The sequence below is a fragment of the Marmota flaviventris genome, chromosome 9 (assembly GCF_047511675.1).
Source record: "Marmota flaviventris isolate mMarFla1 chromosome 9, mMarFla1.hap1, whole genome shotgun sequence".
NCBI classification, from domain to species: Eukaryota; Metazoa; Chordata; class Mammalia; order Rodentia; family Sciuridae; genus Marmota; species Marmota flaviventris.
Window position 1 is genome coordinate 107,086,124 of NC_092506.1, and position 288,358 is coordinate 107,374,481.

General features: G+C 41.1%; 2 protein-coding genes and 2 non-coding genes across 4 annotated transcripts; all 4 read right to left on the reverse strand.

Annotated features, from left to right (window-relative positions):
- Positions 1-23,767: 23,767 nt before the first annotated feature.
- On the reverse strand, positions 23,768-28,168 carry Hspa8 (heat shock protein family A (Hsp70) member 8). Its single transcript, XM_027930712.2, has 9 exons — positions 28,061-28,168; positions 27,139-27,348; positions 26,609-26,814; positions 26,280-26,432; positions 25,629-26,184; positions 25,217-25,419; positions 24,790-24,988; positions 24,441-24,673; positions 23,768-24,185 (listed from the first exon to the last, which is right to left on the reverse strand). Exons 2-9 carry the CDS (start codon positions 27,341-27,343, stop codon positions 24,000-24,002), a joined length of 1,941 nt encoding a protein of 646 aa, XP_027786513.1. The 5' UTR covers positions 27,344-27,348; positions 28,061-28,168; the 3' UTR covers positions 23,768-23,999.
- LOC114089075 (small nucleolar RNA SNORD14) lies at positions 25,071-25,158 on the reverse strand. The gene has a single exon (XR_003582128.1). It is a non-coding gene; the product is annotated as a small nucleolar RNA SNORD14 (small nucleolar RNA).
- Positions 25,492-25,577, reverse strand: LOC114089074 (small nucleolar RNA SNORD14). Its single transcript, XR_003582127.1, has one exon. It is a non-coding gene; the product is annotated as a small nucleolar RNA SNORD14 (small nucleolar RNA).
- Positions 28,169-32,140: 3,972 nt separating the features above from the next.
- On the reverse strand, positions 32,141-129,496 carry Clmp (CXADR like membrane protein). Its single transcript, XM_027930597.2, has 7 exons — positions 129,091-129,496; positions 58,950-59,107; positions 45,075-45,276; positions 43,976-44,143; positions 43,167-43,289; positions 38,791-38,932; positions 32,141-38,223 (listed from the first exon to the last, which is right to left on the reverse strand). The coding sequence occupies exons 1-7, from the start codon at positions 129,116-129,118 to the stop codon at positions 37,923-37,925; spliced, it is 1,122 nt and encodes a 373-aa protein (XP_027786398.2). The 5' UTR covers positions 129,119-129,496; the 3' UTR covers positions 32,141-37,922.
- Between the last annotated feature and the right edge of the window lie 158,862 nt (positions 129,497-288,358).

The window sequence follows — 288,358 nt, forward strand, 5'->3', positions numbered from 1 at the left end:
TTAGTTGTGTCCTGGTACTGTGGCTATGTAACAAATTAATATTTAGGAAATTTAAAAATATATACTTGGGAAATTTAGGTAATGAGTGTATAATAATTCTTTGTATTGTTTTTGAATTATTTTAGTAAGCCCAGCAGTAATTTGAAAAGTTAAAAAATAAGCAAGAATTATTGATCACCAAAAAAAATATTGATCATATACTATATGTTAAGAACTTTATCACATGAAAATTTCTCAAGAAATATAGAGCCTGTACATTAGAGAAGTTATGAATGATATCAAGTCACAAATCAGAGCTTTGTCCTTTTACTAGAAACCCAACTACTGTTTTCTTATACTTCTCACATATTTGTATCTTAACTAATTGATTTGTTCATTCATTGATTCATTGATTTTTTTTCTTTTTTTCTTTGATACTGGAGATTGAATCCAGGGCTGTGGAGGCTGCTCTTGAACTCAAGAAGCTCCTACCTCAGCCTCCAGAGTCACTGGGATTAAAGGCATATACCACTGGACTTGGCCCACTGATATTTTTAATTTAATGAACTATGGACCATGTAGTGGCACATGCCTGTAATCCCAGCAATCTGGGAGGCTGAGGATTGCAAATTTAATACCAGCCTCGGCAATTTAGTGAGAACTTGTCTAGGGGGGAAAAAGGGGGGACAGGCAGGCTGGGGATGTAACTATAGCTAAGACGTAGAGCATCCTGGGGTGCCAAATGTAAACAGAAAGAAAGGACTATGGACTAGACTTCATGCTGGCACTGCAACAATGAATAAAACAGACATGATCCTCATCTTCAATAAACTAAAAACCTAGGGATGTAATTAAAGAATTACAATACAATATTGCTTTGGCTTGAATATGAGGTGTCCCCCAAAAGCTCTTGGGTTAATGCAGGAATTTTCTGAGGTGAAATGGATTGTGAGAGCAGTAACCTAATCAGCCCGTCCTGGTTTGAATGGACTGATTAGGTGGTAACTGTAGGCAGGTGGGGTATGGCTAGAGGTGGGTCACTGTAGGCATGACCTGGAAGGGAATGTGGCCCCTTCACCCCTTTTTCCTCTCTCTCTGCTTCTTGGCTGCCATGAATGGAACAACATGCCCTTCTGCCGCCATGCACTGCATCAACTTGGGCCCAGAGAAATGGACTCAGCCATCTACAGACCGAGACCTCTGAAACCATGAGCCAATATAAACTTTCCCTCCTCTAAGTTGTTTTTGTCAAGTATTTTGGCCCCAGAAATGCAAAGCTAACACATATATAATTAAGTGCTCTGGTGTGCTAAGCAATTTCAGGCAGCATAACTAGAGAGCCACACTATCTCAGTTCAAATCAAGTCCCCACCACTGGCTATGTGAGTGTGAAAAAGGATGACTTAGTCTTTCTGTGCCTCAGTTTTCTCATGTATACAATGACAGTGACAATAGCAGTACCTACTTCATAGGGTTGTGAAAATTAAATGAGTTGATTTTATGAAGTCCTGAGAACAGTGCCTGGCACCTCATTAACAGTATGAAATAAATGGATATCCATGGGTGGTGGGGGCATCTATCCTAGATGTATGGAGAAGAGAACTGATTAAGGGGGGGGGGGGAGTTCCAGATTAAGTGACATATAAACTGAGACCCATAAGACAGAATGATCAGCCTTTGCAGGGACCCAGAAATGAAATAGGGCAAGAAAATTTGCAGAACTGAAAAATGTAAAATGATCAGAGTAGGAATGGTGAGAAATGATGTTGGAGAGGTCGTTAGGTGGCTTTTGTGATGATCCAAGTAGGAGATGGTGGGAGGCTGGACAAAGCAGTGCATAGATTGGAGATATTAGTAGACTGAATCAGTTTGCTTTTCACTAAGATAAGAAAGAGCACTGAGAGGAGAAATTTTTAACAGATGTATGGAGATATAATTCACAAACATGCAATTCATTCTTTGAAGATATACAATTCAGCCGGGAGCGGTTGCACACACCACATACCTGTAATACCAGCGGCTCAGGAGGCTGAGATAGGAGGATAGCAAGTTCAAAGCCAGCAAAAGCTATATGCCCAAGAGAAATGAGAGCATATTTCCATGTAACAACTTGTACACATATTTCTTAGCAGCATTATTTATAACAGCCAAAAAAGTATCACAACTAAATACCTACCAACTAATGAATGGATTTTAACAAATGTGGTATATCCACACAGTGTAATCTTGTTCAACCATAAAAAGGGGTGAAGTACTGAAACATGTTACCATGTAGATGTGTGAGAGAAGCCAGTCACAAAAGACAGCGTTATATGATTTTATTTATATGAAATGTCCATAATAGACAAATTCGTGTAGAGAGTAGACTCGTGGTCACCTAGGATTGGGGGTGGTGCAGTTTGGGGAGAAATATGGAGTGACATTGTTGGATATGGGATTTTGTTTTGTTGTATTCTAAACATCTCCAGCCCTTTAAAAAATATATTTATTTTTTAGTTGTAGTTGGGCACAATACATCTATTTTATTTATTTATTTTTATGTGGTGCTGAGGATCGAACCCAGGGCCTCAACAAGAGGGGGAAAGGCAAGTGCTCTACCACTGAGCCATAACCCCAGCTCCTCCAGCCTTTTTTATGTTTTGAGACAAGGCCTCACTAAGTTGTTTAGGATCTTGCCCAGTTGTTGAGGCTGGCTTTGAACTTGTGTTCTTTCTGCCTCAGCCTCCTGAGTCTCTGGATTACAAGCCTGCACCATTGCACTGGCAGTATTGAACATCTTTTCACATGCTGTTGGCCATTTGTGGATCTTTGAAGAAATGTCTATCATCCTTAAGTTGGATTATTATTATTGAATTGTCAGAGCTTGTTATGTATTTTTATATAAATTCCTTACCAGATATATGATTTGCAAAAATTATCTCCCATCCTTTTCACTTTATCTATTTTTTTTTTAATTTTATTTTTTAGGTGGTGCTAAATTGGACCCAGGGTCTTTTCTGCATGCTAGGCAAGTGCTCCACCACTGACCCATATCCCCAGCCTCCTTTTCATTTTCTTGATGGGTTCTTTCAACATGCAAAAGTTTTCAATTTGATGATGTCTATGTTTTCTTTTGTTGCTTTTATTTTCAGTGTTACATCTAAGGTATCATTAATTAACTCAAGGTAACAGAGATTTACACTTGTTTTCTTCTAAGAGTTTTATATGTTTAACCCTTACACTTAGGTCTTTGATCATGTTTTTTCTTTTCTTTTCTTTTTGTTTTGGGGGTATCTGGGATTGAACTCAGGGGCACTTGACCACTGAGGCACATCCCCAGCCCTATTTGTATTTTATTTAGAGGCAGGGCCTCACTGAGTTGCTTAGCTTCTCGCCATTGCTGAGACTGGCTTTGAACTCGTGATCCTCCTGCCTCAACCTCTGGATCAATGTTGAATTAAGTTTTGTATATGTTATGAGGTAACAGTCTAAAGTCATTATTTTGCATATAGATATTCACTTGTCTACACTTATGGATTTTGATAGAACTTGTATTGAAATTCCTGCCAGGAAATGCAGAGAAGACAATCTAGGAAATAACCCTGAGGAGACCTATTAAGGAACAGCAGAGAAAAACTGTTACTAAGAGTTTGAGAAGTAGTCAGACAGAATAGAAAAAATCCAGGAGAATGTGATATCAAAGAATTCAAGAAAAGTAAAACATTCTGTAGGAAATGGAGAAGTTAACAACATCAAAATTCTTCAAGGACTCAAGCAGCATTATAAAATGAGAGTATCCCGAGTTCAGTGATAAGGTTGTCACAGTAACAGGGCAAGGGAAGAAGCAGGTGGGGGCAGAGCCCAGTGGGAGAGCATGTGCTTAGCATCTGTGAGGCCCTGGGTTCAATCCCCAGTACCAAAAAGAAAACACGGGGATGGAGAGCAAAGGAGCTGGGTGTAGTGGCACACACCTGTAATCCCAGCAGTTTGGGAGGCTGAGACTATAGGATCGTGACTTCAAAGCCAGCTTCAGCAATTTATCAAGGCCCTAAGCAACTCAGTGACACCTTGTCTCTAAATAAAATATAAAAAGGTCTGGGGATGTGACTCAGTGGTCAAGTACCCTTGAGTTCAATCCCCAGTATGAAAAAAAAAAAAAAATAGCAAAGGTATGGTAGTGTAGGCCTATAAATCAGGATGTTAAGGTAGAGGGATTGCAAATTCAGGGGATTGTAATGTCAGCAATGTAGTGAGACCCTGTCTCAAAATAGAGTAAAAAGGGCTAGTAATGTGACTCAGTGGGAAAGCGCCTCTGACTTCAATCCCTAGTACCAAAGGGAGGAGGGAATACAAGGGCTAGGATAACTGTCTCTGTGTCCTACTTCCTTTGTTTCCCCCTCTCTTCCTACCCACCCCATCAGCTCAAAAAACATAAATGTCACTTTACAACCTTTGCAAAGGTTCCCCAACTTCTTCCTAACATTAAGACAGCTACACACGAAACTGAAACCAAAAGAAACTGGGTAAATGTATTTTATCACCCATGTCTTCATTTCCTGAGGCCTGCTGCATAGTTTTTAAACAGGGCCAACTCAGATTACTTTTAAGGCATATGGGTCTAGAGCTGATTTTCTGAACTTGTTTTCAGCACAATAAGGCATTCTCATTTTAAACACCAAAAAAAAAAAAAAAAAACCAACATCATGCTTTCTTCACCTGCTCAAAGATGCAGCCCCACCATCCCCATCTCCCTAAAAGCTTTCTGCAGCCCACTAAAAATATCCAATGTTGACAGATGCAAGCTATCAATACAGAGACTCAAGATCCCAGGGTGAGAAGTGGCCAGAGGTGAAGTCTTGATAAACAGCTCAAATTGGCTCTTACTCCACAGGTGACGCCTAGTTTATCTAGGTAATTGTAAAGGGCATTTTACAGCAAATCAATTAAATGAAAATCTTTTAAACCCTTTTTAAATGGGGGAGAAGGGGGAGGGTGAAGAGGGCCAACCTTTGTAAGCTAACAGGTGATTTTAATTGGAACCAGCAGTGTTATACCATGTTTTTGACCCATTCGGTAAAGGCAGAAAAAGAAATCAATAAATTTCCATCAGCATTTGCCCTCCTGGAGTCTTATAAGTAGAATGGAGACACGAACCCCAGTTAATGGCTTCATCAAGCACCTCACTGATTCTCTAACAGAATTAAATAGGTTGCAGGTCTCTCTCCCTTGTCCTCTACCATTGAGATTCAAAAATGCCCCAGGCTGCTGGGTGCTGCTTGGTAACACATCAGGTCCCACATCAGGTCCCATCTTACTCTTTCTGTACACACTCCTATCTCTATCTTGGGCCCAACCACCACAGAACCTTGTGAAACAGTCCTGGCTCAGAGACGTGAATTCAGGCACTGGCCCTTTATTAAAAGAAAAACACAGATATTCCAAGTTTTACTCCTGGCAGTAGATCCATAGAGAATTCACGGGGCCTAACAGTTGGACAGCTTGATTTCAACCACATATTAGTTGTGTAATTTGGGGTAAATTACTTTAACCTTTCTAATCTGCCATTTCCTCATTCATATCAGGGAGAATAATGATACCAACCCCTTGGGTTGTTGTGAGATTAAATATTATTGTGTATCAATATATTTAATGGTCCATGCAAAGATTTAAACAAGCAGTTCATAGCAGAAAAATTTTAAATGGCATCCAACATATGAGAAAATACACTATCTCACTCACAGTAAGTGCAATGCAAAATACAACTATACTGGGATGCTACTTTTCATATATCATGCTGGCAAAATCCCAAATTCAATAGTATATTCTAAGCCAGGCACAATGGCATATACCTGTAATTCCAGAAAGTTGGGAGGCTGAGGCAGAAGAATGGCAAGTTTAAAGCCAGCCTCAGCAATGTAGTGAGGCCCTAAGCAGCTCAGCAAAACCCTGTCTCTAAATAAAATATTAAAAAGGAATGGGGATGTGGCTCAGTGGTTAAGAACCTTTAGGTTCAATCCCTGGTATGTATATATATATATATATAATTTTTTTTTTTTCTAGCCAGGTGTACTGGCACATGCCTATAATCCCAGTGGTTCAGGAGGCTGAGGCAGGAAGATCACATGTTTGAGGCCAGCCTCAACAATTTAGCAAGACCCTGTCTCAAAATTTAAAATACAAAGGACCAGGGATGTAGCTCAGTGGTAGAACACACCTGAGTTCAATCCCTTGTACCATCCCCTCACACTCAAAATGAGTGTATTCTATTGATGAAGTAGTGGGGAAAGAGGTACTCATTCATTGTTTTGGATGACTTGAAACAGCATCAGCCTATTAGGATTCAATTTGAAAATATCTAGAAAAAGTATATGTGCATTTACCCATTGGCCCATAAATACCACTAATAGGAATCTATCCCAAAATGCACCATCAAAAATTCAAAATGACATATGTACAAGTATGAACAATACTTATATTGGAAGTATTATTCATAATTGCAAATAATTGGAAACAATGAAAATGTCCATAAATGACTGGTTGAATAAGATATAGTTATATTGCATGCAATAGAACACCCCGAAATTTCTGAAGTTACAAAACAGAACTACATATACTGAAGTCAAGTGACTTCCAGGATATAGCAAGTAGACAAAATAAGAAGTGGAAAAAATATTTTTTATATATAAAGAATGACACCTTTTATGTAAAAAAAAGAAACACATACAAATATACATACATATTTGCTTATACTTACCAAAAGAAACAGTATAAAATAAATTTAAAACTAATCAGGCTAGGCATGGTGGTGCATGCCTATAATCCCAGCAGCTAGGGAGGCTGAGGCAGGTGGATCATGAGTTCAAAGCCAGCCTCAGCAAAAAGCGAAGCGGTAAGAAATTCAGTGAGACCCTGTATTTAAATAAAATACAAAACAGGGATGGGGATGTGGCTCAATGGTCAAATGCCCCCTGAGTTCAATCTCTGGTACCCCTCTCCAAAAAAACTAATTAAAATAGGGAAGGACTGGCAGGAACATTATTGGAAGCAAGGTTTCTTTATATATACCTATAAGATTTTGATGTTGGAAACATAAATGTTTTATATATTCACAAATTATAATAAGAGTAATCCTAAAAAAACAAAAACTAGAAAGAATGAATTTAATGTATACAACAATTAAATATACATTTTAAAATATACATTTAAAAGTAAAATAATTATTTCAAGTGACTTTGTTTTTTTTTATTTATTATTTTATTTTAAAAAATTTTTTAGTTGTAGATGGACACAATACCTTTATTTATCATTATGTGGTGCTGAGGATCAAACCCAGGGCCTCACACATGCTAGGCAAGCGCTCTACTATTGAGCCACAACCTCAGCCCTGTTTTTAATTTTTTGCATTTTTATTTTTTGATGCTGGAGATTAAATCCAGGAGCACTTCACTACTGATCTACATTCCCAGGCTTTTAAATTTTGAGACAGGGCCTTGCCAAGTTACTGAGGGTCTAAGTTGCCCAGGCAGGCCTAGAACTTGCAACCCTTCTGCCTCAATTTCCTAGGTCTCTGGGATTACAGGTATGTGTCACCATGCCTGGCTTCAAGTGACTTTAGACCAGACCCAGAAATGGAGGAATATAATCCAAAGACAAATAAAGCTGAAGAGAAATTTAAATTTGATTTGATAGTCTAATTGCTAATCTTTTTTTAAAATATAATTTTTTAAATATCTTTATTTTATTTACTTATTTTTGTGTGGTGCTGAGGATCGAACCCAGGGCCTCGCATGTGCTAGGCGAGCACTTTACCGCTGAGCCACAACCCCAGCCCCCTAATTGCTAATCTTAATATTCATTTTATTATTTTAAAACTATTGGGAGATAAAGAGTACAAAGTTGCGGTTAAGAGAGAAAGAATAAGCCAGGCTCGCTTGAAATCCCAGCCACTCCAGGGTCTGAGGCAGGAGGATCATAAATTCAAGACCAGCCTGGGCAATTTAGCAAGACCCTGTTTCAAAATAAAAATAAAATAAAAGGGACTTGGGATGTAGCTCAGTGGTAAAGTGCCCCTGGGTTCAATTCCCAAGACCAGAAAAGAGAGGGGTGGGGAGGAAGAATAAATCATAAGAATTTAAGGAAGTAGATATATTAGTTAGATTGATTTAATCTTTCCACATGATCTAGACATGTCATTGTATGCTACATAATTACATACAATTATAATTTGTCACAAAATTAATTCTTTTTCTTTTTTGTGGTACCGGTGATTGAACTCAGGAATGCTCTACCTCTGAGCTACATCAGCAGCCCTTTTTATTTTTTATTTTGAAACAGGGTCTTGCTAAATTGCCACTTGCGATCCTCCTGCCTTTACCTCCACAGTCACTGGGATTGTAGGCTTATACCACTGCATTAAGCTAAGCTTAATTGATTAATTTTTTTAAAAACCTATCCAAGGTAGGAAGTTTTTTCTTCTTTGCTTCCTTTTAACACAGCTGAAAAAAATGCTAAAACTTGGGGGACAAAAAGTTTGCCAAAATCTCACAAGGAACAAATGAATCCTAAATAAAGAAAAAGCAGAATTACAATGTAGTTTAAATATCGTGGTCTCTGTGTGCTAGGTAGGCAATGATGACACACTCCATGAATTCTACCAGCCCTCACCTCTTGCCACTAAGGGTAATATTTTCCCTGTTACAATCCAACAGCATGTTAATATCCTGACCACACAACACACACATCTATTGGACGTGATCTGTCCTAGGAACTTCCCATTTGCAAATTACACTAGAGGAATTTTCATATGAGGAAGCAATGCTATATAGTGTTTAATATCCTCATTTTAAAATGGGAATAAAATGTAGCTTAATTCATAGGATTATGGTGGGAATTCAAAGGAAGAAGTCTGTATAATATTTAACACAGTTGACACAAAGTAAGTGCTTGATAAATGTTACTAATAATAAACTGAGAATAACTTTAAGGACAGACAGGCAAATGGCTCATTCATCTGCGTACCCTCAGAATCTATCACACTACCTAGTATCTAGTAGGAGTTCGATAAATGTTCACTGAGAGAGTCACTGTATCCAGGGGTCAGGGTGCATGAGGACACCCAGCAATAAATCATTTGCCCCAGGTCACCATGCCACATGGCTACTTCAAGGTAGAGCTTATAAATCTCTACAGTGTGGGGTGCCCTTTAAGTCTGTTGCCTCCTAAGTGTTTACATCGTGCCTGACTGGGCATAAGTCTTGGGGAGGAAGATTCAATCAAAGTTCCAAGTCTGATTCTATTCCAGCCAGAGCGGAGTGAGTGTCTGTCTCTCCTTTTCCCTGGGCCTGTCACAATCTCAACAAATAGGCTTTTAAATTAAGTAGTGATTTGGAATGTAAGTGAGTGCATTTAAGATGATAAGAGACAGAGAGATCCTAATGGCTGAAATATTTGTCATATCACAAGTAAACGGAGTGTTTCTGGGAGTCACTAATATAACTAATTTTTTCCAAATCCTCCTCTGCTCTGTGTGAGAAGATGAGGTCAGTGCAGGTTGAGCTGGCCCGGAGTGAGCAGCTGTCAGGGGACTGAAGAGAATACTGATGGATGGATGGCTGTTTTCCTTGGGAAACCAGAGCCCAGTTGTTCAAATTAAGCTGTAGCTACCCAACAACCAGCTGCCGGCTGCCGCAAATGAAAAGGTGGGGAAACAAATGTGCAATCCATAGTGCCTCCCCCAGGGTGGGGGGCAGAGATATGCCAGTGGGCTTGGCCCCTCTGCTGGGGGGTGTCTGAAGGAAAGATGGAAATAATTGACTGCAACCCCCTGTCCCTACCTCCACCTACTCTTGAATCACTTCTGCAGTAAACCCTACTCATGCCAGTAAAATCTCTTTTTGAGCACTTCAAGAGCTGGGAATCTCACTACCTCCAAAGCAGCCCATGATAATAAAGCATTTTAGTAGAACCCAGAGGCAACCTCTTTTGCAGCCATATTGGCATATTGGTTAGCCATGAATAAACTGAAAGATGTAAAAAATATGTGGCTACTCTGCATCAAATGTCCAAAATGGACAGTCGTACTCATTTGGCTTTGTGTATTGAGCATTTGGGCTCATTCTAATCTTGACTCCATCACCAACTGTGGTTAACCTCTGCAGGTAGGAACAAAAGACTCTTTCTTGGTTTGTAAAAATGGGAAAGATACCCACCCCAGGCCTTTTACAATGGCAAGGCTGGTGGAGAGAGAGAGATGGTTATTGCACCTACACCTCACTTTAAGGCAGGGCCTCACATTTCAATTTTGATACAATCTCAAAAATAAATATGCATTCAGCCACAGAGAAATACAAGATTTAAAGATGTCCATCATTCAATTTGAAATGTGTCATTTTCCAACCACACCTTCTGTAGTACATCCAAAGGGAAATTTTAAAATAAATTTTGTCTGGTTGAAAGTATATGGCACTGAATGGGTTGGGGTTGTGGCTCAGCGGTAGATCGTTCACCTAGCATGTATGAGGCCCTGGGTTTGATTTTCAACACCACATACAAATAAATAAATAAAATAAAAGTATTGTGCCCAACTGCAAAAAAAAAACAAATATTAAAAAAAGAAAGTATATGGCACTGCATTTTTTTAAAGCATGTGTTCATTCCACGTAAGTTTTTAATATAACATGATTTTTTTGTAATCTTGATTTGGCATTTCTTAATATCTGGAGAGCCTAAAATAAAATGGTCTAGGAATCTAAAAGGCTCTGTCCTGCACACTTGTAAGGTTATTGTTGCAATCCAATAAGATTAAGAATGATGGGCTGGGCACGGTGACACACCTGTGGTCCCAGCTAAGAGGCTAAGGCAGGAGGATCACAAGTTAGAGGCCAACATGGGCAATTTAATAAGACTCTGTCTCAAAACATATCAAAACAAGGGACTGGGAATATAACACAGTGGTAGAGGGCTTGCCTTAGCAGCATGAGGCACTGGATTCAATCTCCAGTAATAGGAGGGGAAAAAAAAGAATATAAAATTAGTTTGTTATAAAAATAGTTTTACATTTTGTTATGGTTTAGATGTGAGGTATCCCCTCAAAGTTCCCATTATGCAGGAATGTTCAGAGATGAAATGATTAGGTTGTGAGAACTGTAACCAGTCCATCCTAGTTTGAATGGACACACTGGGTGGTAACTGTAGACATGGCTGGAGGAGGAGGGTACTAGGGTCATGCCCTGGAAGTGTTGTTCTTCCTGTGGCCTCTCTCTTTCTGCTTACTGACTTGGCCATGAGCTGGGCAGCTTTCTTCTGCTAGGCCCTTCTCTCATGATATGCTGTCTCACTTTGGACGCAGAGCAATGGAGTTGGCAGTCTGCAGACTGAGACCTCTGAAACAGTGAGCCCCAAATTGACTTTTCCTCCTCTAAGTTGTTCTGTCAGGTATTTTGGTCACAGAAATGCAAAAGCTAATGAAAACATATACCATAGAGTAGTCAAACCCAGAGAAACTGAAAATGCAATGGTAATTGCCAGAATTGGGGAGGGGGGAAATGGGAGATGTTGTTAATGGGTAATTGCAAAAAAAGAGAAAGATTTAGAGATGGGTTGCAACAGGACATGAATAAAGCTGGGGCTGAGGCTCAGTGGCAGAGCACTTGCCTAGCACGTGTGAGGCACTGGGTTTGATCCTCAGCACCACATAAAAATAAATAAAGATACTGTGTGTTCATCTACAACTAAAAAAAAATAAAAAATAAAAAAGAGAGTTTAAAAAAGGACATGAATATGCTTAACACTACTGAAATATACACTTAAAAATTATTTAAATGGTAGATTTTATTTTATATGTTTTTTGCCATGAGTAAAAAAATTTTAAATCTTTAAAAAATGTTTTGAAAGATGTACATAAATATTATGTAGCTGCTAAATTAATACCACCCAATCTTTCTTTAAATATATATTGAGTATCTACTGTGTGATGGACAATGTGCCCAATAGCTTTATGCTATAGGTAGTGAATAAATATAACACAAATCATAGCATTTCTTCAGGTAGGTAGCAGGAAGGTCATAAAAATATAATGGAAATTAGCATCCAAGTGTTGGAAGGTTCACCAATATGGGAGGTTGGTCCAGAATGGCTATCTACCCCACCCTCAGAATAGTGGGGGGGAATTAGTATGGAAGTTTGTTATTGTCCTAGACCCTCATCTGGGCACTACAGCTAGTTAAAAACATCATAGAGAAAAGTTAAGAGTAGGAACACAAGCAAGGCTTTGTGGTGCACGCCTGTAATCCCAGGTACTTGGGAGACTGGGGCAGAAGAATTGCAAGTTTGAGGCCAATCTCAGCAACTTAGTGAGACCCTGTCTCAAAATAAAATATAAAAAAGACTGGGGATATAGCTTAGTGTAGAGTGCCCTGGGTTCCATCCCCAGTACTCTACACACACACACACACACACACACACACACACGGAGTAGTAACACAAACCAGAAATCATTGGTCTGATCCCCAGTTCTCCAATTTACTATCTGTGTCACCTTGGGCAAGTTACTTAACCTCAAGCATCACAGTTTCCGCAGAGATCCTGATAGTAGTTATTATAATTCAGTGAGCTCATATTTAGCCACCTTGTTTAGAACAGTATCTAGCATTGATTAAATGCTACAGGTAAATGTTAAATGAAATACAATACCTTTCAAGAAGTCAATTAATTGTCTGAGCTTCAGTAAAATAATGGGATACGATAAACAATGTCTAAGAATACTTTTGGGTCTACAAACTCAGTGATTCCACACTTTTACAGACTAAGACTTTGTAACCTCTCAAATCATACATTAAGTTTTTAACCAGCCTAATCGGTTGCAATAAGAACTTTCCAATAGGAATTATGTTAGGGTCCAGTTAAGAAACCAGAAGCCAGGCTGGGGCTGTAGCTCAGTGGTAGAGCGCCTGCCTCCCATATGTGAGGCACTGGGTTCAATTGTCAGCACCACATAAAAATAAATAAATAAAGATATTATAGAAGAAAAGAAATCAGAAGCCACAACAGGGATTTCAGTGTGTAGGGGGGGGCCACGCGGGGGTGGATTTTCTGGTTAAATAGGTACTAGAGAAATGAAAAGACTAAAAATGAACACTAGGGACTGGGGTTGTGGCTCAGTGGTAGAGCACTCGACTCGCACGTGTGGGACTCTGGGTTCGATCCGCGGCACCACATACAAAAATAAACAAGTGAAATAAAGGTGTTGTGTCCAATACAACTAGAAAATAAATATTTTTTTTTTTTAAAAAAGTGAACACTGAAGTAATATAACTTCAGAAGAAGTCTCCACCTCTAAGGCTGGGACACAAAGGTAAGATGGGGTGTCAGTGCCTGGAGACTTGGAGAAAGGGCCCCCTAAGGCTGGACTCACACCCCTGAGGAGGAGGTACTGCTTGGTTGTTGGTGGCACCTCAGGAACTGGGACTCAGACCTCTAAGGAAGTGGTTTCACCCTGTGCTGACAATCATTGTGCCCAAATGGCACAATGATGCTTGCTGTAGATGTGCTGGGGGAAAGTTGGAGACTAGACCCAATTGCCATCTTCAGGGTGGAGGGGCACTGCTGGTGATGCAATCAGTGACAGATAACCAACAGCTGGAGTCTCTCATCTGTCTTCCTCCTTTCCAGTTCCCTCTGATACCACAAACAGGGGAACCAAAGAGATTCCAGTTGGCAAGGAGAAATGTGGTTTTCAGAGTCTCAGGCCAGCATCAAAGAACAGAATATAGAAGAGGGGATTTTTGTATTAGAGGCCATAACTTCAGACTGGCACCAGCCAGGTGGTGGCATATGCCTGTAATCTCAGCGATTCAGGAGGCTGAGGCAGGAGGATTGCAAATTAGAAGCCAACCTGAGCATCTTAACAAGATCCTGTCTCAAAAAAAAAAAAAAAAAAAAAAAAAAAAAAAATATATATATATATATATATATATATATATATATATATATATATATATATATATATAAAGGGCTAGGAGTGTTGCTCAGGATAATGTGCCCATGGGTTCTAGCCCCAGTACTTACAAAAAAAATTTTAAAAAAAGGAGTATCATAGCTCCAACATTGCTTGCTATTACTTCTATGGGTGCCAATTCTGACCACCAGAGTAACACTAAATATGTTCGTGCTCTTCACCTGCTTAAAAATAGCTGTCCCAGACTCCTGGTGCTCTCTTTTTTCCAGCCTAAAGCAACCTTTTATTGATTTCTCTACTGTGAGTTCCAAAGGAGAAGGAGTCATATGTGACTCATTTTTGAGCCCCTCTGGAGCCAGCATAATACCATGATGCTTTGTGTAATGCCAAGTGTGTTCTCAGCATTGATTCGAGTGGTCAGATTGCTCCAAGTGTTAGGGAAGTAGTCTTTGTATTGAACAAGAATCAGCCTTTCCTCTAAGCTACTGAGTAGCCTCTCCTATTCAGCTCTGTGAGCCTGGGCAAAGCAGCTCACCCACTCCCGTCCTCATTTCTCAGGAATGATAACAGCTTAGTCATCCCCACAATGAGAACTCCCAATACTCAAGGGATGTAAAGGAGCTTGGTGGTTTGGTGTGACAGCTTTATTTTTTATTTCATTATTGTTATCATTTGTAACAAATCCCTGACATATCAGCTTAGAGAGAGCAAAGATTTATTTTGGGTTCAACTTTCGAAGGTGTCCATTCACTATTGGTTGGCCTTGTTACTTTGGGTCTGTGGTGAGGCAGCACATGGCAAAACTATTCACCTCATGGCCAGGTCATCAAAGAGAGGAAGGAATTGGCAGTGTCCCACCACCCCCTTTGAGGGAGTACTCCCAATGACTAGAAGGTGTCCCACTTGGCCCCACCTCTTAAATACCCACACATCCCAATAGTATGGAGCTGAGGACTAAGTCTTTAACACATGAGTCTTTACACATCTCAAATCCAAATTACGGCAGATGATTTATGTGCCCTAACCCCCTTTTTCTCACTTTGCTTCTGCTGCCATTTCCTCCTGGGATCTCATCAGTGTGCTGGAGGGTTAACCAGTGGGGATGCTTTGTAATGGAGATTGAGGGGGGAACTTACAGAAGGGAACAAATATTGACAAGTTATAGCGATAGCATCTTGCCTGATTCTCCTTATATCAGAGTCAGAATAGCATGGAGTTTCATTAACTAGGCTCTGGATTCAGCCTGCCTATGCTGAAATTCCTGCCATTCACTTCCCATACAAGTAACTTGGGCTTCACTTTGTTCCACTGAAAATTAATCAATAATGGCACTAAATTCAGATGCTTGTTACTCTTCATGGCAAATTACAAATACTCAATACCTATTAGCTATTTTTGAGCTCTACATGCCTGATACTGTACTAAGTGTCATTTACTACACCATAACTTTAACCTTTACACAGTTTGTGAGCTGGGTACGGCCCTCCTGCCTCTATTGGTGAAGAAACTGAAAGTCCTATGGACACAAAAAGTTGCAGAGCCAGGTTTTTCATATCTAGGGCTAACTCCAGTTTTGGGATTCGGGAGTGCTGCTGTCCCCTAGAGGACACTTAGGAAATCTGTGGGAACCCTGGATTGGTGCCATGATTGGAGGACACCCTTGACCTTTTGTGGTAAGTAAGGGAGAGGGATATTTAAAATGCTGCAGTTCAAAATCAGGCCTGCACATGCCAAGTGACTTCTGAATATATTCCAGATATCCATGTAGGTGAAAAAGCTAGTTACATCTTGCAGCACTTCTCAGTACTCCCATTTCAGTGGTTTCCTTTAAGTAATGACCTGCCAATATTTGTCCCCTCCTTCATTTGACCTCTTTCTTCCTCTTTGTCTCCTCTGTTGGCAGTTTTGTCTTGGATAGGTCTCCATGCTTAACAAATTTACTCAATTTGAGCATTATACCAAATCCAAATCTGTTAAAGGGCATCTCTGAAAAACCCAAAGGTCATGACACTCTTAATGGTAAAATTTATTAAATAATTTCTTTTTTTTTAAGAGAGAGTGAGAGAGAATTTTTAATATTTATTTTTTAGTTATCGGCGGACACAACATCTTTGTTTTGTATGTGGTGCTGAGGACCGAACCCGGGCCGCACACATGCTAGATGAGCACGCTACCACTTGAGCCACATCCCCAGCCCTAAATAATTTCTTACTAAGATTGGCAACAAGGTAAGGATGATTCTCATCAGTGTATCCACCACTGTACTAATGGTTCTTGCCAAAGCAATAAGGAAAGAAAGAGAAATAAAGGGTATAAAGAAGTAAAAAATGGGATAGGAAGAAATAAACCATCTTGATTCACAAATGACTTGACAGCTTATGAAAAGAATCTTAATAAACTCTTTTTTTAAAACAATAATTCTTTATTTTTATTAATTTTTTGTAGTTGTAGATGGACAGCATGCTTTTATTTTATTTGTTTCATTTTTCTGTGGTGCTAAGGATGGAACCTAGGATGAAGGATGAAAAACCTTGCCTAACACATGCTAGGCAAGTGTTCTACCACTGAGCTATAGCCCCAGCCCCTTAAGGAACTCTTAATAAGTGAATTTAGCAAGATCATACAATGCATAGTCAATATAGAAATTGGATTATATTCCAACAAGGAGTAACTAACTAGAAAATGAAATTCAAAACCAATTCCATTTCTAATAGCACTGAAATCAATATAACAACACATTTAAGAAAAGATATGCAAGATTTTTTCATTTGAAACTAAAAATTGACAGAAATTCAATAAGATCTAACTATCAGAGACATTTGCCATATTCATGGATTGGGAAAATAGTGTTATGACGTCAATTTTATTCAATTTGACCTGTAGAACCATTAAAATCCCAATTATAAGTCAAAAAGACTTTGCTTTCTTTAGAAATTGAGTTAACTTTTTCTTTCATTATTTTTTTTTTCTACTAGGGGTTGAACCCAGAGACGCTTTTCATTTACTGAGGTACATCCTCAGCCCTTTTTTTATTTTCAGACAACATCTCACTAAGTTGCTGAGGCTGGCCTCGAATTTATAATCCTCCTGCCTCAGCCTTCCAAGTTGTTAGGAATACAGGCATGAGCCACCATGCCCAGCAAGTGGATTTTTTTTTTTTTTTTGGTGCCAGAGCAATTAACCCCTGAGCCACATCCCTGATCTTTATTTATTTATTTATTTATTTATTTATTTATTTATTGAGACAGGAACTCACTAAGTTGCTTAAAGCCTTGCTAAGTTGCTGAGGCTGACTTTGAACTTGCACTCCCCTTCTACCTCAGCTTCCCCAGCTGCTGGGATTACATCAACTTTTACAATTTTTGTGGAAGAGCAAGGGCTGGGGTTGTGGCTCAGTGGTAGAGCACTTGCCTAGCACATGTGAGGCACTGGGTTTGATCCTTGACACTTACAAAAAAATAAAGAAAATAAAGGTATTTTATCCATCTACAACTAAAAAAAATTTTTTTAATATTTATTTTTTAGTAATAAGTGGATGCAATATCTTTGTTTTATTTTGATGTGCTGATGAGGATCGAACCCAGTGCCTCATGCATGGTAGGCGAGCACTCTACCTCTGAGCCACAACCCCAGCCCTAAAAAAATATTTTTTAAAAAAGATGGAAAACTGTCAAAAAAAAAATCTGAAAAAGGACAAAGGGGCTCATACTACCTGATTTTAAGACTTACTATAAACTTACTAATTAACACTTATAAAGTGACTAATCAGGGCTGGGGATGTGGGTCAAGTGGTAACGCACTTGCCTGGCATGCGTGCGGCCCGGGTTCGATCCTCAGCACCACATACAAACAAAGATGTTGTGTCTGCCGAAAACTAAAAAATAAATATTAAAAATTCTCTCTCTCTCTAAAAAAAAAAAAAAAAAAAAAGTGACTAATCAAATTTTGTTACTAAGTCTAACAGTTCCAATTATCTATCACTGTATAACAAACTATTCTAAAACAGTGGCCTAAAGCCAGTATTTGTAGCTATATTTTGCTCCTGAGACTGAGAGTTAACAGGTCTAGCTGAACGTATTTTGATCTTTCATGAGATGCTGTTAGCTGGTGGCTGGAACTGGAGTTATCACCAACATTTTTAATTTATGTGTCCAGTGCCCAATCAGGAGACCCACTCACCAGCTAGAATTGGAACCACTGAGGTTCCTTAGGCAATATGGTCTTTTTATATAGGGAGCCTCGGGGGAACCAGACTCCCTACAGGGCAGCCAAAAATTCCTAGGGTGAAATCCAGAGAACCATGGGGGAGGAATACTAATTTCATATTCTAGACTTCAAAGTTCTCCAGAGTTACTTTCCCCACACATTCTATCCATTTAAGTTCATCCTCAAGCCCATATTCAAAGGAAGAGGAATTAGACTTCATACTTTGATGAGAGTAGTGTCAAAAGTTTGCGGCGAAGGGCTGAGGATGTAGCTCAGTGGTAGAGCACTTGCCTACCAAAAAAAAAAAAAAAAAAAAAAAAATTGCAGTGAAAAATTATTCTGAGCCTTAAAAAAGTATGGCACAGCACAAACTAGTTGGGAAGCTGATGGAAATACCACCTGTGACTCTTCTTGAACCTTTCTAAGGCTTCTGATGAAATTAATTACCAATGGGAGGTGAGAAGACAAGAAACCTGGGTGGGGGGAGGGAATTTTTTTTTTTTTTTTTTTTTTTTAATGAGTCTACATGTGCCTGTTCTTTCACTTGGTCCTTTGAAACATGTTGTTCCCACTGACTGGTATGCCTTTCCTCTTTCCTCGGGCCTTCTCCTATACATTCTTCAGGATTGGCTTAGGCATTAGCTTCATTGAGAAACCCTTCTTCATCCCAAGGGTAGAGGGCCCTTTCTGTGGGTGTCTTGGCTCTCTGAACTGGACCCTTTCTCAGTGCTCATTAGTGTCTCTTTGCTATCCATCCACTTGTTCATCCCTTTCTCCCTTCCTGGAGTTTAAGTTGCTAGAAGGCAAAAGGCAGTATTTTGTACTCCTTTGTGTCTGTAGCAACCTAGTGACGAATGACTAAGTTAAAGGGGGTGGAGATGGTGGAATATTCCTGAGCGATGACAGAACTCAAAGCCACCACAGAGCAGCTACAAGATGTCCCACTTTGTCCCAAGGTCTCCTGCATTAATTCCCAGCACAGGCTACTAGAGCTGGGCAAAGCTGGTGCGACAGAGTGATTAGCTAGTCCCTGAGTGTGAATAGCCAACACTGCAATCTGTTCTGCTGTGGCCTCCTCTCTAGTCTCCCCGAATCAGTCAACTCCTCTTCCCAGTTCCTCTCTGAGAGTAGATCGACCTGCTTCCTACTAAAACCTTAGACGCGATAATAGGAGGAAAAAAAAAAATAAAGGTCGAGAGTAGGACAATTGGTGGCAACGAGATGAACACAGATTAATGATGTGGACCTTGCCCTGGCCTCCCCAGCCTGAGATGGGGAAGGTTCATGGTTGATACCCATTAAAGGACTTAATGAAATAATTATAATTCACACCTCAGAGCATCAAAGAATCAATACTGGGGAACTTTGAGCCACTCTGGGTGTGGCATCCCACTGGCTTCACAGTTCAGCACTGCAGGCAGAGCTGGTGGAGGCAAATGCAGTTGACACGGAAGTTGCATTAAAAGAGGGCAATAATAGATTAAAAGCTGCCAGGATCCTGGCGACTGGATGTCAATATCTTTTATCCCCTACCTCGCCCCAATTCTGTCCCCTCCATGCACTATTAGCCCAAATCAATGGGCTGTCAATTGACATCACCAGCTACAGCATTAATGCGAGCTCACAAAGGAAGCCCAGCCCTATATTATCACTTCTCTCGCTTCCAAATTACTACATAATGCAGGCCGCAGGCAGCTTGTGACATGTTAATACTATACACGATTTGTTGGGATTGGACTAAACATTTCACAGCTAAAGATTTCATCAGAGACTTGATGACACAAATAAACTACTATCCACTGGGAAATCACTGGAAATAATAGAATTAGGCATTGTTTGGGAATCTGGAGGGACAATGGAGGGATGATGATGGATGAAAAGAAGTGAGACCTACAGCTGGTGGCCTGCTGTGGAAGCAGCTTCAGGGAAAGGCTGCAATTAAAAGGCCATTTTGTTGGTCCCACTAAAGAACAAGTATTCAAATTTTAGGAGTTGAATTGTGCTCTCTCCCCACCATTAAAAAAAAAAAAAAAGTTGAAATCCTAATCCCAGGACCTCAGAATGCGACCTTTAATTGGAAGTAGGGTCTTCACAGAGGTAACAAGTTACAATGAATGAGGTCATCAGGTAGGCCCTTAATCAAATATGATTGGTATACCTGTAAAAGGGCAGATTGATACAGACATGCAAAGAGAAGCCATATGAACACATATGGGGAGAAAACAGCTAGCCATATAACTGGAGTGAGGCAAGGAGGACCTGAGGCTACCAGAGGCCAGGAGTCAGGACAGTTCAGTTCCTCCTCTAATGGGTTCCGCCCATACCTTAATTTCAGACTTCCATCTTCTAGAACTGCGAAATAAATTTCTATTGTTTTAAGCTATATTGTTTTTGCTTATTATAGTACCGTTAGGAAACATTACTATTTAGAGCCCGGCACTGTGGTACATCCTGTAATTCATAAAGCAATTTAATAAAAAAAATAAAAGGATGAGGATGTAGCTCAGTGGTTAAGTGTATTTAATCCCCAGTACTGCCCCCCACACCCATTTTTGTTACTAATAGTGATGGACCCAATTTTGAGCATCTCCAGTCAGGCAAAGTGAAATGCTCCACATAAACTGGCTTCATTTCATCCTCACAACAAACCAATAATTCAGCATTTTAACCTCCTTTACACAGGTAAAGATACTGAACTTCAAAAACAATGATTTGCTTAAGGTCACACGCCTTATAAGTGGCAAACATCTTTCAACAAAAATGCTTCTGATGAATAGTTCTGAGGTTTTTTTTCAAGTGGTTACTTGCTTGTAATCTGCTTTTTTCAGTCCCCACTAATTTTTTCAACCCTTGGGTAGGGAATCTATATCCACCATGGTTTGAGATTTCAATGTCACAAATAGGAGATTAAAGAGCATAGCCACTTCAGTTCCTCAAAAAGCTGGAATCTTTGTCTTAAATTTCTATTGTTCCTTCTCATCCATCTATCCAATTACCTTTAACAGATCTCTCTACTTCCAAACCCATTGGGTGGGATGGACAGCTCTGTAGCCACTTGCTCATTAACTGATGAATAAGTTCTACAAAAGAATGAGTTTTTGATCTGTGTGATCTTTTTGATCATGGGTGATCTTAAAAACACACCAAAGTCAGTCACGAAAGGCCACAATTCCACTCACATGAAATGTCCAGAATGGACAGATCTTTCAAGGCAGAGAATAGATTGTCTAAGGTTAGAAGTGGGTGGTTTAGGGTGAAATGCAAATGGGATTTTGGTGTGACTAAGTTCTAAGTTGACTGTTGCACAGTTCAGTTTGTGAACAAATTCATAAATGGGTAAGCTACATGTTAATTGCATCTCAAAACTGTTATATACGTTTTTTAAAAAGTAGTCTTTTGAGAAGTGGAACTTCAGGAGATAAAAGTACCAATAGTGGGATAAGGAAAAGCCAGAGCCTTTTCCCACTGAGCTATCCCCAACACCCACAAGGCCTCAGAGGACTAAATTCCATACCCCTCCATCCTCACTGCCAAGTACCCAAGAAAATCTGTATTCAAGATATATCGGGTTTAGGATGTGGCTCAAGCGGTAACGTGCTTGCCTGGCATGCGCTGGGTTCGATCCTCTGCACCACATAAAAATAAAATAAAGATGTTGTGTCCACCGAAAACTGAATAAATATTAAAAAATTCTGTTTTAAAAAAGATATATCCCACCTCATTGCCAGCTGGGAATTCTTTGCCTAGAACATGGAGTATTCAGAGCCGACTTCTTTATTTGGTTAGAAAATAAAGCCTCTGACAAGGTTTAGTGTCTTCCCCAGGTATCCTGGTGGTTTTATAATCAGCTACTGCCACCTAGTGGACAATGACTCCCTTACACCAATGTGCACAAGTTAAAAATTCTTATTTCTAAGTCCCACCAATCACCCCATTCTCCATTAATACAAAAGCCCACTTGAAAGTCCTAGGGTCTGAACAATATAAGCATTTGAACAAAGAACTGCTTACAAGAACTCATCTTCTCTAATTATAGAGAATATTTTTATTACTGGGGCAAGAGAATCCAAGTTGAGATCAGCCTACCCAATTTAGCAAGACCCTGCCTCAAAGGGCTGGGAATTGTAGCTGTGGTCCAAGTTTCCTTGGTTTCAATCTCCAGTACCCCACCCCCAAAGGCTAATTACATTGGGTAAAACCTTGAAAGCTATAATCAGTCTCCTACAATCATAACCTTCCAGAAAGCCCAAGTTTTTGCCATCCTAGATTTATATACATTCAATAGGTCCAATTCTCTTAACCCCTATAAGGTTGGGATGGGGAGTGCCAATACTCATGGTTACCTTCATCTTTCATTTGTTGAATATCAGCAGAATGCATTACAGTTCATATTACATATATAGAACTGTACTTAGGGTAGTAATGTCACATTCCATCTTAAAACCAGCTTCTGAATGTTGGGGCTCTTGTTCCCATGCATTGGAGTTGTAGTCAAGTTGTAGTTGGACACAATACCTTCATTAGTGGTGCTAGAATCCAGGGCGGGCCTTGCACCTGCTAGGTAAGCACTCTACCACTGAGGCACAAAATTAAAAGAAATTTAGAAAACCCCTAGTATTTTGTCTTTGAGGAACTATGGCAGAATAATAGTCCCAGAAGCTAACACTGCAAACATCCAGACACCAAAGTTAATGCCAAGAATCTGGGATGCTATAAATCCCCTAGTTAAGGACCCAAACAAAAATAACCAAGTCTCTTGAGATTCAGCTAATAGCTATATGGACTGTTGCAAATATTGTACCAATGGGCTAGGGAATGTGGCTCAAGTGGTAGTGTGCTCGCCTGGCATGCGCGCAGCCCGGGTTAGATCCTCAGCACCACATAAAAAGATCTTGTATCCTAAAAAAATTTAAAAAAAATATTGTACCAAATTATTACGACCATAACCCATATCCACATATAATTATAGCTGGGCTATCACAAAGCAACATGAGATTAATGCCATATACAGGCATAAAGTTTCAGATCACAGCCAAGTATGTAAGATTGTCCAATCTGAGACCAAGCTTGGCAACTTAGAAAAAAGGGAAAAAATGTAGCTTGGTAGCAAAGTAATCCTGGGTTAAAAAGCTCCCCAAACATTACCACACATGAGCCACATACTACAGCACATGGATTTAACTCCAAGAAATGACAAGATAGGCCAACTTAAGCTCAAAACTAAAGAACATAGCATAGCATAGTAATTCTCTGTTGGGACTCAATCAGCCACTAGGTGGCATAAGCCACTTTGTGTGCTTTAGAAAGTATGTACAACCATGTGACCCACAGGAAAGTCACATTTCCCATGAATTCAGGAATTCCTTTGGTATATACTTGTGTTCTTTTAAGTTAGCCAAAGAGGCACCCAGGTAAATTAGAAAGCCCTTGTTCCTGATACATTGGTTTCTGCCCTTCTTAACTGAAGACACTTTATTGAAGCTTTTAGGATGAGCAAGACTCTTCACTTTTGTTACTCAATTTCATAGCCAATTCTGCCAAATTCCACCCATAGAACTGGCTTTAAAACTTAAATCACTTAAATCAAATGGCACATTACCAATGCTACTCTAAGGCCTTACCAGAAGCTAATAAGAGACAACTATATGGTGCCAATTTTTAAATACAGTTTTATTTAAGACATTGCATTTTCCACTTACAATACAGTGTTTATAAAGTGCAATGTATTTCCTTTCCCTGTGTACATGTTCCATATTCAAGTATTGAGAATGCCCAGTAATTTACTATAGCAGCAACTTTACAACTGCCACAGAATTTGCTACAAATTTGGGCCCTTCCATGTTTTACTGTGGAACAATGCTACAACTGTACTTGGGCTGGCTTAATCAACTTCTTCAATGGTGGGCCCAGAGGAAGCACCACCAGAGGGAGGAGCTCCCCCACCAGGGAATCCCCCAGGCATTCCTCCTGGCATGCCTCCTGCGCTCTGGTACAGCTTGGTAATGATGGGGTTGCAGACTTTCTCCAGCTCTTTCTGCTGATGTTCAAATTCTTCCTTCTCTGCAGTCTGAAGGGGAAAAAAAATAACCATTGTAAGTTTACTTATAATGCAACCTAATATATTCATGGAGCCCAGGGCTAGTCAGAAAAAGCACCTCACACTAGGTCTTAGTCTTGGGTCACTCAGACATCCAAGGAAGGTAAACTGCCAACATGTCAAATTCTGGTGGAAACTGCGAATGTCTGGACCTTTCATCACTGTGACCGTTATGCCAACCCAGAGTCTATGCATCTCTTTACTGCTTAGCAGAAAATTACCAACCTGGTTCTTATCCAGCCAGTTGATGATTTCATTACATTTGTCAAGAATCTTCTGTTTGTCCTCATCATTTATCTTGCCTTGAAGTTTCTCATCTTCAACAGTTGCTTTCATGTTGAATGCATAGGACTCAAGTGAATTCTTGGATGACACCTTGTCCCTCTGCTTTTCATCTTCAGCTTTGTACTTCTCAGCTTCCTGGACCATGCGCTCAATGTCTTCCTTGCTCAAACGACCTAGAAAATTACAAAATCTTCAGTAGGTCTCTGTTACAACTTATCCCTCGGCCTACAGTGGGGGACACTTCAAATAAATCAAGACCAGACAAGAGAGCCTTGTTTTCCAGACTAACCTTTGTCGTTAGTGATGGTAATCTTGTTTTCTTTTCCTGTACTCTTGTCTACAGCAGAAACATTCAGGATGCCATTGGCATCAATATCAAATGTGACTTCAATCTGAGGAACACCACGGGGTGCAGGGGGTATGCCTGTGAGTTCAAACTTGCCAAGCAGGTTGTTATCCTTGGTCATGGCACGCTCACCTTCATATACCTTGGGGTAAACAATAACAGAAGTTAGTCACCATTAAGACTTTAAAATTTCTGTGCTATATAAACTCACTAGGAATTAATAGTCGCTCAGACATCCAAGGAAGGAACTGGCCAACACAAAATTGTTCTGGTGGAAACTACGAATGGTTTTGGAATCCATCATCACAGCGAACAAGACTTTCCTGGTTTTACATAACTGCTACAAGTGTTAATAATAAATAACACCTACCTGAATGAGCACACCAGGCTGGTTGTCAGAGTAAGTTGTGAAGGTCTGTGTCTGCTTGGTAGGAATGGTGGTATTGCGCTTGATGAGGACAGTCATGACTCCACCAGCAGTTTCAATACCAAGGGAAAGAGGAGTGACATCCAATAGCAGCAAATCTTGAACATTTTCAGACTTGTCTCCAGATAAAATGGCTGCCTGGACAGCTAAAGAAAAGATTAAAAATTAAAAAAAAAAAAAAACAAACAAATTCAAATCACCTTATTAACCCATTTCATTCGCTCAGACATCCAAGGAAGGAACTAGCCAACACAAAATTTCTGGTGGAAACTACGAATGGTTTTGGAATCCATCATCACAGCGAGTTGGTTTGGGCCCCAAAGGCTGCCTATTAAAGGGTAAAATTTGAGATTACCTGCACCATAAGCAACAGCCTCATCAGGGTTGATGCTCTTATTCAGTTCCTTTCCATTGAAGAAGTCCTGCAGAAGCTTCTGAATCTTGGGGATGCGAGTAGAACCACCCACCAGTACAATATCATGGATCTGTGACTTGTCTAGTTTGGCATCTCGAAGAGCTTTTTCTACAGGGTCGAGGGTGCCACGGAACAGGTCAGCATTCAACTCTTCAAATCGAGCACGGGTAATGGAGGTATAGAAGTCGATTCCTTCATAGAGAGAATCAATCTCAATACTGGCCTGAGTGCTGGAAGAGAGGGTACGCTTAGCTCTTTCACATGCAGTACGGAGACGTCGGACAGCTCTTTTGTTCTCACTGATGTCCTTCTTATGCTTGCGCTTGAACTCTGCGATAAAATGATTGACCATTCTGTTGTCAAAGTCTTCTCCACCTAAGTGGGTGTCTCCAGCTGTAGATTTGACCTCAAAGATTCCATCCTCAATAGTGAGGATTGACACATCAAAAGTGCCACCTCCTAAATCAAAAATCAGCACATTTCTTTCAGCTCCAACCTGCCATTAAAAAATAAGCTTATATGTAAATTCCTGACAGCTAATAATAAATCCTAAATCTAGATTTGCATTCAAAGACAAAAATTAAGACAAACCTTTTTGTCCAAACCATAAGCGATAGCAGCAGCAGTTGGCTCATTGATTATCCTAAGTACATTGAGACCAGCAATGGTTCCGGCATCTTTGGTTGCCTGACGCTGAGAATCATTGAAGTAAGCTGGCACTGTGACCACAGCATTGGTAACAGTCTAGGAATAAAGTTAACAACAAAACACAGAAAAACCCAGATTAATACCAAGTAATTAATACCAGTACAATTTGTGCTATTTCGTCCCATAATCAAATTAATTTCAACATGCACTCAAATTCCAGTTGGACGCCCCCATTGTTAAATTCCTACATTGTCAAAAAACCTCAACCTCACCTTCCCAAGGTAGGCCTCTGCAATTTCCTTCATCTTTGTCAGAACCATAGAGGACACCTCTTCTGGATAGAAACTTTTTGTCTCTCCCTTGTATTCTACTTGGACTTTGGGCCTGCCTGCATCATTCACCACCATAAAGGGCCAGTGCTTCATATCAGACTGGACAACAGCATCATCAAATCTCCGCCCTATCAGACGTTTGGCATCTGTAAAAAGAATCCGGCATTTTATTGCATTTCACCTTCTAACATTAAAACTCGGGCCTAGACTAGGGTGAAGTTCATTCTGCAAAGGCCTAATTTTCCAGCAATACATAAAACCCCCCATGCTTTCTCAAATGCCAAACTCCTATGTGGGAAGCAATAATAGTACATCCTAGTTTACCCTAAAATTACTTAATACCTAATCGAGGTATCCCAAGAAAAATATTTCCCTACTGCACAGGACTCTTCGGTGTCTCATTTAGTAAGCCAGAATTCCTCAAAAGCCCTGCTCCCTAGCCGTTAATACTCAGAAAATTACATACTTACCAAAAACCGTGTTGGTGGGGTTCATCGCAACCTGATTCTTTGCAGCATCCCCGATCAATCGTTCTGTGTCAGTAAAGGCGACATAGCTTGGGGTAGTTCGGTTCCCCTGATCATTGGCAATTATCTCCACTTTTCCATGCTGGAAGACACCCACACAAGAGTAGGTGGTGCCAAGATCAATGCCAACTGCAGGTCCCTTAGACATGGTTCCTAAGAATAAAATTAAACACGTGTTTTGAAAATCCAGTGAAGCATTTTCAGTGTATTCCCCCTTCTTTAGACCACTTAAGAATGGCCATAACCACACAGATGATTATGCTCAGTACTTTACCACGCAGGAGATCAGACCAGTAATGCTGCAGTACAGGTTGCTATGCCAAACCTAGCAGAGCCCGCCCCTGCCCGAAGGTCTCCGACGTTGCTGAACACGTGGCCCACACCGACAGGAACCCCGGTGCAATCCCCGTTGCCAAAGCCCAGGGCTCCACGAGTTGCAACGGCCCTTCTTTCCCCACTACCCTAAGAACCTCCATTCTGGGTGCTTGCCAAGGGCGGCTTAAAAAGCAAAACGACTCAGGAAAAAGCAAAGAGTCAAGGCCTGGCTCCGATTCCCCTAACCAAGGCCACAGCGGATGCGGCGCCCCTCCCCCACCACGCAAGGTCTTATTTAACCGGGGCAAAGGGGCGCCGCCCTGCCGCCCTGGGTCGGCCGCAACAACCTGAACTCGGCTCCCCCCTAACCTGCAGGCCGGGGCCAAGCGCCAAGGCCACCCCCTGTAGAGAAAGTGCTGCTTCACCGATCGCTACTCTTTCCCCGCAAGCTCCAGGGAGCTGCTCTGGAGACCCTTGGCAGCAAGCCCACTCAGTCTGGGATACACACTTCCCCGGAAACTTCCAAGGACTTAAAGGGCAAAGGCCTTACCGTATGTGTAGGCCGGAATCTACTCGCGAAGAAACCTCACACACCTCAAAAGCTGCCACCGCGTTCAATGAGACCGGTTTCCGCCCGCCACCCTGTCTCTTATACCCTGTCTCAGAACCTTCCAGAAGGGGCCCGCCCCGGCCGGCTGTTCATCATGGTCGCCTCAACCAATGAGTGCTTGGCTACCTCTGCAAGCTCCAATGAGGAACCCGTATTCGCTCCTCAAGCCTCACCCCCACCCGCCCCCGTCCCACCCCCCCTCGCGATGACGCACCACCGCAGCGTTCTGGAACTTTCATGCTCGCCCCCGCTCTCCGAACGGCCCAGGGGAAAGGGAGGGTGGGGCCAAGAGAGCCCGCGCGCGGGAGTCTTCCGTCACTCTAGGCGGGGGAGGGGAGCGTTCGCCGCGACGCAGGCGCCCGCAACCAGCGCGGGCGGGAGAGGGCGGAAGGAGAAGGAGGAAGAGGGGCGGGCACACTTGGAAACAACCAATGGTGGCAGCGCCAGCCGCGATCTTGTCCCGCGCCGAACAGGGTCAGCCCGAACGCAGGGCCTGAAGGGAGGGGTCCGGGGTCCGGAGCCCGGGAAAAGAAGACGGAAGTGGAGCGAGGACAAAATGGCCGCAAAGGTTGTTCCTCCCCTCCCCCACCAAGTCCTCATTTCTCCTTCCCCATCCCCCACCGCGGTATTCTAGACGGTCCGCTGGGTCCCCGCACCCCGATTCCGTGCACCCACACTTCCTAGCTATAATGGCTTTGGGATAGGGCGGACCCTCAGTGTTTGAAGCGGTCATTTCGGACTCACGGCCCCTCTAGGGTAACTTGCTCATGGGCACCTCGATTTGGGATTAGGGTGAACCGCCAGGCCGCCGCGGTATCTCGCCTCTGTTCCTGTCTCTTAGAACACCCTGGACACGGCCCAGCGTTCGAGCGCCCAGCCGGGCCCCTCCTCCCGCCGAGCACATGGGGCTCGGGTCAGGCCCTCCCCCACTTGCCACGTTTCTCTCTTATTTATGAAATAAATATTTAAAAGGTCCCGTATTTTTCCCTTGTAGGTGAGCTAGGCATTAGCAATTCGAGGTTCCGGTAGCCCTGTGTCCTTGATTTAGATTTCCGGAGCTTTTTTTATTTTCAGTAACATGAGGTAATGTCTTCACTGCCTTGGCTTTTATCAAAAATTAAACAACAGACCCCGCAGAGTCCTTGAAAACGTAACTGAGCCACCAAACAACAGTGCCTAGAATTTTAAATTGTGATGCATGGAGGCAGGCATTGGGGCCTTACCCTTCCAAGCCTGCCGGAGTTCCTTGAAGGCTTTCCATGTGTCCTTTCAAACAGTCAGGGCAGCTATTATTTCTGTACACTAGATAAATAAACACTGAAGAGTTAGAGCCTTTTTTAAAGATTATCCTACAGAATTTTTTAGTAGCCAAGCTACCAAAAATTGGTTTGGAAGTTCGCCAGACCAAGCGAGGAAGGCTAGCCGAGAATTGAGGACACCTTGCCCTTGTCAAAGCCAGTAAAACCTAGGGACAGAGTCAAACTTGAAGGAAGAATCTTTTCATATTTGATTATTCTTGTTATCTTGAAGACCGTGGTGTATAGACTTAGCCTCCCCCTACCTCCTAAGAAGTTAATTTTTTATAATGATCTTTCAAGGCAGAGTGTTTTGTTTTTAAGCATCAGAACAATTTTTGAGATATATTACTTATTACCATATTAACAGAAAAATGAGTCTCCGAGATGTTATTTATGGGAAAATAAACTTCTGGTTAAAGTCAAACCTAGGTTGTAACCACAAGCTCCATCCCTGTCCCCAATGCCAAATTTAATAATGAGGACAAGGTTTTGAGAAAAAGGAAAAAGTTTTATTGCTTTGCTAGCAAAGGAGAAACACAAGGGACTCCTGTCCCAAAGGCCAGGACTCTCTGGATGGGTGGGTGGGGGCGGGGTTAAAGGAATTTTTCAAGGGTTACATTCCAGTAGGGGGGTCCCAGGGCATCCTGTTTTTCTCTTAGGATTCACCTGTTAATTTGGGAGATTGTCAGCCAGGCATCTCCTTCCTGCAGTGGGTGTGTTCTATTCAAGGGCAGTTAACTAGGGAAGAAAAGATAACACTGTCTTCCTAATCTTGTTGGGGGAGCGGGGAAGAGAAGAAAAAAACACTTTAAAAAAATAATAATAAACCTTAGAGCAATGAGGACTACATTCAGAAGGTAAAGGGATCACTGTTACAGGTGTTTTTTTTTTTTTTTTTTTTTTTTTGGTTATTTTGAAATGGTTTCACTATGTTGTTCAGTATCCTCTGGAACTCCTGGGCCCAAGTGAGCCTTTGGAATAGCTGGGACATACAGGCTTAAAATGTAGCTTTTTCACTACAGTGTGATTGCCTTTCTAGAAATATACTTGACTCCAACTCCAGAAGGAAGATGTATACTCTGGGCATTCTTTTCAATTTCCTTTGCTCTCTGCACTTTTTTTCATGCTCTAGAGTCGGAAGTCTCAATTCCGAAGTTTATCTATTTAAATCATTGAACTAGTGGAAAATAGAGCGGGGACCCAAATTCACTGGTTTGGGGGATCCCACCCAATAGCAGTGGTTTTAAAAAGCAGAACAGGGCTGGGGGTATAGTTCAGCTTTAGAGTACTTGCTTAGCATGTGCAAGGCCCTGGACCTGATGATCCCCATCACTGAAAAAAAAGCAGAATAACCCTTTTCTAGTCTCTTAAAATATGTTCTAGGACTTGACTATGTTCTTAGTAAATGGACTATGTTCTTAGTAAATGAGCCGAATGGAATAGTAATCAGAGCTAAATTCAAATTCAAGCCATTTTCTTGTGTAGAGGTAATTTCAGCTTACAAAACAATCCTTTCAGAGTTGTGAGGATTGGATAAAGTTGTAACATGTAAAATTTTTCTTATCCTTTGCCTGATATTTTAGTTCTCTCCCTTTTCCCTTGGGATTTTTAATGCTATAAATATCAGAGAATCCAAAGACTTTTATCAAATTCTCAAAGGTAGCCAAGACCCTATAAAATGTTAAGAACCTCTGTCCAGTACCAAAAAAAAAAAAAAGTGAACCTTTTTTTGGGTATGGAAGAGTGAAGGTAGTGGGTGCTTAACCACTGAGCTATATCCCCCAGCTCATTTAATTTAAGACAGGGGCCTCAGGCTGGGGTTGTGGCTCAGTGGTACAACACTCGCCTCACATGTGTGAGGCACTGGGTTCAATTCTCAGCACTACATATAAATAAACGAATAAAATAAAGGTCCATCAACAATTAAAGCCAGCATCAGGACTTAGCCAGGTTCTTTCTCAAAATAAAAAAAACTAGGAATGTAGCTCAATGGTAGAGTGCCCCAATAGTGAAGCAAAACAAAAACCATTCTTGAATCCTGTGACACAACTAAAAGATGCAGTGTATGCCCAGAGACGTGAGTGTATTTATGGCATTTCATCAAGGAAATTTGAAACTAGGATAAGTCAAGCTGTTATTAATATTTTACTTTCTGACTATAGTCAGGTATAAATTATTGTTTTGGAGCATAGGATACATATAAGTAACCCTGATACCTTTTTCCATCTTATGTCTTGCCTCCCTAACAAGATGATATGCCTTACAACACTTTCATGCCTTGTGCGGTGTTTTACAGACAGTAGAATCCTTGCCATTGCTGTTTTTGCTTTTTTTGGGGGGTGGTACTAAGGATCACTCTGCGCTACATCCCCAGACCTACCTACTTATTTATTTATTTATTTATTACAGTCTCACTAAATTTCAGAGGCTGACCTTAAATGTGTGATTCTCCTTCCTCAGCCTCCTGAGTTGCTGGAATTACAGACATGTGCAGTAGCACCCAGCTGCCATTGCTATTTTATTACATGCTTATGTACAGCATGCATGCAATCCTCAAAACAACTATTTTAGGCAGGTTTTATTATCTCCATTTTTTTTTTTGTGTGTGTGTGTGTGGGGGGGGAGGGTGCTGGGGATTGAACCCAGGGCCTTGTGCATATGAAGCAAGCACTTTGCCAACTGAGGTATATCCCCAGCCCCATATTATCTCCATTTTAAATAAAGGAATTGAGGCCCATATCGATCAAATAATTTTTTCTACCTAAATCTGAATTTTTCAAAATCAGATTTATTTTATTCCAAAGCTTATACTCTTAACTCTTAGGCTAAATTATTTTCTACTTTATTAAATTTAAACTCCTTTTAAAATATCTTGTGTAACCGCTGCACTGTAAAGAGGAGGAACTATATAAATTATATTTTAATTAGTGCACTTTATTCTTTTATTAATTGAAACAGTCAACAGATCTGCTTATAAGTAGCAAAACTAATTGAGTTTTCCTTTTTTATAACTTTTCTATTCAAGAATGATGAGAAAAATGAGACGTACAAAAACAAGAGGGCTGGGATGTAGATCAGTAGTAGAGTACTTGCCTAACATGAAAGGCCCTGGATTCAATCTCCAGCATGACAAAAAAATAAAATAAAAAACAAGAGGGAATAGCTGGACATGTAATCCCCACTGTTCAAGAGGCTAAGAGAGGAGGGTCTCAAGTTCAAGACTAGCCTGGACAACTTAGCAAGACCCTGTCTCAAACAATAAAAAATTGCTGGGGATGTAGGTCCGTGGTAGAGCAGCTCTGGGTTCAATCCTCAGTACTGGGGAGGGAAAGGGGAGGAAAAATCTGCCCTAAAGAATTATAAACGTGATTGCTTTAAGTATGGGGTACCTGAAGTATTTAAATTCTAAATATTTGATAAATTGACATGCCCTTATTATCTTTGGAAAATTAACTCTATTAATTTGGCCTCTTAATGCAGCTTGTCTTTTTGCCTCTCAGAAAACCTGACAAAATTCTTAACCTTGCTGTATTCAGCATCCTGTACTTAACATTTAACAAGTATTATTATGCATTATATGATCTAAGCCCATTGTTATTTTATCATATAAAAACATCATATACAATTATAAAGTTGAAAACTTTGTCCTAATTTGCAAAAAAAGACATTTTTTAAACAATTTGGACTTACTGTGTAAATGAGCTATCTATGTCCCATATATGGTGAAAAGCTCTATGGCAAGAAAGAAAGCAAAGGGAAGGGAAAACTCATAGCTGAGGATAAAGGTGTGAGGATTTCAGGAACCAGAATGGTCATTAATCAGGATCTTACAGTTCTGATGGAACATACTAACATAATGACTGGGTTTAAATCCTAGCTTTCTGCTACTGACTTAACCTCTCCAAGCCTTGGTTTTCTCCTTTATGAGATAATAATGCAAACATCTTCTCATAGGGCTGAAGTGAGTTTGAAGTTGAGAAAAAAATATGTAATATACTTAGTATGGTTTCTGACACATGAAAATTTCTCAGTTCATGAGCAGACATGGTGGTGCTTACCTGTCTTCCCAGCAACTCAGGAAGCAGCCTCAGCAATTTAGCAAAACCCTGTCTAAAATTTAAAAGGGCTGAGGATGTAGCTCAGGGGTCAAGCAAACCCGGGGTTCAATCCATAGTAAAAAAAAAAAAGCCCATTTGTTTTAATATGTGATAATTACTATTATTGCTATTATTTTATTGATGGACCTCTATGAAGAGTTATGAAAAATAATAATCCTACAAAACAGCCCCAAAGAAAAGCAGAGAGATAATACAGCTCGGGAGGAGGGAGGGGAAACTAGCCAAGCATTAACCTTCCAGTAAATCCTTTACCAATGGGCCTTGAAGGAAGGAGGCAAATACTGAATGTTGGGCTCTGGACTTAGACCTCCCCCCATTGCAAATTAGTCCTAAAAGGACACACAGTAAATACTGAACTATGGGCCCTGAAGGAAGGAGGCGATCAATCTCCTCTCTAAGTAACAATGAATCTCAACCTTTTATAGCTGCCCTTCCGAGTTAAAATTTTTAACCTACTTAACTAGCCCCTGACTTTCCTAATGGTACACCCACAAGTTCCAATGATGAAACTATCCTAATTGTACCCTATAAAACCAAAACCTCTTCTGTAAACGATGGCCATTTTCACCAGAAAATGGGTCCCTAGAGTCCCCAAAGAACAACAAGCAACTTCCTGAATCTGTTGAGGTCTGCACCATCATTTTGGGCTTACACTCTGAAGTTTGTTTTCAGATTTTTGTGAACATCTTTGTATATACTTCTCTTTTCAGGTTTATTTTAATTTCTTAGTGTTACTTGTTAATATGTTACCTTGGCACAAAATACTTTTTTTGTGGTTTTGGTGCTGTGATGCACACCGGTAAGGAGGCTGAGGGAGGAAATTGCAAGTTTGAGGCCAGCCTCAGCATTTTACAGAGACCCTCAACAACTTAGTGTCTCCAAAAAATACTGAGGATATACAGTGGCAAAGCTCCCCTGGGTTCAGTCTCCAATTTATAAAATTACTTGTTTATTAAGTTTTGCTTATTGATTTTGATAAAGCAATTCTCTGTACTACTTCCTTGTGAGAAAAAGTACTTGATGTATTTGTGACTGAAATCAATAAATAATAGACCATATTCAGTCTGAGTTCTTCTGTTCTGTTGGCAGCAAGCTGATAAACAAATTTCCAGGGCTGGTTATATGAGCTTCAGCCTTTCCTACAGCATCACTTTTACTTATTTATTTTTTAATTGCTGATACAGATGCATCTATAATAAATATTTGGTTTTTATGATGCTCAAACAATCCAATTACAAGGCAACTTAGAAATTAAAATTGAAACAAACAGCTTAACACCAGAAAAGAAGCAAAATTATATATGTCTTTTTGGAGCAGTCATTCTGAAACTGTTTTTATACAGTGTAACAACAAAGACATCAATTCATTATCTTACAAATTAAAGTTTGGTTTACATATTTTATAGAAATGGTTATTCTCTAAACATCCACATCATTCCATCTGTGTTTTCTTTCTACAACATTTATTTCTACCATTTAGTTATTTTTATCCTGTTTTTGTTTTCATATTTAAGAATCAATTTATTTGATTTGCAAAGTCAATGGAATATGGTTTGGAACCAGTAGTGGTTCTAACTTTATCCCAAGCCCAGAGCCTATATTATCTGAACCCAAATGCTGGACTCAAAGAGAAGCATTGCCAGACTTCAGCACCTTTTCTCTCAGATCTTTGATTTCCTAGAATCTCTAAACTCTTTGTATACTCTCTTTTGTGTATTTGTTGTACATTTCCATTGTGAATAGATTTTCAAAAAAAACTGGATATTCAGTGGTATTTTAGCCTTCTGAAAACAAACATTGTTTAAGTGATTTAAACCTTTTCATGCAAAGGGAATTGATTCCTGCTTTCAGTGACACAGGCAGGAAGCTTTAGGTTCAAAGGTAGTCAATAATGAGAGCAAATTGCTAGTGATGACACAGCTGCAGCCTCCACAGTGTACTTGTTTGGCTCAGGTACTCTAGGAATGAGAATTCTCAGAATTACATAGTAGAAGAGATGTTGCCAGGATACCACCCTTCAAGAAAAGAAAAAAGGGAGGGGGAGGTATTCAGAGTAAAGGATTTTTTATATCTTACAATGAGATAAGAGGCAGTAGAAGGGGGCTGGGGATATAGCTCAGTTGGTAGAGTGCTTGCCTTGCATGCACAAGGCCCTGGGTTCAATCTACAGTACCACAAAAAAAAAAAAAGTAGAAGAAGCATTCCAACTATGCCAATTCTCTTAAACTTACAGCAGGCATTTTTTATGTTTCTTTTTAAGTTTCTCATTTCTATCTTTTTTTGAGGAAGACAAAACTCAGGTTAAGACTTTCTGCTTAGCATGTTCGAGGCCCTAAATTAGATCCCTAGCACCAACAAAAACTTAAGAATCAACTCCTAGGAACTTTATAAGAAAATGCATTTATACTATGGGAGAACACTACTGTGAAATTAAATAATGAATGAAAAACCAGAGGAGCCAGGTACAATGGTGCACACCTATAATCCCAACTATTGGGGAGGCTCAGGCAGGAGGATTGCAAATTCAAGGCCGGGGCAGCTCAGTGAAATCCTGTCCCCCCCAAAAAAATTTTTTTTTAAAAAGGGGCTGGGGATGTAGGTCAATGGTAGATTGCCCCTGGAGTCAATTGCTAGTACTGGAGGAAAGAAAAAAAAAAAAAGAAAGGTAAAACTAGAGAATGGACAAAATCCCAGGTCATCTTGCTTTTGGAAGCATCTGATTACTATTTTAGAGACAAAACTTTCATCACCATACTTGGCATTATTTTTTCTTTTTCTGGCCTATTACTCCAGCTCTACCAATGGTGAACAGTGGACATTGTGTTAGGTTCTTTGAATGGCTATTTCAGGATCAGCATTTTGGGACAGGTATTCTAATAGTCAAAACAATTAAAAAGACATTTTATTATATTGGAGGCTACTACTTTATATTTGTCAGATAACCTTTCTTCTTCCATGCACCAATTATTTCAATGGCTTTCCTGGTGAATCCTTTCTGCTAATTCTTTCCAAGATGCTGACAACTGAAAGGTTAACAGGCATTAGTCATTCTCACTATTTTCCCTATGTGTTAGTTCCCTTTTCTTCCAACCCAGAGCTAGGCTTCTGTGGAAGCTGAAACTGAGAAAATACTGAATTTCTCTCTGCTTTGGCCTCTCATGAGGGAATGATTATGACATACATTTGCAAAGCCATAAGGAAATGTTGACAATCTGATCTTTTTGATAATTTAAGGCCTAGAATCATCAAAAGTCCCAGATTCACATCCTTCTAAAATGAAAGAAATAGAGGAAGCTCTAAGTTTGGTGCAGTACTAAACTTCTTTATATCACTTCCTGGCATATTAAGAGAAAACTGATCTAATCTCTCTTTGTAGACCAATCAGTCTTGAAATTCTGGTTTCACATATTCTCCAAAGAAACTATAATAGTATGTCAGATTCAACATCTCTGAATCATTTTCTCTAGAGAACTTCTTGCTAAGGACATTGTTAAATAACCTGTAATGAATATTTGCGTCTTCTGGAGATATCCAGCAGGGTAGTCCTTAGAGGCATCTGATTTGAGGGAAAAACTCAGAATTGCTCCAGTATATATTTCTGATATTTGTCAGCAATCCTCTGAACCTCAATATGGTAAGCTTTCCATAGGCCCTTGTCACACATTTTGGACTCCTTTTTTAGTTCTTAGTTTGGGGTTCAGTGTGAAGAAAATTAATAGCAATAGATAAGAGTAGGAGAAACACAATCACTCTTCTCCATCTCTCACTACCACTATTTCAACTCCTTCTGAAATTAATATCCAAACTTATGACATATGAAAGTAAGTTGAACAGAAGAGACATGTTTCCTTTTTTTGGAGTTTCTTGGGAATGGTTAGTCCCATACATGGTACAGATCGGTTTAATATAAGGCTGTGGGTTCTGTTAGATTATCTGAATAATCACAATAATCCAGTAGGTTTGCAGAAATGCATAGAAAATTTATGAAAAACACCTCATTTCTTCTTGACAATAGTAAATTGAAGTATTGATACAAACCATCCCTGGTGAGTAGTTTTAGGAGCATTCACTTCACTTTTCCCCAACCTCCTCACCACAGGTCCTGGTCAATAGACAGATTTGTATTCCTATTTCCCTCTGCCCCCCAACTCTGGTCTAAAGGTCAATAGGTGCCTTTTTGGAGATGATCAGCTTACATTCTTTTGCTCATTTGATAGTGTATAAGTAAAGTGCTCATCTGAATCTGTTCCATGTGATGTTCACTGGTACTTAAATGACCTCTTATCTAATTTGAGTGGGTTGTGTGGCTGGTGACTGAACTCCAATGACTAGAAGAGTCCTAAGATCCTGACTCCTAGGAAAGCATGGGAGTCAAGTCCACTGTAATTCAGACAGTTTGGAAGGCTCTGCTCTGGCTGGGGATCATGCTGGGTGTGTTTTCTGCTTTGGTCAGGGTGGCATGATGAACTTTCTTTGGTTCAGAGCCTCTCACTTCTGGCCCCACTAGGCTGTATGCCTGGGTGGCCAGCGCAGGCTGGGGTGCTGCTTCAGTTGACAGTGTCCGCTGGCTGCGTGAGGCACTATTTGCTGTGGAGCGAGTGGAAGAAGAACCGGAGCGTGAGCTCCGAGAACCTGAGGAAGAGGAGCTAGGTTTCACAAGCCGGGCTTTGGGGGCTTCAGCATCTTCTCTGAAGAGAAAAAACAGCAAAGATAAACTTTAGTACTGGCATTGCTTCCACCATGGTTATGTCTTCCTGAGGTTTCCCAATAAGTTCCTCAAGTTTTAAACCTCAAACAATACCATCAGAAGGCAGCCATTTAGGGAACAAAGCACTTCCTCATTTCTTAAGACTTAGTGCTCGGCAAAGGTTTGGTATTTGGCCCAGAGATCCATCCTATTACACTGGGAGGATGTCTCCACATGAAATGATTTCTATAGCATTTACCCTGACATAGAGTTTGTGTATGTGAACCCTTTTATGGCCTGTAGGCCCAGCCTTTATTGTATGCCCTTTGAACATGGAAATGAATCAGAAGTAATGGAAAGTTGAACTTTTATATCTCTGTTGAGGATAGTTTCACAATAAAGTCCAGGTAAACCAGACCTGTCCTAGACCACAACTTCTTTCCTTAACAGAATAATCATTTTAACAAAGTCATGATTCAGAAGAAACTGGGAATATTTATTTTGACTAGTTACTAAGGAACTGGCCCTAGAAATAAAAGTTGGTGGAAGTGGAACTTGGGAGGCTTACCGAATTTCATTTGGTCTCTCTTCTTCCTCATATCTCTCTTTGTCTTTCCTTCGGATTAACAGCCACACCAAGAGGAAAATCAGCAGGGCTCCAGCCACAATACCTGTCACTGCTCCTGCAACCATGCCGATGCTTTGTACATCTGTTTTCTCAGAAGCAGAAGCACAAGTAAAACCTAACATAAGCTAGGAAATACAGGAACTTTAAAAAAAAAAAGCCCTAGCTGGGTGCAGTGTCACACACCAAAGGTACCAGGGATTGAACCTGCTTTACCATTGAGCCACATTCTCAGTTTTAAATTTTATTTAGAGAGAGGGCCTTGCTGAGTTGCTGACTTCCATTTATATATTTCATTTATATCTGACTTCCAGAATAGCACCCCATTATCCTCTTGTGTTACATGACTGTCCCTCTTGATATTTTTGCAGTTGTAAATATTGAATCACAGACTTCACTAGCAATTGGCCTAAATTTTATTGAATAAGTCTGTGTTAGTTCAGATGATAAACTGGGCTAGAATAGTTACTGTATTAGATCTGAATATTTGTCAGCCTTAATAAGATCATCATTTAGGCAATCCTGTGGCTCTATCAACTTCTCTGCTTTCTCTAACTTCCCTCTTCTTCCAACAGTAAAACAAAAAAGAGTATAGCCAATAATGTTAGACTCCATGTGGGAATTACCAGTGGATCCTAGAAATTTAGAAATCAGACTGGGTGCAGTGGCGCCCACCTGTAATCCCAGTGGTTTGGGAGGCTGAGACAGGAGGATCGTGAGTTCAAAGCCAGCCTCAGCAATTTAGCAAGGCCCTAAGCAACTCAATGAAACTTTGTCTCTAAATAAAATCCAAAAAAGGCTGAGGATGTGGCTAAATGGTTAAGTGCCACTGGGTTCAATCCCTGGTACCAAAAAAAAAAAAAAAGAAAAGAAATTTAGAAATCAAAGTGAATGTGATTTTGCACATTAGTAACTCACACACTCTTTTATCCATACACTAAATATTTATTAAGTGCTTAGCAGGCACAGTTTTAGGCATTTGTGAAGATAGACAAGGATTTTTGCTTTTTTTTTGAGTTTATATTCCAGAAGGGGGAAAATAGATAATAAGTACATAAAAACAATTTCAGATAATATTTACATACCGTGAAAGTAAAAATGTATTGAGTGATCACTTAGAGAATGAGGGGATACCACTTGAGTTTGGGTCATTGGGACTCTGAAGAAGTGATATTTTGAGTTGAGATAAAAAATGATAGAAGGGCTGGGGTTGTAGCTCAGTGGTAGAGTGCTTGCCTTGCATGTATGAGTCGCTGAGTTCGATCCTCAGCACCACATAAATAAATAAAGGTATTGTGTCCACCTACAACTAAAAAAGATATTTATAAAAAAATTATAGAAAAGGCTGTTTCTTCTGATTATCTAGGACAGAAGGAGTAGCAAGTGCAATGAATATGTATGGGTTTGGGGCATAGTAAGCAAGATATAGAGTAGGGGGCTGAGGTCACATGAGGTCAGAGATGGGATAATAGTATTCCTATTAAAATACTTGGGACCAACTCATACAGGGCCTTATATGCCTTAAGAGCTATAGATAAGTAACATGATCCAAGTTACATTTGAGAAAGTATTCCATGGCTATTATAGGAAAAATGGATCATGAAGAAGAAAGGGGAAGCAGTGACACAAATTAGCATGCTTATATTATGGCAGGTTAGAGATCGTGGTGGGTTGGGTTGGGCAGGAGTAATGTATACAAAAGCAGGTAGATGAATATTACCTATATTTTAGAAGTATACTCAATAGAAAGTGCTGGTTATTCTTGTCCTGCTATCTTTATTTTTTTCTAATATCTTTATAAACAAAATGACCTCTTTACTTAAAAATTGACTTTTTGAAAAAGTTGAACTTTAGATATCTTTTACTTAACTTCTCAAAGTGCTGGATTTATTTTATCTGAGTAATATCAACTTAAGGAATGTGTTTTCCCTGCTACTACACCCCCAACACACATCTAATCAAGATGAATTTTCTGTTACTAGAAATTTGGGTTGCTTTCACGTTGTCACAATTCAAAATATATTATTCTTTCTCATATGTATTTGCACACTTATGGAATATCTCTGAAGGAAAAATTCACATAAGTATTGCTGGATAAAACTTTTCCATCTAAAGTAAAATGGGTCACTAATTGTTATATACTCATACAATGGAATACTATAAAATGGCCAGGTGTGGTGGCACACAATTGTAATCCCAGTTACTGGGGAAGCTAAGGCAGGAGGATCATGAATTCAAAGTCAGAAGCAAAAGTTAGGATCTAAGTAACTCAGTGAGACCTTGTCTCTAAATAAAATACAAACTAGCATTGGGGATGTGGCTCAGTAGTCGAGTACCCTGACTTCAATCCCTGGTACTTGCCCCCCCCCCCCGCCAAAAAAAAAAAAAGAAGCTGAACATAAATGGAATAATTTCATTTCTTTAAAGTAAAGTAAAAGTATTCCTATTAAAGTAATTTTAGAATAAAGTATTAATAATGGATAAAGTTAGTAATCTGGGTAATGGAATGGTAGAAGAAACTGTGATGGGTCCATAATTATGATACTGGTTATATAGGTATATTTACTTTTGAAAGTCTATCAAAATGTACATTTAGGATTTATGTATTTGATATATTTTACTTCACTGTTTTTACTACCCCAAAGTCTGTAGATTAAACTAAATGGTGCTATTAGATTACACTCTGATAAAAAATGTAAAAACTCCTATTTCCTCATAATCTTTCTTATAATTGGCACTACATTTATTTTTAAATTTACTAAGATGAGGGCTTAAATTTTTAGTTTATTTTATTTTTATTTATTTTTTTTAAAGAGAGAGGGAGGGAGAGAGAGAGAGAGAGAGAGAGAGAGAATTTTAATATTTATTTATTTTTTTTAGTTTTCGGCGGACACAACATCTTTGTTTGTATGTGGTGCTGAGGATCGAACCCGGGCCGCACGCATGCCAGGCGAGCGCGCTACCGCTTGAGCCACATCCCCAGCCCAGGCTTAAAATTTTAAAAAGAGTAAGTTGGGCATGGTAAACCCAGCAGCTGGGGAAACAGCTGGGGAAGCTGAGACAGGAAGATCACAAGTCCGAGACCAGCCTTAGGTCCTAAGCAACCTAATGAGACCCTGTCTCAAAAAATAAAAAGGCTTGGGCTGGGATTGTGGCTCAGTTGCACAGCACTTACCTAGCATGTGTGAGGTACTGGGTCCGATTCTCAGCACCACATATAAATATATAAATGTAAATATATATATATATATATATATATATATATATATATATATATATATATATATAAAGACCCATTGACAACTAAAAAAAAATATTTAAAAAAATAAAAAGGCTAGGAATGTAGCATAATGGTAAAGTGCTCCTGGAGTGAATCCCAGCCCCAAAGTAAATATACAAAATAAAAAGTGTGGGGTTTTGGAGAGGTCCTCTTATTTTATTGATATAAACACAGTTAACAGTATTTCTTTTTCTGTGAAGTGCCTGTTAAATCTGTGAGAAAAAATAACCTGAAACTTGAAAACAGACATAAGAAGTACAATGATTGATAATGTACTTCTAGGTAGAGGGGCAATTGGTAAATCTCTGTCCAATAAAGACAGAAATGATTGCTGGTACCAGTTAAACAAGTGACTCCAGAAATTATGGTCTGTGATTTTGAAGAATATTAACCAGTCCAATGCCTAACTCAGCAATCTTCACTTTCTTTGTTAAATTGTTTCTATCCCTTCTTAAATGCTCTTTAAACATTTTACTAGTTTCCTCATTTAAGTAAGTAGTCTTTTTTTGGGTGGGGGTGGGTCGGTACTGGGATTGAACCCAGAGGTGCTTTACCCAACACTCTGAGCTCCATCCTCAGCCCTTTTTATTTTTTATTTTAAGACAGGTTCTCATTAAGTTGTATAGGGCCTCACTAAGATGCTGAGGCTGGTCTTGAACTTGTGATCTTCCTGCCTCAGCCTCAAGAGCTGCTAGGATTACAAGAGTGTGCCACTGCACCTGGCTGAAGTATTTTTTTTTTTTTTTCTGGTGCTGGGGATTGATTGAACACAAGGCCTCATGCATGCTAGGCAAGTGCTCTACCACTAAGCTATATCCCAGCCTACATTTCATTAGAGGGCAGGTTAATTTACAAGCTGGCAAATAGAGTCAGACGCAATTGTTGAATGGTCTCTGCAACTGCCAAATTTATTTTGGTAATTGCCATATCCTTCTGGAAATAAAGACTTTGACCTTGACCCTACTCTTGCTCATGATTAAAATGTCTTACATTGAACCACAATGCAAAAATAAAACAAAAAAATCCTTTGGATACTTACACTGTACAGTCACTCGCACCACACAGCTTTCCTTCCCAGCCTCATTGCCTGCTGTGCACTGGTAGAGCCCAGAAGAAGACATGGTGAGATTCTGCAACAGAACTCTGCCAGGGTTGTTGTAGTCTATACAAGGAGAAAGAATGACATTAAGCCGCCTTAGTGACAGAATCTTTATTTATTTTTGACTATATAGGACATTGTTGACCTAAGATTCTGTATTGTAATTTGATAAGAATGAATAGAAAAGATTCATTTTTTAGCATGGGAAAACAGGTAAATATTCTTTTAAATTGTAGTACATCTTCAAAAGTTAGAAAAGATTGTGGATCTTGCCAGGTACAGTGGTGCATCCCTGTAATCCCACTGGCTTGGGAGGCTGAGGCGGGAGGATCTTGAGTTCAAAGCCAGCCTCAGCAATGCTGAGGTGCCTAGCAACTCAGTAAGCCCCTGCCTCTAAATAAAATACAAAATAGGGCTGGGGATGTGGCTCAGTGGTCAAGTGCCCCTGAGTTCAATTCCTGGTACAAAAAAAAAAAAAAAAATAGATTGTGGATCTTTATGGAATACTAAACAAGACAATTAGATATGATAGATTTCTGTAATATTTTTTCCTAATCTCTTTTACCACTTTTATATGGCATTTGAAGAAAGATTTTCTGTCCTAGTTTATGGATAAAAAAAAATTCCATTTTCAAGAGGTTCCACAATGTCCTCAAGGTCATATAGTGAGTTGCTGACAAAGCAGATTTAGAATTCATGGACACAGTTCTATCTTATTGGCACAGTAGACTGGGAGAAAGATGACTTACCAATCCTGGATTTGGGAGGCAAATGTTCATCCTCTCCCTCTTTCTCCGGGATTCGCTGCCAGTAATACACAATGGGCTTTGTGCCAGAGGATGACTCACATTGCAGAGTCAGATCACTTCCTTCTGTCAGGTCTCCTTCCAACTCACACTTGGGCTTGGATGGTCTCACTGCCCAAAAAAGAGAATAAAGGTGTAATGATTCAAAGATTCTCTAAACACCACATCAAAGGAAAAACTATGTTCAATTGAGTTGTTTCTCCAGCCATACCTTATGGTTGACCTTTGAGTTGGGATTCAACTAGGCATGGGTTATATTACCCTGTGATTTCAACCCACTTTATTCACCCTCTGCCACACACACAGTTTAAGCTGCTACTAGTGGTGCTGTTGTAATTTTTAGGGGCTACCTCAGAAACAACTACATACTTTTCAAAGAAGAGGAATTGTTTTTTTAGGAAATTTTAGGAATGTTAAGTGTGATTTTATTGAAACTGAAATAAGGATAGAAAATCATTAAATTGGAGCTAATTAAGTAGAACTTAGTAGGTTTTGCTATCAAAAAATAAGGTGGGTGCCATGGTAATCCCAGTAACTTGGGAGGCTGAGTCAGGAAGATTGCAAGTTCAAAACCATCCTCAGAAACTTGGTGAGACCCTGTCCCAAAATTAAAAAGGGCTGGGGATGTAGCTCAGTGGTAAGATGCCCCTGGGTTCAATGCCCAGTACCAAAATAATAATAATAGCAACAACAATAAATTTGAATCATCTCTGAGAGATTTAAGATAACTATAAGGGAGCTGGAGATGTTGCTCAGTGGTCGAGTGCCTGCAAGGCCCTGGGTTACATCCCCAGCACTACCCCCGCACCCCCGCAAAAAAATACAAACACTAGAGGCTATTTAAATTTTGTAATGGGCTATCATGGAAAATATGGCTGAAATACAGAACATAAATGCTTCTTTGCAGGGAGCTGGACTAGGTGACCTCTAAGCGTATAATACAAAGTGCTGAACACAAAGTTTTGTACCACCATGACTTATTTGCCTATCTCTCACAGAGATCTTATTAAGATATGACATTTACCTTGGCACTCTGCCTTACCTAAGACTTTTAAGATGACGTGGCTCCACACATAACGCCCTGAATTCTTCACCTTGCAGGTATACCTGCCCTCATCACTGGGTTTTAGAGGCTCGATCTGCAGGGAGGCATCTCCTGCCAGGAAATTGGAAGCAAATGCCACTCGGCCCTTCTGTTCCTCAGTTAAGTTATTGTAGACATGACGACTGGAGTAAGTGATCACCTGTGGGAAAGATGGAGGCAGAGTCAAGCAATGTGGCTCTCAGTGTTCCTCCCCTGCTGATGTCAAGATGAAGAAAGGGAATACTCCCAGTGGCACTAAGTGGCCAAGCTTGGGGCTGATTCTAATAGTCCAAGATGCCTTGGTTCTCAATAGCAGTACAATTTTGTTTAGGCCTCGCTTCTCCTTCCATGAATAATATATCTGTGTAGCATTTAATTACTGAAGTTCACATATCTAAGTTACAGAAAGAAGTGCACAGTTCTGTGTACTCTCAGCATAGAATTTTTCTGGAATAGTATACAATAAATGGTATCAGTAGTTGACTCTGAGGAGAATTGAGGGGACAGAGAGTAAGAATGGAGAGATTTACCCTTGCCCTGTAAACTTTTTTCTGTCTGTTGCATTTTCTACCACTTGCATGTGATATCTTCAAAATACACTACACTCTTTGTCTTAAGAGCATTTAGGTGCGATCTAGTTTAGTTCTTACCACAGTTTTTCCAAGTAGTTATTTTTTTCCCAAGTAGTTATTATTCCCATTTTTTTTTAGTATTTATTTTTTAGTTTTAAGAGGACATGACATCTTTATTTTATGTTTAGGTGGTGCTAAGGATCAAACTCAGTGCCTCAAGCATGCTGGGCGAGCACTCTACCACTGAGCCACAACCCCAGCCCTGAACACGGGTCTTTGAAATTCATCTTGTTCTTACATATTGCAGTTACCTCTCTCCCTCTTTCTTTTTTCCCTCTTGCATTCATTTCACTGCTCATTAACTATTCTTTCGTAAAGTTTACAAATGAAGGAGAAAGAGTAAAACTGAAAAATCAATCTATTTTTTTCTTATAATTTGAGAATTTGGTGAGGAGACTGGAGGTAAATGGTCATAATTCAAGTCTGACACTATGGCTTTCATTGTTTGATTTTCTTTCCTTTTTTTAACTTTATTGCAGTTTTGTAAGAATAGGTAGGAAAAATATGTTTCTTCTTTCATAAAATTCAAATGAGCATCATGCTTTTGCTTTCCCAGTTAGGAGGAGCAAGTTTTGATTTTCTCCAACTAGGAAACAAACTAAAACAAACAAACAAAAAAACCTTGAGACTTGTTGTCTGCCTCTACTTTTGTAAACTTTCCCTGAATTTTCTTAGTTTATCACTCCTGTTAGTTACAGAAACCATGCTAATCTAATCCATCAAAACTTCAGCCACATAATTTCATCTTTGTCCTCTCTGCCATTCAGCAATCCTATCCGTAAACCTGTTTGACTTAACCGGCAGCAAACATGGAGATCTTCCTTTGGGTCAGGAGGAAGTCAGATGAGTAAAACCCTCTTCCAAGTAACTTATAATCAAGTGGGCTTAACAAGAAGAGAAATATAAACATAGAAAAAAGAAAAAAACAAGAAATGATTTACTTGAAATAATATCAGGGAGACTGGCCCAGAAAAATTGGTATTTGAATCAGGCTTTGACAGATGAGCAGACTAAATAAAAGACAAGAGGCAGGAAGAAAAGGGCTGAGGGAGCATTCCAGATACATAGAACAGCACTAAAAAAAAGACATGCAAGCATATGGGAGTCTCCCAAGCACATTTCTGGCTGCAGCTGTCTATATTGTTTCACTCTAAGCCTTTAACCCCTCCTCAATCATGTGATGCTCTGAAGCTCATCCGATACTTTTCTGAAAAGATTTAAAGCTATCCAATGAAGAGTCCATCCATTCTCTCTCCATTATATAAAAACTTTTTCAGTACTATCATGCATTTTGCTCTTACCACCTCTCTGAGAAAAATGTTTTCTCTCTTCTCTGCATATCCTTTTTCCTCAACAGATATTTACTGAGCTTGTGTCAGGCACTATGCCCAGCACTGAGAAAACAAATAGGAATGAGACATACATAGTTCCTCCCCTGAAGAGCTCACAGTCCTAGGGGGAGAGGAGGAGTGGAGGAGAGAACTGAACACTGTAACTAATAATATACTTAAAACATTTTCTCAATATGCCCTCACATTTCAATATTACACTATTGTGACGATTCTCATATCTGTGTCTCTCCTTCTTTGTCTTTGTCTTCATCTTCATCTTCGTCCCCCACCCCCTTCTACTTCATGGAGTCTTGCTGTGTTGCATAGGCTGGCCTCCAAACCTTGGCTCAAGCAAGACTCCTGCCTCAGTCTCTGGAGTAGCTGAAATTACAGACCCATACTACCACATCGGGCATAAACTCTATTTTCATATTTCCAGCTCCCTGGCTGCTGTATATTTCTTTTCACTCCACTCTGCCCTACATACTGCTGTCCAGTTAATCTTGTTACTATGAGCCACACCCCCAGCCCTATTTTGTATTTTATTTAGGGACAGGGTCTCACTGAGTTGCTTAGCATCTTGCTAAATTGATGAGGCTGGTTTTGAACTCACCATGCTCCTGCCTCTGCCAATGCACCAGCTCTTTTCCAGCTCAAAACCTGAACAGCTCCCCACTATCTTTGAATGATGACCAGACTCAGCCTAGGGTTGGTCCTCAAAATGACCTCTATATTTTGGTCCCAATCTCCTTTATTCTACTTCATATACCAGGGTGTATCAGAATACTGTTATGGTTTGGATGTGAGGTGTCCCCTAAAAGCTCACATGTGAGACAATCAAGAAGGTTCAGAGGAGAAATTATTGGGTTATAAGAGTCTTAACCCAATCAGTAAATAAATCCCCTGATAGGGATTAACTGACTGGTAACTGAAGTGGTAGGGTATGGCTGGAGGAGGTAAGACTTTAGGGGTATGGCTTTGGGGTGTATTTTTTGTATCTGGAGAGTAAAAACTCCCTGTTTTCTGATCACCATGGGATGAGCTGCTTCTCTCCACCACCCTCTCCCATCGTGATGTTCAGTCTCACCTCAAGCCCTGAGGAATGGAACTAGATTTCTTTCTTCTTTTTTTAAGAGAGAGAAAGAGAGAGAGAGAGAATTTTTTAATATTTATTTATTTTTTTAGTTTTCGGCGGACACAACATCTTTATTTGTATGTGGTGCTGAGGATCGAACCCCGGGCGGCGTGGATGCCAGGCCAGCGCGCTACCGCTTGAGCCACATCCCCAGCCCTGGAACTGGATTTCTATGGACTACTCTGAAACTGTGCACCCTCAAATAAACTTCCTCCTCTATTATTGTGCTGGTCAGGTCCTTTAGTCACAGCAGTGAAAACGCTGACTAACACAACTACCTCATTCCCATTTCATGAAAATGAGTTGTGCTTCTGTATGCTCACTTCATTTTTCCACTTAGATCTAAGTCCTTTTTCTCCATCTCTCCACAAACCCTATTCAACTAAGTGTGGCAGCTCATGACTAATTCCAGCAACTCAGGAGGCTGAGGCAGGAGGATCACAAATTCCTAGGCAATTTAGTGAAACCCTTTCTCAAAAAATAAAAAGGGCTGGAGGTGTAACTCAGTGGTTAAAAAAAACAAAACAAAAAAACACCTGGATTTAAAACCCATTACTGAAAAAAAACAAAACAAAACCCAATTTGTTCTATTTTGTTTGTTTTTCTTTCTCTATTGTTTAAATTTTTATTAGAGCATTATAGTTATACATAGAGGTGGTGTTCTTTTTAACAAAGACATGCATACATGGAATGTCATTTACTCCATTCCCCTCCACATTCCCTACTTTTCCTCCACTCCTCCTTCCTATTCATTCTTTTAAGTCCCAAATGAATAGTTACTTCTCATTACACCATTTTTTTTTTTACACCTTTCTTAATATGACACTCAAGACTGAGAAGGGTTTTTTTTTTTTTTTCCTTTGCTCTCACCCATAACATTTTTTTTTTTTCTTTTCTTCTTTTTTTTCCCTGCAGTGCTGGTGATGAAACCCAGGGCCTCATTCATGCTGGGTACTCTTTGCCACTGAGCTATACCCCTCATCCATAATATTTCTTTGTACCATTTTTTTTTTTTTTTTTTGAACTGGGGGTGAATCCAGGCATTGTGCATTACGGTTTCTGCACCATTTTATTTGAAAAGGAATCGTGGAAGACTTTGAAATGGGCAGACAGGTTGCTGGATGTGCTTTCAGTAATGCTTCTGGGTTATTTTATATGCATCTGTTGTTTTTGTCTTTGGTTAGAATGTTTTACAACTCTTCATTCAATAAGCATTGATTTAAAACATACTCTATCCTTTACACTGTGCTAGAGATGATAAAAATACAAAGAAATGAGTACTGTAAGTGTTAAAGTATAACTTTTTAAAAATCAAGTAAAACCATGATTTTCATATATACAGACAAAAACACATGTCAAAGATTTTAATAACCAATGAGACATTAAACCGGTTCCAATGAGAAATGGGTCTAAAAGGGATTTATATCTTCTTTGGCCAAAAATCATTTGCATCTTTTTTTTTTGTTTTTGTTATTAGGGATTGAACCCAGGGGCGCTTAACCACTGAGCCACATTCCTAGTCCTTTTTTCTATTTTATTTAAAGATAGGATCTTGCTAAATTGCTTAGGGCCTCACTAAGTTGCTGAGGCTGGCTTTGAACTCCAAATCATCCTGCCACAGCCTCCAGAGCCACTGAGATTACAGGAGTGTGCCACTGCACCCAGCTTATTTATATATATGTATTCTTTTTTTTTTTAACATCTTTTTTTATTTTATTTTTATGTGGTGCTGAGGATCGAACCCAGTGCCCCGCGCATGCCAGGCAAGCGTGTTACTGCTTGAGCCACATCCCCAGCCCATCAGCTTATATTTTATTTTTGAAATAGGGTCTCCCTATGTTGCTGAGGGTCCTCAAACTTGTGATCCTCCTTCCTCAGTCTCCAGAGTTGCTGGAATTATAAGTTTGCATCACCATGCCCTGCTAAATCTTTTAGATTCTAAAAGGTGAATGCCCTTCCCCAAGATGGATTTCAGAACTTGGATTTGAACCCAAGATTTCTAGAGATGAGTCCCTTTCCTTCTTCTTGTCCTCTTCCCCCAAACATGCAGCTCTCCCTCTCCACTTATCTATAACTTGCAGCTACTATTGAAAAGAACGCAGAAATTCAAGACAAACTATCTGTTTTGATGTTTTGTTTAAGGATAAGTTTTCAACTAAATGCACTTACTATACTTTTCAGAATATTTCTTAGCATGAAATGATGTTCAGGAGGCACCTACCAATGGTATATGTGGGGTCCAGTGCAATCTGGATCACAGCTTACCTTTGACCCCTGCCCTCACATCTCTTTGCTTTCACCTAGTTTTCAAACCTCATGTTTCTTTATTCTGAACAATGTCCTCTGGTGTGTTTTGGGGTTTGATCATTCAGTCTTCTGAAATTATAACAGGGGTCCACTTCATGCTGTGAATATAATTTTAAAACTGACATTTCTTTTTTCCTTTCTCTTCTGCTTTTCCCCCTACCTCACCATGGGGGAAGCAAGATTAACCTTTCCAGCCTAGGCAGAGTTATCTGTCCTTCAGCTCAAGGATTTCAGGAATGCAGGAATCCAGCCTTTAGGACTGGCACCAGTGGTTCAAGAAATGGCTCTCTCTCAAGATTACAAAAGAATTATGACTCCTGACAGGGCACAACTGGAGTGTAACCTTTGTAATCCCTCTTTAAAAGCCCACTGTTTCCCCTGACAGTTAAAATCACAGCCTCTGGGACAGGAGTCCATTGTGTGTTCTCTTTTGTTAGCAAAGATATAAAACTTCTTTTTTCTTTTTCTCAAAAATCATGTCCTTGTTATTGGATTAACATTGGACAAAGACTGAGCTTTCAGTATCAAAATGTCTCTATTTTTGCCTGAAAAACACCTATACATCTTTTGTATGTAGGCTCACCGGTTTTCTCAATTAGAATGGTGACTCCCTCCTTCAAGCTTTAGTGTATGGGGCAAGTCTCAACCACAGTGGTTAGTACATTCAAGTAGGCCTGATTCTGTCTGCTTTTCTTTCTTCTCCCCAAAATCCCTTCCCAATATTTAATGGGGGGAAAAAAAAAAAAGAACAGATAACATACAGTAAGCATCTAGCATTTTGGAAAGCATAAATTAAATTGTAAGACAATCTTATAATTAATCATTTTAAATATGAGGTTTTCACTCACACTTCTGATGAGGTTTTCACTCACACTTCAGTTACGGCCTTGCAATATTTTTTGTTTTGTTTTATTTTTAGGATTTTTCTTTTTGTTTCATTTTGTTTGGGACACACTTTGGATCCCAGATGCTTGTTTGCTTCTTGGTTTTCTATATACATGTGGTGTGTGTGTGTGTGTGTGTGTGTGTGTATTTTGGGGGGTGGGTACCGGGCATTGAACCCAGGGGAACTTGACCACTGAGCCATATCCCCAGCCCTAATTTATGTTTTATTTAGGGACAGGGTCTCATTAAGTTGCTTTGCACTTTGCCATTGCTGAGGCTGGCTTTGAACTCACAATCCTCCTGTCTCAGCCTCTGGAGCCATTGGGATTACAGGTGTGTGCCCCCATATTTTTTAATATGAGGGACTTAGTCCAGAGGCACTTTACCACCAAGCTACATTCCCAGTCCTCTTTAGTTTTTACTTTGAGACAGGGTCTCCCAAAGAAGGTCTTGCTAAATTGCTGAGGGTGGTTTCAAACTTGTAATCCTCCTGCTTCAGGCTTCAGAGTTGCTGGGATTACAGGTGTTCACCACTGCGCCTGGCTTTATTTTGTTTTTAATTGTAAGAAAGATAGTGCTGAGACTAACTTGTTAATTGCAGTATGATGGAAAAACAACATCAATTTAATTCTTTTGCAAGCAAGCAAAAAAAAATTAAATATATGAATTACAGTTGTTGTGGGCTGTTTGTTTTATGGCATTCCTGGAGGACAGGACAATTTGTTAGGCTTGTATGGAACAGATGGATCAGCTCAACTTTCTGGCAGTTGCTCTGCTGTGCTGTGGTCGGTGTAGCAATTGTAAAACTGTTTTGAATGCAGATAAATGCAGGTCTCTCTCTGTTTTAGACCAGGATTTTTCTTGCTCAAAGCCAAAGAAAAGAGGGAAAGAGTGAAAGAGTGAAGTACACAAGGGTAGGCATGAAAATTGGAACATCTCTGTTCTAATTTCTCAATCTGAAAACAGGATTTCTGTTGTGTGGTCTGGACTAACTTTTGAGGAAGTGATCACTCTTATATTAGAAATTTCGTTGTGTTTCCATTCCTAGAACCTGTAAGAAAGCTCCAGAGTTCTAGTGGCCAAGATACCAAAGCTACAATTCAAAGGTTCCTGAGACTGCCTACCCACCCCCAGATGGTCCCTGCCTACTCTGAGCATTCTAGACAAAAGAGATGAATACATTTCTTTTCAATTTGAAATGCAAAGCTAAACTGGGGATCTGCGTCATTGGTTAGCCTACTTTAAGCATCACATCTATTCCAACCGGTCCTGTCTTTTCTTTCTCAGTCACCCTCACTCTATTCTCAACACCTTGGCATTCATAAAGTTCTGTCAACTTTATCCACTATTTATTATCCCTGTCTTGAGATCCCAACCACTCATGACTGACGTGTAAGCCTTTGTTGTATAGGATGAAATTATTCAACTGATCTTGTTTTTAGTTGAATCTCCCTTAAATTAGTATGCCAAACATTGTCAGAGTGATCACCCTAAAATGCAGATATGTCCCTTACATTCTTAAAATCCTTCAAGAACTTCATGACATTATAGGAACAATTCTAAGTTTTCTGCTATGGCACACAAAATCTTCCATGTGCTGGCCTGCAGCCTCTATGGGCTCATACCTTATACTCCATCCGCACTAGCTGCTTATGATTTCCTAGAATTTTCCATCCTTTGTGTTTATGCTTTTATGATTCCTTTAAGGCAGTTCCTTCTATCAAGTTTAGATAAGCTATGCATACTTACAGGAAGCTGTTCTTGACCTCTCCCCTCTTCCAATTACTCTTGGCCAAAGGCTCTTCCTTTATATAGTAATCCTCTCTTATCCAGGTTTTGCTTGCATTCTTTCCTAATCTTCCCCTCCTTCCCTCCTTTCCTTCCTTCCTCCCTCATTCCCTCCCTTCCTTTGCTGGGGATTGGACAGAGTCTTCTGCTAGGCAAGCATTCTACCACTGAGCTACATCCCCAGTCCTGGGGTTTAGCTCTCTGCAGTTTTATTACCTGCTATCAAACGCTGTAAAAAAATATTAAATTGTGTACCATTCTGAGAGGTATGATGAGATCTCTGCAGTCCTGTTCTCTTGCTTAGGATGTGAATCGTCCCTTTATTCAGCCTGTTCACACTATAGAGATTCCCAATGTTAGTCACTTAGTAACTATCTCTGTTATTATACAGCTGTTGAGGTTTCTCAGTGCTTATATTCAAGTAGCCTTTATTTTATGACCCCAAAGCACAAGAGCAGAAATGCTGGGAACTTGGATATGCCAAAGAGAAGACATAAAGTGCTTCCTTTAATTGAAAAGGTAAAGGTTCTCAATAAATAAAAAGAATCATGTACTGAGATTACTAAAATTTATGGTAGGAATACATTTTTATCTGTGAAATGCTGAAGATGGGAAAAGAAATTCATGCTAATTTTGCTGTAGCACCTTAAACTGCAAAACTTATGGCCACAGTGCTTAGTTAAGATGGAAAAGGCCCTAAATTTGGGTCTGTAAGCATAGGAAGAAAATTGGTATATACAGAATTCTGTACTATCTGTGGTCTCAGGCATCCACTGGAGGTCTTGGAATGTATCTCTTGCAGTAAGGCGGGGGGGACTGTATTCATGTACAGAGAATCCGCAACTTATACTGGTTTGATTTTATGATTTTTTAAAAAAATACTTTTTTAGTTGTAGATGGACACAATACATTTATTTTATTTATTTGTTTTTATGTGGTGCCGAGGATCGAACCCAGTGCCTCACATGTGCTAGGCAAGGGCTTTACCACCGAGCCATAACCCCAGCCCTGATTTTATGAGGGCTTCAATAGAAACTGTACTTCAAAGTTGAAATTTTTATCCTTTACTAGGCTAGTGACATGTAGTATGATACTCCCTTGAGATGAAAGGCAGCAGCAGCAAGCCATAGCTCCCAGTCAGCCACGTGATCACAAGGGAAACAACTGAGACTCTATAGCTCACTATCTTGCTAAGCAAGGATGTTTGGTAGGTTAGCAGTATTAAATGCATTTTCAACTTCCAATCTTCAACTTAAAATTGTGGGTATATAACTCTATTATAAGTTAAGGAACATCTGTGGAACACTGCTTATCTCTGTCATGATGATTGTCACTTCGCTTTTGTTGTTGTTGTACATCTGTGGAACACTGCTTATCTCTGTCATGATGATTGTCACTTCGCTTTTGTTGTTGTTGTTACCAGGGATTGAACTCAGGGATTCTCGACCACGGAGCCACATCCCCAGCCCTTTTTTATATTTTATTTAGAGACAGGTCTCACTGAGTTGCTTAGCGCCTCCCTGTTGCTGAAGGTGGCTTTGAACTCGCAATTCTCCTGTCTCAGCCTCCCAAGCCGCTGGGATTACAGGTGTGCACCATTACGCCCAGCTGTCACTTTGTTTTGAAATTGTCTCTTTACACATTTATTTTTTTCAACTAGTTCCTTTGCTATAGAGTGCATGTGTTTTTATTAAATCTGACTAAATTGACTTTTATATTTTTTAAATTTTAAAAAATATATATTTTTTGCAGTTGTAGATGGACAGCATGCCTTTATTTTATTTGCCTCATACATGCTAGGCAAGTGCTCTGCCACTGAGCAACAGCCCCAGACCCTAAATTGATTTTTAATCTTTGATAAGTTCCACTAATGCCAAATAATTTCCTGCACCAGGGTTTATGCAGCATTAGTTCTGCCTAGAATAATTTCCTACCTATATTCTCTTTATTTTCCATATGACACATGTCATACTTCCAAATCATTTAAAAATAATATAAATAGTAGCCAGGCATGGTGGTGTATGCCTATAATCCCAGTGGTTTGGGAGGCTGAGACAGGAGGATCGAGAGTTCAAAGCCAGCCTCAGGAAAAAAGTGAGGTGCTAAGCAACTCAGTAAGACCCTGTCTCTAAATAAAATACAAAATGGGGCTGCAGATGTGGCTTAGTGGTCGAGTGCCACTGAGTTCAATCCCTGGTACCTAATAATAATAATAATAACAATAAAGATAGTGGTTAACAACCCAGAAACCAATGTCAGAGTGTCCAATTTAAACATGCAAATAGGTTACCTTAGGCAATTTGCTCATTTTGTGTGTGTTTGTGTCAGTATGTGTGTACTCATGCAAAAAACATGATTCAGTTCCTTATTTATTTTTGGTTTTTATTTAGTTCTTGAACTAAGGATTGAGTTCAGTGGTGCTTTACCACTAAGCTTTACCCAGTCCTTTTTATCTTTTATTTTGAGAGTTTTGCTAAATTACTTAGAGTCTTGCTAAGTTGCTGAAGCTAACCTTGAATTTGTGATCCTTCTGTTTCAATTTACCAAGTTGTTGGGATTATAGGTATATGCTCCCACCACCACACCTGGTTCAGTTCCTTATTTGTAAAATTTACCTAATAAAATCCTCATCATGAGGATTGAAAATAATGAGATAAAAGGTAATAAACAGATTTTTATCTGGCATGTAGTTAATATTCCTTCTTCCTTTCATCCATTCTTCCACCTTCCCTCTCTTCCAAATTATAATGATTATTATTATTTGGTACTGGGAATTGAACATAGGGGTGCTTTATCACTGAGCAACATTTCCAGTCTTTTTTTTTTGGTTTGTTTTTTTGTTTGTTTGGTGCTAGGGATAGAACTCAGGTCCTTGTGCATGCAAGATAAACACTCTATCAACTGAGCTATATCCCCTATTTTTTGGACACAGGGTCTTGCTAAGTTGCTTAGGGTCTCATTAAGTTGTTGAGGCTGGCCTTGAAATTGTAATCTTCCTGCCTCAGCCTCCCAAGTTGCTGGGATTATAGGCATGCACCCCCCACACCTGACTTCCTTCCCAACTATTGAATGTCTTTCCTGGAGGCCCCCCAGAAGGCAGGGATTATGATAGCTTCTTTATTATTGTATTCTAGTGTGGCATACAGTAAGTGCTAAATAAATTTGTGTGATCTGAATGATTGAATAAATGACCATTTTACTGTAAATTAAATCAATGACCATCCTTACTATAAATTGTCAGTGAAGATAAATAGGGAATTTTGACCTATTTAAAGTTCTATCAGTGCCTTTCAAATCAGCTTAACTCTTTACCCATATATTCACTTGCCTATGTAACCAATAACCAAGCAAGTCTTTTTTTTTAGATCAAATGTAAAAACCTAGGGGCTGGGGATGTGGCTCAAGTGGTAGCGCGCTCACCTGGCATGCGTGCGGCCCAGGTTCAATCCTCAGCACCACATACAAACAAAGATGTTGTGTCCGCCGAAAACTAAAAAAGAAATATTAAAAAATTCTCTCTCTCTCTCTCTTAAAAAAAATGTAAAAACCTAGATGAAAATTAGATTGTAGAGTTGCTAAAGAAGAAACTATTCAGTGATTCTTGTTAAAGATTGTAAGGCAGACTTTATTCAAGGGGGCAATGGCAATAGGTATAGGGACCATTGCAATGGGGTCATAGAATGGGGAGATTGTGCTCAACTCTGACTCCAAAAAGAACAAGGGTAGTTTATACAAGGGGTAGGGTGGAGGTGAATGGATGGAAAATTAATAAGAAGAAATATTAGGAGTAAGAAAGTCTTTGACTCAATGCTTGAAAGGGTTATTGTTAAAGACAGACCAGGTGATAGGACATTGAAGGTGGTTAGACATCAAGGATAAGAATTTATCACTGAACTGACTTGGCAGGACTCTTGCTCAAAATGGATTTTATGAGAACAGAAGAGGAAGTCTAAATCATGCCTAGTCAGAAACACCTCAGGAACTTGACTCAAGTATAGTGAAAAGAGTATTTACCAAGTTCTTGGATTTTTACTATAGGAACATGGCTCTTATTAACTTCATTCGGAACTGAGAATATCATGTCTAGGATTGACCAAGAAGTTGTTGGAATAAGCATGTTAAAGTTTATTCAGGTTAAGGTGACCTTGTTCTACAGAGTATACATCGTCTCAAGATGATGTACACTGAGAACAAAATGACAATCAGAATCAAAATAACAAGGTGATGTAGACAGCTACTTAAGCAGATTAAACTCCAGCAGTGATTCTAAAATTTATTGTTAGTGAAAAACCTTGGCTTCTTATAGCATAAATCATCTTATAAAATGAGTAGTATAGATATAGAGTGGGAAAGGAAAATTTCTATTTTTTTTTTTTTAACCAGGGAAAGAAGCAAAGCTCTGAAATAAAGAAGAAAATTCTAAAATCAGTTTTCCTAAGTCAGCTTTTGATGCTGTGACCAAAATACCCAACAAGGACCACTTAAAGGAGGAAAAGTTTATTTTGCTCAGAGGTTCAGTTCATGGTAGGCCAATTGCATTGCTCTGGCCTAAGATGAGGCAGAATATTACAGAGGAAGGGCATGGTGAAGGAAAGAAGAACAGAAGAGGAAGTCCAAATCAGGCCTAGTCAGAAAGAACTCAGGAACGTGACTCAAGTATAGTGAAAAGAGTATTTACCAAGTTCATGGTGAAAGGCACGGCATCCAGGAAGAAGAAAAATAGGGAAAGGGGCCACAGGAGGAGGGCACATCTCGAGTGACCCACTTCCTCCAGCCATGCCACGCCTGCCTACAGTTACCACCCAGTCAGTCCATTCAAACCAGTATAGACTGATTAGGTTACAGCTCTCACAAACTAAGCATTTCACCTCACAACACAGGAGGTTTGGGGGGACACCTTATATCCAAACCATAACACTGGGTCACAGATTTTTTAAAATCACAAACTTCTAAACAAAAATATACACTTTCAAAAACAACAACAACAACAATAACAAAAAGTCAGAGTGCTGGGTGAGGTTGTGCCTGCCTGTAGTCCCAATAGCTCAGAAGGCTGAGGTAGGAGGATCAAAAGTTCAAATCTAGCCTCAGCAATTTAGTAAGGCCCTAAGCAACTCAGCAAGACCTTGTTTCTAAATAAAATATTTAAAAAGGGCTGGGGATGTGGCTCAGTGGTAAAGACCCCTGGGTTCAATGTCTGGTACAAAAACAAAACAGAGTAACAGAGGTGAGTATAGTAGTTATAGTAGGAACCTGATTGAACTGTGGCTGCATGGGAGACAAGGCAGGAAGAATAACAATGGTAGGTTACTTAGTTGTCATTCTCTTATTACAGGCAGCCCCAGTGGATCCTCAGAGCACTATGAGTACCATTTTCACCTCCAGAAGTATGGGAAACTAGACGTCCTTCATGGTCCTACTCAATTTGAGTACCAAAAACCTAGGGCATGTTCTTTTATTTTCCAACTCCAGAACCAATATCAGTTCTCTTGCTGGCCAGTTACGTATGTGGGCATCATATTATGAGGTGCTGAGGATGGAACCCAGTGCTTCATGCATGCTATGTGAGTTCTCTACCTCTTAGCCACAACCACAGACCCTCTCTAGTTTTATACATAAAGTCTTTCAACTATAAGTGGAGATGAAAAAGCGATCCAAGCTTTTTCATACCAAATTAAAAAGACAGGAAGATTGAGGAAAGACCAAAGTAGGGGGACAAGGGAGAGGGCAGACTCTAGCCAAGGTGTATACTTACCACTTTTTGGTTTCCTTCATTATCAGTGAGCAGCCATTCGATATCTAGCGTGTCTTTTTCTGGAAGCCCCAGTTGATGGTGGCAGGGCAAAGTGACCTTTTCCTCTGCCACTCTCTTGATCTCAGTGTGAGTTCCCAAGGTTCCAACATAATAGGAAACTGGAAGAGGGAAACTTTAATGAGTAATGCAGAAACTGGAAGGCAATGTGTGGGGAGCAAATATCACAACAAGTAATTACTGGTGTTCCTATGTGCAAGGTGCAAGTCAAGGGTGTGGGAAAATCCTAGATGAGAAGTACTAGAAGTCCTGTTATCTCATACCACTGGACCCTCTGTTAATGGAATTCATGAACCTTCTTTTTTGGTAATGCTGGGGATTGAACCCAGAATCTCACACATGCTAAGCAAGTGCTTCTCTGCCAACCTACATCCATAACCCTCATTCATATTTTTTTTTATTAGTTATTGATAGACCTATATTTTACTTATTTATTTGTTTACATGTGGTGCTAAGAATCAAACCCAGTGCCTCACACGTGCTAGGCAAGTGCTCTACCATTGAGCCATAACCCCAGCTCCATCATTCATATTTTTTAACCTCCCTGAATTACATTCTTCTCTTACTACCTTACTGTTTTTTTTGTTTTTTGTTTTTTTTTTTTGGTGTGTGCAGGGGTGGGGGGGCGTTATTGTTGTTGTTTGTTTGCAGTTTTGGGAATTGAACCTAGGGTCTCACGCACGCTAAGCAAGTACTTTACCACTGAGCTACATTCCCAGCCCTTTTATTTTTATTTATTTATTTATTTTTGTGGTGCTAGGGATTGAACCCAGGGCCTTGCGCTTTTTATTTTGTTTTGAGACACGATCTTGCTAAATTTCAGAGGCTGGCCTCAAGCTTGTAATACTCCTGCCTTCACAGTATCTGCAATTACAAGCATGTGCCACTGTGCCCAGCTCTTACTGGATGTTTATCAACACTGGAATATCTCAAGTCAACAACTATGTCTTTTGATCTTTTTGTTTTCTACTAGCAGAGGCTTCCAAAGGATGATGTTCATAGAAATCATGCTCTAAATTGCCCAGTAACTCCTGATTTTTTTTTTTTTTGGGGGGGGGGGGACTGGGATTGACTCCAGGGGCACTTTACCATGGAGTTGTTTTTTGTTTCTAACTTTGATACAGAATTTTTGCTCAGTTGCTTAGGGTCTGCTTTAGTTGCTGAGCCTGGCCTAGAACATACAATCCCCCTGCCTCAGTCCCTTGGGATTATGGGTGTGTACCACCACGCTCAGAACAAGCCCTATTCTTTAAGTTATAGAATTCAATGTCACTTGAAGCTGAAAAACAACAACAACAACAACAAAAAACACCTCAAAAAACTTAGAAGTGAACCTTGCCACTTTGTAAATGAATTCCTTTAAATCCCTAATTATTGCTGCTGAGCAGTAGCATAAATTTAAAAGAATAAAGAGACAACTAAAGAAATTATAATCTAAAGGAAAATTATTCATGATCAAAGGGCTATGCAAATTTAGAGAAGAAAAAAAATCATAGGCAATTGATTATAGGATTTAAGAAAAGCTTAACTCTTTCAAGGGATTTTTAATATTTATTTTTAGTTGTAGGTGGACACAATATCTTTATTTTATTTTTATGTGGTGCTGAGGATCAAACCTAGTGGCTCATGCATGCTAGGCAAGCATTCTACCACTGAGCCACAACCCCAGTCCTCTCAAGGGTTTTGTAAATATTAGAAATACTATATGCAAGTCACCTGATGTGGTGTTTAACACTTGATGGCTCTAAATACAAAGCAACTGGTTATATTATTAAGAAGGTGGTATTTCATCAGGGCATGGTGGCACATGCCCATAATTCTAACCTTAAGAGGCAAGAGGATCACTTGAGCTCAGAAGTTTGAGATTAGTTTAGGCAACATAGTAAGACACTGTCTCAAAAAAACACAAAAAGGGCTGTGTGCAGTGGTGAATATCTCTAATCTCAGCTGCTCTGGAGGCTGAGGCAGGAGGATGGTGAGTTCAAAGCCAGCGTCAGCAACTTAGTGAGGTCCTAAGCAACTTATGGAGAACCTGTCTCTAAATAAAATATACAAAAGGGCTGGGGATCTGGCTCAGTGGTTAAGTGCCCCTGGGTTCAATCCCTGGTACCAAAATACATACATACATACATACATACATACATACATACATAACATACATACCACAAAAAGGTGGTGTTTGACATGGGCTTTGATAAATGAAATTCACCTAGATAAGAATAGAGCATGAAAAAGGTGTTGAGATGTGGGAAGGGGAAATTATGGGAATAGAGGCAGAGTGGGGAGGAGGATATCAGTAATGGTAATAAATAGTTTAGCTTGGCTGATGTGAAGAATAAGTGTGGAAAGCAGTAACAAATTAAACTGGAAAGGTGATGGGGCAGTTTATATGATAAAAGGTCTTACCTGCCACAGTGGGCATGGTGACATAATCCCTGGCTTGCTTGAGGAAGAGAGGTTTAGGAACTGTAAGAGCACACAGTGAAAGGGGAGATACTGAGACATGTCTTTGTGAAAAAGCTATTAATTTTTTCAGGTGAAAGGTAGTAAATGTGGTAAAAAATAAAAGACAGATCTGAGAAGTAATGTGGAAGTCAACACTATTGAATAGAGCATCTGGTTAGAATTAAGCAGTTTATGGTTTCCTACAAGCAATCTAAGACTTGGCTATAGTCTGGCTGTTTATATCCTCACTCAAATGCCTGTGTTGAAACCTAACCCCCAATTGATGGTATTTGAAGATGGGGCCTTTGGAAGGTGTTTAGGCTATGAGGGTAGAGACTTTGGGAATGCAATTAGTGTCATTATAAGGAAAAAAAAAAAAAAGATTCAAAACCTAAGATTGTTTTCAAGCTTGTGTGACTGGTAGGATGATGATGCATTAGCAGTACTAGGAAAGTTAGGAGCACAATGATGTGTTTTATTTTGGGGTGAAGTGGGGAGGGTAGACACTGAATCTGGGTTTAAGTTCATTGCAATATCTAGGTAGAACTGTCCATGAAGCTGCCCTGAGCACTTTCCCTGACCATAGCACCTTTCCTTGTACTGTAGAAACCCATACAGCTCCCCAAATAGTGCCTACCCTCAGTTACGTTAGAGGAAGTTGCATGACCCTGGGCATTGCTTATTTCTTCATCTTTCATTTCTCGTGTGCCTCATATAAAAAGCTCTTGGAAACACTCCTGTTCTATCATTGTGCCTGGGCTAAACTTTTTCAGATCCCTTGAGTTTCCTTGGTCATTCCACAGGAACACCCTATATGGGAGAGGGGAAGGCAGAAGTTGATATCCCACCCCCACCAAACTGGCTCCAACACCAAGCTGGGTTTCCAGGTCACTCCTTAGACTCTTATTAATGGCAGCTTACTCTCAGACCTCTTTGTAGTACAAGAATGCCTCCAGGAACAAAAGAACTTTTACAGAGAGTTCCTGTTTCTCTTAGTAACATATTATTTTGTTCTTCCAACTTCTTTCTAGTTTCATGTTGTATGATTTCAAAATATCAAACAAGCTGGGCACAGTGGCACACACCTGTAATCCCAGCGGTTCCAGAGGCTGAGGCAGGAGGATACTGAGTTCAAAGCCAGCCTCAGCAATGGCGAGGTGCTTAGCAACTCAGTGAGGCCCTGTCTCTAAATAAAATACAAAATGGGGCTGGGGATGTGGCTCAATCAATGGTCAAGCGCCCCTGAGTTCAATCCCCAGCACACCTTCCCCACAAAATCAAATCTTTCTATTCAAAACAAAATTCCAAGTTACCCCAGTTGAAGCATGTCCTCTATTCATTCAATATCCTTTTGGCTATTCAGTTCCACTTTTCTTTCTTTTTTTTAAACCACTTTCATCTTTTTATAGCAGTGGTTTCCTATAAGCTATAAGTAACCTAAGACTTGGCTATAGACTGGTTGTTTATATCCTTACCCAAATGCCTGTGTTGAAATCTAACTCCCAATTGATGGTATTTGAAGCCAGGGTCTTTGGAAGGTGGTTAGGCTATGAGGGTGGAGACTTTGGGAATGCAATTAGTGTCATTATAAGAAAACCCAGAGAGTTCCATGGGTCCTTTCACCATGTGAGGACACAGAAACAAGATGGTGGTCTGTGAGTGAGGAAGCCCTCATCAGACATTATATTTACCAGCACTTTGATTTGTGTGTGTGTTTGTGTGTGGGGGTGCTGGGGTTCAAACCCAGAGCCTTACACATTCTAGGCAATAACTCTACAATGAGCTATATCCTTGTCCCCTAGTACCTTGGTCTTAGATGACTAGCCTCAGAACTGTGAGAAATAAATTTCTGTTATTTATAAATCACCCAGCACTGGTGCTTGGTTATAGTGACCTGAACTAAGAGACTCCAAATTCATCTTCTCTCCTCTTTCCTATTAATCTCTCTTATTACCTGACTAAATAAGGCAGCTTATATAAGTAAGGCATTGTTGACTATTAAATGTACAGCATTAAAGACTGATAAAATAATATGACAAAACACTGGATCAATTAAAAATTTGTTCCTGCAGGTCAAATGCTTCAATTGATTCTTCAACTGAACAGTTTTTCCTATCCTATGGATCAAAATCCCAGAGAAGGAAAGGGACGGGGGCAGGGTGTAAGTATTGTAAATAGTACCTGTCGACCAGCTATTGGTTATTTGGAAGTAATTAGTGACTGTTCCACCCAAAATTTGCTGCCTATTTTGTAATGAATAGTTCAGCCTGGTTCTATCATTCACTTTGATTCAGGGGCTGCCTATAATAACATCCAGCCTCTCCTTGGTTTGCAACTTTCTTAGGTTAGCCAGAATGATCCCAACTTTAGTTTCATATCACCTCTTATCATGCATACCCCAAACATTGAGTTCTTTTGGTAAAAATGCAAAGCAAAGTGCAGGACCATAAGAGCAATTCAGTGTGTTGGCCTAATTTGGCTGAATTTATGTGGTGCAATTGAAATGGAAATAATACTTTGAATTTCCTTTTACTGCATATGTCAGAACAATTTTCTATGAACTAATAGGATATTTTCACTTGGGGTTTTATCCTGTAGGTTTGAATACACTGCAGGTATTCAATAAAATTTATTAAATTGATTTGAATCTAACCCACACAACTGTTTTACCAAAAAGCAAATTAAGACACAGGGGTAAAAGAGTTCATTCAAGGTCCTAAGAACTCATTAAGAGCAGAAATAATCCATAGAATAACACATTCTCCTTCAATCCCATAAAGAAGCTACAGAGCAACTGAGAAATTTGCCAGTTTGCATTATACTAAGGTAAGCTTGTAAGAAGGAGATCCTACTTCTACCTCTACCAAACACAACAATGCTCAAATGAAACCACTGATGTAAACCCTGGGCAAGGCTAGAGAACCTAGCGCCAATTTAGTGTATACAGTAGGTACTTACTATACACTGAATAAGTAAATGAAAAAAAAAAAAAATCAGCTATGAAACTTGCTGAGTTGGGCCACTAGAGGGAATCAAAGACTCAGATTTGGTTCATGTCCCCAAAGAACTGGAACATAGTGGTGGGTGGTATGCTTTGACAGAGTGCCAGATTCTATTTATACCATTTCCAGAATTAAATACAGCAGTGCTGAGAGGGGCTCTTCTGTGAATACAAATGATTTTACCAAGGCAGGGCACCTCAATCAGAGCTTATGAATCTATAGTCTTCCCTGAACCTCAGCTCCCTAGACACTTAAGAGGCCACCAGTAGCTCTGCAGATTTCTTTTTCTTTCTTTCTTTTCTTTTTTAAAAATATTTTTAGTTGTCAATGGATTTTTTACTTTGTTTATTCATGTGGTGCTGAGGATTGAACCCAGGGTCTCACTTATGCTAGGCAAGTACTCTACCACTGAGCCACAACCCCAGTCCCTCTGCAGATTTCTATGACCCTTATGTAGTCTTTTTTGAAGTTCACATGTATCCTTGTTCAATAGCCTAAGTAGACAGGGCCTGGCATCTGTGTTTAACTCCTAGGCTTCGCAGCATTCATGGGAATGCTTGGCATGTGTCTGCCATCTAGTGGGTAAGAGGGAAGGGACAGGCTGACTACCAGTAATGAGCCTAGGATTCCTTGGGCACTGAAAGAGTCACCTTTGTTTAAAAATACCTTAGAGATAATCAATTTAACTTACCAGGAAATTCCTGCCCAGATGATTAAAATGTCAAGTTGCAAAGCTAGTTAGTGGCAGACCTGCAAGTAAGGGAAGGGTCTCCATTGGCATCTAGGTTTTTTCTTGTAGCATTGAGAATTGCCTCTTGGTGTACATGCAAAATGCCTTTGAGGAAGCTGCAGGCTTTCCCTAAGTGGGGCTTTTGCATGCAACTAGGCACTTAACAAAGGACTTGGGAGAATTACCCTCTCTGAGCCTTACTGTTATAATCTGCAAAATGGGAATTCAGAAAGCCACTGAGGTAAAAGCACCTAGCACAGGAATGGCACACAGGAGGCTCCCCACAAAATATGAGCTCCCTCTCCTGCTCATATTTGCTAAAAAAGGGGACTTTTTCTCAGATGATCATTGCTTATATTCTGTTAAGATTAGTTTAAGGTTTTAGTTTCCAAAAGTTTAGAGTATAACATTTTATTAACGATTCTCTTGAGCCTTCAAGACCTCCTTCAAAGAGATGAAGCAGGGGTACTTTTTAACAGAAACTAAGATGCTGCCTTTAAAGAATCTATTTCTCTCATAGTTCCCTAACAGATAATTCTTCCACTTCTCAAATACTTACTGGATGCTGAGAAGGAACAACTTACCTGAACTCTCCATGTTTATTCTTCCCAAGGAAGGGATCCTACAGCACTGCCCTCATCAGCACAGGAACCAAACCCCTCCCAAGGCTCCACTTAGGAGAAGCTACAGTGCTTAGTGCAATTTGGGAATGGATGGGTTCATTTTTTAGATTTGAGCTGTTGTTTACTAGGCTGTGTAGACCAAGTAACAAAATTATTGATCATGGTGGATTATCCGATGACAGATGTAGGAGCTGTGCCATACACCTGTGTCATATACAGAAGAGCATTGTCTAACAGCAATTAAAGTGTGGAAGCTCCTCCTTGGACTCAGTGGTAATCCTTTTCTAGTGGACTTGGTACAGTTCACTTTCCTGAATAGAAAAAAAGTTTCCTGTGTTTTGCTTTTACACAGATACTTGAGAAAGCCCCAGGAGAATCAAAATCATCACATGTCAATCAGAAAAATAAAAGGGACTTTGGAAGTTTTCTAATTGACCTCTCTCATTTTATAGATCAAGAGACTGAGAGCCAGGTTCTTCACCTATCAGGTATGGATGAAGATGGGAATACAAAGATGATAACAGTCTCTCTTTCTCCCTCAAATTCTTGGAAAGCTATGATTAATAATACCTTTCATTTAATTCATTTATGTTAAATTAAGGTGTTAATTTAAAACTGAGGCCACACAACTGAGGCCACATGGCCAATGGGAGGCATTGTGGAGATAGGCACCACCTCCAAAGTTAGAGAGAGAGAGAGAGAAAATTTTTATTTATTTATTTATTTTTTAGTTTTTGGCGGACACAACATCTTTGTTTGTATGTGGTGCTGAGAATCGAACCCGGGGTACACGCATGCCAGGCGAGCACGCTACTGCTTGAGCCACATCCCCAGCCCTCCAAAGTTTGATTCTACTATCTTTCCCATGCCAAAAGTCTTTGTCTTTACCTTTAAATTGTAGGTTGGAAACAGATAATTTTTATTAAATGCTGATACACAGACCTAGGTAGCAGAGCTAACCTTATTGGAAACACTTGAAATATATAATTATTTTGCTAGCTGTGATTCTGAGCCAAAGAAGAAATTTATGGAGACAAATGTTAAAAGTTACAGCTAACCACAAGTATAGGGTGGGAACAACCTGGGAGATGTGGAGACTAAGAATTTTATTGACCATTTGTTGATGTGGCTGCTAAAAGTGCTGATCCAGTCTAGGGCTACATTTGTGGAGGTCTGATGTTCTAATCATGGGAAGTAACAGCCCCATTGTAATTCATAAAAGATATGCCAGCATATCCATAGCATCTGTGTTCAGTTCCAGATGCTAAAAACTGTGAGAAGCATTGACAAAGTTGGCTTTCAGAGGATTGTTGCCAGGAAGTGATGGGGTCTGAAAAACATGTCATAGTAGGAATTGTTGACTTAATTTTAGGTCAATGGAGGATGGAAGACTAAAGGCCAATGTGGTAGCTGCCTTCTAACATTTAAAAGGTTATAAAACAAGTAAAAAGCTTATTGAGTTTTGTTCCTTAGGGTAGAATTGGACCCAGATGGCATAACAGATTCAACCACAAAATGAAAAACAGGGAAATCTCTAATACCACTTTTCAGTTCTGAAATTATGTGATTCTCTTACAAAAGACTTACGTTATTTTGGCTAATGTGATTTTATTGTTCTGGTTGGTTTTGTTTGTTTGTTTGTTTTTCAGTGCTGGGGGTCAAACCTAAGGTCTTGCACATGCACAGACCAGCCATCTATCCCTGAGCTGCTATCTCCAGTCTGGAATTAATATATTGATAGACTTGGTAACAGTCCCGTCTGAGAGGAGAATGAGCTATATTATCTAGAGAGTCATTCATGTAGGGGTATGTCAGGGAAGAGGATCTTTATATATGTATGTTGAATGAATATTCAAAATGTTTTCTCACTATGAAATATTTATTGAGTTCCCAGTATATTCAAAGGTACTGTTCTAGTTGAATGTGGTGCAATGTAGGAAATATAAGTGCATATTATTATCTTTCAACATGATTCATCAACATCTTTGAGCTTTTACACAATGAATACAAAGGGTCATTCATTGTTCACATGGCTTTCAAGGACTGTTGATGGGCTCCTTGAAAGCACTAAAAGGAACTAGCCCAAGCAACTATAGCATTTCTTTCCTATCTGTGCATATTTTAATCCACAAGGGGGCAGAATTTACTTAGGAAGGATTAGCCAATGTCTCACCGTGCAATTCCTAACAAGGATTATAATTGACAAAGAATTATAGACTATCTTGTATTTAAGTTCAATAAGCATTTTGCTACAATTTTCTATTATATATGAAGTTTCCAACTATATGCAGTTAACTTTCAAGGACCCATGGAAATCTTAGGAAATATTATCAGGTATTTGGGAGGAACCTTATCCAGGAAATAGAAACATATACTATTTTAATGACTTTTAATGACTTGAGGTCACTGTTTTACCTTTTTAAAACTGAAGCAGATATTTGCTTTGTCTAAGACCAAAAACCTTACAAAGTTATTTGAACAAAAGTTAATTGCAGAATTTATTATGGAAAAAAAAAAACAACACCAATTACTCAGATGCTGTGAAGTATTATCTCTAGGCAGATGATAAGAACAGGTGAAAATGGAAGGGACAAAATTCTGTCCCAGAGAGTTGAGAAGCTAAGGAATCAGTAAAAGAACTGTCAAAGTCCTTCAAATATTGAAGTTTGGTCTTTGATGTAGGTTAGCATTTTATCTTGAATTATAAAATTCTGAACTGTCCTCACTGTATATAATCTAGAAACTCAAACTAGTAGGCTCTCACTGTCTTGTCTTCAGGTCAACTTTCTATTAAAACTAGTCTACTGAAACATATCAAGTTGTTCATATTCTCTTATTCTCACTGAGAATCTGAAATCACAGCAAAACTGTTCCAAGATCTTGACAGGTCTGTTAGTATCCAATTTTGGGGGAGGAGTACCAGAGATTGAACTCAGAGGCACTCGACCACTGAGCCACATCCCTAGCCCTATTTTGTATTTTATTTAGAGACTGAGTTGCTTAGTACCTCGCCATTGCTGAGTCTGGCTTTGAACTCCCAATTCTCCTGTCTCAGCCTCTAGAGCCACTGGGATTACAGGTGTGTGCCACTGTGTCTGATTGTATCCAATTTTTTATTACTTTGTGTCATAATATATTCAGGGATACTGATTTCTCCAACATTTCCTTTAAACTAACACCTTATTTCCAGTGCTTCTGACATTGACAATTGATATCCACAGCAGAGTATCCAGCAGTGCACATTGGTTCAACAAATATAAGTGGCACTCCTATTATACCATATAATAGGTGCTGCTGGGAATTAAAAAATGAATGACATTGTCTTTTGTCTATGAAGAGACCATGGTCTAATAAAGAGACAAAATAGGCACCCACCAAACCCAGTTCAAGGCAATGTGTGATCAATATTGTGTGAAGGTCAGAGAATGCTCTAGGAATTCAAGGAGGAAGATCACTAGGATGATCAGAATGGCTCCGTAGAAGAGGAAATATTTATTCTAGGTCTTGAAGAACAGGTTAGAATTTTAGCAGCTATAAGTTATAGCTGATGACATTTCACAGACTATGAATGACATCTTGTCTGCTTAGCAAGCCAGTCGCCAAGCTGACCTCATTGCAGGCTGATTGGAACATCACTGTGCTCCCTTCCTCCTGAGAAGTTCTCATAAGGTCAATAAGATCATATAGTCGGCATGTAAGCTTTGCCACTGTCTTATAGGCTGAGGGTTCACTCTATGGGATTAAGGCTTTATCCTGATTTTTCCAGTAATAATTGTCAGGGTAAGGATGCTATCCCTGTCTACAAAGGCCAGGTCTTTAAAAAATAGAGCAGCCCTTGGAATTATTCCCTGAAATAGTATGCTCATATGCTCTATGCATATATTCATGCTTACATATGGAGGAACGCACACATAACACTCTGCACAGAGACCTCTGCATGCATGCTAGTACCAGTGTACAGATCAGAAAGAATGTGTGTCTTTGATTCTGAGGCTTCAGAGAACTAGATTTCACCCTAACCTATTTCATTGACATATCTATTTATAGCCTCGGTTTCATTCCAAATGCTAAGGCACTTTCTAAATCTAAATCTTTTATTACTTTCGGCAGAGATTTTTACAGAAGAGAAAAATTAAAAATAGACTTACTACTGAGGGGGCAATAGTCAATTGTTAGAGATCCATGATAATGACAAATTGAGATTGTTGATAACTAAAATCCATTGATATATGAAAGCCACAAATTCAGTCTTTTTTTTGGGGGGGTACTGGGAATTGAACTCAGGGGCACTCGGCTACTGAGCCCCATCCCTAGCCCTATTTTGTATTTTATTTAGAGACAGGGTCTCACTGAGCCGCTAAGCACTTTGCTATTCCTGAGGCTGGCGCCAAGAGCCAGGCTCAAATTCAGTCTTTATCTTTATCCTCTCCTTTCTACCTACCACAGCTAATAACAAAGGGAAGATGACTGGTTTGAACTTTGTCTCTTCTGCCTTTTCAGTCACTCTTTTTAGGGAAGGACAGAAAAGGCATGAAACAAATAAAAAGAATCAAGGGCACTATCGTTTTCTACTCACAGCAAAATCACCTCCAGCTGGATCAAAATGACAGTACACATTTGATACATTCCTTTCTGGATGTATAACAGGACAAATAGCACTACCACTACTGCTGATTTTGATGCTGTTGTTTTAAGATTCTAATTGGGAAAGTCAATTTTGTTTCCATTTAATAATTTCAAAGAGATGGATACATGTAACTTGAATAACCCTATGAGGCAGGATTTTGCCTTTTTACATACAGCAAACTCTAAGACTCAGAGAGGCTAAGTAATTTGCTAATATCTAAGAGCTAATACTTAATAGAACCAAAATTTCAACCCTTAACAGTGTGACTTGAGACCTGTGCTCTACAAATTATGAAACTACAATGTTGTTCATGTCATTCTGGTCATACATTTTCCTGGAATATGTTAAGGGGAAATTTTACAAAAGTTCTGCCATCCTGATTGGGGGTGGGGGGCAAAATTATCTTCAAAGGTTATAGCAGGTAAAATGTGAAGGACAGTAATTCCCCATACAGCATTTGTGTTCAACATTAAAGAATGTGGTAGTATTTCTCCAAGAGACTAAAGCCTATGATCATTTAGGAGAAATGTTCAGAATATATTCTTACTAATGCATTCATGAAAAGCTGACCAAATGTATCATACCATTCATTTAACAAAGTCTTTTAAAATGCCTTGAAAATCACTAGTGTATTAAATTCCTAAAGACTACAGTAAGCTTTAATATACTTCTTACATCAGATGTGTGAGCAGAACTATAATCAGACTTAACTCATACCTCACAAGGAAGATCTCAGAGCTCCTATCTCCTAGAGACATATAATGTTGATTAAAATCTAGACCTTGATCTGTATGCTACTTAATGACAGCATGCAGAGAAATGGGCTAAACCAGACTTCAGCTTCTCAAATGAAGATGGCAAGAATAGACTCAGCACTGCAATTTGGCTCCCTATTTTGAATATATATATATCCCTGCAGAAAATGCCAAATCTCAGCAAGAGAGGATTTGTAATGTCAAATAATTTCCTCTAACTTTACTTTCTTCCTGTCACTCATCCACACCCAATGACTCAAATGGTTGCTTCACTCTCTTTCATTCATCCATTCACTCATGTATTTATTCAGATGATATAACTATGAGTCTTGGGTTTGTCTTTCCAGGGGATTGTCTCCCAGATGATCTTTGCATTTCCATGAGAGCAGCAAACCAGTTCTGGCTGATCTACCTTTTCACAGATCTAGTGTACTTCATGCTTATGGTAGAGGGACAAGACATAACCCAAGAACATTATTATTTAATGAGTGGTTCCTCAATCTAGTAAATTATAGCATCCCTTAAAAAAGTTTTAAAAATTAAAAAAAAATGTAATAAAACAAATTGTAAACATTCAAGCAGAACAAAATGCTATATAGTGAAAAATAAGTCTTTCCTGACCCTCAGTTGCCCTCTTGCAGGTAACTCTTGCTACAATTTCATATACTTTCTACATCTCACACTGGATTCATGATTTGGCTGGATATGGAATATTAGGTTGGATATAATTTTCATTCAAATTCCAGAAGACCTTGAAATTCTAGCTTCCAGGATTCCTATTGAGAAGTCTGATGCCATTTTTAATTCTAATCTTTTTTGTTTGTTTGTTTTAATTCCAATCTTTAATAATTGACTTCCTTTAGTTACCCCCGAAGTTTTTAGGATGTTATCTTCATCTCTGGAGTTACAGATTTTTACTATGCTGGGTTTTGGTATTGGTTTTGTTTTTGTTTTTTATCCATTAATTGTGAAACCATTTAATTGGAAAACTCATTTCATTTAAGTGTCAGGAAATGTTACTGTACTGTTTAAAAATAATTTCTACCATTTTTTCTTCTTCTTTATGCACCTGTCTCTCAGATGTTGAACCTCTGGATTGATCCTCTAATTTTCTTATCTTTTCTCTTATATTCTTGGATTGAATACTTGAATTGTTCCAAGTATTTTCTCAAGGGATCTCTTAGGAGGCAGTTGTTAAAATCAGTGATTCAGATACCACATACATTCCTTTCTAGTTGAATAACTTTTGGCAAGTTTGTTGTTATGTTTTAGTTTACTGTATAAAATGGGGCATTAACTGTATTAAACTCATGGGCATTAAGTAAGGATTAAGGTATATTATGAGAATCAAGTTAATTTTTTTATTGATTTAAAAAAATAAATGACAGCAGAATGCATTACAATTCTTATTATATGTACACAGCACAATTTTTCATATCTCTGGTTGTACATAAAGTATTTGACACCAATTCATGTCTTCATACATGTACTTTGGATGATGATGTCTATCACATTCCTCCATCCTGAGAATCAAGTTAGTTTTAAAGCATGCCTGATACTTAATGTGTTCAATTAATATTGTTGTTGTTATCTGTTTCTCTTACATGACATCCTATTCTTCAAGGATATGTCCTCCCTTGAAGACATATGTCTCTTAGGTATTAATCATAGGTTCCTTGACTATCTTTGCTTATATTTGTTTTTTCTCTTTACTCAAATATCTCAAGAGATACTATAAAGCTGTTTGGTAATGCCAGGAATGAACAGGGCTTGTTGCACAGTGGGCTTCTCTGTAGACCTTTGCACTGTGGGATTACCAAATGTCAATGTCTGTAGGTAGGTTTTTCTTTGAAGCTTTTCCTTCCCAGAGAATCATCTGTCTCTCAGTGGAAGGGAGTATAGACTGTCAACATTCTCTGAGCTGGTGGGTGGGGGAGTCAGGGAGTCATATCCAGGAGGCAAATAGACCAGCCTCAAAGAAGAGGCGGCAGATACTGACTTTGTTTACAGATTGGTCATTCTCCTGCTCTTTGTTGTGTTTGATACCTCTGAATGTGGTTTCCCAAACTCCCCTTCTCCCAGAATGACAGATGAATCAGGGCCTCTCTTGTGGAAGGTACAGGGGGAACTTAGGTATCTAATTTCTTTAAAAAAAAATTTTTTTTAAAATTAGATACCTAAGTTTTTTAAAAGAAATTAGATACCTAAGTTTTCACCCCATCCCGCAGCTCTAAGCACCATACTTCAGTTTAACCTTTTGCTTTATCAATGTAATTTTCAGTCCTTGAGCCCTTTAATGAAATGGCTTGTTGTCATTAGCGCTGATATTTTAGCCACTGTATTGTGGAAAATCAGTTACCTCTTTTCCACCTGCTCTCATCTGCCAAACATTTGTCGACATTTCTTTTCTACTTTTATTTCCTCCCCCATTATCTTGTTCTTGTGGATTTACATCATCTTATTCCTTTACTTTCATCTTAATAGGAGTTGGGGAGAAAATAGAATAACACCTATGTTCAATCCACCACATCACCAGTATCATCAGTAAGTGATTTTGGGGAGCAGGTATTGCTTTACATATAGTAGACATGGCCTCTTCTCCATTTTTTAGAAAAACTAAGAACTTGATCATATCTATGGCTTTTTATTGTCCTGCTTCCCCTGTTCAATACAGTCATCTTTGCAGGTTTTTGTCCCTTGATGACCATACTGTTTGTGACAGTGATGTTTAGCCTGTGCCAGAGAGGACAATCCTTAGGGAAACAAAACAACTTGTCCTTGTGCTCAGGAAGCTCTTATTGGATACCAGGTGGTTACAGCCTGCTGGAAAGCATTTCTCTTACAACACCCTCTGCTCAGCATGAGAAGAGGCTTCTGTTTCCCATTAGGCTCTCCTTTCTGCCTAGGGCCTCACATGAGAGGAAGGTACAAGAGAAACATAAAAGTAAGTCTCAACAGAAATGAGAAAATCTCCACTTTGCTAATTTTGACCTATGAAACCCAAAGAGAAAACATGTGGGAATTTAAAAAAATATCTTATTTGTTCTTTCTTTTTCTTCTTTTCCCTTCCTCTGCCTCCCCTTTCCTCCCTTCCTTAACCTCCTTCCATCCTTTCTTTCTGTTCACCAGTCATGTTGTATTTAAGCTATTTTTGGTTCAGATTTGGAAAAATGAATCCAAGTTTTCAGAATACATTAAAGAAGTACAGAAATCCTCAGAATGAGGTCATGGTTCTCAATGTAAACGAAGCCCTGTTCTGTCCAGGAAAACTCTCTTCCACTTTAATCTCTTTTGCTGCGTTTGCAGCTCAGAAACCCTTCTAGAGGCTGAGTCCTCCTTAGGAAAAATATTTGTTTAAATCTTTCATTTTCTCTGTGGTCCTTAAAAGCCACTATGGTTTTTAGTCATGGAATCAGCTGTTCTGAGCATATCATATTGGCCTCCAGCTGTGGCCTTTCTGGGGCCATGAACTCTGCAGAACTGTAACAGACATCTATTAATTCTTATGCATGAGAAATTGGTGGTGAGCACTGTGAGGAGGTGCAGGGGAAATGACCTTGACCTTCACCTTGACCATGACCACTAGTTCCTGTGTCAACCTGTGAACAAGCAACTGGACCATATATTATGTTCCAACATTGTACAGGGATTCTGTGGAAAGTATAAGAGTAGAATTAACATGCGATTCCTGCTTTGTGTTCTCCTGGTACATCCAATATAGTTATAAGACATATGAAAGAATTAGTGGATACACTAAGACAGCATAAAACATACTACTTCTAAGGCTCTGGCTAAAGATGGCAGTCGATATGATGGTGCATATTAGTGAAAGAAATAAGACTCCCAGTCTGAAAGACCGTGGCATTTCAGAAGCTAGGATGGGTGACAGGTGAAGGGAAACTTTGCAAAGGGAGAGAGGCAGGAATGAGGGCTAGATGTGTGCGGTTGGGAACGAGCTGTCAGTCAGGACTGGATTACAGGGGATAACCAAAAAAAAAGCAAGGAGGAGGAAGTGATTCATTTGGGGGGGGACTTAGGAGATGGAATTATCTAAATAAATATTATGGGAATTGGCCCTTTCAAGAGCAGCTCTATTTAAAAAAATTTTTTTTTGCTTGTTTAGCAATAAAGTACCTGCTTTTATCTATAACTTTCCAAGTGACTAGTTTACTGTTTTTTTTTTTTGGCAGGGGCAGGTGCAGAGTACTGGGAATTGAACTCAGGGGTGCTTTACCACTGAGCTATATTTACAGTCATTTTTATTTTTTATTTTGACACAGGATTTTGCAAAGTTGCTTACGGCCTTGGTAAATTGCTGGGGGTGACCACAAACTTGTAATCCTCCTGCCTCAGCCTCCAGAGTTTCTGGGATTATAGTCATGCACCTCTGTACCTGGCTTGTTTATCATTCTTTGAGATTAATCCTGAGGCAACCAGAGATCTATTTCTGTCCTGTCACCATGGCAGTTCCTCTTAAATCTCCAGGTGGGCTCTGATGTCACAAGTGGGTGAATTAATAATAAAGGGATATGGATATATTTCATTCAGTATGTAGGCTTGTCTGGCAGCAGATACTTGAAGGGCCAAATCTTTTCTCTCCTGGGTTGTATCTCTGGAATAATCTAACAGCCATCTGCTCATATCACTTTCTAGAATATCTGGCCATATCATTTCATGCTCAGTATTTGTTTATTTATTGACTTATTGAGCACTTGCTATATGTCAGGTACCATTTACCTAATACCATTTAGGTATTAGGAATATATTTAGGTATTAGGAATATAGCAGTGAACAAAATGGACATTCTCCTTATTTTTCTCCTCATAAAGGTTTGCTCATATTTGTGGAGGTCTTGGAGAGTGTGATAGGGTCACCTAGGTTACATAGTAATTATGTAATCAATATTTTCTTGAAGTGTCATTTTATTGAACTAGTAAGTAATCAAAAACCATGCTCTTGCTGGGCAAAGTGGCATACACCTGTAATCCTAGAGGTTCAGGAGGCTGAGACAGGAGGATCATGAGTACAAAGCCAGGCTCAGCAATTTAGCGAGGCCCTAAGCAACTTAATGAGACCCTATCTCAAAATAAAACATAAAAAGGGCTGGGATGTGGCTCAGTGGTTAAGTGCTCCTGGGTTTCAATCCCTGGTACAAAAAAGAAAAAAGAAAAAAAAAAAAAACCCCAAAAACAAAAAACAAAACCCTTGCCTTGTATTTAAAAATAAATGGAGAGTACAATACAAAATTCACATGTATTTTTAAACAAAAGCAAGAGTTTAAAGAAATGCCATGCTTATGTCCCAGATCCTCATAGGTACCTATCACAAGCTTCTGCTTTTAGGAGCACTTTGATGGAGGAGTCTGCAAGGCTGTGCTCATCTCCAGAGGCCTTGCCACTGCCTACTGGATTAAGAGGAGATTCCTTTTCTGATATGCAGGTCCTTCGGGACCTGCCCATTTCCCAGCACTTACTCTCCTTGCTTCTTACTCTCTGTTCAGCTGCAGGGACCACATCCCAAGCATACCAGTCATTAACCATACATTGAGCAGTTTCTGGAAAATGGGCTGGAGGGAATATAACAAAGACACACTTCTATCCACAACCCACAATGTGTTGCTTAGGGGAATTCTTTCAAGGAACCAGCTTGAATATGTGGTTTGGCCAAAATAACATGAATTCCTCTTTTATCCATTTTCCCATAATACTCTGTAGACACTTCTATAATTATTTTTGTATGTTTTGTTGGGCCTATATATTTTCTCATCTTTACTCCCAATGGACATTAAACTCCAAAAGCAGGAACATTTTTCATACTCACCTTTGTATTTATACATCACTTGTCACCAAATTGTCTCTCAATGACAGTAAGCTGAACTGATTAATTTTTCAGAGGGACAAGCAAATTCTCTGGAGAACTCATCTGAAAACACTCATTATTTCATTCGTCTATCCATACATTAATTAAATATTTACCAGCATCTATTCTTGAGGCAGGTTTATGAAGATAACAAGGAAAACAGAACTAGCCTCTTTTTTCATGAAGCTTCTAAGCTTAATTGTATGAAGAAGACTCATAGGAATAAAAGAAAAATAATTATAAGCATTTAACTATATTAAACGTAATTAAATAATCAGATATATAAATGTGATCAAAGCTATAAAGGAAATTACAGAAAACTATGAACATGCAATTCCATTTTTAAGTATACTTTGATTTCTTAATTTTCTGCATAGTTATACTGGTTAGATTATGGTAGAGTTCTTCCTTTTAAAACTTTTTTTTAACTTATTCAAGCCTTTTTTTTTTCTTTCAAGGTGCTAGGAATTGAACCTAGGACCTGGCACTTAGTAGACAAGTGCTCTACCACTGAGCTATATGTCCCAACCTTTTCAAATTTCTTTTGAACTGCATCTTTAGACTGTTCTACCCCTGGAAATAATCACTTCTTTTCCACATTGGTAAATACACCTTATCCTGTAGGAGGAGGGAGAACTAACAGGAACAGGCAGTCTCTTCCAAATTTAGACTCCAGAGCTAAACCTTCTGGGAATAGAGAATTAAGAACAATTCTACATGAAATCTTTCAGAAAACAGAGAAGGAGGGAGACCTTCCCAATACATTTCATCTGTATTATTCTGATCACCCAAGCCAGATAAAGATATCAAACACACACAAAAGAAAATCAGATCAATCTCCCTCATAGTCATAGAGGTAACCATCCCTTAACAAAACCAAATCAAGCAATAGATACAAATAATGCACTAGATCAAAAGGGTTTTATCCTCAGAATACAAGGTTGATTTAGTATCAAAAAATCAATCATTGTAATTCCTTATGTTTATAGGATAAAGGAGAAGAATCAATATCTTTTCAGCAGATGAAGAAAAAGAATTTAACAAGTTCAACATCCATTTACAATCTTAAAAAAAAAAAAAAAAAAAAAAAAAAACTCCCAGTGATTCAGGAAGAAAGAGAACTTTTAAAAAACAAAAGTCTACAAGCTAAAAAGTGAAAAATAATTTAAAAATTTAATCACTGTCAATATGATGTCAAACAACTAATTTGACCTCTTTTTCAAACTAAATATGAAAACGTATAAATATAGGAATAATCTTGTGGAATTTCTGTGCTAATAGCTAAATTATTGAGCACTTGCCAAGAACTCTACAAATATTATTTAATCTTTACAAAACCACATAAAATAGGTTTGATTTTTATGCTCATTTTACAGATGATAAAATTGTGACTGAGGCTGAGACAGGAGAATCTGAGTTCAAAGCCAGCCTAAGCAATGATGAGGCACTAAGCAACTCAGTGAGACCCTGTCTCTAAATAAAATACAAAATAGAGGGCTGGAGATATAGCTCAGTTAGTAGAGTGCTTGTCTCACATGAACAAGACACTGGGTTCAATCCCTCGCACCACCAAAAAACAAACAAAAAAACACAAACAAGGCTGAGATGTGGCTCAGTGGTTGAGTGCCCCCCAGTTGAATCCCTGGTATACCCCCTCCCCCAGCAAAAAAAAAAATTGAGACTTAAAGATGTCAAGTAAATTGCCTAATTAATTATAGCTAGGAAAAGGCACAGACCATATTTGAATGGAAGGTCTGTTTTGGACCTTGTATCCCTAAACATTGTTCATTACTACTTCTCTTCAACTACTTTACCTTATAAATTGGGTGGTTGTCATATTGATGCAAATTAATGGCAAAGTTGGGACTTTGGACCCTCTGAGCACTGTTTATTTGTTTCTTTGTTTTCAGACACTGTGTTACTTTCTCATCTCATCCACCTACCCCTTCCTTTTCACCAAGATACAGTTTTCTTCCTTGGAAGCTCCAGGCCAGAAATTCTCGAGAAATAAATATAACTTACAGAGCCAAGTATTGAATTTCACCTCCTGCTCTGTTTAGCTTTCAAAACCGCTAAGCCACAGAGAAGACTCTGCCCACACTCAGAAAAGAGCATATTATAGCAGGATTAAGGAAACCCTGTCTTCATAGAACTGTAGATGGTGAGAAAGAGTATAAGCATTAAAGGGAAAAGGAGGCAAGGAAAATTAGAATTGGGATCCAGGAACACTGTATGGTGTTCATCTCAGAAATTTGAAACTCTTGGGTCTATACAGGGGAATCTGAGAACTCCAAGTGCTCCTGGGCAACCTCAAACTGGCCCTTTAGTGGACAGAGATCAGTTTCCATCATCATCACTTACAGCCACCAGTGTCTTTTGGGGTTCCCAGAGAAATGCTTGGAAGTGGCTCCATGGCATCAAGGCTCAGGAGTTTTGTAAGTCTCCTAAATTTGGCAAAATCAAAAAGGAAGAAAAATTCTTTATCATCTGAGTGGTATGAAAAGAAAAAGAAAAGAAAAATGGTATTGGCTGATGGTGTTTAAAAGCAAGTCAGGAGGCAGAAGAAAAACTTTTATCATCCTGTCCTTTTACATAAGCTCATGTCCCCTAAGTGATGTCCTGGCACAGATGGGAAGAACCCCACTTCCCCTGGAAGCTCCATTGTGAGCTGCGTTGTTCCTGTGTCCTGCACAAGGCAGGGCATGTGGACTGAACACTTGAAATGGGTGGGAAGAAAGTAGTTTAGGAATCAGAAGATAGTTCATTATCTAACATCCTAGTAAAAGGTGCTTCTAGACATCATCATGGTACAGGGATATGCAACATTCACATAGCATAAACAGTGTGATGAGATCTTTAATTTTATTCTCCAAATGGATTTTCAAAATGATATAAATCATTCCAAAACAGAATTTAGGTGATCAATTTCCTTTTCCCAAAACTGCTTGACTGGTTAGTTTTACATCTTTGTTCTTCCTCAAAAATAAAGGATACAGAAACTTTTCCCCTTAGTTCCATTAAGAAATATTTCTTAGTAGCCAGAGAGGCTGGGGAAAAAATATGGTAAAGAATATTTTGAGTCTTGCAGGACATTTTTAACCTCTCAATTTAATTTTAGTATTTATTTAAGATTAGGAGCAAAACAAACAAATGGGCAATGATTAAAAAAAAAAAAAGATGCCCAAACTAACATTTTCAAACTCTAAAATACTAGGTTTTAAAAACAATGTGGAGAATAGTTACTTGAGCAGGCTTATTGGAGTACTGACTCTGCCATTTACTATGTTGGCCTTTTTAAATACGATCCTTAATTTACTTTTGTCATGTGTCAATTGAACATTGAGTCACTTCACATCACTATTGTAAGTATTAAATATAACATTTGTTTATAGCACATACTCGTATGAAATAGATTCTTTTTAACTTATAATGGGGTAATGCCTGCTAAACCCATTGTATGAGTGGAGAATATAAATCATAAATGTACACTTAGCCTACTGAATATGATAGTTTAGCAACACAGTACCCTACAGAGCATCAGTGGTTTCCCCTTTTAATCATGAGCTGAGGTTCCTTGCTCCAGCGCAGCATCACCAGAGAATATGGTACCCCATATTGCCTGCCTGGGAAAGATGAAAATTCAAAATTCAAAGTAGGGTTTCTACTGAATATATATTGATTTCACATCATCATAAAATGGGAAAATCCTAAATCCTAAGTAGAATCATTCACTGTAAGTCAGGGACTATTTGTATATCTTATCTTTTAATAAGGAATGAAAAGAAAAAAAAAAGAAAGTGGAAACAAAGTGAAACAACAGTGGAAAGAAAGCAATCATTTTAGGGAAGTGAAGGGACATATATATAAGAAACTTCTAAGGAAGGAGCAGAACTGAACCCAAGTTCTGAGAGAGAAACTCTGTTAACATAGGTAGTACTGTTTTTGAGCATACAGCAGAAAGATGATTTCTATCTCCCTTCAGGTTGATTCTGGCCCAAACAGGACACACTGCCTGTGAGTGGACAGCAGTCCTCTTAAGAGACTCAGCAAAGGAGTGATTGCTTTAGGGAATTGTCAAACAGGGAAAGCTGTTTGGAAGATCCACATGCAGATGGCTATTTCCTGAATAATACTTTCCCTAATGTTTCCTATTTCTCTAAGCCCTGAGGTCACAATTGCCGGCTGAGGAATCCTAGAGTTGTTGGGATGACCTGGAAATATGTTCAGGGAAAGCTGAGAAGTTTCCCGTAACTTCAATATACAATTGAAAGACTAGAATGAGACTGAAAAAGACAGGGACAGATCAGGACAAATTTGCACAGTGACAAAGACTCACTCCTTGATCTAACTCTGGTCAGGCTCCTCTGAGTCCTCTTGTTTAGGTCCAGTCTTGGGCTCTGTCTTGGCCTTTCTAACTCCAATTTTAATAAAAAATCCTACTGAGCCAGTTTAGTGACCCCCCAGCCTCCCCAACACACATACTCTTCGTCTGACCATCCTCAATATCTTGTCATGCTATTACACTTTCATCAAAAATCCTCTTAGGTCAGTTTAGCAAAGAATCTTCCTTCTCAGTAATTTTCCATTCACCAGCCCCCCTGACCCCTGCCCCAGTCCCATGGCTATAAATCTCCACTTTTCGTTTTTGTACTTGAAATTGAGCTCAATCTCTCTCCCATGTTACAGAACTCCAATGTAGTAACTACAGGTGGAGTTCAGGACATGGAATCCCAAAATATAACATCTTGGCACATGACTATTTTAAGCTGAAAGAATTTGAGAAACATCAGGTACAAGAAGTCCTGAATTTCCCCAGAAGCAGGTCATAAGATTTCTTGTGAGGGGTGCCTACATCAAGAGGAAAGAAGCATTCTCATCTCTGAAGACTGAGGGATGCTGAGAGACAGCTTAATAAACAGGCTACTGCTGGGCATGGTGGCACACATCTGTAATCTTAGTGACTTGGGAGGCTGAGCAGGAGGATCCAAAGTTTGAGGTCAACTTCAAAAACTTGGTAAGACCCTCAGCAACTTAGCAGGAATCCTGTCTCAAAATAAAATAAACAAATAAATAAAAAGGACGGGGGCTATAGTATAGTAGTGCAGCACTTGTCTAGCACACATGAGGTCTAGGTTCAATCCCTAGTACTGCAAAAATAAGTAAACCAATAGGCTACTAAACTTTCCTCAACTTATTATCCTTTCCCTACAACTTCTCACTCATCAAACCCAGTCAAGAAACTCAGGTTTAATCATTTCTTTTGAGTCTTCATTTCTTTATGGAGTCTCCTATGTCACATAAAATTTAGTATGAAACATGTTCATATAGTCTTCTCTTGTTAAATCTGTCTTTTGTTACACAGTCCTAGCTGAGAACCTGGAAGGGTAAAAAGTAAAGGTTTTTTTTTTTTTTTTCCCCCTCCCCTACAGTTTCCTTGAACAAAACCTTCCTTACCACCTTTAACAAGTATTGTAAATAACTTTTTCTTTAGCAATAGCATACTGAGGGGATTAGATCATTCTTGGTGCATAGGCCAAGGGGAACCAATGGGGTTTTTAAGCAAGGGTATTTCATGTTCAAATCTGTATGCTAGTATGTGAGCTCTGAGCTCTGTTCGGGTGACAGATTTCTACAAGAGGCTTCATGGAGACCAGCTGCAATAAATCCAAGCGCAGTAATGAACAAATTAACTGTTTTTGATCCTGTAAAATTTTCCTTATTCAACTAGAGAACAACAAAACATGGTTAAACATCTTTGCAATGTTGTGCAAATGTATTCAAAAGTAAATTCTGTAAAAATGGCAACCCTGATTTATAGAGCCTATATAGACTACATATCTGTATGGTCAAGGTTAAGAACCATCAGTTAGTGTTGAAAGAGGGAGCAGTGAAAAATAAAATCCTGAATGGGATGTCTATCAGATATTTCAGGGGTGCAGGGTATGTGTTGGGTTTTTTGAAGTAAGTTGATTGCCTACAGGTTTTATTTCCAGTGTAACATATCATGCCTGGAACCTAAATTATTGCTTTTAAGAAATACCTTCTGAAATGCAGGCCCAAAGTATAACTTTAGTAAGTGACTATAAATGGAATCTGACTTATGGGCTGGCTAACAGCGTTTTGTTCTAGATAGACAGGCTGCCAACATAGGCTGTCAGGGTTTGTCTTCCTTCCCAACTGGGTAAGGAAACCTCATCTGTCCAGTTCCTTGAGCCCCACGAAAGTTTCCATTCAACCCCTCTCTTCTAGAAAACCGAATCAACTTTTCATGATGGAATGCTGAATTTTCCTTGTTCACAAAGTGGTATGGAATTCAGGGGTACCTCCATTCAGAAGGAGGAAGGGGGGAGATCCCAGAGTGAAAGAGGAGAAAAGGCTGGTGGAGCCGGCAGCGTCCCAGAGGGGAGATGGCCATCTCTTAAGGATAAATAATTTCACCAGAGGCCCTGCTCCGCCATCTGCTCGCTGTTTGCTTTGGACATAGCTGGCCAAGAGGTCTCAGGGTTACACTCTCCCCAGAGATCGACAGCGGCTCGGAGCACCCCCAGCTCCCCAGAGCACGCTGCCTGCGGCTTGTCCCCAGTCTGCCCAGCGATTTCCGGAATTTTACAGAAACGGGAAGGCAATCTTCAGCAATCGAAGGGCTGGGCCGGCTCCTCTCAAACAAAGCAGTCAGCTGGGCGCCCCGGAGCTGCCGGCTTCTGCGCGGGGCGGAAGGCGCCGGCGCGGTGATTGAAACCACATGTGCTGGAGGTTTCTGAGAGCAGCGACCCTGACACCAGGACGGGCTGCTGCTGCTGCTTTTTATATTTCCTTTATCCCCTGGGATTCCAAAGTCAGACCCTCTAGGAGCTCCAGACCACCCATATCCGGGCAGAAAGAACAGCAGTTTTTGTTTCGTTTTAATTTAACGAAAATTCCCCCCAGAAAAAACAACAGTAAATCATTAGAAATTCCCAAGGCCTGGGACCTCAGCTTCCAAGTGTGTCTGGGCGGCTTCAGGAAACCGGTTTTTTTTTTTTTTTTTTTTTTTTTTTAATTTTTCAGTGGGAGATACCCCTCTTCCCGGAGGGGAGATAGTAAGAAAGGGTGGGTTTTACTTAACTGTGAAACAAATTTCTCAAGTTACCCCAGCACCTGCCAAAAAGAACAACAACAAAAAAGTAAAAAAGAAAAAAAAATTCAATCGTCAAACTAGTATAGATACATCTTCACTCTTTTTCCCTAATGTAAGACTTTAAAAAATTGTAGGACTAGTACGCAAATACGTTCTCATTATTTTTTTAAAAAGGGGAATTCACCTTCTTTAACCTATTCCCTTCGAGGGGATTGAACTCAGGGGCACTCAACCTCTAAGCTACATCCCCTGCCCTATTTTGTATTTTATTTAGAGACAGGGTCTCACTGAGTTGCTGAGCTTTTGCTGAGGCTGGCTTTGAACTCGAAATCCTCCTGCCTCAGCCTCCAGAGCCACTGGGATTACAGGCATGAGCCACCATGCGCGGCTGTTTCCTTTGCTTTCTCCAAGTAATTACTGTTATAGAGTTTATGAATATCCTTGAGGTCTTTGCCTTTATAGTTACAGGTACATATATGGGCAGACAGAAAAATATAAAACTTTAAGATGGTATTTTATTGTGTATATTATTTGCAATGTACTGCACTTTAGTAGGTTTTCAATTTTTTTTCCTATATTAGAATAAAGACATCTATTTTCAATTCTACATTGGGCCATATCCCCAGCCCTTTTTATTTTTTATTTTGAGACAGGTCTTACTAAATTGCTTAGGGCCTCACTAAGTTGCTGAGACTGACTCTGAACCTCTGATCCTCCTGCCTTGGCCTCCAGAGCTGCTGGGATTACAGGCATATGCCACCATGCCCGACTGGATGTATAGTTTAAAAAGATAAAATCAAGGGATTAACTATGAGATATAAATCTAGCCACACTGTCTTCCACCACTACTATCCCACATTTTGTATTGCTTTTGAAGGATATGAAAAACAAATCCAAGGACATTTTCCCTAAGCTTTTGTCATTTGAAATCCCAGGCCTCACTGTGCCCACCTATAACCCCAGTAGCTCCACTCTGGAGACTGAGACAGGAGAATCAGGAGTTCAAAGCCAGCCTCAGCAATGGCAAGGTGCTAAGCAACTCAGTGAGACCCTGTCTCTAAATAAAATACAAAATAGGGCTGGGGATGTGGCTCAGTGGCCAAGTGTCCCTGAGTTCAGTCCCCAGTACCAAAATAAAATAAAATAAAATAAAAAATAAAAATCCACAGGCCTCAGCCAGAGTGAAGGAACACAAAAGGAACTTGCACCTGATTGGCACCTCACACTGCCCCCACCCTAATGGGTCACCTGACCCCAAAACAGTAAGCACCAGGAAATTCCCTATTCACATTCCTGTCCCACCCTAATGAATCAGTAGGACCCCAATACAATGAACCCCATGAATTGCCTTCCTGTGCCACCCTAAACAAAGTCTATATAACCCAGACCTTTGCCTCAGCCAACTGCCATTTTCTGCCCCCAAAATGAGCCATGCCAAGATTCCACCAATTGACTCTACTGCTAAATTCTGAATAAAGAAAAGCTTGCTGATCCGAGGCTTGCTTCCCCGCCTTCGTCATTTGTCCTAATAGCCTGGAGCTAAGAATGATTTTGTGTTTTGTCATTAGTTGGTATAGAGAACCCTTCCTGTAGATCTTCCTCCAGTTAGAGTGTGGGATAGAGTGGTGGCCTGGTGTTTCTATTAGTCCTTCATTTTTACAACTACCCTCTTCTCCCAGCCTTTGCTAAAAAGGTTGCTTCTCTTTCATCCCCATACCAGGTTCCTCAACCTCAGCATTACAGGTGTTTTGGTTCAGATCATTCTTCACTGTTGGGGACTGTTCTGTGCATTAGAGGACATCTAGCAGCAGCCCTGGCCTCCATCCATCGGATGCTAGTTGTACCTACTCCATAACTCCTCCTTCTTCCTCAGGTTGTGACATCAAAAATGTCTGCAGCATTGCCAAATGTTTCCTGGAGAACAAAATTGCACCCATTTGAGAAACCATTACTCTAAATTTATGTCTCCTTCTAAGCCTAGCTCTAGTCATCTGTGAATTGTTGAGGCATTTACCATATAATTTATCACTTAAGCTTATACACTTAATTACTTAATTAATATTAATAATATTTATGAGGTAGCTTATATAGTCTTGTATGCATCATTTGCAGTGTGCATATCTCTTTCCCCAAAGCTTAGTGAATGCATTTTGGAAATAGGGACCATGAGTGTAGGCCTTCAATAGTACTTATTCACTCAAATTTTCTCCTCTGTGGTCCCAGCAAATGAGCTACTGTCTTTGTTGGATCCAGAAAGACAGAATTAAGTTGATTTATGCAAAGTTTTTCAGCTTTGTTCCTAGGTATTGGATAGGATAGAGGAGGCCATGGGAGATCCATCTGTCCAGGTGCTTACCTTAGGGATACTGCTGTGGTCTTAGAAGTTGTTGAAATGTGAGCCTAAGACCAGAGAGTACCTCTGTAGGGCAGTTTCCACAGTGCCTGGCAGAGGAGGTGGAGAACCTATACTAAGTAAATTTAACCGCAGAGTTCCATGGTAATTGCCTGAGAGAAGGGGGAATTGGGGGGTTATGAAATCTCTAGTATGAAATCATGTAGAAAAAGTTGTGAATCAGGTTCTTGGCTAAATAGGATTTCTTAGAATAGGCAATCAACTACTATAGATGAACCCATGGTTTCTTTTCTCCAGACCAGTGCCATGTCTTCTGTCTGGTGTCTCTATATAGGTCCAGGGAGAGACACATCAATAATCCAGTGGCATTTTCCCCATTGAGCTACATTCCCTGTCCTTTTTATTTTGAGACTATAACTAAATTGCTGAGGGCTTGAACTTGAGATCCTTCTGAGTCACTGGGATTATAAGCATGTACTACCTACCACACCAGGCTTCCAGTAGAGGTTCCTGACAACCTCAGGGTTCCTGGTGATATTGTTTTTAACTCCCACTCCCAATTTTTTAGCAAGCTAAGGGCAGGTTCCATGTCTCCTTTTCACTATGTGGTGGAAGTGACACTGGCCATACAATCAGAACAAAAGTCCTGACTTTTCCCTCTATAAGCTGAGTAACTATTGCCAATCATTCTCCCTAATCCTCACTGCCCACCTTGTTAAACAGGAAAAGCATCCCTTTACACCCCATCCCTCTGATGGTATGGCATTAGTCCCCATTCTACAGCCTGATTGTGTAGAGGATCCCTGGACATCCCTGTCCCAGCTCCTCAAACTTACAGGTTCAAGAACTACATTAGTCACCAGGCCACACATGGCACTTGAGCACTTGAAATGTGGGCACCTGGAACTGATAATCTCTTATTTTTTTAAATTTGTGGTGCTGGGGATTGAACCCAGTGCCTCGCCCACTGCTAGACCAGTGCTCTACCTGAGCTACAAGCCACCTGGAATTGAGATGCACTATAAGCAGCAAATGCACTCTGAATTTGGAGATTTAGTATAATTAAGAGTATAAGATATCTTGTTATTAATTGTAAGTTGAAATAATATTTTGTATGTTTATGATTAAATGGAAATATAATATTAAATTAATTTCAGTATTTAAAAAAAATATGACTACTATAAAAAATAAAATTAAGCCAGGCACAGTGGTGCAAGCCTGTAACACCAGTCTAGGAGGCTAAGATGGGAAGATTTTAAGTTCAAAGCCAGCCTCAGCAATTTAGCAAAGCCTTGACTCTAAAATATATGTGTGTGTGTGTGTGTATATATATATATATATATATATATATAGAGAGAGAGAGAGAGAGAGCGCTCGCGCGCGCTGGGGATGTGTCTTAGTGGTTAAGTGTCCTGGGTGGGCCGTACTCTTCATCAGGATGACATCACACTTCCAGTCTCAGAGGGCCAATGAAACATGCTAGGAAATCAGCCCCTACTACATTACCCAATCTGTCGCTTTGCATGTCCTTCCTCCTGCTCTTCAGCTCCTACCTGTGCCCTCCCTGAAGGTGAAGATTCATGACAGCAACAAACATTGTCTGGGCCAAGTACAGATAGCTCCTAGATGCTCATTAGGGTGGTTAGGGTCTGAGAGCAGGACAGGGCTATGGGCACAACTGCTCATAAGAATTTGGGGGCAAAACTCCATTATTTCCTCTGAGTTGAAAAGTGAGGCTTAAAATTCTGTCAGATAGCAGCCATTCATAAAAGTTTAAAGTTTTTTTTTCCCTGATAAATTCCAGATATCCCTTGGAGAAGTGATAGGTTTGACTACGATCTTTCATTTGTTGAAGGGAAGTGTAAACTAGCGGTTAAAAGCAAGAGCAGTGGAGTTAGACTGCCTAGAATAGAAATCAAGCCCCCCGACTTAATAGCTATGTGACCTGGAGCACGTTACTTAGTTTTTCTGTGCCTCACTTTCCTCACCTGTAAAATTAAGATAGGAAGAGCATAAACTTTTGTATTGCATTGCATTACAGTGTGGTAAGAACACATAACATGACATCTATCTTCTTAATACATGTTCAAGTATATAGTATGTTGCCATTGACCACAGGTACAATATTTGGCATAACTGAAACTTTACGCAGCTTCCCAATTCCCCAGCCTCTTAATACTTGGCAACCACAGTTCTGTTCTCTGCTTCAGAATTTGACTATTTTAGACACCTCATGTAAGTGGAATCATAGTATTTGTCTTTCTGTGACTGGTTTGTTTCACTTAGCATCATGTCCATAGGTTCATCTATTTTGTCACATATGGTAGAATTTCCTTCCTTTTTAAAGCTGAATCATATTCCATTAAAAAAAAAAATAGAAGAAGCACATGTCCTAAGAGTGTGGCTGTGAGGGTTAACTGAGACTCTCCATCCACAGTGCTCAGTGCTCGGCACATGTATGCACTCAGGAAACATTGGTTTTTACTTTTTCCTTTTTCCTTATATATGAAGTGCCTGCAGTTTTCAAAAAACAGAGATGAATCAGACACAACCCTGCTCTCAGGTCACATTCTTGGAAGGGAGTTTGATGTGTAGACTCACCCACAAGTAGAAGAAGCTCTCTACTTTAGCTCTATGACATGTTCTCATCCTTAAAATTCTACCTTAACTTGCATGACACCCATTTCCCCAGGATGTCCGCCTCCCTGCTCCCTCTCTTGGTTCTTCTTGATACATATGTGCCATAGACATTGCTTCCAGTTTCATCTCTCCGCCACACTTTCTTTGGTGTTCTTGTCACCCCTGGGACCTCCATATACAGATGCCGATAACTTCTAAACCCAGCCCCACTCCCAGACCTCTTCCCCCAGGGCCAGAGTATCCAGTTATAGTAGCTGTCTTGTATATCCCACAGGCAGCTGAAAGTCAGTGCTGTGCTGACTGATTGGTTACCTTTAGGTAAACTGATTCCTAACCTGATTGAATGATGCCACCCTTCCTTAGTTGGCTGAACCAGATCAGGGAATCATGCTTGAGATCTCTCTCTTCCTTTGTTTTTCACTCAGCCAGCCCTGTTCCTATAGATTCTGCCTCCTGAAAGCCCCCAACTCTGACCCTTCTTCAATCCCTTCTTCAATGCTGCCCTGCTTGCTGTAGACTTAGATCTTCACTGAGCTACCTCCAAAATGGAGTCCTTGCCTTTGGTTTTATATTTTCCACCCAATTTGTTTGCTACCTATTTTCTAAAATGTCATCCCCTCCCCCCAGGTTCAACTTCAAATTGGTGTGGTAAAATGACCCTTGGAAATCTGACTTTGGTAATTCTCTGAGCTCATTTCGGATAACTCTTCCACCCCATGCTCTGTTCTAGCTACACTGAACTTCTTCCTATTTTGCACATGAACAATTACACCACTGCCTTTAAAAAAAAAAAAAAAAAAAAAAAAACTCACTAATTCATCTCCCTAAAGCACCTTTTCACCTGCATGTGGCTCCATGGTCTACCTCCCACTGATCCCTTAGGACCTGGGATCACATCCTCCAGGGAGCCTCTCCTGACCATCCCTGAATGGCAGTGTTGTACACCTCCAGTCCAGCACTCTCTATTATGTGATGTCTGAGCTATTTGACTGTCTGTGCTTGTGGGTTCTAGACTGTATCCTTCCTCATTGCATTTTTAGCACCTTGTACAGTGTTGAACACATAGTAGGTATTGAAGAAATCACTGGAGGCAACCCTGACTTATAAGAAAACAGTATCAAGTAGTGGTTAAGGACACTGATTTTGGAGTCAGACTGTGAAATACAAATCTTGGTTTTGCAATTTACCTAAAGGCAAGTTACTTGATCTTTTTTTTAAATACTTTTATTTTATTTATTTATTTTTATGGGTGCTGAGGATCAAACCCAGGGCCTCACACATGCGAGGCAAGTGCTCTACCACTGAGCCATAATCCCAGCCCAGTTACTTGATCTTTCTATACCTTAATATCCCCAGATATTAAAAGGGAATAATAATAGTACCCAACCTCATGAGTTAGTGATAAGAATTAATATCCATAGGATTGGTAGCATAGTGCCTGGCATTTATAAATGCTACATGGTGTGGCAGACATGTCTAGGGTTTCAGAGCTTCTAAGCAGTTTCCAAGATGGCATTTAATCCCATTGTCTGACCTGAAAGCTTGTGATATTTCTGCTACACCATTGTGTTAGTCAGCTTTTTTCATCAGTATAATGACTACCTGAGATAAGTTTATTTTGGCTCACAGTTTTGGAAGTTTCAGACTTTATCAGTTGGTCCCATTGCTTTGGGACCTGTGGTGAAGCAGTATATTGTGGCAGGACATGTGGTTGGACAAAACCAACTCACCTCATGGCCAAAAAAGCAAGAGATACAAAGAAGTGGTGTCTGGGGCTACTATCCCCTTCAAGTACATGCCCTCAGTGGCCAGGGGGGGTCTTCTGATAGGCCCCATAAAATCTCTTAAAGGTTTCACAGCCTCTTAATAGCACCACTCTGGGGAACAAGCACTTAACACACAGGCCAATTCAGGGGCATCACAGATTCAAACTATTGCAGTTGGGCTGAGACAGATTTGTGTGAACTCTGCAGAAGGCATTTGGATGGAATCTGAATAGAAAAAGAAAGAGCATCAGTGGTCTATAATTCTGGCCATTTAAAGTTTAGCATGCTAGAATTTGCCTGCATGTGGCAAGAGAATTGGGGAAAAAATTGACTCCATGAATAGGAACATCCTAAATTTACATGTTCACAAAACAAGCTGGTTCCTGCTCTAGTTCCCATCAGTCCCATAATAACGACAGATTATCTCTTGACTAACTTAGCAGATGGTAAGGTTATTGGATGCTTAAGATTGTTTTCTTGGACAGTGGGCATTTTTACCATTAGACTTCCAACTTTCTGAAAGATGAACAGATTCTGCTTTGAAGAACTCCAAGTCTAAATGCCAAATCCACTATATTTCTGCCTTCATCACTTGGAAGCCCCATCTGTATTTCCCTAACGCTTACAGTGGGAAGAGAACCAAGTGGGTGCATGGCTAAGATTCTGGTCATTACAAAATGTAGTGTGTGTGTGTGTTAGCAAGATCTCTACTTTGCCAACTTACTGCCTCTGTTGTATTCCATAGAAGCTGCAATCTAGGGCATGCCCAATGTTTGGCTTATTCTGGAAATGTCAGCTCCTTGTTAGAAGAGTGAATTGATGGCCACTTCTGCCCTGTCTTGGCTGTATCCTCATAGAGTGTTCATTCACTGCTTTGCAAGGAAAGACTATATTCTACTGTCTAAATGGTGAAACCAGGGCTGGGGTTGTGGCTCAGTGGTAGAGTGCTTGCCTAGCATGCACAAGGCACTGGGTTCGATCCTCAGCACCATATAAATGTAAAATAAAGATATTGTGTCCACCTAAAGCTTAAGAATAAATATTAAAAAAAAATTAAATGGTGAAACCATGTATTTAAGCAAGGGGAGGTAAACTGGGAAGGGGCAAGAAGTGGGCAAGATATCCAGGGCCTTGAATTTTCAAGAATCAGGTATCTCAGTTATCTCAGGGAGATGGTATAAAATATGTGACACAATATGTAACTCAGAAAAACCTAGTGAGCCACAGTAAGAACATGGTACTCAGCACCTGGACATCTGATCGCTTCTTTTGCAAGGCTGGGAGTTGGATTCACTCTTCCAGAAATAGCATTAGATAAAATGTTCTTTCTACTCAGGAGAACATTTCACTACCCATAGAATGAATATACTCCAGGGGCTATCTCCCATCTTTGTAGTTTTCTCAATACTTTCTTTAAGGAAATAAAATAATGTCAGGTTAGACAGAATGCAGTGGCACATGCCTGTGATCCCAGCTACTCAGGAGGCTGAGGCAGGGGGATCACAAGTTTAAGACCAGCCCTGGGTTCAATCTCCAAGTCAACACCTTTCTTCTTCTTCCTTTTGTTTTCCTTTTCTTCTCCTCCTCCTCTCCCTATTCCTTCTCCTCTTAGATTCAAAGCCAACATCTTTTGTCAGTTGAAAATTTTCCAGTTCTAGCACCACTCCCCTAATTCAAGCTATTATCACTTCATTCCTATTCTAATGTCAAATAACCTCCTGCCTCTTCCCTTTCTGGAGCATTCTTTGTAAGCCCATCAGATTACTTTGCCTCTAGTATAAGGCCTGATTATAGCCCTTAAATCTGCTGGTCAAGCATTTCAACTCTCACCACCTCAATTTCCTATAATAACCATCATAGAGTGGTTAGAATGATGCCCTAAGGATTTGTTTGAATATTCATTGTGATGAAAATGAGAAAATGTTTATGAGAAAACTTAATAATTGCAAGGGGCTTACATACACATTATTATTGTCTGTTTAGAAGAGAAAGTCTCTCTGTAACCCACTTTTCAGTTTCAGCTCATTTTCTCAAGCTCTTGTTTCCACTCCAACAAAATGAAGGTCTCAATCTTAGAAGGTTGGTCTGTTCAACATTCCTTGGATGTGTCTTCTTAGAGCCATATCTGAACATTGTCCACACTAGTCTGTCCACCTAGATTGCTCTCTCCACCCCCATTCCCTTCTTCTACCCTCAGCCAAATCTTACTCACCTTTTTTAGCTAATTCAATTCTCACCCTTCAGTAAAGCCTTCTACAAACCACACTGGCTTCTACAAACCAAGATGGTAGTCTTCCCATCTCCTGTTCCTTCCCATAGGAATGTAAATCATATAGCAAGGCAGCCTTATTGTTAGATTTGCATAGCTTTCACATATGTGGGGGTTATTTCCTCCTCTAAACTGGATGTTTCTTGCTATAGGCTGAATTGCCCCCATCCCAGAGTTCATATGTTGAAATTTTAATCTCCAGTATCTCAGAATTTGCCATATTTAGAGATGAGATATTTGAAAAGGTTAATTAAATTAAAATGAAGTAATTTGGTTGGGCCCTAATCCAATATGACTGGTACCTTAATAAGAATAGATTAGGGGCTAAGGCTGTGGCTCAGTGGTAAAAGTGCTTGCCTTGCATGTGTGAAGCACTGGGTTCGATCCTCAAGACCACATAAAAATAAGTAAAGATAGGGTGTGTTCATCTACAATTAAATAAATATTAAAAAAATAAAAGAATAGATCAGGACACAAAAAGGTACAGAGAGAAGAACATATGAAGACCTAAGGAAAGAGCCATCTACAAGTCAAGGAGAGAGGCCTCAAAAGAAACACACCCTACCAGCACTTTGATCTCAGGCTTCTAGCTTCCAGAATTGTGAGAAAATAAATTTGCATTGTTTAAGTCATCCTGCAGTTTAAGTACTGCAGAGTACTTTGTTATGGCAGAAGAAGAAAACCAACCTGCTTCCCACCACCACCGCCAGAGGCCAATACTCTTGATTTGCTTCGAAGCTCATATTAAGAAAACATTTGTTCCAGATGCAGTGGCACATGTCTGTAATCCCAGCAACTCAGGAGGCTGAGGCAGGGGGATTGCAAGTTCAAGACTAGTATCAGCAACTTAAGAAGGCCCTAAACAACTTAGTGAGACCCTGTCTCAAAATTAAACATCAAAAGGGCTGTGGATGTGGCTCAATGGTAAAGCATGCCTGAGTTCAATAAATTGTTTTTAAAGTTCCTTGTAATATTTTTCTTCTTGCCTCTATATTTTCCTCTGTCTCTTTCCATGTCATATATCATACATGTCCCAGTCATACTCAACAGTGTCCGAGAAGGGCCCTGGAGCACAGAGGTTGTGTAAGTAGAAATGCCTGATGGGGAAATATGTTGGGAAAAGTGATTAAGCCAAGGGGCTGATGATGTAGATTGCCCTCAGAGGAAGCTCACTGAAAAGGTTTATTCTCTTTCTAAAGGTTTTCTCTAGGAACCAACATCTCTTGCCATGAAGCACATCTGGTGGAGGGAGGTCAGAGCAGTGACATTAAATGTAATTGACATTAAAGCATCTCTCTGGACAGCCGTTGATGGAGCTCCCGAGGTTTCCGGGCTCATGTGGCAGTGAGCCCTGACATTCAAGCTCACCAGTCGTCTGGAACACTGAATGCTTCTTCCCTCTTGGGGTACAGTTGCCCTCCAGGGTTTGAACAAATAAGAGATTCAGATATTTTCGCTCCACGGGGTAGGGCTCAAATGAAAACATAGCTGATCTTTCTCTTTGAACTTCCGATTCTTTCCTGCCAGCTCCTCTCCATTGAGGCCTACTTGCCATGACTGCAGCTGTCCCCAGACATTTACCTCTTTTGCTTAAATTTTATCCCAAGTGTGGAAAATACAGAGACCTCTTTCCTTGAGCCCCCCCTTCGTAAAGCTGGGGCAGGCTAGAGAACTCAAAAGGAACTTTACTGTGGACTGGTTTAGGGGGAATCTCAGAAGCACATGTGTAAAGAGACTTAAGTATTAGTATTTAAACAAATGGTACCCTGAACTTGCTCACTGACATCAACTCTTTCCATCTCTAGACTGGAGAGATTTGCCTTTAATTCCTGAGCTTCTCTTTCTTTGGTTCCTTTCCGTTCCCTTTCAGAGAAGGCAATGAGATTAGACACCTATCACAATGCTAACCTTCTGGTTAAGAAATGAACCTATGGCCACCCGCAGAGAGATATGGACCTTCATTCTTCTTTGCTGTTCTCGTGACAAGACAGTGTATGCTAAATGTGCCCTTCCACTCCCTCCTCCATGCCAGTAGGCTCCAGGATTATTTCCTGGCACTCAATCCTGACTTTACTTTTCTTCATCAGTGAGAAGATTGTTTCTCTTTGTGATTGGAGTGTAGGCCAGCAAACCTGAAGGCACAAACCTTGCCCCATCCTAAACTCTAGTAGGTATATTGGCGACCCGAATTTCTGGGTTTGGAGGTATTGCCCATTTGTGCCAGCCAAGCTAGAAGGTGGATATTTGATCCTGGAGATTCACAATGTTAGATCAGAAGGAATCTTGTATCGCTTATCATGTCAGATACAAGAACCATGACAAGGCATGTGGTGTCAAATAAAAATGGTGGCCACTTAAAATTAGGGAATTTTCACTGGTTTGAAATTAGAAGATCTAGGATTGAGCCTTAGTTCTATCATTAATCTGAGTAGCTTCGGATAAATCCCTCTCTTCTATCTGAGTCTCTAAGATAATAGTCACTTTACTTCACTTGAAATTATTACAACTCCCTATGGAAGCATCAATGATCACTCACTGATCACATTTTCTGATGTGTGATCATACTTTGATGAATATAATGGGAAATAAATTATGTCATTGCTATAATTTGGTAGTCAAAAGTATTTCAAAATATGGGGCTCATTGGGAGGTAAACAATAGAAAGAGCCTTGGTGTTTAAAAAGTTGGGGATTGGGCTGGAGATGTAGCTCAGCAGTAGAGTACTTGGCTAGCATTTGTGAGGTTTTGGTTTTGATTCTCAGTACTGAAGAAAAAGGTAGGGGGGACTATGATGATGATAGATTAATGAAACAGAAGTCTTTCTGCTCTGACATTCTATAATTCTTGTCTTGTATTATCATTGCATAAGGTAAGGAAGGTATGTGAAGTCTGAGCAAGTATTGTAGCAAGAACAGCAGATGGGAAGGGGCAAGAAAAGTTTGAGGGAGGACAAGAAGAGTATGACCTGATGACCACTATTTGTGATATGGCAAATCCATTCTCTCACTTAGTATTTACAACCAATCATAAGAAGGTATTATTATCCTACTGATAGAGAAGCAGATTCAGAGATGGTTAGTTTTGCATAGCTTATAAGTGAAAGAGCTAGAATTCATTCCATTTCCAGGTCTGCTGATTGTCAAAATATGTTCTTCTGATACCACAATGGTTTTTCATTTAGAAATGTGGTAATCAGCCTCCCTGATGGCCCCCAGTGACTCCTGCCTCCTGGTATTCATGTCCTTATATAGTTCCTTACTACACTGAACAAGACTAACCTTTGTGACTGATGGGGTTTTGCAGAAATAATGGTATGTGACTTCAGAAACTGGGTCATACAACACATTGTGGCTTCTACCTTCTCTCTTGGGTTGCTCCCTCTGGGGGAAGCCAGGCGCCATGGCACGAGGAAAATAGAACAGCCCAAGGAGAGTCCCACACGTCTCCTGCCAAAACTAGCACCATGTAAGTATTCCATCTTGGAAGTAGCTCCCAAATATGTTGAAGCCTTGGCATCTAGTGTGGCTATATTTGGATATAGCGCCTCTAAAGAAGTAATTGAGGTTAAATGAAGTCATAAAGATGAGGCCCTGATCCAATAGCGTTTAATGTCTTTATAAGAAAAAGACACCACGCTAGGCATGCTGGTGCACTCTTATAATCCGAGCAATTCAGGAGGCTGAGGCAGGAGGATTACAAGTTCAAGGCCAGCTCCAGCAATTTAGCAAGGCCCTAAGCAACTTAATGAGACCCTGTTTCAAAATAAAAAGAGCTGGGGATATAGCTCAATGGTGAAGCACCACTGAGTTCAATTCCTGGTACCAAAAAAAAAGACACCACGGAGTTCTCTCCAAGTTTATACATAGGAAAGTCCATATGAGAACACAATGAGAAGATAGCCATCTGCAAGTTAGGAAGAGAGCCTTTACCAGACAGCAAATTTGCTAGCATCTTAATCATAAACTTCTATCCTCTAGAACTGTGAGAAAATAAATATCTGTTGTTTAAGCCACCCAGCCAGTTAGTGTTTTCTTAAGGCAGCCCAAGCAGACTGATATAGAAGCAGTACCTCAGACCCAATCAAGCTTTCAGATGACCACACCCTCACTTTAACAACAAATTTGGGAATGATCCTGGGCCAGTACCACCCAGCTAAACTGCTTCTAAATTTCTAATCCACAGAAACTGTGAGATAATACATGTTTGTTATTTTAAGCCACTGTGTGTATGGGGTTATTTTTTTTATGTAGCAGTATTTAACTGATGGAAGAAGTGAGGGAGGAGGCATGTATCCTAAGGCAGAATACCACAAAAGGCATTGTGTACATTTGGAAGAAGGGGGCATCACTATTGAGACTTTACCTGTCTCATGGTTAGAGCTCAGCTACACTCCATCCCACAGATAAGTGACTTCTGCTGGCTACGCACAGTGGTGGAGATATGTGATAGAGAGATGCCCAGTTACATTCTATCTCACAGATAGAAATCTCACAAACAATACTTGCTTCCCTACCAAAAAATTTTGCAAAGCATCTGTAGCATCAGGGAATAGGGCTCTAGGGGTCATCTCCATGGATATCACAACTTGTACACTTTCTTTCCGGGACTCTGTCTTCTACTTTACTAATAAGTTTTTATCTATCTACCCACCTACCCACCTATCATCTATCTGTTTATATTGGAGATTGAGCCCAGGGACATTCTACCACTGACCTATATCCCAGTCTTTTTTATTTTTTATTTTGTGACAGGGTCTTGGTAAGTTGTGACTTACCTTGAACTTGCAATTCTCCTGCTGCAGCCTCCCAAGTAGCTGGGATATAGGCATGCACCACCATGCCAGCTATATTGATTTTTAAAGTATTCTATTGAATGAGACTGTGGCCAAAAAAAAAGTGTTTAACAACTTTAGGAGCAGATTCCAAAACAAAATTCAGAGGAACTTGGAGAGGGGACTGTCATAGTGTAAGGTAGAATGTTCTCAGCAGCCTTAGGTCATACTTTAAATAATCCCAGTCCAGGAGAATCCTAGAATGGCAAAGCTTGACTGTCTTAGACATCAACCAGGACAAAATCTTCACATCATGAATAAAGGAGAAATGGAGGCCCAGAGGTTGTCACTTTGCGTACATGTTCATGATGTTTAAGTGATAGAGTACAGCCTGGAACACTGGTCTTTATATCAGAAGGCAAATTATTCTTTACAGGACTGGAGGAGAGTAGGAAGGAATTTCTTCTAAGTGAGATGCTGGAACTGACTCAGTACTGTTCCACTGCCCTCTCTGCAGCCATTTCTTTATTAAATGAATTACTTCCTGCTTCTTCCTCCCTAGTGCCTTCTACACAAAACCCCCAGCTTTGGCCTCCCAGACTTTTTCACATAGATCACTCAATCCACCTGAGAAGTACATTACTTGGCTCAAATTCTGATGGCCAGTCAGCCTTTGTCAGGGCAGGAAGAGGCATGAGAGAAAGTGACCCAGACTACAGGGTTAGACTGGGGCTCTCACATGGGCCACTGGCCCCTCTGGGATTTTAAGCAAGTCACGTATTGCTCTTCAGCCTTTAAATGCCCTTCCAATTATAGCCTGCCGTCTCATCAATCAGAGAAAGCAATCCCCTTTAATGAGTCAGTGAGCTAAGTCTCAGCATGCCTAGATAATATAATGCTGCAATCGTGTGTGTGTGTGTGTGTGTGTGTGTGTGTTGCTGGGGATTGAACCCAGGGCCTTATGCATGTGAGGCAAGTACTTTACCAACTGAACTGTATCACTAGCCCTAATGTTGCAATCTTGATAAAATGTTTCTCTCCTAGAGAAGACAATTTAAGAGCAAGAACCATGGTGGACAATTCAGACACCGTGAAAGATTTGAATGTTGGTCTCCACTGCTAAAAAAAAAAAACAGACTAGAGGACTCTAGGCATAGAGCTACTGTGGCCTGATGGCTTTGCAGCCCTGGGTGGGCCCTTTCACCTACCTAGGCCTCATTGCCAGCCTCTTTAAAAGAGCACTTTATCTGAGCATGGATTACATGTCTGTAATCCCAGAACAGCTTAGGAGGCTGAGAGGTTGGAGGATCACAAATTTGAGGCCAGTCTCAGCAAGTTAGCAAGAGCCTGTCTCAAAAATTAAAAAATAAAAAGGACCAGGACTGTAACTTAGCATTAAAGTGCCCCTGGATTCAATCGCTGGTACAAAAAAAGAAAGAAGGAAAGAAGCAAAGAAAGAAAGAAAAACAAAGAGAAAGCTCTATTAGCCAGGCTTGGTAGTATACGCCTGTAATCCCATTTCAGGAGGCTGAGGCAGGAAGATCACAAATTCAAGGCCAGTCTCAGAAATTTAGCAAGATCCTATCTCAAATGAAAAATAAAAAGAGCTAGGAATGGGACTCAGTGGTAGATTGCCTCTGGATTCAATCCCTAGTATAAAAAAAAAAAAGCTACTCATTGGGTATATTGTTTAGTTTTGCAGTAAATCACAAAGCCAGTAAACCACCTGAATAGTTACAGCCCCTACAATCCATTATTGTCCTCCTATTTTCTGGATTAAGCATAGTGTGTGAGCCACCTTTCTGTTACTGTGACAAAATACTTGAGAAACAAAGAAGTAAAGACTTATTTTGGTTCATGGTTTCAGAGGTTTCAGTCTATAGTCACTTGGCCCCATTGCTGTGGGCTTGTAGTGAGGCAGAGAAAACTTGCTCACTTCATGGTGGCTGGGAAAGAAGAGGTGGGGGAGAGAGAGAGGAGGGGGTCAAGGACCAGATATTGTACTCAAAGACCCCCTAATTCCTACATCTATGCTCCATCTCCTACATTTTTTCTATGACCTCCCAATAATGCCTCAAATTATATACTCATTAATGGGTTAACCCCTTCAATCATTTCCCAAAGCCACTCCTCTGAACATCAGAGAATTGGGGACCAAGCCTTCAACACATGAGATTTTGGAGGATATTCCAGGTTCAAATCATAACACACAGAGATCTAGAACTAGACAGATCTAGTTTCAAAATCTGCTTTATTGCTTCTAGTTGTTGAACTTGGGCAAGTTATTTCATCCCTGTAGCCTAGGTTAATTTAATCTCAAAGTATAGTACACATCATGCAAAAGGTGGAGATTATTAGGATTAAATAAGATCATGAATAAAGGGCTTCACAATGTGTGGCACATAGAAAAGTTCAGTGTGTATTAGCTATGACTACTGCTATTTTGCATCTAATTCATTGAGCTCCCTTTGTGGGTGGGTATCATGTAAGACACTGGGGATACACACAGAAAAGACAGTAGTTCTCTTAGGAAGTTCTTTAAGTAGTAGCTATGTAGGCTCAGTTCTAAAACATTTGGAAAATGTGTGGAAGACCTAAGATCTGTCAAAGCATTAAAGAAATGAATGACTAAATTTGAATGTGTGCATGCTATTTAAAACAGTGTTTGGAAGGCCCATCAAAACCCCCAGTATCTCCTGGGAACTCTTAACAGTTGCTTTCTGTAAGAAGGTAAATATCAGCTGGTGGGACTTCCAGAATGTGCTCACAGCAGAAAACCCATAGGCCACTAAGAAGATGAAACTCTGCTGTGTGGAACGGCTCTAGGGAAGCCCACACATGACATTAAGGAGGAGGAAGGAACAGAGAGGCAGTGGGTAAGAAGGGTAAATGATGTCTCCTCATGACTCATGTGGGTCACTGTGCTGCAGGCAGTCAAACAGGTGTGGGAAGCATCTGAGTGTGTGTCACATCTGGATGAGAACAGGAGAAGGTGTAGCTTGTTGGAGGGAGTCAATAAATGCTTAAAATTGGTATGCTGGGTTAATTTTAATTTACGTCAGCTTTTCCCTACTGCGTCAATCTTGAGATAATCATCTCACACTTAACAGAGTAGGAGATGGGCAACCAGCAATTGCAAGGCAGTAAGGTAAGTGATAGGATGGGGTGAGATGCCCAGGTGTGCCTGGGGCCACACAGGAGGTGCAGCTTTCAGAGGTCAGTTGTGATACCTTGAGTCTGATTCTCTGCAAACATTAATAATTGTACCTTTACATTTTTTTCAACGTCTAGCCCAAAAGAGAAGACAAGGAACTCATCAATCTTTTTTACATTTTCTGTGTTCATTATTAAGACCTCCTGACTGATGATGATTTTATTTTTGTAACACTTTCCCAGAGAACCATAAAATAGACCCCATTGGTAAAAATTTATTTTAATAATCCAACTATATCCTCATGAATTTAATGTTTTCCTAAGAAGGTAAATAACTACTGACATTTTCAGAAGGAGAATTCTTAGAAGCAAGTTTTGCTAAGTGTCTTTCCTGTTCTTTTTAATGACTTCCCAAAGGCTGGCTCACATGAACACTGACTGTTTATTTCAAAGGAAAATCAGAGAGCGCAGCAGATATGCTACTCGAGAACCTCGGGAGTAAGGAATGAATTATGCAGAATTATTTGGGATGGTTTATGTTAGAGATTAGTCTTTGATTTACTGGTTTCCCAAGATGCATAGATTGGCTTGATCCTGCTTCACTTCTTTTCCTTTTGAAGCCTCCTCCTCTGTAAACAACTCAACCATGAATGTTTCATAGAAGTTGACAAAGAACTTGCCCTTCTTTTTATTGACTGAAACAGGCACTCAAGATTTCTTTGGCATCCCTTTGCCAGCAACACTGCCAAGAGGGGCAGGAAAAGCAGTTTCTAGATCAGAGGTGTGTACTGGGTGCCCATTCAGTGCTCGTCCCTGGGTGGCAACACTGCAAGACTTAGTTTCTAACTGCAAGTTACTTATAATCTGTCTGGGGAGGTAGAACTAAGATGGATGGAGCAAATAATTTAACCTGTTAAATATTCATCAAGTCCTTACCTTGTGCTAAACCAATCATGCTCAGTCTACTTGTGAAAAACTGATTTTCTTCTTCATCTTCTTTTTTTTTTGTATCAGGAATTGAACCCAGGAGTGGTTAACCACTGAGTCACATCCCCAACCCTTTTTTATATTTTATTTAGAGATAGGGTCTCGCAGAGTTGCTTGGGGCCTTGCTAAGTTGCTGAGGTGGGCTTTGAACTCTAAATCCTCCTGTCTCAACCTCCCCAGCCATTGAGATTACAGGCATCCCTGTCCACTGCGCCCAACTAATTTTTTTTTTCTTTAAATTCTAACTGGCCAGATCCTGTCCCTTTAGAGGAGCAAACTTCCAAAAGTAGTTTTAGGGGCTGGGGATATAGCTAAGTGGTAGAGGGCTTGCCTAGCATACTTTGGGCCCTTGGTTCAATTCTCAGCACCACAAAATAAAATAAGTTGCATATAAAAGCAGTTTTTAGACCACAATCAACATCATAGAAGAACTCATCACACTTGCAAATTCTTGACCCAAGACTCTCTAGGAGTAAGTTCCAGCAACCTGTGTCTTAACAAGTATTCCAGGTGCTATAATGCATGCATGTTCAAATTTGAGAACCACCTGATTCAGCAGGCCTGGAATGCAATGTGGAGGTTTGAGCTCTTGGATATTTACAAAGCTGCACAGAATATACTGATGCAAAGTCAGTGTTGGGAATCACTGTGCTGGCAACATTAGTGATCCAGGGATGCAGAAAACATGGCCTCTGACATGAAAGAGCTCAGAGTTTAGTGGACAATATTAAGCCAAGAGCCATCAAGTGCAGCAGAACAGCTCGTCCCCCCCGCCAATTGAGCAGGATTCCAAAGAGATGCAGGAAGACCTTGCAAAGTGACAGATACATAAAAGGACCAGAGGCAGTAAGAAGTGGGAAGAACAGATAGCAACCTGCTCCTTGCTCAGCCCTGAGAAAGGCATCCATTTATGCATTTAACAAACATTTCCTGACTGTCTACTCTTGCAGCTGATTATTTATGATTTACTGCTCACCAATTACCAAAAAGGATTTGAGATAGTTTAGAATGTTAAAACACATCCAAAACAGGAACATAAATAATGCAAATAGAACACAGACCCATTAAAAGGAACAGGAGAGTAGATCTTTCAGGCACCTGAGATGAATTAATTAAGGGCTTGCTGGGAGAAAGGCACTGAGAGGGGTGCTATGGGAGAGAGGAAGGAGCTTATGTCCCACAAGGGAAAACAAAAGTGTACATAAATAACCAAATTTAGGTAAACCTATGGTACTTTCATGGCAAGCAAAGTTATTTCCGGCTGTGGAAGTGGATACCTGTGCCTTGAAAGAGGGAATGACTTTAAGTGCTGAAGGAAGAGGAGATTGGGCCACAGTTGGAAGCAGGAAGGTGGATCAGTGAGAGGAAGAATATCCACAAAGTGCCCAAAGCAAAGAAACAATGCAAATAAGGAATAGAATAAATCAATGGGAACTGGGAGGTCCCACTGAAGTAGATGCTAAATCTTAGAGGGTCTCATCTTCACCTGGAGAAATGTGTGTTCAGTTTACTAGTCAAGAGTGATGTAGGTGTTTTAGCAGGAGAGTCACATAGGGAAAGTTACATTAATAAGATTCTTTTAGCAGACCCATGGAGGATGGAGTGGAAAGAGAGGGCATAGGTAGTAGGAAGACTACTTAGGATGCTGAGCATGGTCTAAACTCTAGGGAAGGAAGCATAGCCTGCACTGGAGATAGCAGGAGCAAGAGAAAGAAGACAGCTGAAAGCAATAGTTGGAAGTTATACAATAAAGTGCACTTTATTTTGAGACAGGGTCTTGCTAAGTTGCTTAGAGTCTCGCTAAGTTGCTGAGGCTGGCTTTAAACTTGTGATCCTCCTGCCTCAGCCTCCCAAGCCACTGGGATTATGGGTATGTGCCACTGTACCTGGCTGAGTTTACTTTTTAATGAATGAAAAACCAATTGGGGGACAACAGTTACCTGCACAGCCCTTAAAACTTTGGGATGCTCTGGCACATTATGTGCATCTGCTGCTTATGAGAAGAGACAAACTTGCCCATTTTCCTTTTCCAAGTATTAAACCCAGTCAGGCATAGAGTAAGTGCTCAATAAATTTGGATGAATAAATGAAGTTGTAGTTTGTACTAAAATGTTCTTAAAAATGATAATGAACTAAAATTCATTAAAGTGACCTCAGAATTCTTGGAATTGAAACTAATGAAAGACTGTTGTGACATAATCAAGTACATTTTCATTTGGCCAAGGAAAAAAGGATGTCATAACAGGAGGGTCATGATCTCTACAAAGTTCTACAAAAAGGAACTATAAAAATGTGGTTTTGACAGTATCATTCCATGCTTTGCATAGGACAATCTGTTCTGATAAAAACAGATTCCTCTTCAGACTAGACAGCTTCTCCAGTTTTTATCAGCCTGACAGAGGGCCCCTCACAGCCACCATGGCAACCTCTGGCCTCTGGAGGACACCACATCTCCCAGGAGAGAGTGTTCTGAGCAAGTAATTAACCCTGGTATAAACAGGCTGCCACAAATGGCTTGACCGTAGAAAGAAGTTTGAATCCCAGCTCTAGCATATGCTGAGTCTGAAAGCTTGAGCAATTTAATTGAACTCTGGGAGCTTTGGTTTCTTTATCTGTAGAATAAGAATGCAACTAACCTATCAGAGTTATGAACATTAAAAAAATAAAATAGTATGTATGAAGCCCCTAACCTGGTATCTGGTACCTAGTATATATCTGATTAGCATTCCTTGTCCATCCCTATCCCTGACCATCCCCCTGCTCAGATGTCCCTCTCATAAGTAACAAAGGCATTACAATAATAATAGAAAAATAATTCTGCATTCTGGCAGGTGCACACAGGATCATGGTTTTCCATGGTGACCATCTTGAAGTACTAATTCCCTGTGGCCTCATCAGCCTCCTTTTCTCTTTTCAGAAATGCATCATTATTTGCAATTTTCTGATTTGGTAGAAATCCACCCGGCTGGATTTGAGGACAGTCTTCTTTTTGTCCAACTGTATATCTGCAGAGACCCTTTTTAAACCCTCTTCTTAGTCTTCCATCATTCTAGGGTCTAAAGAAAGCATAGGGTCTCCTCAGGACCTAGATAACTTGATGCTCTCTCCCCATGCAGGTATATTGAAATTAGGGTGATGCAAAGGGCTGTTGACACCATCCAGCTGTCTTTCCCTTTCTCAAGTTCTGTTAAAGGTTTGCTACTTCCAATATGCTTATAAGGGCCTTGAATTAAATTTCAAGGGAAAATAAAAGAAAAATTCAAGGGGCATAAGGACTGAATTCCCTACCACAAAGCCATATAGATTTGTCCCACATCAAGATTTGTGTAAAAGCCAGGTGCAAAGTTGAGTGTCTGTAGTCCCAGTTACTCCAAAGGCTGAGATGGGAAAATCGCAAGTTCAAGGCCAGTCTAGGCAACATACCAAGGCCTCATCTTAAATGGAAAAAGACAAATTCTGCTTGAAATTCAGGACTTGAGGCCATGATCCTTCCACTCCTGCAACCTTCCAACCTCCCTTCCACAATTGGCTTGTTCTTACCTTAAAGGCCTAAAGGGGGAGCAGTTGAGCCCAGGTTCTAGGAAATTGGCGGTTGGATGTAGGAAGGTTTCCTAGTACTTATGGCCGGCCTCCCTGAGTCCAGGTGCCTCTTCTCCAGCTCCCTCTCTTTTGCCCAACCCCAAGCTATGCTGTCTTCAGAGGGATTGACTATAAATGGTCATTGGGGGAGGAAGCCAGAATGCCAAGAGCTAGGAGCCTGACAGAGCTTGTGCATCAGCCTGACAGCTTCAATAGCCCAGAGTCTGCATGGAATCCCAAACAACCCTTGTTTCTTCCTCCCCAACCACCGGCCGCCTGCCTGCCTGCCTCTCTAGCCTTGTTTAAACAAGATGAGAGCAGGCTGTGTTTGGATTCAAAGGCCAGTGACCTTTCCCCAGTGCCGGAGAACAGGTTAGCAAGACAGCCTGGCCTGAAAGTGAGCTGCTTTCTTGCTTTAGGTCTTTCTGACTTTCAGAGACTGGGGACCATAGGAATTTCATCATCTCAGAAGTCTGCTGTGAAAGATGGGATCTGTCCATGGCTAATGTGGATTGCTTGGGTCTGAGTTTAGGGATCATAACTGAGGGCATTGTACTAGGTATTTGTGGAAATGGGCATGTTTAACATAGCACTTGGCACATAGTAAGAGTAAGTGACAACTTATTAAGTACTTACTATCAATAGACCATCTTCTGAAGAAGTATTATCATTTGTTTTGGGTTGCTGAGAAAATACTTAGAGAAGATTAAAAACACATTGGAGTTTTCACAGCCATCAAGTTAAAGAAATGGAATGTGATGCAGGGCCTATTTGATTGCAGAGATGGAGGCTATGGCCACTTCTTCCCTCTGGGCTTCAAGAATGAGTTGAAGTTAATGACCTCTCACCTATTGTGACTTTGAGCTGAGGACCTCTAGGGAAGCTATTACCTAGAGAAGCTATTCCTTATTTTGAACCTGCTTCTACCCCTGTGTATGAGTTGAGGCAGAGCAGGGAGGATCCCTGAGTTCCAGCAGAAGCAAAGGAAGAGAGTGTGGTTTCTCTTACCAGGTCCAGGGAAGAGAGATATACAGATTACCTAGCATGAAAGATGTTTCCAAAAATTGAAATCCCCTTCTTTGACTGAGAGATGTCAACCTGCCAAGGTCAGGGAAAGAAATGGGACTGGAGAAACCTTTTCCTCTGCATCTATGCAGGATTAAGAAATAGGAAAGCATGGTGGGATAATCCCTGGTCTTCAGAGACCCCTGAATATGAAGGACCACCATATATAAGGGAGGAACAGAACAAAGCTCTGGTCTCTCCCAAAGACCAAGTGTCTATTTTTGCAACTCCAAAAAATGAGCTGTCAGGACCCTGCTGGGGAGTATCCTCATAACACTGTGGTCCCCCAAAGCCAGCTGGGCTCTGAAGGTCCAGGAGGAAGTGCAAAGTGAGAGAGATTTGCTTTGGCTGTGAGGGCCTCCAGGACTCCCAGGGGAATCCACAGGCCTCATATATATTTATGTGAACTTAAGATGCTAATGAGTGTTGTGGAGCCAAGAGCCCTGCTGAGTTTGTGAGCAGTTGGTCCTACTCTTAACACAGTCTTCTTTGTCTGCGGGGCTTTAGGTTCAAATTGCATATCTGGGCTTGGAATTGCAGCTGACATGGAAACCTGCCCAGGCCTACAGCAGAATCACAGTGGGCTCCAGGAGGAAGCAGAAATTCCAGCCTGCTTCCTCAGACAGTACACTGAAGCCTTGGCCTGGCTAAGGTTATCTGGTCCATTTTCCAGTGTCCAACAGACAGTGTCCAGCCTTTCTTAAATAGGGAGGTTTTTACCCCATTCTTATTCATCCATTCCAGTGACAGCAACCTATGCAAGATCCTCCTTTTGGTTAGCAAATCTGTTTTGTAACACATGAAGCCTACTTGCTGCTCTGGGGCCTGAAGATTAGCTCAGTCATCTCATAAAGACTATCTGCTTTGCATTTCTACTCCATGCTGCCTCCTCAGTTCCATCCCAATGACCAAGTTCAGTCTATTCATCATTAGGCAATGACTCTGGGCCAGGTACTGGGAAGAGCAAGATGAATGAACCAGACTTCATCCTCATAATCATATGGTTTTATGTGGGGAGACATTCAAATCTATTTATTATAACAAATGAGGGCATTTGCTAAAATGGAGCCATGAACCAAAGTCTTTAGAAAGCAGGGAAAATATCAACTGGCTCTGCTAGGGAATGACGGATAAGATTTCCCAGAAGGACTAATCTCCAAGCTTGGCTTTAAAGGCCAAGTAAGCATTTTCCAGGTAAGAAAAGGAGGGGAAAGTTCATTCTAAATAGAGGGCAGAACATGCATGAAGGCAAGACTTGAAATGGTCTTGTCCAAATGGGGAACAGCAGGTCATACCAAAGGAGCTGGAACACTTCTTCCCAGTCTGCAGACAGCACGTAGCCACAGTCTGCAGTAAGCCCCGATGCCAACCTGGCTGCTGAGCCAAAAGAGCAGGCTGCCCTGGGAAGGGTGGCATGGAAAGCCCTGGGGAGGCTCTGGAACTAATTCAAGCAAAAGAAAGAGCCACTGAAGGACAAGGGGGCACTTACATGTTCTGCAATTTTTTAAAAAAGTTTAAGATGGTAAATTTATTATTTTTAAAAAGTTATTATTATTTTTATTTGTTGCAGTACTGGCAATTGAACCCAAGGCCTCCTGCATGCTAGATAAGGGCTCAAAAATATTGAGCTACATCCCCAAGCATGTTTAACAACTTTTAAGTAACATTTAGAAATAAATGTCATAAGTATTTAGTATACAAAACATGAATTTAAGGCCAAAATAATGAAGACAATAACAGCTGCAACCACTCTTAACAGTTTGGGAAAATTTTCTTTCTAGTCTCTTTTTCATGTATTTATACATTGACATAGTATAGAGGTTTTTTGTTTGTTTGTTTGTTTTTTCTGATGGTGCTGTGGATCGAACCCAGGGCCTTATGCATGGGAGGCATGCACTCTATCAATTGAGCTATATCCCCAACCCCTAGATTTTATAATATACACAGTTCTATGATTTTATTTTCTTCTCTCTCTTTTTTTTTTTTTTTTTTTTTTTTTGTGGTGCTGGGAATTGAACCCAAGGCTGTGGGCATGGTTAGGCAAGCGCTCTACCACTGAGCCATGTCCCTAGTTCCAGTTCTGTAATATTTTTACTACTCAACATTATGTCATAAGCGTTTATCCAAGTCATAAAAATTTCTTTGTAGTCAGTTTTACTAAAAGCATTCTATTCAATGATATGGGTTCAGAAATCCTAAATCACTCAGCCACTTGCCGATCTGGGGACATTTAGCTTGTGCCAATGTTGTTGTGGCAATAGATGGTTTTGCAAATAAGCTTTTGGACATTATAGGTTTGGTTGTTGTTGTTTTTCAGTACTGGGAACTGAATTAAGAGACTTGCACATCCTAAGCAAGTACTCTACCATTGAGCTGCACCCCAGCCCTATGAACATTATATTTGATTATGTGCTCAGCATAGATTCCTAACAATGGAATCACTGGGCCAAAGTTATGAATGTTTTTCAAATTCCTGGAGCAGACTTTTAAACTGTTTTTTTCAAAAGATCTATGCTGTCTGCCCCCATTAAAAATGTATTAATATTCCTGGATTAATACATGTATCTTTGTCTTCACCATCATGCATGTTGTCTATGTGTCTTTATCTTCACCATCATGCCTGTTGTCTCTGCAGGAGCTTTTATATCTTGCACCATTGGACCTAGGCCAGAGCTTCACTCTCTTTTTTCACTTCCTCAAAGTCAGCACCTCTTCTTCCAGACTTCCTCAGAATAATTATCAGTAAGGGATGATATAGTTTGCTTTATTCTCTCAGAAAAAACTCATTTTCTGGAACAGGGTAGTAGACAGCATCATCCCAGAGTGAGCTGGATGTTGTCTGTTGGGAACAAGCCAGTGCCAGCTGCATTGTTGTATTAGAGCTCATTGTAGAGTTCATACGATTGTCCATGACATAGGACTGCTCTACTTTGGCTGGATTCATGGCATAGCCCAGCTTTCCTCAGAGAATCCCTGGTGCTGGCCTTTTACTCCTAAGGTATTCACATGATAGTCAGACCACAATGCTGCTTCTCTTGGTAAAGCACAGTCTTACCTAAGTGCATTCAGAGACACATGAAGACGTAGGCTGACATTCTTTTTTGTACATGCCAGATGGAAGTCTGTGCATAATAACCACAAGGGAATGACTGCATCGTGCCTGGCTCTTTATGAAACATGTTAATGGGCATGATCTCATCTGCAGAGATGGTGTGATTAATGAAAAGAGCACAGGCTTGGCTGCTTTGTGATTTTGGATGAGTTTTTAGTTTCTTAGAGCCTAACTTTCCTCCTCTGTAAGATGGGAATTAGTGTTATTGTTTTGCAGCTACACAAACTGAGGCTCAGGGATAAGGGACTTGCCTAAGGTCATATAACTGATAAAGATGCTATCCACGGCTCCCCACTTCTCCACCACATTCTTTAAATTACAGGCTTATGCATCTAGTCTTCTTAAGCTTTCCACCTGATGTAGGGGCCAGGACATTTCTCTTTACAGCATGCTCTTCCTTCACTTACTGGAATGCTCTCTCCACTACAACATGTCATCTCATATTTCCTATCATTAGTAGTTCTTTAGGGATAGAAAGTAGTTTAAAAGTTGTTGTTTTTTTTTTTTTTTTTCCGTAGCATACTATGCTTAATATAAAATTCCAAATGTTTCCTTCTTTCCTAGTCAAGGAAGCAAGATGGTTTATAGGAAGGGATGCCAAGAATAAGGATAGTCTGAACTAAACCACATCTATCCTGAATCTGGCTCATTTTCTACTTTACACTATAGCACTGGCTCCTGAAATATATTTTACACCCCTGCCATCGAGTCTCCTTGAGCTGTTTTGGTAAGCACTGAAAAATAATAACAGAGCCTCCCACTTGCTGCTTCCTGCCTCCCCCGGAAGATGTGTTTAGTCCCTGGGGAGGCTTTTTGTGATGGATGATCTTGCTAGCTCTTCCATCTTCTGGAGAAGGTCCTTCTGTCTAGAGGCAACAATGTCAGGTCCTTTCTATTCTCTTTTCTATTTAAGACCCTTTGAGTTTTTTTAATCCAGAAATTAGAGAGTATTTAGGATTTTTTTTTTTGAGAGAGAGAGAATTTTTTTTAATATTTATTATTTTTTTTTAGTTTTCGGCGGACACAATATCTTTGTTTGTATGTGGTGCTGAGGATCGAACCTGGGCCGCACGTATGCCAGGCGAGCGCACTACCGCTCGAGCCACATCCCCAGCCCTAGGATTTTTTTTTTTTTTAATGGTTGAAGGTTATTTAATTCCTACTTTTTTGTACAACCATTTTTTTTTTTTTTCCCTTAACTTAAGCCATCTGGTTTGCCCTCATTGTGAAACATGATAGTGGGATGTTACACTTTTGAAAGTACAGGCAGGGAAATGGGGAGAGAGGGCTCTATTGCAAAAGTGACAGCTTTCCCTTCTCTCCACATACCTCAGAAATATAGCTGGAAGCATTTTGGTTTCAGCTGGCTTGAGATTTACTTGGGGGGCTGAGGATATAGCTCAGTTGGTGCTTGCCTCTCATGCACAAGGCCCTGGGTTCAATCCCCAGCACCACACACACACACACACACACACACACACACACACACACACAGATTTACTAGGGAGCATAGTATTTCTTAACCAGGGCTGAAAGCTTATAAGTCTCAGTGTCAACTTGGAACAGAACATGATGGGTTCCATATACCAAAGCAATTGCAAAGGGGGATGGATGTCTGTCATCTGGATCCAGAGTAAGCGTGGAAGAGCTTACTCTGAAGGAGCACATCCCGGTCTCCGTATCACATGGGAAATTAAGGTTCATGCAAGTTTTGACTTCTACAGCTGTGAGTTAAGAAATCTCACCTAGTGATTCCCTAGCACTGAGTATAAACTGTGGTGTTGGCCCATGGTGAAGTAAGAAAAACATGTAGACAATCCAATGTGTGTGCAAAATGAGTTAATATTAATAAAATACATAGAACATATACTATATAGTTAGCACTCAAAAAATGTAATAAACAGCTGTCTGGATACTATTGTCAACTGTTTGTTATTGTTGAAATGTCATTTCTTTTCAGGAATAAGTTTGTTTGTTTGTTTATGGTACTGGAGATTGAACATAGGGCCTCACACAGCAAGGTAAATGCTACCACTGAGCTACATCCTCACCCTTTTAAAATTGTTTTATTTTGAGACAGTTGCAGTAAATTGCCCAGCCTGGTCTCAAATTTATCATCATCCTGTCTCAGCCTACTGAGTAGCTGAGATTACAGGTGTATACCACCATGCCTGTTTTTTTTAAATTTAATATTTATTCTTTAGTTATAGGTGGACACAATACCTTTATTTAATTTTTATGTGGTGCTGAGGATTGAACTCAGTGCCTCACACATGCTAGGCAAGCACTTTTCCTCTGAGCCAGAACCCCAGCCCACCATGCCTGCTTTTTTAAGGAATGATTTAACAGCAAGATGGTGGTTTATATTTTTTGTTTCAGTCTATAGTCAGCAATATTATAAAAGTGGGTCCTTGATTTTGTGCCCAAATTTAATTGTGGAATTTTATTAGTTCCTAAAATCTAAAAATCTGAGAAACGCTAATCTAGGCACATCTATACTTCAAATCAAATTTTGTCTGATTGCTAAATACTTTCATTTTTGTGGCCATTTGGGCCTTTCAGATTTGTTCACAAGGACTGGATGTGTGTGGAAGGGGGCAATAGACTAGTGACTCAGAGGCTCCACTGCCCTGTGAGTTTCCTTCCAAGGTTGAGAGTGAGCACAGAGATTCTAGCCCCCAGAGCTCTGTTCAGAACTCTGTCCCTCCATTTTGAATGCCAGTCTTTCCTGGCTCACTAGCACTTGCTGGGACTGTTGGAGGTGGAAGGTATAGCTCCTCCGGGTTGGAGCCTCAATGGTAACGGTCAAGCCTGTCAAGCCAAGCCAAGCCTCATCTTTGCAGAGAGTTAACCATGTGTGTGGAGAAGCAGTGGAAGAGTCTCCCTGGTTCTGTCACACATGGAATCACCATGGCGGGAGTCATCTAATTCATACGTGGGAAATGTCATGAGAGGCACTGGGGTAATATTGTGCTCAGCTCAGTCCTTCGCTGAGGTTTAGGACAAGTGGGTCACTCTTTTCATTTGTTCAGCAAGTCTTTATTGCATACTGTTACATGCTGCAGAGGCTGCCAAGAGCAGTCAGATCAGGATCATGCCTTCAGAGAACTTATGGTACAGAAAGAAAAAGAAGCCATGTGTGTGAATAATTACATTTGAAATGTTGGCATAATGGAAAGTCTATGGGAGTTTAGAGTAGTTAGAGATAATTTTGAAAGAGGGAAATGTAGGGGCTCTTAGGATAAAGATGGCATTTTAGGCCATATGGGCTGTCTTAAAGTAAGTCTCTGCTTTTGAATTCAGGGCCCTTCCTTCCAAATCTTCAGTGCTCTAAGTGTAGTTTTGCCCTCTTTGCTGGAATGTATATTTGGGGCATGGGGAAGGGTCTCAGGAGGCAAGGATGAAGACAAGGGGACAGATGGGGAGATAAGAAGTGGACACTGGCCCTGTCTCCTGGATATCTTCTATAAGACTCTGGATGACTCATTCCATCCTTGATGAATCAGAAACCCTGAAAAGAGGGAAACTTGAGTTAGAGGACCAAGCCTGTGGGTTCCATTTTTCTTAATTTTTCACCCACAAAAACTTGACAGTGAATTTATTCTTAAACTTAAAGGGTTCATGGAAATCCAGAGAAGCCAAACAGAGTTGGAAATGTGGGCTCTGGCCTCAAGATGAAAATAAATTAGAAAATACACAGCAGCAAGGAAGTCTGATAGGTCCTACAGGATCTGGACTATGGCTGAGCCCCGGTGTAAATTTCCACAAGGGATCAGGGATGGGCCTTCATGATCCTTCTTGAGTTCTTCTCCTGGCACCTCCATGAAGATTTGAACAAGATTAGAACCTCAAAACTTCATTAGTAGGGAAACTGTGCTTTTCAGATTTATGATATCTATTTAAAATATTTTGACTCTAATGATTATTTCATGGAGATATATATATACCAAAACTTCACAAATTGCATGCTTCAAATGTGTGCAGTTTATCATCTGTCAGTTATAGCTCAATATGGTTGTTTTTCAAAAAGCCCTCCACAGAGCAATGCCCTCAATAACTCAGGACTATACTACACACAAATTAGGCTCCTGTGAAATACCCTTGTTGGTGCTAAGTCATTCTGCAGGGGAGGCCAAACTTGTCAACATGATGAAGACAGTTCAAGTGGGAGAACATCCAAGTTTTCATCATCTCTCACTTGGATTCCCACCATCTTCCTTCCATCCCTTCACCCTGGCACCTTTCTTATTTCCACAGTCCCAGAGACCCATGCTCAATCTTAGCTTTTGGTCATTTGCTAATTGAGTGCCAGTGGACAAATTATTTCTCTGAATTTCAGCAGTTTGCTCCTGCATCAAGTGGAGTTATTTTAGGGAGATTAATTTGTGGAGATTAATTGAGTTTACATATTAGGTGCCTGGCACATAACATGACCTCAATTAATGATACTACCATGATTATGATAACTAGGGAGAAAAGCAAAAGGAAACAGGAGCGTTTCACTTGTAGAAGAGAAGAGCCGATGGGAGACAATATATGAAGGGTCTTTGTTCAGCTATTTAAAGGGCTTTTGGGAAAAAGGAAGCTATGGGTAGGCTGTTGGGTAGAAGATATAGCTATGATGAAATAGAAAGGATGCTGTCTCTGAAGCTTCCTGGCCCTGTGTCTTTAGGCAAGTCCCTTAAATCCCTCTGAGCCTCAGTTTTCACATTTTTAAAGTGGGGGCTGGCACTGTGTACTTTAGGTTATGGTTGTATTACATGAGATTATATGTATTTGAAAATGTCTAGCATACAACCCGTCACAGACAAATGTTTCAAAACCTCCCTTTGTAAATGTGCAGGTAATTATGGCATTAATCGTCAAGCCCTCAGCTGGGGGCAGTTTCCATGAAGGGAGACTGCCCCTCAGAGTAGAAAGTCATTCCTTGGTTTTATTCTGCCATAAAGAAAAATGAAATATGTCATTTGCAGAAAAATGGATGGAACTAGAGACCATTATGTTAAGCAAAATAAGTCAAATTTAGAAGGTCAAGGGTCATGTGTTTTATCTCAGATGTGGAAGCTAGAGAGAAAAAAAGGAATAGAAAGGTGAAGGTAGATCTCAAGAAAATCAAAGGGAGATCAGTGGAGAAAAGGACCCAAGTCGGGGGATAGGGAGAAGTGCTGGGATATCGGCCAATTTATTTTGTTATATTATGTACTGTGTGCAGGTAAGAATAAGTAACAACAAACTCCATCAGTATGTACAACTATGATGCACCAATAAAAAACTGGGGTGGGGTGGGATGAGAAAGTCATTCCTCATGTTGAGAGCTATCTTAGGAAAGGGCTTTTTGCAAATACTGAGTTTTTGCTGTTTTCATAAATAGAGGGTGGCTAATCATCTTCCTGGAAGTGATTTCTATTAGGTGGATGGGACAGATCAATTTGTAAAAGTGTTCATCATTTAATCTCCTGTACCAGAAAGAATAGGGAAGACTGGGGAAAGAGGAAGCTGCACAAACAAGTGGACCCTCATTATAACAAATGCTGCAATGTCAAGCCTTATAGCAGTCAGAGGGGAATTGGCACACAATAAATCTTGTAGCAACTCTAAATATTGCCATGCTGGTGAGGGCAAACCACATCCAAACCATAGCACTTCCCATCACTTCCCAACAGTGCCTGAGGTGGGTGCCCCAATCAGCCTGTAAACCATGAAAGTGTGCTATTTCCAGAATGAAACTGAACAACTATTTCACAATAGCCTCCACTCCCACATGTCCTTTCCCCACCTCTTCTTATGCTCCAGGCTCTCAGACTCCACATTCCACCCACTTGCCTGCCCCCTGATGCAATGCCCTCAAATGACTTTGCTTTCACCTCCTAGTACACATATTTTCTTTTTTGGGGGTGGGGGTGGGGGAGTACTGGGGATTGAACCCCTGAGGCAATTTACTCCTGAGCCACATCTCCATTTTTATTTTTTATTCTGAAACAGGGTCTCATTAAGTTGGTTAGGGCCTCACTAAGTTGCTGAGGCTGACCTTGAATTTGTGATCCTCCTGCCTCAGCCTCCCAAATTGCATGTGCCACCACACCCAGCCAGGTACACATATTCTTTCTCCACTGTTAGCTAAAGAATATTCCAATTTATTGCCCACCTTTCCCCCAAAAGTCTCATTTCCATTATTTCCTGTTCTAAACATTTTAGCATGAAATCTCTTCTATCTGACATCATTCACTATTTTCTTTTTCCTTTGTCAATCTCCGACCAGACTGTTAATGAGCAGGGTCTTGGGGCATGTATGACTCCATCTCCACTCACAAGAACAAACACAACGAGTTGCTCCTTAACTGAAATTCTTATTTTCTTATAAGATCCACCTACAACCAAGCCCTTTGAGATCCTGGGGAAAATAACATGAATGGAAGAAATTGCTTTAAAACCAGATCTACATCTGAGACATCTCCCCATTTTATGAGTAAAGTGATGGCTTGGTTTCAGGGAGGGATTAATATTAGCCCAGAAATCAGTTTGGTCTGAAACAGCTCTAACTGAATGGATGAACACATTCGTCTCCTGCCCTGCCTGTCTTTCTCTCCCCTGGGCTGCCCTTCTTTCTAGCTCCCTACTGAGCATGTGACTTGGAATAGAGAGAGTCAACAAATGTGGGTTATGCTTCTTTTAGTTCAAGGCCACACTGCAATCCCAGAAATACAAATGACTTTCCCACCTTGCTTTGTGCCTTTCATATTAACATCGGATAGGCAGGTTTAAGAGAAAAAAAAAAAAAAAAAGATGAACAGAAGATAATGCACTGAGCCCATTTAAAAGAATTGAACAACTGCTTTCACCCAAATTTCCTGCAAGATAAGTCAAGGTCTAGAGAAGTCAATGAAGCACCTGAGGACTCTACCAGCCCCTTCCGCACCTGGAGCACTGACTGGATTACTTCTGTTCACATCCAAGATAGGCAACCACCATGGGCAAGAACAGGCAGGACGTCACTGATAGCTTGTTTGCAAAGCCAGGTTAGATTCTTGTGATGGGGAACCAGGCAACAAAGGGAACACATGTGGGTTTGGAATATCTTGGATAAACTGATTATTTTGTCAAGAGCTACCGAGGGTCTGCTGTTTGTCAAGTATGGCTCCTATTATACGCATTACCCTTTTGGCTTTTATTTCACATCTCTGAGCCCTGGGGCCCCAAGAACACAGCCTGCTACTGTCCTGGCATATGCTGTGGCTTATCTGCTATCACTGTGACATTCTAGATGGTTCCTAATCAAGGGACATAGCCAGGGAACCAGGAAATTGCAACACCTTCCTAAGAACGTCATTGTTGGAAGGAGATGGGCATCTGGAATACTAAACAGAAGATGGTGGGACAGAAGATCTTAACCATTGCTCACTCATGTTTACACAATGCTGAATCACCTACCACCCTTCCCCTATTATGGTTTTGATATGAGGTGTCCCCCAAAAGTGCGTGTGTTATTACAGGAATGTTCAGAGATGAAATGAGTGGATAGCAAGAGCTGCAACCTAATCAGTTCAGTTTGAATGGATTGACTGGGTGGAAACTGTAGGTAGGTGGGTCCTGGCTGGAAGAGGTGTGTCACTGGGGGCATGCCCTGGAAGGGTGCATCCCCCCACCCCCCATCCCGCGTCCTGTCCCGTGGTCTCTTCCTCCCTTCTTTCTTTGCTTCTTGGCTGCCACAAGGGGAGCAGCTTCTCTACACTTTGGGCCCAGAGCAATGGACTTGGCCATATATAGACTGAGGCCTCTGGAACTGTGAGCACCAAATAAACTTTCCCTCCTATAAGTTGTTCTTATCTTGTATTTTGGTCACAGTGATGAAAAAGTTAACTAATTCAATTGAACAGGAGACCCTAACCCCTTTCCACTATTTACAGACCTAAGTCTTTTGTAGCATTGCATGGCATCCACAATTACAGAAAATTCTGTCCTAGTTTAGTTAATTCAGGTGTGAACTTCCAATTCCCTAACTCTTGTTGAAGATGCTTTAAGTCCTGCTCTAGAGCTTCTCAAATACTATGTATGTGTGTGCATTTGTATGTGTCTTTTTAAATAACTTCATGAGGATCTTGCTCTGAAGGCAGATTTGGGTTCAGGGTTTTGAAAAGTTCTGAGAATCTGCATTTTTATAAAGTTCCCCAGTAAAACCAGAGGCTAGTGTGAAGATCACACTTGAGGTGGCGAGATAATACTAAGGTGACTTACCAGATGATTTTTTCAAAACTGTTCAGGTTTCAGCCCTAAAGATCCTGTATTTCACATCCTCAGAAACCCCATTCCTGGGCAAATTAGGATGGCTGCTCACTGTACCTACGGTCATTGCCATTATCTACTGGCAATTGTCTTTCAAAGAAAGCTCCCTGAATGTCCACTTAATGGGTAGGGGTGGAGAGAAAAAAAATTGAAGAGGGGAACCAGCACAGAAGTCCTGCTGAAAGCTATGGGATGCATAATCTACTTACAACAGGGTTCATGGTCATTTAGAGCAAGGGGAAAAGAAGTGATTTGGGAACTAGAAGACCTAGCTTCTAGTTTTGATTTGACTCACTGAGGTACACCAGAACAATTGCTTAACCTCTCTGAACCTTATTTGCAAAACAATCTGACAATATCTGCCTCACAACACTGCCATGCAGATTAGATGAGCTAACATACATGTAAGCACTAAACCTGGAGATCCTATGTTTTAAGTCCCAGCTAAATTTTCTGTGATCATTGCCTGACTTGTATTTTTTCTGCTTACTCTGCCTCTGTAATAGCCTGGTAGGGTTGGTAATAAACAAGGTGAACCCATCAAGGCAGAAGAGAAGCAGGAAAAGAGAAGGAAGAGTGTCTTAAGCTCCATGCAGGAGGAAAGGGGCCCCTGAATTGGCTCAGGGCCCACACATGATTCTTTAGTCATTCACCTCGGAGGACCTAAGAGGGCCAGAGCAGGAGTCAGTCCACATTGCTGGGTTGATCTGGTATTCCCTTCTGCAATCCCAGGAGAAGACTGAGAACTCCAAATGGCATTGTAATGTCACCTATGCTATTCAAAAGTTTTGAACAAGCCACGTGTGGTGGCGCATGCCTGTAATCCCAATGGGTCAGGAGGCTGAGGAAGGAGGATGGCAAATTAAAAGCTAGCCTTAGCCACTTAGTTGGGCCTTCTCTCAAAATAAAAAGGGCTGAGGATATGGCTCAGTGGGCTAAGCACCTCTGGGTTAAATCTCCAGTCTCCCCTCCCCGCCCCCAAAAAAGGTGTGAACAAGCAGCTCTGGGAGTACAGAGTTCTCAGCCTGGAGAGTCAGCGAATCCAGAAATGAAGATATGGTGATATTGAGTTTTTGAACCCCTGTTCTTAAAGGATGGGAGGAAGGGCAGAAGATGTAACAAGGCCCAGGGGAATAGAAGGACCATAGTGAGGAGGTCTTTGTGAGCCAGGTGTGGGACTTGAGGCAAAGCACCTCTGTAAACTTGGGGCCACTTGGCAGTCTAGTCTTTCAGGGGTAGATCTCCTGCAAAAGTTATGGGGGGGGGGGGTGGGTGCATCAGGAGAAGAAACAGAAAGGAAAGACAGTACTGAGGGTTATCTGTATAGAGCTCTCTCTCCCTCTCTCCTTTGGTGTTAGACTGAGAACAGGCCATTTTGGGTCTGGAGAGGGAAGGAGCAGGAGGAAGGTCAGGCTACCATGGCAGTATGTGGAATAGAGTCACCTGGATTCCTCGAGGCCTGGGAAGCTGCAGGGCTCTAGGAAGAGGGTGTAAGAAGCAGTGGAGATGAAAGGGGGTTGCAGAGAGGTGGCCTCATTTCCAGACCTTCCTCCAAGGAGGACAGAGGGGGCAGAACCTGCTGCACTTAGTTACAGGCTGTAGTGAGTGGGGGAGGAAACTCCCTCAGAGGGAAGTGAATGGGGACAAAACCTCAGCTGAAAACCCAGACTTCACCTGCCTGGCCCGAGGATACATTTGGAGCAAGACTTCTGGGCCTGCAGGAATCTGGGACACCAGTTCAGCCCTCTCTCATCAGGAGAAAAATCACACTTTGCTGCTCAGGTGAGCAGAAAAGAACAGATTTTTCTTCTCACCTTGAAGTTTGCCTTTCCTTCTGAATTTAAAAAGGAAATGTAATTCAACACATCTTGAATTTGGGTGTTGGGCTCTTCAGAGTCTAATTTTGGTCAGGACATGACTGCTTGAGATCATAGGAATCTATAGTTCCTTGGAAGGCGTCCCTGAGTGGCCTCCTGCTGTGTATCAGCGAGTCATGTGCCATGTTAAGAAGACTCAGTCAACAATAGATCAAATACATTAAGGTGGTCCCACAAGATTAGATCTAGTGGCGCCATAGCCACCTTGGTTGTGTAAGTACACTTTAATTTTGTATAGGGACAGAATCGCCTGGTAACAATTTCTTAGAACAGATCCTGTTAGGTTTTGAATCTGAATGTCCCCCAAATTTGTGTGTTGAAGGCTTGGTCTCCAGTGAAGCAATATTCAGAGGGAGGGCTTTGGGGAAGTGAGTGGATCATGAGGGCTCAGACCTCATCAATGGAATCATCTCTTGATACCTGAAGAGAGTACTAGGAGGAGGTAGAAACTGGAGGCAGGTAGGGCCTCCTTGGAGGAAGTAGGTCACTGGGGACGTTCCTGGAAGGGTTTATCTTCTCCCCTTTCTCTCCCTCTCACTCTCTCTTCTTCTTGGCATCCATGAGCTGAGCAACTTTTCTCTTCCACACGCTTCTACCATGATGTTCTGCCTCACCTCAGGCCCAAAGCAAGGGAGTGGCTGAGTGTGGACTAAGACCTCTGAAACTGCTGGCCAAAATCTTTCCCCCCCAAGTTATTTGTGTCAGGTGTTTTGTTCATGGTGACTAAAACTAACACATATCCCTATTATTAAGCTTCATGTAACTGTGCCTGTTACCTTTGCTATCTTTTCATTTCTGACTTCCCGGCTCCATGTTTACTTTACAGAAAGTAAACTGAGCTCAAATTTACCATTTTGTTATATCAAGCTGTACAGCCCAGGACAAAATACCTAACCTCAGTTTTCTGACCTGTAAAGTAAGAATAATACCAACCTCATTGATCATTGTAATTACTTGTATGAGAATCCCTAGCATGATGCCTAGTATATAGTAAATGCTCAATAAAACTATCTGCCACTGAAAGCAAAAATGAAACAAGCAGTTATTTGCCCAAGCTGGGGCAGTCCACATTGGCACAGGTATTAGAGAGCATGTGGTAGAGAAGGCACAGCTTGAGAAAAGACTTATATGCTGTGATGTTGCTTCAGCGACCTGCAGACAGCATGCTAAGCAGCATAGGAAGGGCATCTCTTGCCCAGGGATAAATAAAACAAAAAGTTACTCTCCTGGAGCAGTTGCAGACAGATGGGGCACAGATGGGGTCTATGAGTCCCTTGGGGTCCTGGAGCAAGGCAATATTACCCAAAGGACACCAGGAACTTGCCTGCAGGGCAGAGGAGCAGCCATGGCCAGAACACTGAAGACTGGCCCCATGACCCAAATCAGCTGTCTTCCAGCAGGTTCCACAAATACCCCTGGGCTGACCCTCCCCCCAGCAAAGACAGTCACGATAACAATAGATGTTCGCTGTTCATTATGTACCAAGTAGGGGGCTGAAATTCTTTACATGCATTAGCTTCATTTAATTTTCTCTCACATATGCGCACACTATGACATTGTTACTGTCGAGAAAAAATAAGGTTAGGGAGGTGAAGTAATCTGCTCAAGGTCATGCAATTATGCAGCACCCCAGACAGGCTTCAAGCCAGGGTCTGGGGACTCCAATGGCCAGCTCTTATAGCAGTTGCTCCATGGCTGGTCCACATGGGAAGCTTTATGCTCCATCCCCCTGCTCTTCCCTTGAAGAGTGATTGGAAATAATTGGAACTGTCATTGGAAGTAATGAGAAGTGACAGAGTTTGGGTTAGAAGGCTTATTGCTCCAAGTCTGAACGATCCCCACAAACCCAGGCCTAAATTTAAACAGTGAAGTCACAAAGCAATTTCCCTCTCAGGGATTGGATCCCCACCCCCAACACCATCCAGAAAAGAAATAAGAATGTCAGGGGCTGAGTCTCTTTTCCTGATAATGAAAATTCCTCCCTGACTTGATCCTATTCTCTTTCCACATGGAGGAATACCATACAGACCCTGGGTGAACAGACCCCGGGTGAACAGACTGCCCTTATTAAGAGCTTCAAATTCACTGATAGAATAATTCTTTCTTTTTCTTTTTAGCCTCCCATGAGGGAAGAGGCAATAGTGGTAGCTATGTAGCTGGCAGGTTGTGATGAAGAATGACACCATAACTTTGAAGAGGCAAGGTCTTGGGGAGATTCAATCCCTCCAGGAAGTACCTGGCCAAATGCCAAGGACACACGCTGATTAATGCATCCTTTTCCATGCTGATGGGGTGATCCATCACCCCCAACCCCTGCTTATTTAGCACCAACCTCACTCACATGAAAGTGCGGTGAGGAATATGAAAAGATCAGACATAGACCCTGAAGACCACAGAAGAAGAAATACCGGACCTTCACAGATGGCATGCAAATAAGTTGCCTCCTCCTTGAACTCCTAGAAATTTTGGTGCTTTCCTACATGATCTCTCTGTCCTTTCTGTAATTTCATGTTTATGACTGTCTCCCCACTGGGTGAATTCTTAGGGGACAGAAATTGTTATTGGAGTCTCAGAGCCTAGCTTAGGATCTGAAGACTGCAAGGCTCATCCCTAATTTTTTTAATTTTTTTTGATACTGGGCATTTTTGGGGGGTACTGGGGATTTGGGGGGTGTCCAGGAGCACTTTACCACTGAGCCACATCCCCAACCCTTTTTATTCTCTATTTTGAGATAGGGTTTTGCTAAGTTTCTTAGGGCCTTGATAACTTAATGAGGCTGACCTTGAACTTGGCAATTCAGCTGCTTCAACCTCTGGAATCAATAGGACTACAGTTGTGAGACACCATGCCTGGCCCTTCTGTAATTATCTTGAGAGGGAGTGAGTATGAATGCAGTCAGAAATGGCAGGGTAAGATGCGAGTGCTAAAGAACACTACAGGGAACAGGGTACAAGGTGCATTCTTATAATCCCAGTGACCTGGGAGAGGCTAAGGCAGGAGGATCACAAGTCTGAGACCAGTCTGGGCAAGTTACTGAGACCTTGTCTCAAAATAAAGCAAATAAAAATATGGGCTGGAAATGCAGCTCAGGGTAGAGGTCCCCTGCGTTCAGTTCCCAGGACCACACCACAAAAGAACAAAGAGGATAAAGGGGGAACAGCGAATTCCCTGAAAAAGAATGATCTCAGGAAAGGGTGCTGCACAAACACCAGGTTGGTTTAGCTTGGTTTTCCCTGCTCTGCAGTCCCTCTGCCTTCCTCCTCTTCCCTCCTTTTCTGGCCTCTCTCCTTGTTTCCCCTCCCCCTGCCCATAGCCTTCCTCTTCTGTCTACTCCAGTTTTCTGACCCAGTCTTTCAAGACCTCCTCTGCTGCTTCTCTTTAGAAAAACTTCCAATATTCCACACTGATTGGGGAGCTATTCTGAAGAGAGTGCTCATTTTCTCCTCTCAGTATGGGCGCAAAGGAAACAGCTTTCTTCCCTGCCTTCTCTTGAAACAAAGCAGTTTTCAGTCTTATCACCAGCAGACTTTGGCTGAGATTGCACACACAGCCATTGAACTGACTGCCACTCACAAAATCAAGGTCTGATGTCAGCATTCTTCCCCATGTGGGTCTGCAGGGTGCCAAAGGAAATACACTTTTATTTTCCCAGAATCCAGACATTTAGGAGCTCGGATAACCAGTACTGTGGTGGGGAGTGGGGCAGGGGAAAAGGGTGAGTGGTAGAATCTGCATTCTTTCTTTAGGAAACAAGGAAATCAGAACTGCAGAAAATAGGAATTTTACTAGAAAAAGCAACATACAAGCAAGTCCTACCCCTCCCTAAGGCTTCACCATCCACAGCCTCAAGATCATGGCTAAGAAGGGAGACTGCATCAGACCCCAGAGCAGGGCACTCTATATAGTAAGCTCAAGGACTACAAGAGGGCTCCAACTAAGTAGAAGGGACTAGTAATCCACACATGATATATGACTAGTGACTCAGTTATAAACAAGTCATTAAATCAAACAAACTACTTATGAAAAATTTGAATGAACCTGGGAAGGGAATGGGTGATAATAAATGTTCCAATAGAATTTCCCACTTTGGGATGTATGGTTTAGCACCCCATTGTTGTGGCCAGACACTATCTTCTTGGCCACACAGCCATGATTTCAGAATAATAGCATCTCTCCTGGTAAGTGGAAGGTACATGGTGTTTGGAATCCAAAGTCCTGGCTTGATGTCCCAGCTCACTTGTTTACTAACAGCGTTTTCCTAAAAAGCTTATTTTACTTCTTTAAGCCTCATTTTATTTATTTGTAAAATGCAGTAGTAATAATGACATTTACTCTCAGAGAACAATTGGAGGGAGAGATAAGTTTGGCTAATGTACTTAAGAAACTGCTTCACCATTACAAATATTAGAAATTAAATACATCATCAAAATACTCCTGCTCTAAATGCTCTCCTCTCAGGGTATAACAATGAGCTAATAATAATAATATGCAACTCATATTTCAAACCCCAAGCGCAGATTCAAATCCATGCAAGGAATCCATTAAGCTATATGTTTAATAGGTACACATTATTATATGCAAATTGTGCCTTAAAAATAGAAGAAAATGCTTAATGCTTGCAAATTGTTTCACACAATACTCTTTACACTGAAGTCTCTCCTGGGTGTCTATTCTTATTGGAGTTTTGTAGGTAATGGCCTAGGATGAGGTCCTTTGTATTTCAGTTTCTGAATTTCCTGGGCAGGGAGATCTGGTCATTACCCTGACCTCGAATGATGTTCCCTGGTTCACAGAGCCACAGCACAGTTGCAGGATGGAGGTCATGACTGTTTTCTTTGTATTGGCTCATTGGCTCTTCTGGGTGCATAATCATATGCCACATATTGCTATGAGCAGACAGTAACTGAAAAAAATCAAGCATGGCAGTACCCAGGTCTTCCTGATCACAACCACATCTTAACCAGCTAGCACAATCTTAGAATTCAAAACCTCACAATTTGAGGTAGTGGAATATGAGCTAACCTTAGGCTAATATCCTCATTGCACACAGGAGGAAACTGAGGGTGGTATGATTTGTCCAGGATAACCCAGAAAAATCATAAAGGTTGAAGCCACTGATTTCCGGTCCCACTCCTTGTATGCACACACCAACATCTTTGGAACTTAGGATATTGATTCCTTTCTCCTAAATGCACCAGACATTAAACATGACACTGCACAAAGTTTCCAGGATTTCCAGTTATGATAGTTAAATTGAAATGTTACGACATCTGCCCTATTTTTCAACCAATTTCTCAACATAAAAACCATGCCAATTATTCAGCATTTAGCTCATTTAACTGAAGCACTGAAGAGTGACTGTGATCTTGAAGTTTAACTACATGAGCTGAAAAGGAAGGAGAGACATTTTTCTGTTTCAAGAACATGGGATAGGGACACATCACAGAAATAGGGTTCCAGTCCTGACCCTTCTACTAAGCTAGCTGTAAAACCTTAGCCAAGTCTCTTTAAACTTAGGTTCCAAGGAAGGATATCAAAAGGTTAATCAGCCCCTAGAAATTATTGGCAAAATTTGATGCATGTGCAACTTTGATAAGAAGTGGTTTTTGTGGTTTTCATCAGATTTTCAGAAGGGTCTCGGACTCAAAATTTCATGAGCTATTGATTTAGACATTCTCTTAGCTTTTTTCCAATTTTGAAAATCTGTGACTCTAACTTAAAAAAAAAGTATGTCTAGTTCATCATTAAGTACCTTCATGAAATCCACTCGTATGTATACAAGACAAAAATAGGATGAGACAAGATATGAGCCTACTGGGGGAAAAAAAAAAAAAAAAAAAAAATATATATATATATATATATATATATATATATATATATATATATATATATATATATATAAAATATCTCATTATTATGCCCATCATCATGACCTATCCCAGTGGCCTATACTTTCAAGTCTTCCTTGAGCTCATTTTCTGGGAAACCAAACTCTTTCCCCATCCTCTCAGACTGAAATATTTGCACTCAATATTAAAAGCAATGGGCACTACCAAGTGTTTATGAGAAGGGAGAAAGATCATGGTTATAGAAATTTTGAATTCCAGATCCATGTACCCCACCCTCATTTTACCAACAAAGGAGTCAGAACAAGCACCCAGGGAGCTTGCCAGACTCCCAAGTCCAAGTCCTTTGCATTCTACCAGCTACTTCATAAGGTAGCAGTGTACAGGATGGAGGAGAGAGGTCAGGTAGGTCACAAATGTAGCATGGAATTATGATGTCCAGGAAAGTTAAGGTGGAATCATGAGGACCCTAACAACAGGGGAGGGTTGGGGTGGTATTTGAAGGGGTTGGGGTCCCCCTTCCTATTCCGCAGGGTTCAGAGCACTACTTGTTCATTCACTACTTGTTCATTCACATCATTTGACTTCACTTATTGGCTGGTCCAGAAGTTAAAGAATCAACTGGCCCATCCTTAATGAGACCCTGGACTCTCTCAGCCTTCTTAATTCCTCTGCTGTATTGTGCATTTTCTAGGAAAAGAAAAGCCTGAAATCAAGCCAGCCATAATCAGAAGCAGCCCCAGAACTGTCCCTTTAAAGGCCCAGAGATGATTTTAAGATTCAGGCAATTCTGTGGATTTTCTTTTTGGCTTTTCTAAAGAGTCCTCAAGCATATCAGGGTTCAAAACATCTTTGTAATCAGGGGCTAATCCAGTCAGCAGAACTGCTTCCCCTGGGGGCTCATGATTCCTGCAGAGATGTCAACTGGGGAGGGGTTCCCTCAGTGTTGTTCCACTCTGATGTCTGTCTCTTCCTTGAACAGTTTAATCAACTCAGAGTCCAGATGTCATGAGTTCAAGGATACCTGACAAAGTCCTACATGTAGCAAAAGATTAATAGTAGATGTGAACAATGAAAATCCAGTTGTGCATAATTCTAAGTCACAAGTCCTCTTTTCTCTTATACCCAGACCTTAGTTGTGAAATTTTATAAAGGTAGACCCAAGGGCTGGGGATATAGCTTGATGGTATAACAGTTGCACAAGGCCCTGAGTTATATCGCCAGTGCATCAAAACTCTCTCTTACACGCACGCGCGCGCGCACACACACACACACACACACACACATACAGGACAGACCCAAGACAGAAATCAGAGAGATAACTTTAATGATGAAGGCAGGGTTGTATTTTCTCACCAGAGGAATGATTGTGCACAGTAGGCACTCAATAAACAAGGGCTGGTGAATTATGACATCTTTTGACCCATATCTTGCTCAGATCCTCCTTTCTCCTGAACTAAAGCTGATCATCACAGGTGTTCACAACCAGGTACAACAGCAGATGGCAACTGATCATAAGGACCAGTCACTTTTCACTTCCACCGTTAACTGTACTTGACCTACCTGCAAATCCCATCTCTGCTAACTATGAGCTCATGGCCTTGAGCAAGTTATCTGACCTCTTTACACCTTGATTTCTTCATCAGTAAAATGAGGTTAATCACAAAGGGTAGCCAATAGAGTTGGTATAAAGAATAAAGGAGTTAACAAAATAGTACATATAAAGTGCTCAGTATAACAAGAACCTAATAAGAGGACTCCAATGTTTGAGTCTACTAAACATCTGGTAATTGAGAACTCAGTGGTGAAGGAGACAAGGTGCCATCCAGCTGGGTCAGATGTGCAAAAGGGCATATGTTGCAAAACTTAGCCAAAGGCATTTCCCATCCTATTTGAGTTTAGGTTAGCCCACCTCTTCCGTTCCACTAGCTTGGGTGATTACCAGTCTGAGTGTGGCCTACAGTTTGTAAAGTTCCAAAGAAAGAGAGAGCTCTGGCCACCTATCCCAAGCTGGCTCTTTAGTGCCTCTTCACTTTTGTTTGCTGTTTCTTCTAGACATCAGCTTCCCTCCATCACCTACTGTTGTAGGTTTTCAGGGCTAAAAGAGCCTTAGGAACAATCTCATTTTGTTTCACAGCTAAGGAAACGAAACCCTGAATAATGAGTAAGCTGGCAGAGATCTTCCAGCTAGTCATTTCAAACTGGGGACTAGTTCTGCTAGTGCTTCCCTCAGTGTTTGTCTGGTGTCCTGAGCAGGACCATCAGCCATCCTCCACCACCCCAGTGGGCTCTTTGATTTTTGAATTCCTGGTAACTTTGGGTCCTTTCTCCAGGTGGACCCCAAGCTTGCTTTCATGGTACGCTGTGAATTTTCTTTAGTTCTCTCTGCTGCCTCCCCTGTCCTGACCACTCACATAGTCTCATTCCCCTTCTCAAACCTCGGGCTGCTCATTCCCTGCGGGGTCCTGTCCTGCAAACCCGCCTCTCCCTCTCCAGCCTAGGTAAGTCAACCTACTTTAGGATGTCTGAGGCCACAAAGGGACACCTAGGAGGGCTCTTCTCTCTCCAGAGCATGTTTTAAGAAAAAGTGGTGCTCGCTCTGTTTCCATTCGTTTTAAGTCTTCATCCCCTTCCCTTCGCTCGGTCCCCGCTATCCTGTTCTGCTTCCCTATCTTCCCCGTTCCCCTTTTCCTTCCTCTACGCGTCGCCTTTAGTGCTTGCACCTTCTCATGGTCCTTGCGCTCTTTCCCCTTTTCCTTCTCTCCTTTCCTGCCCAGTCTCTTCCCCTCTCTCTTCCTCTTACCCTACAACACATCTGTTTCTAATCTGAGCTCTCAGAGGCGCCTGTTTGAAACAAAAAAGCTCCCCCCACCCTCAGGAACCTGGCACAAAAATTCCTGGATGAACCTTCCCTCCCCCAATTCTCCTGAAACCAAATACCTCCCTAAGAAGGACCCTCCACATTAAATGGTTCACGGCCAAACTCGACTAGGAAATGCCCCCCAACCCCCAGCCAGCTCAAGGGCCCAGATGTGTGAGACATTTTCGATGGCCGACTGGGCGGTCCTCCGCTGCCAGATGCGCTCCTGCGTGGCGGGTAGGCAGGGACCCAGTGGTCCGCGCACTCAAGGGCTACGGGGAACCACGGTGCAGAAGGCGAGTCTTCCCGGACGCTGGACTGTGTTTGCCCCGAGCCATCCAAACTCCCGCCCTCCCCGAGGCACTCACCTAGCAAGAGGAGCGGGAGGAGGGACATCCCGATTCTCGGACGCGGGCACTTCCCCGCTCAGCGGCTGCCTGGTTGCTGGGCGGCTGGGCGCAGCCGACAGACCTTTGGATAGCTGGGCGCGGCGCTTCGGGGTGCGCGCTGGGGGCTGCAGCCATGTGCGGGCGCAGCAGCCCTCCCCACGCCTTGTGTCCCCAAGCCCCTCTCCCGGGTCCCCGCGCCTTGCGCTCCCAGGCACCGTGGGGCTTCCAGCGCTCGCCCCACTAGCTCGCACTCGGACCTGAGCCCGGAGTAGGGTCGGGGGAAAGAAGGCGAGTAGGAAAGGCACTACTGCTTCAAGGAACACTTTTCCCTGTTTGGAAAGAAAAACGAGTGGAGAAAGAGGAGGAAAAAAAATTGAGCTGGAACCACATGGTTGCCTCCTACCGCAGCCCCTCCCTCCTGGCTCCCTCCCTTCCTCCCTCCCTCCTTCTCCGCGTTTGGGGTTAGCTGTGGGGGCTGCTCGGCGGGGGAGAGGCTAGAGTTGGTCCGGGCGGGGATCTATCTCGGAGTCTGGAGGGAAGGACGCGGGGGAACTGGGGTCGGTCCGGAGGCGGTTTGGTTGCTGGAGGCGCTGGGTGTTGGGTAATTGATTCTGTGTAGGAGAGAAACAGTAACACTTCGGCCAAGAGCCGTAGGGTGAGGCCTTGTTAATTCAATTCTCTTTCTGTTCTCTCCATTTCTCTCTTGCATCTCTTCTTCCGTCTCACACACCACTCTTTGCTTCCATTTTTCTTCCAACTCAGTTATTTCTCTTCTCCCTTAAAATTTACATTCTTCCTACTTCTCTTTTCTTTTCTCCTCCTTCCTCCTTTCTCCTGTCCTTTCCCTGTCGGGTTTGGGCAGTAGGAAGCTACCAGACCGATCACTTAGACAGTAGAGCATGGACGTGGGTTGTTAAGACAGTCTCCAACCGGTTTGGTGGTTGCATTTCCAACTTAACTGCCTGTTCTGGCACCTCGCAGCCACACTTTGTCTGGCTTTCCCTTGACCTTTTACGTTTGCTCATCCTCTCTTGTCGTTAGTGTTCGCGCTCTGATCTGGGCAAAGCTAAGCTAGCCACGGTCCTAGTGAAGTGGGGATCCGGATCTTGATAGGATGGGGTCCTTCAGGAAACGTAAGAACGAACTGCATTGCACAGGGCCCTGGCAAAACTGGCACCATCCCGTTTCAGGAAAAAGAAGGTAGAGGAATGAAGTCCTCCGAGCTAGGGCGAGCACTCCCTGGGCACCCGCGACCCTGCCAAGGAGGCGCACACCTGGAGTCTGGCTGCTGAACAGGACAGAGCGCAGTCGCCTCCTACCCTTATTTGGCCTTAGGGGTTCGGTACTTTAAGATCCGGTTGCTCAGTGGCAGCGAAAGGGGACCGGCGGAGAAAAGAACTGTGAGAGCGGCACTCAGGTCTCACTGACTGGAGCCTAGACGGTGAAACCTGTACCGGGCCTTCCAGAAAGCTGGGACCTGCGCTCTCTGGCCCCAGTCTCTCAATGCCCATAGAAGGCTGGGTGAGGATACAATCGCTCACCTTCCTTCACTGGAGTCTAGACTGGGAGCTGGGGCCACAGCCTGAGAAGCTGGGCAGCTGCCAGATTACCCCAGAGGGCTAGTGGCCTACTAGGTCACATCTTCGTCTAGTTTTTCCATCCCTCTGCCCAAGACCTTTAGTCCTAACTGGCTCAGTCCTTACAGTTGTAATGAAAACCAGTTCCATTTCAAAGGTGGAGGAAAGCAGAGGCCAGGACACTCAAATGTTAGCAAAAGCAGGAGCCGTTCTTGGGGCTCTGAGATCTGATGTAGAGTTGCCTTAGTAAAATTGCAGTATTTATTCATGCACTCCTTTTGTAACTATTTCTTATGCATTCACTCAGTGCCATACGATGTCTTAGGTGTGGAGGACACAAAGTGACTATAACTTGGTAATTAAATTTTGGCACCAACTGTGGACCAGGATTTATATTAATTAATGTTTTATTTTTATTTAATTCTTATGACAGTGCTAACTGGTAGGCATTTTAAATTCCAATTTAGGTGAGGAAATGACAACTTAGGGCTAAATATTTTGCCCTAGATCACAAAATAAATATCAAAACTTCTCTATTCCAATATTAGCATTATAATTTAATATTTTAAAATACCACGTTTTTAAACATCTATTTTTCAGTTGTAGTTGGACACAATACCTTTATTTTATTTATTTATTTTTATGTGGTGCTGAGGATCAAACCCATTCCTTGCACATGCTAGGTGAGCACTCTACCACTAAGCCACAACCCCGGCCCCTGAATTACTACATTTTCTATTATGAAGTATTTAAGGTTTCTTTGACTCTGAAGTAATTTTATTTTTCATTTTATATTTCTTGTGTAATGGGGAAAACAAATGTATTCACAATTATAATCCCAATATAAATGTGTTGGAAAAAAAGGATAAAGAACAAGGAAGGAAACTACACAGGGAAAATAATTTTTTGTTTGTTTTTTAATTTGTTAAATTTTTTGACAAAATTTTAGACTTACCAAAAAGTTTTTTAAAATAGTACAAAAATTCTTAGATGCCCTTTATCCAGGGTGTATTTAGAGGGCACTGAATGAAATGATATATATGAAATGAAATTGAAAATTGGAGCAAAATACCTAAGACAAGCCAAAATTGTGAAGGATTCTTAATGCAACGCAAAGAATTCTGGAACTTGTTCTGCATCTTCTCATCAAATCCCCTTCAATCCCCAGCAAAATAAATAAATAAGCAAATAAATAAATAAATAAAAGCTATTGTTTTAAGATTATGTCACACCCTCCCAGGTGACTTCAATCCTCCCTTGTCACCAAACCATCACAATTCCCAATGACCCTGGCAACCAAAACACCAAGACCCTCACAAAAAAGCTTGATGCGGGCTATTCCAAGAGTAATAAACTGAGTAAGGGGACAAGAAATTAAGGCAAAAATGGGGAGGACTCAATTTTCTTAAAAACTCCAACTCTAAAAGCAATATACCATGCTTTCTTGGAAGTGGACTGTGTAGTTCCTACGCTGTCCGTCAAAAGACAAAAGTTGTATCTGGGCAGAACTCTCTAAAAACTTCCCTGGGATCCCCTCAATAAAACTAGAAGGAATGCTCGGTCTCTCTCCCTTGAAAGTGTCATCTTTTCCCTTTTCCTATCCTTTCTAATAAACTCATTCCTGTTGCTCTGACAGAGATGTTGGGAAATCTTCCTGGCACAATTGCTGCCTCAGTTTTATGGCAGGTCTCTGCCCTGTAACAATCTGCATATGCAGTTTCAAGTCTTCTCCCGTATGGAGTGCCAAAGAGTGCTACCCTAAATATCTCCTCTGTGGGGATTCTAGAGCCACCAGAATGGGGGACAGCATGATGCATTGGAAGGGAAACCTGAAGCAGAGAGACTGGTTAGAATCTGTTGCATTTGAAGGGCAGATGACAGAAGGGTAACAAAACAAAACTAGAAATCTTTGGGAAGAAAGATTGGACAGGGTTAAGAATTTAACAATGATTGTGGGTAGGACAGGGAATGGCCAAGAAAAGAGGCACCCAAGATGAGTGTAAGAGAGCTAATATATTGTACACTAAGAAATAGCAGCAATTTGATCACTTCCTGCAAGTAAGCCTCACAATATCATATTACAATGAGGAAAATTAGGTTCATAGAATTAAATAAATTACATCCCATTCTATGGTTAGTAAATGATTAAGGTGGGATATAAAGTAAGAAGATGCAAACCTCTATGACTCACTGTCTTTTGAGTGACTGCTGACAAAGTAGGGAAGCTGGGTAAGTTAACTTGTCACAACCAGAAAGATAAATTACTCAATTACTGAGAGATGGTAACTTTGAGGGAATGATAAACCTCATGCATCCATCCATCTACCCATTCATCTTTCTTTCAGTCAGTAATTCAGGGCTGGATCTGTAGCTCAATGATAGAGAGCATGCCTAGCATGTGTGATGCCCTGGGTTCAATCCCTAGCATGAAAACAAAACAAAAACAGCTGGGCACATGCCTGTAATCTCAGCCACTTGGAAGGCTGAAGAAGGAAAATTGCAGATTCAAGGCTAGCCTGGACAATTTAGGGAGACCTGGTCATTCATAAATAAATAAATGGGCTGCAGATATAGCTTAGTGGTGTAAAGCTTGCCTAGAATATGTGATGCCCTGGGTTCAATCCCCAGTGCGGTAGAAAAAACACTATACAAAACAAAAATCCAGCACATCTTCATTAGGTATCTACTATTTTCTGTTGTCAAGCACTGGAAAATTAATGGTGGTCAAAGAAAAATTGATCTTTCCTCTCTCAAGCTAATGTTGAGTCAAGGAAGATGGACACAAACCAGCAATCAAATATGGAGGGGAAAAGTTCAGAGAGCTACAGGGATCAAAGCAGGGCCTACTGTAGGAGAAGTCAAGGAAGACTGCCTGGGAAGGGTCTTATCAAAGGAGAGTAAGGGAGCATAGTAGGAAGATGGACATTTCTGCTATTATCCCTTCTCACAGGGTGCCTGGGAACTGTGGAGCACATCTTTTAACCGCTTTGAGGTATTCACCTATGTTCCATTCTCACAGATTAAGTTACAAGCTCATACGTTTACAAAGAGGCAGCTGTCCATGATGGAAAACATTCTGGGCTAGAAGGGAGAAAGTTGAGGCTCTTTGTGTCTATGAATAGATCTCCTGGCTTCACCAAGTCTTCCTTTCCTCTTTGCCTAACACTGTTAGGAAGAAGAAATGAATTTATGAGGAAGGCGCCTGCTGCAATGTCTAACACATATGAGACTTGGTAAATATTTGTTCCAACTAAAACTAAAGTGAAGTTCATAGGATTCCATTCCCTGTAGTAAGAAAAGCCAATTTTCTGTCTCATTTCCTTTTCCTATTAAAACAAGGTTATCTTTATATATTCTTTCCTGTCCTGCAAGGATACTTCTCAACTTGGCTTTCCAATGTGTTATTTCTTTTTATGGTTAGATAGTAAGAGGCCCCAGCTGGCTTTCAGGGTCTTGCCTGGACAATTTTTATGGAGGCTATGTCTGAGGGCCAGTGTGCTAACACAGGGTAAGGATTGAGTGTTCTCCTTATGATGATAGAGATAGCAGTTGAGAGTGACCAGGCCCTATTCTATAAACATCACATGGGGGACAGTCCCCATCTCTGACCTTTGTGGTCAGCAGTGGAGTCAGTGACTTTGGACGCTAGTCTCTTGTAGGATATTTATTGGTTAAGAAAAGATTTTTGCCCCATCTGCCTAAATAAAGCACTCAGAATGCAGAGGTCTGTGCCTCCCTCCAATGGGCTTTAGAGGTGGTCACAGGAAACTCAAAAGCCAACATGAACACAGAGGTTCCTATAGCTGAGGAACCTCAGGATTTACAGAAGGACTCTGCTCTACATTCTACCTTTCCCCCTGAGATCAGCTGATCTGGTCTCCTCACCCCCACCCCACATCATACTTTTAATTCTTTTTTTTTTATTTATACTTTTAATTCTTATAGACTAACAACCTCAGGAAGGCAGTTCAGGCTTTGCAGGAAGATAGGATAATTTTGAATTCTAGCTACTTTCCTGACTGCCTGTCTTGGACATGTTTCTTAACCTCTCAGCCCACATGATTGTATCTATAGGATTTCTTATATGGTTATTGAGAAGCCTGCAGGAGACTGTGTAAAGAAAGCTCCTGGCATTTGGTGTCCATGTAGGGCACATTGGTGTTCAGCAATTCCATCTCTCTTGCCCCTTAACTAAAAGGGCAGTGTATGTCATGACCCCAGAATATGCTGTAACTGGATCTGCAGAGGGTCCTTTCTCTTCTCCAAGAAGCAGAAGATAGTCTTTCCTGATTTTAGATCAAAACACTGAAGTCTAGTGGGGATTGAACCCAGGAGTGCTTAACCACCAAGCCACATCCCCAGATATTAGTTTTTTTTTAGTTGTACATGGACACAATGCCTTTATTTTATTTATTTATTTTTATATGGTGCTGAGGATTGAATCCAGTGCCTCACATGTGCTAGGCAAGTGCTCTACCATGAGCCACAACCTAAGCTCATCCCCAGACATTTAAAAAAATATTTTATCAAGAGCTTTGTAATGTTTTGAACAACTAATAATAAATAATAATAAAAAAATTAAAATAAATAAATAAATATTTTATTTAGAGACAGGGTCTTGCTGAGTTGCTTGGAGACTTGCTAAGTTGCTGAGGCTGGCTTTGAACTTGTAATCCTCCTGCCTCAGTCTCCTGAGCCACTGGGATTACAGATTACAGGCATGTGTCACTGTGCCTGGCCTGGTGAAGTCTAGCGGCTTTCTAAGAAAAACACACAATTAAAGGAGCAAAAAGTATTCTATCTTTCTTCTCTTTGTATCTTTCCCCATCTCTGAGTTGAGATTAAGAGCAGAAAAAATGTTTTTGCTACTCAGAATTACCCACAAGAAAAGTTGGCATAAGGGAGCCAAGCAGACAGGAAGAAACTTAAGGATTAAATTTTAGAGGCATCAGATCTAACTTCCTTATTTTCCTGAAAATGTCACAGCTCAGTGAGTGACAGCAAGTTCACCCAGGGCCACACAGCTAGCTGGTAGCACGGAAGCTCTAGAACACTAGTTCAACTCCTAGTTTAGTGCTCTCCCCAGTGTCTCGCATTGACCCGTGGCAATTGCTGGGTGACTTCTCCCCAAAGGAGAAGTTACCAGACCCATGCCTGGCTTCACTCTGCAGCTGACCAGTGACAGGTGACTTTTATAAGAATCCAACATCGAGTCTCCCTCTTACCATGTAAGCACCTGGCAGAGAACAGAAATGACCAAACCAGAAAACAAAAATAGTCCTATCTTCTGGCTGAGGAAGGACAACTTGCAGTCCCCAGTCGGCACAGCGCTGATGTATTTTTCATGCATTCAGGCCTAAAGGATGCGCTCCAGCCTGCAAGCTGGCAGTTATCCCATCTCTGTGCAGCTGCTGTCTCCACTATTGAGCTGGATGGGCCTTTAGAGTTTCTTCTAGTCTTTATTTCTTACTTCGTAGAGACCCAGCCAGGGGACAGGCTATCTCAGGGGTCACTGTCCAGTTAAAGGCAGAGCCAATGAAAGCAGACTGCCAAGCGACGGGCCTTTTTCTCTTTCTAGAGTGTGGAATGGTTCTGCCGCTTCCTAAAAGGTCAGGAATGAAAACAGGAAACTCCATGGTGACTAGTAGCAGAAACAGGTATGTTGGGCCCAGGGAAGAGCTGGGACTTTTTTCTTTTCTGTTTTTTTTTTTTTTTTTTAGTTATATATGGACACAATATCTTTATTTTGTTTATTTATTTTTATGTGGTGCTGAGGATCAAGCCCAGTGCCTCACATGGGAGGGGCAAGCACTCTGCCACTGAGCTACACCCCAGCCAGAGCAGGGACATTTTTCTAGTAGTGAATGAAGCCCAGCTGAAGCCATGGAACAAAACTGATGACAAAACAGAATATGCAAAGCCTAAACGTGCCACTGTTGTCCTGCCTGTGGGGAACTCATGTAGTTTGTGGCTGAGAGGCTACATACAGCTGTCAGCAGCTGTTCACAGCTGCTCATTGACAAGACAGATGTCCGTGGTAGCCAAGCTCAGGAGCCATGTGACCCACCACACACAGACATGTGACAAACTCAGATCATTGTCTTGTGGCCCTTTAGTGTTCCCTGACAGTACTGCCCTCAGGAGGTGAAGAAAAATACATCCTGAAACTAGAGTGTAAGAGCGGAGAGTATGGATAGAACCTGGGGTGTGAGGTCAGGAAGCCCTGCAGGCACTATCACCAACTGAGTCCGCTTGAACAAATTAGGGACCTGAGTACCTCATTTATTTATCTGAAGGAAATACAAATGCCAGTGCTTGTCAGCTCTTTGTATTCCTAATGAATATGAGATAAACATAATTAGGAATATTAATTGTAGGAATTGGCAAAACCTAATTGAAATCAATCATTCTTTTCTGTCCCCCATCTTGCACAGTTGCAGTAGAGAGTCGATGAGTATAAATGTGCTTGGTGTGGACCCATGATGGACCCATGATGGACACAGCAGGGCACAGCAGGGCACAGGGGGGAAACTGAACCCAGGCCCAGAACTCAGGGTGGGCCTCTCCCCCAACTGTGTCTCCTCCCAGAGAATGTGACCTGTACAAAGAGAAAGCAGATAGACAGAGCTCACTTGCTCATCCAATCCCATTCCTAAAACCCATTTTTGCCCATATCCACCTAAGAGGCTAAAAAGAAAAATGTCCACTTTCTTAGTCTCCCATGTCCCCCAGGAGGGTCATGTGACACAGGTCTAGACAATGAGTTAGGCACAAAAAAATTTTTTTGTTAGGGAGCTTTTGGTAAACTCTATTTTCTACTTTGTGCAAACCAGAACTGGAGTTTGCCTCCATGGAGCTTCCAATTTATGGGAGGTGGGGAGGTATATAATATTCTTTTAGAAATCTAAGATACAGCATAGTCGTGGGTCTAAGAAAGGCACAGTGCAGTTCTCTGGAAAGTGGTATGGAGTGCTGTCATGTGGGTCATCAGGAACTGCTTTCTGGGGCGCAGGGGTCTTTGAGGTGGGGAGGACTTCCTGAGGTTGGGAGATTCAAACATGGTTTCCAGTCCCAAACTCAGCAGCCCTTAGCATCTCCATTATTCCAAGCCACATTATGGGAATCCAACTATGGCACAACTATGACTCTGGATATGATCAGATATAGTTAAATTTGGTACTCACAGAGTATTTTCTTCTGAAGTCCTTTAAAGATCCAATCTAGGGTTGGGGTTGTGGCTCAGTGGCACCGCACTTGTCTAGTACACGTGAGGCACTGGGTTCAATCCTCAGCACCACATGAAAAATAAAGGTATTATGTCCATCTACAATTCAAAAATATATATAAAAAGTCCAATCTAACTAGTCCCTCTGAAGTGTGCAAAGGTAGACAAAGAGTAAACAAGGAAGCTCACACAAAGGAAGTAACTTCTTTTGGGTACTGGGGATTGAACTCAGGGGCACTCCACCACTGAGCCACATATCCAGACCTATTTTGTGTTTTATTTAGAGACAGGGTCTCACTGAGTTGCTTAGCACCTTGCCATTGCTGATGGCTGGCTTTGTACTTGAAATCCTCCTGTTTCATCCTGTCAAATTGTTGGGATTACAGGCATGAGCCACCGCACCCAGCTATAGGAAGTAACTTCTAAGACTCTAGAGCTGTTTGGGAAGAGCATCTTCCAATCCCCTTGGCCATCCTTCTAGCAACTATCCAGCTTCATCTTCACCTACATAGATTCCTACCATCTCCTGTGTACATAGCCCTCTAGCTATGGAGGGAGGCATCTTTATCTAATAAGCATCTGTATAATGAACTCAGCTCATACTGAGGACATGAAACTCCTATGGAAATAATCTGTACTTTAATTATCCCTAACAGCAAGTCATGGATTTGCTCAAGTTTTAAGTGCTTTCCCTGGTGACTAGTACAATGCCTTTTGAAGATTTCTGTTGGGCTTAGGGCTGGCATGTCAACTGGAAGCTAAGCAAGTTTTATTAGGACCATTCTCTAATCTCTCCAAATATTCCAGCCTAGACCACCATGTATTTAAAATTCATCCATCTATACCTTCATTAGGATGGCAAAATAATAGAAAAACACACAGAGAGAAAATAGCAGGTGTGTTGATGACATTGAGACATTTGTGTACTATTGGTAAGAATATAAAATGGTACTATGAAAAAGAGTATGATGGTTCCTCAAAAACATAAAAATGGAATTACCATTCAATCCAGCAATTCCCAAAAAATAATTGATAACAGGGTCATAAAGAGATGTTTGCACATCCATTTTTATAATAGCATAGCAGTGGCCTAAAGGTAGAAGCAAATGTTCATCAACAGACTAATAGATAAACAAAATGTGGTATAGCTATACAAAGCAATATTATTCAGTATTAAAAAGGAAAGAAATTCTGACACATGTTACAACGTGAATGAAATTTACTAAGGAACATGAGCCAGTTTTAAAAGGACAAATACTGTGTGATTCCACTTATATGAAATACATAGAGTGGTCAAATTCAGAAAATGGAAAGTAAAATGGTAGCTTCCAGAATGGGTCTAGATTTTCAGTTTGGGAAGATGAGAAAGTTGTGAAGATGATGGTAATGTTGGTTGCACATGTGAACCTACTTAATGCCACTGAACTATGCTTTTAAAAATGGTTGGTAGCTGGGGTTGTGGCTCAGTGGTAAAGCACTTGCCTAGCACATGTGAGGCACTGTATTCAATCCTTAGCACCACATTAAAAAAAAAAGTTATTAAAATAAATAAATTAATTAAAATGGTTGGTAGATTGGGTTGGGATGTAGCTCAGTGGCAAAGTATCTGCCTTTCATTCCCAAAGCCCTGGGTTCAACCCCCAGTTCAAAAAAAAAAAAAAAAAAAAGGTTGGTAGATTGTTATGTTGTGTTTTACCACAATGAGGAGAAATCATCCCTCTTCAATAATATACCTATAATCATAGCAGCTCGGGAGGCTGAGGCAGGAGAATTGCCAAAGTCAGCCTTAGCAATGGTGAGGCACTAAGCAACTCAGAGAGATCCTGTCTCTAAATAAAATACAAAATAGGGCTGGGGATGTGGCTCAGTGATTGAGTGCCCCTGAGTTCAATCCCTGCTACATCCCACCCCCTAAAATCACATTCTTATAAATAAAAACCCTGCTCCTAAACTGTCCATGTCAGATGTAGTCTGTTTTATGTTTTTGATCATCACAATGGAATTTAAAAAAGCAAGACCTTGAGTCAGAAAGCCCAGTTCAAGTCCCAGTACTGCTGCTCATTAGCTATGGATCTTGTTATTACAAAACCTAATTTTCCTTGTCATTGGCTGAATATCATATCTACTCTGACTACTTCATCAGGCAGATATAAAGATCCAATTAGATAATTTATGTGAAAGTTCTTAGCAAACCACAGAAGAGTAAATGGGTATAAAATATTTTCAAGATAAGGAGGTTTTCTCTGAGACCAGTGGTAATATTTTTCAACTTTTCCTGCCAAAAAGTTCCTTGTATCATACCTACATTCCATCTAATACAGTTTCAGACAACTTACAAGTAACCTTTCCACTGGGATGTTTCCAGATTCCAGGTTCCGAGATCCTTCCATCTGGCAGGTATCAAAGTAGACAGCAGGAACCCTCAGTAAACAGTTTGGAACCACAAACTTTTGGGGCCAAGGACAGAATTCTTTTCCAGGTCCAGTTTGGTTTGCAAATTCCTGGCTGTCATAGCAACCTCAAAAGCAAAGGAGGACTGTTCAGTGTCGTCTTTGACTGCAGCCTGGCCTCAGAATGTGCTTGGGTTGGCGCAGGATGAACACTGTGCCTCTCCCTCTGCACAGAGATGGGTGAGGCAGGAGTTATCCAGGCTCATGCCCTCTGGCTGCAGGGCTTCCTGTGCCCCTTGTCACCCAGCTCCTTTTCTGCTGTTTTGTCTCCAAGTGATTCTGCCAGATCATCAGTGGAGAGGGAATTTCTAGAAGAGGCCACTAAGAAATGGAATTAACTCTTTAGTGGAAGCAAATATCTGTTCTTCTTGTGTAGATGTGTGAAGGGGAGAAGGCAGCTGTCTGTGTTTCCATGGTAACCTTTGAGAAACTGATGTGATTCCATTTTGGAAAAACCAGCCTCTACCTTAGAGCAGGGCCTGTCCAAGGGCGGGGGTGGGGGGTCGGTTGACCCTTGTTCTTGGAAAACCCATAGAGCACCTAGGCACCTGGCTAGAGCACCTAGGCACCTGGCTACCCTGCTGAGTTATTTGTGAATAACAGAAAAGGCCTGCGGTGCCAGGTGTCCCTGACTCAGCAATGCTAGTTCCTAGAAAGACCAAAGAATGTTTGAGGCTTATGGCCTGACCGTGATAACCCAAGCAACCCCTAGCAATAACCAATCAGCGTGAGACAGGGAAGATACCTGGAATGCCAGGCGGACCCCCACCTCAAGTAGTCTCAGTGATTGATAACATGTCAGGAAACTGTGTAGTTTAGTACAAACACCCTTGCTACCCCTCGTGGCTCAAACCAGTCAGTTCAAACCTATCCACCCCTTGAACTAACTAATCACCCTTACCCAACTTGTTCCCGCCAATGAATGTGCTAATCAATGTTAAGAGTTGTTTGATTTTCCCGCAGTATGGAATGATTTGCTGTGTGATGTTTAGAGTATCCCCCCAAACCTATAAAATCTTACTGAACAAAGGACCAGGACTCACTCCTTGGAACCGCTGTGTCAGAAACAGTTGTGAGTCCAGGCTCGAGCTTGCAATAAAGACTCTGTGTGCTTGCATCATTGGATTGGGCTCCTGGTGGTCTTTCGGGGTCCCCCAATCCGGTATTACACCTTGAGCATCCCCATTCAGTCATCAGCTGGGCTCTGCTGACCTAGTCAAGCCCTTGCAACCAGGGCAGTTTATCTCCAGGGCTTGGGTGGAGACACCTAGAAATAAGAAAGACCTAAAAAAGTCTTCACTGGTTTCATAATTTAAAAAGAAGTTTGTGAAATTGAAATGAATAAATGCCTGGCTTATTAACAAGTTGTATTACTTCATTTTCGTTCATAGATACATTGATGACTGCAAGATTTTTATGTATTTGAGGATGACTTATAGACAATTTTTTCCTCATCGAAAGAATTCCTGATTATATGCCATGATTGCCAAGAACTCCTTAGACCAAATTTCAAAATTAAAATGATAAAAAGTATTGTAAGATTTTCCAGTAAAGGGTGTATTTTAATGTGCTTAATAAGATGTGGTGTGGGGCCTCAAAAGATTTGTGAGGGCCTCAAAAGGTCCCTGCTTACTACTTGTTTGTTTTTTCCTCTCCTCCTTCCTTCTTTTCCTTCCTTCCTTCTTTCTTCTGTTCCCTTTAATTTCCTTTCTCCTTCCTTCCTCATTCCCTCCCTCACTGCATTACCTGATATCTATCTCTCTCTCTCTCCTCTTCTTCCCCCTTCCTTCCCTTATTTCCCTTTCTGTCTCCATCTCTTTCTGTGCCATCCCTTCCTACACTCTTCCTTCCTTCCTCTCTTTCCTTCGAGGGGCACATTTTCATTGCTGTCTGACACTGGGGCAGCATGAAGTCCTGAGGAACTCCTGTGGACTCAGTGGCTTATGTTCTTCTGAAGGATACTGGGCTCATTACTGTCTATTTGGATCTCAGTTTCCTTCTTCACTTGTAAAACTAGCCAATAACAAACCACTTTTGAAAGAGTTCCTGTGAAAATTAATTTGATTATTGAAGTATATTGTCAGATGCTGGTTATTAATATTTTTACTGTTAGTAGCAGTAACTACCCACACTTCACTAGTCGCCACACAAATATCTGCACTATGTTCTCTATTCCACTGAAACACTCCTCTTCTAAGGTGTTCTGGAATCAAATATGTGATTCCAGTTATTTCCTAGGACTGCTTCTCTCTGTGGATGATATTCAATATTACTGCAGAGGTGACAGTTGGTTCTGGAGACCTGGGCTGTGTTGGCATCATCTATTAAGAGGGAGTTTCATGCAAGGGATCCAGGGGGCAATTGGGGGCAGCTGGGGGCCAAGGGCAATAGCTGCTTGAACTTAAAAGCCATAATGTAAATATTTGAATATTTAATAATGAATATGACTGTAGCAGATAAATCACCTGCATACCAGCCTGCCTAACTCCAATATCATCTGTTGTTCGTTAACTCATTTACTCTATCTGCTAACAGTTAATAGTTTTTGAGCAATTTCTTTGTTCAAAGCATTAGGTTTGACATAGTGGAGAATGTAAGGAAGAGCAAAGAAAGATTCTCTAAAGAAATGTATGGTATAGTAAGGGGACTGTGGAAGATAATCAAATAATCTCAGTAAGAAGAGTATAGAACACATGTTATAAGAAAAAGTACACTTGTCTTGGGGGTCGGGAGCACGGGGTCACATTTGGCTGGTCATATATGGAGTCTTCATGGAGAAGGTGACTTTGGAGTTGGGTCATCAGATGAGTAAAATTTCAATACATCAGGTAATCCCAGAGACTTGGGAGGCTGAGACAGGAGGATCACAAGTTCAAAGCCAGCCTCAGCGACTTAGCAGGACCCTGCCTCAAAATAACAAAAGGGTGGGAGGTATATCTCAGTGGTAGAACAACCCTGGGTTTATGCCCCTATTCCCCCACCATTCAATATATGAGTAGTAACGTGGTGGAAGTGTAGATGCAAGCAATAGCAAGGGCAGAGCTCAGAGAACAGGAATGGAAGTGCTTTTGAAGACTCTGTGAGTATACTTGTTTCGGGGTAGGGAGCATAAAAAAATGTTTGGGTGGATGTCAGCCCAATAGGGTGGGTTTGAGCCAAATCATTGAAGCTTAAGATGTGTGAGCTGTGTTCAGTAGGAAAAGAAAGCTGTAAACAGTTTTTCACCTGGGGACCCTGGTGTCTAGGAAGTATTTACACGTAAAGGGAGGGGGTAGGGTAAGAAAGGGAGGCCAGGAGAAACTGAAGATGTGACTTTCACCTTTAAGGCTCTTGTTGTTCCAGGTGAGATAAAGAAGGTTGAGCCAGGACAGAGACAAGGGCCTGGAGTGATGACATCAGGGTAAATTTCTGAATAGATTTGTTGATTGATTGAAAAAGGAGCTTTTTAAGGACAAACAATGCACACATGGGCACACATGACGATGGGAAGCAAACCTCAGATCAGCAGGCTGTGCTTTATTCAGCATTTAGTGGCAGAGTCAACTGGTGGAACCCTGGTGTGGCTCATTTTCAGGGCAGAAAATGGCAGCAGGCTGAAGCAAGGCCATGGGTTATATAGGCTTTGTTTAGGGTGGGACAGGAGGGCAATTCTTGGCATCCATTGTATCAGGCTCCTGCTGACCCATTTGGTTGGGACAGGAATGTCAGTAGGGAATTTCCTGTGGCTTTTTGTATTGGGGTCAGGTGACCCATTAGGATAGAGTGTCAGGTGCCAGTTGCTGTGCAAGTTCCTTCTATGCTCCTTTGCTCTGGCTGAGGCCTGGGATTTTAAATGGCAAAAGCTTAGGGGGAATGTCCTTGGATTTATTTTCCACATCCTTGAAGTCTGGGGCTCTCGTGGGTTAAACCCAGGAGAGCTCTACCACTGATCTATACAGTTCAAAAACCAGAATGAAATATAGAAGCTAGAAGAGCAAACTGATTAAGAGAGCCCAGTAGATTTATGTGGCATGTGAGAAACCTACAGGAGAGCCCGAGAGAGATATTGCACCAGTATTTTAACTTGAGATGAATGATTAGCTACCTATCTCAGGAAAGGGCAGCCAGGTAGGGGCTGCAATCAAGAACAGAGCTGCCCACTGGGACAAAACTGTTAAGAAACAGAAAATTAATGAGCCACCAAGGGCTGTTAAGGAAAACTGCCATTTCCAGGCACCAAAAGGGCAGAGTAAGGCCAGAGAGGAGGCCAAATCAAATTTCTAGAGCCAAAACATTCTTCCAGCTCAGGCAGCTGCCCAGCAATTCGGTACTGGTACTGAGTTGGAGCCTGGATAGGAATTTCCACGCCTTCCAAAGTGACAGAGCCCTAGTGGAACCTTCAGAATGATGTATTCCTCTCTCTCCCACCCCAGGCCCCATTCATTATGTCTGGGTAGGACCTGGGTATTTGTATTTTTCAAGCTTTCTATCAATCAATTCTACTTCTTAGTCATTAGTCTAGCAGGAACTAGTGAGAGCACCTACTCAGAACTGGTCCTGGTTGCAGGCTGCAGGGCTGAGCCTGTGGGTGAGAACCTAGTCTTCTTTTTCTTGTTTTGGAGTGTGGGGAGGCGGGGGAGGGGGGGAGAGCAATGTAAAAAGCTGGTCCCTAGACAAAGAAGATTTGGGTACAGAGATGAAGGCGAGATCTCTGCCATGAAGCTTCCCACAGAGAGCTGATGCTGAAGTTCTGGATGGAAGACAGAGCAGGCAGTGGAAAAGAAAAGAAAACTGGGCACAAGCACCTTGCAACCAGCACTGCTCTGCCACTCAACTATGCACTTGGCCCTTGCCTCCTGTCTTCTATTTTAAAGAGATCATAAACTGCATGAGGGTGAAATTTCTTTCTTTCTTTCTTTCCTTTCCTGTACTGGGGATTGAACCCAGGAGGGCTCTACCACTGAACTATACCTTCATCCCTTTTTTTTTTTTTTTTTGAGGCAGGGTCTTTCTAAATTGCCCAGGCTGGCCTGAGCTTGTCTCTGGCTCCTGAGTAGCAGGAATTACCAATGCACCTGGCCAAGGGCAGAATTTTTTTTTTTTTTTAAGTTGGAAAATTTCAAACCTAAACCCAAAGTAGAGAGAATCGTGTAGTGAACCCCCATGTTCCCATCACCCCACTTCCACCATTAGCCACGCCAGGCTGACCTGTATCCCTTTCATCTTGGCCCAGCATCCCCTCCCCAACCATCACTCATCTGAGGCAAATGAAGAAAGAAATTACCCTCGCCCTCTGACCTCTTCTTTTACAATCCAGCCACCCCCCAGGCTGGTAATAAAAACAAGTTCTGAGGATGAGAAGAAGGATCAAGGGAGACTCAGTGGCTTCCCTCTAATACCTCTTTTGAACACAAAGAGGCAGTCATGAATTTTGCTTCTTCAAATTGTCACCAAGTCTCTGAGCAACACATGCAGACTCTTACCCAGGGCAACGCATGAGGACCTAGCTAGAAGCAGAAGAGCTGCGTTCTGGGTTTAACTACAGTGCTTTTCTGCATTCTGAGCAGCCTGTGGCTAATCATTAACAAATGATAGTTCTGCTCCAGGGGGCTACAGCTCTGGAGAGCAGAAAGACGTGTGTGAGCCTCAGCATGCAAGGGGTGCGGTGCAGTGTGTAGGGTGTCACCAACACTGGAGACCTTGAGCCTGGGTGGTCTCTAAGCCACAGATTTCAGAGACTGCTTTTTGGCTCTCAAGTCCCTGTTCTCAAGGAAATCTCTGTTCTGAGTCTACTACAGCTCACCCTCCCCTGCCCCGCCCCCTTCTGTCGCCCCACCTTCATACCCAATTACCAAGCAGAAAAATGAGAGGGGCAAAAGAATTTCAGCAAAATGCAAGTAGTCATAAATCTCTCTAAGCCAGTTAGACTCTGGTGGTCAAGAAGGGGTCAGGCAGCAGGCATGTGGTGGGTGTACGTGCAGAGAAAGCTGCAGAGAAGGCTGGGAATAACAGCGATGGACGAGAGGGATTTCCATACAGGGCATTTCCTTTTTTGGTCCCTATCCAAGGAGTCCTGGTTCCTGAAGTGCCAAGAGGGACTCATCAAGTGTGGAATCTTCTATGCATAGCCTTTACCACCCAAGATGTCAGGAGCAATATCATGGAAAGGTGCTAACATTGTGCTTTGAAACTGGAATACTTAACGTCTCTGCTTGCGGGAACCACAGGAGAGATATGGAATATCTTGAAGGATTTCGATTTTACCAAAGATTTTTTTCTTTCGAAGGAGGAAGTATTGTTTTGTAAGTGATGCAATGGGATATAAAATTTTCATGAATTTATGAAGACAGACACAAGAATACAAAGAAGTGTCCCAAAGGTAGTGACCTCTTTTCTTTCTTTGTCATTCGGAATTTGGGGGGCAGAACTTGACAGGTGCTACATGATGTTTCCTGGGGTAGGTGAGTTCTTAGGATTTTGCAGTCTCCACTCACCTGACTTGTCTCCACTCATCTCCTGACAGCTTGCAAGGATGGCAGTTTTGTGGTCTCCTGGGATGGACTTACGCCTTCCTGTTCTCTGAGCCTTTGTCCAAACTGTCACTTATGTGTGGGACGACTTCCTGCCTCCTGACAACAGTGTTACCTCTCTATTTCTTCTTACAATGGAATTCAAGGTCATTTCCCCCAGGAAGCTCTAAGTTAAGAGAACTGACTCTCAGAATCTGAAAGAAGAACCAGGCTGGGATGCCTAACCTACATTCCAATACTAAATATTTGCACAATTTTGTATAGGACTCAGTGTATAAAACTGTCAAACGTGTTTTATTTCATAATCATGACAACCCTGTGAAGTATATAAGGTGAGAGGATTATTTGTAATTCTCATCTACCAGCAAGACTATTGGAGCCTTACAGAGGTTAAGGAACTTGCCCCAAACCACACCTCTAGGAAGTGGTTCTTTGACTCTGTAAAAAAATTTTTTCGAAACTTGGACATAAAGCAGGAGAGTGACTGCATATCCTTTTAGTGTCCTACTGGAGCACCGTTTAAAAACTCTCCTAAAGATTATTTAGTTTAGCTGGGTATGGTGGCTCACACCTGTAATCCCAGAAACATAGGAGGCTAAGGAAAGAGGATCACAAGTTTGAGGCCAGCCTCAGCAATTTATGGAGACCTTAAGGAATTTAGCAAGATCCTGTCTTAGGAAAAAAAAAAAAAAAGTTTGCAGGTAAAGTCTGCTTCCTGGTCATTTAATCTGTGATTTAATCTGTGTAGTCTTCCAGAATCCTGAGTTTAGTGGGGCCCTCTAATTTCGTTGGCTATTCTTGTCTTGAAATTCTGAATTTCTGAACAAGGGCTCCTGAATTTTCATTCACTGAGTCTAGCAAATTATGTAGCCAGTTGTGTCTTTAGGAGAATATACATATATTCTAGGAGACTATATATGGAATATATATTGGACTTTGCTATTTGCAAGTAAGGACTCAGACTCTGAAGTTACAAGTTAACTTGTAGATATGGATCTGATAGAGATGCAAATGATTTCTGCCCATCAGAAAAGATAATCTAGGCTTTTATTGCCCTGTGGAACATTTAACTAGATTTGTCTCTAACAAACTTTTTCTGATGTGCTTTTCTCTAGGCTATATAACCTCCTCCTCAATGGCTCTTAGAATCAATTTTCCCATTTTATAGATTCCATCGTTGATAATTATATTACATAAAATATTTGACAAATATTCATTTAATTTTGTAAAAGAATCATGTTTTTAGCTTTTTTTGGAAATTGTGCTTTGACAATTCCATTTTCCAAGCCTTTTCACCTAGTGGTCACTGAAGTCACACTTTGCTCCTCAGTTGGCTGGTAACACTCACTGATGAGCACTCACTGAGTTCTGTTTGTGCATTGATGTTTATGCATTTTAGGTACAACTTTTAATTTTGTGTGTCTTGTCACTCAATATATTTTATAAATTCTTTTAAAATTATATATCTTTGAAAATAAATACCACAACTGCATGATTCAAGTTCAAAATTTTTACCTCCCACGACTATCCCCGACATGCAGTTTTCCTAACCTCTAACCTTATACTTTCTCTACATCTTCAAATATGTTTATTTTGGGGGTCTGGGTTTTTTTCCACAAATGGTAGAATATTTTATACTCTGCCCTGCCATTTTTTTCATTTATTTTTTGTAATACTGGGGATTGAACCCAGAGGCTCCTACATGCTAAGTAGGCACTGAGCTACATCCCCAGTTCTTTTTTTTTTTGGTACTAGGGATTGAATCCAGGGGTGCTCAACCATTGATCCACATCCTCAGCCCTTTTTATTTTTTTATTTTGAGACAGGACCTCTATAAGTTGCCTAGGGCTTTGCTAAATTGCAGAGGCTGGCCTTGAACTTGGGATCCTCCTGCCTCAGCCTCTTGCTGGGATTATAGGCATGCGCCACCATGCCTGGCCAGTCCGTTTTGAAACAGGGATTCACTCAGTTGCCCATGCTGGGTAAAAACTTATAATCCTCCTGCCTCATTCTCCTTATTAACTAGGATTACAAGTACATGCCATTATACCTGGTTCCTCCTTTTTTTTTTTTTTTTTTTTGTGGTGCTGGGGATTGAATCCAGGGCCTTGTGTATGTGAGGCAAGCACTATATCCCCAGACCACACCTGGCCTCTTTTTTTTCATTTAATAAAGTATTCTGGTGGTTATTCAATTTTAGTACATAAAGAGCTCCCTCATAGTTGTTTATGGCTCTTTGATGTCCCATTGGATAAATTTGCCATAATTTAATAATTCTCTTATAGTAGTATTTAGGTTGTTTCCAATTATTTGACATAACAAAAAATGAAACATTGAATAATTATGTGCCTATATAATTGTACCTTTATGTAGGATAAATTCCTAGAAGTGAAATTTGTTGGTCAAATGGCATACACACTTAAAATTTTTGAAGTTTTAAAGTAATTACTTTCCATAATGTACACATTTATTTGTAATTCCACTTCCATTATTTGTACTACTTCCACTTCAGTTATATATAAGAGCCTTGCCCACATGGCAATGGAGTCTGTTGTGACATTTTTTAACTTTTAGACGGGAAATAGTATCTCATAGTGTTTTAATTGCAAGTCTTTGATAAATAATGAGACGAAGCATTTTTTCTTAGATCTGAGAACAATGGCTTTTTTTGGAGAACTGCTTGTTCATAGCCTCTGCCAATTTTTCTGTTGGCCAGTTAGTCTGTAATATAAGTTACAACTGCTGCTTTTCCCTAGATTGTCCTTTAAAAAAAACAAAACCTTTAAGGCAGGTGTAGTGGTGCATGCCTGTAACCTTAATGGCTCTGGAGGCTGAAATAGGAAGATTGCAAGTTCAAAGCCAGCCTCAACAATTTGATGAGGCCTAAGTAATTTAACAAGACCTTATCTCAAAACAAAAAGGATAAAAATAGAAAGAGTTGGAGATTGACTCAGTGGTTAAGTGCCTCTGGGTTCAATCCTTGGTACCAAAAACAAAACAAAACAAACAAATAAACCCAAATAAACAAAAAATCCCAGCATTGTTTATGATTTTTCTTTACCACATGGGCTTTTATTTGATTTTTTGAATTTGTCAATATTTTCTTCTATGGCTTCTAGTTTTCTGAAGTATTTAGTAATGTATCCTCCAACTGAAATTATAAAAGCACTCTCCCAGGTTTCTCTAGGTAAGTTTTTGGTCTCATATCTCACACATAAATTTTGAACTAGTATAGCATTTATTCTGGTGTTAGGTATGAAGTATGATTTTTAACTTTTTTTTTCAAATGATTACCATATTTCCTAAGCTACATATTAAATAATCTTTCTCCACAAATGAGGAGCTTGGTTTGACTGTTCAATAATTTTCCATATGCACCGTGTTTATTTTTTTAAATTTTCTGTTCTATGCCATGATCTATCTATCCATCCATCCATCCTAGGAATTAAACCCAAGGATTTTTAACCACTGATACACACCACCAGCCCTTTTTTATATTTTATTTAGAGACAGGGTCTTGCTAAATTGCTGAGGCTGGCTTTGAACTTGTGACCCTCTTGCTTTAGCCTCCCCAGCTGCTGGGATTACAGGTGTGCATCACTGAGTCCTGCTCTTCTTGTTTTTATTTTGAGACAGGGTCTTGCTAAGTTGCTGAGACTGGCTTCAAAATTGCAATCCTCCTGCCTCAGCTTTTTAAATTGCTAGGAATTCAGCACCTGTGCTATGATCTGTCTATTCATTGCAGAAATGCTGCATGATTTCTATTACTGTGGCTTTGGATATCCTAGTATCTGGAGAGGATAGTATTCTCCTTATCATTTTCTTTTAAAGTATTTCTAGGATATTTCTGTATGTTTATTTTCAATGTCAACTCTAAAATCATGTTGACAAGTGAAAAAAACCCTCACACTTGGTATTTCCTTGAGAGAACATTAAATTTATAGATGTTGGGGAGAACTAACTTCTTAATAATTCTGTTGGTCTACCAAAGAATGTGGTAAGCTTTCCATTTAGTCAAACTTTCCAATTCCATTTAATTTCAGCATTTTAAAGTTGTATTTATTTTACATAAGTCTTAAGTTTATTCCCAGATGGGTTTGTTTTGAGATTTGGGGTCTCCCAGTGTTTTCCAGGCTGACCTTGAACTCCTGGGTTTAAGTGACTCTCTTGCTTCAGCCTCCAGAGTAGCTGGGATGACAGACAGGTGTGTGCCACCAGGCTGGCTGCTAGGTATTTTTTTTTTATTGTTATAAATAGGTGTTTTCTGTTATCATACTGTCTGTTGTTCAAACATGTGAAAGTTCTCGAGCTTATGAGCCAGCTGACTCAATTTCCTTGTCCTATAAACTAACACCCACACCAAGTACCAGAGTGACCTTCCTGTGCCCTCCTGGGGTCTGGGGCTTCTTCAGGTTTCCTGACCAGCAATGCTGGGGTAGAAAGAGAGAGGGTTGATTTCAATTATCTTCCTAAGAGCAGATGGTTTGTCATTTGTGGTGCACCGGCTTGTTCTTGGCAACTTCTTTGAAAGTTGGCTTTTAGTGCCAGGGATAGGGCTTCTAAATGGCCTGCTAACACGGACTGTCAGGCAGCTAAACAGGGATGAGTTTCTTTCTTTATTTCCTTTTAAATTAACTAATTAATTAATTAGTTCTAATTTGTTATACATGACAGAAGAATGCATTTCAATTCATAGTACATAAATGGAACACAATTTTTCATTTCTCTGGTTGCACACAAAGTATATTCACACCAGTCATGTCTTCATACATTTGCTTAGGGTAATGATGTCCATCTCATTCCACCATCTTTCCTACCCCCATACCCACTCCCTTCTCCTCCCTCTCCTTTGCCCTATCCAAAGTTCCTCCCTTCCTCCCATACTCCCCCGCCTCCATCCCCATTATGAATCAGCATCCACTTATCAGAGAAAACATTCGGCCTTTGGTTTTTTGGGATTGGCTTACTTCACTTAGCATGATATTCTCCAACTCCATCCATTTACCTGCAAATGCCATGATTTTATTCTCTTTTAATGCTGAGTAATATTCCATTGTGTATATGTACCAGTTTCTTTATCCATTTAGGGATGAGTTTCTTTTTGACTTAAATATCTGAAAGAATTCTCTGGGAGGTAACCGGGTAAGGAAGGCTATCTTCACCTAACCAGGGATCCAGCCTGAATGTAACCAAACAGGAGACTACAGATTGCAAGGGAAGAGAGCCTGAGCAACACTACTGAAGCATGCAAAAGTTTGACAGTAAAGATCTTTGTATAGGCATAGAAAGTTTGTCTGGTGTCACATGGGCTCATTTAAAAAATAATATTAGTGATTAATTTGTTTAGTTTCCAGAAAATAACTTACATCAGTTTTAGAATCTCAATTTAACATCATCAGAATTTGGCTAGAATTCCAAAGAGTTAAAAGAAATCCTAGCATTTGACCTAAATGCCCTAGGATGCCTTCTCTCTGGCAATATTTAACACCCCAAAATGAAAATACACAAGCTCCTTGAAATTGCTAGAAGAGGGCCCAGCAGTTTTTCACGCATCTTTTGCCAATGAGATAACACTTTAATTTGGGCCTCTGACTTTTTCTCACCCTGGAGAGGAGGCAGGATTACTTGTCAGAGCTTTGGGGCCTCTATTATCCCTGCTTCTTTACTGGGTATTAGTACAAGAATTCCCAAGAGTGACTTGACTTCCTATACTTTTTTCAATGATACTTGAGAAATTGGGGTTCAGGGACTGGGAACATAGCTTAGAGGTAAAGTGCTTGCCTCACATGCATGAGGCCCTGGGTTTGATCCCTAGACTGTTAAAAAAAAAATGGGGGCTCAGATTGCAACATCAAGGAGTAAAGTTAGATGAAGCTTTTAGAGCCTTTGCAGAGCATTTTCTGTAACTTATATCTTTATTAAATGTCTAGTTAAAAAATAAAGTCTAAGTTCAAAAGTTTAGTGACTTTTGTCTTAAATCTGTGACCTGATTTTTTTTTTTTTTTTAGCACTAGGGATTGAGTCCAGGGGCTAACCACTGAGCTACATCCCCAGCCCTTTTTATGTTTTATCTTGAGACAGGGTCTCACTAAATTGCTGAAGCCGGCTTTGAACTTGAAATCCTCCTGCCTCAGCCACCCAAGCCACTGGGATTACAGGTATGCGCCGCGGTGCCCAGCTGTCTTCATGGTTTCTTGAGGCACAGAGCTGTGTCAGACAAGAGTAAGCCGAGGTGGGTACCTGTTTTCATCAGCTGCCAAGAAACACATGCACTAGGTCTGCCAGAGTCACTCAGCTATAGAAGCCACAGCATCACCATCCTGTCCTCCAACCAGAGGTTTCTGGCTAGCTTCTTTCTCTCTCCCCTGCTCTCTATTTTGTTCCCTTCCTTCCTTCCTGGATTTATGTGACTCCATGCTCTGAATCATCCAAGTCATGCCTTTTCATTTATATTCTTTTTGACCCAAATCTTAGAGTATGAAGTAAGAAGGAAGAGAGCCAGCTGGAGCAGCTGTCAGCTCAGCAGAGAGTCACTGACCTTCAATGTGTGGACCCTGAAGACACACCCTCCCATGGCTTTCCTGGCTGCTCCACTGGATCATGCCTGGTTTGACCCATTTCCTCCTGGCCCTGCCCTCTGCTCCAACCTCTAACCTTCCTCCTCCCCTCTGCACTCTCCACACCCTCCACCCTCCACCCCCATCCTCCTGGCTCTGTCTTCCAGCCAACCCTACTAGGACTGGATGGTAGACCTTAACCCCTTACACCCTGACTCGCCAAAGCCCTTTAGGGGGCCCTGAGATACATGTGGGAGTCCACAAGTGCTGGGTGCTGGGGAGACAAAAATTAAGAAGACATATTCTGACCCTAAGGGTCTCTCAGAAGCTCACCCTCAGTTCCTTCAATTGTAAGAGTGAATTCAACTGGCGGCTCCTATCTTTGAAGGAAGTTTACCAAGAATTCAAAGAAAACCCAGAGAAGAGGAGGGAAATATTGTTACAGAGCTGGGGCCACCACAAAGCTGAGGCAGCTATGGAGGTCCTCTCTTGTTCTTGTGATCATGCCAGAAGAATTCCAGACATGTTGCTGAGAGCAGCAGTCATGACTTTTTGAAGGGAAAGGGAAAGGGAAAAATGGGACACTCGCAAAGGAAAGAGTGTGTCCTTTCAGAGAGAAGAAAATGGCATCCCTCCTGCTCTCTAGTTTTATTGAGGAGTCCCAAGGGGAATTTCCAGAATCCTGCCCAAGTCCACCTTTTGACTTTAGACTTACAGCAAAATGCCGGTCAGACTTTCAAGCCCTCACTGCACATAATAATTCTAAGTCATTTTTTGGCCCATGCTGACGCATTCTAATTAAAACCTGTTCTTACAGATTTTATGACTAGGGGGAATTATCCTCATCTCCCTAAGATCTGATCACAAAAGTCTCCCTCTTCGGGGCAAGTTGTGTTCTTATTGGCATTCTAGGCCTGCATTTCTCCTGCAGATAACAGGTTGTTTGCTGAGGAATGTAACATTCTATTGACTTAAGTCAGCAAGGACTGCATGCAGTTAATTTGCTTTCTAAAAGATAGCTTGTGGGGATTGAGAGAGTGTGAAGTGGGGATAACATACAACATAGGAACTGCATGGACCTCATCAATGGTGTGGTGCTCACGGAGTTGGAGTTTTTAAGGAAATTGGGTCCCCCTGGTTTTGCCTCTACTACCTGCCTCCTGAATCACTTTGTTATGCTTTGAGTAGCTCTCAATGAGCTTTCTTTGTGAGGGTCTTGATGTTTTGATTTTCAGTTGCCCTTCACTGTCCTTTCCCTGTTCACCCATTCATGGCTAACTAGTTACCTAACAATATGACCAATAGCTGATGAAGTGACCTCTGTGGAGAAGGTGCAGAAGAACTAGACATATTTAACCAAAATGTAGCCATCTGTAAGGGAGCTGATCATTTCTTTCCATGCCTTATTTGGTCACAGAGTTCTTTTCATTCATTTTCATAACTCTACATAGGTGGTCTTGAGGTGAACTTGGGTATGGTGCTATGCTGAAAGGAGCCCAGGACAAGGAGAATGGAGCCTTGGGTTCTAATCCAAACCATTAGATGGTTTTGTGGCAAATGCCACATCTGCCCTTATGCATTGATTTCTTTGGGAAATTGTACTTTCTACCTCATTACGATAATGAAAAATCACCATTTATATACACATTTCAATTTTTATTGAGTACCTTATATATTAGGTACTTATTCCTAAGTAAGTCTTTTACATAATATTCTTGAAAGGTGGGTGTTAGCAACCTTCACTCCCCCTCATCCCATCCCCACATGCCACATCATAGATGAGGAAACTGAGACTTAGAAATGTAAGGAAATTTACTCGGCTCACAGAGGATGTTTACTATAGTAGCTGGCACCGTGCCTGCAGCAATAAACCCTTGGCAATGATTCGTCCTTATCTGGAGATTTCTTTTCTTTGCCCATGTCGGCAATATTGCCTTCAATTGCACTATCAGAGATAAAGTTCCCAGATGTCTTGACTCTGTGTGCTGCTCAAGCTACTTTGGGCTTTATTCCTGTTTTGCAATGGGGGTGAGTGATGGGAAGGTAGAAGGAGAACCTGGGAAGCAGTCTCCTTCAAGGTGCTGTGGGAGCTCCTAAATCCTTGAATACACCAGGATATATCAATACAAAAGACTTATGTTTTTGCAGTGCTGGGGATTGAACCCAGGGCTTCAAGGGCTAGGCAAGTGCTCAGCCACTAAACTATGACTCCAAAAAGTATTCATAAATATGATTATGATGTGGATGACATTTCTAAAAGTTATTTCTACATTCCTAAATGATATTTCTAATCTGCTATAAGAAAAAAATACCTGTTAAGAGGTGACTGGTGCTAGCAAATGCATAGTATCCAATAGCATGGGTACAAAAAAGGTCCTGGAGACCTTGGTACAGAGACAGCACTAATGAGCTATGCAAATTAGGGAAATTCTTCCATGGCTTGACATCCCCATCCTGGTCCTCTTTTAGATTGCTTCGTCACCCAACAGTCACAAATATTTCCATCTCTGCTTCTTACCTTCCTCTTTCCCCATTCCATGGCCCAGTGAAATGAACTTTATTCTGTTCCAAGTACATGCCCCAGGCTTTTCTATTTTTCTGCTGCTTTTGCTCAAATTCTTTGCTCCATCTGGAATGCCCTTCTGTCTGTCTCTCCCTCTCTCTCTCTCAGCCAAATTTCTCAGTATGACTGATCCTCATGGCCTTGTGTAAAGTCCCTCTTCCCCATGAAGACCTCCTTCCAGCTAGAAGTGTTTATGGGACATTCTTTCTTTTTAGTGGACTATTCCTTATTTCTCTTTATAGATATATGCTTTCTGAAGCCTTCAGAAAAGAAAAATAAGTTCATAACGAGAAATAAGTTCATATATGTTTCAGCTTTTCTTTTGAGTCCATAACACAGGATTTCATACGTAAGAGCCACCACTTCATATTTCAATGAATGAATGAATATTCAGATCTTGAATGGAGGACTGAATTGTGTATGGTTTTAAGTCGAAGATATACCGGGACAGTTATATTTGTTCGCTTATTAAGCATATACTAGGTTTGAGGACGTCTGCCAAGATTTATGACACAATGTTTCTTAGAATTTGTGGTCTCTAGCAAACAAATAAGATTTAACATCTCCTCTTCAGGAGACACACATAAGCCAAAGTTTAAAAAAAAAAAGGGAAGAAAAAACACATTTAATGTGATAGATAAAGGAGGGAAGGTATTTATGATAGAAAATGCAAATAGGAAAAAGAGATCAAGGTCTGACAAAGAAGAGAGCATTGGACTGGATGTGACCCCAAATTCAAATGTTGAAATCCTCACCTTCAAGGTGATGGGTTAGGGGGTGAGGCCTTTGAGAGGTGATTAGGTCATGAGGATGGAGCCCTGGTGATCAGGATTAGAGGCCATATAAAAGGGCCCAGAGAACTTGCCAACCCCCTTCCTACCATGTGGGGATACAATGAAAAGACAGCCATCTGTAACTGAAGAAATATATTTCTGTCTTTTACAAGCCACGCATGCTATAGTACTTTTTGTTAAAGCAGCCTGGACTGACTAAGACAAAAAGGGAAGATATAATGTATGTTAGCTTTTTGTCACAGTAACCACAATAGTGGCCAATAACAATTTAAAGGAGTAAAAGTTTATTTTGGGCTTGCGGTTTCAGACGTCTCAGGTCTGAGGTAAGGCAGACCATCATGGCTGAAGGGCGTGACAGTTCATGGCAGCCAGAAAGCAGAGTGAGTGGGGGGAGACAGGGGAGAAGATAAACTCTTCCAGGCACATCCCTAGTGACCTACCTCTGCCTGCCTACAGTTACCATCTCTTAATACATTCAAACTATTAATCCATTGTGAGGATGGCCTTAGGTGTGAGCCCTAAGCAACTCCATTTTAAAAACTCTAGTTCGAAATCTGTAGTCCAATCAGGCACACCTCCAGTATAGCCTCAGACATAAACAAGTCACTTCCCCCACCCTGAGAAAGGAAAGCCTCTGGCAGGCTGTCCTGATAAGAGGGAAAGTGAGAAGTTCAGGGTGGAGACCTCCAGACCAGATGTTTCTGACCCCAGGGTAAATGGTGGAGAAATTCGGTGGTAGCTGGTAAGGATTGAAAGAAGGTGAAAAGCCCCAAATCTAGTATAAATAATGGAGCTAATGAACAGAGATTCAGCCAGCCCAAACAAGGACGCACTCAGCTGGAGGGCCTGATGAGGACCTGGACTGACATCCTATCACTTGTCATTGTTTTCCTGATCCTCTGTGTGATCCTCACCGCCCTCAAACTCTACTGCCTCTTCTGGACCCTGGTGAGAGCCGCAACTTCTCCATATGACCCTCTCCTCAAAAAGTCGTCCACTACACACCAGGAGAAGCCTGCCTTGGTTCCGGGTCTGATCACCGTGGTCTGAGTGTGCATCTGCTGGACATGAAGCCTAAGGCTTGAGACTTTTGAACTTAGCACGCAGAGGGAATGTCTGGCATTAGCCTGTCTTGATTAAGTGTGTTTGCAGTGCTTAGAATTAATCTAGAATTGTTTGCTGTGAATTGATCATGTCTATTGCAGTGCCTAGCATTAAGGATTGCCATTTTCTTGATTAAGAACCTATAGAGTAAAATTATATTGAGTGATTTGAGTGAATAAAGCGTTGAAAAGGGCAGAAGCACATGGACATTCTTTGTTTTTTTCCCTTGACTGCATATGTCACAATTTGCCCCCTCTCAACATCCATCAAGCAGATTAGTCCACTGATTAGGTGGTAGCTCTCCATATAAACATTTCACCTCTGAACATCCCTGCTTTGCCACATGAGCTTTTTTGGAGACACCTCATATCCAAACCATAACAGAGTGACTAAAGGAAAAATGGTTTTATAATATTGATGGAGAACCTTCAAGCCAGCACTATACAGAGCATATGTACTAAGATCTTTTATCATAACAGTGTGTTTCACTAAACATCTACTCAGTCTATGAACATCTATTAAGAAAGTACCTTGAGCTAGGGGATGGAATTAGGACAAAATGACATATTTCCAGTTCTTGAGGAGCTCACAGTCTAGAGGACAGTATATGATAAGCATTCTATAGAAATTTGTTTGGGATTCTCTGGGAGGAGAGAAGAAGAACCTGTAATGCTTCTTGGTGGGAAGGGAAGACTCACTTGGTCTTTGGCCAAGGCCCAGGAAGCAATGAGGTATGGAATTTTGAGGAAAAACTCCAGATTCTAGAGGCAGTAGGAAGCAGACTACTCACTAGATTGTGATTCCACACTTAACTCTGCTTAATTCTAACATGCTACCGAGCCTCAATCTCCCCCTCTGTAAAATGGGTTAATTAATGGTTTACAGAGTTATTTTGAAGACTAAATGAGTAAATCCCCAGTATCTAGGTAGTATCTGCCCCATCCTACCCCAGAGGCAAGATTAAAGCAAAAGAGTCTCCTGGTTCACTCAAGAGTTGACTTGTTGGTTTGTTGTTTAACCTTGTGGTCCCAGAAGTTAACATCAGATAAAAGGGTTGGGTGATTAAGCAGATAAACTTTTCTCTAAAGAGTTTTAAAGCTGAGCTAAATGATTTTGCAGGCTGCTAATCATAGATTCCCAAATTGGCATTTACATAAAATTACAGTTTATAGATATATAAAACAGTCCAAGCCTGAAATGAGCAGGCTTATTTCCCAATACATTATGGGATGAGGCAGAGTGAGGAGAAGGGTATTTATCCAGTTATGGGGATTCTGAATTTGGCAGGTTGGTTCTTGGGGTGGGGGGAGCTAAGGGACTCCTATGGGCATCCCACGCCTGTGCTGTTGGTTATTGGAGAGTGGATGATAGTTGGCTGTATATTTTCCTTTGTAGAGTTCACTGGCAACCTCTTGCAATGATTTCTGGCTGTTTATTATAGCATTGACTCTGGGTTAAGTGAGCAGTGGACCTTAAAACCAGAGAGAATGTATATACAGCTCTAATTTCTGCCTTCAGCAAAACACTGCTTTGATATAGTCTTTATGATGGCAACTATGTAAAATTATGCCTGCATAAACAGTAGGGTTGCAAGCCCTTAGAGGTTTAGAGATTATTAAAGTTGGTTTTTAAGGGGGAGGAGCTGTCTTTTCATTTAGTGGAAGTCCCCTGTTGCAAATGAAAATTTTATTTTTCATTGCTAGGGTGAATGAATGGAAACAAAGCAGGAAGATCAGAAAAGGAGAGAGAAATGAGCAGAAAAGAGGAAGAAGGAGGAAGATGGGAGAGATGGTAGGAAGTGCAGAAAGATTGGAAGAAAAGAGTGGATTAAAAAAAGGAGATAAAGATAGAAGAAAAATGTTTGCAAAGTAGAGTTGATGAGCTGGGCATGGGGGCACATATTGTAATCCCAGAAGCTTGGGAGGCTGAGGCAGGAGGCTTGCAAGTTCAAAGCCAGCCTTAGCGATTTAGCAAGGCCCTAAACAACTTAGTGAGACCCTATCTCAAAATAAAAAGGTCTGGGAATGTGGCTCAGTAGTTAAGCACCCCTGAGTTCAATCCCTGGTACCAAACAAAAACAGACAAACAAACAAACAAACAAAAAAAACCCAAACTAAAAAAGGCCAACAAAGTGGAGTCAATCTTACAGGGCCCCAAAATAACACTCAATTGGAAAGTTTTCTTCATTCACTTAGAAAACATCCTGGGAGCATAATGGAACCCAGTTCATTTATTTGCCACTTGAAAACACTGGTGACTCCGGGACAAGTTGTTGGGACAAGGAAAAAAATGTATCTGGAGGTCAGCAAACCAAAGAGCGGGTTTATCACCAACAAAGGCCACCTTCACTCAGCCTGGGTCTTAATCTCTTTTTATTCCTAGGTAAGGGGAAAAGATAAGCTAGGAAAGGACTAATGTCTGGGGACTTCTAAGCCTTGGTGGTCTGGGACAGGATGTTGTAAAATCTGGCGGTTGGTGATCTGTTGATCACAATGTCCCTAGAAATCTTGAAAATATCTTTAGTTATACTTATCTTGCCTTACAGGGCAATACATGCAAATATATATTTGAAATTATATTTATTTCAAAGTAAAAATTGTCAGATTGATTTTTTTTTCTGCTCCTAAAAGCAGCAGTTATCTTTTTTCTTTTGAAAGTTTATTTTTTAGTTTTAGGTGGACACAATATCTTTATTTTACTTTTATGTGGTGCTGAGGATCGAACCAGTGCCCCACACATGCCAGGTGAGCACGTTACCACTTGAGCCACATCCCCAGCCCAGTAATTATCTTTTAAAAGTTCAGATCATACATAAAGTAAATCAAAGAAAAAAATGAAAGCGAGGGAAAAACTTGAACAAATCCCCTGGCTTCACTTGCTTTTACTTTATTTTAAGGGGTCTTGGGGATTGGACCAGTACCTCATGAATGCTAGGAAAGTGCTCCACCACTGAGTTACATCCCTAGCCCTTCACTTGATTTAATAACCCATTTCAGAGGTCACAAAGCTAAGCAGTGTGCCCCCAGTAGCCTTGCTATAGATAACACCTCTCGTATGTGGGTCACAATGGTAACATGGTAACAGTTGCTCAAGTGGGTTCCCCCCTTCCCCCAGGGCTGGGGGATCAATCCCAGCACTTCATGCATGCTAAGCTAGCACCCTACCATTGTCCTCCGTCTCCAGCCCCTCTAAGTTGTTTTTTAGGATCATGGAGGTAGCTCAAACTGGTTAAACCCATCGACCCTTCCCTTGGTTCTACAAAAGTGTCCAATGGGTGACTTTTGACATCAGAGTCATGATAATGCCTTCATTTTCTTTCTTTCTTTCTCTCTCTCTCTCTCTCTCTCTCTCTCTCTCTCTCTCTCTCTTTCTTTCTCTCCTTTTTTTCTTCCTCTGGTACTGGGGGTTGAACCCAGGGATGTTCTATCACTGAGCTACATCTCCAGACCTTTTTATTTTATGTTGAGACAGGGTCTTGTTAAGTTGTCCAGGTTGGCCTTGAATTTGCAATCTTCCTGCATCAACTTCCTGAGTCACTGGGATTAAGGCATGCACCACCGTGTCTGGCTATTAATGGCACCCTTTACTGAACATGCATCTTATGAAGAACCATGAAGTTTTATACCGTGTGCACAGACCACCAATCACTTTTCCCTACCTCCAACCATTTTTTCCACGTGCCTCAGACCCTTCCTATTTCAATACCCCATAAATACTACTAAAACTTATCCTCTAGGAGACAGATTTGAGAGTTTTGGGTCTTCTGTCTCTTAACATTTGGCCTTATGAATAAACTCTTTCTTTTTTGCAAAACTTATTGTCTCAGTGGTTGGCATACAGAATAGACCTGATTCAGTAACAACAAATAAGAAGAAACAAAAAAGCAACAATAACTGATAACCCCAGAATTCAGAAACAACTGCTATAGACATTGCTGGGTGCTTCACCAACAATTTCAATTTTTCTACATCTTCTTTCTTGACAAAGTTTAGGTGTCTACCTCATTTCACATAGTACCCAAGGACATGCTCAGACTGATTGAAAAAATAATCTTAGATTTTTCTTTTCTTTTGGTACTGGGGATTGAACCCAGGGGTGCTTTATCAGTGTGCTACATCCCATTCTGGTTTTTTTTTTTTTTTGTACCAGGGAGTGAACTTGGGGGTATTCGACCACTGAACCACATCCCTATTTTGTATTTTATTTAAAGACAGGGTCTCACTGAGTGGCTTAGTGCCTCCATGTTGCTGAGACTGGCTTTGAACTCACGATTCTCCTGTCTCAGCCTTCAGAGCCGCTGGGATAACAGGCATGTGCTACCAGTCTTTTTTTATTTTTTGGCTCAGGGTCTTAGTAAGTTGCTTAGGGCATGGCTAAGCTACTGAGGCTGGCCTTGAACCTGCAGTTCTCCTGCTTCAGCCTCCTGACTTGCTGGGATTATAGGCATGTGCCATCATGCCTGGCAATATTAGTTTTAGTATTAAAATAGTTTTCACCTCATAGACCTAGATAGTCTTAATGTTCCTGGGTATCCCTGCAGCACACTTTGAGACCTGCTGGTCTAAACTATACTATTTCTTTTACCAGTCATTTAGGATGGGTCTCTGACCTAATTCAGACAAAGGAGACACAAAGGGAATGCTTCAATCTACTTGGAAATGTCTTCTCAAAAGTAAAAACAGTCCTATAGGAAGACAAGGCTGTGCTGCTTCTGCTAGTCAATGCCACGTGTGCATCTTGACTTTGCAAAGGGATGAAGCTGATGATAGCGGAGCAGATATCACTGAGCCACAGAACTGACCACATTGAATTACCTTGACTCAAATTTTGTGAAATTAATTTTACGTGGGAAAGGAAAGAGGAAGGAGGGAAGACTCGGTGGTGGTTATCCTTTCAGACTCTTTTCTAAATGTTTATACTTATAGATTGATATTAATCCCTGTATCCCGAGCACTTAGCTCAGTATAACATCTGGTGCATCTCTGTGAGTAATAGATGTTCTTTCAAAGAATGAATGTGTGGTTTTCATTGACTTACAATGATTTCCTCTTATTCTGCTCTTGGTGAGGATGAAGAGTAGAAGATCAATCTAAGAATGACAGGTTTCTCGTGTACCATGAGACCAATCTAAACAGATATCTTCAAAGAACTATATTATTGGGACTGGGATTGTGGCTCGGAGGTAGACCACTCGCCTAGCACGGACAGGACCCGGGTTGGATCCTCAGCACCACATAAAAATAAAGGCATTGTTGTGTCCATCTACACCTAAAAAATAAATATTAAAAAAAGCACTATATTATCTGTATTTTAAGGTACTGAATACCGCTCTCATCACTGGCGTTTGTATCCTAAAGGAAATTGGGCACTGACCTAACATAACTTGAAAACATGGCAGTTTCTGCTTATGTAGTGATTTATCGTCTTCTAAGTGCTGTCATGATGATCTTCATTCTCAAAAATCAAGTTGTGATACAGTGCATTATTCACACTTTAAGGATAAAAAATGGGGGACAAGGGAGGTCAAGTGACTAGCTTAAGTCATGTAACTGATTGACTGCAGAACCAGGACTAGAATTTCAACCCAGTGTTCTTTGGGGGTTGGATCCCAGGCAACTGTCAAGGTTTACCACCAAGAGATTTGCCTGACTGTCCTGGGGGTTGGGCAGGGAAGAGGTGCAGGGAAACTGGCCTTTGTCTTTTGTCCCAAGCCCTACCTTCATGGGAAGTCCAGAGCTAGTGAAGGAGCTGTGGCAGCCCCGTGACCCACCTCCTTTGAATGATACTAGAATGGCAAAGTCCTTGTTCTGAATGATTTTACCTGGAGGGGATCCTTTCTGCTAGACTGACTATGACATTAACAATGGATGAGGCCAGGGACCTTTCCCACCCAGAGTCCAATGGGAACTGGCAACTGTCAGATTTGAAATTTCTCATTGCAACTCATGGGCTTCTGCTGACCTGGGACATGAAGGCCCCAACCTGGACACAATCCAGAATTAAATGTTAACAACTAACTCAGGGAGAGAAAGTACATAAATTGCCTGAGCACTGATGCAGCAAAGGAATTCAGGTCTTTACCTACGGGGTGGACAAGGGGAGGTTGGTCCGACAGGGTCCGAAACCTACCTGCTCATCCTGACCCGTGCTGTGGTCTGAATGTGTCTCCTCCAAAATCCATGTGTTGCCAAAGTGATATCATTAATGGGTGGGCCCTTTAAAAGGTGGATAGGCTGTGAGGGATTGTCCCTCATTAATTAGATTAAGGCCCTTTAAAAGTGGCTTCATGCAGTATTTGTTGAGCTTGCTTCTGTGCCAGGTGAGAACATGACACAGCAAAAAAAGTCTTCACTAGACCAAATGCCAGCGTCCTGAACTTGGACTTAACCAGCTTCCAGAATTGTAAGACATAAACTTCCTTCCATTCTTTATAAATTTCCTAGTCTCTGGTATTTTGTTATAGCAGCATAAACAGACACCCTGCCACTATTTTGTTGTGTGACTCTGAGCTGATGGCTTACCTTCTCCAGAACTAAGCTTACCTATGTTTAAAAATAAAGTAAGGGGCTGTGGATGTAGCTCAATGATAGAGCTCTTGCCTAGCATGTTTGAGATGTTGTGTTTCATCCCTAGCATTGCCCTTGCCCCCAAAAGTAAGAATTCGATGGTCTTAAAGAAGATGACTTTTGAAAGCACGGGGGACATCTACATAAAATTAAGTCCATTTTCTTAAAAAAGTTATTTTTTAAAAAACAAGGAGAAAATACACTTATTCATAAAGCAGAAAATCTGTGTGGGACACACACACACACACACACATCTGCGTATATTCAAAATGTTTACAACCTTATCAATGAAATACGTAAATGTTTAAAAAAGTAACCATGCCTGCTGCTGCAGTTCTTACCTAAGCCTGGCTATTTGCTCATCTTCCATGCTTGGCTCTCAGCATCTTGCCAGGTGCTGGTTCTACATGCACAACTGTGTTGGAGTAGACGAATGTGAATGAGAAGCGTGCACAGGCCTTACGTTATCTGTGATAGCAGAGAGAATACAATTGAAAGAAACTTGGCTGGGCAGAGTGGCACATGCCTGAAACCCCAGTGACTCCACAGGAAGGCAGGAGGATGGCAAATACAGGCCCACCATCTACAATATAGTGAGAAGCTGCCTCAAAATAAAAATTAAATGGGCTGGGGATGTAGCTCAGCAGTAGAGTAGCCCTGGGTTTTAATCCCCAGTATAAGGGGGAAGAAAAGAAGAAGAAATTTGGAGACCAATATATTTGTATATTCCTAGTTTCATCTTTAACCAGCTCTGTGCATGGTTACTTCATCTGCAAAGTAGCATTGCTATGAGGAATAAAGGTCACTTGTATAGTTCTCTCCAGCAGTCCTTAGTCTCTGGCAGGTGCTCAATGTGTGGTAGCTGCTTTCTGTCACAAGGCTGTGTGAGATGAGCACCACACTGGTGCAAAAGGTTAGCAAGAAAAACACAATTATTTCCTGTTGGAATAACCAGGGCAGGATTCCTGGGGAGGAGTACCTAGGTAGGGCCTAGACAGAAGGTCCCCGAATTTGGTAGGTAGAGATGGGAGGGGGGAAAGCAATATAGGTAAATACAGCAAAGGTGAGGGGGCAGGAACGTGTAAGGAACTTTGAAGCAGTAGAGGGCCAGATGGTTTATCTGAAGAATATGCAAGTAAGTGGGAGCCAAGTTTTATAGGGTAACAATAGGCAGGGCATTTGTACTTTATCCTGGGGAAATTAGGAAGCCATCGGTGGCTTTGAGCAGAGTGACAGATTTAGAAGCGGCACCTCTACAGGACAAATTGTGGGGAAAGCCATTGGCAATTACAACTCAGTGGGAAAATAGGTGAGTGTTGCAGAGGCCGACTTTGAGGCAGGCCTTACTGAATTCATTCCAAACAGATGCCCTGGTGCCTGCAGGTCACATGCTCTGGGATGTTGGGTCTGTGATGGTGGTCTTGGGAAAGAGGTTAGGGTCATCCTGGTAAAGGGTAGGGGAGGACAAGAAGGCTGAGGGTGGATTTTTGAGAGGAGGGAAACTCATGTAGGGATTGATGGTTCTCAGTGCAGGGTCTATATGGATTAGTCATGTAAGATCTTGCACGTATATGAACTTACAGTTGGAGTCTTCAGGGACCCAGGGTGATAAGGCAACTTTATTTTTGCCAAGAGGCAGCAAATTCTTTACCTCTGAGGAACACTGATGTCAAATAATCTCTGAACATAGACAAAGAAAGATGAGAAAAGAAAGAAAATGGAAGGAATGAGGTAAGAGGGAGGAAATGGAGTGTGGGGAGATGCCGGAGACGTGAAATAAAAAAGGGAAAAAGGGAGGCAGATCCTAGACAGGGATGCATTCTGCCCACAGACCCCATGCCACTCTGGCTGGCTGAGAGGAGACCTGTGGGGAGCCACTCTGAATGACCCACGCCTTCCAATCCTGAAGCAGGAGGCTCTGATCGATCACTACATGTCATGGTGACTTGGGCACTGCCCAACTCAGATAGAGGAGGGTCTTCAGGTGTAGGTGTCACCCCTGGGGTTGAGTTACACCCACTGTCCCTTGTAACCCTGCCCCTTCTGGCCTTTTTTAGATAGAACTTTCTAAAGAACAAGAGTTCCCCCAATAAAAGCCCACTTCCAAAGTGCTTGCTCTCTCTCGCCAGTCTTTCTCTTGCTCTCCCTTTTGGGGAGCCTGAGGCCGAGAGCAGAGAAGCCGTCCTGAAGCTTGTGTGAAGGTAATTTATTTCTGTGTTTTATTTGGTGTCCCTGTAAATTCACACGAGAGATCTTAAGTTCAGCTGCCCGTGCAGGTCGTGGGCGGCAGAGACCCAGAAGGGCAGGCTAGCACAAGGCTGCAGCCAGTTTCATCCATTTGGTTGTAAACAATTCAAATGGAAAAATGTTGGATGAGACTCCACTTGCTCAGTGGACGGAGGAGGGCTAGTCATCAATCTTTGAGCTTTTTTCACTTCTGGGGATTGTCACCCATGTCAGATCCATCTGGACATTTCAACTTTTTTTTTTTTTTTCCAAATGTCTCTGCCAGGAAGAATATTTAGCACACTTAGATATAAGAAACTAGGACATTGAGGGAAGAAATAGAGTGTTAGCATCAGTTTCAACCCTTTCCATAAAATCCAAATGTTCTTAGGATACCATTAGGGCGATTGAATAATTTACTTCTCATTTATGCATTCATTCATTCATCCATTTCTTCAACTACTTTGTCACAGGGCTTGGTACATACAGGCTGTTACTGGGCTTCTAGTGGGACCACCTATGCCAAAAAGGTGGGACCATGCTCAGACAAAAGAACAGCACAGAAGATACAGCAAGACATTCCCCTAGTTTTGTGTCTGTTAAAAAACAAAGCAAAAAGCAAAGCTCGCCCATATTATTTTGCTACAGCTCCCTACAACTCTCTGTCCTTCCCTGTTTTCTCCCCAGTCCACTCCTATCTTCTGTGTTTTTAAGTACTCCTGCTTGAAAGTAACTTTCAAGGTTAAATAACCCCTTTCTTTTTCCATGTTTTTTACTGGTACATTGTAGTCATACGTATTGATGGGATCTGTTGTTATATATTTGTACATGCACACAACATAACAATATAATTTGACCAATATCACTCCTCAGCACTTCTCCCCTCTCTCCCCACCTCCCTCCCACCCTTTGGTCCTTTTCCTCTACTGGTCTCCCTTTGATTTTTAGGAGATTTACCCCCACCTTTCTTTTCCTTTTTCCTCTCTAGCTTCTGCATATGAGAGAAAGCATATTGTGTATATATGATCTTCTGAGTTTGACTTATTTCACTTAATATGATGGTCTCTAGTTCCATCCCTTTTCCTACAAATGCCATAATTTTATTTTTTCTCATGGCTGAATAAAAATCCATTGTGTATATATACCAAATTTCTTTATCTAGTCATCTGATGGTGAACACCTAGGCTGGTTCCATGGTTTGGCGATTGTGAACAGTGCTGCTATAAACACTGTTATGCATGTATCACTGTAGTGAGCTGACTTTAATTCTTCAGCATAAATACTGAGGAGTGGTATAGCTGGGTCATATGGTGGTTATGTGCCTAGTCTAGATAATCTTTTTTTTTTTTTTTTTTTTAGTAGTCTTTTTAATTTAATTTAATTGAACCCAGAGATGCTTTACCACTGAGTTACATCCCCAGTCCTATTTATTTATTTATTTATTTAGAGACAAGATCTTGCTAAGTTGCTGAGGCTGGCCTCCAACTTGCAATCCTCCTGACTTAGCTTTCCAGATCACTGGGATTGAAGGCATGAGCCACCACGCTACACCCAACTAGTAGTTAGTCTTATATTATGATTTTAAAATTTCATCTCACTTTCTATGTCCTATGCTCTGAATGTTTGCATCTCCTTGAAATTCATATGTTGAAACCCTAACCCCCCAATGTAATGGTATTAGGAAATAATTAGGTCACAAGCATGGAGCCAGTGTGATGATTAGTGCCCTTATAAAAAGAGAGATGCCAAGGGTCTTGTTTTTTCTCTCTTTGCCATGTGAAAATGCAGAGAGGAGATAGACAAAGCCAAGAAGTGACCTCATCAGACATGGAATCCATTGCATCTCCATCCTGAATTCCCAGCTTCTAGAACTGGAGAAATAAACTTCTGTCACTTAAGCCCCCCAATCGACTGTATCTAGTTACTGGAAGCAGAGCTGGCTGAGACACCATCTTTACTACATTCTCATTTATAGCAGTTGCTTATTCTCTAGTCCTTCCGAGGGGTCAGAGATTTTACTTTCATTATGTTTAAGCCTCACAACCACCTCTCACAAGGAATTGAAACTCAGCTAGGACTCGTAGCTTGTCTGGCACACAGAGCTAGAAGACAGCAGAGTCTGGCTTTGACCCTTTGTTTGCCACACTTGGATGAGGATCCTTCCCCCACTCCCACCTATGAGTTATTCCACCTTTGATCTTGTCCTTGCCACGAAGCCAGAGAATTTCAATCGGAAAATTGTACTCCTTGGTTCCCTTTCTATTAATAAATGTTTGATTGATTCTAAATGAGCTGTCACTATGCCTTGGAGTGAGAATTACAAGCAGCTCTATAAGCAGATTGTGAAGTGACAGCCATGTGACCCAAGCTGTTACTGTGACAACAGCTGAGGAGGAAGAGTATTTAATTATGGGGATGGGAGGATGAGACCAGCAGGTCTGGGAGGAGGGTCAGTGTTGCTGACCTTATCAACGCTTTCAGATCAAGAAGCCCATCTTTCTTTTCTCTCTCCACGTACCTCTGACATTTTAAAAATAAAATCTTTAAATCAAAGCTTCTTATTGCATTGAAAATCCACACTAGTTTTTATGTCCCTGGTTCTCTTGGGAATGAGAAGTGATAAGGTGTGAACTCCTATAACTCATGAAAACCTGTCCCCTGAGGAGCTTGATTAGGATCTGCAAGCAGAAAACATTTAAATAATTTTTTACCCTCTGATGAATATCTTAATGTTACTTTACTGAATTAAATTTTGAGGCTCACTAAGAACCACACCTTGCCTGTGTAGGAATAGTCCTCACATACCATAGGCAAGATGTAAGCTTTTGTAATCTCTTGGGAAGGCAGCATGGTTTTCTTGTTATACTCATGGGCTTCTCAGAGTAGCTTTTCATTTACCAGCTATGAGGCCTTGGACAAATCACTTAACCTCTTTAAGTTTGGCTCACTTCACCTGCAAAATGGTGAGGTTACTGTTGTTTACCCCACAAGGTTCTGGTAAGTACAATATTGAACATGAAATACTAGGCTGCTGCTGGCTCTGCAGCCCCTCTGTGTGAATGTGCAAAAGGAGTCCCCTCTTTTGGTTGCTACCTTTCAGGAACATGGATTTATGTGCAGAATGATAAAAAGGTGGCCCTTCTTGCGGGTAAACACAGCTTTGGGCAGGGGGCAAAACTCAGTGAATGGAGAGCAGGCTGGACTTGAGCTCTCTCTCATCCCCTAGGCTGGGTGCCCTCAACACAGTCCATTCCCAAACCATAATTACTAAACCTATCTAGCACCCTGCCCATTTTAATCAGTCAGGATTACCTGTTAAATATGGCATTAGTTACCATATGTCCATCAATGCCTGAAGAAGCAGAGGAGACTAGAAGAATCAAGCCTCCTTATCAATATCAATTAAAAGAATGTTGCTGCTATACCTGTTTTTTTTTTTTTTTTTTGTCATTGTTTAGTAGAAGAGATCAAACATAAGAGCATTCTACCTCTATTTCCCAGACTAGTCTTGAACTTGCTATCCTTCTATCTCAGCCCCCTGAGGTGCTGGGATTCCAAGCATGCACCACTGTGCCTGGATCATATGGGGATTTTGAGAAGACAGGGCCATGTATGCTGAATTCCTGAAGGTTGGCTTAAGATTAAGAGTGGGGGTGGAGGCAGAGGGAAGGTGCTATTGGTACATGTGTCTGGGGTCAGGGAAAAATCATCCAGAGGCCATATTCCTGAATGTTCCAGGTCTGCTTGGAGATGCACAGTGGATGGAAGAGTTCCAGATATGAAGTCAGAAAAACTGAGTCCCAGCCTAGATTCCTAGGCGTAGTTTTTCTGAAATCATGGGCCAACTCTTTAACTACCTCTGTTTCCTCACTTAAATAATTTGGATTATGATCACTTTGCTATGTATATTACAGGGTTCTGTGTACCAAATAGGACAATTTTTGAAAAAGTACTGTGAATTCTACAAATCACAATATATATGATTTTTTTTCCTCTTGAAGTGTTTCATTTGTGAAGGCAAGGAGGAAGGATCTTGGCATATGAATGTCCTAGGAGCAAAGACCTAAGCCTTTTCTCTTCCCAAATTTAACACCCATGGCCTTCTTATAAGGTGTGGGCCTAGCCGGTGCCCAGTGCTCTTGAGCATCACCTGGTGGACACAACTGGAACTGCAGGATTGGGCCCATATTCGGGTTGCCTCCCTGCCTTGCCTCTAAAGCTTGGCTATCTCCCACAGTGTATTCTGGAGCATTCGCTGCCATTATCCAGTAAAGACTATCTTGGTATTTCTTGTTCTTCCAAAAAGATGCATACTTGTTGAAATCTATAACTCATTTGTTGTATCCAACATCTAAATTTGATGGGAGTTCCCCAAAACAACCTTATGGGAAACCTCACCTGAACTCAGAACTTCTTTGTTTTCCACCCCAGTATGCCCAAAGTGTTCACAAAGCCAAATCATCACAAACTCCTGCAGGGAACGCAACAACTGTGTTACAGAGAAAGTGAATTAATACTTAATTGTCGTGAAGTCTGGCTGCATCCAGCTCTGAGACACTGAGAATCTATGACTTCACCTTTTTTTCCTGAAGCACTCCTCAAATGCATGACTGGGCACAGCTCCACTGGGAAACTAAATAAATTAGGACAACAGAGTTGCTGCAAGATGCTGAGAATTTAGAATTCAAGATAGCTTCAACTTTGGTCTGTCCTTTTTCTTAATGAATCTTTTCTTATTTTTCATAGATTTTTTGTGGTTGAATCTATCATTTTTTTCCTGTAAAGCTGAAAAAGTAAAAGTTTTCTTTTAATTAGAGGAACTCTGAAGCCTGAAGTTAAGCAATTTGCTTAAGATCCCAAAGGAACCAAATCTCAGATATGTTTATCAATGAAACATGCATGACTATAGGTGGCTTAGAAGTCAGAAAATTCTCAGCTTTTGTTCTTCACTGCCTTGTGTCTTCTGGAACCAGTCAAAGGGCTGATTAAGATGTCGAGTGTTAAGCAATGACAAATTCTTCTAAAAAGCTTGGATCTCGCATTCTTTCACAAAGTGGAATGAGCTCTTGGAAAATGAAATTGTGACTTGGGATTTTGATTTAAACTTTAGCTTTGGAATAGAAAAAAAAATATTAATTTTTTGAGCCCCCCAAAGAAACTTTCTGATGAAGTAGGAGCTGCAGTTGGAGCTCTCACATACAGTATTCAGGTAGATGTGAGGATGTTATGATGAAATGGCTTTTTCCCAACAATCTAGAAGGCGAAAACAATGAACTTGGAGAAAGATTTAAGCCATAGGGAAACTGGAAGAAACTCTTGGAAACAGGTGGTCTGATCTGCTTGGTAGCCTCTATTTCCTGCCCCTTGTCTGCATTTTGATTTTTTCTTTTCTTTTTTCTTTTTTAAAAAGAGAGAGAGAGAATTTTTTAATATTTATTTTTTTTAGTTTTCGGCGGACACAACATCTTTGTTTGTATGTGGTGTGAGGATCCAACCCAGGCGCACGCATGCCAGGCGAGCGCGTTACCGCTTGAGCCACATCCCCAGCCCTGATTTTTTCTTTTCTTTCGATCTCCACTTTATGGGCAGTGCACAGAGTGCTAATCCAGCTCCTGCCCTGCCCAGAGAAAGACTTGACATGATCTGGAGCAGCTCACAGAAGCCTTCCTGCAGAGCCCCACCTGGCTTTGACCACTTCAATTTCACACATTCCTACCAAGGCAGCTGTGTTGCACAGGGCCTAAGCTTGTTCCACCACTGCAACTATCTTATGGACAAGATTGCCTGGTTGTGGGGTTTTTTGATATGTGGTGATTAAACTTCTTTGCATTGGTTTCTAGACCAGTGATTCTCAAATGGGGACAAATAAATGAACAATGGGGAGATTATCAGGAGAAAAAGACATACAGATGTATTTAACATGCACATATGCACAGGAACCAAACAAAATACAAAAGAAAACAGAGACCAGATGGTTACAGCTTAAATACCTTCTTCACAGGGAAAGGGAAGGGAGATTTGAAGGCCATGTTAGAGAGGGAGTAAATGAAATTTGGGGGAGAATGCACCTGAAGAATAGACGATGATCTGAGAAAAAGTTTCTGAGCTCTGAGTGTGCTGTTGGATGTTCTGTCTCTTCCTGTATGATATTGTTTTAATCTTCCCTGGTTGGGAGTGGATTGAAGGCAATTGTGCTCCTGCTGAAGTTTCCAATGGGGGAACATCAGAGAGAGCCTTTCCCTGCATTTGATGCTCTCTAAGAGCTCTGTTTGAATTTGACTCAGTGATACAGAACAACACACTTAGACTTTTGCTGAGTCTAAAAAGTCAGGTGGGCAGTTCTGCTAATCTGGGTGAGGCTTAGCTGAACTTAACTAACTCAGGTCTCTGCAGTCAACTAGTTGGCTGGGTGGGAGCAGGGTATATCTCATGGGAGGTGGGTGTTATTTTCCAACATGACAAGGGTGACTGGGCTACATGGTCTGTCATCATTCAGCAAGCTAGCCCAGGCTTTTCATGTGTTGGTGGGAGGTTGAGTGAGTGAGTGAAAGGGGGGGGGGCGGGGGACAGGAATCTGTGAGGCCTCTTAGCACAGAACTGGCTCCACATCACTTTCGCCACAATCTATCAGCCGAACCAAGTTACAAGATTCAAGGTGTGGAGGAATAGACTATCTTTTCATGGTAAGAGCTACTTGAAAAGATAAGTTAACTATAAGAGGTAAGGAGATGGGGAGAAATGAAGAGTTGCAGGCATTTGTACACCTACTTCCCCAATTGTAACTTACACTTGGAAATTCGGCTGGGCACAGTGGCTCATGCTAGTAATCCCAGGGCTTGAGAGGCTGAAACAGGAGTTCAAAGCCAGCCTCAGCAATGGCGAGGCAGTAAGCAACTCAGTGAGACCCTGTCTCTAAATAAAATACAAAATAGGGCTGGGGATGTGGCTCGGTGGTCAAGTGCCCCTAAATTTAATTTCTAGTACCAAACAAAGAAACAATAAAAACCTTGGAAATTCAGTGAAGCTTTACCTCCTGCGGGGAAACTTTGTCCAACCCCTTCTTTGTCTTTTCCTCCAATCCTAGGCTGATGTGTCTCATGGCACGCCTCACTCCTCACGTTATGCTGTGGTCATGGGCACACGGCTGGCTGTTCCCACTAGACTCCATGCGGTCTTGAGGGCAGGGACCATGAATGGATGGGTGGCTATTTAATTTCCTTTCTTTATTTGTAATCTAAATGTTTTATGAATCTGAATGTGGAGCATAGAGCTGAAGAGCTTAGTTTGTGAAGTAAGAAGGCCTCTGTTTAAAGCCTATCTTTGCCTTTTACTAGGTCAAGCCAAGCAAGCTAATGAATCTCTCTCTTTCTCTGGCCAAGGGGATGATAAGAGTCATGCCCCAGAGGCTTGGAGGGCACATTGAGAGAATATAGGCAAAGGTCTTAAAAGAGTGTCTGGCACACATAGTCCTCAGTAATGACAACCCTGGCTGTTATGGGTGCCTCTTTTATCATTTGGATCTGGTACCTGGTTTGTAGAGAACTATGACTACATTGATTGATTCATTTATTCTACAAATATTTGTGGAGTCCTTACCCATTTGCTAGACACTGGGCTTCTTGCTTCTGCCTACACATCAGAGAGCCACATGTGTCACCAGCCAATTGGTTCCTCAGACATGGAATGTATTTTGCTGTGGCTGGTTCTGCATTCCTTTGGATCACTGGAAGAGATTATTGTTTCCATCTCTGGAGGAGACTGGAGTCGGCAAAGACAACTTGCTTCCAGGGAGACGCCATGCTCCTAGGATGGAGGGGCCCCAGGCGCTCATCCTCACGGACTCATCAAGGAGGTGATGAATGCTTACAGATCACCAGGATAACCAAGAAAGCTGTGCTGTGTGGGAAGAAGTCCTTGGCAAGCTCAGGAGCTGAATTCCTGGTTGCTGAAACATTTTGAAACTGTTTAAATAAAACACACGTATGATTTTAGGCAGGTTTTAAAATGGTGGTAGGAAACATCTGCTCTTTCACAGAAGGGTTTTTGTGGGTTTTATCATGAGGAAAAATTAGAAGATGTCTTATGAATAATACACTGACTCAGCTCTGTGAGTCGCAGCAGCGCTCCACTCCTTACCGTGTGACTGTGTCTTCCGCTTTTAATATCCTGAAAACTGGCCCAGTGTCTTTCACTTAGTGGGTCTCACCAGAAATGGAATCCAGCAGGAGCCTGGTGTCACCAGCTTCTCCCACGTTCCCAGCCAAGTCAGATGACTCGCGCTTGGCCCTGAAATTTTTCTCTTCTCAGAGGTAAACCCAATGGAAATTAAAGTTGGGTTTGCATCTTGAAGGGATACCTTATGGAGGTTACCGCTGCTAACCGCCTGTGTCCATATTAATATTTTAAATCTCTAAAACGCTTTCATGTTACATAGTCGAAAAATATAATTTAGCACTAATCATACTGCTTTTGAAAATATATTTAAAGTTTGATATGAGACAATCTTGCATTCAAAGTAAATATTCAGCTTTTGGAGTATAAGGGACATGTCTTAAATTTGCCTTGTTTCCTTCACAATCCTAGAACAAAGGTGCACACACATATCACTTTCTTCTTTCCTGTCATGTGTCACCTGACACTTCTTCTTTCCTGTCATGTGTCACCTGGTAGCCCACCTCAGCTTGAGCGAGTGAGTTTTGTGTGTGTGTCTTTATGTGTGTTCCTGGGGATTGAACCTGGGGCCTCATACACACCTCATACACATCCCCAGCCCTTGAAGCTCATTTGCCTGGACTTTTCTTCCCATGAACCATTCCCCACCTCAGTCCTGCCCTTACTTCAAGGTGCAATTCTGCTCTTCTCCTCTCTGTGAAATCTTTCTGATGTAGTACTCAAGTGGGACTCTCCTCAGAGAGTCACAATCAGCACTGACCCTCAGTGAACCTCACTGGGTGGTGAGAACACACATCCTGCTGTTTCTACTCTTCTCTGCAGTTCTTCTTCCTCCTCCTTTACGTGGTGAAATGGAGCAGAGAAGGTCCATGGAGAGCAGGGACCATGTGCAGAGGGAAGACTTAAAGCTTCAGATCCACAGATAATCTGACACTTAGTGTTATATCACAACTTTCTGAATCTCATTCCTTATTTGAAACATAATTTATGGATTGTCATGAAGATTAAATGGATAAAATATAAAAATATCTGGTGCACAATAGATGATCAAAAATTGCTTCTCCGCTTTACAGGAACAGTCAAAAGCAATCAAAACAAGTAAGTGGGACAGGGCTAATTAAAATTTAAAAGGAGCGTTGGATGGGAGGTGGGGCACTAGGCTCCACCCACCTATTGGAAGGAGGAAAAGGGTTGAGGTTTCAAGCGGTAGGCGCGGACGTAGAGGGTAGCGCTGGTGAGGTTTCAGCATATTTTGGGAGCTCCTAATTTGGAAAGTGCACTTGGTGAGGCACCGGAAGGAGTGGGTGGCAGTGAGGGGCCAAGTCTCATTTCACTCTTTATGCTGAATGAGGTTTTGTTTCCAATGATTGAGAAATACTTATGTAAAAGTAAAACTCCTAAGATGAGAAAACTCTGAAATACTAAAATACTGAGCTAAATCTAAAATACCAGATTTACAATACTGAAAATCCATGAGGTCCTCTCTCCCTTTGCCGTACTGCCCAGGGTCAGTGATTCCAAGCCGTTTCTCTACCCGGAGCCACTCACAAGTTCTGTATTCTAGAAACCCAGCTTGACAGTGATTGTCCGATTCAGCCAAAGTTAGAAATCAATCAGGTAGATGTACTGATTAACAGCTGAAAGTTTCTCTGGCTCATCAGATCTTAAGTAAAGCATTTCTTTTTCTTTTTTCTTTCTTTCTTATTTTTTTTTTTCCCTCTCTTCTGTACCTGGGGTCTGAACCCAGGAATGCTTCGGTGCTGAGCTACATCTCCAGCCCCTACCCCTACCCGCCCCACAGCCGCTCTTTCTTTTTCTTTTGAGACAGTGTCTTGCTAAATTGCCCAGGCTGGCCTCAAACCTGCAAAATGCTGCTGCAGCATCTCCTCCTCAAATCACCGGGATTATATCCTGTGCCACATAAATAATGCGTTTTTCTCAGCTGAGGAGGCTGATGCAGGAGAATCTCAAATTCAAAGTCAACCTCAGCCACTTATTGAGGCTCTGAGGACCTTAGCAAGACCCTGTATCAAAATAAAAAATAAAAAGGGCTGGGGATGTGGCTCAGTGGTTAAGTGCCCCTGGGTTCAATTCCTGCACACATACATACATACATACATACATAAAGCATTTTCTACCTGCAGCTATGGTTCAGGTATGAGAGGTTTGGAGGTGTCAATCCCTTGCCAAGGTTGCTCTTTTATTGTTGTCATGTTACACCTAATGAAACAAAATCATTTTCCTGAACAGAATTGAATGAATAATAAGTCATTTTGTTGAGGGACATGAACAAGGGAAACATTTCACAAATAATATTGTGAAATATCAATCCTAAAATATTCCTAAACCATTTTATGAGAACAAAGTAACTATGTTATTTTGTCTTTGTTCAAGGTAGAAAAAAAGTAACCAAGTGGCCCAAAGAGAATGACAGATCAAGGGAAAAGTAGAAGCAATAAACCTCATAATCAAAAGGTGCATTTGATTTCAGGTCTACGTTGAAAAATTGCTAATTAGTCTAAAGAGTCTAGCAGAATCCTCGGAAAGCTTTTCATACTCCGTTGGCTAAAGCTGTTCCAGACATGTTTCTCAGCTTGATCTCCTTGCAGAAAGCCAGTCTTCTTAACCTAAGGAACAAATAGAAGTGAAGGGAAAAGATGTTTTCCCCATTACCATACTGTTTGGGAACATTTACTTTGAAGAGACCTGGAAAATTACCCTACTGGAAAACAACAGGTCATCCACTTGAAAAGTCATTGATGTCTTAACTCTTGACTATATTTTATGTCACTCCAAGAGGTTCTGATATATCTTCAAACATTCAGGTCTCCCTTAGATGGACTTAAGTGTGGATCGTTGTAAATGAGACTTGATATCTTTAATTAAAGCCCTAGTAGGCATGATCTGGATTGATGGAGGGTCAACTGTGTACCCAGCCTGTACTGAACACTGCAAATAGGAAGACATGTAATCCATAATGCCTGTTCTTAAGGAATTCGGCCATGAGCTAGACACACTAAGGCAAAAAATATCTCAGGGCACCATCCTGTGCCATATACTGCCTGGGTCGTACAGTCAGGGCTGTTGGATCCTAGTTGGCAAGATATGCAGGATGTCCAGGGGCAGTGGTATGTCAATTGGATGGGAGTGGAAGACTTGCACAGAGAAGTGAAGGAGCTAGGTAATGTTGGTGGGGGTGATTTGCAATTGAATTGTAGTAGACTTTGATAACCAGGATAACAACAGTTCTGCAGGTAACCAAAATCCATGGAAGGATGTGGAGCTGGGGCAGATAAACCTGGCAGCCATAGATTGAGTTGGAGCAACAAGACCATTCAATAGGAGAGTTGGAATAGCTTAGATGGCAGCTGGATGACAGGAAGCCAGAATGGAAGTAGGAAGAGACACATGAGAGAGACTAGGAAGAAAGAAGCAGTTCTTGGAACAAGACTTCCTTCCCAGTTTGATCATGTTCACCATAATTAATAGTATATTTATCCCACTTTTCTGATTAAATGACAAATTTCTTGAAGGTAATGTCTTGTTTGCGTAAAGGAAGCTGTTGGTTGAATTAAATTGGGTATAACCCAATATATCGAAATTATATTTTTTTCACATTGACTCTTGCTAGTCATGAAAATCTTTTAATTTTTCTCCAAGACAATTAACAACTATGAGTCTATTTTGGATACCAAGATTACTTTTTCACCCAGTATATATCCTGATAACACATCACTTTGAAAAGAAACCTCCCCTACACACATGCCCACATCTACCAAACCCAGAATCTCAGAATCAAAATGCTTACTCTGACTAATAAAAAGAATGGGGGTGTTTAAAAGGAAGAAAACACTTCCATTTTGAGGCAGAAACCTAAAAGCTGTGAAGGGTGTTAATCAGTTTCCCCGGGCATTTAAGCATTTCATCACATTTGTTTTTCCCCTTTCTTGATTCATCATTTAAAAAAAAACCCTTCAGCTTGGGGAATTCTGATCTGTAAAAAGCTTTTAAACAAAATCCCTAACACCCTTTTATAGGAATACCTCCTTCTCCTCAGAATGCAAAAATAGAAACTACATTCATTTTAAATAATGTATTGTGCTCTATTCTACCAGGCAGTGGACATCCGGCAGCAACTTCAGCTTTATCGCCTGCTGAGCTCTTCAGTTACTGTGGAGCCTCTTTCTCAAGAGCTCTGTATTTCCTGGGGCAGTAGGGCAACCCTGGATTCATCTCTGATACTAATTGTGAATATAAAGCTATGCTACACTGCCTGTGGGATTTTTTTTTTTACTTTTGTTTAAAAACTGCTTATTTTTACACTTTTTTTTTTTTTTTTTTTTTTTGCTTATTTTACTTTATCAGCTTTCCATATGGGAGACAGAATGCACAGTATGAATTTTGTAGCCAGATGAAATCCAGGTTCCAGGACTAACTAGTTCATATAACCCCCTTGAGCCTTTGTTTTCTCATTTGAAAATTTCCAGGAGTTTGTGAGGATATTAACAGGAGATAAAGGAGGTATTCAGCATAGGGTAGGCTTGGTAAACTTTCTCTGTGTGTGTGTGTGTGTGTGTGTGTGTGTGTGTTGTGTCTTACCAATGGAAGTTTGTTCCTGAATATTCTAGTGCTTAAGGACAAGGTAGTGGATAGACAAGTCCTTCTGTGCTATCATCAACACAGCTGACAGGCAGCATTAACATTCCCTAGAACTTGTTGGAAGTGCAAAGTCTCTAGCTGCTACCTGGGGAGAGGCCCAGTACTCTGTGGTCTGAACTCTCGAGGTGATTCTGCTGCAAGCTGAAGTTTGAGAACCACTTTCTAGATTACAGGACAGCATGGTGTATGGGAAAGGTATGCATGTGTGTGTGTGTGTGTGTGTGTGTGTGTGTGTGTGTTTCTGGTGCTTTGCTGAGATGTTAATCTTTGGTTTTTACAAATACCCCTAAGAGGGAAGGAGCCAGAGGCCAGTGTCAGGTCACATGTTTCTTTTTTCTTGTCATGTTAAGTCTTTGGAGGCAGGGATTTCGGAGTACAAATAGAGCCTGTTTCCTGTGGTCTGTTCAGATCCAGAATTTGAAGACTTTCTGAATTCCAACCTCAAAAATCACAGCTAAGGTGCCCCCAGGTGGTCTTCTTAGTCTTTGGTCTTGGTGGTGGGTGGGGGTTGGGTGGAGAGGTGGGGCAGGAATTTCTGCCTGTGGGAGTTGAGTGGGAGGGCTAAGATGTAACCAGGGTCAGAAAGCACCCTCCATTCAGATTCTTATTTATTTATTTATTTATTTATTTATTTTTTAAAGAGAGAGGAGAAGGAGAGAGAGAGAGAGAGAGAGAGAGAGAGAGAGAGAGAGAGAGAATTTATTTATTTATTTTTAGTTTTTTTTCGGCGGACACAACATCTTTGTTTGTACGTGGTGCTGAGGATCCAACCCGGGCCGCACGCATGCCAGGCGAGCGCGCTACCGCTTGAGCCACATCCCCAGCCCCAGATTCTTATTTAGAGACATCTCAACACCCTTCTGTTTGGAATCTTAAATAAAACTTTGCATTTTGAGTATGATGGGTGGAGAGGTCATCAAAAAACTGACGCAAAATACTTGTTAATCTCATATGAGAAACTACTTCTGAAAATGGGCTTTCAATGCAGACCCTTTCAGTATCTGGGGGACACTTTGGGGTCAAAATAATAGCAAACAGACATACACACTAATCAATGGTTACAAATCTCAATCTTTGAGGGTCTCCTCTGTAGTACCATCATGGCCAAATCTCCTTCCAGTACTTGAGTTTGCAGTTGGTTAGATACTGCCCCCTTGTGGGCACGTGATCTCACCATATCCTGTTGGGAGCAGGGGAGTCTGCAACTTGCTGGCTTAAACTTTTTGTGGTCATCGGTGGAATGTCTAGGTTTGCTTTTCTGTTCTTTTTCCTGCTCTGAGCTTCTGTCCTCATGTGAGTTTTCATAAATCCCATGCTGATTTTGGGAGATACTTATGTTTCACCAGGATTACCCAGTTGCAGGCACATGGATCAGGGATGCATGACATTTGGCACAACTGGTCGGGTACTCCTAATGGACGTGCCACACTCCATCATTAAGTTTTGTATTAAACAGTTCAAAATTAGGTAATTTGTTTATTTTAGAAAAATAAAATTAGATCTATACTCCTATCACTCATTATGTGGCTCTTTTGTTATGTATCATTATGTTATGTAGACCATTCTCTCAATATCTCTTCTTCTCCACTTTTCTCCTTTCTGGTTCCATTTTAATTGTATGCACTTATTCCAGGAACAGGAAAACAGAGAGAGAAGAGAAGAGGGGAAGGAACAGGACAAAGGCTTTAGTGAACAATGCTGATCTAGTCCTTGCCTGTTGGGGTAGGCTGCCCCTGTGAAATGAGACAGCCTTCTCCTTGACTGCTCAGCCTGGTCATTTGAAGTGCCACCTAAATCACAGGCACCTCATCCTCTTCTTTATTACCTGTTTTTGTCTCTTTATTTTCAGTCATATCTGTAGGCTCTAAAACCCTCTGTTTTTGCTTTTAGCATCTTCCTAATTTTTCATGGAAGAGAAAGAAGAAAGTGTCTAAATATTATTGACTGAGTTGAGAATATATATTTTTTATCTTGGCTGGGAGCCACCAACCCAGCATTTCTTAGATCTGCTCATGTTTTTCTTGATGATTCAGAAAGGCTTCCACATATTAGAATTATTAACCCTCTATCATTAAAGTTAAAATATTTTTTTCATTCATTCAGCACTTTATTTGGTTCATGCTTTCATTCATTCAGTAATCATTCAGTACTTACAATGTGTCTTGGGGCTTTTCTGCATTCTGGAGGATTAGTGATTTATAAATAGGTAGGATTTCTGCTTTTGTGGAGTTTTAAGTGAAAAGGGAAGAGAAACATGAAAGCAAATGAACAGTTTTAGATTTTGGTGAGTGTGTGAAAGTAAACAAAGAGAGGTGATAGGGTAGGTGGTTACTTTAGATGAGTCTGTAGGAAAAGGCTGTTATAAGTAGGTGACATTTAATCAGGGACATTTAGTCAGCAGCATGTCAAACCAGGGGAAAAATCTGGGTAGGAATAGTGAGTACAAATACCCTGTGGTATAAATAAGCTTGCTACCCCGAAGGATCAGTGAAGGCTGTTGAGATCAGAGTTCAGAGAGCAAGAGGGATAGAGGGCAGCTATGGTGTTAGAGGGGCAGTGAAGCCAGGGAAAACTTGGAAGCATTCTAAAGGGCTAACATGATCACATTTATATTACTCAAAGGTCATTCTGGTTGCACTCTGGCCAATGGACTGTCAGGGAGCAAGAAAGGGCAGGACAGACAGACTAGAAAGAAGACTATGTGGCAATGCAGATAAGATGTGAAAATGGCTGATATATGGTGAGGAAAATTGGGTGGGAAAGTGGGTGAGCCCTGAACACATGATGGAAGAAGAAATCATGGGACTTTCAGCTAAACTGGATCTAAGGCAAAAAGGAAGTATCAGAGATATTTACCTTTCAATATAGTTTATATATTTTTTTTAGAGTGGAAAGTGCAAGGCTTTATTAAAGGATAGCAGAAAAAAATTCCCCCTGCCCCCAGGAAAAAGGGGACCTGAAAAGCGGAATCCGTGGAAAGGGGAGGTTTTCTCCCTTTTATATCTAAGGTCTTCTTTTGTCCTCCCACATTCCTGTCCTTTATTTCCCTGCTATCTTGCATGTGATGGGGGATGCAGGTGGGAAGGCCAAAAGGTGGGAGATAGGTGTACATTTTTTTTTAAGGTGGGGGTTGAGTTAGCTTTCTGTCACTGGGACAAAATATATAAGATAATCAATTCAGAAGAGGAAAGATTTACTTTGGCTCACAACTTCACATATTTCACTCTATAGTCATTTGGTCCTGTTGTTTTGGGCCTGCAGTGACAGAAGTCATCAAGTTCTTCATGATGGGAACACATGGTGAAGGAGGAAGCAAAGAGAGAAAGGAAAGAGATGGGATCCCAATATCTCCTAAAGACCATGCCCCAACAACCTAACCTCCTCCCACTAGGCCTCACCTCCTAGAGGTTCCACCAACCTCCCAATAGCACCACAGCTGGCAACTAAACCTTTAACACAGGGGCCTTTGGAGGACATCCAATAACCAACAGCAGGGGTCTTACTAAAGAACTAAGATTTTTAAATGCATTTATTTATAGCAAATATTATTATTTTTCACAGCATGAATTTGTGCTCTGAATAATTTTTGGAGATGTTTAATGAAGGCTTTGTTTGTTTAATGGACCAAATGCCTGCAAACATCACACTGACTGATCAATTCATTTTGCTAACATCCTCAGTTACCCAAAACAGAGGACAAGAAACACAACAGTCTGACTTAAGTGACCTATTTTTGTGTTTAGAAACAAAAATAATGAATCTGATACTGGGAACCAATTGATTTTCTTTCCAGTTTGGGGGAATCTCTTTCTCCCAATAGCTCTACTACTCTTTTGATGCTAAGAGATCCTCGGAGTCACGGCATTAGACATCTGGCAGCATCACTTTTTCATCCCATTTCCAGTATTTTCTTTGATTGGAAATTCATACCCTGATGCTTGTCCTTCTGCTTTTCACAGATCCCTTTGACTGCTTGGGTTCATAATCATTCAGGCAGGATGGTGCACGGGGACGTGTGTTCATGTTTCTGGTGTCTGTTCCTGTTTGCATGCACATGATCACACTTGAGCATGAGGAAGGACAAGAGAGAAGAGGAAGACAAGAGGGAAAGGTAAACAGCAGACAGAAGGAAGCAGAGGTAGAGACATGGCAGAAAGCTGAAAACGTGATAGTTTTGTTTTGAAAATGTAAAACCAACTGCAGAAGGAATTCATGATTATTTACAGCAGGTCTTATTTGTGGGGTGCTGAGTCCTTCCACTTTTTCTGCACTGAAAAATTGGGACTGGTGGAAATTAGGTGAGGCTTAGGAAGGATAGAGCAGCAAGGGTGATAAGACACTTGGAGTTTTTATTGGATAGTTGTGTTGAATTGTGTCCCCTGAAAAGATATGTTAAGTTCTAACCCCAGTTCCCTGTTCTATGGTAGTCCCTTGTTATCTGCAGGAGATATGTTCCAAGACCCCCAAAGGATGCCTGGAATCTCCACTATTACCAAGCTCTCTAAACAAGCATTGGGACACTAAATCGGTGGACCTGATAACTGAGATGGCTAAGTGGCTGAAGGGCAAGTTTTGTGTACAGTGTGGATATCCTGGACAAAGGGATGATTCGTATCCTGAACAGGACAGAATGAGATTTCACCATGTTACTCAGAATCATGCACAATTAAGAACTTACAAATTGTTTATTTCTAGAATTTTTCATTTAATATTTTTGGATTGTGGTTAATCTCAGAGGGCAGCTGAGATTACAGAAAGCAAAACCACAAATAAGGGGAGACTGTGGTGTAGATGCTCTTCAACATCGGATGGGATTCTATCCTGGAGAACCCTTCATAGATGTAAAATGCATTGGATGCATCTAGCTCACTGAAGATCCTAGATGAGCAATGCACTGTGGAGTGTCCATTGTTTACCTACCTGATGGCGTGGCTTGGGGAGCTGGGATTCACTGCTACTACCCAGCATCATGAATGCATATTCTTGCATGTTGCTAACTCAGGAAAAGATCAAACTGAAAAATTCAACATATGGTTTCTTCCAAATGCATATCACGTTTGCACCATTGTAAGGTGGAAAAATATCATTATATTGACCAAGTGTAAGTCAGGAACTGTCTCTGTTTGGAAACAGAGTCTTTGCAGATGCCACCGATCAACATACGGTCACTGGGGGCTATAATACAATATGACTAGTATCCTGATAAGATAGGGGACATTAGGGCCCAGATTCATAATGACAACTCTGTGAGTGGCAGCAGAGAGAAAAGAATGAACACCAAGGGTTGCTGGCCATCACCCACAGCCAGGAAAAGGCAAGGCAGGATTCTATCTTACCAGGTTTTCTGAGATGTCCAGCCTCCAGAATTGTGAAGGAGTGAATTCCTGTGGTCTTAAGCCACCCAGTTTGTAGTATTTTGTTATGGTGGCCTTGGGAAACTAATATAGGTAGTAAATCCAGCATAATCACCCAGGATGTGGTAGCCAGAAAGCTTAATATTAATTAGGGCCGCATCAAGAAGAGTATAGCATCTCAGAAGTGAGTGGGGAGGTTGTCTTCCTCCCCAGGCCGGCCATACTGCATGGAGACTATTGCAGAGATACTTGGCAGAATGTTGACAAGCTCGAGATTGTCCAGAGGGACTCAGAGTCGGGAGTGGGGCTGGAACGCTGCCATACTGACACCCAGACTCTTGCAGTCTGCCGCCTTACTGTTGTAGTTTTATTGCAAAACACTTCCATCCATGCATTGAATCATTCATTCAAATCAAGACAAGTTGTGTCCCAGGCTGCCTTCTTTTCTCATTCCACAGATGACTCATTCCTGCACCTTCAGTTTCCAACTTTAGCTAAGTTTCTTTCTGAAGCTCAGGTCTGTTGATTTGACCACCTACTGGTTTTCTGTCTCCACTTTGTTTAGTGATGGCCTAAGCAAAACTTGTTTAAAATGGAACTCAAAATTTACCCTTCCCCCCCATCCCCTGGATCTGCTGTCTCCCTTGTGCACGCCTCACGGAGGGGCACCTCTCCCACCTGGCTGTGTGAGCCGTACTTGTCGGGGTAGTAGCCCTCCTGTGGGTCTCGGGAGTTCCTTGAGGTCTGGGCTCCTGCAGGTCGGCTCTTTGCCTAGAGTTCCCTCTGGCTTCCAGGACAGGTTCTGTCCACAGTGAACACTCACCTGGCTGACAGATGGCCCCTCTCCTGCTTTCTTCCCTGGGGAGAACAAGACTTAGGTTTTTTTTGTCTTAGAATAAGTCCACCTGGGGACATGAGTTGTCTGAACAACATGGATTTTGGGAATATTCTTTAAGAGTATAAAGAGCAATATAGTATAATAGAACATGCCCTTTCCTAAAAGTATTGTTAGTGAATTTGAATTCTTCCAGAAGGGCAGTAAGTCCCAGTGTCACCAAAGAGTTAATTTGAAGATTAGCATGGTCGTGTTTCCTTTTCCTTACAAACCTGTAGAGAAAGCTGGATAGTGCAGAAAAACATAAAGTAGCTTCACAATCCCTTACTTTTCGTTGGAAAATAATCCTCCCTCCCTCACTCCATGTTATGGACCAGACGCTTTGGTCTCCCAGGATTCAAACACTGAAAGCCCTAATATTAGGGCATTTTCAGCTGGGGTCTTTGGACCCCATGATGACATTAGCTCTCTTACAGGAAAAGGAAAGAGACCAGAGCACTCTTCACTTTTATGAGGACATACTGAGAAGGTGGCAGTTTGTAAGCCAAGAAGAAGAACTGGAAACTAAATCTCTAGCAGATTGATCATGACTCCTCAGTTCCCAGAACTATGACAAATAAATCTTTTTTGTTTATAAGCTATCCAGTGTATGGCATTTTGTTATAGCAGCCTGAACAGATTAGAACTATCCTTTTTCCTCTTCCCTTCCTTCTTTCATCTCTCCTTCTTCTCTCCCTCACCTTTCTTTATTGCAGTCTCTTTCCTAGTTTTTTTCTTGTGGGCAAGAGGAACTGTAGGATTTGCAGGGGTCATCACCAATGGTAGGTTCTGGCAAGTAGCTCAGATTTCACAAGCATAGGGCAGCTTTTTTTTCAGAATGAGGGGATTACCCATCAGAAAGCTGGTTTAGTTTTCTGCCATCATCACCATCTTCATTCTTTACAGTTTAGTATTTTTTAAATATTTTTTTTAGTTTTAAGTGGACATATATCTTTATTTTACATTTATGTGGTGCTGAGGATTGTACTCAGTGCCTCAAGCATGCTAGGCGAGCACTTTACCACCGAGCCACAACCCCAGCCCCTACAGTTTAGTATTAATCCTAGGTATGTGCCTTATTCTAAACCTTTGTGGTAAAACAAATAAATAAACCACAGACAAACAAAACCAAAACTCCATCTATTTGGAGAATTGCTTTTCTTTCTTTCTAATAAATCTGCATTGCCTGTGTATGAATGTGCCTGGGAACTTGAGGATGGAGATGAAGACAGGGAGTGTGGGCAGAGCTCTCTGGACAGAGAGGATTAAGCTGAGTGGGGGCATTTTAACATGTTGGAGTTGTACGGTGAGGAGAACCTGAAATGTTGGAAATGAAGACCCCTGCTTGAGTCCTAGCCCTGTCACTTAACCTTATTCTTTTAGCTATTTTATCTATAGTGTGGGAGACCAACCTTGCATATGACTGAGTCACACTCCCCGGCTAGGTGCTGAGGCGCTCAGTCGCAGAAATGTGGCAGAGCTTTCCCCACCCTTCTTGGGTTCGAGGGTCGGTGTTTTGTGCATGGGTGTGTCTTGCTGCAGCCCCATGGGTGGAGCTATACTCACCTATTCCTTTGTAATATAACCCCTTGCCCTGTTTAGGATAGAGTCTTCCATGGAAGTGCCTTGTGTGTGTCCCCTTCTCTTACTGTGCCCGTGAGTGTGGCCTACCCAGGTGTCAGTCAACCTGCTGACAGTGGACATCATGAAGATAGACTCAGCCCCCTGAAACCCGACCCCTTGCCTCATTGAATAGCTTCTCCTTAATAAAAGGGGTCAGCGCGTGCTCTTGCTCTCTCTTCCTGTGGACCCTTAAGGTCAGAGGAGCATCACTGTGACCCTAAAGAAAAAGGTATTTGTGTCTCTTGTGCGGTTATTTTGGCAGCCCAGTTAGCCCAGTTTAACTAGAGTGACCCCTGAGCCTTTTAGTCACAGGAACAGAAACCTGGCACTATAGAATAGAGATATGGTGACAGTTTCACTAAATTGTTATAAAAAGTAAATGGGTAAAAAAAAAAAAAAAAGTAAATGGGTAATCAGGAAAAGCATCGAGTAGTGGTACTGGTCCCAAATATGGGAACTTCACTATTGATGGTTCCTGCTCTCTCATCTAGATCTCAACCTCTTTTGCTATTTATCTCCTTCAAACAATATTTTAAAGACAGAGATTATTCTGTTTAGTTTTCTGTACCTAGTGCCTAGTTGAGGGCAAAGCATCTATAGATGTTTAAGATACGTTTGTAGAACAACAGAGGCACAAACGAATACCCCTATGGTCAGGTCCAAGTGGAGACTTGATCTAATGAGTTGTGTCTCACCCTCTTTCTCTCCTCCACTGTTGTATTCTTTTATCTTCTCTTACTTTCTGAAGACTGTCCCATCCCATCTGTTTCTATCCTCTCACTTGTATTTGTGAGCTTATATAAATATGTATTTTTTTGAGAATGTGTCCTAGACCTAAGCTCCACAGAGACCTCATTTTGTCTCACCAGCAAGTTGCTCAGATAATCACTGTAATTGCAAAGATGCTAGGATGAACCCTTAAATTAACTGCCTTTCATTCCAAGAGTCAGGAAATTTCAAGCGGGTGGAGCAGGAGTTTCCACAGTTGTCATGGCAACAACAGTGGGTCTGATGCTCTGTATTCTCCTCTCTGCATCCCCTCTCCCCTTCCACCTGTGCTCACTCCTTCACCCAGTGTGTCCAAATCTATTCTTGATAGTACCAGTCAGAAGTCTAAGAGTAGTGATATTCTTTGAAGTGAATATAGGGATAATGGGACATAAAACATAGGCTATATAGTTATTAATAGAACAGGTCCCTTTCATTGGTACAAACTATGAGAGTCAGGTAAGAATATAACATAGCCACTTACTTTATCAAGACATATTTGGCAAAGAGACAGGGACATTGGTAGTTGTTAATTTCCTCAATCCCTTCAAGCTGAATTCACTGACGCTCCTTCCCCCAACCAGCTGCACTCCCAATTTCCTGACCAATCTCCCAGCCCTCCAATTTCCTGAACAAATCTGTATGTAGCTGGAGCCGGAGGTTTCCCCACAGACCCAACCCTGTTTGGGCCTGAAAAAAGGTCAAAGTGGAAACATAGATAGGAGAAAATGGATTTGAGAAATGTCTTTAAGAAGTAGAATGTGCCAAGCTTGTTAATGGATTGGAAGTAGGGGGTAAGGAAGAGAGTGACCAAATTTCTCATGACGGCGATGGCATGGAGAGTGGCCTTCATTAAGTTCCTCCTGAGATTGGGAATCTCTCCAAATTCCCCAGGAGGAAGATCCAGTTGGTGGGGGTGGAAGAGGATTTCCACTCTACTTATGCTGAGGTCCCGGCACAAAACCTGGGCATGAGCCAACCGACTTCAATTCTGTTCTTTTCATATTGAACTGAAGACGATCAATTCCCACCCTGATTCATAAGACAAATTAAACCGGAGAGGATTTTATTTATAAGACTCACATAATTTTGAAAAATTGCTAGTTGAGATCTTTGGCCTATCTCTTTCAATTTATAGCTGTATTCAATTCATACCTATGAGTTAGCCTACCTGGAGCTGCTGAGGTGTCTTTAACCACCAGGTGAAAGCTAAATCCATTGCAGATCAACAGCTGTAATCCACAGGGTCTGCTCTTGGGACTGTACTAATAATACCCACCCCTTCCTGCCTTTTTTTCTCCACGTGGCATCCTGTGTCCAGAAGTCTTTGTTTTTCAGTTTCTGTTCCTCAGGAGGAATGTTGTCTAGCTCTGTGAGGTTCTGTGAGACACCAGTGCTTTCTAGAATGAATTTCTTCAATTACCTTGTGGCCTATCTTTTAAGTCTGACTATCTACCCCAAGAACTTCAAATTAAGAAAAAAAAAATTCATCTGTGTTTTTGTGATGTATTTAGAAATTAGAAAAATAATAAGAGAAACTATTTTATTTTCAAAAGGTTTTCCACATTGATAATCTCAGTTGATCCTCATAAAACTCTATGAGGGGGGCTGGGGCTGTAGCTGAGTGGTAGAGTGCTTGCTTAGCCTGTGTGAGACACTGGGTTCAATTCTCAGCACTGCATATAAATAAGTAGAAATAAGGCTCCATTGACAACTAAAAAAATATTTTAAAAAACCCAACTCTGTGAGGTACAGAAACAGATGGGTACATCTCCCTTGTTATGGTTTAGAAAAGCTCATGTGTGACACAATCCAAGAAAGATCAGAGGTGAAACGATTGGGTTGTGAGAGTCTTAACCTAATAAGTGTGTTAATCCATTGACAGGGATTAACCCTAGGTGGTGACTGTAGGCAAGCAGGGTGTGGCTGGAGGAGGTGGGTTAACACCCTCCTTTGGGGGTATATATTGTGTCTCTGATGGTGAAAGCTCTCTCTTTGCTTTCTTGTGGCCATGACTGGAGCTGCTTTCCTCCACCACATCCTTCCACCATAATGTCCTGCCTCACCTTGGGCCCAGAACAATGGGGTTGGCTGAGACCTCTGAAACCATGAGCCCCCAATAAACTTCTCCTCCTCTAAAATTGTTCTCAACAGATCTTTTGGTCACAGCAGCAAAAAAGCAGACTAAAACATTCCTGATATGGAAGCTGAGGCTCTGGAAGACTGTTTTGGCCTGAGGTCACCAGGTGGATCAGTAGGGACAGGAAGAATTATTTTACATAACACCAATGTACAAATACTTTCACCCATACCGTCTACTGAGTGGCTACAATAACCATCACCACCTGCTTCATTTTATAGAAGAAGGACTACATCTCAGGGAGCTGCGTGTGGTGATTTTGATGCACACTAGAGTGCTGTAGTTGAGTTCTGGCATTCACTGCCCTGGTAAGACCTCCTCACTTAGATGTCAGCTGCAGATGAGGTCCCTACATCACCCACAAATCTAAACAACAGGCTACACACCTGGGGGGGGCATCCATGAGCTCACTCTGGTTTGATAATTTGCTAGAATTGTTATGCTCGAATTCAGGACCCCCAAAAGACCACCAGAAACCAAGATCTATGTAAGCAGCAAAGAGGTGTTTATTGCGAGCTAGCTCTGTCCTCCACGCGCACACACAGCAACTGGTGACGCTGAGAGGCCCCGAGCCCAGGGTTTGCAGCAGTTTTATACACTCTTTGGGGAAGGCAGGGACTTTACATACATCATAGCATCTCTTAGCAAATCATCACACACCTTGGGAAAATCAAATAACAACTCTAAAACATGATTAGCACATTCACTGGCGGGAACAAGTTGGGTAGGGTTGATTGGTTAGTACCAGAGGGGGATTCATTTGAACTGATTGGTTTAAGCCAAGAGGGGTGTACAAGCTGAACTACATGGTTTCCCAACCTGTTATCAACCACCATAAACTACTAGGAGGGTCATCTGGCATCCCAGATATTTCCCTGTCTCATGCTGATTGGTGGCTGCTAGGGGATTTCTATGGGTCCCCACCTAGCCTGATTGAGTCAGGGACACCTGGCGCAGCAGATCTCTCCTGTTATTTGTAGATAAACAACTTAGCAGGGTGGGAATGTGCCTAGGAGTGCTCTGTGGGTCTTTCCAAGGACAAAGGTCGTGCTCCTTCCTTGGACAGGCTTTGCTCTGAGGTAGAAGCTGGTTTTTCAGAATGACTCATACAACCCAAGAGAATGTTATAGTTATGATTTTGTTCTAAAGGATACAAAGCAGGACCAATCAAATAAAAAAAAAACAGAAGGCTGGGCCTGGGAGGGTTCCAAATGCTGAGCTTCTGTGTCCTTTCTCTATGGCTCATGGAGTATCATTCTTCTACTCAGTGATGTGTTCTCCAATTAAGAAGCTCAAAGAGCTCCAGTGTCCAGGGTAGTTACTGAGTTTTCACACGTAGGCATAATGGATAACTCAGTCTCTAACCCCCACCCCTCTCCAGGTTCAAAACCCCAGCCCTCTAATCACATGGTTATTCTTCCTGGTAATCAGCCTCCATCCTGAGCTACCTCCTTATCATAAACTGTGGTGTGGTTCAAGGACTTCATGGATAACAGATACTCCCACCATTTGAGAAATATCTGTTTTGGAAACCTGTAGTAAATACCAGAGAAATTCTTCATTATATTTTAGTAGCAGAGTCAGGCAGGCTCTGCATCTGGTGTGGGGATTCCAGACCAAGTGCTTTCCCTTATGCCCAACGCTGGACCCCAAGAACCTGGTTCCCATCTGGCTTTCTGACTATGGTTTAGATATGAGGTGTCCCCCAATAGCTCATGTGTGAGACAATACAAGAAGGTTTAGAGGTAAAATGATCAGGTTATAAGAAAGCCTTAACCTAATCTGTGCATTAATCTATTGATAGAGGTTAACTGAATGGTAATTGAAAACAGGTAGGGTGTGGCTGGAAGAGGTAGGTCATTTGGGGACATGCCTTTGGGGTATATATTTTGTCAGTGGTGAGGACTATCTCTGCTTCCTGGTGCCATGTTCTGAGCCACTGTCCTCTGCCACACCCTTCCGCCATGATGTCCTGCCTTACCTCAGATCCCAAAGAATGGAGTCAGCTGTCTATGGACTAAGACGTCTGAAACTGTGAGCCCCCAAATAAACTTGTTCTCCTTTAATTGTTCTTGTCAAGTTTTTTGGTTACAGCAGTGAAAAAGCTGACTAAAAACAATGTGTTTAAGAGAGAAATTGGAATGTAGTTTGACCTTTTGAAGACGTAGAGAGAGACTTTCTCATACTTCAAAAACCACTCCTGATGCTTCCATTTTACCCACCTGAAACCAGACCGAACCCGCAATCCAGTTTCCACATTTCTAAGGTAATAAAGCCAAGCAGGAAGAATGCTGGCAAATGAATGTGCTCTCAGGACAGCGCAGGGTTTCTGAAAGCAAGCCACGTAGGAGGTGCTAGCACAGACCCTGATTGCAGAAGTCTGCATTTATCCTTAATCTGCATTTTAAACCCAAACCCTCTGTCCCACACCGTTCTCTGCCCTAGCTAGCTGTATTTCACAATCTGCAAGCCAAAACGGAATTGTAGATGAGGAATGATTTCAAAGGAATGAAATCCTGACAGGGTGCTTGATGAACAGCATATCCACTTTCATATCCACTTTGATTATTGATGCAAAGCCCTTGGTGAAAAAGGGAGGGGATTTTCATTTGCTGCACACCTACTATGTGCAACAAATCATTTAACTCTCAAAGTTCTATAAAGTGTGACTTACTTTCGTATTTTTTTTAAGAGAGAGAGAGAGAGAATTTTTTAGTATTTATTTTTTAGTTTTCCGTAGACACAACATCTTTATTTTATTTTTATGTGGTGCTGAGGATCAAACCCAGCACCCCGCGCATGCCAGAAGCGCATGCCAGACGAGCACACTACCGCTTGAGCCACATCCCAGCCCTTACTTTGGTATTTTAATGAACACTAAGGCTCTGAAAGCTTAAAGAACTTGCCCAAAGATGTGCAGGCTGATTTGAACCCCCAGATTCAATTCTAAGACCCTGCCTCCTACACAAGTCTGCCTTCAGCCACTGGTAAAAGCTTGGAAAATGTTGCTCTCAATTTTTTCTTCTTGTTTGCTTGGTAGTTTATAAAATCTTATTTTTGTATGATGATGTAATTAATCTGTGATCTTCAGAAAGCCTGTCATTTTGAAAGCTTAGGGCAGCAGAACAAAGCTAATCAAACAAAAGCTTCATTTACATTAATACCACTGGGAGATTGCTCAGGTCACTTTTCTGAAGAGCCTGATGACCTTGCTCAGCTTAATCTAAACATTAGACCATTTTCAGTTATTAAACCTCTGCTAATTCAGGCCCCAGTGCAGAACAAATATGCTATTAATGATAAAAGTCACAATCACATAAAAGCCTGGCTGTGGGATTAGAAGGGCAGCACTATTTCCAGATGCAGCATCTATTTTACCTCCCTTCTCTTGGCCTTCCTTGATAAACAATGAGGTCTCTGGAAATTTCTGTGGGTATGAAGCCTGAACTCCTCATCAGCTCCGTACTAGTGCCACCTAGTGGCTTCCAGGGCATCTGCGGGTCCTTCAGATTTCTAAAGGGTGGGGTAGGGTTTTGAGGCCCTGCCATCTCCAGGACCTCAATCTAGAGGCACTAGAGATACTTGTGTGAGCGAGAAGAGGAAAGGGGTGATCATCTACCTCATATTAGTATAAAATTCTAAATAGTTGAGATGATAAATTTTTGGGACTTGGACAATTTTGTTTTGAACCCCTACAGGCCCAAGAATACCTTGCCTCCTGCTTCTTTTGGATCTGTGGCCCTATTGATATCCGGGAGATCCCACCAGTGCAAACATGCTATCCTTTTTCCCCAAGACATGGTCCTCAGTCAACACCACAGCCCAGGATGAAAATGAGAAAGCTCAGTTCTACCACAGACTATTCACTCTTCTGATTTTATTCCCTTCTCATGGTTTTTCCAGCCACCTACCTGGCAAAGGATATTGGAAGGCAGTTCCTCAGCATTGTCTTTGAATAACATGGGGAGCATGGACTGGGGGTCATCTAAGTAAGTGCAGAGAGAGCCAAGTTGGTTAACTTTGAGAAAGGCTTCACCTGGTCAGGGAGACAGCCTTTTTGAGACCAGAACAAAGAACAGGTAGCTGATTATCAAAGAAAAGGAAGTGAGTCTATAGCAATCCCTATCACCTGTTTGCTAACAGCCTCTGGGGTAGGATCACTTTCCTACAGAAGCAATCACCCCCTGAGGCTCTCTTCCTGCCTTTTGGTCACCAGTAGGCATGAGAAGAAAGGAAACCTAAAATCTATAAAAGGGGCAAGACACCTTCACTCCCCTAGGCACTAGATCTGGACCCTCTCCTCTCAGGAGAAATCACACGCGTGCGCTCTCTCCTTCTCTCCCTCTGTTCTGTTTCTTAAATAATTTTTTTTTTTTATCTTGCTTTGGTGTTTCTCAGATGTTTAGTCTTCAACACCAAGGGAATTAGGATTGAATCCTGATTTTTCAAGACCGGTTTCATTGTTAAGATGTAACCAAAGTAGGAGATGATAAACACCAGACAAGGAGGCCATGATAGGAGAATGATAGGGTCAGTTCAGGATTTGGAGTCAGAGTTACCTGGGCTTGAATCCTGGATCTGTCTCTTGTTGTATACTGGGGGAAATTATTTGGCCTTCCTAAGAGTTTCCTTACCTGTAAAATAGGTATCATATCCTGTTTGCTGATATAGTAAGAAATAAATCCAACTGTGGAAATAAATGAAGTTTGTTCTCACTTAAATGAGAACAAACACAGTTTGCCATAGCGAAGGATTTGGCCACCATCATTTGGTTTGGTAGAGACTCAGGCAGGCAGGGGAAAGGAAAGCTTTATAATGAAAAAGGAAAGCTTCAGTTTGGCTCCGATTGGAGGTTGTTGGCATTGGGATGCTGGAGGAGGGTCAAGAGGCACAGGGCATCTTCTGAGATTGGTGTAGAGTGCACATTTGTATTCTTCTGATCAGTCTTGAGTTGGAAGCAATAGCAAAAAATGCCCAGTCCTGAGCATTCTGTGATGTTTTCTGTAGAAGCTGTGGTTTGGCTTCTGCATATTCTGCAGCAGGGGTTGTGGGTTGGAGTTCTGTTGTCACATGTGGTTTGGCCATTGTCCATTTGTACAGTTAGTCTTTTATAATACATTCAAAGCTACTCACACCTCGCAATCATTACAATTCACAGTGATCAGAGGTGGTTCTCAAATTCTTCTGGGGCCAGACTTTAGGCGGTAGCTTCCTTATTTCATTTTGTGTTGCGGTAATACCTGAGACTGTGTAACTTATAAAGGAAAAAAGCTTGTTTGGCTCACAGTTCTGGTGGATGGGAAGTACAAACAGCATGGTGGCATCTGGCACAGGCCCCTTTGGTTGTGTCACAGCATGGCAGAGAAGTAGGAGGGGAAGTGGGCGTGTACAGAGACAGGAGACAAAAGAGTGGGCGGGGACCAGACTTGTTCTTTCATAACAATGTGTTCACATGAACTAAGTGGGTTCAGCAATAACCATGATAGTCCCTCCTGAAGCCAGTGACTCCATAACCTAACCACGGTCCAATGGACCCCATTTCTTAAAGATCTATCACCTCTCAATACTGTTGCATTGGGAACCAAGCCTTTAGCACACGAACCTCTGGGAGATACATTCAAACCACAGGACTCCCAACAGTGTCATTCAGGGTCCAGGCAGGAAATCAGAACCTATACCAATTATTTTAAGAGAGATAACTTAATAGGGGGAATTGAAGAGGTGGAGAAAAAGAAAAAGGGTAAGAAAGCAATACAGAAGTAGTTCGTGAATGAAGCAGCTGCCGCTCCTAGGGCTGGAGGAACAAGAAGAGATGAAGAAGAGATGGGAGTTATTCAACTTTGAAGCCTAGAGTAGAAGCCTCATAGAGTGTGAACCAGATCTCTTTAGAGAACAGTGCTCCTCAGCTGGTGTTGGTACCTCCTGAACTTGGAGGAGGCCCTGAAGTTCTTGAACTTGGGCCTCCAAGTACTCACAGATTGGAGCAGTTATATTTTGTAGCAAAGGCAACTTGAGGTTGGTGCAGGGAGAGTGGAAGTCTCTCCAAATGGGAATGATTGCTGCTGTTGGTTGAAGTATCATTGCTGCAATGATATTGATCAATAACAAGCAGCAAAGATGGGAAGGTGCCAACTCCCTCCTCTTGCTTTCATGTCTTCCTCCAGTGTTCCCATAACTAACAGGGATCTGGCTGGCAAAGACAGTAGAAGAAGAAATTTTAGTGTCAGCTTTTAGTATGTGAATAAGGCCTTTTCAGTTTGTTTCCACATTATTTGTAACAGATATCATCAAGAAATGAGCCCCAGATTCAATGTCACAGAGAAGAGTATAGAATGGTGGTTTGGAGTGGAGGGACGACAGCTTTCAGCCGGCTTACCTCTTTCTCCATTGTTTGCAGAGCCTCACTTGTTTAGGCACAAGGTGGCTAAATTAGCTAGAGAAACACAGGCAGCCCCATCCAGACTCAAAGATGAATCTTGATTGATTCCTTAAACCTTGGTTTTCAAAACTAAAACAGCCAACTGAAAGTAGACAATCAATGAAAAACTAATTTGATCATTTCTGTCCACCTACTCACTGCTTTTTTTCTTCCTACATCTACAGACACCTGGAGAAAAAACCCAAGTCCTTCTTTTCACGGAGATTGGGGAAGCCTCTGCTTTTTCCTCGCTTTTCGATGCAGAGCCTAGAGATTCCCATAAACTTTCCAGCCCTTTCTTCAGGGGGACCAAGGGAAAGCCAGGTCCTGGGGAAGGGAATCTCCTTCGGTTCCACCTTAGATCTTCACACTCTAGGTGGTCTTCTAAAAGAATATAGGGATGGAGGTTTGGCCTCTCCCACTTAGGGGAGGAAAGGCTCTAGCTATGCTTTCATCTAGAAGTGACTATCCTATGCTGGAGATGATCCCAGGTATCTGGAACACCAAGGTGAATCAAACACAGTCCCCTCCCTAGAGGAGTTCGTACGCACTGGTCAAATCAGTGTAACAATGTGAGCAAAAACATAAGTACATGACATCATGGCCTAGGTCTGCCTGTGACCATCTCAGAAAACTTATCAGAGGACACAATAAAAGAAATAAGTGGGCACTCCAGACAGATGTCAGCATGTGTGGGACGGTCTGTGGGTGTCTAAAAGCATCTCCATTAAGGGCCTTTACGATTTGGGGTCAGGATTGAGCTCTGGGACGACTTTCTACAGAGACTGCTGGGAAGTTGGAGAGGCATGTGGCCCATCTGCCGTGTAGACAGCTCACTCCAGCAGCTGTGTGGAGGCTAGACCAGGAAAGGGAGCTGCAAGACGGGAGGCAGGAAAGTGGCTAAAAGTTTGTGTCATAATATTCGTTGGTGGGTTTAAAGATGTTTAAGAGACTTTCCTTTGCTCCATCAGCTGAAGAGTGATTCAAAACAGTAGACACAAATATAGAGAGTGGGAGGGCTGTGACAAGATTCTCTCTTTTCTTTTTTTGGTACCAGGGGTTGAACTTAGGGGCTCTTACACTGAGCCACATCCCAGCCCTTTTTTCAATTTTATTGAGAGACAGAGTCTTACTGAATTTCTTAGGGCCTTGCTAAGTTGTAGAGGCTGGCTTTGAACTCACGATTCTCCTGCCTTGGCCTCCCCAAGTTTCTCCTTGGGAGATCCTGTCCGGCAGAGACACTGAATCTGACCTGGGAAGATCATGTCTCAAGGCAAGTTGAGGTCTCTAGGGGACAGGTATGGGGATACGTGGGGGAGAAGCAAGGCTGGCAGGAGGGCACAGATTTCAGATGTTATTTCCGAGGCAAATGACAACTAGTGGGGATGCTGAGTCTGGGGAATGACATGACAAGAGGCTGTGCTTTAAGGAATACTGATCTGGGAGCAGCATGGAGCACGTATCAGCTTAAGAGAGGAGTCCATTGCAAAACAAGCGTGTGGGCAAGTGATGACAAAGATCAGAGCCAGCACAGTCACTTTGAGAGTGGGGATGATGGGTCAGACTTGAAAGGGAGACTATTGAAATTTTGGCCACTAATGTGGGATGGGGGAGTAGGGGTCAAGATGTCCCCATTTTTTTTTTGTTAAAAGAAAGTGAAAGGGAGATAGAAATTGGAAAGGCAGTAGAAGAAAAAATTTTAGCGTCGGCTGTTAGTATATGAATAAGGTCTTTTCAGTTTGTTTCCACATCATTCATAACAGACATCATCGTCCTGTAACAGAGCCAAACTCATCTTTGGACTTCAAATGAAGTTATTAAAGCAACAGGGAAGGGAACCACAAAGGAATGAGGGGCAGCAGCTTCGAGGACAATTTGATTTCTGGCAATGATTTTAATTGTGACAATAATCGTAATAGTATTCCATTATTTTTATATTTCTGATGGAAAGTGTTCCATTAGACTAATGTTAGTGAGAATACAGTAAAATTAGCTTACAGATTCACTTCTGGTAGTACTGTAAATTAGCACACCACTTTGAAAAGCAATATAAGATGTGGTAATCCCACTCCTAGGAATTTATCTTAGGAAATATATATATATATTTTAAGGCAAAAGCTGAGAGCTCAAGGAAGTTCATTACAGCATTACCTATGCTAAGCAAAAATAGTGAAGACATAAAACATTAATAGAGGGAAATGTTTTAGTAAACGATGCTATGGTGATTCAATGAAATATTATGAACCTATTAAAATGCAAATTACAATTACACTGACTAGGGAGAAACATAGAAACATGTTTGAAATGATAAGCAGGAGTAAAGGAAGCAGAGTACAAAAATACTTTCCACACTTTAATAGAGTATGAATATGTGCATGCATTTGATAAAGTCTGGAAGGTAATTTGAAGAAATGAAAGTAGATATTGTGCCAAATAGCCCAGAGCTCAGGAACCAGAATGCGGGCCTTGAATCCTCTGATTTACTAGTCTGTGACCTTGGGTAATGTCTTCATCCTCTCTCAGCTTCAGTTTGCCCTCTATAAATGGGGGTAACATAGGGTGTGATTTTAAAATGGGTGTTGAAAAACACCTTAAGGAGTTGTGAACATCCAGATGAAATAATGCATGTGAAACTCTTGGCTCTTGAACATTTTGATAAATGACGCCTATTATTATGGGTGATTTTTATTCAAAATATAGATAGATTATCTTAACCCCCCCAAAAATGCACAAATGTGTTAGCTTTTTGTCACTGTGACCAAAAACATCTGACACGCTAACAACTTATTTTGGCTCATGGTTTCAGAGGTTTGAATCCATGGTGCGCTGTCTTCATTACTCTGGGCCTAGGTGAGGCAGAACATCATGGTGGAAGAGTGTGGAGGAGGAAAGCTGCTCAGCGTCTGGAAGGCAAGAAGCAGATGGCTGAAAAGAAATCTCCAAGTGGATTAACTCACTGATGAGGTCCAATCACTGCCCAAATGCCCTACCACTGAATCTGGCTGCATTGGTGACCATGCTTTGAACATGAGACTTTGGGGGACATCTCAGATCCAAGCCCATAGTAACCAGCAGCATGCTACAACTCTCTGTAATGGAATTAGGTGGACCCAAGGGGAATTATACAAAACATTGAGTTAAGCCCTGGGTTCTCTGTTTTGTCCTTGCATTTTAATCTAACTTGGCATGCGATCAACTCTGGTTTGAATTTTTTTGGGGGGCAGGTATTGGGATTGAACCCAACATCACTTCACCAGTAAGCTCCATCCCCAGCCCTTTTTATTTTGAGACAGGGTCAGTCTCACTATGTTGCTGAGGCTGATCTTGACTTTGTGACACTCCTGCCTCAGCCTCTCCAGTTGCTTGGATTATAGGTCTGCACCACTGTGTCCAGCTGACATGTGATCAACTCTGGGAGTGAGCTATATACAATGTCCCCCACTCCCAATATTCTTACTCCATGTCTTTGGTCATCAGCTTCCTTCTTGTTCCTGCCAAGAGAAAGGGGAGGGCCCACTCCTGTCAGGGATGGCTTGTGGGTCATTACCTGCCCTGAGTTTTAAATTATTGGGCAAGGGAGGAGGTAAGACTGGAAGTCAATCGCCAGTGTCCCCCTGGCCATTGCCACCTAACCTGAGACCTGGGGAATCTTGATTTCATCTGGGCTTTGGTAGTTGGTATTATATATGTTTTCTTCTGTGTAAGAAGGATGTCCAGAGGTATCTGCAAAGATGGTCAGAACACATGTGAGTGGCCGTGTGATCATCCTATGTGTTCTCAACTTCAGAGGAAAGGCAAGGACAGCTGGTTCCTACCCATGCCATGGTTTCTTTCATCACCACAAGGATTTTAAACCCCTGCAGAATAGACCCTGCAGCTTTGCATCACTGACGGCTTTGAGCATAATCTAAAATCAATTCTCTGCTCTGAACATGACCCAAGGGCCTCATCTGCATCATAAATGAAAAGGCTGCTGTTTGCCAGCCTTGGTTACAGGGTCCCAGGGTACAGGGTCAGTGAGGGCAGAATGCCCAGGTATTCAGGTTCCTGCTAGTCCCTGCATGGTTTAGAAAACAGGGAAACTAATAGTGCATTCAGCAATGACACCTCTACCCTTCTAGGATCTATTGTTCAAAAATAGCTACTGATATTCTCAGAGATGTTCACTATAGGTTGTTCATCCTAACATTCTTTCAATAACAAAGGGCTGGTAAGAATCCAAATGTCTGTAAATAGGGAATTGGTTCATCCAAGAAAACGTATAAGGAAGAATCACATAGAATATACACCCCCTTGCTATTAATAGCTGAGAACTCAGTGGGGTTGACCTGTAGGAGTACCTTCTTCAATATTCACTTCTTTTTTGTCTGAAACTTATTTCATAATTACTTTTGTAATCAGGGGGAAAAGATTTAAGTTAGGAAAAAGAAAATCAAGGTGGAGACACCAATCTCTTCCTTACCTACCTTCCCTCTTTATCTACCTGAGAAAATGAGTGGCTCAAGCATTCTGGATGTCCTTCTGCCTCTCCACATTTGCTGCCCCAGAGCCTGGAAAAAGGAAGCCAGAGTTATCTCACCTAGGCCCCCTCCTCCCCAGGCCCAATGTGCATTCAGGCCATAACACATGGAATTCTTTGATCACATGGATTTTGACCAGAGATTAATTCTGGTTTGACCTCAAGAATAACAAGTGCTTCTGTTTCTCACCTCCAGTTTACCCAATAAAAAAACACTTTGGAGGGTACTTCATATAAGTTTTCTGCATTAAGTTATTTTGATTAAAATGCAAATTGACCTTCTGAGTAGTAACTCATTGAGGCTTAGTAATTGTTTACATCTAAATGTCAATTCTTTTAAAGTTTAAACAGTTGCAAAGTGAGTTTTACTCAGGGGAAGGTTTGGGCCCTGAACATTGCAAGACCAGGTAGAAGGCAGAGGGACATTCCTTAGGTGTGTGTAAGGAGGATGCTGAAATCAGGACCCAAAATGAATGAAAATACACATAATTTTGTCCAGGACTACCATCCCCCCCCACCCCCATCTTCTAATAAAAAATAGACTCAAACTTAACTCTGCCTGCCTAGTTTTGAAACATTCCCAGTTTGGTGAAACATTCCTAGCCAGAGTTGTACTTCTAATGAAGGATTCCATGATATAACACCATTATGGTGGTTTTATGATATATAGAATTTCTAATCACACTACTGCAGTGGTCCAAAGCTACTGTTTGCCATCCAGATGAAATATTTTTATTTCCAAAAGTATTTTGAAACTCCGTTGTAATACTTGATTTAAGTAAGCATTATCAATGGCTGATAAAATCAATGGAAGATACTTTTGGAGGAACAGGATAATTGCACAGTTTCAAAGCTTCACATCTCAGATCACTATGACGGACAAAGACAAAGGACATGTTTGAAATGGGTTAGTCAGGTAGATACCGAATTAACCAGTGATCCAATTCAATATTACCACTAATGGAACAAACTACATCATGGGCCTCCTGGTTCAGTCCAAGAGAATACAACAGGGAATATATATCACCCCCTTTAAAAAAAAATGTGTGTTTACTGGGTGCTGTGGCGCATACCTGCAATTCCAGCAGCTTGGGAGGCTGAGACAGGAGGATTGCGGGTTCAAAGCCAGCCTCAGCAATAGGGAGGGACTAAGCAACTCAGTGAGACCCTGTCTCTAAATAAAATACAAAATAGGGCTGGGGATGTTTTTTAGTGTTCCTGAGTTCAATCCCCACAGAGGTAGGACATTTAATGGGTGGGGTATTGTTGAAGGAAGTTAGGTCATGGTTGGGGTGTATGCTTGAAGGGGATATTGGGATCCCAGCCCCTTCCTTTCTCTTTTGTTATAAAAAGCTTCTTGACTGCCATTAAGTGAGCAGCTGTGCTCTACCACATATTCCTCACCACGATGTTCTGCCTTGTCTCAGGCCCAAAGTAACAGGGTCAAGTGACCATGCACTGAAACCTCTGAAACTGTGATCCAAAATAAAACTTTCTTCCTTTTAAGTTGCTTTTCTTAGGTATTTTTGTCATGATGACAGAAAATTGACTAATATAATGAGTAATCTGAATGTAACATGAGGAAACAACCAGTCAAATCCACATCGAGGGTCATTGCACAAAATAACTAGTCTGAACTCTTCAAAAATATCAGTGTCATGAAAGACACACAAGACTGAAGAATTTTCCAAATTGAGAGAGAATAAGAGATATTAAAAGATATTAAAGAGATATGACAACTATGTTTGCATTATGATTCTATATTGAATTCTGGATTACAAAGTGTGTTTTTAGGATAAGTGGAAAATTTTGAAAATAGAAACTACATTGAATAGTATCATTATATGAATCTAAATTTCTCACATGTGATAAGTTCAATATGGTTGCAAAAGAAAATACCCTTGGATCTTAGGAGATATTTTATAAAATATTTCTGGGCAAAATGTGTTGCATGAATATTTTCTTCTATATATTTAAACCAATAAAGTATGTAGATTAAAGTATAATTAATCCAATATTATTCAACAATGGTACAGTGAGCCACTATTATGTGCCAAGTACTTTGGGGGTCACTGGAGACATCAAATAGGGAACAAACACACCAGATACCAGTCTTCCTCAACCTTATATTGTTCTAAGGAGGAAGAGGAGGAAGTGTTTCATTGTATGGACTACTGTGGTAGGCCTCTAGATTCCCCTCAGGAGCAGGGTGCCTATTCTCCCTGATTTGTGTTTCACTCCTCCATCCTTCTTGGGGAATTGCTCATCCTTCAGGAAATGCCTGGCCTATGATTGCATATTCCTCACTAGGAGTAGCCAGTGTCTAATGACCAGTCTACCTGGTGCCACAGAAACCTGAGCCCCCATCCCAGTGTAGGGTAAAAGGTCCAACTCAGCTCTGGAGCTCCCTCTGGCCTCTAGTGCAACTGCAAAGAGTTTGACTTCTCCCCTGACAAACCTACTTCACTCAGTCTCCTGTAGGTGTGTCTCTAGTAAACCTCCTACACATTTTAATCCCTCTTGGAGCCCATTTCCTGTGGCATGTACTCCAAATTGCTGTGCAACTACAGAGCTTCAATTTGACTGCAGCCATCTTGGTCCCCAAGAGACTCTGCACTCATTTCAAGTTCTATAGGATACCTAAGTCAGCAGAGAATTTCTGTGTCATGTGAAGCCTGTTTCTTTTCTTTTCTTTCATTCTTTTTTTTTTTTTAACTTCATAATCCTTCCAGTCTGTTTCTTAAGAACTTGTTTGACGGTCCTAGGCAGGGACTGGACTAAAAACTGGTCTTCTATTGGGAAGCTTGTCTTCTTCAGCCGAGACAGAGTTTTGGTGGGACAGACATGAACTGGTGAGAGAGAAAGGACACACCAACCTAGCCAGCCAGACCAGTGGAATCCATGTTGACAATCGGTGGGGTGTCAGAAGTCACAGCCAGATTGCCCTTACCTGCAGACCTAAACTGTTTCTTAAGTGACATTTGACATGTTAATAATTAAAAAAAAATTTTTTTGAGGGCACATAATAATTATTATTACAGAAGACTGGGTTTCATTATGGCATATTTGTATATGTACATAAGATAATTTGATACTAATAGTTTTTGGGATAGCCAGGTACATTGTGGTTGGCTATAGCCAACCTGGGTCTAGCTTAGTGTAGAAAGTCTGCCTCCCACCCTGGGATACAGGGGTTTGCTTGTAGCCCAGGCAGACTTATGTCTATGAGCCCCTAATAAATTGCACTTTGTGCAACCCTGGAATTTTTTTTTTTTTTTTGACTCTTTTTTTGGTCTCTGGGCATTCTTCACCTGGTTCTCCATAAACTGGAACTGGTCTCCTGAAACAGCAATATAGTGAGTTACTAATACAGGATGCAACAGGGCCAGGAAAGGATCGGGGAGACACAGTTTTGATAATCTTGACTGAAGCCCTGGCATAATCAGGTGATGAGAAATTAGATGCCTAGTACAAAAAACATTTTTTTTAATATTTATTTTTAGTTTTCAACAGACACAACATCTTTGTTTGTATGTGGTGCTGAGGATCGAACCTGGGCCGCACGCCATGCCAGGCGAGGGTGCTACCACTTGAGCCACATCCCCAGTCCCCAAAAAACATTTTTGCAAATCTAATTTTTTGTCCCTTCCCAGCCTCTACATAGTTTTCAGATTGAAATTTTTTTGAGTGAAGTCATTGGCTGTCTTTGTACCTCAATTTTCAGATTTTTCACTTGGTTGGAAAGAGAAAGCTTGAGGCGAATTCTCAGATTTGAGCTTAAAGTGAAAGAAAAAGGCAGACATTTCTTGCCTGCCCTCCTCTTGCAACTCTCCTCCTCCTCTTACTATTTTTAAGTAGGAGGACAAAGCAGGACAGCCTTGGCAAGTGGTTATTGATAATGGGTCTGCGAAAGCCACCCACCTACTCTCTCTCCATTTATGGCTTTACATCTAAAAAAACAGCCAATTACATGCGAGCTGGAACATTGTGAGTGTTGAATTCTCGCAAGGCTGGCTCTCTCCATCTCCATAATGACCATGCCTGAGGCACTGGAGAGAGATTGGAGAGGTACTTGTAGGGAAAGCCATCCCGCTCACTCGTTATATAAGGTTATTATGCCTCGTGACAGTTATGGGCCGGAGAAAACAATGGAGCTAATAACTTCAAGGCAGTTTCAGTCCTCCTCATAAAAGCACGGGGAGTTCACTGCCTGCACAGCTCTTCGTCCTGGTGGAAAGGGAACCCTAGGTGACTGCTTTTATATTGATTCCCAATCCCTTGACAGCGCTCTCCTTTAATATTGATAGAGAGATGGGTTTGGGCACTAGCAACTACCTTTTTGATATATTCCCAATGAAGGGACAATAGCATTTTAGTTCAATGCATTTAGAATAAAGACTTCTCAACGGGCAAAATCAGTACCTGTCTCATAAGGTTGGTAGTGAGTCAGGGTTTCTTCTGAGAGATGCCTCAGCTTTCTGTTACTATAAAATTACTGGAGATATTATAAAAAAAAAAAAAAAAGAAAGAAAGAAAGACAGAAAGGGGGCCAGGGTGGGGTTCTTCACAGCCTGAAGTACAGAATTGTAACTGGACTGGCTGTTCCCCACCGCGGCACTGATGTGCCAAAATTTGATTATATATATATATATATATATATATATATATATATATATAGTAATAATATATATTATATATATTTTATAAATATATAAATAGATTATATATATATATATAATATATATATATATATAATATATATATATATATATATATATATTTTTTTTTTTTTTTTTTGGTACAGTTGAGAAGGAGTTTGTCCTGCCCAAGAAGTATTCTAGTGTATCTATATGTGAAAATTCTTGTAGAGAGGACTTGGAGTACGGTATATATGGCTGCAGGAAGTACCTACAAGTACCTCTCCAATCTCTCTCCAGTGCACTGGTGGAGTGCTTTCTCAAGATTATCAAGTATAAAAGAGAGTCCTATCTATTTGGAAAACACCAATGTTTTGTCCAGTGTGAAAACAAAGGATGAATGGAAGTGATTTTTTTCATTTTCTTTGCCAAGGAATAGTCCTAGGACTTCATGCGTGCTAGGCAAGTGCTCTAATACTGAGCTACATGCTCAGCCATTTAAAAAAAATACATAAAATTGTACATATTAATGGGATACCATGTAACATTTGATACATGTATACATTTTGTAATGTTTAAATCAGGTTAGCGCAGCCATTAAAAAATTATGATAAAAAACAGGTAACAAAAAATCCCAGATACCATAAAATTTACTATGTTGCCACTTAAGTGTACAGTTCAGTAGTTGAATAATCAAGCTGCAGAACTTTTCATCTTGCAAAACTGTAACTCTATACATGTTAAATAGCAACTTCTCATTCCTCCCTACCTCTAGGCCCTGGGAAGATCATTCTACCAGTTTTTATGAATCTGACTACTTCAGATAACTCATATGATTGGAACCATATAGTCCTTGCCCTTTCATGACTGGCTTATTTAACTTAGCATTGTGTTCTCAAGGTTCACCCATAATGTAGAAGGTAATATGAAATGATTTTTTTTTCTCTCCCCAGCTTGGGGTTGGTGATTTGAAACCTCCAGATGACTGAGGGGGAGAGAATGGAAACAGAAAACTCAAAATCAGAATCCAGTATCCAAGATGGATCCAAGGTTTACTTTCCTCTCCTGGGAAGTCCCTCATGTTCAAGCCCATTTGCTTGGGACCTCATGACATCTGCATTGTTAGAGGATGAAGAGTTTTTGGACGGTTTCTCAGATTTACCTTGAAGAGTTGGCAAAGAAAATCCAGAACCACAGGTATTAATTTGATGTAAGTGCAAAAATAGTCCTATTGACATCTTAATTCTCAATCTCCTACTAGGCTAGAGAAGGCTATCATTAAATCCAGAAAACTTCAAATGAACATGAGTCCAGTGGCAGTGCCTGTAATAATAGCAAACCTTCAAATCATAATGGATTTGAATTGCTTTGTCTGTCCATTCTTTGAAAAGTTTTGGTCAGTACTTTTAGGTGTGACTCCTGCTTCCACAGAGACACAGCCTCCGATGTTTTATCTTAGTAAACTTTTAAGTGGTTTATTTTTTTCACAGATGGACTGAAAGGAAGGAATCACTCTTTCTTTCTTTCTTTTTCTTCTTTTTTTGCATTATAGGTCTAGTTATTAGTGTAAGCAATTATCTGAGTGATACCTGAGGGAGTTGCATAGAACCATGTCCTTGTAAATCTAGTCCCCATAAAAATCCAGAGGTCCTTAAATGTGATTAAAAAGCAACAGAAAATCCAAGAATGAAATGTTTAAATAAATACTAAGAAAAAGTGATGTGGCCAGTGACTAATAACAAAAAGCGTAATATTTGATATGACCAATCTGAAATAGGATAAAATTAAAAGTTTAAGAATATAATGTTTTAATAGCCTTTTTATCGATGCACTATAATTATATATAATAATGGGATTCATTGTGACATATTTATACATACACATGGCATAATTTGATCCATCTCATTTTCTAGGAACTTCCTTTCTCTCTCCTCCTCCCTCCAGATCCATTGCTCTTCTTTGCCAATCTCCCTTCTATTATCATTACTGCTATTTTAATTAATGTGTTATATATACATATTAATATATGAAATCACACTTTTTACTTCTTTTTAAAAAATATTTGTTTAGTTGTAGATAGACACGATACCTTTATTTAATTTATTTATTTTTATGTGGTGCTGGGGATTGAACCCAGGGCTTCACACACATGTGAGGCGAGCACTCTACCACTGAGCCACAACCCCAGCCCTTTTTACTTCTTTTATCCTCCTATAGTGTCTTTTTCAGGTGATAAATACATTTATTTGGTTAAATGAATGAATAATATACAAAACCTGTGAAATGCCTTAACATTATAGTTGTATTCCTATGGATGCATTGAGAGGATAGAAATGTTCCTTTTTGATGATTTGGATTTTCTTTGAGGTTCATGAATTTACAAATGACTGTCAGAATCCTAGAAAGATGACTTAACAGGGACGTCAGCTCTTCAGGAGTGAAGACAACTGGAAATGTCTCATTCAAGAAGAAAGTAGGAGCCCAGGTTTCATTGTTTCCATGATCATCAGTTATTCATCCATATGCTTTCTCACAGTCTCAATTCCTCAATCAATATTTATGGGCATGTGTTACTTAAATTATTATGCCCTTTATATGTCAGGGTTGCAAGATGAATGGAACATTAACTTTTTACATCTGCAATGCAAGCATTCTAGGAGATCAGACATGGTGAAAATTGATATACTATGATGTAAAATTCCACATAACATAGAAAGGTATATACTTCCTGTGAAGTGCAGAAGAAAAGATAGCTCTCAACAATGGGCATTGGGGTAGGGGTCCAGAAAGGCTGCGTGAAATAGCTGGCCTAAAGTGGGGGGGGGGGTCCCCAGACTGTCTAGAGTGTGGGTAAGCAGGGGTGGGTCAGGGCTCCCCCCCAGGAGAACCTTTATTCTCTAACAAACATCAGGAAACTGGGCCAAGCAGAATAAGAAACAGAAAGCAATTCTGTAGGACTAAATGTAACATTTATGAAGGGGACATGTTGAAAACAAAGCTGGAAGAGAGCCAGGCCTGTGCTGAAGAGCGCTACAGAGATTGGACTGCACTTAGGAGGGCGCCCCACGACAGTGGAGAGAACAGGCTGTGGATTCAGACAGGTGAGTGTGGGAGTCCTTGCTCTGCCAGATCAGAGCTGAGTCTTATTACTTAAAGTCGCTGAACCTCAGTTTCCTCATCAATGAAAAAAGGGTAATAACACCTACCTTGCTAGGCTGTGAGGATTCAATGAGAGGATACATAAAAAGCTTTTAAAATAAAGACTGATAGATTATGAAAACTCATAGTAAAGGATGGTTATTATTACTAATCACCAATGGAAGATTTTTTAGTACTTTAGTGAAGTAATGATTCACGGGCTGGGGATGTAGCTCACTTGATAGAGTGCTTGCCTTGCATGTACAAGGCCCTGGGTTCTAATCCCCTACACCACAAAAGAAAAAAAAAAGTGATGATTCAGTGATGGAAGCAGAAAAGAGAGAGAAATAAACAGGCCCCATCAGAGATTGGGAAAACTAGCCTAATATTTTTGGTGTAGCAACCATTTATTGTATTGTATCATATTGATTTTCTGTATATGTATGACAAATTACCCCAAAATGTCACAGCTGAAAACAATAAATATTCGTTTTCTCATAATTTCTTTTTTTTTAAAGTTTATTATTTGTTATTCCAATTTGTTATATATGACAGTAGAATGCGTTACAATTCATTCTCATAATTTCTGAGGGTCAGGAACCCCTGAAACAGTTAAGTGGTTCTGGCTCACGGTCCCTAATGAGGGTGCAAAGTGTCATCTGAAATCATCTCAGAGCTCAACACAGGGAGGATCAGCTTCCATCTCCTATGGCTATTGGCAGCCTCCAAAGTTCCATTACCAAGCTCATTCCCAGGGCTGCTTTGTGACGTGGCAGCTGGTTTTCCCCAGAGTGAACTAGAAGACAAGGTACCTAAGAAAGAAGCCATAATCTTTTTGCAACCTAATATCATAATGACATCACATGACTTCTATTAGAAGTGAGTATTTAAGCCCATCCTGCCCTCAAGGGGAGAGATTCAATTAAGGGCATTAATACCATAGGGTGGAGATTGTTAAGGGCCGGTTTAGAAGCTACCTATTACAACTACTATAGCCCATTTTAATAAACCTTGTATTACTTTACCTTAAGAACAAACATCATAGTATTAGACTTATATTCATTTGAAAGAAAATTTAGCTCAGAGAAGTTATATAATTTGTCTAAGATCACATAGCTATATACAAACAATTATATAACTAACCAATATAAGATAAAATACCAGTATGAGCCAGCAGCTTGGGAGGCTGAGGCAGGAGGATCGAGAGTTCAAGACTAGCCTCAGCAACTTAGTGAGGCAGTAAGCAATTTAGCAAGATCCTAAATATATATATATATATATATATATATATATATATATATATAGAGAGAGAGAGAGAGAGAGAGAGAGAGAGAGAGAGAGAGAGAGAGAGAAAAGGGCTAGGGATATGGCTCTGTGGTAAATTACTCCTGGGTTAAATCTCCAGTACAAAAAACGAACAAACAAACAAACAAGCCAGTATGGAAATTAGCATTATGTAGAAATTTCCATATGAGAAAGTTTAGGTTGCAGTCATTGTTTCAAGAGGTTTTGCATACCATTGTATATTGTATATTATACTGTGTGACGTGCACCCTGCATAGACTGGATGCTTGCATCTTCCTAAAATTCACTTGTTGCAACACAACTTTCAATGTGATGGTATTTGGAGGTGGGGACATGGGGAGTTGATTAGGTCATGAGGATGAAGTCTTCATAAGTGAAACTAGTATACTTATTAAACAAACCCAGAGAACCCCCTCTGCTGTGCCATGTGAGGACACAGAATTAGGCCTCTGTGAACCAACAAGTGGGACCTCCAAAGACATCACATCGGCTGGCACCTTGATCTTGGATTTTCAGTCTCCAGAAGGTTATGAAATAAATTTCTGTTATTTATAAAGTTACCAGGCCTATGGTAGTCTGTTACAGCATTCTGGACAGAATGCTGTGTTTATCCTCCAGTAACATGTGAAGTGAGCACAATTGCTGAGCTTGTTTGGCAGACAAAAAAGTCCAAATCCAAAAAGGTGGAGTAACTTGGCCAAAAGCACATGGTTAGTAAATGATGTTCAGAATATGAACACGGATCCCATTGACTCCAGAGTTTAAAACTATAAATAAATAAATAAAATTTATTCAATCAGCAAATACTTTTCAAGCTTTCACTATGTTCAATGCACTGTGCTAGATTCTGGGGACACCCACTTTTAAGCTGCTCACATTCTGATAGCGATGAGACAAATTACCACAACAGCATTGCATTAAGACAGGATTTTCTTTTCCCCATCAATCCCTTACTTTCTTCCCTTTCTCATCTCTCACAGGGAGAGGGAAGAGGCAAGGACCTTTTCAGATAATAACTATATTGATGAGGAATATTTGTAGCAGGTAGTAAGACTTTGACTCTAGCGGGCTTCAGTAACAAAGGAGATTTATTGTTTTCCAAAGCCAAAGTCCGTGAAGTATTTAGCTTCAGGCGAGGTTGGCTCCAGGTTCCAAGTAAAATCATTTTTTTCCCCTTTCTTTGAACTTTGTTCTCAATCACAATCTTCCTACAGAGTTGCAGGATGGACACAGATTGCTCAAGACTTAGATCCAACTGGCATAGAACCTTCTAGAAGAAAAGAGTATGGCTTTAACAATAGTTCATACAAAGTCATAGAGGTCACACTCCTTGGCCTGTAGTAGGTCACACATGAATGCTTATTGGTGGCCAAGGGGATGCAACATTTTCAGTGCTCTGGCCTAGGTCACAAGTGTTCTCAAAAAGAAGGCCCACCCAATCCAAACAGTCTGATAGAGAAGTAGCGTGGTAGTATGGCTTGAATATTCCCTCCCAAACATATAAATTGAATTGCCATTGTGATATTAGGAGGTGGGACTTGGAGGTGATTATGTTATGAGGGCTCTGCCCTCAGGAATTGGAATAATGAGGTTTTCCTGTGTGGGGGTTTGCAAGAGAGGCTTTGTTATAAAAGACAGCGCTCTCATTTGCTGTCTTGCCCCACGATGCCCTCAAAATGTTAGGATGCAGCAAGTAAGCCCTCACCAAAGGCTGGTACCTCCAGTATTGGACTTCAGCCTTCAGAACAGGGAGAAACGTATTTCTTTTCTTTATAAATTATCTAGTCTGTTGTATTTTGTCATAGAAGCAGAAAATGGACTAAGACACATGGGCTCCTTGGAGAAAAACCTGACATTGCTAAAAGATCAAGGAGGAGCGGATGACATGGTAAGTGACAGATGTCCTCTGCAATAGCATTTCAAAGCACTGTAAATGAAAACCAAACAGTTCCAAAGTGAAAAACCTTCATGAGTCTAGTAGGACTTCCACTCCAGACAGTCTGAAGTGCCTCTATCTTCCATGTCTATTACTCAGCACATATTTATCCAGGCCCCGACCTGGGCAGTAACCATTCTAGAATCACCCTACTAAGAGTTGGTACAGAAACCTACTGCTACCCCCAGTAAGGCTAGGAACCATAGGTGTTAGCTCACTTCTGGCTTCCAGGATGGAGTTAGGGTCCTAGAAGAAGGACAGAGGGGAACATGGGGAGAAAAGGAAGAGAAAAAAGGAGGGAGACAGGAAGGAAAAGGACTCTCTCACATACTCATCCACAGGACATTTACTCTGTCTGTCTAAAAATAAACCACTGAACAAAGGTAGGAAATCTGTAGCAGGAGGCTCTGGACTTTGCGTTGGTCTGCAATTGGCTAGTTGGCAGATTGCTTCCTTTTCACAATGGAAGACCCCTGAATCCCTTTCCCAAAGTTGCAGATAGACTGACGAGTTATACCACATGAATAGCAAGTAGTAAGAGAGGATGGAGAGGAGGGGTGATATATGAGCTGAGCCTTGAAGAATGAGTTAAGGGTGTGGGGACATTCCAGGAAGAAAGCTCCCTGCATGAGCTGTCCTTGTGATTTAGTGATGTGATTCAAAAACTCTCTACAACAAATAGCCCTATGCAGGAAGAAGCCTCATCTCCCCAGCAACAGACAGACTTAATAACCAAAGGGTAGGGGAGAACTCAGCTGGGGCAGCACAGTTTTATAATTCTTCCCTTAACAGAAAGTACCAGTCATTTATCACTCCCTTTGACTTCAAACATTGTATTTGCTCTCTCTCTACTTCCAAATGGACCCCGATTCTCCCTTCAAGGGAGTGTGGCAGTGTGAGATGAAGGAAGAACTTCAGCTTTAGGATTGGTCTGAGCTGGGTTTGGCTGGTGGCCTTGCCATTTATTAGCACTTAATAGTAAGAAGCTCTCTTACCTCTGCAGTCCTGTATTAGTCAGCTTTTCACCTCTATCACCAAAATACACAAGATGAACAACTTAGAGGAGCAAAGGTTTATTTTGGCTCATAGTTTCAGATGCTTCAGTCCATGGTTGGTTGTCTCCATTGCCTTGGGCCTGAGACAAGGCAATGTCATGGTGGAAGGTGTGGTGGGAGAAAGCTGCTCAGCTCATGGCAGCAGGAAGTAGACCAGCAGGAGAGGCCAGAGACAAGATAGAGTCCCCAAATGCACACTTTCCTCCAACCACACCCCACCTCTTCCCACTCAGCTGTCAATGGAGCCACCATACCCAGTGAGTCTAACACATTTCTTTAAGGTTCATTTCTTTTGAACTCCCATACATGTAAATATTAATAAATATTGTGGCACACTCATCCATTGCTGGTAGGACTGCAAATTGGTGCAACCAATATGGAAAGCAGTATGGAAATTCCTTGGAAAACTTGGAATGGAACCACCATTTGACCCAGCTATTCCACTCCTTGGTTTACACCCAAAGGACTTAAAAACAGCATACTACAGGGACACAGCCGCATCAATGTTTATAGCAGCACAATTCACAATCTAGATGCCCTTCAGTAGATGAATAGATAAAGAAAATGTATATATACACAATGGAATATTACTCAGCATTAAAAGAGAATAAAATCATGGCATTTTCAGGTAAATGGATGGAGTTGGAGAATATTATGCTAAGTGAAGTTAGCCAATCCCCAAAAATTGATATGTGGATGCCGATCCATAATGGGGATGGGGGTGGAGCATGGGAAGAATGAAGAAACTTTAGATAAGGCAAAGGGGAGGGAATGGAATGAAGAGGGCATGGGGGTAGGAAAGATGGTGGAATGAGATGGACATCATTACCCCAAGTACATGTATGAGACTCAAATGGTGTGACTGTACATTGTGTACAACCAGAGTCATGAAAAACTGTGCTGTATATGGGTACTCTGAATTGAAATGCATTCTGCTGTCAACGTATAACAAATTAGAATAAATAAATTTTTAAAAATGTACTTCTTTTTCTTCTGTTAATGTCTTTTTTCCTCCCTGACATTTTCACTCTTCCTGCATTCCCCAAACAAACAATGAAATAAATAAATAAAGTAAACAAAGAGACCTGGAGCACAGGTGACTTATCTTTTGTCAATTCATCACAGAGAGAGGTATTGCAACTACCTTTCTTCTCCAATTTCTTGGGTCTGGCATATTTCATGATTGTGAAAGAGGGTTAAAAGACAAGAAAGTCCTGGAGCATATTCGCAGAGGTCTCCTCCGTGCATGCAGTTGAAATACAGGCATCACCACTTTAAGCAGTCTCAGCGTGCAAGACTAAAATTTGCACATTTTTTCTTTTTTAAAGTATTAAGAAGAATAGAATGCCTAACTCTATGTCAGTATTTCTATATAGGTACTAAAATTGAATGGTGAGGGACACTTGATGCTGAAGTAGCCTTAAACTTTAATTAGAAATGAGGATGAAACTTCTCTGAATTGAAAAATGTCATTGGATTCCCGACCTTAAATGCAAAAAAAGTATGATTCTATTTATAGCCATTGAATCAGCTCGCCTGCCTCCAACCCTTCCTCTACTCCATCCTACACATCACTGCCGATCAGCTTCCTCCATGTTTCACTTTCTTCCCCTCCAGATGAAAAACCCTCAGTTTGGATGCAACATAATCACCCTCCCTTCCCACTGCAGCTAATATTATCAACATGGCACATTACCAGTTTCTCTATTTAGTTCATACTGTTCTTCCTGCCAAAAACTTTCCTTCCTTTTCTCTATTATCAACAAACCTTTCAACCTTCAAGTTGATCTCACAGTCAGGCTGTTTCCAGCAGGCGGCATGCTAAGTAAATTCCTACTGAAAACCTTTCATGAAGTCTTCATCTTTGTGTTTGTATCCAGTTTCAACTAAGAAAGAACATTTTTAAAACACAGAAATTGTATCTATTGTAGACATGAATTTGCATTTCCAGTGACTTTTGTGTTGTGTTTGTGAAAGTTTCTTGTTGATAATAAAAAGTAGACTCATGCAATCGATTGCATGGATTCCTACACCTCTCACTAATACAGTTAGACAAGTGTCTCATCTATTGCATAAATAAAGGTTCATGTGCACTGATAGTTAACTCACAAAAAGATAGGGAGAAAGGCAAGGATAAGAATATAGTTGCTGTGAATATTGAGAACTAAGGGTCTGATCAGCGATCAGGATTTGTGGAAGATTTAGTCACCATGTGCTTATCAGTATTCTTCAGCAATGGCATGATATATAGTGACCTCGCAGCAACTCCACATTAAATATAATCAGTCTCTGCAAAAGCTTTACTTCCATTCACTGTGTTTGGCAGGATTTTGCTGCCTGCTTTGCCAGTTAACCCAGGAATGAATTCTCTTTCTAACTTGAGTACATTTTCATATCTTAGATCTCAACTGACACCAACATTATCTTCACTGTCATCATGAGAGGAGTTGGGGAGTCTTCTCCTTTTGGTGAGAAAACTTGCTTCATGTTTACTTCACGTTACCTACTGAAAAAGATTTTTCATTCTGGTGTACTAAAATCCCTGCTGCTTCCCAAACCACGACCTTTCTAGGTTAGATCTTTAATCCCCACAAGCTTGGTGTTAAAACAACATCCTGACTGCAGTAGGCCAGAGCTCCAGTTGCTTTAAAGGGGCTACAGTGACACGGTGTTATAGGTACAGAACTGACACACACGGGAGAGTCAGGATAATGTAAAATAAAGGCAAATACTGAAATATATGGAGCAGACTCTGCAGCAAGAGAAGGGAGACAAGAGAGATCCATGACAGCTAAAGCAATAGGAAAGAAAATAAAAAGGGGTGGACTTAGGAACCTATTCCAAAAATAAACTAACAGAACTATGAAAAGACAGGCATTGTTGCATGCCGCAGTCTGGCTGGGCACACAATCACGAGCCACCACACAGCTTGTAGATTCAAACAGCAACTCTTTATTCCCGAACTCACACCAGCCGTCTACAATCACGTTCTGGGGAAATCCACGTTTTCTGCCCAAATCCACCTCCACTGGGCTTCTGTCTCCCCAAAAATACTGTCTGAATCCCGTGAGAACTCAAGGGGAACTCAGGCAGCAGGATACACCCTATTCCCAGCAGGAATAATCTTAAACCTGGAACGCCCTAAACCCGATTATCCTAAACCGGGAACACCCTAATCCGCCCTGGTCCTTGAGCAAGGTCACCTACATGCAATGTCACTGCAAAATGTCCTATTTCCACGAGTCCTTCCACTAAGCAACATGGGGTACGCTGGCAAGGAAATTGTCATACCTACTTGGCTAAAGGCTCCCAGCAGTTGCATGACTTGAAATGCGAAAGAATAGAAACAAAGCACCAATAGGGCATTGGCTGAAGAACATCTGTTGTCCATCTACAGAATAAAACACTAAGCAACCGTTTGAAAAGAATGAGGATGTTGGGTGCAGTGCCACACGCCTGTAATCCCAGTGGCTCAGGAGGCTGAGGCAGAAGGATCGTGAGTTCAAAGCCAGCCTAAGCAAAAGCAAGGCGCTAAGCAACTCAGGGAGACCTTGTCTCTAAATAAAATACAGAATAGGGCTGGGGATGTGGCTCAGTGGTTGAGTACCCCTGAGTTCAATCCCAGTACCCCTCCAGAAAAAGAATGAAGACTATATATTTTTCTTTGGAATGAGTTCTGATAAGTATTTTAATTGAAAACTGCAAGGTTCAGAAAAATGTATAAAGCATGCCAAATTTTATCTAAGAAATGGTGGATAATATAGATATTCACATATTTGTTTATTTTTAAAATTAAAAGCAATGGAAGAAAAATCTAGCCAGTAAAATATTGGATAGATTTGGGAACACGGAGGAGGCAAGAATTTTTGTGGAACTTGTCTAACTGTATTAGTGAGAGGATTAGGAATCCAGGAGCAAGCTTTAGCTAGGTGGTTCCGGCTCAAGGTGTCCTGAGATTCTAGTTAAGATGTTGGTCTGAGTTAAATCACATAAAGGTTTCAGGGGCACTTGAGAATCCATGTACACAATGGTTTACTCGTATGGTTTTTGTCAGGAGCCCTCAGTTCCTCACTACAGGACCCCTCTTTCCCTAGGTGGCTGGAGCATCCTCAGGACATGACAATCGGCTTCCTCCAGAGCAAGTTATCCAGAAAAAGCAAAGGAAGCTGCAGTCCTTTTTATGACCTAGTCTTGGAAGATGCACAATCACAGATATCTTACCGTATCTGTTAGAAGCAAGACACGGAGTCTAATCCATACTCACGAGGGAAATTAGTTCTGCTTTGAAGAGTGCACCAAAAGGGCTGGGATTGTGGCTCAGTGGTAAAGCGCTCATCTAGCACGCGTGAGGCTCTGGGTTTGATCCTTGGCACCATATAAAAATAAAATAAAACTTATTGCATACACCTACAACTAAAACAATATTTTTAAAAAGATTTAAAAAATGAAGAGTGCATCAAAGAATTTGTGGACACATCTTAAATCTCCATAGAACCTAATTTCATATGTTTAAAGTTGGAAACTAATTAATATTTTATGTAAATATAAAAGTAAATTAAACATAATAAGCAAGAAAATGCAACCCTGAAAATCAAAAGCAAAATAAAAGAAGAAATTAACCTAAACATATATCAAGTTGATGGTTTAAATAGAGATAGTAATTGCATCAATTATTTTCCTTATTTATTTAGTACTGGGGATTAAACCCATGGCCTTGCACATGCTAGGCAAATTCTCTACTACAAAGCTCCACCTCTTTTGAGATGGGGTCTCACTAAGTTGTCCAGGCTAGACGCAAACTTGCAATCCTCCTGCCTCAGCTTCCTGAGTCACTGGGATTATAAGTGTGTAACACCACACCTGGATAATTACCTTACAGTTACTCTATCTTATTGTAGTAAGAACATTCAATATGAGATATATACTCTCAACAAATTTTTAATGTACCTTATTGCTGACTGTAGGTAAAATGTTCTATAGGAGCTCTCCAGAGCTCATTTATCTTGCTTGACTGAAACTTTATGTCTGTTGAGTAGTAATTCTCCTCCCCACCCCACTAACTACCTAATCCCTGATAGGAAACCATTCCATTCTTTGAATCTATAAATTTGACTATTTTGGGTACTTCATATCAGTGACTCATGCAATGCTTGTTGTTTGGTGACTGGCTTGTTTCGTTTAGTTTAGTGCTCTCAAGGTTCAACCATGTTGTCACACATTGCAGGATTTCCTTTTTTGAGGCTGAATAATATTCCATTGTATGTATATATCATATTTTCTTTACTCATTTATTTGTTAGTGGGCATTTACTTGCTTCCATATGTTGACTATTGTAAATAATACTGCAATGAGTATGGGAATGCTAATGTAGCTTCAAGATCCTGATTTTGATTCTTTTTTGATGAATACCCAGAAGTGAGATTTCTGGATCATATGGTTCCTCAAAAGTTTCAGGAACTTTTATGTTTTCCACAGTGATTGCATCATCTTCATCTCCACCAAAATCACATAAGGGTTCCAATTTCTCCTCCTTGCCAAGATTGATTTTTTTCTTTCTTTTATAGTGGCCATTCTGATGCGTAGGAGGTGAATGAACTTTAGTTACTTAAAAATAGAGTAATTTGATCCCAGCTACTTGGGAGGCTTATGTAGGAGGTTTGCCAGTTCAAGGCCAGCCCAGGCAACTTAAACTTTGTCTCAAAATAAAAATTAAAAAAAAAGGACTTAGGAGGTAGCTCAGTGGTAAAGCACCCCTGGGTTCAATCCCTCATATTAAAAAAAAAAAAAAAAAAAAGAGTAATTCAATTGTATAGTCCTGGAAGAATATATCAAAAGAATAAAAATAACAGTATATTTGCTAATTAAAATGTAGATATTATCATTCTTAAATTATTAAGTATAAATGTTTCAAATATGTACTCTAAAAATTTATATTATACTAGTATTATAGATTATATTAGAATGCTCATACTGTATTGGAATTATTCTGACACTAAACGCACACACACACACACACACATACACACACATATATAACAAATAGTTATGCAAATGTATTTAGGAATCAAGCTTTTTAGCAGAAGAGGAAAAGTATAATATACAATCTAATGGCCAGTTGCAATGGCACAGGCCTGTAATCCTAGCAACTCGGGAGGCCGAGGCAGGAGGACTGCGAGTTCAAAGCCAGCCTCAGCAGATTAGCGAGGTACTTAGCAACTCAGCAACTCAGCAAGACCTTGTCTCTAAAAAAAAATTTTAAAGAGGGCTGGGACTGTGGCTCAGTGGTTAAGCACCCCTGGGTTCAATTCTTGGTACCAAAAAAAAAAAAATTACTAAAATCTAATTAATCAAAAGGAAAATTCTATAATCTTAAATTTGATTTTAAATTAATAAGAACTGAAGGGGGGAGGGGGAAGGGGGGAAAGGAAGGACAGCAGAATAAATTATTATTATTATTATTATTGCTGTGGGTATATATGTGACTGTATAACCAATATAATTCTGCAACCTGTACACTCAGAAAACTGAGAAATTATACCCCATCTGATTCAAATGTATGATATGTCAAGATCGTTGTACTGTCATGTATATCTAATTAAAACAAATAAAAATTAAAAAAAGCAAAAAAGAAATTAATAAGAACTTAGGATGTATTTTCTTTAAAAATAAAGCATATGCTAGGGTCTTTTTTGGTCTTTTTCTTCAGAATTTGATAATTTTCACTTGAGATCTTTCACCACCATAATTAGTTTTATTCCTAAGTATTTCATTTTATTTTCTTAAGCAATTGTGAATGGGAGGGTTTCCTGATTTCCTTCTCAGCAAATTCATTCTCTGAGTAGAAGAAAGCTCATGATTTTCCTATGTTGAATGAAACATACAAATTGGGCTACCTTATAGCGTAACATATGAACCGGGCTACCTTGCTGAATTTGCTTATTAGTTCTATAATCTTTTGGTGGAATTTTTGGGTCCTCTAGGTATAGAATCATGTCATGAGCAATCAGAAATAATTTGACTTCTTTTCCTATTTGTATATTTTGATTTCTTCTGTTACCTGATTGCTCCAACTAGAGTTTCAAGAACTATATTGAATAGAAGTGGTGAGAATGGACATCCTTGTCTTGTTCCTGATTTTATAGGAAATGCTTTCAGTTTTTTCCATTCAGTGTGATGTTAGCTTTGGATTTGTCATATGCAGCCTTTACCATGGAAGTAGATTCCTTCTGTCCCTAGTTTCTTCATTTTTATACTTTTATTTTTTTTTGCTTATCTAATTTTATGTGGTGCTGAGGATTGAACCCAGTGCCTCACACATGCTAGGCAAGCGCTCTGCCACTGAGCCACAACCCAGCCCCTCATTTTTTTTTAAAACATGAATGGGTGCCTGAACTTTTTCAAAAGCTTTTTCTGTATCTATTGTGATGATCTTGTGATTTTTGTCCTTGATTCTATTTATGTGATTAATTATATTTATAGGAAGAACATTACTAATCAGATGGCCAAATCACCAAAATCATTTTATAAATTCATTGCAATTCCCATCAAAATACCAATGACATTCTTTATCACACTAGAAAAAACAGTCCTAAAATTCATATGGAAGAATCAAGACCCAGAGTAGCCAAAGCAATCCTGAGCAACAAGAGCAAGGCTGGAGACTTTGCAATACCTGATCTCTACAGAGATATAGTAAAAAACAAAACCCCAAAGCAAACTGAAACAAAAAAAATCATAGTATTGGCATAAAAACAGATATGAAGATCAGTGGAACAGACTAGAAGACCCAGAGACAAATCCATATAGTTGCAGTCATATAATCCTTGACTAATGTGCCCCAAACATACACTGGAGAAAAGATAGCCTTTGCAATAAGTGGTGCTGGGAAAACTGAATATCTATATGTAGAAGAATAACATTACATCCCAGCCTCTCATCCTGCATAAAAATCAACTCAAAGTGGATCAAAGAGCTAGGAATTAGACTAGAAGTAGTGAAACTGCTGGCAAAAACCAAAGGGTCAGCCTGTCAGGGTATTGGAGCAAGTACTGCTCCAAAAATCACTGGACTCCTAAATAAGACTCCTTAATAAGACTCCTAAAGTTCAAGATATAAAACCAAGAATCAACAAATATAATGGTGCTAAATCAAAAAGCTTCTGCACAGCAAAGGAAGTAGTTAAAAGCATGAAAAGGAAACCTGCAGAATGGAGAAAATCTTCACCAGCTACTCATCCAACAGGGATTAATGGCTAGAATATAAAAGGAACTCAAAAAACTTAGCATCAAAAACCCTAATGATGCACTCAATAAATGGGCAAAAGATCTCAATAGAGATTTCTCAAAAGAAGAAATACAATGGCTAACAAATACATGAAAAATGTTCAACATCTCCTTAGCAATCAGGGAGATGCAAATCAAACTACATTGAAATTTTATCTCAGCCCAGTTAGAATGTTAATCATCAAGAATACAAATAACAATAATTACTGGCGGAATGTGGGGCAAAATGTACACTTACACCTTGTGGGCGGGACTGCAAATTAGTACAACTGTTTCAGAAAGCAGTATAGAGATTCCTCAAAAGACTAGGAATGGAACCACCATAGTACCTGGCTGTCCCACTCCTTGGTATCTATCCCAAGAACTAAAATCAGCATAATATCATGATATATGCATGCAAATGTTTATAGCAGCATAATTCATAATAGCCAAGTGATGGAACCAGCCTAGGTGCCCATCAGCAGATCAATGGATAAAGAAAATGTGGTATATTTGCACAATGGAGTTTTATTCAGTCATAAAGAAGAATGAAATAATGTCATTTGCTAGTCAAAAATGAAACTGGGGAACATGATGCTAGGTGAAATAAGCCAGATTCAGAAAGTCAGGGGTTGAATGTTTTCTCTCATATGTGGAAACTAGAGAAAGAAAAGGAATAAAAAAGGGGCACTCTGTGGAAATAGAAGGGAGATGAGTAGAGGAGTGAGGGACGAAGGGAGAGGGAAGGGGAGGGCAGAGGAAGAGCTAGGGAGTGAAACTGACCAATCATGCTATGAGCAAGCATGGATATACCAAGACGCATCCCAATTAATAGAAAAACTAAAATGTACCGATTAAAAACAAATAACTGGGGGAGGGAGGAGGGGAAAAAGGGGTAGCACTGGGGATTTAAGTGGAGTAAACTGTTACATTCACTTATGAATATATTAAAATGAACTGCACTATTATGTATCAGTATAATGCACTAATACAAACATTTAAAAAGTAAAATAGAATATTTGCTTTCTTTATTCACTGTAAAGACCTAGAAGCCATGAGTAACCCCCAAATAATGAACTTCCCTTCACCCAAACTGTGTTCTCTAAATAGAACTTTGAACTAAAAGGAGCCATGTCTCCTTGGATAAATGCTGATTTTGAGACTGGGACAGGAAACATGAATGAGGTCTGAGAAATTCTGTTGTATTGGAAAGCAAAGATGCTATTATAGACCACAAGGATTGTCTCAAGAAGATTTAGGGGTCCATTGAAAGGTCTCCCATTGGCCAGAGTGGGACAATTTGACTATAGTAGCAATAATAATATAATATCAAGTTAAATATATTTTGGTGCTGGGAAAACAGAATATCCATATGTTGAAGAATAAAACTAGACCTTTATCTCTCACCTGCAAATATATTAAAATCCATGTATTCATAATGATACTTAAAAATAAAAAGTTAATAAAACTAAATGAATACTTTGGAAGATGCTAAGGAACCCACTCACTATGAAAGTGATAAAGAAGAAAACTGAATGGAAAGAAACAATATTTACTCTGCTGTTGGAGTTCAGGCCAACACTCAGGAATTTTGGCTAATTACTATTACAATCATTCTGCAGTCCCTACTAAGAAACAAATCCAATTGGAGATATCTGAGACTAAAAAGCTTTTTTTTTTTTACATAAACATTACATTTCCATAACTTTATTTTATAATTGTGTCTTGCTGACTTTTAGGAAGCCCAGGCATAATGCTATTGCTGAGGAAATCAAAGTTTGGAGACATGGAAGTTAGTGGCTGGGTTGCTATTAGAAATCATGTCAGTCCTTCAGGACAGCAAGGACCTCAAGGACAATGCTGGCAAGAGATTGGGGTCTTTGCTGAAGAGTTGGAAGCACTGCCGCTTACATCGGGGGGCACCAAATTAGGAAAAATTTGAAAAATCAAAAAGAAATTTTAGACTAGTGTCCAGGATCAGACTAACAGCCCTCCTTCCCCACAAATAAGGCAGAAAAAAAACAACTTGTTTCCTTTAGACTATGCAAAATGCTCAGCTCTCCTGCTTTTAAAACTCACAAGTGAGATTATATAATTGTATTAAAAAAATTCATTAACACAAAAACTCATTTCAGTTTTTTATTTTAGTCAAGGAAGATGGGGAGGCAAGAAAAATGAAGGCAAGGGAGAGAGGTAGAAAAAGAGATCATCAGGAGAGAGATAAAAAATATTTTGAGAAGAGGATTAGTGGTTATAAACTGTCCTCATTTTGTTATTGCTATTCATTTGCACCCCAGGCTTCAAAATGGATTTTTGCCTATTATGTCTGTCCTTTGAAAACCTGGACTGCTGATTATACTGTTAGTTCTTAGGAACCTGGATTCCTAGTGAGAAAGAAGAAAGTGGCACGTGTGTGGCTTACCAGAAGGAAGAGCTCTGATACAGCCATTTTTAAATAAGACCCAAGAGGAACCGAGATCCCCCTCTGTATGATTCGGTGTTGACCAGCCAGGCTCCCCAGGAGACAACTCCCTGTAGATTTATCCACTGGGAAAAGGGTAGTGGCCTGAACTCCCAGACTCCTTAGCCAGTGGCCTGGCACTATGAGCTTTTACTTGGTCTTCAGTGGAGAATGCTCAATCACATTGAGGGACAGGGCTTCCCGATTAAGAGCCATGGAACAGCAAATTCTAGAAATTAAATAATCCTTCCATTTTATATTTTTCAGTTCTAATTCCTATATTTAAAAAAAAATTCTTCACTGTATATTAGAACGACGCACAAGGGAATAAATCACTAGCCAAAATAATGGTGCAAATTGATCAACAGCAACTTCAGGAGTCATCAAATACTGTAGACATTATATCATTATTCCCAAAGTTTGGAGAGAAAAGATGCTTCTTCTTAGTTGGGCAAAGAGATGCAGGCCTGTAATCCCAGCAACTCCAGAGTCTGAGGCAGGAGAATTGCAAATTTGAGACCAGCCTCAGCAAGTTGGCGAGACCCTGTCTTAAAGTGAAAAATAGAAGGGATTGGGGGTGTAGCTCAGTGTAGAGCTCTCCTGGGTTCCATTCTCAGTTCTGGGGGAAAAAAAAAAGATGCTTCTTCCTTTGTTTCGAATCACTAAAACACTGACAGGATGGACATGAAAAATATTTTTTAATGCCTCAAAGCTTTTTTTTTTTTTTGCTTTATTATCTTGCTTGGGATGAAGAAAAGATAAGGAACAGTGACATACAACTTACTTGATAGAATACAATCCCTGGTGGTGATCAAGTACCTCTCAATGAACTTTTGGGTGGAGAAGAGATGGATGCTTCTACATAATGTCTGGTGAAATGAAGAGCAAAGCAGTCAAGTGATTAGTCAAACATACCAAAGGAAGTTAGTGATGGTGATGAAACATTTTATTCTCTAAATGTATTGACCACAGAACCTGAAAAACTGGAGCTCTTTGCATACATCTAACAGGCATGTATTGATTTATTAATTTATAATGATTGCTAGGAATGATTCTAGCCTCTGGGACACAAAGATGAATAAGAAAGATACAGGTGTTGGAAAGCAAAGAAGTAAACACAGGGCTGAAAGGCTCATCCTTTGGGTGTTTTGTTCCAGATCTCCCAGGCACTGTGCTGGTTGAAGATGAGAATGGGGGAATGCAAGTTGAGAGAAGGTTGAGAGCAGGTGCCTGGGCCAGCACCGAGGGCAGTGTTGGCATCGGAGGATGTGGTCAGGAAAATTTTGGCTTGAGACTAAAGCTGAAGTCAGATGCACTGTACTGGAGCCTGACTGTAATCATGCAAGGACACAGGAAGCAGGCAGGTGTCCATATGTGTGTTCCAGCCCTGACCCAGGAACAAGGTGCCCGGAGTCCTTTATATGAGCCATCCAGGCCAGCATTCTGACCCATTTCAGGTGTGTTTCCTGTGCTGATAATGAGAGAGCATTTGGCTCTGTTATCCTTTTACCACGCTTCACTACTTTCATTCAATGAACCTTGCTCCAATTCCATCCCACCAACTGACTGAAGGTGGGTTCTATTTTAGATTTTCCTAAGGAAAGAGGATGTACTCATGAATACAACCAGCAATCTCTTAGCAGTAATAAATTTCACTGTAAAATGACAATATATTCTGGTTAATTAATTTTCTTGTGGATCTGATAGGGCTGACTCAGATAAGCTGAGATGGAACTAATAATATCCAGTTCCCAGGCTTGCAAAGCTCAAGACCATAAATGGAACTTTCCAAGGTAGGAGTAACTTTCTTGGCTACAGTGTTCCCAGTTCTAGGCACACTTACTAGCATTTAGTTAAGAGCTCAGTGAGCATTACTGTTATTATTACAAAAGTATTCCTATTAGTTTGTTTGCTAATTTAATATCCAAGGGAATTTTAAATGGAAATATCTACATATTTTTAAGCCATGTGTCTGCACTCCTGAAAAGTGGCATGTTCCTGGAAATGGGATCTGACCATGCAGTGCCCTGCACATATAGATGCTCCATGAGAGCTGGCTTTTAATGATCAGTCTACATGGTGCTTGGAAGGCTGCTTCAAAGGTTAGTAAAATTGTGACAGAAGCCATCCAGTTATCTTCTGTTCTCATCTCTCCTTCCATTTGGCATTTTTTCTGTTTCTACTTTGTTCCGTTGCCTTTCCCTCTGACTTCCAATCAGGCAGTTGAAGTTAAACTCCATCCTCCCTAAGAGTTCCTTAAGCTGTGCCCCTTGGGTAGCATGTACACCAATATTTAACTTCCCTATGACAGTTTTCATGATAATGCTGTATATCTTCAATGACAGGAATGGATAGGGAAAGCTGGGCTATAGGAAGTCATAAGAGAGTAATAATTAGACAGTCAGTATGTTTTAGCCTTCAGAAAAGTTTCCAGCCACCTTACGCAGTATAAGTTTCAGTTGTATTGGGAGAGAGAGGGAATTGTCTTGATTTGGGGGTGAGGGGTTCTCCATACCAACCTAGAAATGTTGAGGATGTGTAGTATGGAATAAGCCCAGGCTTTGGCACAAATACCTTAGCTTGGGACTTTATCTTGTTGTTTATCAGGTGTGCAGTCTTGAGCCAATTTTCAGTCTGTAAAATAAGGAAGGTCTTAATGCTTCCCTTTCCTATTGCTCAGAGATATGTAGATAAGGTAAGCTTTTCTTCTCTCTCTCTCTTTCTCTCTCTCTCCCCCTCGTTTTGGGGTAGAGATCCTGTCTCTTTTACCCTCCTTTGTGTCTTTATTACATAGAAGATGCTCATTATTAATTGCTGACTTGAATGAAAAAAATAGTGAAGTTGGATCAACTAAATCAGTGATTCCCAAGCTTTGGCGTAAATCAGGATCATCTAGTGGGCTTGTTTAAAGCACAAAGACTGCAAAGACCCAACTCAGGAGCTTTCGTTGGGTAATTACCAACGAAAAGCTGGTGGAGCCGGAGAACCTGCATCTTTAACAAATTCCCAGGTGATGCTGATGCTGCGGCCCAGGGCTGCAGCATAAGAAATGGCCAGCAGATGGCGCCATTATCGAACCCAGGCTTCCCCCGGGAGCGGGTGGAAATGGGTCAGTTCTGGGCTGAACCTATAGAAACAGATTTTCCCAAGCAGGAGGGGGAGGCGGCGGCCGGGCTGGCTGCTCCGCGGAGCAGAGAGCAGAAGCGAGAGAGGGAGCAGCTGGTGTGGGGGAGGAATCCGAGCTCTTTCCCCAGTCTCTCTTCACTGCCGGTCGCCCTCCGAGGAGGCCTCTCTTTCTCCCTCCAGGCGCTTTCTGCAGCACTGGTATCATCGCAGCAAAGTTTACATTTCATCCCCGTGGAAAACATTCGTGGAGCTTCATTTTCAGTGACCCCATTAGGGGACCGAACTCGTAGGAAAAGAAAATCTTTCTGAAAATTTAATAAAAGTACCCTGGGTGGTTGACAAAGCCTTCCATCTTTCCTCTGGGTGTCTGTTCCCCTCCCCCTTTACTTTGCCAGTGTTATTTGCCATCACTACTCGCCTTGCACTGGCTGCCTGAACTTCCTTCCATGTTGGGCCCACTTTAAAGAACTGTTAGGATGAAATGAAACTACACAAGGCAAAAGTGAAGCATTATTATTATTATTATTATCATCATCATCATTATTTTTAGTAAGAACTCAATAGACTTTTTAAAAAGTAGGGAGGAAGGGCTTGGGTAGTAGCTCAGTGGTAGAGAGCTTGTCTAGCATGTGAGAGGCCCTGGGTTTGATTCTCAGCACCACATATGAATAAATAAAATAAATGTCCATTGACAACTTAAAAAAAAAGAGTAGGGAGGAAACAGTGTTGGTCTGACATGCAGTGAACAAGGCGAGAAATTGATTCCGATTTAGCTACATGCCATCCAGTAGAAACTTCTATCTACACTGTCCAGTACAGTGGCCATTTGCCACAGGAGGCTTTTGAGCACTTAGAGTGAGGATAGAGTAACTAAAGAAGTGAATTTTAACTTTAATTTTAATCAAATTCAAATATTGGACAGCACAATTTTAGCAGAACACCTTGATGGATGGTGAAAAAAAGGTCACTTAGGCCTTAGGAGGGAGAAAGAGGTAATTAAATTGGCTCTGCCTAAAAATACATGGGAATGTTAGGGCATGGGCCATTTAACTAGGAAGGAAAGGGAGAGAAGTTGAAGAAGAAAGTGTCCCAAGGGATTGCAAGCAGTTGAAGTGTAAACAGATGGAAAAAAGTCAGCGAACCACCTCTGGTGGCAGAAATTTGCTCAAGGGGATTTTAAAAACTGGAATGCCTAATATTCAGTCTTAAGTTATTTTCTGAGCTTCACGGCAGTGTTACTTCTCTCTGTTGCCCCATCTCTTCAGAAGTGTCTGCTCAACTCAGAGCCTGGAGGTGGCTGCAATTAGGGAGTGAAGAGCTGACGAGATCTGGGGGCGTCCGGTGGGGGTGATTCATTTAGGAAGGGTGACAGCATGCTCGGAGGGAATTGGAGGAGAGAAGGAAAATTCAGCACAAGTAGAATCCAGGGGCTGGGAGACTCTTACCAGGATGTTGGCTTTTCCACCGCAGCAATGATGGAAATTTTGGACCCAATTTTAAATAAATCTTGAAGGTACCGACAACTCCAATAAGTGGGAAGACTTGGATATCCAAGCAACTGTCCCAGAGCATTTCCCCAGACTAATGCTTCCTGGCCCAAATACAGCATCAGTCTCTTGAAGGGGCCTCACTACAGACCTCAGGTGTGGGTGAGAAAGGTGGGGAGGCTTGAGCCTGTAGTTCTACTGCAGGCAGACAGGAAGCAGAGACACTGTGTCATGCTGAATTTATAAAGCATAACATCATTTCTTTCTGGACCTTTGAATCTCTCTGTGGTGCCTTGCAACAATGAACCACTGTCCACCTGCTCCCAATTTCTGTAACTCTGTGTGTGTGTGTGTGTGTGTGTGTGTGTGTGTGGAGAGAGAGAGAGAGAGAGAAAGAGAGAGAGAGAGAGAGAGAGAGAGAGAGAGACCACAAAATGGCAAGCAGCTTTGACAACAGACATACTTCATGTGCTGAAACAGAGCTTCCCAGTCAGTATCTATTATGCAGTCTTGGAAGATGACTGCTGAGTGTAATAAATGTGGAATAAACATCCTCTTGCAATTGATTCCATGGCAAACTCTCAGATGAAGCCATGTCAGCTACCCCTTCCCTGCCTGGAACCTAGTGGTAAATCAAAAATTATTGCTTAGCAGCCACCTGCGACTCATACGCATAAAATTTGCCTGTGTGGCCAGGAAAGCTTGTGAGTGTGTGTGTGTGTGTGTGTGTGTGTGTTTTAAGAATTATAGTTATTAACGTATTAATTGTACAAGTTATTGGTTTCACTGACATTTCCATATATGCATATATCTTGCTTTCATCTTGTCCACCTTCTTTTTCCCTCTCCTCTCTCTCCACTCTCCTGGCCCTCTTCCCCTTTCACTAGGAAGACCTTAGATAGAGAACAATGGGAAGGAGACAGTGCAGGTTTTTCCAAGGGAAGGGATGCCTGTGTTCTCCTGGTCCATCTGTCCTGTCGGAGCAGGGCCAGCTCTCCAACTTCAGCACATGATACCTTCATCTTCCACGCCATCATGATTGGCTCCTCACCATCTACCCTGCTCTATATTAATCTCCTTACCTTTCTGGTCCTCCCCATGTGATCACTCTAGCTTGCATCAGCATGGTTGCTGGGGCAACTCCCAGTGGAGGTGGAGTGAGCAGGTAATCTTTGGTATGATTTGAGAGTATCACATTATTTTTTTAAAAAAAGTTTTTTTAGTTGTAGATGGACTAAATGCCTTTAATTTATTTATTTATTTATTTATTTATTCATTCATTCATTTATTTATGGTGCTGAGGATCGAACCCCGTGGCTCACGTGTGCTAGGCAAGCGCTCTGCTGCTAACCTACAGCCCCAGCTTGAGAGTATCACATTCTTTCTAGAAAACTCCTATTAAAATAATTAAATTACCTGGGAGAAGGGGAAGGAAGAGAGTAGAATTTAGCATTTAGCAGGAAATTGGCAAGAAATATTCCGCTGGGTGGACCAGATCTTACTAGTCTAGGAAGGGAAGCTGCAGGGTCCTGGGAGAATAGAGGAGAACAGATTTTAACAGGGGGCAAAGTGGAGAGCAGCGGAATGGATGAGAGGGACGTGGGGGGGAAGGAAGGTGCTATCTGAGAGAGGCTGTATGAGAAATATTCTATTTTGAAGGGGAGAGGGTGAATTAATCCTAAATTCTGAAAATCAGACTAACCTGGGTTTAAATTGTGGCTCAGATATGATTGGCACGACCTTCTTGGGAGCCCATGTCAGGAGATTTATTTCCCTGATGAATACAGGGGTCCTGGATATCATAAAAGATAATGTATGGAAAGCCCACACTTGAAAGGCACACACACATGTATCACTTTTGCCCAAGGTTGACCACCCTTGCAGCCGCAGCAAAGGCCAAAGGTGATTACCTTGTGCATGTAAGTCTCTCTGCCTTTCAGAGCACTTTTCTATAGGATCATCATGATTGTCCAGTTATGTCTACCTTAGGAGATAGGAAGTCTCCAGTGGTGTCTCTGCTAATTGAAGGGCACTGACTTCATTCAGCACAGTGTTAAGCTGGATCAGAACTTTTGAGTCTGCAGAGTCCTGGACCTGGGCTGCTAATAAGGGGCTTTTCTGACACTCCAGGTCTCACCTTCAGTCCTGAAATGTTTAGTGCAGCTAATCAGTTGGGCAGAGAATAATATATGCACATTTGAAAGACATTGATTGTGTGACGTTAATTAGGTACTCATCTGGGTGTGTGGTGTCTGCTTTGCATCATGAAAGGCAGAGTCTGCAGCCCTTAGAGGAAATAAGAAATTGACACTGCTGTCTTCCTGTGCCAAGCCAGAAGGAGCTTTGCCAGGTTGCTGAGATCTTGGGGACCAACGTGTCTGATGAAGACACAGAACCTGAAGTGCTCTAATGAGGTTGTGTGTGGATTCATTTGAATTAAAGTCTGCGTTGGCATGAACTGAGCTTTGAGTGAAGGTATGAAGAAGAACACCAGCTGCTTGCTAGGAAGGGGAAAAGAGTGAGTGGTACCCAAGTAAGGGCTCAGCATCATCCATTACTGCCAACCTTCTACTACAGCTAACACTGTGATTTATTGAATAATCTTACTACATGCCAGCACTGTGCTGAGTATTTTCCCTACTTGGTTTCTCTGAATCACTGCAGCCCCTTTATAAGAAACTATTTTTATTGCCCCATTTCAGATGTGAAACTCCAAGCTCTCTTATCAAGATGAAATAAGGTTAATAACATTGCGTAAGGAGGCATCATTGGAATTCTGGGATTTCCACTGTCAGATCATTTGTTCTTTACAACTGCAATACATTATCTGTCACCAAACTAATCTGATAAATGACCTCAATTACCATATTGATTGGCAAGAAGAGGGAACTATTTTATGGCATTGGTGCTTTGTTGGGTATGGTTGGACTGTGTCCACAGAAAAGTCCAGGTCAACCCTTACTGTACCAAGACAGCATTGCAAGGGGCTTAGGTCACACTGTGTCCTCCTCTCTAACTGCCCCCTGATCAACTGAACACACAAGAAATGGCCACAGGATTGGTCACTATTTAGATTACTTTGGGGTCCTCAGAGTGGTGGACTGAGCACTGGGATGGGATCATGGCAAAGAAGAAGGTGATGGTTGCACCTGGAATCATAATACTGTGAGTTTCCAGTCACTGAGCACTGACTGTACACCAGGCATAATCCCCGTAATAACCCCCTGAGGCAGGTATGATCGCACTCAGCTAAGGAAAACTTAAGACAGAGTGTGTGAATAACCTGCTGAAGTTTAACAGGAACTGCAGCTGTGACTCAAAGTTAGGCCTTTTGAAGCCATGTCCAGATATGCAGCCACCATTCTAGGCAACAAATAAATATGGCAGAATGGATTTGAAGATTAACCACCACCACCCTCTGCCCCTTTTGAATCTGTGGGCTCTGGAGCAGCCACATCAGAGCCTGTCTGAGAGACTCACCTGGAAAAGATTGGAGAAAGCCATCCATGCATTCCTACCAGATCTTCAGATGCTCAGATCTGGTCCAATTTGGGGGATAGGCAGGGTAATTTCAGAGGATCTGGTGAGCCTTATTAGCTATTCTCAGAAAATCTTTGGTAGCTCTCTGAACTCAAAGAAGTGCTTCTGAAGCAAAACTCCAAGCAATTCTTACCACCTTATTATATTTTTTTTTCTGAGATCAAATAGAAAAGAACTGGGAGCCAGAGTTGTGTGTCCCTCCAGGGCCCACCCCATAGTCACTGCTGAGCACTCTTTTCAGACCCTTCCAGAAAGATGCCTTTCTTCCCACTTGACCTCACTTCACCTTAGTCTTTCCATTAAGATTCCCTTCCTTTAATTGTATCTTGAGATAATAAATGGGAAAACATAAAAATTCAATCAAAGCGAAGGCTTCATTCACCCCAGCAGGTTCCAAAAGCATTTAATAAGTTGTGCGGAGACATAAAAATAGATCATGAGACAGCTGATAAGAATAACATTTGCCACAAGAGCACTTATGCACGAGGAGGACTAGCGAAAAGAGACACTCAGTGAGTGTTGATGGGAGGTGAACTAAGGTTTGCTCTTTTGGAGGAAGGAGAACACAGAGAACACAATCAGACACCAACAGAAGAAAGAGTGGGAGTGGGGAGGGGGATTACACAGCAGAAGCAGTCACAGAGTTCCAGGGGAGATCCATATCCCAGGGCAGCCCTGGAAATAATTACAGCTCACAGAAAAATCAATCAGCAAGCTTTTACTGAGCACTGGGAGCGCAATAGCTATGCGAACCCAAAAGACAGGCCCCTCTGCAAGGAGAGTGCAGAGGGAGATAAAAATAGCACACTTGAAACAATTAGAGAGCAATTAATGCCAAACTGTCTGGTTCTGACTCAAGTACAACAGGACTCCAGAGCAAGGAAGAAGCCTGGAGAGCTGGGGTAATCAGTAGTGGTAGGCAAAGCTCCCTGGAGTCCCCACGGTCTTGGGCATCTAATGCTTTGAGGAAGGGTCTATCCCTATAGAATGCTCTTTCGGCTCAATATAGCATGACCCAAACTAATCATGGTCTTGCCTTTCCAGAAGTTTCCAACTGCAAAAGAGAACACAATGCTTCACCTATGACACTTTTGCTGAATAAATGGATGATTGGAGTCCTAGGACTTCTCGGGGACAACTGAAGGAACAGGAGGGCAGGAATAACATGGTTAAAGAAATATTGCTTGGCCTTCTGTACACTTTTTGAGAGAAAGGACTATGTCTTCATTCCTTATTTATTAAGACCTCATCACGCAAAAATAGTACTATGCTGGTCCTGGTGATGGGAGGTCTGGAGATAAACCAGAATAGCCCAGCAGCTTCAGAGAGCTCATGGCAGAGCTTGTTTTGGAGCCTAATTATTTATACTATGTCTCAAATGACTGGCTAGTCCTTCCCTAAACACACTTCTACTAGCTCAATTAGCTCTGTGAATAGTTTGCATCTACTATGTACTAGGTAATATTATAGGCACCCTATATAAACATCAGAAGGCAGTGTTTTCCTCTAAAAATAGCTTATTGTCAAGTGAGGAGATAGTCACATGTATGCTGTCCAGAGGAGTGACGGCCAACCTTGCAGAAGGAAAAGCGTTTGAGTGGGTTCTGGAATGGGTTCTGTCAGGGGTAGTGTTTGTTAAACGGGAAAAATATTTAGGCAGCTGGAAAGAAATGGACAAAAGTTGGAAGTGTAAGTGGATACCGTAACATGCTCCAAGAGCTATAAATAATTGAGTGTTACTAGAGCACAAAGTTCTAAAAGGGAAGATGACGGTGAACAGATCAGCAGGAATCTACTTATGAATGACTCTGGATGCCATACCAGTGGGACAGATTGTGTCTTGTTAATGACTGAGGGGCCACTGAGGAAAGCTGAATGGTAGAATGATGGTATCAGGTTTTTGGATTCAAAATAACATTCTGTCAGCTGTACGGAAGGTGAATGAAGTTGAGAGTGGGGGATTGGAGAAAGGATAACTGAGGCCAGAGGAAGAGAGACCAAATGGGAGGCCCTTGCAGGGGTCCACGTTAGAGACCACGAGAGCCTGATGTGAGGAGCAGTCAGTGGAGAAGGAAGGTTGGAGAGATTCTGGAGAGCTCCCTACCAACCAAAGCTGACAGGCTCTTGTTACCAATTGGTCATGGAGGTGAGGGGTATCAGAGCCAGTGTGAAGTTGGCCAGGAAATAAGTCTCTTTCTGGAGTTCTTCCCTCTTCTTGGTTTGAACTGAAACCTGCTCTTACCCAAGGGTACTGCCTTACCTACTTCTCCTCTGGAGGATGCTCATCTTCTATCGCCCAAGTACCAGCCAGACAAGCAGCACTGACCCTGACAAGGAGTTCTGCTTACAAACCACATGTTCTCAATCCTGGTATAAATATTGTTCCTTGGAAACCCACATCTTCCTGATATACTCTCTTTTATAGATTTCACTTGCCTGGTCACAGAAGACTTTAGTGCCCAGGTCAGGTTTTGTCTCCACCCAAGACCTGCCATCGTCAGGACTTCTCAGTCTATGGAAGTGACCTGTACAATAGTGGAACTTCAGCATGACATTCACTTCCATTCTGCTGCAGTCGTTCACACCTATGGGCACACTTTGGGGTTTAGTCATCATCTGAAACGGTTTCTTCTATGGAACCTTTAACTCAACTTCCACCCCCTCACCACAGATTCTTATCCTTTCATTTCTCTAACTTTTTTTAATCTACTGCACTTATGCATTTACGCTGACTTTAATAAAATCTCTTTCCATTTTGCCCCTCCATTTTCACAATCTATCAATTCTCTTCTTAATTTTTGTCTCCAACTAGTCTAGAAAATACACTCTACCTCATCATTGTCTTTTGATTTTTCCCTGCCTCTCTTTCACGGTCATCTTTTGCTTTTCTTCTCAACAAAACCCCAATTTCTGTATTTCTGTGCTAACCCAGACATCTGTTGCCTTCCTTTTTGCACCTGGTTGCAGGCCAAAAATTAGAAGGCTCCCTTTAGACTCTTCTCCCTCATTCTAAGTGGTCACCAAGCCCTGCCATGCTGCTTCCTAAATATCTCTTCAATAGGTCCCTTCCTCTCTGCCCTGCCTTAATTCAAGTTCTCAATATTTTTCATTATATTAATTCTACTTACTGATCTAACTGCTTACACTTTGGGAACCGAAGTTTAAAATTATTTTCTGAATTAGGCTCTGATCATATCTCTGTAGCTAGGTTCATTATCTAAAATATAAACATCATCATGTCACTCACCTACTTAGATGATTTTAATGACTCTCCAAATTCTTTTGCCTCATATATAATATAATATCCATTGTGATTTGACCCATCCATCTCTCCATCTCCTGCTTTCCTTATTCTCTCCAAAACCCTATTTTCTTCACCCTATCCTAAACTCTATTAAAGTTCTTGTAGGTTCTACCTGGTCTCATGCCTTTTCTCTCTGCTGTGTATATTCTTCCTGTGCCTGAAAGCCTTACCTTTTCATTATTTCTCTACTCATTCTTCAAGATGCAGCTGACCTCCAGTACAGAACATGGCGATCTATTGGATCTTTACAAACAGGACCCTGAGATTTATCCTACCTCCTCAAGTGTTTGAAATAGTTGTTGCTTCTAAGTAATCTTTGAGAATCCTCACTAGTATGCCTTTCTTACTTTGTCAGATTTATGTTTACTTCCTCATTTTCTACACTAGCCTGAGACCTTGTTGAGACTAGAAATTGTGTTAGTCAGCTTTTTGCTGTCATCAAAATACCACACAAGAACAAGTAGAGGAAGAAAAGTTTATGTTGGCTCATGGTGGGACGACTCCATAGATCTGGGCCCAAGGTGAGGCAGAGCATCATGGCTGAGACCACCATTTCTGTCTGCCTTGCAAATGCTGGTTTCAGCCGACATCTGTGTTTTGAAAGTACTCGCTGTACTAATAAAGCATTCCTTGCCTTTCAGTGCAGTGGAAATGAAGGTTGATGGGCCCAGCTGTTCCCAGCAGGCCTCCTCATCAGAGACCTAAGAGGAAGGTCAGAAGGGATGGGTAAGTTCTGTAAGTTCTTTGAAGGATCAAATCCAGCAGCTTCCTTGAAATGCCCCCTTTACTGCCTATTAAAAAGGTTCCACGGATTCCAAAGGCTATCATTCTGCAAAGGGAGTTAGAAGAGCCACATTTTTATGCCTTTATTTTCTTCCTCCTGCATCCTCTGCATAGTCATCAGATGTAACGGTTCGTTCCTTTTTATTTTTTCCCCGAGCACTGGGGATTGAACCCAGAGTCTCATGCATGCCAGGCAAGTGCTCAACTGCGAGCTATACCCCCAGCTCCAGCTATCAGATGTAATACCCTAAAATATGGATATAATCAGACTGTTCACCTATCAAAAACCTTTAGTGTCTCCCCACTGCCTGCAAGACAGAATCAAAAACCTACAGCCTTTTTTCTTAGTCTTTTTTTCCTTATGCCATAACAGAAAATCAGAGACTAGGTAGTTTACGTAGTAAAGGAGTTTACTTAACTCACAGTTCTGGAGGCTGGAAGTCCAAGATCAGGCAGCTGCCTCTGGTGAGGGCTTTGTGCTACATTATGACATGATAGAAAGCAGAAGAGCAGATAGAAGTGTGGGCAAGAGATAAAAATGTGGATACTTTGCTTTATAACAATCTGCTCTTGTCAGTTCTAATCCAGACCCTGCATTAATCTCTCTTCATGACTTAAGTCCTCTTAAAGTTTTTATCACCTGTCAGTACTGCAATAATGGCAATTAAATAAAAAATTGAACATTTATATTTACAGTTGCATTTAATCTCCACTAAATGGAACAAACCATAGCACTTGTCCTGCAAACCATCTTGCCTGCAGGGGGCAGCTGACTATTGCACGCCCTCTGCCCTTTGGACTCTATTGCATGCCTCTTTCCAGTTCTCCAAGTGTTCTCCCCAGCAAGTCAAGTGCCTCTCAGGCTCCATACTCTGGCCTCCTTTACTCCAGCCAACATGAATGCCCTTCCCCTATGTTCCACACAAGGAGCTGCACCAGAACTCTTCTCCTCTGTGAAAGAAAGACTGAGGCTTCTCCTCCTTTCCCGGGTGACTGTTCCTCAGCCCTGAGGAAGGAGTCACTCCTCCGTGCTCTGCCAGTTTTATTGTCTGTACACAGAGATTGCATCATTCAAACACACTTAGATGCTCCCATCTTGTTCTGCCCAGGCTGGATTAATTATTTCATGAGAACTGCCATCATGTAGTCGTAATTTTGGGGGGGGATACTTGGACAGTGGAGCTCATTATTTTTGTAATAATGTGACAGATTTTTGTGGGGGATAATTGGTTTAGGTTTTAGAGAAAAGACTGTTGTAATAGAGTCAGATAGATGCCAGCTCATCATTTTTGGTTTGAGGTTTTGTTTCCCGGACTCATTTTCCTTATCTGTTAAGTGGGAACGAAAATAATAATCTTGGAGGTTTGTAGTGGAGATTAAATGCAATTGTAAATATAAAGACTTGAGTCTGATATTTGGCATATGGCAGGTTATGCCAAGGAAAATGCTAGCTTTGTCCCCCTTCCCATCCTTATACCTCAAAAGCTGTTTACTAACATTCTTTCACTCACACTCTACCCCACCCCATCTTTTCCCCAAATCTCCAAATTCTTAAATTGTTTTGATCACTGCCTTCCTTAGGAAAATCTTGGACCTCTGCACTTTTTTTGGAAAGCATTAATCCTTCGTAGATGTAGGGCCTTCAAATGGTAATGATAGTATGGCAAATGATAACAAGTAGAACTACTGACTGCTTCCTGAGTAGCTAGGTTCCATTAAGCTCTGTGTGTCCAGTATAAGTGACACCTATGACGCTGTTGTTATAGTTTGTATCTAAAATGTCCCCCAAAGGCTAATGTGTTGAAAGCTTTATCTCCAATACAGCAATGTCCAGAGATGGAGCTTTTTAGAAGTGATTGAACCATGAGTACTATGACCTCATTGGTGGATTAATCCATTGAGGGGTTGGTTCATAACTGAATGAATCACTGGGAGGTGGTAACAACTATAGGAGGTAGGGCTTAGTTAGAGGATGTAAGTATTGGGGGCATGCCCTGGAAAGGTATATCTTGTCCTTATTCCTTTTCTCTCTACTTCTTAGCTACCATGAAGTGAGCAGCTCTGCTGTGCCATCTGCTCCCCACCAAGATGCTCTGCCTCACCACAGGCCCATAGCAATGAGGCCGGGCACCCCTGGACTAAAATCTCTCAAACCATGAATCAAAATAAATCTTTTCTCCTTGAAGTTGATGTTCTCAGGTATTTTGTCACAGTAACAAAAATCTGACTAACATAATAGAAATAACATCTGCATTTCACCGTGGGGAAACTGAAGTTAGAATATTAAAGAAATTTGCTGAAAGACAGATCTCTGGAAAACTGTAGAGCCCAGAGCACAGCTTTCATTAATTCCCAGCTTGAAACCTTTGTCCTCAAGATTACATTCTTCTGATGCTCCTTGGGGACTTTCTGTGGCTGATGGACTTCTATAACAAGGTCAGAGGCAGTGCTCAGGGCAGCTCATGGCAGTGAGTTGGGCTGTGATGCCTCTTTGGTATCCGTGTCTGGGTGTTGTGGCATCACAGGATGAGTCCCACCAACCCAAGCCAGAATGCTCCCCAAGAGGCAGGGAGAGTTCAGGCCTCCAAGACTCAGAAATACCTCCTCACTTCCGCATCAATACATCTTGTTCTAGGGCTCTAATGCCTGCAGGGGATGCATTGGGTCAGGTGATTGGTCTCAGAAATGAAAGAATCTGAAGAGGACAGGACCTCCAAGAGCCAGAGACAGTGTTCAGGGAGGGGCCTGCTGCACCAGAGCTCTCCAACGAGGCTTCCTTCCACTGCTGCCAACTACAGAGAACATTTAGTACTTGGAACTCCTGCCAAATATCACACTCGGGGTTTGGCCCAGTTTCACAGTCGTCCCTCTCCAGGGGCCCCTCTGTCAGACTCGTTTCCGTGTAGCTGTCCCCAGCTCCGAGCCGCAGCAGCCCATTTGGCTCCGGCTTGCTCTTCTCAATGGCCCCTGATGAGCTGGGGGTGGCTGCCATTCCTTTCTCTCCTCCTTTTGTCAGCCCTTTGTGTAGCTCTAGGATCCGGTCCTGTCCCAGTGACTCCATGTCTGAGGTTTGCTCAGAAGAAACTCTTCCCCAGATCTCTGCATGGCCTCCTCCCCTTCTCCTCAGGATTCAATGCCCCCTTCCTCCTCCTCCAGGCTCCCCCAGGCTGCATCAGCTGGGCAGCCCCTCCTCCCCCTCACTCCCACACAGCCCTCTTTATTTTATCAAGGCAGTTCCAGTTCCCAAAGCTATTTCTTTCTTTTATTTATTTATTTTTGGTACCAGGAATTGAATCCAGGGCACTTAACCACTGTGCCACATCCCCAGCCCTTTTATTTTTTAATTTGAGGCAGGTTCTCACTAAGTTGCCTTGGGCTTCACTAAGTTGCTGAAGCTGTCTTTGAAATTGTGTTCCTCCTGCTTCAGCCTCCTGAGCCACTGGCCTTACAGGCATGTGATTTTCCTGTTATGTCCCTTGCCCCAGTAAGATGTTAGATTCTGAAAAATGCAGCTCTTTCTTGCTAGGTGCTGTATCCAGAGTTCTTAAAACAAACAGTGCCATGCACATAGTGGGCTCCCTGGACATATTTTAAATGATCAAATACTGATTCCTATGTCCTTGCTTTTTAATCTGTGATCAAGGACAGGCTAATGTGGTGGTTAAGAGCCTGAGCCGTGCAACAAGATCACTTGAGTTTCAATTCTATCACTCTGTGACCTCGGGCAAATGACTTAGCCCCTCTGTGCCTCAGCTCTCCCTCCATAAAATGTGGATGGCAATGATTCTGTCCAGCTTGTAGGTTGTAATGAGGATTAAATGAGTCACTATATAAGAAGCATTTTGAATAAAGTGCAGAACACAGCCAGCACTCACCACTATTTATGAGTAGTGTAGTCTGCCACAGACAGACCAAACATTCCCACACAAATGGGGTTCATAACATGGTTTTGTCTAGTACAGCTCTGTTTTCTGTGTCCCCAAATCATGTGCTTGAAAGACCTGTCCTTGTTTACGTGTCTTTCCAGGGTTGATGATGATGCAGAGGGTGCAAGGTGTTTGGCTACTCACTGGGCACAAGTCACCAGTTAGTTCTGGATCTGGAACTGCCCCTCCATAGCTAATCCTCTCAGCCTTGAGAATAATTTCTCCCATAAACTGATTATGCTGGTAAATCAAGACCTTTCTGGGTAGTGGAGGAAAAGCCTAGATATATTCAGTTCGTAGGAGTAATATCATTGGTCAGCCAAGCATAGTCACCCTGTAATTAAAAATATTACTTGTCATCAAGAGTCAACACTTGATATATTCACAGAGTCTCTTATAAAATGCTTCAGGGGGCTTCCTGCACATTATGTAGTTATCTATCCCTCTCCATCTTTCTTGGAAAGAGGTCTGGGACTGTCCTACTGGTCTACCTCCATAGTTACAGACACCCCTCTTTTCCTCCCATGTTGAAGTTAACATTCCTCCTCTATCCCTGCATGCAGATATGGCCTCTGTTCCAGCAAGTTGCTTTGTAGAATAGTTGAAGCTCTCCCTCTTCCCAACATTTCAGGGGGTGGCTCCCTGATGTTATCAATTGTCATTCCTCTCTGCATTGTCCCCTCTCTGATCACTCATTCACACATCCAAGAGGATGTGCCCATCATGTTGGCTGTGGGTTTACTTCTACTCTGAGTAAGAATTCCCCTTGAAATTCTGATATATCTCTCTAGAGTAGACATCCCTTCCAGCTGAGAGGCATTTAATACTTATGCTAAGCCAGTTTCCTCCGTAATACACTCCCAGAGATCAGTGCTCTTCTCTGTGCCCTCTGCTCAGTTGGTAAGCACATGTTCCATCTTAAGATGATTTGATTGATGAGAATCTTTTGTGTTGGGCAGACCCATAAGCAGCCATGTATGCATTTGCCTTTATTAATCACCAGTGTCTAGCAAAGTATCTGGAATAAAATAGTCGCTCATTAAGCATATATTGAAAGAAGGAAAGGAAAAGCACATGAAGAGATGGAAGGAAAATAATAAAGTCCCCAACTAGAATTTTAGGAAACTATACAGTAATGTATTTGTACAGTGCCAGTATTAGCTGAAGTAATAGCTGAAATTTAGCCGGCAAATTTCTAGGTTTCATGTTGAGTCTTTCAGGTTTGGTCAAATTGCCAAAATTCTCTAATTTGAGGTTCCTTCAGCTTATTTCAGCATTCTGCTGCAGAATGCCAACCCAATGCAATACGTGTCTTTATTCTTCCACAATGGGGGCTCATCAGGGTTTTGAGCCAGGGTATAATGCCATCAGATAGGTGGTTTGGAAACAGCCTGGTTGCTTGGTGGGGAATGGATTAAGAGGAGATGTGGATGGTGGGGGGATTCAAGAGACAGTGAAGGAGAGCAGCAGGCTGCTGCAAGTAGTCAGGTGCCACATAAAATTCAGGCTTTAGTTAAGGAGGCAATGAAGATGGAGATGTCTGAAGACATCCTGAATGAAAAACTCTACAATAAACTTGGTGAGGGAGGGGTTTAAAGCTTAAGGACTGTCTCAACATCATTCTGCTTGTGTTTAGCTACCATGTTCACTATGGGGCTCTGGGGCAGCAGCTGGGTATAAGATGACTCTGAACTAGTACTGTGAGGACACAAAGACAAGCGTCTCTTCCTTCACGGTGTTTTCCACACATGCACATCTATGAAATACACCTACACAAGGCAAAAGCAGCTCTCCTGTCTAGCACAGATCACATGTCAGTGTGGACTGAGTGGGCTGGACAGAGCCTCTGGACTCTGAAGTCAGACACTGAGTTGAACTTTCATGATATTTTTCCGAACTGTTAAGGACTACTAATTAACATGCTTGCTTTTTGCCAGAAGATGAGAAGCCTTTATGTTAATTGAAAATAAATATGAATGTATTCATTCACTTATGTATTCATTCACCTATTCACCTGATTTGATTGAGGATACACGATGCGCAGGGCATTTGTGTTAGTCAGTAAAAGTGATGAAAGGAGACATCAGGGATAGAACTCAAGAACTTATTTGGAGTCTAAAGATTTGCATTTGAGATCTAGTATATTAACTAGGTTTCTTTCCTTTTCTTAGTATAGATATCTATATATGTATGCAGATGAAACATATATACACAGTACGTGTAACATAAAGTTTACTATTTGAAACTTTTTTTTATAGTGCTAGGGTTTGAATTCCAGGGGCACTTTATACCACTGAGCTACATCCCCACCCCTTGTTATTTTATTCTTTATTTGGGAAAATATCTTGCTAAGTTGCCCAGGCTATCCTCCTGCCTCAGTCTCCTGAGTTGCTAGACTTATAGGAGTATGCTAGTGTGATACTACATCCTGCCCATTTTAACTGAGGTTGACCTTGAACTTTCAATCTTCCTGCCTCAGCTTCCTGAATTGCTGGGATAACAGGTGTGTACCACCATGAAGGCTCCATTTTAACCTTTTTTAAAGTGTGCAGTTCTTTGGCATTAAGTGCATCCATGTTGTTGTACAATCATCACCTCCCCCATCTCCAGAACTTTCTCATCTTCCCAGTTGAAACTCTGTACCCATTAAACAGATTCCAGTTTCCCCCTTTCTTCCAGCTTCTGGCCGCCTCCACTCCCACCAGTTGACTATATCAATTTGTCTACTCTAGGAACCTCATATAAGAGGAATCCTATATGATATTTGTCTTCTTGTGACAGGCTTCTCACTTCGGGTAATGTTCTCAAGGTTCATCTATGCTTCAGTATATGTCGGAATTTCCTTCCTCAATAAGGTTGAATAATATTCTCGTGCATGCATACACCATGCTTTTTTATCCATTCATCTATCAAGAGACAGTTGGGTTTCTTCCACCTTTTGGCTACTATGATTAACATTGCTATGATTATGGGTATACAAATATCCCTTTGAGTCCCTGCTTTCATTCTGGGAGGTGTGGACCCAGAAGTAGGATTCCTGGATCCCAAGGTAATTCTGTCTCTAATATTTTGAGGAGCCACCACCCTCTTTTCCATAGTGGCTGCAGCATTTTATGTTCCTGCCAGCAACACACAAGGGTTCCAATTTTCCCACATCTCTGCCAACACACGCTATTTTACGTTTTTGTTTTGTTGTTTTCGGTCATAGCCATCCTAGTGTGTGTGAAGTGGTATTTCATCGTGGTTCTGATCTGCATTTCCCTGAAGATTAAGATGCTTAGTGTTGAGCATCTCTTCAGGTGCTTATTGGCACTTGTATGTCTTCTTTGAATAAATGTCTATTCAGTTCATTTGCATTTTAAAAATCAATTTTGTTGTTGTTGTTAAGTGGTTTGAATTTCTTTTAAATGCAATATCAGAAACCATCTCAGTCTATTCCAGCTGCAAAAAATAGCAAACCTGGTTAGCTTATGAACAATAGAAATTTTCTTCCTCTTCTATTTTTGTTCTATCCAAGACCCAAGCCTACTGGGAGGTGCTGGTTGGTTTGCCCCCTCAGTTGGCTGACCTAGATGCCCATCATCTGTGGAAACACCCTCACAGACACACCCAGAAGTGTACTTTACTTATTTTTCAGGCATCTCTCAATCCAGTCAAGCTGACAATCAAAATTAACCATCACAGCCTGACTCTTCTCTCCATGCTCAGTCTTCCTGTCTCATCACATGATCTCACCCTCTCACAGGCACTCTTATGATGATGTCATCTACCATAAGGTTCTTACCAGAACTGAAATTATATTGACATCATGCCCTTGAGCCTTCAGAACTGTGAGCTAAAAAAACCCTCTTTTCTTTATACATTACCCAGACTCATGCATTTCAATATAGTAATGGAAAGCAGACTAATACTCCTCTCAAAGGCCCCACCTCTTAATATCATCACATCATCGCATTGATGATTAGATTTCAGCATATGAATTGTGGGGAGACACAAAGACTCATATCAGAAATAAAAGTAAAAAACAAAAAAGAAAGAAATGTCAATCTGGTTTAGGGGAAAGAATACACAGAAATAATTTATAGTTTCATGTAACTAGAAAGTTTAAGGCACATTCCACAGTCAAGATTTTTAAAAATGTAATTAGAATATTTTTCTCTCATCCTCATGCATCTGCTTGCTTATTTATTGCTTTTTTGTCTCAGGTGAGTTCTCCCTATCAAGACAAGATGTGCCGTATTCAATAATTCACTCAACGGTTTCAGAGCTCTTCCTTATTCCAACACTGAGTATAATTGGCAGTGAGTCAAATAGAAATGGTCCCTTCCCTCATATGGCTTATGAATTCCTGTGGGTGGAACATAAGTGTCAAAGGACAAAATTATAACAATTTAGTTTTGATATCTTAATTGGTTTTATTTTGTGATTATTGCTTCAAACAACACTTCACTCTGAGAAATAGAAAGAGTGTTTCAATGGGCTGAGCAAGAACAGTTTGATTTTAGACAGAGAAAGTCTGGAAAAAGCAGAAACAGAACAAAAAGCAGATTGATCATTTCAAAGTACTCTCCTTGTAGTGCAGGAACAGGGAGGCAGAACAATCGGCAAAAACTGATTAGTTAACTTCAGGTTACTTCAGGTTAACTTTTTGTAAGGATTAAAGAATGTAAGAATTAAAGCAGAGGCGACGTCATTTTCATGCCAACTGAAACTGGCCTGTTTGACCTTTTATCTTTCTCTCTTCTGGTTTCTCAGAAAGTCAGATAGTTTGGGTTTGGTGAAGTGGAACTTTAGCATGGGGGACTCCATTTTGATTTTCAGTCAGCCCTGTTGGGGCCTAGTAAAGAGCTTAGTCCAAAACAATAGCCTCCTGTAATTTTTATTTAGCACAAGTAACTGTGTAGGGTCAGAGTGCAAGTCTTGTGGAGAATAAAAACACCAGGGAAGAGGACAGGGGATGTGAGCTTGGGGTGTGGGTAGGAGTTGCCCTCATTGTCCGTAGAGCAGTATGGGGGTTACAGTCTAGATGATGTTTGGTCACTTCGGAGTCCTGTACTGTACTTCCTGTGAAAATCATGTAAGCAGGGTACTAGACACAATGAGATAAATCCTGATGGCCTCAGGGTACATCATGGTGGAGGGTCGGTGAGTATTGGAAAGAGAGAAGCAAAGGGTCTTTCTAGGAGGAGGCAGAAATCTGGGCCTTTTTTGTTCCTGTCCCTAGCATTTTGGAGACTAGGGAAGAGTGTGGTCTTTTGCAGAGCTGGGAAGCTTCTTGAACTCTCCTTTGCCTATGGAAGCCTAAAAAATGGGGAGGGTAGTCTTACCCAGACTCCAGGTTTATCATTGGTCAATTTAACAACCCAGGAAGAAAGAGTTCCAACAGGAGTCCTGGGACTGGGACTGATTAGATTTGATTGGCCCAATTTAGGTCACATGCCCAAATCTAAACCAATCACTGAGGTTGGGATAATCTGAATCCTCATTGGATACGCCCAAATTATATTCCCAAGACATCAGTCTCATCCAAACCATGTAGACTGAGACAAAGGGATGGTTTCTCAAAAGAATATTCTCATTTCTAGAAGGAAGGAAAACGGATCTATAAGAATAAGTTCCTGAGTACTAAATGTGATCATAAACAAGAACTCTATTTGGGAGGAATAAAATACCAAACAAATATTTCTCTCAAAGTTTTCTAAGACGTGGCAACTTCCTGTAGGTAGTTCAGTATTTGTAGGGGAGCGGAAACAGGCAGGTCCATAACTGACATACAGAAGAAGATGTCCATGTAATTCTCCAGTGCATTCATGTAAAGCAGGAGTGGAAAACTCACATGCCTACATTGGCCAGACTGCTAACACAACTGAAGAAGACAGGTTGCGCTTTCCTCAAACCAAAGATTCTGGAGCCCACCGTCTCATTTAACAGGGACAGTCAAATGGCTTCAGCTGGTTGGTTATTGGGCTTGAATACAAGCCCATTGTGGCCAGATGGGCCAGTTGTTTTCAACAGAAGCTGGTAATCTGGAATTTGATGTAAAATTTTTAAAACCTTGGCAACTTCTTAAAAGAATAAAAAAATAAAACCACTATGTGAACCAAGCAAAACACATATGCTGGCCACATTTTCCCTGTGAGCCCAAGTCTGCTTACTTTCCACCAGTCAGTGTCCTCTGATTCAAGATTCCTTCTTCTGAGAATTTGACGCCATTCGTTTTCTGCTTGACCTCTCCTCGATCATTCCTTCTTCAATTGAAACTTAAGCTGAGTGTACATGGTAAGCGGGTTGGGGTAGAAAACACCAAATAATTGCAAGATGAAGGAGTCTGGGTCTGACTCTAGCCATGAGTACTTCATCAAGTGGCTTCATTCATCTGGACATTTCTCAACATCTGTAAATGAGGAGAAAAGAACTAGATGATCACTTAATTTCCTCCCAGCTCTATCATCCTATGACCTAGTATTTTAAAATGGTGAGGGACAAAACCAAAGTAAAATTCTTATTCAGGGGGTGGAAAGTTCATTTCCTGCTGCACGATTTGTGGAGTGATCTGAGGAGGAGACAGCTTTGGGGGAAGGATAGCACTTGGATGCGGTGGAGATTGTCGGGGAGTGGGAGAAAAAGGGAAGGAAAATTTAAAACACCATTATCATATTTTGAACATTTCTGATATTCCTGGCACTGTTGCTAATCTCTTTACACACATTATTTTAATTCTCACAATCCTGAGATATAAATTTTCATTCCCATTTCACACTGAAAAAACAGTTTACCATCTGGGAATATTTATAGAAAAATCAAGTTTTTCCGCCCAAGTTCACTCAATATATATGTGGCAGAGTCAGGATGCCAACTTATACATGCCCAACTCCAAAGCCCAGGCTCTTACCATAGTATGGAGGGAACAGAAGGATAGAGAGAATGAGTGGGGCAGCTGCAGGCTCATTTATGGGTTAGTACGTTTTCCATCTGTTGGTACATTTTTCATGACTTAACTACTGTGCCAGGCAGTATGAGGAGCATAAAATGAGTATAAGAAGGGATTTGATTTCAGGGTGGTAATCTATTGTAGAAAACAAATGTATATAAAAGTCATTGCAGTGGCTTGTTTCTCAAAGTGACCACAACATTCACAGATCACATCACTTGCAATATGATTTTGACATCCTCTTAAGAGGTAGAGTCTTCTCCACTTTTCTGGACTGATCCTGTGACTTGCTTTGGCCAATAGATTGCACAGAAGTGATGTTCGTGCCTTCTAGGTCTAAATCTCAAGAGGTTTTGAAACTTCTGTATTTTTCTCTTTTAATAATCGATCACCACATCATCATGTCCAGTCATCTTGTTGGAGAGAGATTGAGCCAGCCTCAAGCCATACCAGCCTCCTCAGCTGAGGTGTGAGATGTGAACTACTTTGGATCCTCTAGTCCCAGTGAAGCTGCCCAGCCAGCACCAAAGGGACCAGAAATAAATTGTCCCTCTTGAGACTGCCCAAGTTGCAAAATAATGAGCCAAAACCGCTTGCTCTGGTTATAAGCCATCAAGTTTTGTGGCACTTATTATTACTATGCCTTAGATGTAAGCATATTATGTGTCAAAATCCAGGACTCTGGGGAAAAAGAGGAAAGCATGAATCTCATGTGGGTGGAGGGTGAGTGGGAGGGCAGATGTGGGAATCAGCAATAATGTCAAGTTCAAAAACTGTCCTTAAGACAATTCTTTAAGAGGAACTTCATCCCAGTATGACAATATTGGCTAGAATAAGCCCCACAGTGTATGAGTAACTGCTGTTTCTTTGTTTTCCTTTACTCATTCTTAGCCCTGTACCGGGGTGGCACCATGGCTATTTTGAGATTTGCTTTGCTTCACGGCAAGTTCCGTGGCAGGTAGGGAGAGCACTAAACTCAGAGTCAGATAACCATGAGGGTTTTTTCTCCAGATATGGTATTGGCTTGTCTGTGGTCTTGAACCTATGGGAACCCCAAGCCTGTACCTTCATCTAATAAAATGGTGACAATACCACTTACCTCACAGGATTGTTAGGAAGATTTTATCAAGATAATAGATACACATTCACTTTATGTGGATGTTCAGCCTATTGGTCCTCAGCAAATGAGAAGTCCCATATCTTTAATCTGTTAACTGAGACTCAAACATAGTTTTTCCTTTGGACTTTCTCTGCACCCCCAGGTCTGGCTTTTAACATTTGAGCATGATCACACAGTAACTGGTTTGACTACATTCCTCAAATACACCTTTTGCCTCTAAGTTTTATTTGAATGTTGTTTGCTGCTAATTAGTAGTGATTTCTGAATGTCCCTAATTTTCCAGGGAAGATGAAGTCTGAGTTAGTTTTCAAAAGATAAGCTGGAGAGATCTGAAGGTACAGTACAGAAAGTTCAGAAATAGGGCAAGAATAGCTATCACGTATGGATGGGCAGAGAACAAATGAGTCATGGTTTAATATGAAAGATTTTGAATGATAGATCAAGAGTTTGGGGCTTTATTCTGCAGGCAGCAGGCAACTACTGAATATTTCAAACAGAGGGACGACATCATCAGATCCGATCTTCTGTGATTTTACTGGTGTCAAGGTGAGGCATGCTTGGAAAAGGGGAGAGATTTGAGGCCAACAAAACAACAGGAAACTATGGCAATAATTTGGGTGAGATGTGGTAAGAGCTTGGTAACTATAAGGACACTGGGACCGCAAAGGAGAAGTCAGATTTGGGAGACACTGAGGATAGAACTGACAGGACTTGGCAGCCACCAAGATGTTGGGAATAAAAATGAGGAAGGAATGAAAGATAGCATGTGGGGGTGAGAAAGTGTAATGTCCCATAAACTAAGTAGAACAGGAGGAGTAAGATGTTGGGTGATGGTGAGGATAAGTTTAATTAGGATATGCTGAGTTTATGTCACTCATTGAATCCTTTTTTTCCTGCTTTCATTTTTCCTGTTTCTAGCAGATTCCTGGGCTCAGAAGACACATGAATACCAAGGTGACTGATCCAGTAGGATGAACCCTAACAAATCCTGAATTCTAAGAAACCACAGTACCTGGGGAGCTGAACAAGTCATTCTGCAAAATGAGCTCCCTCTTATCAAAGGAGAAAAGACAAGAGCGAATCCAAAACTGCCCCAAAGCTTCATCTGGGGGCTACCGTTTTTGCAGAGTGTTGAAGTGTTGCTGATGATTTCCCAGCATGACTCAGAGCTCCCTGCATAATCTAATTCCCCTAAGAACTTGGAGACTTTCCTCTTCTGACAGCCCATCTTTTTTCCACCTCTTCCCTCTCTTTCCACAAATCTGGATCAGATCCAAGAATAACAAGTATTCTTTGATTTTTAGGAATATTTTATCTTTCTCTGCTGTTTAATCTCTGCTGTGCTTAATCATCATCTCTCTCATATCAGGTCAGTCATCTATCCACTCATCAATCAATCAATCAGTAAACATTTCTTAAACACTTTTCATTTATTCATTCATTCAAACAAATATTTATTGAGTTCTACCATGTGCCAAGCACTGCTTAAATTCTGGTAAGATACAAGTGAACAATAACATAAATTTTGGCCAGGTGTGGTGGCACACGCCTGTAATCCCAGCAGCTCGGGAGGCTGAGGCAGGAGGATAGCGAGTTCAAAGCCAGCCTCAGCAAGAGCACTGAGTTGCTTGAGACCCTGTCTCTACATAAAGTACAAAATAGGGCTGAGGATGTGGCTCAGTAGTCGAGTACCTCTGAGTTTAATCCCTGGTACCCCCAAAATAAATAAATAAATAACATGAATTTTAAGTTGTGACATATTTTTCTGGTTGTAGAATGTGTGTGTGTGTGTATGTGTGTCCGTGTGTGTGTGTGTATGTGTGTCCGTGTGTGTGTATAAACAAGACAAATGACCAAGATATTTTTGTACTCACAGAACATAAGGATGCTCCATCAGCTTCTGAGGACTGAAACCATTGGTAATAGATAATTACAAGATGGAATAACATAGGAGGACTTCATAGGAGTGGAGATATTTGAGTTGAGTCTTTGAAGGGAGAGGAAATTTAGATGGGGAAAAGGAAGAACATTTTAAACATTTCAACATTTCAACACAGTGGCCTGCTTGGAGCTGTCGATGAATGGTTGTGGTATGTTTGAGATACACAGATGAAAACAAACTGACTCAATAGATGGGTATACGTTGTCTTGGAACACAAAGTGAAGCTGAATGAATCCTCCTAGGAAAAGATAAGGAAATGCCCTTATGATGGAACAGGGAAACTTAGATGGAATTATTCAGTACCAGAGAGGAAGCCGCTGAGTGTGCAGGAGCTGGGAACGATGTGGAGAGCACAGATCTCTGGGAGCGAGGCAGAATGGTTGAATCCTGAATGTGGGGGATATCTTCACCCCTCTTCCACATCCTTCTCAGGACAGCCCTGGAATAGGAATTGCATTCTGTGATAGGGTTAGGCTTAAGGAGGACAGAAGGAGTGCATTCAGGGAGAGCAGGTAGGCAGGGGAGGGTTTGAAGGCAAACTAATAAAGAGAAGCTGAAGGAGCCAAGGGCTTGAGGATCCAGATTCTCTTCTAGTGTTTGAAGGATTTGGAGGAACTCGATTGTCTCTGAACCGGTAGATGCAGGAAGACACACTGTGGCTCCTCATAGAAAAGAACTTTGTAAGCATCAGAAGAGTCTGATTCTTAGCAACAGTAAATTCCCCATCACCTAGTGTACATATTGGGGAGAGGACACACATATTGGACAGGCAATTGGACTAGCTTTAATTCCAAGTCTTTTGAGCACATGTCTTTCAATCCAGTCTAAGTTCTCTAGCATCTGATATAAAGAAACCCACACCAGGTTCTGATCATTATTGTTTCACAAAAAAAGTGCCTTTGTCCTGAGGTCCACAGTGCTGCTCTCTGAATGGGAGAGGCTGGAGGGCAGCCTCTGCTTCTTTCCTATCACTGGCCACCAAAACAGGGGATACTGAACTCAGTCTACAGGGTGGATGCTCTGAGAGTAAAGATACTGGTTTCATGATGAAAGCAAATCCTCATTCTTTCTAGCAAAGTGTGCCTGTTCCTTTTTGTTTTGTTTTTGCATAGGCACCAACTTTTTAAGGCCAAGGAAAGAGAAGCAGGGAGGAAAGGAAATTTATAATATGGTTGTAAGTGGTTTTATCACATTTTTTATTAGCTCTCTAGGGAAAAGATAAAAGCTTAATCGGATCATTTAGGAAGGTGCACACACGGAAAGGAGACTCACTTAACTAATAATTAGAAAGTATATCTGAGCTGGAAAGTCTCCCCCTTTGCTTTAGTGGGGGGATAAGTACTATTATTATGGGAAAACTCATATTATTACTGAGTCCATAGCAGTAATATGACTATGACTTGCAGAGCACTTCTCATTTCCAAAGACATTAAATTCTTGGATGTCTAATTTACCAAATGTGTATTATTTCCACATAGCCATTCACACACCAGCTTTTACATAAATATAGTAAAGAGACTCCTGTGGGTAGAAAAGTCTTCAAGAAGCCCCACTGGGGAGCAATGGATACTCTCCTCATCCCCTTCCTGACTTTCTTTTCTTGAGGTAATGGGGATGGGATCCAGAGCCTCATGCATAGTAGGCAAGTAAGTGCTCTGCCATTGAGCTATAGCTCCAACTTTTTTTTTTTTCATTTTTAAAGTTTGAGACAGGATCTTACTAAATTGCCCAGGCTGGCCTCAAACTTCCAATCCTCTTGCCTCGGCCTCCCCAGTAGCTGGGACTACATGCATGTGCCATTGCACCTGACTCATCATCTACTTATCTCTCAACCCCTGTAACTGAACTGAAATTTCATCCTCAAAGATCACCAGTTACTAAAAAGCTTCTTCTCAGCAAAAGAAACAATTAGTGAGGTGAATAGAGAGCCTACAGAATGGGAGCAAATCTTTACCATAAGCACATCAGATACAGCATTAATCTCTAGGATGTATAAAGAATTCAAAAACCTTAACACCAAAAAAACAAATAAGCCATTCAATAAATGGGCCAAGGACCTGAACAGACACTTCTCAGAAGAGGATATACAATCAATCAGCAAACATGAAAAAATGTTCAGCATCTCTAGCAATTAGAGAAATGCAAATCAAAACTACTCTAAGATTTCATCTCACTCCAGTCAGAATGGCAGCTATCAAGAATAAAAACAACAATAAATGTTGGCAAAGATGTGGGGAAAAAGGTACAATCATACATTGCTGGTGGGACTGCAAATTGGTGCAGCCAATCTGGAAAGCAATATGGAGATTCCTTGGAAAACTTGGAATGGAACCACTATTTGACCCAGCTATCCCACTCCTTGGTCTATACCCAAAGGACTTAAAAGCAGCATACTACAGGGACACAGCCACATCAATGTTTATAGGAGCACAATTCACAATAGCTAAATTGTGGACTCAACCTAGATGCCATTCAGTGGATGAAGACAGGGAAACTTTGGTATATATACAAATGGAACATTACTGAGCATGAAATGAGTAATAAATCATGGCATTTGCAGGTAAATGGATGGAGTTGGAGAATATAATGCTAAGTAAAGTAAGCTGATCCCAAAAAAACCAAAGGCCCAATGTTTTCTTTGATATGAGGGGCATGGGAGGAATGAAGCAACTTTAGATAGGGCAAAGGGGAGGGAGGGGAAGGAGGGGGCAAAGGGGTAGGAATGATGGTGGAATGAGTTAGACATTACCCTAAGTACATGTATGAAGACACGAATGGTGTGAAAATACTTTGTGTACAACCAGTGACTTGAAAAATTGTGCTCTATATGTGTTAGATGAAGTAAATTGCATTCTGCCATCGTGTATAACAAATTAGAATAAATAAATAATTTAATTTAAAAAAGAATAAATAAATAATTAATAATTAAAAATAAAAGATCATCAGTTACTTTCTAATCACCAAATCCAGTGACTTCTCTTGTATCCTTAATTTTTTTTCTCCCTCTGCAGCAGTCTGTACTACTGTCTTGTTAAAGCTTTATGTTTATTTGGCTTTCGGGTTGTTTCCCTCTTCCGGTTTTTCTAATTCCCTGACAGCTCCCCTTCTCATGCACTGTAAGGACTAGGTTTCTATATGATCCTCTGTTCTTTATCCATCTGAGATCCCACTCACCATACACATCCCCAACCAACACAACAAGGAGAGGATTCTCTGAAGCAGAGTGTGCTTAATTTATTTCTGGACCCTTCATACCTGCACTCATACACCACAGAGGGTGGGTACCAAGAGACTTGCATTATATAGGTGAAATTTCCATGTCCACACACACACACAGCACTAATTTCTTTCGATTCCAAATCTCCAATTCTCACTGCTCATTTAAGCCTGGATATTTTCAATCCCCAAATTTCTAATGTCAAATTAATCATCTTTAATAAGTTCAACTGTCAGAAAGCTACATGCTTCTAATTGATACCACCAGTTATCAGTGATGAGTTCTGCTTCCTTAAATGTTGAAGTTTGAACATTAGAGAAGGGTGCTGAGGCAAACATATAAGGCAGGTTTTATTTAAAAAATAGTGACACAGACTTCTCCCGGGAGAGAGGAGGGGGCCATAACTGGTGTCGTAGTATCCCAAGAAGTGGGAGCATCCTGCCCCTTTTATACATTTTAGGGTTTTTTTTTTTGTTGTTGTTGTTGTTGTTCTCCTGCCCTCTCCCCACTTATCTCTCTTCTTCCTGCCTACGTGACTAGGCCCAGGAGATGCTTCCTGGTGGGATGGCCAAAAGGTGAGAAGCAGGTGGTCTGGAAGGGCCAAGGTGGAGGGACGGGGCAGGAAGGGAGCAGCAGTCCAGGGGGCATTAACTAGCAGCTCCCTGTCTGCTCAGGGGGGACTTCATTAACAACCTTCTGGGAGGGACAGTAATCATGGGCTCTGGAGGCATTACATTCCAGTCTCCCAGAGGCAGGCTCCAACTTCCCAGACCCAAGCCGGCCTCCATCTTCACTATCTGACCTATTTACCTATCTATACCGACTGCCTGTCTTTAATTCTTGCTTCATAATTACCTTCCAGGCAGGAAGAAAGCCACTTGTCTCCCTTTTCTGACTTTCTCATATTTGGAGCCTCAAATTCACTTTTCACTTGCTTGACCCCCAACCACTGTCCTAGTTCTATAGACTTTCCTCCAACTCTGTTTCCTTCTCTTCCTTTCCACCCTGTTTCTGCCCTAACTCCAGACCTGTCTCCACAGGTTGGATTATGATCATTAATCTTCTAAAGGGTATTCCCATTAGAAGGATTATTAAATGAATAGAAGAAATAGAAGTTTCTCCTTGGCTTCAATGTATCCTGCTTACCATTGCCAAATTAATATACCTAAAACACTTTTGGGGGGTAATTATCAGTCAAACCAGACTCTTACTCAAATTTTTAGTGGTTCACGTTGCTAACAAAATCTAGTCCAAGCAACTTAACTCATCTCCTAAAGTGGGAGTGTCAGGTTTTTAGTTCATCTCCTACCAGAGACCCCTACCCTCAAGCCAGGCCGGCTAGTCATCACCCTCTTCAGTACCCTGGACATGTACTCTCCTTCCTGTTGTCTGTGGCATACTTCCTGACTAAGTGCCTGAAGTCCACTCCAAGTATTCACATTTCTGGGAAAACTTTTCAAGCAATACTGTCTCTTTCAGAAAATTTCCTGAAACGTTAGCATAATTTGCCTCATTACTTTCCTTTTTATTTATTTATCATTTTGTTCTGTGTGGATATCTCTTTCCTAAATCACTCTGAACTCATAAATCAAGGTGTTTTTTACTGCCTCGCTTCACCCAACAACAACTAGCATAAGACCTTTCGAATATCCCCAGTGCAAACAGTTACCCACCTTCTTGAGTTTTACAAGCCTGACGGTTCTGACCAATTCCAAGAGCCAGGACTTCTGTCCTCCCTTGCCAGGTTACTGATCTGGGATGGGAAGAGCTAATGGAGTGGAAGCAGGGTGATACCACAACCTGACTCTCTGAAAAGTTTCCGAGAGTGTCAAGCCACAGTGCCCTGTCTTGGTGGCCTTAGAGTTGCTGTATAATATTCCCCAGAATTGTCAGGTCCTGACCCACCACTCCACTGAAAATGGTGCTACTCCGGCCACGACTGACTACCTAACTGCTAAGCCCAATGGATGCTTGATAGTTTTTATCTTACGGAAGCTCTTCAGTACCACTGCCCACGGCTTCCTTCTTAAAACCTTTCTGTAATTTTCGTACTTGCTTTTTACTTCTCTGATCTCTCTTCCACTTCCTGTGCCATTGTTATTTCCCAAAATATGATTGGGGTCCTCTTCTCCATTGCCATACTGTCTCTTGATGATTACAAATATCTCTTTGATCTTCCTAGCCTCTTTATGTGTAAAACTCCCAAATAACATACTGTATCTTTTGTCCAATTGCCCAATTGACTTGGATATCTTATAAGAGCATCAAAATTGACCCAGCTAGAATGGAACATGTGGGTCACATAGGCAAACCTGCTCTTCTTCCATCAGGCTTGGTTGGCTCTTGGTGGTCAACAGTTTTGCATACTCCTCTCCTAAAATAATTTTGGAAAAAGTACATACCTCTTTCATATCTTCAAGTTGATAGTTAAACTTTTTTATTATAAGTTTATATATTTCAAATTATGTAGTTAATATAACTATTAACATTAAAAAATAGAACTTTATGAAACTTATCCAGTGGAATTTAAATTACCAATTTAACGCCCAGAATCATTGACTTGAAAAATCTATGAACTAGCTCTTGTTATTATCATATAAATGTAATGTGTATGACATGACATTGTGATATGCATATACCTATTGATATGATGACTACATTTGAATAAAACATTTCACATAGTTGTGTTTCATTTTTTTGTTTGGTGTAGGAGCCATAAAATCTCTCCTAGCAAGTTTCAAGTACATAATACAATATTATTAACTTTAGCCCTCCTGCTGCAACATTAAATCTCCAATAAGCTCTTTTTAATGATTAAAAAATTCACATACTTTCTCCTTAAACTTAATATTTCCATTTAGCTTTCACCACTTTAAGGCTTCAATTATGCTTTATACTTCTGTGCAACAAAAATATAAATTGATGCTAAAAATTTTTGTTTCTATGCTATAAATATTGAAGTGTCAAAATGAGTTGTTATAAAAGTTATCATTAGCATACAATCAACAGAAACATAAATATATGTGATTATTAAACATAAAAAGTAAATTTTATTGACAATGAATCGCTTAGATGGATCTTTTACTTTTATCTCAATCAGCTTAAGTATTCATGATTGAATGTAATATATTACTAGAATCAAACAGGGTTCATTCCCATTTTTTTTAACTCATTTGTAAGTTGAAAATAACATTACAACTTATTATTAAAAATGTATTTAGTGATCCATAAAAGTTTCCTAGGTCTTTAATTTTCAAAGAATTGAAAATCACCTGACATGCAAAAGTATTTGTCACTTGTTACTGTAGTTTTTCGCTTTCTCCTTTCTCAACATTCAGTGCAGTGTTTTATCTATCCCTGCCTACCTTTTGTTGGGCATGTTAGGAAATTTTATCTAGAGACAATGTGCCATAGAAATATTTGGGCTGGGTGAGTGGTGTGCCTGATGGGAGAAGGATGGTTTGGAAAGGGGAGAGGGAAAGGATCTGGTGAGAAGCAATGGCCATAGACAGGTCCTCAGGCAGATCAGTTTTAGGAAAGATATATATGGAAATTCACTCCCTTAAATTTTCTACGCCCAGAGCTTGGAGACTATCATGTTTTCTCTTTGTAACCCATTTGACACAACTTTCCTTGTCCTCTTTCATAACAAAGCTATGATTGGGTTCAGGGGACTCACCCCAAAGACAAGGCATAGGGAAACCCGCCCCGCTAGGATTCAGAGCAGGATCCGGATTTGGATCCACCTAACCATTACTTGTTATGTTGCCCACATTGACCCAATCAGACTAAGGGTAAGACTGTTGATATTCCTGTGTGAGAGGAAAGATTCCTCTCCCTAACAGTGTGAACAAGGCCCAGATGGCTACTTTGGGTGTATTTGTTTTAGGATAACAGCAGACTATGAAATAGAGGGGTAGAAAGAGACCAGGGCCTCTGATGAACTCCTAATTAATCAGTATGGTGGTCTGCTCTACCTTTGAACTTTCTGTTATATGATATGATAAATGTCCTTGTTTAACAATGACCAATGCCCACACACATGCATAAGTGAGCAATTGAATATGTAGTTAAGAAGTTATTTTCTTACCTGGATTATGTAATTGCTTCTTAACTGATTTTCCTGTTTCTGATCTCTTCTTTGTTCCACCCATTCTGCACATTGTCCTCTGCCCCATACTGACTTTTCTAAAACATCTTCTTAAAAAATGCTTCAGTGATCAACCATAAAGAAGAATGAAATCAGGGCGTTTGCAGGTAAATGGATAGAACTGGAAACTATCATGCTAAGTGAAATAAGCCAATCCCAAAAACAAAAGGCTGAACATTCTCTTTGATATGCGGACGCTGACTCACAATAGGCAAGAGGGGAGTGGAGAGATGGGTGAGAATGGGAAAGACAGTAGAAAGAATGGGACATAACTTTCCTGTGTTCATATATGAATACATGACCAGTGTAACTCCACACCATATACAACCACAAGAATGGGAAGTTAAACTCCATGTATTTAATGAAATGTCAGAATGCATTCTACTGTCATGTATAACTAAAAAGAACAAATAAATTTTTAAAATGCTCCAGTGATTTCTTACCATTTATAATATAAAATCCAATCTCACTGGCTTTGGTATTCCAAGTTCTTTAAATTCTGGGATTTGCCTACATTTCCGGTTGTCTTCTGACATCCTCCACAGTTCATGAGAAGTTCATGGCACATGAAGATAATGTACACATTTTGGAGTTAGAGAGACCTAAGCTGAAAACCTGTCTTGCCTATTTACTAGCTGTGTAAACTTAGAAAGTTACTTGACCTCTCTGAAACTTAGTGTTCTCTCTTATAATCTGTAAGTAATTCTACTTTACCTTGAAGGGTCACTGTGCAGATTATAAACAGAGGTGAAAAATGCGGCACTTAGAAGTCATTCCAAGAAATAGTAAGTCATTATTGTTGTTTTATCTTCTATATCATAGATACATATAACTTCTAAGCTACTTGCATTTGTGTAAACATGCAAATTTTACAACTACCCAGACTTTATCAATTTCCACTTTTCTCTTACCTTCACTGTCTGGAGAACTTTCACTTTTAGAACTAAACTATTTAAATATCACCTTCAGTTTTCAGCCTTCCTAGAGAATCTCTCTTTGTGCTTCCATATAGTCACGTGAACATCCTACACTGTAATTATTTCTATTCCAGCTACTAGTCTGTGGGATTCCTGATGGCCTAACTTTTACCTCATTTTTAAGCTCCATTACCTAGAATGGGGTCCGATAAATAACTGCAGATAAACGTTGTCTGAATGAGAAGACAGAACATAGATAAGGGAATGTTGGTTTTATCAGGGAGTTTCTTAGAGGAACATTGTGACTAACAACAAAAACCTCTAATGTCTATACACTTTTCTTTTTCAATTTGTAGAGCGCCTTGTGTATTTTATTTCACGCAATCCTTAAAACAATTCTACAAGGTGGTTTTGTGATTATCCTTACTGCTCAGGTGATTCAATTGCTGTTTAAATAGGCAAGAGATCAACAATCAAGAAGCATCAGAGTCAGAAAACAAAGCCAAGATTTCTAAGGAGAACTCTGTGGCTGACACGAAGCCAATATTCCACAGACGATGGAGTCAAAAGTGTATTCATGTATATGGATGACTAAGAAAACTTCTCCAGTCCTCTCTATTGCCATGCTATTGAAAGCACAGTTGAGAGGGTACTCAAATCAATGTTGAGATATCTGAGTTACAGGCTTTAATCTGTTGCAAAAAGTCTTGAGTAATTGGGGGCCATTTATTTAACTTTCCTGGGCCCTGAACAAGTTTTCAAAGTGAACTTTAAGGCACCTCTTAGCTTTAAAAATCTTTAACTAGATGGTTTCGTGGTAGGAGTGGCTTAGAGAACCTGAATTTCTTTTAAGTACTTCTGTTAACAGTAATATTCTCTAGCTTTGTGCTGAGACTGAGAGAAGATTAAAAGTGTGTTTTTCTGAAAGGAGGAAATGGCAGGAAGGGAAGGAAGCAAATGTTCTAACCCTCAGACTATGCTGCTCATTCTCACTGGGCTAAATCTGTCTTCAGAGTTTTTGCAAGAAATAAAAACGAAGCTCTGCTCCCTTGATTATGAGATAAAACATTGGTGACTTGCCTCTTTTCATTAATTCCTTTAGAAAAGGGGAAGAAATTGATTTGATAGCATTGATCAAAGCTGATGTATGCTCCCCCATCCCCAGATCTCTTACCTTCTAAGTTCAAAGAGGAAAACAGAAAACTAGGTTTTGCAATCTGTTTTTCAGCATGGCCTAGATTACATTTTAATTTAATTTGTTAGAATTTCACCTTTTGCCTTTGGTGGACTGATTAGATGAGATTAAATTATATCTGGGGGATCCATGTTAAAAAGATTGCTTAATCCTTCTTTTTGGAGATGAACCATCAAGGCTGTAGACTGTCTGTCCTTGGGTGACTTCCCGGATTACCTCCTATAGTGACAGCTTCTGAGTTCTTGAGCTTCTGATATATAAATAGACCCAGAGCTTTCTTAATAGCAGAGCTAGACTGCCTGCAAAACGGTTTCTGAACTGTGTACATTTGGAGAGTGGGGACTAGTCTGATCATTCTCAGTATTTTCAGCTGGTCACTCAAAATTGTCTAAACCATGGAACCCCGTGCAGAGCCTGGAACATAACAGGTCTCAGCAAATACTTGTTGGCTAAACTGCCCTAGTCTAGTCTCCTTCCTGATTCAAGAATCCCTCTGTGTGACCCTAAATGACCATTTGGCTTCTGATCAAACACTGACAAAAGACTTCATGAGACATGGTGCTTATTCTTCCAGGGGGCCTCATGGTTTCCTCCCTGCCTCCATTAGTCTCGGGTCTAGAATCAGAGGGCAGCAGCGACTGATGGAACTGCTTCTGTTAGCAAACTGTCGGCTTTAACTGACACCTGTTTTTGATTACCAGTCCAGTTGCCGCTGACCCTTCAGTCCATAACAACAGCTTGGTTCTTTGGGACACTGAGTCCTCCTCCCCACCCCTGTTTCTATCACTTGCAAGACTCAGGATGAGAGTTAAAACAGCAAACAAATAACTACATAAAATATATGCTGTGTTTTTACTTTTTGAATGCCATAATTGAAAAATACACATAAAGCTGTTTTTCAGATGTTCAAAAATTCTAACTGTAATGTTGAAGGACTAGCAATGTTCAGGTATATAGTAAAATAGATACTTCATAAATTACGATCTACTTATTCTACAAAGGATAGTTGTCTTGTTTTCATTCTAGCATAATCACTAATTATGTTATAATTAATGTTTTCATATAATCTGGGTTCTATTGATAGTAATCTAAAGTTGAGGCTGGAAAAATGTTCCTTAACGGACGAGATAGAAATATTTTTGTGTCATATAATGTCTATGTCACAACTACTATACTCTGCTGTTGTACTATGACAGCAATTAAATGTAATACATAAATGGATAAGTATGGGTGTGTGCAATAAACATTATTACCAAAACAAGCAGCCAGCTGTAGGCCATAGTTTGCATAGCTTGCCAAACCTTGATTTAAAGAAATAAAAGTAAAATATAATTGTAATAAAAGTGCATAAAACTTTGAATGCATGTTCATGAAATATAAAGCATTAAAATATAAAATTATTTTATAGTTTTTAAAAAATATGAATTTTTCTTCTAAAATACTCAAAATTTTCTTAAAATCAATAGGTCAAACCTAAATTCTAATTTTATTATTATTATTATTTTTTTTTTTTTTTTGGTACTGGGGATTAAACCCAAGGGCACATTATCACTGGGCTACAACTCAAGTCCTTTTTTTTATTTTTTGAGACAGGTTCTCACAAGTTGTTGAGGGTCTCACTAAGTTGCTGAGACTGGCCTTGAATTTGCAATTCTCCTGCTGAAGCCTCCCAAATTACCAGGATTATAAGTATGCCCTACCACACTCAGTCTTAAATTCTAATTTTAAATAAAAAGTATTTAAGCAAAGCTGAGATATTAATTTTGGAGGAAATGTACTTAAATCTTATTAGCATTTAAAAAAAATATTTACTACTCTAGTGATCAATGCCATCCAGTTACCTATGTAAAGAATTAGGTAATTATGTCTGACACATTCATATTTATGCCTTAATTACTTCTCCAAAGCTCTTTTTTCAAATGCAAATCTTCCAAATGTGGAGTGTGGGGCATAATTTAGTCCATAATAGTATCTTAAAAACTCATTTTATAATGACAAAAACAAACAGCCCAATTTAAAAATGGGCAGACACTTCATCATGGAAGAATATAGCCACCAAAGAAATGTGAAAAAAAAAACAACCCAAATCATTAGTTACTGCAGAAATACATACCAAAACAACAATGAAATATTACCACACATCTTTAAAAATAGCTAAAATTAGGATGACATTCTGATTTCATCTCACACCAGTCAGAATTACAGTCATCAAAAATACAAACAATAATAAACGCTGGAGAAGACGTGGAGAAAAAGGAACACTTTGACACTGCTGGTGGAATTGTAAATTAGTACAACCACCATGGAAATCAGTAAGGAGGTTCCTCAAAAGACTAGGAATGGAATCACTATATGACTCAACTATCCCACTCCTTGGTGTTTATCCTAAAGAATTAAAATCATTATGCTATAGCAATACTTGTGTACCCACACTTATAGAAGCATAATTCACAATAGCCAAACTCTGAAGCCATCCTAGTTGTACATCAATTGTTGAATGGATAAAGAAAATGTGGCAGATATACCAAGTGGAGTTTTACTCAGCCATAAAGAATGGAATTGGGTCATTTTCAGGAAAATGGATAAAACTTGAGGGCATTATGTTAAGTGAAATAAGCCAAACTCAGAAAGCCAAGGGATGTGTTTTCTTTCATATGTGGAAGTAAGAGAGGAAAGAGGGTCTCATGACAATCTAAGAGAGATCCTCTAGAGTAGAGGAAAGGAACGAGTGAGAGGGAGAAGGGAAGGGAAAGGGAAATATTGGAGAATGATACTAACCAAATTGTATTGTCCTATCATAGGCATGTATGAACATGTAAAATGAAATCCCCCCACTATGTATAATTACAATGCACCAATCAGAAATATGGAAAAAATAAAATTAGCATGCATGAGTCCTGGATTCAATCCTCAGTACCACACACACATAAGAGGGAGAAGGAGGAGGTGAGGAAGAGGAAGAAGAAAGAATGGTTAAAGTTAAAAAGATTTATACCATGTCTTGATGAATATTTTAAGGAACTGTGATTTCATTGTTTTGGAAAATAGTTTAGCAGTGTCTGAAGAAGTTAAACAGACATCTGATTCAGGCATTCATTTATTCCTAGGTATTTACTGAAGAGAAATGGTAAATCTCTCTGTCCAGAGAATTTTAAATGAATAATCCTATTGTTTTTATTTGTAATAGCCCTAAACTGTAAACATCCCCAAATGTCTATCCATCGATAGATGAATAATAGGTGATATTGTATGATATATTCATATGATGGAAACTGCTTAGCAATAAAGATATTGAGTAATTGACATGGTACACACACAAAAACCAATGAATCTCAAAATAATTGTTCTGAATGAAAGCAGCCAGACTTGGTCCTGAAAGTTTATATATATAAAATTTGTATATGAAATTCTAGAAATGATAAGTATAGTGACAGAAGCAGGTAGGTAGCTGCCTGGGAACGGGGTAAGAGGAAAGTGGGAAGGGTGAAAGGAAGGGGTTATGAAGGGGCTGAAGGAAACTTTTTTAAAAATTTATTTATTAATTTGTTCTAATTACATATGTATGACAGCAGAATACATTTTGATTCATTGTACACAATTGCAGCACAAATTTTCATTTCTCTGGTTGTACACAATGTAGCGTTGCACCATAGGTGCAGTCATACATGTACATAAGGTGATGATGTCCATCTCATTCCAGCATCTTTCCTGCCCCCATTCCCCCCGACTGTCCACGCCCTACCCTTTGCCCAATCACAGTTCCTCCATTTTCCCACGCCCCACCCCCATTATGGATCAGCATCCTTATATTAGAGAGAACATTCGGCCTTTGGTTTTGGGAATTGGCTTACTTCGCTTTGCATGAGATTCTCTAGCTCCATCCATTTACCTGCAAATGCCATGATTTTATTCTCTTTTAATGCTGAATAATATTCCATTGTGTGTATATACCACAGTTTTCCTACCCATTCATCATCTACTGAAGGGCATCTAGGTTAGTTCCACAGTTTAGCTTTTGTGAATTGAGCTGCTATAAATGTTGAGGTGGCTGCATTACTCTAGTATGCTGTTTTTAAGTCTTTGGGTATAGATTGAGAAGTGGGATAGCTGGATCAAATGGTGGTTCAATTTTAAGGAAACTTTTGAGAATAAAGAACAAGCTTATTTTCTTTCTTTCTTTCTTTATCTATCTATTTATTTATTTATTTTTGTTATGTGAATTTAACCCAAGAGAGCTTAACCACTGAGCCACATCCCCAGGATTTTTTAATTTTTATTTTGAGACAGAGTCTTGCTAAGTTACTTGGGGCCTTGCTAAATTGCAGAGGCTGGCCTTGGACTTAAGGTCCTCCTGCCTCCACTGCTGGTATTACAGATGTGTGCCACTGCATCCAGCTGTGTTCACTTTCTTGTAGATGTGATGCCTGACTTGGTCTATTGCACAGCCTATCACAAATCTGCCCTCTGCTTCTTGCCAGGTCACCCTTTTGGCTTTTGCTGCTTCTGGGAACTCCTTCCCAAGTCAGCATTTGTACAGCACATGCTGTTTGGGCGTTGCTCACCTGATCAGAGTCCAGCTCTCTCTAGGAGATTGGTTTCCTGATATCAAAGTGAGCTGCTACTCACTAGAGGAGTCCAATGGATGGCAGCCATGCTTGTCATTGTCCTCTCAGTTGCTGATGAAGATGTGGGGAAACCGTCTGGCAACCTATTATAAAAGGATGCAAGCATGACATTGACATTGTATAAATTTTTATTCCTGGTGATTACTGCCATGCTATCTGGCATTCAAAGCCAATTGTTTTCTCTAGCCAAGAGGTAGTAAAATGACTCCCTTTGCTTACTCTAATGTCCTGGACTTTAAGAACCAGACAAAGATGACAGTCCTGTGGCTAGCATTTACATTTGCCATTGCTGCCTAATTCTAAGGCCAGGCAGAATTCACAGAGGAAATGATGCACTTTGGCAGCTGCGTTTCTCTTGCTGGACCTCATCCCCTAGCCACTTTGTACTGGCGTCCACCCTTTCAGGGTGATTTTAAGATCTATTTTGATGTTCTGAAAGTGTTTCCAACTATTAACTTCCTAGAGATAGCTTGTTCTTCCTGGGTCTGTAAATCCTATTTTTCATAAATTGGGAAAATTTGCCATGATTCTCACTTTAACTCTTGCTTTTTCTTTGTTTCCTCTACTCTTTCTTCCTCATACTCTGAGTGAGATTTATATTAGACTTTTCAAATCTCTTAATGTTTGTTTCACATTTTCCATCCCTTTCTGAGTATTACATTTTAGGTCATTTTTCTTCAGGTAATTTGCCAAATCATTGATTCTGTCTTCAGCTGTCTCTAATTGCTACTTAACCTCCTTAATATTTTTTATATGCTATTTCATTTTCCTCTCTCCAAAATCCAAATTTTCACTCCCCCCAATTTTTTGTGGACTAGTTAAGCTTTGTGCTTGCACAGCTGTCCACGTTTCTGTATCAGACAGATCTCATATCTATAATCCATAGGATTCTAAATTCATTACAGACGATTTCTGCCTGCTCTCAGTAATAGTGCTACCATTTTATGTGTGGTGACCTTTATGAGCTCATCGTTTGCCACGTAGGCAGAAAATCTGAACCCTTAAACTGAGGATTGGAGAAGTTTGCTTTTAGAGAAGATTGATTTGCTTCTGTTTTTGACAGTGATAAGGAAATGCAGCCAATCTTGGACTGTGTCAGTGACCTTGTCTCTACCCTTTGTATCCTCCTTGCTCTCCCTTGAGGACCTCAGTTCCTGGTGTGGTCCCAAACTTTCATTCCTCACTTCGAGGTTGGTCCAAAGCTCAGTAGAATCCTGGTAGCACTTTGCACCCATCATTCACTCTCTGCTAGATAAGGGTTGATCTTTTCTGCTCATTATTTTTCTCTTTTTTCCTTGCCTCTTATGTTTCTCTTGTGAGAATGTCGATATCTCAAATAATAAGTCTTACCAGGCTTTGCTTCTCTTAGCAGGAGTTTCTTGGAGTTCACAGTTGCACATAGCAGAGGAAGAGGTTTGCCTTGTTCCCCTTTCTCGTCTCTGAAACCACACACAGTGCATCTCCCATAAGTGTATGGGCCTGGTGCAGAAAACCAGATCCTGGCACAGAAAAGAAATAACAGCTGGGGATGTGGCTCAAGCGGTACGCGCTCACCTGGCATGCATGCCGCCCGGGTTCGATCCTCAGCACCACATACAAACAAAGATGTTGTGTCCGCCGAAAACTAAAAAAATAAATAAATAAATATTAAAAAATTTTTAAAAAAGAGAAATAACAGCAGCTCAATGAGGCTTGACATTAAAATACATTGCTACTTAGAAATGAGTATCTGATGGGAGTGGATTGAAATTGTGGAGTGAGACTTCTGAGGATCTCCGAGCCTTCTGGATTCTTCATTCAGCCTCAGAATGGAACTCTTGCCTGGGGTCTTGTGCCCAGTTCTGCAGTCTGTCTGGAACCTTATGCAACACCCCAGAGTTATTTCAGGATTAGAATGTTGGCCCCAAAGCCTTCCTACTTGATAGTTTTTTTTTTTTTTTTTTTTTTTGCCATTCTTGGTGCTTTATTCAGCTTTTTTCGTTACTGTGACCAAAAGACCTGACAAGAACAACTTCAGAGGAGGAAGTTTATTTGGGGCTCACAGTTTCAGAGGCCTCAGTTCATAGATAGCTAACTCCATTGCTCTGGGTCTGAAAAGAGACAGAACACCATGGCAGAAGGGCCTGGAGGGGGACAGCAGCTCAGGACATGGCAATTAGGAAGCAGAGAGAGCAGAACCATTTACCAGGGACAAAATTATGAACTACAAAGGTATGTCCCCAATTACCTACTTCCTACAGATACAACCTACCTGTCTACACTTACCACCCAGTTAACTCATTCAAATGGATTAATACACTGATTAGGTTAAGGTTCTTATAACCCAATCATTTCACCTCTAAATTTTCTTGCATTCTAACATGTATGAGTTTTGGGGGATGCCTCATATCTAAACCATAACACTCGGTCTTGCAGACTTCCTCTGTCCGTTATGGAACTCTAATCCCTACAAACTCTAATTATTCTCTATAAATCGACAGATTTATTGGAATCATAATGTAGTTTACTTTTTTTTCAACATTCTTACCTGGTCACCTGAAATTTTGCATTTCCTATGCTCACTTAGAGGACGTTCATGGTTTCAATACTTTTCTTTCTTTCTAAAAAATTTTTAGTTATAGGTAGATACAATATATTTTTTTAATGTGGTGCTGAGAATCAAACCCAGTTCCTCACACATAGGCAAGTCTCTATCACTGGGCCATAGTCCCAGCCCCTCAATGCTTTTCTGAATTACATTTATTTTTATTTCATTTTTTGTCATGCATAGACACTGAATGACACATGCATAAAACATCCAAGATGTCCTTAATTGATCCATTTCTGTAGCTTAGACCATTCCTCTATTTCATCCAGGCCTGGTTCATTTCCCCATCCTCTGCTTCTTCTTCCCCCCTCAACCCCAACTCTCAAGACTCAAAATGTCACCTACTTCATGAAGGCATCTATCTTAGTCCATTTTCTGTTGCCATAACTGATTACCACAGGGTGGGTAATTTATAAAGAATCCATATGTAGCAAAATGAAATTAAACCCCTCTCTCTCATGCTGCACAAAAATCAACTTAAAATGGATCAAAGACCTAGATGCTAGAACAGAGACCCTGCGCCTAACAGAAGAAAAACTAGGCCCAAATCTTCATCATATTGGCTTAGGGCCTGACTTTCTTAACAAGACTCCTAAAGTGCAAGAAGTAAGATCAAGAATCAATAAAGGAGATGGATTCAACTAAAAAGCTTCTTCTCAGCAAAGGAAACAATCAATAACGTGAAGAGAGAGCCTACAGAATGGGAAAAAATCTTTACCACATACACCTCAGATAGATCACTAATCTCCAGGATATATAAAAAAACTCAAAAAATTAACAACAAAACAATAAATAAATAAATGGGCTAAGGAACTTGACAGACACTTTACAGAAGGAGAAATATAATCAACCAATAAACATATGAAAAAATTTTCATCATCTCTAGCAATTAGAAAAATACAAATTAAATCTACTCTAAGATTTCATCTCACTCCAGTTAAAATGGCAATTATCAAGAACTCAAGCAACAACAAGTGTTGGCAAGGCGTGAGGGAAAAGATACACTCATACACTGCTGGTGAAACTGTAAATTGGTGCAACCAATATGGAAATTCCTCAGAAAACTTGGAATGGAACCACCATTTGACCCAGCTGTCCCACTCCTCCATTCATACCCAAAGGATATAAAATCAACAGTCTATAGTGACATAGCCACATTAATGTTTATAGCAGCTCAATTCACAATAGTTAAACTATGGAACCAACCTAAATGCCCTTCAACAGATGATTAAATAAAGAAAATGTGGTACATATACACAATGGAATATTACTCAGCCTTAAAGAAGAATGAAATTATGAAATTTGCAGGTAAATGGAAGAATTAGAGGATATCATGCTAAGTGAAATAAACCAATCCCAAAAAAACAAAGTCTGAATATTTTCTCTGATAAGCAGATACTGATCCATTGTGGGGCAAGGGTAGGGAAGAATGAAGGAACTTTGGATTATGCAGAGGGAGTGAGGGGAGGAGTGGGCCTGTGGGGATGGGAAGGACAGTAGAATGAGACAGACATTATTCCCCTATATACATGTATGATTATACTACTGGTGTGACTCAGCACAATGTACAGCTAAAGGAATGAGAAGTTATGCTACATTTGTGTACAATGTGTCAAAATGCATTCTACTGTCACATATAACTAATTAGAACAACAACAACAACAACAACAAAAGAATAGGGTTGGGGTTGTGGCTCAGCAGTAGAGCGCTTGCCTAACACGTGCGAGCCCTGGGTTTGATCCTCAGCACCATATAAAAATAAATATATAAAATAAAGGTATTGTGTTCAACTACAACTAAAAAATAAATATTAAAAAGAAGAATAGAGGTTTAGTTCCTGGAAATTTCTTATGCTGGCATCTGGTGAAGGCCTTCTTGCTGTATCATAACATGGGAGAGACTGAGCAAACGTGCTTGCTCAGGTCTCTCTTCTCTTCTGATAAAGCCATTAAGGCTATCGTGGGTAACCCAGTCTCATGACCTTTCCTAATCCAATTACCTTCCAAAATCCCCAACTCTGTGCACCATCAACATGTGAATTTGGAGATTAAGTTTCTATTCAGGAAATTTTGGGAGATACATTCAAACCCTAGCAACCTCCCTGATCTTTCTCTTCATGGGTTGGATTTTCCCCTATGAGCCTCATAGCCCATGGGATCCCTTGTTTTCATTAAATTTATTTCATACTTCTACAATTCTATAATTTTCTTAACCTTCTTAAGAGACTCCAAATTCCTTGTGGGAGCTGTCTCACCTCTTGAAACTCTCAGGGCTTGATATCAACAAGTGGAATTTATTGAAAAAGAAAATAATTTGTATTGCTACTATCATTATCATTTCCATAATCATGTCCCTCATACACAATGGGGCTTAATAGCTCAGTGAACACAGATGCCATTATTTAGACCTTCCTGTTAAGCTAGTTTAGCAGAAAATTTAAAAGGAAATGGGCTTTGGGTTTGGGAGGCTGGGAATTCAAAGAGAGAGAGAGAGAGAGCACTGAGTTTCTTGTGAAAGAGAAATCATCTGTGCTGTGAGCGGACAATAACAGCATACTAAGTGGTAGTAATAAAGCAAAGGCCAGACACATGAGCTGACACCTGTAACTCAAAGATGTTTTTGCAGCCTAGCTAAGGAATCATGTTATCTTTGCCTTTGCTTCGAAGCGGCTGGTGCTCCCGAAATGCTCTTCATTATATGTTGCACTTCCTTTGTGCTCTTTTAGCAGGAATATTTATTATTGCTGTCTTCTGGCATTTGTCTGCTGGGATTATTATCCAACATGACTCTGCCTCCAGAGTAAACTACCCTTTTGAGAAGTATAAAATATGCCAGATGCTCAGGAAGAAGAATAGGATCCTAGCATAGACTCAGTAATTGGTGCTTCAATGAAATTACAAGTTAGTCTCTTGGCATAAGCTTGGTCATTTCTTTACTCTTTGAATTTTAGAAAAGTTTTTTTTTTTCCCCTATGAAAAATTTCTCTCTTTAAAAGGCTTATTTTTAAAAAAGAACACCCCCAAATCCTCTGGGAAGCCCCTTTTTCTCACTACAGTGACTGGCTCCACTTAGTGTAGGTTCAGTGGAGATAGTCAAATTTTCTGTACCCAGTTAATAAAAGACCCAGATAACTTCTTGCTGCTTTTGTGAGTAAACACTCTGTAAATGACATAGTCTTTGAGGGAGCAGGCCAACTAATCTGTGACTTAGGAAGCCATGGGAATGATCAAGGAACCATATTAAACTATGAGAGTGGGAAATACACCAGAGACTCGCAGATCTCCTCTGTAACCACCATTATACACAGGGTGGTCGTTGGCCTCCTTATCTCCTGATCCCCTACTACTCTGGTCAGAGCTGGTTAGAAGTCAGTGGAAAAAAAATATGTGCTGAATCTTCTCAGGGCTTCCTGAGAAGGTAGATCACAAATATGGGAACCTAATTAATCTGTTACTGGGATGGCCACACAAGAGACACTGTACCTGAATGGATTGTGCAAGTCATCGCTCTGGTCTGGATAATTGTGCTCCCACCAAGATTCATATGTTAAAATCGTTACCCCAATTTGATGGTTATAAGGATATGATATGTCATGAGGTCTTTGGGGAGTGGTTAGGTCATGAAGGTGGAACCCTTATAAATATAATTGGTGCTTTTATAGAAGAAGACCCTCAGAGCTGCCTTGTCCTTTCTACCCTGTGATTACACAGCAGAAGGCATCATCTGTGAACTAGAAAGTGGGACCTCAGCAGACACCAAATCTACCAGTACTGCCATCTTGGAAATCCCAGCTTCCAGAACTGTAAGAAATAAGTTTGGGTTGATTATAAGTCATTCAGTTTATGGTATTCTGTTAGACAGCTGGAATGGACTAAGACAGTCATAATTCTTGAAAGGAGGTGCATGATATTAACAAATAGAAGAAGGCCAACATCAAAACATTAGTATTACTCTTTGAGAATATGGCCCCAGGGAGCTCATATTTAATGTTTAAAAAATTAAATGTGAAATGTAGAGTAATTTATAGACTCAGAGGCTGCTACAGCCATGGTCCCAGGAGGCTTGGGTATTACTCAGGATGGTAGTGGACCTTAGCATCAACCATGTGGTGCTGGCTTTGCAGGATTGCAGGATATTGGAGTTAGGAATTAATGCACTGATGAGTTTAAGATTTTAACCTCATCTTCCATCAAGATTTCAAAGGAAGGCCTGGGAGGCCAGGCAAAGTGCAGCCGGGTCGAGGCCCTGTGGGCTGCCCCTGAGAGGGCAATGCATGGAGATGTGAAAAGGAGGCCAAAGCTGCAGTGGAGACCTTCAAGATTAAGAAATGCCAGTACCATGGAAAGTCTGCTGGGAAAGGCTCCAGGAATCAAGCCAAGGCAAGCCAAGAGAAAGGCCATGTGACTGAAACCAGCAAGGCCACTGAAGCAGAGCTCCACAGCCCTTTAAAAGAAACATCATGATCCCCTGTGCCCATGTTTTAGTCACCTTTTTCACTGCTATGACCATAAGTCTGGACAAAACAATTAGAGAAGAAAAAGCTTATTTGGGGGCTCATGGTTTCGGAGGTCTCAGTCCTGGGCCAGGAGTGAGGAAGAACATCATGGCAGAGGAGTATGGCAGAGAAATGCAGCTCAGGACATGGCACTAGGAATGGGAGAGAAGGAGAGGGGGGGAGAGAGAGAGTTGTGCTCACAAAGGACAAAATATCTACCCCAAAGGTACACCTCCTCCGGCCACATCCTACATGCCTATAGTTACTACCCAGTTAACCCCTATCAGGGAATTAATGCACTGATGAGGTTAAGATTCTTATAACCCAATTATTTTACCTCCAAACTCTGTTACATTGTCTCTCACATAAGCTTTCTGGGGACACCTAATATCTGAACCAAAACACTCCACATGTTAGACATGGAACTACAAAACTTGTTTGCCCACTTGGATTTCAGTCTTTTTTTTTTTTTTTAAAGAGAGAGTGAGAGAGGGGAGAGAGAGAGAGAATTTTAATATTTATTTTTTAGTTATCGGCGGATACAACATGTTTGTTTTGTATGTGATGCTGAGGATCGAACCCGGGCCGCACGCATGACAGGCGAGTGCGCTACCACTTGAGCCACATCCCCAGCCCTGGATTTCAGTCTTGCTTTGGTCTTATCCCTTCTTTCCATTCCCTTATTTCTTCCTTGTGGAATGAAAATGTTGACTCTGTGCCATTATATGTTGGGTATATGTGACTTGCTTTTGATCTTTCCAGGAGAAAACATCCATAGTTTGCTTTGAGTCTCATATTAGATTTTTGGACTTGATTTTGGGGAAATGCTGGCACTGTTAAGACAATGAGAACTATTGGAAATGGACTAAATGTATCTTGCTTTGTGAGATAGGCATGAGCTTTTGGGGGCCAGGGACAGAAAGTTATGGTTTAGGTCTGAGGTATCCCCCAAAATCTCATGTGTGAGACAGTGCAGGAATGTTCAGGGGTGAAGTAGTAACCTAATCAGTCGATTAATCTATTGATATGGATTAACTGAGTGGTAACTGAGCAGGTGGGATGTGGCAGGAGGATGTGGGTCACTGAGGGTGTGACTTTGGGGTTTATATTTTGTCCTTGCTGAGAGGAGCGCTCTCTCTGCTTCCTGGCTGTCATGTCCTGAGCAGCATTCCTATGCCGTGCCCTTCTGCCATGATATTCTGTTTTACTCTGGGCCCAGAGCTATGGAGTCGGCTGACCAGGGACTGAATGTCTAAAACTGTGAGCCAAAATAGACCTTTTCTCCTATACATTGCTCTAGTCGGGTCTCCGGTCATAGCAACGCAATAGCTGATTAAAACAGTGAGGTCCAGGATGTGAGGCACTGCAGGGAGCAGAGCTGTGCATCGCTGAGCATGGATGGACATGTGCTTTTTGCTCTGAAGGGCCATGACAAAAAGTGCCTTTCCAGAACTTCTGGATTTGCAGTACTCTTTTTTCTGTGACTTTCCCTTTTTTTAAATAATACCTTTTGTCAATGTCAGTATGTAGAAGAAAAAGATTTATTTAAACAAATGGCTGCCAAGTGTTTCATGATGTGGATTTGAAGTGACTTATTTAAGCATACCATATGAAGGATGTGCATGCATTTCGTTTTTTCGGGGTGGGGGGGTGTTATTTTGCCCTTTGTGCTGACCATGCTCATGGGCCTGTGACTCTCAGACATCTGCTGTCCTAGCCAACACCAGCAGGTTGCAGTGACATTTCCTTAGCATACTTCCTGCCACCATCCTGCTGTCCTACCTGCACTGCATTAATGTTTATATATCACTTTCCTATCTTGACCATTAATATGTACATATACTTATGCAAATGTAATTTTTGAAAAGAGTAAATTATATACTCTCAAAGTTTTAATGCACCATCTAATCCTCAAAAAAGATCTTGAATTGGACTCACTGCAGCTTCCATACTGGAACCACCTTTTTGCAAGCCATCAGGTTCTCTCCCAAGACAAGCACTTGTCCAGTCCCAAAGTGTGCTCCTCGGGGCAGTGAGACCCATCATCTTGAAAAGTAATTTGATTCATGCCATTCTCTGCCGAAAATGTTCAATTTCTTCCCATTGGTCAAAGTTGAAAATCTACACTTCTGACTATAGTTCCAAAAAGGTTTATAAAGCTTCCCTGATCTACCTCCCCAAATTTCCCATCCATTACTGTAGATCAGATATGGTGGCCTTCTTTGATTTCCAAAACATGCCATCTTTGTCCATTTTGTATTGCTAATAAAGGTGTGTGAGTTTGGGCAATTTGTAAAGAATAGCAGTTCATCTAGCTCGTGGTTCTGGAAGTGGAGAATTCAAGATCGAGTAGCCACATCTGCTCAGCTTCTGGTGAAACTGAATTCATGGCAGGGGAGGGGAAAAGGGAGGGGAAGCAGGATCACATACAAGAGAAGCAAGAGAAGGCTGAGGAACCAATATTCACTTTATAGCAAGCTGTTATTTTGATAAGTAATCTAGTCCCAAGAGAGAAAGAAAAAATAGAATAAAGAAAGGCATTAATGAACTTGTGAAGGCATTGAGGCATGACCCCAAACACAGCCCACCTTCCAACACTGCCACAATAGCAATCAAATTTTAATATGGAGGCTTGGAGGAAGCAAACCATATTCAAACCGGGCAAACTTGCCCAAGTACCTGGAACTTTGCGCTTAAATTTTTTTTGCCTGGAGCAAGTTCCCCATAGAGCTCTACGTATCTGGCTCCTTCTCCTCACCTTGGTCTCAAATGCCTTTGGAGATGCTTTCACATCATCCTGGCTGAGGGATTTCCTCATTTATAATCCTTTTCTAGTCCTTTGATGTGCTTTATTTTCCTCATGGCAATTATCTGAGATGTTGTGTGTTTACATATTGTTTTCTGACTCTTCCCAGCAGACTAAGTAAAAGAAAAGATTTTTCATTGTCTTGTCAATTAAAGTATCCCACATAGAAGATATTTCATTAATTTCTTTGATGAATGAATGAAAGAATATAATGAGAGTATTTTGAATTGTGTAGTAAACCTATTCAAATGGTAAATTAATCTGCATTGGTATGCAATGGTTCTTAGGGTTGATTCTGCTCTGTTAGACTTAAGCAATGTATTTAAACATCTCTCCTGCTCGCCTTAGAGATTCTCCAACCTCTGTTTCTCTGGACCCTACAATGGCTTTGATCCTTCACTTTCCCATGATTTCTCAGAATTACAGATTGTGGGTCTAAGATTTTATTTCAGCACTCTGGGGTGAAATTGTCTGTGTCTGAACACTTGAACTGGTTTAGAGTGTCTAGAGGTGCTCCTCTGTGGCTCTTCACTGAGTTAGGACTTCCATACTGGTTCTTGTCTCAAGCCTTCCACATCTGTAGTACCACTTTTAGGGCCATCGAAGAGGCTCTTCCTTTAATGGTAGACATTTTTCAGAATTGACTGCAATGACCTCTTGTCATGACCTCTCAAGCTCTCAAATAGCCTACTCCTGGGAGGAAGTAGAACTGTCACGTATCCAGGACCTGGGTTCTGGTTCCCTGAGTCTACACCCCAGCCTGGCCCCATACTAGTCATGTGCCCATGTCTTCATTTCCCATCTATATAATTGGTTTTGACGTTATAATCTGCCCCAGTACCCAGCTCCTCAGAGCCAGGACCCATATCCGTTCTCATTAGTTTGTTCAGGGAGTGGAATCTACAAGCTGGACACTCACTCAGGTTTCCCTGTGGCCAACTGCACATCCCCAAGTTGCCTATGTCATTGCACTTTGCCTTTAGAGCATCTCCTGTTTGGAACATCCCTGCTTGGATCACTGCCTAGTGCTTGTCACCATCCTCTCCAGATGTCATGTGCCATCTTCCTGAAATGGCTCTTTCTCATTATCTGCTACTTTCTCATTATCTGCTAGCCCTGAAAGTGGCTAGTGAGAACAGACATGGGTCCTGGCTCAGAGGAGCCGAATACTGGGAAGGTTATAAAGTCAGGTCCATCTGCATAAATGGAAAAACTGGGCACATGCCAGAGCTGAAATGCAAACTCAGGTCCCCACACCCAAGCCCCATCTGTGAGACCCTTTGTTTAGAATGTCCTGCAGCCTAACTTCGGTTCCTATGGCTGCCATATTAGGTGGAGGATCTGGTGGAAGGGAATGAGCAGTGAGACTTTGACAAAGAAAAGGGCATTTCATCATCAGTCATCACTACTGAGAGGCTTTATTGATTGCTTTATTGATTGGTGTGTGCAACGATATACTTTGTGCTGTACGAAGTCATGCAGTCGAGCTCAGGCAGCTGCCCCTAAGATTTATAGTACAATCCAAGACACCTGTTGGTGTTTCTCCCCATGTGATCCAAGATGGTTTCCCTTAATTTTGCCTTATTTCTTTTGGGCTGAGGGATATTAGAGTCAGAAAAAGCCTTTTTAAAAAACCAGCTGTCAAGAAACGACTTTCAACCTGCTGCGGCTCTGGGTTATTGCTGCCTATTAGAGATAGAGCCTGACATGGTTGTAGGGTCTGACAGATTTTCTCTGTGAGATACTTCATGCTGCAAAGCTTATTATCCGTGTTTCTGATTAGCTAATTGCCTGGTACCCTGTAAGATTTCATTCTGGTCTTTGTATTCATCAAAAGAGAGAAGCAAAGTCAGAAGGCAAAGATCTAACCCTAGATTTGCAATACATGAGGCTCGGCTGAGAGTCTTTGGGTGTGTGGCATGATACTTAGGACTGAGGGTTGAAACACTTGCCAGTTTGAGTAAAAGGAAAGCTCTGGAGTCGTTCTCTATTGTCAAAGATTGGAACAACAGCCAACACAAGTATTCCTATGTCATGTCAATGCACAGAGTCCTAGAGAATGGAAGTCCTGAGGGCGGGAGGATAAATAGCTGTCTCTGACTCTTTCCCAATTCCTTCCTTGGCAGAGTCTTCCTATTTTATACAATATGGAGGGAAACTCATAGGGTCCATCTAATCCAGCTCTCCCACTTTATAGACGAGAAAAGTGAGGCCTAAGAAGGGAAGTAGTCTCAAGGTCAGCACACTTTGGACAACAGTTTGGGCCTGCCTGCTGAGCTGTAGGGTTATATCTATCTACCACTTCAAACTGCCTGTTTTCCACCCCCATCTTCATCCTTTTGCCTGTTTTTCATAGATAATGGGCCATAGCACCCAGTAGGGAAGGAGAGGATGAAAGAAACCATTCTAAAATCTCTGAGGTCAAATGTGTATCCTGAAGAAAGGCCTGGACACCACTGCCCCTCTCTGTGACTGGGTTCCTGGCAGAGCTTCTTTTCAAAGTGTATGGCAGAGACCTTGCAGGGTTGAGCAATGCCCATAACCAAGGAAAATGCCCCTGATTGGATTAACAGGCATGGTTCACGGGACTGAATCCCATTTCCCCTGCTTAAAAGCAGGCTTTTCAAAGCAAAGAAAAACTGGTGATACAGGCCAGATGGGAGCTCCCAGGAGTAGGGGGAGGGGAGGAGAATTTCCCTACTTGGCAAGAGGGACAGAGCAGGCACTGCCACCCCTCCCCCAGCCAATCTGGCGTCCCTTTGTGCTGGGCTGACAAGGGGCAGCTGGTGATGCTGGCAGTGAGATGGCAGAGGGACCAGCCAAATGCCAGGAGGGCAAAGGCCTGCTAGGGGGATGGGGAGTGACATCTCAGAGTACCCTTCTTCAGATGCAGGTGCTGAGCCCAGACTTCCTCACCTACACTGTAAGCTGGTGCCTAGAGGACCTCTTCAGAATGGCTCACAATCTGCCTGGAAGCCAGGGGCTCTTTTGCAATAATACTCTGGCATTAGACTCCCTGGATTCAAATCCCAATGCTGCTCTTCCAGGTATGCCACAGTGGACAAATCACTTCACCTATCTGTGCCTCATTTCCTCATGTATAAAATAGAGACGATAATAGTACCTACTTCATAATATGACTCATGATTAAATGAGAAAAGAAAACGTAGGCACTTCTAAGCATACCTGGAATTTATAAGAGTTAAGTAAGTGTATGCTGTCATTCCTATTGCTATTTTATCTTTACTATTCTTTTCCATGCAGGGAAAACTGAACATTGGGCCTAAAGTTCTGTGAGAGACAGAGACTCAATTCTCTCCCTTGAAATCCTGCCAGTGCTGGAAATTCCATGAATTTCTTTGTTTTTCTTTGGCTTTTGGTTGTGGTAGTTGTCCTTAGCATTTGACCTCCTGGGTGATGAGTTTGGTCACAGAAATTTATTCTTTAAGGAGTGACATGTTTTCTGATTATCAAGGGCATCAGGATTCCAAAATCTAGGAAGTTCCTATTTTGCTAGCATGATAAACTGATAAAAGGGAACCTAGCCATCATTTCCTACCTGCTTGACCTTGATGAAGCTACCTCTAGCCTCAAGTTTGTGACTCAGTTTCCTCATGGGCAAGTTAGGAGAGTGATCTACCTCACAAGATTGTTCACTCTGTGACAAGAATGTATTTGAAATACTGAATACAAAAATGCAAGATGGTGGGATTATTATTTATCCCAGAGAAGGGATTAGATCCTTGCATCCTGTATATATGAACTCTGTGGCTTCAGGCAAGTTACTGAAACTTTGTTAAGTCTCCGCATTTTCTTCTGTAAGTTGGGCATGATTAAACCCACCTCACAGGCGTATTTTGAGGACTGCCGAAAACTTGTGTTGATAGCACTCAGTACACCATCTGATATGTTGTAGTTGTAATTGAAAAAGGTTGGTGTCCCCACCGCCCTGATAGCTCGCTCCTTAAATACATAGGCATGCACACAGCAGACATGTCTGAGAGAAACACAGCAGCCTCTTCTGAAGAGAAAGGTGGACATTTGGTTTTGTTCTGTCTCCATCTCAATAATGCTGATGTCATTTTTATTGCAGGAGCTTCTTGGTATATCTTGCCTGGGGAAATAACAAAGCTTTTCTCTCTTTCTATTGCCTTTTTCTGACTCATTAGCTTGATTTCTCCCCAAATCCTCTAGGGAAAAAAAAAAAAGTCGCCTGGTTGTGCTATGTCAGGAGTTGGAGTTGGCCATAGCCGACTTTAGGGTTCTCATCTCCTGGAGGGAAGAAGTCAGACCTCTGCTGCTACCAAAAGGTGTCCATGCTTAACTTGACCCCTTCAGGAGGGAAGTGGGAAAGAGAAACTGCCATGAATTAGACGTGTAGTTTGGAAAGAGTCACCTCTTCACCCTAGATATGGCTTCCTTTTGGGGAATGAAAGGTGGGATATTGTAGGGTACTCTGAAAGGATATTTTGGGTAGGAGTGATGGAGAAAAAGACATTGATTCACTGTCCTGATTCCATGGACCCACGTTCCTACTAGTGGTAAAATGAAAATTAAATCTTTAGTTCTCTATCTATACAAAATGTATTCTTCTGATAATTTGATGATACTATGTTTCCTTTCAGTGGGCAAATGGGACTCCTATATCCCTCCTGTATGCTAAACTGAGAGGCACAGGCCAGAGAGTGAGACCTTGGAGAAGACAATTGAGAAAGTCATTTTCTTGGCTCCATTTCTTAATTAATTGGACATTAATTAACAACTGATTCACAACTGCCCCAGAAAGCGAAACATTCCCAGCCCCCAGTGTGTCCCATAAAGTGTGTTCCAGTGTACAATATGCCTACATTCCCTTCAGACTGAAATGGCCTCGGGGAAGCTGGTCATTGTTCATTTTGTTCTTGGATTAATTTAGCCTCTCACTCCATAACAGTTTGGAACCTGACTTTTTTTTTTTTTTTTTTAATTTTGGAAATGAGGATGTATATACCTTCCTCTTCAAATAGTTGTAAAGAGTATAGTTAGATATAGATAAATAATGCACTGAAACAACAGAACAGTGCCTGGAAGTTAGCAGTTACTTAAAGGAAACTTTTTATTATATGAAGGTTCAATATCCTTTTTGCTAATTTCTGAGTTTGCTCAAAAGTATCTACTCCTGAGATAATTCTGTGCTTTCTCAGTGTCTATTACTTATTTCCTCTCAGCACTGGCAGAGTGCAAACAGTGATTGGAGTGACTGTAATAGGTTTCATACTATATGGAAAGGAAGCAAAGAGAAGAATGAATTTCTGTATCCTGGGTCTTGTGAGTTTTTGGATTCACTGAAACTCTATCTCATTGAGCTATGTGAAACACCTACCCTCTTATCATTATGATCACACTTCATAACACTTACTAGAGTTTGGGGGTATTTAGCCATACCAGGGGTTTGAGAACATGGTTTTTATCATGTTATTATGTTGATTTTACAAATGAGAGAACTGAGGTTTGACAAGTTAAGCAACTTGCCCAATATTCTACAACTAGTGAGAAATAAAGATGAGATTAATACCTAGCAAGGGCTATTCTAAAAGCTGATGGTCTTAACCATTGTACTATTAGCCCAAGTCATCCAAAAATTTTCCTTTGTTCATAGTAGGGAAAAACAACTGTATTTCTGTGATGGAATGTATCTGTCAAACAGGACAGTTAGATTAAAGGAACTACTACTCTCCTGTTCTCCATACCAACCAGGAACTCACCAAAGGTGACATGTTAACCTCTGATCTCAAGATGCATCTATCTGATGAGATCCTAGACCTAGAAATAGGACCAAATGCCTAGGATGGGTTAATACTAGTCTCCTCACCAAAACTGAGCAGTCACACAAGTTGGTTGTATTTCTAGGGACTGGTATAGTGTTTCCTACATTTGTTTCAGATCATTAATTCTCCAAGATGTTCTGTAAAAATAGATTTTCTGATTGAATGAATTTGAAAACTGAGGCATAGTACATCCCTGTCTTGAAAATTCACAGTGCTGATAAACATAAAGGCTTGCAATAAAAATAAATAAATAAACAAACCATAGTGAAACATGACCTATTTAATTTGTTAACTCATTATTTCCCAAACACACTGGCCATATAACCCTTTGTTGGAGTGCCAAATATTAATATTGCAAGGACCTAGTAGTATTCCATGGAACAGATGTTGAAAAAATTTTGCTTAGTACAAAGATAAGAACTTGAGACTGCTGCCATTCCAACTTTTTTAATGTGTGCAGGTCAGTTATCTTCTCTGAGCTATAAAATGATTACTAGCTGACTTCTAGCTCACAGAATCTATGACTATGGCCAAATCTACAGGACATAGTGAGAGATTAAAACACATGAAAAACTCATGCCTGGATTTAGGAAATTTTAAATTAGATAAAATAAATACTAGCATGTTAGAGCAGAGTATCGTACCCAGTAGCCCATAGTGTTTAATAAACTTTTGCTAAATAAAAGAATATGAAAAGGATGTAAGTACATTTAAATGAAATAAACTGGTATAATAGGATCTAAAGTCAAGGATGAGTGATTAAAATGTATTAGGGATGCTTCTATGTAGATATAAATTTTGAGTGATTTAGAAAGAAAAGAAAGGTAATTAATATTCACCACTTACTATGTGCCAGATAATTTATAGATATTACATTAATCTTGACAAAGTTATGTGGCTTAGAACCTGTGCTCACTATCACACTTCTGCTAACTGCTGATGGAGAGGTTAGAACTAATATCCTGGCAATATTAATTTTTTAATTTCCCAGAATTTAGATCTCCCATAGTATTCTGTAGAGGCAGCCATAGTCATGAATTCTCTGAGATAAAAGGAGCCCGGAAATTCCAGAGATCAACTTTCTCTAGGGGTCAACTTTCTCATTTTCAAGCTCTAAGTTCAATTTACTTTGTAACCTCTCAAAAATCATATTTGGAAAAAAAACTGTCTTTTTCTTTTTACTGGTGCATTTTAATTATACAAAATAGGATGCATTTTGATACAGTGGTGTATGCACATGGCATAATTTGGTCGATTTCATTCCCCATTACCTTAGCTTTTCTTCTCTTCCTTCCTCCCCCAATTTCCCATCTTCTGCTCTATTGATCACCCTTCTATTTTCATAAAAATCTCTTTCTTTTGCTTTTTATCTAGCTGCCATATGAGAGAAACTCTATGAGCCTTGACTTTTACACAAAAAGTGTACACCTTTTCCTTGACATCCTCACCAGCATTTATTATTATTTGTATTCTTGATGCCTGCCATTCTAATTGGAGTGAGATGAAATCTCAGTATAGTTTTGACTTACATTTCCATGATAGCTAAGGATGTTGAACATTTTTTTTCCATATATATATTGGCCTTTTGTATTTCTTCTTTTAAGAAATGCCTGTTCAGATCTTTTGCCCATTTATTGATTGGGTTATTATGGTTTGGGGGCATTATGTTTTTTTTAATGCTTTAGAAATTCTGGATGGTAATCCCCTGTCAGGAGAGTAGATGGCAAAGATTTTCTCCTGTTTTGTAGGCTCTCTCCTCACACTCTTGTTTCCTGTGCTGTACAGAGATTTTTAACTTGATGCCGCCCCATTCATTACTTCTTGGTTTTATTTCCTGAGCTTTAGGAGCCTTATTGAGGAAATTATTGCCTGTGCTATATGTTGGAGTATTGCCCTTGTTTTCTTTTAGTTGAAATAAAGTTTCTAGGTCTAGGAAAGGAAATGTCCTTGATTTATAGCATGACTCTGGGTGAGGTTTTATTATTCTCTGAGTTGTCTCAGTGCCCATAATGGTAAAATAGTGTCAAAACTTCCCTGAAAGACATCATACATGAGTGTTTGAAAATTAGAACCCACCTAGCAGGAAGGAGCTGTCAATGGTGCTAAATACCCTGCAAAGCACTTGCAGAGTGGTCCGGTGACATGCCTGAGAGGGATGTGAGTGAGAAGATTCTGCAAGGGTTAATAACATCTTCTCAGAAAAAGGAATTAACATTATCACCTCCTCAGTGGTTCTTCCAGTGAGAAAACCATTTTGATTTATGAGCCACTACTGCCAGGTAGTACTTTAGAGTAGGTGTAAAAAGTAAATAGGGAAAATTGTGGGTAATATAAAAACATTTGTGTCAAAGAGTGGTCAGAATGATGTGAAGGATAAAGAGAAGTGTGGAAAATAATAATCGGAAAATGGAGATCTTATGAAGCAGATCTTGTTAGCTGGGTCTGTGGAAAAGAGCAATGAAGACGGATTTGTCATTTCTCTCTTTCAAGTCTTCAGAATGGTGGTGGCAAAGCAACACCACTATGCCTTTGCTGTTTGTCATTCTTCAGGGTTTCCTGGAAGAAGGGAGGGCTTTAGAAGGGGTTCTGGCAAGAGGCCAGTGTTAACTTGTGAACTGGCTGATTGTGTGTGTGTGTGTGTTTTTTTTTTTTTTTTTCATGGGCTCAGACCTCCTAGTGACATGGGCTCACTCGGCATGGACACTGTCAAGGGAACCTCCTGAGCCACCTGATACCCAATCCCAGACCAAGCATTCTGTTTCAGGTGTGGGAACTTGGAAGCCCTGACAGCAGGATAACGCAGGTCTCCCCTTTTCTGTCTAGTTGTGTGATTCTGGAGGACTCAGTAGACCTCCCTGAGCTTTATTTTTCTCATCTGCAAAATGAGCGTTTTGAACCCAATGATCCCTTGGGTGCTACCTTGCTTTGCAGTGCCGTGATTTTAACATCGCCCAGTAGGGCGCCACCTCGTCTTGAAGATCCCGCAGGTCACCTGTGGACTTGTGCTGATCTGTGCCATCCATCTTCCCGACCCCTTTTCCACAACCTCTCGTGAAACACGGTAATCTGGTTTTCTTGTGGGCTAATATTTCCTCCTAGCCACAAGGCAGCGGAGCTTCTGGTGTTGGTTTCCGCACTAAACTTGATGGTCCGATTTTTAAAGGAGCGGTTGGTTCTGAAGCAATTGTCTGGTTGTGTGTCCCCGAGTTACACTGCAGTGCTAAATGTTGGAGGCAATACCGGGAGAATCCAGGCGGGCAGGCTTAACCCAGAGAGGGAGGGTGAGGGGAGGAGAGAAACAGAGAGAGGAGAAGGGGAATGAGGAGGAGGGAGACCGAGGGATCGACCGAGACCCGAGAGCTGGAGAAGGGAGAGGACACCAGAGCGAGAGTCGGGGACGACACCGAGAAACGCAGTTGCGCAGGGAGGGGGCCTTGTATATATAGAAAGAGAACGCGATGCGGTAACACCTAGCCACCGAGACCGTGGGAGCCTCGCAGCCCACGGAGAGCGGGGGAGTCCCACTTTCTCTGCCTAGCGGCCCCCGCCCCGCCTGGGCGCAAACAGCCGTCCGGGCTCGGCTGGGATCGTAAGGTGTCCTGTGCCCTGGACCCCGGAGCGTCGGTGCCAGAGCTGGGCTCCCGCCCGCCCAGCGCCTCCCGGGTTCGCGCTTCTCTTCTCCTTCAGATGGGACTGGCTCCCTCTCTTTGCAAAGCCAGGCCGGCGGGGAGATGTGAGCAGTAGCTAGCAGCTGGTGTGCCCTGGACGTCGCTGACCGCGGCGCGCCCAGATCGTGTGTGTGTCTGTCCACATGAGTGGCTCTCCCAGCAGACCCAGGTAAGAACTTCCTGACCTTCCCGAGTCTTGGGAGAAACACACCTGGATATATGGCCGATGATAAGGAATCCCTGTGAAACTGGAGGTTGTGGAAATGTTGGGGTTGGGGGTGGGGTGTTATTTGTTCTCAACCTAATTTTCTTAGTGCAACATCAAAGTTATTAGAGGGCAAGGTAAAGCTATTAACATGGATTGTGGCCTGGCTGTGGTGTCCGACACCTGAGAGTCCCCAGGAAACCAGTGATAGATTACCTCCATCAATTTCCGGAGGTGGCCAAACTGGCTTCTTTCTTCATTGAGTGCTGGTGATGTGCCAAAAATAAGTGGTGAGGATGCCGTTGAAGACTTGAAGGTTGTGTCTGCTTCTTCCCGCCTTTCCCACAAAAGTCTGAACGGGGGGCACTGGCCTTCCTTGTTCTGGACTGTGCTTCCATTACTCCATCTAGCTGCCCCCCAAGGATCTTTTGCATATCTCCCCTGCACTGTGGAAGTTGAAGACAGTGGCAGAAAGACAAAATGCACATCATGGGGTTTATCTGAAGGTACCTGGTGAGACTAGGGTTGGAGGTGGAAGGTTTAGCCATGGAAAGGACTCCTGGTTTGGAGGTAGGAATGATCGGGCTCTTCTTCCAGGGGTAACAGTTACTCTTGTGGAGTAGATGAAGGGGTGAGAAGATGTGGTCATTAGAATGAAGTGTGAGAACCCATTAGTCAACCTCAAGCCTGGAGAAACTTCATTCCTCAAAAAGTTTCTCACTCAAGTTAATACAGGGACAAGCAGTGGATCAAATGCATCCAGGCTCTGATTTCTGAATGACCTGAGGCAATTGTGATAGAGATGTGCTACCCCAGGCCCAATGTTAAAGAGGAGGAGGAGTGGGAGGATTGTACATATCACATATGCATGGAAGATTCCTGGATTTTTCTGAGGAAATAATAATTTTTAAAAGGCTTGTAAAAAATAAAATAAGTTGTTTTCATGACAGCAGCAGATGTAAAACTCCCACCACTCTGGCAAAAACAAATTTGTGCAGGGGGCTGAGCTGTCTTCTTTGCCAACACGTACTTGGACATATCCCCAGCTGGGGGCTCTTCTGGAGGGAAGGTCTTAGATATGACTTAGGGAAGGTTTTCTCTGTGAGTTTAGGACACTGAATATTGGAAATAAGTTGAAAATGCTATGTTTCTACCCCTTAGTCCAAGGTCTCACTGTATCCCTAATCTGATATGGAGGTTCATTGTGGAACAAACATAGTCAAAAAGAGCCACTCATACTTTCTAGTGTACCACTCCCCTCCTTCTCTCTTCCCCCCCCCCCCACACACACACATTTAATAGCATTTAGGAGATTAGATGGCAAAGTATAAGCATGTGGCTCCTTTGTGAGCAGTTCAGTCTCGTTCTCTGGCTGAGGTGAATTCTTATTCCCTTTATTCAAGGTACCTCCCACCTTTGTTCCTTATTTGAAGACCATGTCTCTTGCTCATACTGGATATCTCTATCCATGCCACCTTCACTGCCTTTGATGACATATGGTGAGATCACCACTGTTTGCTTGAGGTCCTTCCCTTAGCTCATTTACTTGGGAACTTGTAACAGGCAGAGACATCATTGAAATTTGAGAGATCCAGGGTCTTAAAAGATCGTGTGGAAGTTTTGGTCTCCTCTATCCACATTCAAAAGTTGTTTGGTCTTAAAGATTTGAGGCTAGGCTTTGGTGTAGGGCTGAAAAGAAACCATTATGAGCAACTGATCAATACCTAACCAAACTGGGGTGCTGTTGTAATATCTTAAATTGGCATTGCCTTCAAATTCGAGTGCTTTATTTGGTGGCTTGCTGTATTCACGGATCATAGATCTTGAATGAAATCACATTTTTATAAGGAGATGGCATTGGTCCTTGCCACCACCTCCCATCCTTTGCTCTTGGACTATAGCTGTCATTTGATGTCCTTGCAGATGAGCTCCCATCTCACACATCTGCAGTTGGTAGACTTGTAACTCAAATCACCAGCCTCAGGGATAAAGCTATGCTCCAAAGACCTTTCCAGGGCTCTGCTCCCAGTGGCTGCTGCTTTTGCACAGGTGGCTTGTAGTTTTCAGCTGTTTGTGGCTTTGGGGTGCTGTTTACAATTCTGTTACAAATTATCAGCCTTTCCTTGTTGCTTTTCTTTGTGGGTGCTGCCACAATTTCTACCCTGGTTTGGTTTTCATGGATCTTTCAGCTTGGTCAGAATCTTTTCTTTTTTCCTCTCCTTTCCCCTCTTGAACCTGTGGATTGGCACCTCAAGAACTATATCTCTTTTTCAGGGTATGCACAATCATTCTTCAAATGGCAATAAATGCATGGTCTCTTAATTTGATCCAGTACCCTAATCTGTACAGAACAGAAATATGGCAAGTATTTTTTAGCTGTTAGATTCCATACAGCTTTTATTTTGATGTATGCAAAGTCTGGCTTCTAAGACATGCCCCAATATCCCATCTGCTTTGTACTTGCTGCATTGCACATCTGCACAATAATGGTTGTTGCTAATAGGAGGTAGGAGATATGAAAATAGCATTAAAGCAGAGAGAGACAGGTTTTAGGAAATAGGATTCTGAGGAGTCACATGTTCTTATGAGGGTCACCTTAATTTATTGAAGCCTCATTTAGTGTATGTGAAAATAGAGTGCATTAGATGGGGGAACACTTGGCAGGAGACTCATGTACAGATTTGTAAGATTGCCATGAAAATAGGAATTTAAGTTCTTTTTATATAGTGGGTTGGCATTGATGAGTCTGCTAACCACACTTTCTCATAGACTTTCCTCATACCAACAGTGAAGTTTTATCTTCAGAGAGAAGAATATCACCTGTCCTTCACAGGCACCACTGGCAAGGACCCCTTAGAAGCATTTTGAAGGAGCTGCACAGAGGTGGTTTTACTAGCCACCAGAACAGGCTTGAAACAACCTGACTTCTTTGGAAGTTGGTCAAATATTGGGACCTTCCTGAGACCTTTAAGAGACAGGAAGCAGCCCGCATCTGTCCTCTCACCATCCCCATGAGCTTTGGTGGAGCTCTGGAACCTCTGGTGAAGGAGAACTTTTTCTTCTCTGAGCCAGTTTTTAACAGAGTTAATTTGAAAGTGGCTGTGAGCTTCAAGGGTTGGAACAGGAGAATGCAACTTGAGCATGTATTTTTGAGAAAGCCTTCTTAAAAATAAAAAATGATTTATTGAAAACACAAGACCAGTGATGCACCTCCTGCTGCTCCCCGTCCCACCATGGTTGCTGAGCTCAATGAATACTAAACATATTTAGCTAGATGAGGGAGTATGAAAAAGACAGCTTCTATAGCTCATCTGCCATTTAATTTGATCTCTGAAATTCCACCTTTACAGGCATCTTCTGTGTCTGGGATTTTGGGAAGGGAGCAGAGAGAGAGTGAGGGCAGAAGAGAGCAATTCTTAGAAAAGTTTGTGAGACCCAGTGGGCCAGGAGACTGGCTACCTCAGGAGGCCAGAGCAGCCAGGTAAGGATGCTGGAGGCATGGGAGGAGAACAGGTCCCTGGAGTGGAGAAAACGAGGAAAGACACATGGAAATGATGAAGGAGAGGAGGGTGTGGCAGCAGAGAGAGAAGCAGGCCAAGTGGGAGGAAAGAGAGGAAACAGATGGGCCAAGAGGAAGATGCAGAGAGTATATGCAAGAAAAAGGGCACAGAGGGGAAAAGAGCAGAAGATAAGTGGAAGCGGCACCTTGCCTGCAGATTTTCTCTGTCTTTTCCCCCTGGCAGAAGGAGACCATGAGCAAGCCAGCAGAACACTGTGGTTTCTGTGCTTGGGAGGCTCCGCATTGATGCTGTCAAGCCTCAACCCCTCACGGCGGCTCGTTCTATTTTTACATTTGGCAGAAATGAAATTAAACAAATGACCCTGTGATGGCGTTTTTCATGAAGATTTTATCCAGCACACCCACACAGCCAGTGCTGGGTTGGCTGAATATTTAGCATAATATTCTATTTAATCAGATAAGAAGGCATCCTCGAGACAGTGGCAGGCACGAAACCTGGCCTTTGTTAATGGCCCATAAAGAACTGCTTTGATGAGGGTGGTAGAAGCCAGAAAGGAACCTTGTTCCCTGGTTTAGTTGGCAGGAAGAATCAGCCTAGTTAAGGAGTTCTGCAGGAGCTCAGCATTTCCCCTCTCATGCTTTTTTTTTTTTTTTTGGCTCTGGGTTTGATTCCAGTGTTTGTGGGACTTCTTGGTCCAATTCTCCTTAGAGATCTTATTGGTGGTAAAAATAAAATAAAAGACTTGCTTTGGCTGAACTTGCTCTCAGTGGAAACACTACTTAGAATTTGGGTATTCGCCCTATTTGTTGGCCTGGCCAGGGGAGCTCATCTCTGCTGCTGTGACAGTGCTTAGGCAGCAAGTGTAATGAGGTTGTTGTACATCTCGGACTTGGTGAGAACACAAATCACATAATATCTTATTGGTTTAGACATGGACTGTGCCCCCTAAGTCCCAGGACATCTAGTAGAAATTGAATGCATGTGCCTTTGTATATAATCAACAA

Coding starts and splice junctions, on each gene's coding strand:
- Clmp (XM_027930597.2), bottom strand. CDS start 129,118: ATGTCCCTCCTCCCGCTCCTCTTGCTAG. Junction 45,277..58,949: donor ATGAAGGAAACCAAAAAGTG/GTAAGTATACAC, acceptor TCTTTCCCACAG/GTGATCACTTACTCCAGTCG. Junction 38,933..43,166: donor GGTGCGAGTGACTGTACAGT/GTAAGTATCCAA, acceptor CTGAGAAAACAG/ATGTACAAAGCATCGGCATG.
- Hspa8 (XM_027930712.2), bottom strand. CDS start 27,343: ATGTCTAAGGGACCTGCAGTTGGCATTGATCTTGGCACCACCTACTCT. Junction 26,433..26,608: donor CAGAGGCCTACCTTGGGAAG/GTGAGGTTGAGG, acceptor CTTTATTCCTAG/ACTGTTACCAATGCTGTGGT. Junction 24,989..25,216: donor AGCCTGGTGTGCTCATTCAG/GTAGGTGTTATT, acceptor GTTTACCCCAAG/GTATATGAAGGTGAGCGTGC.